The following is a 204194-nucleotide window of genomic DNA, read 5'->3' on the forward strand; positions in this document are numbered from 1 at the left end:
ATTTAATGGTTGGGTAATGACTTCTACCTAGACCCAAGCTGGTGTGAAATGATGTTTTTTCCTCCTCCTAAAAGCCCTTCCAGATCTCCAAACATCTAAATTCTATCCACCACGCAAGGCCCAGTTCAGCTGCAATCCAGAGTCCCTCATCCTTACCTTTAGGTCCATATATGTTCCAAAATTCAGAATTTTACAGATTTTAGAAAGACAGTGCAGTGCATGGACCCAATATCAGATAACACTTTCCTTTCTCCCTCCCTACCAGAGGCTAGAATAACACATTATTATCAAACATTAATATTTCTGCAGCTAAACAGATTAATCTTCACAGTAAGTAGAATAACTGAAATTATAATTTAGTTATAATTATATAATTTATAAATTGCTTATAATTATAAATTACTTCACATCAGTTCAGGTCAGGTTTTGCTGCCAAATGAGTGTTGGCGCCAAACTTGGAAAAAAAAAAAAAAAAAAAGCAACACTTTATTTTCAGAGCTTCTTGGAATTTAGAGCTGCAGATAAGGGCTGAAGGGATGGTGGGCTCCCACAGCTCCTCCACAAAGCCTTCCAGGATCTCCCAGCTCCCCTTCATGCCTGTTATCACTTTCTACCCCCATTTTAGTCACCGTGTTCCAACGAATCTACAGCTTCATCAACTGAAGATGCTCCCTTATTTTACCTACTGCTAGGAATAAGCAAGCTGCCAATTAAACTATGGTATGCAGTTGATTATAAGATGCATCCTAATTTTAGAAGTGTTAAAATGTGAGGGGAAATCATGAGCCTCGGAACCCATGAAGCATGATATTTGTGCATATGTACTATTTCTAGTAGACTCAGCACTGGGCCTGGAGTCAGAGGACAGTTCCAAGTCCTATCCCTAACACTCACCGGCAATGAGACCTTGGGCTCATCACCTAACTTCTTAGCTTCTTCGAGTATAAAATAGAGGTAATATCAGTTTTGCCTACCTTACAACGGCTGTCAGAAGGATATGATGAAACAATGAAAGTTTAAGAGCTTTCGCAAACTATGGTACCAAATAAATGTAAACGTTAAAAGGAAGAGAATTATGAGCCTACTGGGTCTCTGGGGGCAAGTTCTGGGCCTGATTTACCTTTGTATTTCCACCATGTCTAGCAGTGTCATTCATACAGTAGATGGAAAGATGATCATTTTTTGCTCTTTTGGCTGCCCAGCATTTGAATGTCTTTACCACACTTAGAGACTTCCTCAAGAGAGAAAAATGCAAGTGCAGGAAGTTTGTCCTTTACCACTCTAGCAGCTGGAGCAGCCCATGCACTCATGCTCCATTCATCAGACGCATCAGCCTAGGCTTCGAATTCAGAGTAGAAGAAGCAGGGATAATGGTATCTCTGGGGATAGTGGTGGCTGCAGCAAGATTGAGGAGGAGGCAGTGTTTGCAAGCAGCATCCAGCATCCAGCATCCAGCCCCCAGTGCATGAGCATCACAAGGTAAAAATGTCTAGAATATGGCAAAGGCAGTGGCAGCAGAGGCAGCCATATTCTGACCATTATTTCTACAATAAAGCTTCCACATGTGGCTCTCCAATTTTCCTGGCATTTCTGTGAGCAATCCAGAATCCCTTTAATAAATTCCTCTTCTGCTAAAATCTACCAAAATTTCTCTCGCTTATAAGCAAGAACAATGGCTAATGAAACATGCTCAGGGAGTACCTGAAAAATGATTGATTGAATAAATGAGCGAAGATGAGTTCAGGCCATTTACTAGCTGCATTTAGCTGTGTGGCCCAGGAAAAGTTACTTAACCTTTCTGAGCTCCAGCTTCATCATGTGTAAAATGGGAATAATATCACCTACCTCAGACACAGTTATTGTCAGAGCCTATTGTGGCCATGATTAAATGGAAAAATGTATGGTAAGCAAGCATTCAACATATATCTGGTACTCAGTAAGCCCTTAATAAACAAAAGTAACTTCGCTTCCAAATACCAACAGCAGCAGCAGCAGCATTTTGTTCTCCTCAAGAGCTTCAGAGCATGCGTCAGCATACAGCAAAAAAAAAAAAAAAAAAAAAAAAAAAAAAAAAAAGAACATCTTATCAAATTGTCCAGGGTTTCTTCTTTTCTTTCTGAATTCAACACTTGCAAGAAAAGTTAATGACTCTCTTACCCTCATGTGTGTTTTGTCTTTTCTTTGATTTGCCATGTGAAATATTTCATTTTCCTCTCTAAATCTCAAAGAGACAACAAATCATACATGGAATGGCATCTCTGGGCTCCGCCTCCTTTCTCAGTTCAGCAAAAACTCCAGCCAAGACCTCTTAGAGTGTGCAAAAAAAAATTAATCAAGACCTCAACCAAGATCGGAATCTAGAGGGCCTGTAGGGGGAGCTCTCACACCCTGCAGGAAGAATTCTGTTTGTAACAACGCTCCTAACTTTCTCTTTCCCTCTAAGAAAGAATTTCTTCCTCTTCTTTGTCCTAGTGAACTCAGACATAGCTTGCCATGGCTGCCTGTTCCAGGTTGCAATTCTCTCTTTTTTCCTGAATAAACCCTTTTTGTTGGAGGTATATCTAGCCGGCGTTTTGTTTAAGTTCAACAAGTGACAGCCTTGAAAGAGCAGGGGCTGTGTTACATAATCTGCTCAGTATTGTGTGGATTCATAAAAATTATGGTGCTCATTGTCACCTTCAAGGTCAACTGAACCCCAGCTGATGTGACAATGCTGATATACAAAGCAGAAATTAGAACTTTACATGTTAATATTGAATGTAATTAACACACACATATATATAAGTATGAATTGAATAAGACATTTAAAAAGTAATCATTAGTGTTCCTCAAAGTCATAACTATCAATTCATAACATTAGGGTCTCTGAGGGGGCCGAATAACAGCATCCCTCTTCCCATTCCAAGTTCTAGAGAAACCGAGAAATAAAACAAAAGCAGCAAATGGAGGCCAAAATATTCTCTTTATTAGCAATAAGGCCAAGACAGAGGAAGTAGCTGTTCGGTTGCTCATGGGCGCCATTACACCAGGCGGAAGGTGGCTCAATACCTAAGATGCCCAACGGCTCATGACCAAAGTTACAGCAGAGACTTCCCAGGCGACATCCTGACATCAGCCAAACAGAAAAGTCCCCACCCTGTAACCCCACTGACATCCTGGGCCAAAACCTTTAAAAACTGTGCCTATACCCCAGACATGTGCGACTTCTCCGGCCCCTTTTCTCGGGGCCGGAGAACCTCACCCGCAGACCCTAATAAAGCCTGTTTTATACTTCGCTTTAGCTCAATCTCACCCTCATTTTCATCTCCTCTGGCCGATCAGTAGCCTCCTGTAAAAGCCAAATGGTGGCTAACTGAACCCCAGAATTACAGGCAACACTAGGCCAGGAAGAACCTTCCTAAATATAGAATACATGCTATTTATAGACAGCTCACTCCCACAAGGAAGAAGGGCCAAGCTGAGAGAAACATGCTCAATTATTCTTCCTATTTACTAGTTAGATATGTCACTTCACCTCCCCAGGATAAAGCAAGTGATGAAATGGAGAGTAGCCAGAAGAGTTGTATCATGGAGCTCTCTTCACCAGGAGAGTTTTGTCGGAGGTTATAGAAACACTTCCCCCAACATTTCCAAGGTTTTTGTTTTTTAACCTGTTAGGCTTGACAATTCAGCATATAATCAACTAGGGATGTGGCTATTTACCTGAGGGAAGAGATCAGGAATCTAATTAGGGTGGTCAATTCACTCAACACCAACTACTGTCCCTCTTTCGTGTCTTCCAACACCACTGGCCCCAGAAGACCCCAATAAGCACATTACCTTGAAATCTGCCCAGTAATTTTTTGTGAATTTCTTATTCTTAACCCTGTGAACAAGCCACTTAAATTCAAGGTCAGACTCTCCATTTTCTTCCTTGGCCTTGAATGTAGAATGGAATTTGCCTGCTTAGCACCCCCTACCTGAGCCAGGTTCTCACACAGGAAAGCTAGAGTCTCCCTAGTGCTCTGTAGCACATGCAGAACTCAGGTTCATTGCAGGAGGTAGTCCTATAAGGAAACATCAGGAATAAGGAGAATCCCACCCCTACAACATATTGGGAATCTCGATTATTATAAAAGACACTAGATATAAACAATGCATGCCCAATACCAATTCATTGTTTGGGAAAGCTAAAGAGTGATAGTTTATTGATGTACTTTTTTAATGTAGAAAAATTATAAGGAAAAAAGTGTAGCTATACAAAAAGGAAAAACATGAATATAACAGGAAAAAAAAAGAAAGTAAATGTGAAAAAGGACCAATAACTGCTCAGGTCTAAATGTTTGTGTCTCCCCCAAATTCACATATTGGAATTCTAACACTCAGTGTAATGGTGTTAAAAGGTGGGGCCTTTGAGAAGTGATTAGGTCATGAGGGTGGTGCCCTCATGCATGAGATTAGTGCTCTTATAAAAGATACCCGTGGAGCTTTTCTGCCATGCGAGAATGCAACTAAAAGTCTGTGACCTGGAAGTGTGCCCTCACCTGGCACAGACATCCAGTCTCCAAAACTGTGGGAAATAAATGCGTTGACCATAAGCTACTCAGTTCATTATATTTTGCTAGAGTAGCCCAAATGGACTAAGATAGTAACAAATCTGGGGGGCTGCTTGTTCCCCACCCAAACTACATAATTAAATATAAATGAACTTAAGGCTCACAAAGTACAAAGCACTAGTTTAGGTGTTGCATGGGTTTCAAAAATGATAGGGTCAGAGTCATGGTACGAGGCAGAGAAAGTTAAGCAATGTGACAGAACATAATAAAGCCCTCAGAAGTTAAAACGAGAAGGTATTGCATCTGGCTAAGGAGAAATCAGAAAGCCCACATGGAAGAATTGAGATTAGAAATGGGACTTGAATAACTAGCATTTTGACAGTGGTCCTACTCTGCCTTCCCTTTTTCTGTTAACAGCCCTACCATTTTCCCAGCCATTCAGGTTCAAAAGCTTAGTTATCTTTAATTCTTCTTCTTCTCTGTCCCAGTCTTCACTGAGACTTCTTGATACTTTCTGGTGTCTTTCTCATCCACTCTTTCAAGTCAGAGCCTCATTACATCTCATCTGGAGAGACTGCCTTTAAACTTTTCCCCTTCTTCTTCTCTCATCATCCCTAAATTTATCTTATAAACTGAAAAATTCATCTTCCTTAATGACAACTCTAATTATATCTTTAAAACTTCAATGGCTCCCCTTTGTCTTCAGAATTAGATTAGGGAAGTAGTTCCAAATATTTTACTTCTCACAAACAGAACATCCTTTCTCTAATGAGAACTTATTGATATCTCCTATATTGCTATCCTCATTTATTCATTCATCCAGCAGACATCTATTGAATGCCTACTATATCCATCTTTGTAGCTTCTTTTGAAGAAAACAGAATATCTAGCCTGCAGTTCCACAAAAGGCTACTTTATAAAGTTTTCCATAGCCTCTACCACTCTCTATTGTCCTTGACTCTGAGGCCAATAGTCAATTGTCATTTGTCACTGTGTTAAGGGTGGAAAATTTTCAAATGGCCAACTTCTGTTTCCATTGTTTAATGTTAAACAGGGTGTAGTTCTAGGAGATTTCTGTGCAGAGATATGCTAATGTAAGGGTGTAGTTATCCTGTGTAAAGATATGTTAATGGCCAGCCTCTGCTTCTGTAAACCTGCTTGCTTGCTAGAGGGGGTTTTGCGGCTTTTTAAGCTATTCCTTCTTGAGGCTCCGGGCTGATTTTTTAGTGGGGAGAGTCAGTCGCTGGCCTGCTAATAAAGGCTCATAATTAATCTCTATTGGCTCTGTGGGTCTTAAATTTGATCGTACCACAATAACTGTACTTTTTGTAGAGAGTTAAGGAAATTATAATTATAGCCTTGTATCTATCAAAAGTAAGAATCCAAAAACAAGTTCACAAGATTCAGAAAACTGAGAGAGAACCTATTTCTCTATGGATATAAAAAATATTTCTAACAGATCATTACGAAAACGTTTGTTGAAGACACAATGAAAAGAAAATTGTGACCCACTTCATTTTTTCACATTATCTGCCTAGCCTGTTTACATCCTAAAGTAGAGTGGGGGTCTGATATAAAATAAGGATTAAGGGTGTGGTATAATCAGAAAAATAGTCTTCCTCCTTAGTTCCAGGTACAAAGCTCCTAAAACCCTTTGAATTAGGAGTGACTTTTGTCATTCATAAGAAACCCCTTGGGAGCTGCTGCTGAGGCAACTTAGGGTCTGACTGCTAGATAGCCTCAGGATGGAGCCCATCACCAGAAAGACCAAGTGATTAGAGAGCCAAAACTTTTAGCCCTTTCCACCAACTTCTAGGAAGGTGGGGTAGACCTTGAAATTAAAGCTCTACAAAAATTCTTGACAAGAACTTCCAGGAACCACCTTCCTAATCTAATTCTGAAGACAAAGGAGAGCCATTAAAATTTTAAGAATGTAATTAGAGTTGTCCTTAAGGTAAACATGTGGAGGTGGTGTTAGAGTGTCTTCAGAGAGAGCATGGAAGCTCTGACCCCTTTTCACATGCCTTGCCCTATACATCTCTTTCATCTGGCCGTTCCTGAGTTATACCCTTTTACAATAAACCAGTAATCTAGTAGAAAAAAAATCTCAAACAATGAGATTTGATGAGCTCCTGGATTGGTGAACACATCCACATTTGGAGAGGGTGGTGCAGCTCCATTCCTTGGGGACAAAAGCTCCTGTGCTGAGGACTCTTCTAGACCTCACTCTACATACCTCTTTATCCAGCTGTTCATCTGTATTCTTTGTAATATCCTTCATAATAAACTGATAAACGTAAGTAAATGTTTCTCTGCATTCTATGAGTCTCCCCAGCAAATTAATCAAATCCAGGAAAGGGATGTGGGAGCCTCTGATTTATGACTAGTTGGTCAGAAGCACAATTAGCATCTGTTAAAGAACAAAAATTCAACAGAGTGGATTTTAAAGTGGCTTTTAAATTTAAAAATTGGCTATACTGAATGATTCATGAATTAGGAAGCATCTCATCTAGTAAATAGAAAGGTGCTCTACGGAACCATACAAAATGCAAGGCTTTTACAGGTAGAAACAGGGTAGAACGAGGAAGTTAAAAGAGTGGATTACTTCAAGCAAAGTCATCTTGCTTTAAAGAAAAGCAGGGGGTCTTCTCAGGCAGATTATCTGACCTGCCTTGGTTTAATGTAGAAGGGATTCAAAGCTTAGAGAGATTGGAATATTACAGTTGATTTGTCATGTAAGACCTATTCACCCACACTGGGAGGGTCCAGAGGACATCTTTCACCACTACTGTGAAAAATACATTTGAGGGGAGCCCAGCATCCTTGAAGAGCTCTGTGAGGACTTCTTTCTCTAGGCCAGAAATTACAGTGGAGACTGTAATCACTGAATTGGAAAACCTAAATATAATGTGAATAATTGAATCCTGGAGTGGCAAGGGCTAAGTGACAGCATTCAAACATCAAAGGCAAGGTGGGTGTGGTTGCCATAATGGAGAGCAGAGTTAAAGCAGCAATCAGAATAGTCTGACTCTCATAGACCTATGGCATTGGCTAGTTGATCAGGATATTCCTAGAAGTGAAATAGATAGGAAGCCTACTATATTCTCACTTGATTTGTATAAGAAGAAAAGTTTTAGGTCACATGAACAAATGTCAAAGCTGAATCATAAAAACAGAGTCACAGTCCCTCACTTAATTCCCAGACTCAAGCAAGAATCCTTGAATAAAAGAGTGGCCAGGTCCCCTTGAGGGAGAACCCTGGTACATTGCTAAAAATTAATACTGTTAATCTTTCTCCTAGCCTTCCCCAAAAGGACCTACAGCCTTTCACCAGGGTAACTGTGTATTGAGAAAAAAGAAATAATCAGATCGTGGGGATTACTTGACTCTGGCTCTCAACTGACACTAATTCCAGAAGTCCCAAAGCATCATTCTGGTCCACCAGTCAGAGTTTTAGCTCAGATCCCTTACACAGCTGTCCCAGCAGCATCCCCAAATCCATTCTGTGGTTATTCCCCAGTTCCAAATGCATACTTGGAATAAATATACTAAGCAGCTGGCAGAATGCCCACATTGGCTCCCTAACCTATGGAGTGAGTGCTATTATGGCGAGAAAGGCCAGATGGGAATCACCAAAATTGCTTCTACCTGGGAAAATTGTAAATCTAAAGCAATAACCAATTTCTGGAGAAATTTCAGAGATTTGTGTCATTCGCCAACAAGGATCTGAAAGATGCAGGGATGGTGATTTCCAACACATCTGCATTCAACTCACCTATTTGGCCTGTGCAGAAGACAGATGGATCTTAGAGAATGACAGTGGATTATTGTAAGTATAACTAGGTGGTGACCCCAGTTGCAGCTTTCATTATTTGAGCAAATTAACATATCCCCTTTTGTCTGGAGTCATTTTGAGAAGCCATTATGAGGCACTGAAGAAGTCACGTAGCTAAAAGCCATGGTATGGCTGATAAGTTTAAAACAATGGTCACCTTGGTAAGCCTCATAAAGTCACCTTTGAAGGTAATGGAATGTTATACTACCATGGACACAAGAACATGTAGGATCTTATGTAATCGACAAGCATTGTTTTAGATATGTATGGTGTGCTTTGCTATGGTAACGTAGTGATTGATTATGGTATTCAAAAATCACATAAAAAGGCTATGCTAAATAAACTCGGGGCTGCAGCTCTGACCGTATGCCCTCCCGGAAAGATCTTTCCTGTCTTCTCTTTTTTCCCTTAGGCTTCACCCCCCTCTTTCAGGTACTGATCGACTTTAGCCGGCTGGCTCCGGCACCCTGTCTAATGGGAAAACTCAGCTTTTTTTTTCTTCCAATGTAGGGGAAATTCCAGTTCTTCTCTACTGCGTTTTTCTTTCCTGTGAGTCTCCTTTACTACTCACACAAGATACTTCACTTCTGGTCACCAAATGTGTGAAGGTTTTTTCCCCACACCAAGCAATCTTCTGCAACATCAGCTGGGTGTCTTATAATTCAACTCAATTCTGACACTATCTACTGAGAGATAGCATCAGATTCCACAGGTAAGGGGTTCAGCCCTATAAGACCGCCCTCAGGGATGACTCCATAGTGTAGTGGCTAGCAAGTCTGCTTTACATACAGCTGCCAGGAGCAGGAGGGGCGTGGGGGCGGAGGATGCCTGCCAGCCCCCGGGTGCATCACGAGTGCATGGGAGGAGACGCCCCCGCCTTCAGAGATCCAGTTCTTAAGGGGAAAGGCAACATCCATAGGTCAGGGGTAGAAGCGGGGGGTGGGATTAAAGAGGGGGAATAAAAAAATGACCGCCCTTACCCCTACTTCAGATGCCAGTCGCAAGCCCAGGTGATCAACAGACTATAGCTTGGAGGGTCTAATGGCCCCCTCCTCAAATTCAATTAGTTTACTAGAGTGGCTCACAGAACTTAGAGAAACATTTCTTTTTTACTTTTACCGGTTTATTATAAAAGAGTATGATATATAGTTGAACATCCAGATGGTAGAGAATAATAGGGAAAGGTGTGTAGGAAGGGACACAGCACTTCCATGCCCTCTAGACATGTCACCCTCTCAATACCGCCACATGTTCACTAACCTGGAAGCTCTCCAAACTCCATGCTATTGAGATTTTTATGGAAGCTTCATCATATAGCATGATCCATCATTAACTCTATTTTCAGCCCTTTCCCTTTTCAAGAGATGGGGGACAGGGCTGAAAATTCCAAGCTTCTAATTATGGCTTAGTCTTTCTGATGACCATGCCTCATCCAGGAGCCATCCAGGAGCCCACCCAGAGTCAACTTACTAGAACAAGACACTCCTATAGAAAAAAGATTATCAGAGAACACACACTTAGTATGGCAGTGTGTAATGTGTGTATGTCCGTGTGAGTAGTATATGTATTTGTTGTCTAGAATATGAATATGCGTGTATACTGGATAGCAATGTGTTTCTCACAGCAGATCCCAGTTAATTTTTTTTAAGTTTGGAGTCACAGACCTAGAGAAACTCACTATTGCTTAAAGGAGAATGTCCATTGCCGCAATATTCGTAATAAAACAAATACATAAATAGGAAATAATCCAAGTATCCTCAACACAACCATGAAATGCTAATTGCCCTATAATCATACAATAGAATGTTGCACCACAGTTAAAATGAATAGTGTAGAGCCGCATGTAAAAACATGAACACGGTACATCTCAATAAAGAAATTAGGCATAAAAACAAATTGCAAAATGATACATGCACTGGAATGCCATTAATATTGTCTAAAAACATGCAAAACCATACTATATATTGTTTCTGGATATACACACTAAGTGAAATATAAAAATGGACATGGATTGATAGCAAAATGGTGACATTTGAGAAGGGAAGAAGGGAAATGCCACAGAAAAGCAATATACCAGACTCTTCAACTGTATATGTGATTCTTATTTCTTAACCTAGGGTAAATTATATTATTCTCTACTTTTCTGAATATTTCATATTTTTAAAATTTTGCTCATACAGGGGAGGGAGGTGAAATTTTACAGACTTAGGTTTAAATTCTCTCCGCCGCTTACTGAGAAAGGAACTTAGGGAATTCTTTAGTTTCTCCAAACCTTTGTATCTGTAAGAGGACATTATAATAATAAATATCCTGTTTCACATTCAAATTAGTGAGATAATATAGATAAATGTTTTATAAAGTGCAAAATGCTATAGAACTATAAATTGTAAATGTACGAGAATGCTCCACAAATTCCAGTTATTACAAGAAACTCTGTTTCTTTGTTATACACTCTCACAGAACCTGTTCCTTTCCTTCAGAGCCTCCACTTGTAATTACATACACTCCATTAATGCTATTGTGTAACTGCATCATCCCCACTCCATAGCTTTGGGCTCATCATTATATCTCCTAGATCCCACCACAATCCTTAGCACGTGCCAAAAGCTCAACACATCTTTGATAGCGTAATCTGAACAGTGGTTACCTGTAGGAAATAAGGATGGGAAGCAGAGTTAGAAAAAGGACTATAATTTTGTTTTACATAAGTTTCTCGACTGTTTGAACTTTTATCATAAACCTGTAGTACTTAGTGACAAGTCGTTTCATTTTAAATAATAATAATAATAATAATAATAATAATAATTGAATCAGCATATCTTAATTCAGCGAGTCTCGCGGGGAGGTAACGTTTTAATATAAGAAATTACAGGAAAAGGGGATGTATGAAATTAAAGGAACAGGTAAATTGTGTTCTGGGGTCTCCCGAGACCTTTTGGGAAAGCAGGGGGGTGTCTAACGGTTTAAGAACGGCCCAGAGATACCGTTAGGAGGCGTTCGCGAGACCGTAGCAGGATTTCCCGCCCTCTCGGTTCCATGCCCCAGTAACCCGGGCGCGCCTGCGACCGATAATAACCTCGCGGTCCGGGGACGAGCAACCACCGCCGCCGCCACCACCACCCCCCCGCCTCGACTCTCGCCTGCTCCGTCTCAGCCAATGGGAAGGCAGCGCACGAGCCGGCCCGACACTAGACCTCACCGACTCCTCCCCTAAGCAGTTAGAACCGAGTTGTACAATCACCTTGCCCCCGGCTTCCGACTTTTCCAATCACAACTCTAGTTCCCGATCCCAAGCTCCGCCCCCTCCGGCAGCCCCGCGTTCATTCTCGGCGGGAGTCACCTTTGCCTTATAAACGATGCGCCCCGCCCTGTGCCTACCTTGCTGCGTTAGGCCCCGCCCCAATATGAGACCGACCAATAATCGGGAGCGCCTGAAGCCACTGGGCGGGCCTGCAGCCAATGCTCACGCCGTGGGCGGGCTCCGGGCCGGAATTGGGGGTGAAGCTACAGCGTTGTACCCTCATTCGGGGCGCGCGGATCTGAGAGGTCCCGGGGAGTGGGGACTCCTGGAGCTAAGATGGCGTCCTCAGCTGAGGGGGACGTGGGAACGGTGGCAGAGCTGGCGAGGGTACTGCGGTGGGGTTTCGAGGAGCTGAGCCTTAACAAGTTGGCAACGTCCCTGGGCGCGTCAGAACAGGCTCTGCGGCTCATCATCTCCATCTTCTTGGGTAAGGACCCTGTGCCTCCCTCCGCTGAGTCCCCGGGGAATGGGGACGTGACCTACCCCTTTTGCTGGAGCCAGCCTCGAGGGCTTTGTGGGGTGCAGATATGAATCATAAAACACACCAACCAGCTATTGAGAGAAAGGCAAGTCTTGTCTCGAGTCTGGGAGTGCTGTGCCCTCTGAACCTTTTCATCTTTTTCTTCGACTCCTGTTGTATACCCTTCTGACCTGTCATTTGGCGCCACCACCCTCTCACCATGCCATGATCTACCCCATGTCCTCACGACCTGCCCTTATTTGTCTCTCGCTTGAGTTCTACTCTCTGTCCATGTGCACTGCTGTCTGTTATTAATATCAACTCTCACACACGCGCCTCTTATCGATAGCACAGGTATTTTAGCCCTGTGGGCCTCCTCAGCCCCTTATTCTCTTTTATGTATTCCCAGCTTATATTACACTTTCGTCTCTTTTCTGCCCCATTTCTAATATTTTCTTATACTGTATGCTTTTTTCCCCCTTAACCACCACTTGTCATTTACCGTGGAATATCATTTTAATACTGGGCTTGGGAAACAGGACTGACAACCCGCTTAAAAACTATCCTTGCTACCCCAAGCGTTCATTACTTGTCTGGTTCAAAGGATGTGGTATGTCTGAATTTATGCCACAACAAGCTGTATTGTAACTGGTTTATAGGCTTTTTTACTACATCCTTCCTCAATGGCTTTTTTAATATATGGAAGTAGCACGCTGCTTACCAATGGTGGGACTCTGGGCAAGCCACTTAATATCTCTGAATCCCAATTTTCTTACCTATGAAATGAAGACAATAATGCCTACCTGATAGGATTGCTGTAAAGTCTTCTAGGAACTCAAAGGTCAAAATCTGATATATATAAATGTTCGGAAGGTTTTATGACAGTTATGTGACTTTAACTAGTAGAATAAGGGTGGGGAAGAATTAAGCAAACAGGGCTGGGACAAGAGCAGAGGGTTAGAGAGCTGAACAATAATGAAGTTTGAGATAAAGTCGGGCAGATGTGGAATGCCTTAAATGCCAGAAAGATGTTTGGAGTTTTTTTGAGTAGTCAGTAGAGACACTGACATATAATATCACCTAAGAATATTAACCCAATCTAGATAATGGGAGAGGCATTAATTCATGTTTAAACAAGCTTGGCTAATAGCATTGCCATTGGCCTATTACAAAGCAAACCAAGATGACCTGCTTTTCTTCCAAATAAAAGTTATCTTTTCCCTCCCTTGTAGAATTTTAACACTTCAGAAGTGGAGGGAACGTTAGGTTGTGTGACTTCCTCAATATCACCCAGATCTAACCCACATTTATCGGCACACCCATCTAGGGTTTTTTGCTCCACATTAGCTTCGAACATTCCACACCTTCCATCTTGTTTCTGACCCAGTTATTTGTTGGGATTGTATTTGGCAATTAAGAGTGTTTACATTCATTAGTTAGGAAACTCACCGTTGATTTCTCAACTATAAATTGTAAATGTAACACAAGTAGCAATGAATCATAAAGGGTAGCCTGTTAAATGGAGCCAGACCTGGAATGGACTTAGAATGTGTCCTTTTAGTGCTATCAAATACGGCCTGTGTACTCCTGGGGGGCTACTGCTGTGTTCTATCATGGGGCAGCCAACTGACTGAGAAATTGTTATCTCCATATCCTACCCTTCTACTCTCATCTTCTCATTACCACCAATCATGAAAGGGATAAATACTTGGTATAATACATCTACCACACTCCTGAGCCACTGTGCCTATTCTACCATCTCCTCTGTCCCTTCTTCCTATCTCATATGTGCCACTGCCTTCAGTAACTCATAGTATTTCTCATTTTTAGATCAACTTGGGCCTTATTTTGCCTCATATAAGGCATAGCTCTTCCACGTGGATTTAGAGGATGGTATTTACTAGGTATAGATTAAATACGTGGATGCAAACATAATTTAATAAGCCTGACATGTGCATGGAAGGAGTACATTCTGGTTGGAAATATGTTTCCCCTACAAAGGTATTATCACTGCTGTACTGTAACCTAGAAACCAGTAGCCTTTCAGCAGTGGAGCTCCTGGGTCCTAAACTTAGCTCTCTTGGGGAACTGGGATACTGGAGGAAATCCTTGCTAAAGATACCAAGAAGGCCTATATTCCAAAATAATTTCTAGCTCACTTTCTACTAATTCAAGGTTAATTTGGGTTACAAGCACCAAAATGCAGGTACCATGGAGGAAGAGTTAGGTTTATCAGACATTCACATTTTGAAGTGTGAATAACTTTGAATTAGATGGTCTCATTACTATTTTCTTAGCATCTTACTTTCCCTGCTTGAATTCTGTGTGCTGAATCTTGGGGTGCAAAGCATTAAAGTACTACCTTTCAAATCTTTTTGACTGAGACCCATGATACAAAATATGTTTTATGTCCTAACCAGTACATACATATGTAGGCATGTATTTTAAACAAAAGTTTCAGGAAACATTACTTGTCTTACTACGGGCAGTGAGTTTAGCTATTTTTTGTTTTATTGTTTAGTACTGTGTATAACCTTCTGAATTGATTTCATGACCTATTAACAGGTTACAACAAGTAGTTTGAAAAATCCTGAGTTAGAGGTTATAATTTTTTTAATAAATTTATTTATTTAAATTAGTTTCAAGTATACAGTACATTGGTTAGACATCTATAATGTTCATAAAACGATCCCCCAGTTGTTCCCTCCATCCCCTGGCCCTCTGCTTAGCCATCATATTAATGCTAACTACATTCCCTCTTCCATGCTCCCCATGTCCAACTGTCAACTACTAATTTGTACTTCTTTAACCCTTCACCCCATTCTCCCTCTGTCCATCACCAAATTGTCCACTATATTTGTGAATCTGGTTTTGATTAACTCGTTCTTTTTGTTCCTTAGATACCACATGTAAGTGAAATCATATGGTATCTGTGTCTGACTTGTTTCATTCAACATAATAACCTCTAGGTCCATCCATGTCATTACAAATGGTAGGATTTCATTTTTTTCAATGGCTGAGTAATATTCCATTGTATATATGAACCATAATATCTTTATTCAATTGCCTGTTGATGGACTTTTAGGTTGCTTCCATATCTTGACTATTGTAAATTGTGATGCCATGAATACTGGAGTGCATAAATCTTTATGAATTAGTGTTTTGGTCTTCTTTGGATAAATACCTAGACGTGCAATTGCTGGGTCAAAAGATATATCCATTTTTAATTTTTTGAGGAACCTCCATACTGTTTTCCATAGTGGCTGTACCAATTTGCAATCTCACCAACAATGTATGAGGGTTCCCTTTTCTCCACATCCTCACCAACACTTGCTGTTTTTTTATTAGAGGCTGTAATTTTTAATATTCACTATTTCAAGAAAAGGGTAAGCTGATGAGGACTGTTGTATTGGAGTACTGTGAACAGCCAGAAGACTGTTAAAGGTATATGTGTGTGTATGTTTGTTTTGTGTATGACTGCAGGGAGTTTGGTAGAAGATGAATTTTGCTACAAGCCCTGGTACCGGCACATGCTACTGGAAAACCCCCCTTCAACAACTTAGGTCTCATCACTCCTTAGCATAATAACATGAAATGTTCTAGATAAATTTAATAAATGTATCTACAGTGGGTGAAGCACTATGCTTGACCCTGCAAGGGCAAAAGCAGTGAATGCAGTATGAGTAATAGAACTCTGCACTCAAAGATATTATGTACAGTTTGTTAGAGGGTAGAGAATGGGCATGAGATAAGTACTCTAATAACCACAATAAAAGGCAGAAATCTGAGGGCCGTAAGAGAATTACAAAGCTTTATGAGACTTAAAAATTGGACGTTTAATGACCTTTGAAAGTTGAATAAGGTTTCAGCAGATTGAAGTGATAAGACAGAAGGAACCGCCTGAGCAAAAGCACTGAGGTGGTAATGTGTAATGACTCGTTTAAGAACAGTAAGTTAGTCCAGTTTGGCTGAAACTGGACTTAAGTAGAGAAGTAGTGGAAAATAAGACTGGAAAGGTAGGTTATGGAAACTTAAAAGCCAAGGTAAGGAGTTTGTACTTCATTTAGTAGGATCACCTACTAAATTTAGTAGGGACCCATTGGAGATCTTTGAAAGAGGAATTATGTGACTAAAGCTGTATTTGGAAGGTAATACAGTGTAGGATGATTTGAAGTGGACTTAGACAAGAGGTAGGGAAACTAATGAGAAGGAACAATGATCCAAATAGTTATAATGACTTGGAGGCAAGGTGGTTGCACGAAGAAGGGAAAGGAGGGATCTCATGTGAGGTATATTTGAAATACAGAATCTTTTGAGAGGTAGATATTGTAAACACTTCCATCTATACAGCTGTTCATGCTAGAAACCTAAGAATCAGCCTTGTCACTCTCTCTTCACATCACAGTTACCAAGTCCTATCAATATTACTTCTAAATTGTGTCTCAAATATATCCACTTTTCTCCATCACCAGTCACTGATAGTCTGTCACCATAACCACCTGAGTAGCCTCCTGACTTGTCTCTTAATTCTGTTCTTGCCCTCTCTAGTCCATTCTCCAAAAGCAGCCAGAGTGGTCTGATCTTGTGCCTCTCCTGCTCAGAACCCTCAGAGTCTTCCATATGTGGCTGGGAAGCTGTTGCCTGCTGATCCAGCCTCATCTCAAGCAAGCAGAGCCTTTTAACCACATGGCCGTCTTTCAGTTCCTCAGAAAAGACATTAAGCTCTTTCCTACTGCGGAGCCCCTGTACCTGCTCATCCCACTGCCTAGAATGTTCTTCAGTTGTTATTCACCCAACAGACTCCCTTTCGTCTTTTGGGTCTCCGTTCAAATTCACTTCCTCTGAGAGTTCGTTCCTGACTCTCATTTTAAAGTATGTCCCTTGTTGTACTTTCTTATACTGCCTGAAATTTCCTTACAAGTATACATTGCAAGTTATAATTATATATTTATAGATGAGGACAGAAACCATGTAAGTTTTGTCCATCACATTATACCCAGAGTTTAACACACCCTGGCTTATAGAAAAGGCACAATAAATATTTGTTGAACAAGTCAATGAATAAATGAATGATGTGGCAACTGACTAAATGGAGGATAAAGAATTTTAAAAAACAAACTCAGCCCTCCTGCCTGGGTAGCTGGAAAGATGATGGTATCTTTCATAAATGCAGAAAGGGCAAGAAAGAGAAAGGTTAAATATTACTTAGTGCCAAGTAATGATCTAGTTTAGGATTTGCTTTAGGTTTTAAGGGTGCCTCTAGGTGTCTTGAGAGTTGTGAAGCCTAGTCTTGAGCTCAGGAAAGAAGTCTGGCTAAAGATACAGTTTTAGGAGTCCATATTAGTATCATAACTGAATCAGGGAGGGAATAAAATGTCATGGAAAAGCTTATATGGAGAGAAGAGAATCTAATTCATGTTGATTGAATATGTTGCTATCCCCTTATTGGTAATAACAATAGCTGACATTTATTAAGGATTTGCTGCGGACCAGACATTGTTTGAAGAGCTCAACAGTACCCCACCTAAACCTTTTACCCATATGATAATTACAGAACTGTTATCATCTCGCTTGTGCAGATAGGAAACTGAGGTTACAAGGTTAAGTAATTTGCCTAAGGTCACACCCATTTCTCCCACTCTAGACTCCTTGCTCTTTACCTCATGGGGGAAAGACAAATGCCTTTGATAACCTTCTCTCTTGTCACTCTGTGGTTAAATCAAGGTGTAATCAGCATATGAGAAACCTCTCAGCATCCAAAACTAGAGCAGGCCAAATGAAGCAGATGGCTACCCCGCTTAGTATGAGTGTTCTGTTGTCTTGGCCATGATTATGACTTAGCTTTTAGACTCATCAAAAATTGCACTTGGGAGTAAGGATTCATTCCTTAAAGATTCAGAATTAGCATCACTAGGGTTAGCAACCTTTAAAATCAAAGAGGTCCTGCAGTTTCGTTACCTTTGGACTAAAGTCAGGACTGGCCCTTCAGAACTAAATCTTTTATTCAATGGAAAAAGCTTTCTTTAGGTAGCATTGAAATTACTAGAGACCAAAGCTAAGCTAGATGAAAATTACACAGCATTAACTAAACAAATGGGACTTGTGACCATAATACAAAGCAAGGTCCAAGAGTTCTACTACTGTAAAATAAGGGGGTGATCCTAAATGACTTTCAAGGCCTCTTTCAATTCTAAAAGTGTAGGTATATTCTACATTTTTAGACTTTATTCTAATCTACAGGCACAAATTTCATCATAAACTCAAGCTTCCTGTTTTAGGGATTTCTTTTAAACATATTTTTTCAAATACTTATCTGCACTCCAATATATTACATTGCACAGAACTTCATGTTTTGAATGCCAGTGTAACTTTAATGTCAAATAGAATCATTTTTTTTTGCAGAAGCATATGTAAATTAGAACCCATGAGATTATATGCACAAGCCAATTTAACAAAAATAATTACATACTCACTGACATTAAATCTGTCCGGGCAGCTATGGGAACTCACTGGAGGTGTTCAGTCCTACAACCTTTTAAGCATGGGATTTGGTCTTTAAAAAGGAAATATCATTTCAAGTGGACCTTACAGGGTATGGAAGATTCTAGTCAGGTAGAGATAAATGAGGAGCTTTCTGGCTACAAAGAATAATGAGCATATATGTGCATATCAGGAAGAGTGAGACAAATCTGAGGAACTAAAGTAGTTCACTTTGGCTAGAAGAATAGAGGACCCAGAAAGGAGTAGTAGAGAAAAACCTAGCAGGCCTTTGAGGTTGGGGGCGGCTTGCGGGGGCAGGGGTGGAGTAAGGTAGTAGAATGTGCATTGTCTCTAGAGACCTGCAGGCCAAGGTGCAAAGTCTAGATTAAATATCTATGATCTGTTTTGCCATAGAGTAATTAGTTACTGAATTTCAGCCTTCTATTCCTTCATGTTTCCAAAAAACAGTCTTTACTAAAAGTAGTTTGGGTAGTTTTCGGTAGTTTATCCAATAAATAATTTTTAAATTATATTTAATTCATAGCAAACAGCAGTATTTTGAAACCAAATGCAAAATTTACATGTATTTAAAAAATAATGTAGTCATCAAAGAAATTCTCATTTCTAGAGAACTATATCCTTTTGCAGATGTGTTCATTCTCTGCTCTGGAAAAATTTGAGAAGCATTTCATTGCTCATTGGGATGCTGTGAGAGCTAAATGAGATAAACTGTGTGCATAGTTGACCATGCCTGACCCAAGATAACTTTAAACAATTGTTCTCTCTCTTCCCTCAATAAATACTTATCTCCTTCCTTTCCAAGGAGACTCAAAGTGTGGTTTTGGGACCACCAGCATCAGCATCTCCTAGGAACTTGTTAAAAATGCAGATTTCTCAGGTCTACTCCAGACCTACTACATGAAAAACTCTGAAGATGGGCCCCAGTGATCTGTATTTTAACAAGCCCGCCAGATTATACTAATTACTCTGAAGTTTGAGGATCACTTGTTTAGTGTATAAGTCATATGCCACATAATGACGTTTCAGTCAAGACTGACCACATATACAGCAGTGGTCCCATAAGATTATAATGAAGCTGAAAAATTCATACCATCTAACGATGTCGTAGCTGTCATAAGGTTACTCACATGTGTGTGGCAATGCTGTTGTAAACAAACCTGTGCCGCCAATTGTATACAAGTATAGCACATATAGTTAGGTATAGTATGTAATACTTGATAATGGTAATAAACGACTATGTTACTGGTTTATGTACTTACTGTACTGTACTCTATTATTTTAAAGTGTACTCTTTTTCATGAGGTTTTTAGACTAATAGTTCATCTTTCCTTTTCTATCATATATCAACCTCCTTGAGCAATTTAGCATTTCCTAATTGATTGCCTCACATTTTAAGGGGTGGGTGGGTGGGTGGGTGTGTGTATACATTTTCCCAGCGGTTGCTCAAGTCAAAGGCCAGGAGATTTAGGGCCCACTTGGAGTTCTTTTGGTGAAGCAATAATAGCATCCTAGGACCATCAAAGCCTACCTAAGTTGTATAGCCCAAAAGATGTTTTATGCATCTTTATGTCTTCCTATTTTCAAAATGTGTGTTGGTGGGGAGGGTAGTAATAAGACACTAAAAATGTGGATAAATAATTTCTAAATAAGACTTTCCCTTTGGCCTAAAATGGACTGTTTTCAAATCTAAGTTTCTCCCTATTTAAGGGCTATGCGAGTAAGTGAGATTCATGAAACTCTGGACACCTTGAATGAAGGAGTCTGTCTAAGAATAACGTACCATAATTGTTCGCAAGAGAGGCTTCTGATAGAAATGTCATTGCATTGTAACTGTAAGAACAGCTTGTCAGAAAGTAGAAGATCAGGCCAAAAATGATCAGACCAGGTTTTGTTCTTGACTCACATGAAGTCATCAAGTAGACTATTTAAATGCCCCACTCTAACCACAAGCTAAGTTTAAATTTAAAATAACATTTTGTCAATTAAAAATACTTTTTAATACAAGTATTCACATTGCTATGGCATTTTTATTAGAAAAGCATACATGGTCCTGTCTGCTACACGAAATTATTAATGTAAGGTAGTAATTTTGTATACAATTAAGAATTCACTGTAAAAAGAATTGAGGATTTGTACGCATAGATTGTATACAGATCTGAGGAAAATATGAGGTCCCAAGAGGTTAAAGTTTTAATCACTATATATTTATGTGCTCTAATCAGATGTGGCATCCTCATGGTAAATGAGGTTTTCAATTTCTGCTATGATAGCAATTCTAAACTCAGATGGACTTGGCCACTACTCTGGATTACTGTCCATAAATATAAAACTTCTGTTTGCAAGCCAGTAAGAAGAGGCCAACTGGAATAGTACATTTTAAGGCATATACCTCAGACAGAAGTGTAAAAGATGGATTATAGCTGGAGTAGAAATATACTGGGGCCTTGACTAAATATATTGAACCATAAGGGCTACTAGAAATCTTTATGCTTTAGCTAATGGATAATCTGACTCCACTTCTTAATTCTTCATTGGCTCTTCTAAAAGAGTAGGAAACTTAAAAATATATAATTTTTTAATATTTCTGAAAATTCTTCCCAGATCTTCAAGTAATATCGAGATGCTGATACAGAAAGAAGTAGATTGTTTCCAGAGATAAATTGGAAATTAAAAGCTTTTGATAGCATCAAAAGATACTATCAAGAAAGTGAAAAGATAACTCATAGATTGAAAAAATATTTGCAAATCGTATAACTGATAAGGGTCTCATATCCAGAATGTATCAAGAATTCTTATAACTCAATAAAAAGACAACCCAATTTAAAAATGGGCAAAGGATATGAATAAACATTAGCCCAAAGGAGACATATAAATGGCTAATAAGCACATGGAAAGATGCTCAACATCACTAGTCAGAGAAATGCAAATCAAAACTACAGTGCCATCCCACTTCACATCCATTAGGATGGCTATAATCAAAAATAAATAAGTATTGGTGAGGATGTGGAGAAACTAGAACCCACATGCATTGCTGGTAAGAATGGCAAATAGTGCCACCACTGGGGAAGACAGTTTGGCAGTTTCTCCCAGTTAAACAGTTACAGCATGACCCAGCAATTCCACTCCTAATTCTATAGTATACTCAAAAGAATTAAAAGCACATGCTTACAAAAACTTGTACACAAATGTTCATAGCATTATTATATTAGCTAAAAAGTAGAAACAACCCACTTGTACCCTAACTGATGAATGAATAAACAAAATGTTATATATTCATACAATGGAGTAATATTTGGCCATAAAAGAAATGAAGTACTGATACCTACTATAACATGGATGAACTTTGAAAACGTGAAAGTGAAAAAAAAACACACAAATGGCCACACGTTGTATGATTCCATTTATATGAGATGCCCAGAATAAGCAAATCCATAAAGACAGAAAGTAGATTGGTAGCTGTCAGATTAAGAAGACGGTTGAATTGGGAGTGACTGCTAAGAGGGATGGAGTTTCTTGTTAAGGCAATGGAAATGTTCCGCCATTAGGTAGTGGGGTTGGTTGCATAGCATTGTGAATATACTAAAATCCTTTGAATTATACATTTTAAAAAAGTATAAAGATGATCTATATATGATCACAGAGCTAGAGAGAGAACCCAACAAACAATTATACCTATTCAAATTCATAAGGACAATTAAAGGGTGTGATGCTATTATCTTTTCTCCCGGTAGAATCTTAGAGTTTATTGTTTCATTTGCTGAAATACCTGCTGAGAAAAAGAAGTCTCACCTATCAGTTTTGTTGTGGTGGTTGATTATTTTTTTAAGTAATCTGGGATTTGCCAGGACCTGAAGTTCATATAATCTTAGGAACCTTATTTAAGAAAAAAATACAAAAATACCTTACAAGTTTTACAAAAGTAAGTTGCTAGCTCCACCCCTACCCCACCACCAGGGCTTTAAAAAGGGCCTATGTAAATGAAAGGCCTTAAAACTGAAGCTTTATTAGCTTCTTGGCAAAGTGGATTCTTCCTGGGAGTACTGGGTGCAACTTATAGACCTTCATTTCTGAAAATCGCTATAGGCTGCATTTAGTTAAATCAGATCAAGGTGCGCAAATGCCAAAATTTTCCTCCACTAGATTAGTGGCTTGAGCCTGAGATTTTTTATTTTAAATCAGTTAAAATAATACTCATATTTCAGGAAATCAGGTATAGATATGCTTATATAAAATATTTGCCCATACATAGAATAAATATTTTTAAAGTTTCCTAAAGGAAGTACAGGTATGATGCTTTTACAGCTATTTTCTCTTATAATCTGCACAATAGCCTGCAAGATGGCTGGTATTTTTTCCTGTTTCACAGATGAAGAAATTGAGGTACAAAGAATCTAATTGGCCCAAACTGCAAAACTGAATTTCTAAAGTAGATAACTCTTGATTCCTAAATCCAGGGATGTTCAACAGGCATACCCTGGAGATATCGCAGGTTCTGTTCCAGACCACCACAATGAAGCAAGTGGTAATGAGGGTCTTTATTAATGAGGGTCTTGACTTCAGTTTGTAAAAACCACAATACCTAGGAAGTGCAAAAAAAAAAGCAAATACAATAAAAGGATGTATGCCTGAACTTGATCAGATAATCTAGAAGTTGCCACCATGTCGTTTACTAACTTAAAAAGAATTAAAATGTGATAAAATGCACTGAATACAGGTAACGGGGTGTCATTTTATGCCTACTAAAGGTATTTCAGTGTCTTAAAGCATCTCAAAGTCAATCTAGACATCTGTTGTCTCTCTTCTACTAAAATGAAGAAATGGCAGTCAGTAGCCTCTTTCAGCTTTAACATTGTTTCAATCTATACATTTTTGTAGACTTTTTTAGGAAAAAATTATCTGAAGTAACAAAATGAGTATTGACCATTTAAACAAACTAATAATATAGAAAAATACTATAATCCAGGTGTTCAAACATAATGATCATGTTCTTGACATCCCTGTTGCCACTTCATCAGACTTAATATACTCATGAGGGCTTGCCACTAATGGATGACTAACTTTCCTGGGCTAAGAAACTGGTGAGAACCTATGAGTGTCTACTTCCTATAGCGTAACAAACAAAGGGCTTGGTGATATCAAAGTAAGTCTTTTGTTGTATCTTAACTTTTCAGCTTTTGCAGCAGATTTCACCAGTGGGTCAACATGTAAGCATATCAGTCACTAGCACTAAGTTTAAGAAGGCCTTACTTGGCTAAAATGAAACAATTAAAGAATTATTTTCAGTAGGACTTTGGGGCAGTTCAAGTTTAGTTGGATTAAGTAACTAAAAAACTAATATTTCTTACCCTTCATAACAACCCTTTTCTTTCTCACAGGAACTGTCACCCACTAGTTGACCTTTAAAATGTCCACTCTGTTCTTTTATTCTCAGGTCATTTCGATCACTTGTCCCATTTACCCAAATCTTATTTCACAGTTGCCAAAGTGTTTGAGGTCCTCCGCTGGAGAAAACATTCAGAAATGAACTGCAGTATTCTTACTGCAGGGTAGGGACAGGGAGTCCCAAGAATTAGATTAACAAAGAAAACATGAGAGAGCACCTATATTTAGCATTAAAATGAAGTTTTTAAATGCGTTTAGATAGGAAGATAAGCAAACATAAACATGGGTGTGCATTTGTCTATAAGCAGGTGCTGGAGTATAGATAGTTATTGAGAAATCAGGAATAATACATATGTAGTTTTAAAAGCACACAGCTAGTTATTAGTGATTCACTCGCCGGTCACTGCCAAGAGCTAAGGCATGAGGCAAGAATATCAGAATGGAAATCAAGTGATGTGGATTCTAATTTGAGCTGTGCTCTATTAATCTTGAGCATGCCAGTTATCCTCTTTGGGCCTCAGTTTCTTATCTATCTAATGAAGGGTTTGGAGTCAGTGATTTCTAACCTGTCTTCATTTCTAAGAATCTGTAGATCTGAATAACCATTCAGCACATGACTCGGCTCTAGCTATAAGAGGGATGTAGAAGGTATTTTGGCACCTTGCCCTTACTATCAACAAGGCTTAATCTGGTAAACAAAGGACCAGTTCTGAACAAATTCCAGAGGTGAGCTTCATCCCAACCTAAATGTCCATAATCTACAAGTGTCAGCCCCTGACTGCAATCAGTAACTAAGTTTTTAGCACTAAGTGTCTAATCAGTTACCTATCACTTAAATAGTGTCAAGCAGGGTTTAACTCTCCGTCCTATTTCTATATGTCTTCCTTTTCTCTGCATAGTTATTTAGCATAAGGAATGTCCACTTTGGTGAAAGAACAGGAAAAATTTTTGAGTGGCAGACCTTCAAAGTAGAAATAATAAGGTTAAAATTATCATGTGAAAATATTTGATGAAAATACACTACAACTAAGCCATGTCCAAAAATAGTCCTATTTTATTTTCTAGTCTGTGATTCTTGGAAAAATTAAAGCGAAATTTGATTAAGAGTATATAGATCCTAACCATGGCCTTCTAATATTGCCCAGAGCAAAATACACGTTGTCTATGGTAACATCCCATAATCTAGAAAAAATGACAACATCCAGATAAGATAAGGAAAAAGGTGGGTTTTTTTTTTTTTCCCAATCATATCTTTTAACTAGAAATTCCATAGAGAGGCCATAATCTTAGTAAAGGATCTCTAAGAGCAGTGACAGATATATCTTTTTTTTTTTTTTTTGAGCTTCTGTCCCCTATCCTTTATGTCTAACTACAAACATGAATTTTGAATTTAAAATGAGTTTCAGTGACTTTAAGGAGGCCATCTAAACCATATCTCACAAGAAGTAAAGGAGAGGGCTACATTGCTGAAGGCTAAGAAAGAAATTGATAGGTAAGAAATAGAAGTGATGAGTTAGACCATGATTCTAGGAGACTGACTGCAAAAGGAATAAGTAAAAATTAACAGTAGTTAAAAGCAGCAGCAAAAGGACAACAGTAGAAAGGAGGAGGGCTAGAGAGCTAGAGGGTTGAGGTAGAGGAGATAATGTGCTAAGTGGCTAAATCATGGACTTAGAGACCATGTTTTAGAATCCAGCTTCATCAATTACTAGCTACTCAACACAGGTTAGATAACTACTTTGATTTGTTTGCTTATTCATAACATGAAGGCAATATTATTGTTATTTACCTCGTAGAGTTGTACGCATTAAGTGGAATAATCTGTGTAAAGTGCCTAATTCGATGCATGACACTCAGTAAGTGTCCAATAAAGGTTAGTTGCTGGTACTGATGATAATAATAGTTGTTATTGAGAAGAAAAGAATAAAGAAGGTAGCAAACACGATCATAAAGTTCCCAAATAAGACTGGTATGGGTAGAATTCAGAAGACTGGGGCCAAAGGAAAGGAGATGTTTAGAAAGAAAAGAGAGACATCTTCCTCTGAATCTGGAGGAAAGGGAAAAAATATGGATTACGAGCAGAGCTTCTTAAGTTTTCTCATGGACAGTTCCCTAAAGTGGTAGAAGACTAAATGATTGCTCTCGGGGGCTCTGAAGTCCTTATCACAAAGTGAGTGTTAAAAGCCAGTCTTGAAGTCTCATATCATATCTTTCAAATACAAGGCAACTCTGCATTCTATTTTGTATAATTTGTTTTAATAAAAGTTACTTAGCAGTTAAATTACTTAAAATTTTTTTCTGCAAAACTTCTAGTAGATGATGTTAAGATCTGGCTAAGCCAACATATAGCAGTTCTAATTCCATCTTCTCCTTCACACTTGCCAAAACATGCTCTATTTTCTTTTCACTAGAGTCTTATGAACCACTGACTGATCAAATGGGGTTGTAGCCTATTCCTACAGAGCCCAGAAATAGCTATACAAGATGAAAGGCAAAGAAATTTACCAAACTTTAATGAAAACAGCCAATTTCTATTTCGTCAAATGAAACCTCATAACTACTAGGATTAATAAGTAATTTCATAACTATTGTACTGAAAATGAGGAGTTCCACTGGCAGCTAGGTCGTGAGAGATCCTAGTCCCTGACTCCAGCAGTGCTCGGACCTGAGTAGACGTCCAGTGACTGGAGAACACAGCTGCATATGCTCCGTGTGCTTGATGACCTGAACCCCTGAAGAAGACCAGACTCTGCATACCCCAGCAGTCTACTCTAAGATGACAACATTTGGAATGCCCTTGGTGTTGCTCTTGGAACACTCCCATTCTAGTAGGAGACCCAGGTTTAGAGGGTAGGTTAGGTCATCATCCTTCATCTGCGAATAAGTTTCTAAAGGCCCTTCTTTAATCAGTCAAAAAAGAAAAAAGAAAGTTATAGGGCTGCAGAACAGGTTCTTTAAAACCTCCAGACCAGGTTTCTAAAACAAACCTCTGCCTGTTTGATCCTATTAAGGAAAGACAGCATCTCTCAGTCATCAAGCTCAGAATTTTATTCTCAGAACCTAGTAAGTGCTGCTTTCTTGCACTAGGATTTTGATAAGGCAGGGCTTCTTAACCCTGGCTGTACATCAGATCACTCAGACCTACTGAATCAGATTCTGACAGGTGAGGAGGAGGGTCAGGAGGTGCTTTCATTGTTTTTTAAAGATTCTTCAGGTGATTGTGGCCACTATACTAAGCTTTGGTTCCCACAAGAAAGCATTAAGACTCAGGAACGGCTTCTAGGACAATGTCCTCAACAAAAACAGCACATCCCTGAAGGGGTGACTGGGCAGCCAGGCTCCAAAGCCTGCTGAGCTGAGCAGCAGCCAAGAACAAGGTTTGGTGTTTACACACTCAAAATCAGCTCTGGGTTGTCACAGCAACTCACCCCGGCACAGTTCCTTCTTCCCCTTTGCTGTTCTCTGTTATGATCTTAATGTTCTTGGTAACCTTAACGGCCTGCCGCATTCTTTTCTTTTTTCATGCCAACTGCTCCATCATCTTACCATATGTTTACTAATGTGCGATAATACTTCACCTACCTGTATAGAGTTCAACAACCTCAAATATGCCCCCAAAATACACCAGAAAACAGGTAATAGCACAAAGGACCTTGAGTGGCCAGAACAGATGTTACCAAGCTAAGCACTAAGTCTGTAAGGAAAGCACTCAAGACCTTTGCTCTTGTCTTATATCTTCTTTTTCACATTTTTAAAACAAAGTTATGGTTTCTAAGGCCCACAGTAAGTTAAGAGGGGGAATAATTATTCTTGGCGGGATCAAGAAGTGACCACTGATCCTACATAGGAAGGAAAGGGGCAGAAAAGCCCTAAGAAATGGATACAAGCACTCAGAATACAGGACAGTGTACGCCCTACGAGAGCCAAAACAAACACTTTCACACACCTCAACAGGTCATAAACCCATCGTGACTTTATTCTAGAATAATTACGACCCGCGGCACCAAGAAAATATTAAATTATATTCAATTTAAGGAAGCAGAGTAATGTGTTTTTTAATTTCAGGCACTCCAAATGGCTCAGCACTTTGGTTATTCCAGTTGGTTAAGGTTTTTCGTGTTTAAAGAAGTAAACTCTTAGCTATTCAGAACTTTTTTTTTTTAATGCCTATAGCACCCGGTCTTCCTAGGTGGTCTCCCATCCAAGTACTAACCAGGCCTGACCCTGCTTAGCTTCTGAGATCAAATAGAATCTGGCGTGTTCAGGGTAGCATGGCTGTAGACTTATCTAGAACTTTTATGAGTACTCTAGATAATTAAGATCTTTCCTGTTTATCTTTTATATTCATTTCTAGCCCTATTCCTAAAACATTAAAAATAAAATGCAAAAGGCTTAAGGGAGACAGATCTTATTCTGTATACTTTCTAGTACCTGGCTCTGATTCTTAGCAATACTTGCTGACAACTTGGTGTTCTGTCCTTGCCATATTTGATATGTGATATGTATGAGACTTGATCCTGTTTCTTTGTTCATTCATCTGACTGAAGGGTCACAGATGTTTCTTTCTCCCTTGAACTAGTAATCCTATATCACTTCATCTCAGCTAGCTAGAAAATAAACCATCATGCCACCTCGTCCCTCATTATATGCTCTATAAACAAAACCTGCCATATAGTAGGCATTTAACAAACATCTGTTGAATAAATGAATGAGCCAATAATCCACAGGATATCTATAAAATTAACTACTTGCATGAAGCTATAAATTTGATGAAGAACCTAGCCCATAATGGGAACAGCTATCAACACCAGCACATCCTTGCACCAAGAAGATCAAATGATGGGTACACTGTTATGTGAAAAATATATAGATTATATAAGTACACAGGCTTTGATCATAAATTTTTAAAAGTATAGGAAAAAAAGAGTAGAACATTGGCCAGTTGAACGGCATGATTATTCATTTACTTATTCACTTAATAAATAATTGAGTGCTTTCTTTGTATATGACACTCTTCTAAGCGTTTCAGAGTTAACCAGAGTCACAACTATCTTGCCAATGATAAACTAATTGCATCTTATAATTTAAAAGCAAGAATTGCAGCAACTGTAAACAATGACTAACTCAAGAACACAGTGCAATAATAGGATAAAGTGTCCTTCCAAAACACACTAGGGATTCCAGCTCTTCATATGTGCGCTACAGTAGGAATGTTGCCAGCACATCAGCCAGACTTGTTGATAGAACACTGAGGTGAGTGTGTGGTAACACCATGGAAGATGCTAACTTTACTGTGGGAATACCAAGCCTTTTAATTAAGCAACCCTTGGCCGTGCATAATCAGTTCATGGCCCATCAGGAGATCTGCTATAGTTCGGTTGTGGCCCTGGGACCATACGCTTTCTGAATCACAGCTTTAGCAGGCATTTTCCCAGGATCTCTAATGGATTTATAACTTTGTGGATGCTCAGACCTCAGTGTCCTGTAACTGCTACGCAACTGTATAGGCAGTGAGCAATCCCATTTTGTAGCCTGGTGTTCATTTATATTTATCCTCTTAATAATCCAGCAGATAATACTCTAACAGAATGGGGTTAAATTATAATAGATCATAAAAGTATAAAATAGTGTTTCTGGGCATAGTTAGGTACCCTCAACTCCTTGTATCATTTAAGAAAAATGTAAGAGAATTCCTAGCAAATTTAATAGGCTATAAATGAAACCTAGCCGTAGGACCCAGTTTCGTATTGCCTTGATATAAAATTACTATCTTCGGTTATAAAAGTGTATTTACAAAGAGACTTTTGATTCTTGGGGATACTGTTTTCTTCTCTGTCGACATCCATATAATGTTATGTTTTTTCCTCTCTGGGCTGAGTATCATGCCAGATAAACTTCCAAAGCAAAACTGGGAGAGCGCCAGGCACAAGTAACCCTCCTCTGATCTCCCCTCAGGTTACCCCTTCGCTTTGTTTTATCGACATTACCTTTTCTACAGTGACAGCTACCTCGTCCATCTCTTCCACACCTTTACAGGCGTCTCAATTGCTTATTTTAACTTTGGTGAGTAAACTGAATTAGCAGTGGCACTGCGATTACAGGGAACCTGGGAAGGAACAGACTTGAACAAAATTTCCTGGAGAGAATTTGATGGATAGGGACGTTATCACGCTCTTCTTACAAAGAAAGGGTTTGTGTAAACCGGAACACAGCTTAAATTCTCCTTTTATGTACAACCGTCTCCCAGATAAAATATTTCAGAGTGGTTACCCTTGCCAGACCCCATCAACAGGGAAGCATCGGTTTCTCTCTTTTGTGTTGTGGCTATAACTGGATGACAGATCCAAGCAGTTCCCGCAGGAGCAACACTGAGCTCAAGCATCAAGAAATACAGTCACTGCCTGATAGTCCCTTCTATTCATACAATTAATTTCCTCCCGTTCCCCCCAGACATGAGGCTGTTTTGGGGGGGGGGGGGGAGGAATCCTAATACCAAAGTTTTTTCTTTATGTATTCTTTGTGTTTAAAAGTCTCAGGAAGGGTGGGAATGCCAAAAAAAAGAAAAGAAAAGCAGACTAAAATTTGCTCTGTTCTGCACCCAGGATACCAGCTCTACCATTCCCTGCTATGTGTCGTCCTTCAGTTCCTCATCCTGCGACTAATGGGCCGCACCGTCACTGCTGTCCTCACTACCTTTTGCTTCCAGATGGTAAATGTTTTTCCCTGACAGCAGTTTGGATGTAGAAGGAGGTCGGGGGCTGTGGTGTAGGAAAAGCAGTGAACTAGGAGATGTCTAATTTCTGATTCTTCCTCCTAACAACACTTGGCAGTATGACTTTGGGTAGGTCACTTTACACAGGCCCCATCTGTGTTTCATCTGCAGGGGGCAATGATAATGCTTTACCTGCCTCAAGGAAAGGGTGCCAGTTAATCCTTTGCATAGGACTGTGCATTAAGGTTCTTTGGTTCCGGTCAGTATTAGCCCAGCTGTCCGTGAGGGGAGTAACTTTAAGACAAGGCAGAAAATCAACTTGGAATGAGCTACAGAATCTGAACATCTAAATTCTCAGTTCAGCCCACATTTTGCTGAGAAACCTTGAGCAAGTCTCTTCCCTTTTATAGGCTCAGTTTCTCCAATTAGAAGACGAGACTTTAATGATGAGACTAGGAGGAAGGAAAAATGAAGGACTATATTGGATTTCAGGGCAAGGAGGAAATAAATCATAACAATAGTAAATACTTCCCCTCTCCTAGGCTTACCTTCTTGGCGGATATTATTACACAGCCACTGGCAACTACGACATCAAGTGGACAATGCCACATTGTGTTCTTACCTTGAAGCTGATTGGTGAGTGATGGGTCACTGCCTTCCCCATCTACACCTAGGCTCTTCCCCATCTGACCATAAACTTACTCTGCGCTCTCCCCCGACACTCCTGGCTACCCTGAGTCCACAGGCCATATCCTCAGTGTCCTCTCCCTCTACTCTAGCCACACCTTCTCTCTCTGCTCAGGTTTGGCTGTTGACTACTTTGACGGAGGGAGAGATCAGGTAAGAACGATTCCTCCACAGAGAGGTTAAGGAAAGAGAAAGACGGTTGTTACCAAAAGACTGGACCAGAATGCCAGGGGCAGGGCCTCTTCCTCATTCCCAGCCTCTGTGAACTCTGTCAGATAGCACTGAGTAAGGATCAGCAAACCTAATTTGCCCAGATCCAGCTTTTGCACAAAGTCCAAAAATGAGTGCCAGCAAGGCATCTGGAAAGGCAGCAGCAGTCAACTGTTGCTTAAGCTACCCCTACACACACTCGTTTCCAAGTAAAGCCACTACTTTTCTCCATATCATCCCCTCAGAGATGGCTATTTGCAGAACCAGTTCAGTGGGCCACCAGGGAGGGGAACACGCAAACTGGCTCTTACGGGGAGATTCAAGGCTGTCCTGAACCATTCATTCTCTTCTCGGCATAGAATTCCTTGTCCTCTGAGCAACAGAAAAATGCCATACGGGGTGTCCCTTCCCTGCTGGAAGTTGCTGGTTTCTCCTACTTCTTTGGGGCCTTCTTGGTAGGGCCCCAGTTCTCAATGAACCACTACATGAAGCTGGTGCAGGGACAGCTGACTGACATACCAGGGAAGATACCAAACAGGTAATTGCCCCTCCTGGTCAAGACTTCTGTGTAGGTGTCTCATCCACTATAAAGCTACTTCTGATGTGACTTTCCTGAAGGCCAGACCCAGCTGCATTCTCCCGCATGGCGCTGGCTCCCAGGCCCATGCCACACAGGCCCTGGACTGTCTTAACGGGCACTCTGCACCTGCTCGCTGCAGGCAGTGGGCACTTACCAGCTTAGGTCACTTCCAGCCATCTATTCTGACCATGTAGTACAAACATAAAAATTCACTTTTATGCCACAGGATTTTGCTTAAACCAGTCATGTCCCTGCCTTTAATACCCATTTTCTTAGTTTAAAAAAACAGATTAAGTATATGGAAATGTGTATAAATATATATGACAGAAAATTTAAGTCACCAGAAAAATCCCTTCACTGAGAACATGTCCAGCCTATGTTTGAGCATCGGTTCAAACGAGATAGGAAAGAGTGGATTCAAACTTGGTATCATCTCCTGTGCATTGGGTTTTCTGTCCCAGTAGACTGAGGACACTGGTGAGACCTTGAGACCAGTAGTATTCCTGAAGGGAAACACCACAGACTCAGACACACTGTTCCACCCCGCCATTGCCCTTCGTTCCCTGTAACTCGCAGGAGTTTGCAGTCGCCATTTCCAATACCAACCACAGAGGAGTCTTTACCTGAGACTGAGCATAGACTTGGGCAGCAGAGCTATTTGTCCCATCCCACACTCTAAAACACTCCCTCCATGACCGAAGGTCAGAGGGTGAAGGGAGCGGCCTCTGCGTGTTGTGACCTTTCATGTTCCTTTCCAGCACCATACCTGCTCTCAAGCGCCTAAGTCTGGGCCTTGTCTACCTGGTGGGCTACGTCCTGCTGAGCCCGCACATCACAGAAAACTATTTCCTCTCTGAAGACTATGAAGTGAGTGGCTACTAAAGTAGCAGCAGTATGACTGCATCTGAGATAGAAAATGGACAGGCAAGGATCCCTGTAGATAGCCAAGAAGTGGGTAATGCCATCTACAAACGCATGTTGATTTTGCTCTAGATCTGTGAGAGTTGGTGTCAGTGCCAGCCGGGCCGAGACATGTTCATCAGCCAGCACTGAACGACCTTCGCGGGCACAGGGCTGTGCCAGGTGCACTTTTAGCACCCCTTACCTTCCCCAAGAACAGCTCTTAGCTTGCTGTATTACAACCCAATGACTCCTTGGAGCATAGCAGCTTCTGGTCCTTTCCAGCCTGTTTCTTGCCTTGATAGATTGGGGGTTCCTGGGAAATTCAAAATTCAAGGGAAGGGCAAGTGTTGACTTTGACGCCTGCCCAGCTTGCGACAGTTCCATACCCACTCTGGGTAGGTTGCCTCCTTAAATTAACTCTGAACATGGATACCGAAAAGTCCCTTGGTACATAGTGTCCCAGATGCTCAGTCCTTTAGGGGAAAAGTTAAGGACAGTGCTGTTTCTGGGATTCTCCAAGGAGAAGGAGGTGAATGAATGTTCACTGGGCTCCCTGCTTATTCCTCTTGGCGTATTATATAGAGGCGGTTAAGCACACTGTCAGGTAGACGTGAAGTAGTCAGCCACGAGGGAAATTCGTCCAGCCTAGGTGGTATCCCTAACACATGTGTTCTTTCTTTTCTCAAGAACCGCTCTTTTTGGTTCCGCTGCATGTACATACTGGTCTGGGGCAAGTTTGTACTGTACAAATATGTCACCTGTTGGCTGGTCACAGTAAGTAGAAAAGATGAAACAGGGTCATATTTAGACAAGCAGGGGGTGGCATTGGGGGGATGAGGAGGAGTGGCCAGAACCCTGACTGACTTTGTCCTACCCTCAGGAGGGAGTATGCATCCTGACGGGGCTAGGCTTCAACGACTTTGATGAAAACAGAAAGGCAAAGTGGGATGCCTGTGCTAACATGAAGGTGTGGCTCTTTGAAACGACCCCCCAATTCACTGGCACCATCGCCTCTTTCAACACCAACACCAATGCCTGGGTGGCCCGGTAAGCAGCAGGAGGAAAGGCCTAGACCCCAGCTCCCGCCTTCTGCCGCTTCTCCTGATTCGCGGGCAGGAGTGTATTATATCACTTCTTTCCATCTTTTCTCACTTCGAGTAGAACCTCCAGTCATTCTTACACATACCCCTCCATCCCCCCCCCCAAAAAAAAACTATTCTTGTCATATTTGAAAAACAAAAGCAAGATATTTAAGTGCCTTAAGTCCTAGGTTTTAATCCCAGTCCTGCCGCTGGTGTTATGTTCTCCATTGCCCTATTTAGAAACAATTGCTATTAGTCCCACCACTAGAATGTAACAGCATGGGTAGAGAACTGGTCTGTCCTGTTCACTGCAACTTTGTCAGGTACTTAGTAGGCACTGGTCATTATGTTGTATGAAGTGGCTTGCCCAAGTTCACCCAGCTTAGCCTCGGGTCTATTTTCTGTCTCTGAGATGCCAACTTCACTGCCTTTCATTTCTACAGCTAATCAGATAGCACTGCCTCCCTTACACCAGGTAGCCCCAACTGGGTGCTAGCCACCACTACTGCGCTCCCCAGGGAGCTGAGATCCCATAGGCAGGATAATGGGAGTCCAAGGACTAGTCTGAGGCTCATCGTTACCCACCCTTTTCTCTAGTTACATCTTCAAGCGACTCAAGTTCCTTGGAAATAAAGAACTATCCCAGGGTCTCTCGTTGCTATTCTTGGCCCTCTGGCATGGCCTACACTCAGGATACCTGGTCTGCTTCCAGATGGAATTCCTCATTGTTATCGTGGAAAGACAGGTAGGCATTAAGGGTGATAGGTGAAAAAAGAAAATGAGACCTGGCAAGACACTGAGTAGCTCTCCCCTTCCTCCCCAGGCTATTAGGCTAATTCGGGACAGCCCAACCCTGAGCAACTTGGCTTCCATTACTGTCCTACAACCCTTCTACTATTTGGTGCAGCAGACCATCCACTGGCTCTTCATGGGCTACTCAATGGTTGCTTTCTGCCTTTTCACGTGGGACAAATGGATTAAGGTAAGCGAAGGCCTGCTTGCAAGGATGGGAAGGAATTACTGAAACCTCAAGTAATAAAGGATATTATATTCCATGGCCTGTTTACCTCAGTGGCCTGTCTCTTCCTGCAGGTATATAAATCCATCTATTTTCTTGGCCACATCTTCTTCTTGAGCCTACTAGTGATATTGCCTTATCTTCACAAAGCAATGGTGCCAAGGAAAGAGAAGTTAAAGAAAATGGAATAATCTATTTCCCTGGTAAGTAAACATCTCTACAGCTAAAACTGAAAACTACCAGGTTATTACAGGATAAAGCAATAGATTTGGGGTAGGGGGAGAGTGTTGGTAATTTGGAGTGAATCTCAAAGTAGCCTGGCTTAGACAGGAAAGATACTAATTACCCTAACTTAGCATGCCAGGAAGAAGCTAGAAGGGCTAAGACCAGGGATTCTTCTCCCTTTTCACATGGGACAAATGGATTAAGGCAGGAGGAGTAACTCGCCAGCCTTCCAATCAAATTTCTTTTCTTGTAGGTGGCCTAGAGCAAGACTGGTGCAGAAATGACTTGTCTCCCCTTTTACAGCACTTCACCCCAGAGCACAGAAAACATAAAAGCCAGGGAGTGGAAAGACATGGCACTCCCAGCTGTGCCTCTACTGCCAGCCAAGTCTTCATTTGGGCCAAAGGGGACACTCTTGTGGGAGGAGTAGAGGGACCCATGTCTCCCCTCTGGGCTCCCCCATGCACGTTGCCTTATCTCTTCCCCTCTAGCCAGGAATCTGTTGTTTTTCTTCTGCCAATTTACTATGATTGTATATGTGCCGCTACCACCACCGCCCCCCATGGGGGAAAGGGGTACAAGGCCCTGCCTGCTCCACTTTTTCTACCTTGGAACTGTACCAGATAAAATCACTTGTTTGTTCAGTTTTTCACTGCTAGCATTCCTGGCTGCTTTCTGTTAAACACAATTCATGTTTGCCATGGCTTCAATAATCCATGGCTTCAATAATCAGGGCTATCTTTTAGAGTACATAAATTGCAAAAGTTTGGAGCCTAAAGCCCACCTCCAAAACCTGGAACCAAACTGCAAACACCTTTTCCTGAAATCTGAGAACAAATGGCTTACACTATTACATATTTATTAAGTTTAGGAATCCCCAAAGAACAACCAGGTTAACAAGAACTATTTATAGGATAAACAAATAGCAAATGTACAGCCTTGGCTTCCGCAAACCACACAGTTGGTACAGGAAGGTCATCTAACAGTGAGAGTTGAAAACAGGGTCAAGGGATACAGTGTCAACAGTCTCTGTTTCAGAGTAAGGCCTACTGTCAAATGACCCTCCATACTTCTTCAAAGGCTGTGGTAAGTTTTGCACAGGTGAGGGCAGCAGAAAGAGGATAGTTGCTGATGGACACCATCTTCTCTGTATATTCCACACTGACCTGAAGAAAGAACAGTTCTGTCAGCTAACTCTACCACTCTGTAACAGGTTAAATCCCTTCTTTAGGGCAGGAAAATTGGGCTGTGCTAATATTTCACAGTGCTATTTTATATCAAATTTATGCAAAGGATCAAGAAGGTCCTAGCTTTGACTATTACAAATGCCAGCGATCCTCAAAGGGTGCTCCCTAAGGCAGGCTATGGAACCCCCATTTGTCTTCCAGCCTTGTTCTTACCCTCTGTTTCCCAACTTATATGGACAGGCCTGTCAAAATGCTGACTGCTCTCAGAATTCCATACTAAGCCTCAGCTCTATGAAGAATTTAACAGTTGAGCCCAGACCTTACCTTGCCATGGGCGAAGGCCCCCACCACAAAAACAATAGGGTCGCTGCTAGGTACCAACTCTCGCACATCGCTAACAGCTGGGATGGAAAAAGAAGTGCCAATTTTCATACACCCAACTGGGAAGTGATCTGATACTGGATTCTTAATTACCTAAAGAAAAAGAGAAAAATGAGCCCCAGAAACATTCCCAGAACCCTACCTCCAACCAGTAGGTGTCAATACCTCACCTTCAAGAGCTTCTGGGGGCCATCAGCTGCTCGAACACTGAGTTTGTGTAAAAGCTGAACTAGGGCAGAAAAAAAAGTTCAGATCTAGGCAGAGAACCCACTACTGCTCAGTAATCTAACCAGAAAAACCCAGAGGTGAGGTGGGCTCCACATGTCCGTTAGATCCACACTGTACTTCTAAAATGTTATGAACAAGCAGTTGTCAAGCACATGATTAGCTGATACTGATGGGTTTACTCTTTCAGCCAGGAACCCATGCAGGCTTTACCCCTGCACATGGAAAGTAATCAGTCCTTGTTCTGAGATCAATCGTGTTCCCTCTCCTGCCCAACTTTAAGTCAAAGATCTCACCCATGAGGCCACAAAAGCGGTCAAAGGTCCTGGGAATTCGGGTCTGAGGGTTCACTTCAATCAGCACATTCTTCTGTGTGTGGATATAAACCTGCAGCAAACCAGCTCGATTCAAAGGACTGTCCATCAGCATCAATAAACTCTAAGGGAGGCAGACACCAAGGCACAGTTAAGACTGAAAAGAAGTAGCATGCAGCTGCTTTACCTTCCACATAATGGCTCAAGGAGTTGTGAGCTCTGTCTCTGGAGTTACCTGGTGAGCTATGTCTGGTCTTACTTCCCCAGGATCCCGTCCATTCTTCAACAGCATAGATTTGTGCTTGTCACAGTTTAGTAGCTCATATGTCTTCCCTACCTGAAGACAAACATAACAGAGATCAATATAAACTGCTTTTACCTATCCCACTGGTTCCCAAAGTGTGGTCCCTAAACTAGCAGCAGCAGCAACTAAAAACTTTTTAGTTGAATTCTCAGACTTGCTCTAGAGCTACTGAATCAGAAGCTATGGGGGCGGGGCCCAGCAAGCCCTTCAGGGGATCACTGTATAGCCAGGTTTACTGCCCCCTCCCAACCCTGACCTCCTCCTACCATAACTGATCTTAGAGAGAAAAGGGAAGGAGGTACAACCTGTGATTTCCCATGACTTAAACTGGATTTAGTTTTAAAACCTGTAGCTATTAAGCAAAGCTGGTGAGGGATTCTGGAACCAGGTAGGAGCAAGGTTAATGAGGAAAACTGAAAGCTTGTCACAGAAGCACTGTATCCACTGGGCAAAATACACATGGTCACTACCCTCATATTGCTTATAACAAATATGGACTAAGTGAAAAGCTGCAAATCTGAATGGGAAGAAATGTGAAAATTCTAATGCAGGAGAGACAGTTTCAAGGAATAGTCTCAAAAGTAAAACAAGAGAGGCTGTTTTGAGTTTTAAGATGTGTGAGCACAGGAACAAATGGAATAAATAGCAGAAATGTGAAGAAAGAAAATGATGAAAAGGTGGGAACTGAGACACTATAAAGGGCAGTGATTATATATGAAACTGCTTTGTAAACTGTAGAATCCTCAAGTATCCAGCACAAAGTCAGAATAATCCTGGAATAACACAGGCATGAGCATGACTGAGGAATATTATTCTGACAACTCTGTATACTGGAAAATATACTAGGTAGAATTTTGATACTAAAGCTCTAGCTGGATACATCTCTAGCAACTAAAAGAAATAATTGCAAATTACAATTTTGAGTCCTAAGGAGCATTAAGGTGGTCAGTAAAAAGTCTAAAAACATACCTTTAAGTACAAATACAGGTTTTGAAAGGCCAATATTTTATATATCAATAGAACATTTCTATCTGATAACATTTGAGATATGTGACTCCAAAAAGTTTGGGGGGAAAGGCATGCAGAGTGAAAGTGATCGAACACCTGAAATAAGAATGTCACAAAGAGTAAGCACGGAGAAGGAACAAAGGACCAAGAACTAAGTCCATGGGATACTCTTAGTTTTATTCTTGAATAAAAGAATCCAGTTTCAACCCATTAGTATTTATAACCAGGGTTTTTAATGAAATAGACTAGAAAACATTAGAGTACTTCACATGTACTAATGGTAAGTGATGGCTCATGAAACTTGGTTTTATGCAGTTGTGTGTATGTTTACTGGCTCACAATGTAAATTTTAATTGTGGGTTGTGGTTAATAAGCTTGAAAACCACAAATTGAAATAATCAGAATGAATACTATGTGTATTCATTTTCTACAATAGCTATTGGAGATACGAGGAAGAATTTTTAAAACCTTATTCTCTGCCCTCAAAGCCTTCTAGTGGAAGAGACAAATGGTAAACAAACATGAGTATTTAACTCAAATTATGATAAACATTACAAAGGAAAAGTAAATGGTTCATTGAAAGATTATAACAGGAGGACCTAATTTATACCAGGAAAGGAGTCACTTCTATGAGGAAGTAACATTTAACCTATTAATTGAAGAATGAGCAGCACAATAGACTCAATAATTGTTAAATAAACAATAAGTAGGATGAAACAAAGCTGAATAAAGGGAGCTTCCGGTTAGAGAACATGAGCAATGGCCTTAAGGTACAAGAGAATTTAGTGCCTTCAAAGAGCTTAAAGAAAGCCAGAGGCTGGAGTAAAAAGAATAAATGAAGAGAGCACATCCAAGTGAGACTGGCAGAAGCAAGAGGTACCAGGCACGAGGATGGCATAAGGTAACAGTACAGAAGATTTCAAACAGCTATGAATTCTATCACCCTTGGATTACCATTAATGACAACTTGGTCTGAATTCTTCCAGAGCATGTTCTAGGAATTTTAACTTGGCCATGACCTTTTCAACTTCGTAATAGGTAACATGGAATCAGTAACAATAATAATATCTAGTTCCAAGTGACAGACGTTATTCTAAACCCTTTACACTTTTTAACTCCTTTAATCTTCCCCAAAATTCAACAGGGTAGGTTCTACTATTATCCCCAGGGAACACAGGAAGAAACGAAGTGGTTAAGTAACATTCAGAATTAATAGGCTGGAAAGATAGCAGGCAATTAAGTGAAGGATGAATGTTAAGAACCTAAAGTTAGGTTAGAAATGTCAATTACAGAAGAAAATGAAAGGATAAATCTGATTAGCTAGTCACCGAAAAGAAAAAAAAAAAGACCTTTCTAGATTGCAAGCTTAATAAAGTGCCATAGTGGTTGAGGAAAGAAAATCACACCATATGTTACTATGGAATTTTACTATACTACTTTTTAAGCACTGTCATTACATTCCCCCTGTAAAGTATTAACTTCCACTTTACAAATTGAAGAAAACTTGTTTTTTCAAGATCAAACACTTAAAATAAGTATAAAGACCAAGAGTAAAATCTAGGCTTGACTTCTAAACCAGTGCTATTTCTTCCAGGCCTACTCAATGAACGAATTTAGCTCTAAACGTAAGAGAAAGTCAGAGGGAATGAGACAGCACGAAGTTTTAAGACAGGAAATTACTGGATTATTCGGGGAAAGAGCCGAATGATTGGTAAAAACAAAGATTTAAAGTATTAAATAACCTGATCCAGACTGTTTCGAAGTGGGCAGTAATATAGAGGAGAGTCACAGTAAACACCTTTTAACGAAGTCCTTACGAATAAAAGGATGGGCAGAACAAGCCATAATAACTACCTTTCTCCCTTCCCAGTAACTTGTCAGGGATGATGTGGGACACCACGGTGGACGAAACTCCCTTCCCCTTAGATGACTTTATATCACAGAATCCTAGTACATTAACTGGAAGCAAAGACGTGATGGCTGCAATGGGTTTCAAGAAAAGCAAAAAAACGAGTACTGCCAATCCTGGGTGTTAAACCAAGAGATAGTCAACTAGGCCACTCTTCCCTCAAAAGCATATTTCACCTCCCTGGTTTCTCCATCCACTTTAAGCCCCTCACCCTCATCACAAGGGGTCCCATCCTATCGACACACGAGTTCTGCACTTCCTTGTCCCCTATTACCTTGACTGTTTCCAGACTGGCCCCTTCCAGCACCACAATGAGCCTACGGCCTCCCATCTTGCTTCCCGCCCCAAGTCGAGGCCGCTTAGGTGGCACGGCATCCCAGTCCTGTTCTTGTTCCCCACCGCAACGTTCACGAGGTTTAAATCCACCACTGGGCGCAGCCATCTTGCAGCCGGACCGGAAATCATGCTAATATCCTTAAATTAAAGTCTCGCGCACGCCCTAATCGCAAACGTCTTTCCGGCTACCATTTTGAAAGTGGGCGCTTGGAAATGGCGATGGCTTGCTGTTCCGCACTACCGGAGCCTCTCTGGGAGGGCAGGGTTTCAGAAAGGGGCGGGACGTTCGAATGCGTACTTCCTGTGCGCGATGTTCGGGTTTGCCTCGGTGGGGAGAGTTTAGAAGGGAGCACACTTCCGGTGCCCTTTCTCCCGCGAGCACCTGGGTCTCGGACCCTCGTGTGAAGGGTGCGATTTCTAAACTGGAGTGGGGTAGAGGGAGGCCGGCACCCCCTCCTGATCGTTGGTGCCGCCGGCCTCAGGTTTGAACATGGCCCAGAACTTGAAAGACTTAGCAGGACGACTGCCCTCCGGGCCCCGGGGCATGGGCACCGCGCTGAAGCTGCTGCTGGGGGCCGGCGCCGTGGCCTACGGGGTCCGCGAGTCCGTATTCACCGGTGAGCAACCTGCCCCCGTTCTCTGGACTCCTGTTCCTCCCCAGAACCCCTGCCCTGTCCCGCCGGGCCTTCGTGCTTACTTCGCGGCTCGTCCCACCCCACCAGGGGCTAGTCCGTACTCTGAGCAGTGACCTGGCCTGATCCCCACCCCTCTTCCACAGTTGAAGGTGGGCACAGAGCCATCTTCTTTAATCGGATCGGTGGCGTGCAGCAGGACACCATTCTCGCCGAGGGCCTTCATTTCAGGTAATGGCGAGCAGAGCGGACTGACCCTGACCCTTCACCCTTGAACGCCAACACACCAATGGCTGTAGTAGAACTATCAACAGGATTTAGCTCTGCCCTTTCCCCTCCTCACTCCATCTCCCAGGACAGTGAATGCTGCTCATAATTCTAGCAGCACAGAAACTTGTTCTCTGAAGGAAGAAGAGAATTTCTCCTTGTACGTGGTCGTTAGGAGGAGTGGGCCAAGAAACACGTGATGAGAGAAAAGTTGGCAAAACTAGTGAAACTACAGTCTCCTAATGGCTATCACTGTTCCCTCTCCAACAGGATCCCCTGGTTCCAGTACCCCATCATCTATGACATTCGGGCCAGACCCCGAAAAATTTCCTCCCCTACAGGCTCTAAAGGTAGGTCTGCACACTTGATAGCCACTGCGGATGGGCTGCCTAAAGTCAACAAGGGAGCCTGGCGAGAGCTTCTAGGGGAGGATGGGCCTGTCAGAGCTCTTAGGCTTTGGTTTCCACATTTGCAAAAGAACTGGAATAAAAGTACCTGCTTCTGGGGTTAAAGTAGTACATTCTGGATACACGGAGCTTGCACATTTCTGTTAACTATTCCTCCCTCCTAATGTAAACTCAAAGCATTGTTTGTCCTTCGTCTTATTCACTGCCTAGATCAAAGCCTTTTCTTTTTTGTTTTTTGTTGTTGTTGTTGTTTTACTGTTTGGCTTTTTAGTTATATCCTTAGCTTATTAGTTATATCCACTAGTATGCCCTCTCCTGGGAAAACTTGACCCCACTCTTCACTGATTCGCCAGTTCCCCTCCTAGACTGTACCTAGAAGATGTGCCTTTGAGATTCCTCAGACCCTTTTTTCACACACTCACAGATATATACACACCAAGACAAGTAGCACACCTGTAATTTTTTTTTATACTGTTTTTAGTGCAGGTCACTTAACATTTCCTAAACCCTAGGTCCTGGGAATAAAGTATTCATAAAACATAATCCTGATTCTCAAGTCTAATAAAGAAAACAGATGATTATGATAGAGCCTACACTAAAGGTTATACACAGTACAGTGGCAGAAAGGTCAGCTTTATCAGTGGAGGGGTTGTGGGTAGAGAAGATGTCACAGTGGACAAGGATGCATTTGGCCTGTGCTGAGTCACATCTTGTCAACCAAAATACCCTCCTTCCCCCAACGGAGTTCCAGGTTTTGTGACATTGCATGAAGGGAAACACATAGAGAAGACAGTGCTTGGGAAAGTGCTTGGCCTTAACCAACCACTACTGACTTCACTTTTAGACCTGCAGATGGTGAACATCTCCCTGCGAGTGCTGTCTCGACCTAATGCCCTGGAGCTTCCCAGCATGTACCAGCGCCTGGGGCTAGACTATGAAGAGCGAGTGTTGCCGTCCATTGTCAATGAGGTGCTGAAGAGTGTTGTAGCCAAGTTTAACGCCTCGCAGCTGATCACCCAGCGGGCCCAGGTTGGACTTCAGTTCCCATCACCATTTGTATAACATCAGCATTTCCCTACTAGGCCCAGGGTATTAGGAAAAGCAGCTTATTAGAAAAAGGTTGTGATCCTAGTTCCATTTTTATCTAAAAGCTGTAGTAATGGCCACTGTGGGAAACAAGGACAGTCAAGACTGGAATTTGCTATCAGTCAGTGTTAGGAAGCATGGGAGAAAACAATATCAGAGTCTAGAGGCGCATGTTGTATTGGAGAGATTGAAAGATTAGGTGTCAGTATGACCACTGATAAGGTTGGACCAAGTGCTTTGCAACTCATGCTCTAGCAAGAACTAAAAAGATGAGTTTTCTGACATTTTCAGATCTGGTATTCAGATGATCACAGCAATACACCTTGCTTTCAGTTTTCCAGTCTCCTCAAACCACCTCTCCCTTCCCCACTTCACCTCACCCCCTCCCCCCTCCCCCCAGGTATCCCTGTTGATCCGACGGGAGCTGACAGAGAGGGCCAAGGACTTCAGCCTCATCCTAGATGACGTAGCCATCACAGAGCTGAGCTTTAGCCGAGAGTACACAGCTGCTGTAGAAGCCAAACAAGTGGGTGAGTTACCAAAGGAGTAGGGCAAGGGTTTCTGAGAATGTAGGAGGGGGGATGGGATTCCTGACACCTCACATCTGTGACCTCCTGACTCTCCCACCACAGCCCAGCAGGAGGCTCAGCGGGCCCAGTTCTTGGTGGAAAAGGCAAAGCAGGAACAGCGGCAGAAGATCGTGCAGGCCGAGGGTGAGGCCGAGGCCGCCAGGATGATATCCTTGTGCTGGAGAGATCTCAGCCCGCCCCTGAGGCACTTTACATTCCCTGTCCTTCTTTGTGGGCTGGCTGATGAGGCTAAGGCGAATGCGACTCCGTGCTCTCAGATCCTCAGCTCCCTGGGGAGTGGAGGTTTCAAATGGAATCTGAAATCTTAGTGGGGGACCTGAGTTTGGTTCCTTGCTGTAAGACAGATCAATAGCACCGCTGGCCTTGCCTCCATTCTTGCTGCTGCCTCCAGTTCCTGGCAGCTGCCTGCAGGGGGGCCCACAGGTGAGGACCAAAGTAAGACTAGGCACGAACCACCTGAGCGCAACCTTGGATCTGACAGCCCAGAGGAGGGCTGGAGCGAGGGGAGTAGTAAGGATGAGGCCAGGGATTGAGACCTAGCCTTGTGTGAACCCTTAACCCCACCCTGCTCACCTCGGGGAAGCACTGAGCAAGAACCCAGGCTACATCAAGCTGCGCAAGATCCGGGCAGCCCAGAACATCTCCAAGACGGTGAGAGTCCAGCATCCCTCACAGGGCTGTGTGGAGAGTGAGACTGCCTTCAGTTAAAGCACGTTGAAATGAGGGAATTAGAATTGTGCTCATTCAGGTTGCTACTCACACTGGCTTCTCTGACACTCTTCCTAATCAGGAACAATTCCTCCGGGTGTTCATGACTGTTAAATACTAGCACGTCACAGTTGCTCACTGCTCTGGACCCTTGTCTGAGAACAGAAACCACGTCTTTCTTGTGGTTAGATCCCTATTCCTAACCAACACATGTCCCATCAGTGGTTATTGAATGCAGGTATAGGAATTGAGGTCTTTGCTTAATACAGGCACCTGTCTTGTTTCCTGCCATATAGATCGCCACCTCACAGAATCGTATCTATCTCACAGCTGACAACCTTGTACTGAACCTACAAGATGAAAGTTTCACCCGGTGAGAGAGATGACCTACATAGTGGGGTGTCGTAAAGAACATGGGATCTGAGTTGGGTCACCTGGGCTCTGGAGCTTGTTACTAGCTTACTCCTGTGGCCCTTGGAAGTTACCATTTCTCTGAATCGAAGATAGAAAAGTGGGTAGTTGACATTCCTAACTCGAATTTCATAGGATTGCTTTTATGAGAATAGGATTATTTGTGTTAAAAGCACTTTAAAGATTTGTCTGAGAAGTGGTAAAAGATGATATTCGGTATTCTTACTCGGGAACCCTAAAATTGCTGTTCTGGGGCATGGAAAAATACTAGGGAGGGATTGCCGAGAAATGGCAGTAGCCGAGAGAACCTTTCCTGGCTTCCCACCCATTTTTCTTATTCTCTTGAGAGCAAAAGAGGGTTTAGAGCTGGGTGGGGCCTGAACTGTCAAGTCACCTCTGCATTTTTCTTCTCTCCCTATGTTCCCTGTTCATCTGGTGACCTGGTATCCACAGGGGAAGGTAAGTTGTTGATGCCTCCTTATTTCTCTGGGATCTTACCTCCCAGTACCTGCCACCTTCCCCACACACATCTTTAATCAGGAAGGAGGGTAGTTGAGGAGGGAGTGGCCAAGATGTTGTGCCTCTCACCTTTATGTCCCCTAAAATTTCATCTATCTGTCTCCTTTCCACAGTGACAGCCTCATCAAGGCTAAAAAATGAGTCTGGTGACCAAGAATCCACCCCCCCAGAGAAGAAGTGGATGTTTCACCCCTCTTGTTTGAGGAGCCAGTTTGGGGTCCAGCACACTCTCACCCCATCCCCAATGTCACGTGTTGGTTCCCTCTACATCTGTCCTCCTAATCCTCCTCGGATGAATGAAAACTGACCCATTTTCAAGGGAATGACTTTCTTCCTCCCTGTGTTGGCAGGGGTTGTTGGGACAGTGTATGATTTCTCAGTGATTTCCTACAGTGTTGGCTCCTCCCTTGAGGTTGGGAGGCAATAACCACCATCCCAGGAATTCTCAATAAATTTTTATTACTTAAGCTGAAGTTAAGGCTTCACGTGTTTGAGCTGGGTAAAGGGAAGCACGCATGCGCTCATTCACCTAACGCACTCCTGGGTCTGTCTTCACCTCTGCCAGCAGGGGGCGCACACACTCTGGCCAGGGCAGTTAAGGCACAGCAGGGCCTGGCCCTTGCTCTCACCCTGGAATCCCAGCAGAGCGATAAAACAGGAGCCAAGGTGAAAACAGCAGGCCCTTGGATCCTGAGGCCCAGCTGCACTGTCAACCCCACCCTCCATTTCTGCCACATAGCCTTGTTTATTTGCCAACATCCTTTTCTAAGGCTGGAGCAGCTGTGGCTTTGCTGAGCTAGACCAAAAAATGTGATGACCCCAACAGGAGCTGCTTCCTTAGTAACAACAGGGTTGTTTAGCTGTGGGGAAGGACATTCGTGCCTGTCAAGAGACTTAGGTGTTCAAAGGCCCAGTGGCTCATGTTATCTGCTGTGAACTACCCACACTTGGAGTTTTGCAGTCAGCAGGTGTGAGGACCTATTGTGAAACATCTCTATACCTGTGGAGGTGGGCTTTTCACCGCCACCGCTCAGGCTCCCAACAGGTACCTGTTTTCAATCCATACATGAGCCATCTCATCTTCCCAAGACGGCCCTCATTGAATTTCAAATATCGGAAAGGAAGCCACTGTTTCCACTGCAGCCTGTTTCCCGTTGCTTTGTGGGGAAACAAGGAACATTTGGAACCAAAGTCAGCACACGGGGCAAAAGCATGTACGAGAATTAGAAAGTGCATGGTAGGCGAGGAGGCGAGTCACGGGGAGCGGCGGGCTGGGTTCATCTTCAGCTTAAATTCTGAAGAAAGATTTTCCCCTGCTTTATAGGTTGAATATCATGAAAGGGACAGGGAGGTGACGCAGATGTGGCAGCTCCCTTCCTCAGGAGCTAGGTGTCTGAGATCGACAAGTAGACAAAAAGGTCAAGGAACCCGAACCAGTCTGCCACAAGTTCCCATGCACACTTTATTTCATTCATGAATACATGTTCCCAAGACAGGAAGAGAGTGGAGGTGCCTGGAAAGCAAGTGTATTTTCAAATCCTGCTGGGGCTCTAGAGTCAGCCATTTTGTCTCCTCCCCATTGTTCCCCTTTTCCTAGTGATTTACACCCCCATCCAGAGGGGTAAATGCCAGAGGTGGTTGGTCAGGAGGCCTCCACGGTCTTCAGGGCTCCCTGAAGGTCACTGCCGAGGGAACCGGCCCGGGGGCCATCTTTACCAGACAGTGTTAGGAGCTTCACAATTAGACCATCCAACACTGTACTGGAAGACGGACCCAGAGCTGGCCGACATGCAGCTCCAGGATAGAGCTGATCAGTTGCTATAGGGACCCTGGCCGCAGGCCCATAAGGTCTCTTGAGAATACATCCTAAGTTCAAGGTTGGCTGTGGGTTCTGGATCCATCAGATGACAAATCACTCTGTTGGGGGAGGGGCTCAGAACCATTGTGTCCCTTCAGTGGGCAGCCTGCCAACGAAGAGCCATTTCTTTTGCAGCACCCTCCACTCAAGATGAAGGAGATTCCAGGGTGTGAGGGGAGGTTTGGGAGGTGGGCAAAAGACAGTGGAGGCTGGAGGCCTGAGACAAGAGATGTCGCTGACGCGGACAGGGGCCTCCATCATTACCCGGCAGTATTAGAGACTCCCAACCAGCACCCAAACACTGCTGGGTAAGACGGGGGCCCCCACCCAGCCTGCCCACCTCCAGGTCAGGCAGTCCTAGGCCCAGGCTCCCTTGGAGAGGCTACAGAACCCTGGCTCCCATCCCCCCACCACCCACGTCCCTGGGGACACTTCCGGGTGAGTCCTGCAGCCCGCCACCAGCCCCACCCTATGTTGTTGATCCACTGAGGCCCAGGCAGAGCTCCAGCAGCCCCCTGCCCATCTATTCTGTCTCCGAACCCCTTCTTCCACCACCCACACAGCTTGTCCCTGCCCCACATATCAATTCACTGGCCTTCATCCCCCCTCACACCTCAGCTCAGCCCCAGGACCCCTCTCCCAGTGGCCTTTACCTGTCACCAGGCCGCCTGCCCCTCAGAGAGAGTGCTGAGGAGAGAGAGGAGAGTCAGGCCCAGAATTCGGCGCCAGCCGCCTGGGGCCCTCTCTGGCCTCCACTCTTCCTCCTTCCTTCTCCACCAGCAGGCAGCACAGGCTCCTCACCTGGGCCCCGCCCGCCGCCCCTGCGCACAGGTGTGTCCTCCAGCCATAGGCTATCCCCACCCTACTGCCTTAACCCCTTGCCTCCCAGCGCCAGCCGCGAGCACCTCCTCTGAGCCCTGGCCACCCCATTAGGCCTCCCACACTTTCCCAGCGGTGTCTCCTCTCCCCGCTGCCAACTTTGCACCCCTAGGCCTAGACTAGGGAGCCTGATTCTCAGAGTGACAAAGGGAGGAGCTGTGTTTGCGCCCCTTTGCCTTCCTCCCCGGCCTCTCCCCACAGCCATTCCTGCCCCAGCTACCTTCTTCCTCTGAGGCCTCTGACCCTGCCCATGGCCAGAGCTGGAGAGCCAGAGATCCCCGAGGTCAGCAACAGGTCGGGTCAGGTCACTAGAGTTGGGTTACACCTAGGCCTAGTGCCCCTCCTGTGCTGGGCGTCCCTGCCTGTGGAGGGCAGGCAGGTCCCAGCATGGCGCCTTCCTGTCCTCTACCCTAGTGTTGGGGTGCCTCCCTCTGCCAAGAGGCCCAAGCTGGCCAAGAGCATCAGCGCTGACCCAGACGATTCAAGTACTGAGCAGCTCTCCTTCAGCCCTCACAGCCTCAGCCCTGGCAGTTATCTTGCAGGGAGGAGCTTCTGTGGACTGTGCTCCTTCTCCAGAGGGACCAAAAGTCACCAGAACTGCTCCTGGACCCACCTCAAAGTCTTGGGTCCAAGTCCCAGCCCGTGTGCACTTAGCCCTCGAGCTGTTAGAAAGTGTGGGGCTTATCTTTCTTTTGTGCAGCTCTAGCAGGGATGGGATAGAAAGGGCATTGCTGGAAAAGGGACCTTGGGGCCCACAGATGATGGCTCCACCCACCCACCCACCCACCCCCTGGAGGGTGTTAGCTCCAGGGAGCTATTATGTTGCCTGGGCAGAGCAAGCCCCACCCCCACCTCACCCCACCCCACCCCCTCTCTCCTTTGTTTTGCTTGCATCCTTTTTAATACCTGTCTGTACTTATTTTTCGTTTGTGGACTGTTTCTGGGTCTGTCTCCTCTATCACTCTCCTAAATTCTACAATGACAAGTACTGTCTTGTTCACCATCATGCCCCCCAATACAATCCCGGTGCCTGTGACACAGTGGACACTCGATTTAAAAAGTGTTTGCTGAATGAATGACAGTCGAGCCAACGTTGCAACAAGACTGTGCCCACTTCTTCGCCTGCCTAGCATAGGGGAGCCAGTCCTTCCCCATTAGGACTGTCACAGGCTTAACGCCCCCAGGATTTAAGATAAAGCCTTAACATGAAGAAGGAATCTGCTAGCAGCCCACTTTGCACATGGGAGAAGGAAGAGGGGGCACGAATAAAACTGACCAGGAGCATAAGGGTGGCAACGGCCCCAGCGAAGGGAGGAGGGTGCTCCTGCGAGCACCTGGAGCCCAGAGGGGGAGAAGCCAGGGACATCCTGTGCTTCTTGGCCTTAGGTATCTTCTTAGCTCTTGGACCTAGAAATCAGCACCAGGAATGTGTGATTCTGTCCCCCTCAGGTGACCCCGGCTGCATCTTCATGGGTGCGGGTTCTGGGGCCAGACAGCCTGAGTTAAAATCTTTACTGCTCAATAATCCTGTGACCTCGAGGAAATCAATGAATCTATCTGTGCCTCAGTTTCCCCTGCTGTAAAATGCGAATGATACAGGCACCCAGATTGAATTAATACATGTGGTCTTTCAAACAGTGTCTGATACATGGCAAGCTGGGTAACGAGTCATTGTTGCCCTTGCCATCATTATCTCTTCTTTCGATGATCTTCACAACCACTCTGTTAGGATCACCTTCCACTTTAAGGAAAGAGACTGAGGAACCTGGCCCACGGTCACACTCCCAGTGTAATAAGCAGAGTCCAGAACCGGGTCTGTCAGATCGTGAAGGTGGAACTTTCATGTGCACCACGCAGCACACCGCCCTGCCCACCTCCCCCTCTGCTCCCTCTGCACCTCCCTCCAGGCAGCACAGAGTTAGAGACCCACACACACGGTGATCCTAGGGGTTTTATTTACAAAAGTATTAGGGCTGGCCTGGGCTGGAGACTTGCTGGGCTATATACAGGGTCAGGGAGAGGTGAGAACAGGACCATTTAAATTACAATAGAGTTGGGCAGGCAGCTCCTAGGTTCAAGCTGAGGGTGTTCACTGGAGGCCTCTACAGGGATCCGGGCTGAGGCTGCAGAGAAAAGGGAGTAAGGGAGTAAGGGGGTGGCTGGAACCTGGGAAGTGGGGGGCAAGAGTAGGTCTGGGACAGCTGGGAAGGGCAGGGTGAGGCTGCAGCCACCCATCCACCCAGGAGAAGCACTGGAAACCAGGGGACACTGGGAGCAGGACAGGGAGAGCCCTGAGTAGAGGAGCTATACCATGGCCACCTTGAGACGGTGCCCACCTCACTTCCTCTTGAGGGAGCCCTTGCTCTTGTCCTTGTCCGCTGACCGCTGCTTCTTCACCTTCTCCTCCCTCTTGTTCTTACTGTGCAGGTTCTCGTACACATCCTCTTTGTGTCTGCAGGTGGGGTGGGCAAGTGTGGGCAGCTGGCATAGGTCAGGAGACAATGCAGTTACCTAGAACCAGCAGCCCCCTCTGGGCCAAGCGAGCAAACTGAGGCCAGCAAAGGGAAGAGACCTGGTCACAACCTTTACACTAGACTGGAAGCTCCTTGGAAGCAGAGGATCCATCTCATGCTACCAGTATACTACCACTACCTAGAATAGGCCCCACACAGAGGACATTGAGGAAGTACTTGTGAATACAGGTAGTAAGAACCAAGCTTGAACTTGAACTCAGGTCCTCCCAACAGCAACACTTGTCCTCTGGAGAAACGGAGGGCTGGGCAGGGGATGAGAAAGGGGAAGTGGCAGGCAGGGAGGGATCACTCACTTAGAGGACGTGCGGGAGGCCTGGGCATGGGCATTCTTCATAGCCAGAGGGTAGGTGATGTTCCCGTACTCTGACTCCTGGCCTTTCTGGGACTGTGGGCAGAGATGCGGTGAGAGTGCTGTGGTCTTAGCAGGACCAGGTGATGCCCACTGCTCCCCCAGCCCCACCAGGCCCTGCTTGGCACGCACCTGCATGACCTCCAGCTTCTTCTTGGTGGTTTCAATGAACTGGGCGATGGCCACATAGATGAACTTGTACTGCGCCTCTGTCTGCACCATGCCCGAGCGTTGAGCCCGCACCATCTGGATCGTCTTCTGGATGTCAATGTCACAGTCCAGCCCTGAGCAGGGATGGCAGTTGGACCTCAGGCCTAAGCAGAGGTAGACACCGAGGGGCTGCTCACCCACCCTCCCATCTGTATTCCCCACAGGAAACCCTCACCCTTGGTGGAGATGTTCTCCATGAGCATGTCAATGACAATGATGGTGCCTGTGCGGCCAATGCCTGCGCTGGGGAGAGAAGGAGGGGCGCCATCAGAGGCCAGGTCAGCACATCCCCAGGAAAGGGGGCCCTAGCACTCAGCTCCAGCATGGCCAGGGCATAAAGAAACAGCATCTCCCACGAAATGAGGCAATGTGCCCAGGGTCACAGGGTAGGCAGGCAGGCAAGGGGCAGAAGTTTGGCCGACTCTGCACCCATGTTTGTCACCTCAGCCCAGAGAACTGTGGAGAAGGGCCTGACTCCGAAGCGCTACGATGCTGGCTCCCCCAGACGCTGCCGTCACTCTCCTTCTTCCAGCACCACACTCCTCCACTTCCTGCTCCAACTTCTCATTTCTGGCCGGTGGCTGCTGCCCACCCCAGAAGATCCAAGAACCCCAGACCCACTACCCTCCTGCCGGCCTCCCCTGGCCCTCTCCCACATCCTTGGCCTGAGCAAGGCCTTCCCTCCTCCTTTAAAAGTTATATTTGGAGCTTCTTTCTTCAAGGCTTCATTTCCCTTTTTCTTCAGACCCTGATGGCAGGGAAAGGGCAGCACTGAGACAGTGGGTGCAGGGGACACGGGGGTCAGGAGACAAGGAGGAGCAGTCCTGCAGGAAGTCTCCCAACTTCCTCCACCCTCTGCCACCACCCTTGGGCAAACAGACCCCAGGGAACCTCAGGACCCCACATGGACCCCAGGCCCACCCCGTCGCTGGGTCTGTCAGACTGGTGCCAAGTCGTGCTAATTTCAAACTCAGATTGTCAAAAATAACCCCCCCTTACCCACTTCCTTCCTGTAACGTCTAAATAAAGGCCATGGGGATTTCAAGAAGTGGATAAAAGTGTGAGGTGGAGTGGGGAGGCAGGAGGGTCGTTCCTGGTAACGGGCCTGCCTCTGGAGACAGGGCAGCCCCTGAGACAGCATATGGGGGCCCCTACAGATTCAGACCACCCAGCCCTGGCCCAGGAAGAGCAGTCGCTGGTGGGAAGAAGGAAGTCAAGGTCCATTCAGCTTGGGTCACATGGAAGGAGCGGGAAGAGAAGAAAGAGCACACTCTACTTCCACACTCCCACTTCCGGAAGGTTTACTGTATTCAAGACACAGCGATAGGGTCTCCTTTAATCCTTACAACAGCTCTGTGAGATCCTGATTTTATAGATGAGGAATCTGAGGGTCAGAGAAGTGAAGTAATTTATCCAGGGTCACCCAGCCAGTGAGTGGATGAGTTGGAATTTAAACTAGCAGCCTCTGTCCCAGACCTTATACCCACTGCCTTGCACCCACCCAGACCAGCCTGGGTGGGTCAGCCCATTTGCAGGGCTCTGCCCTTAGGCCCGCTCCGCCTCGCTGACCCCCCACCTCCCCAACTTAGCAAGAGTGGGGTCTCCTGATCATGACCATGAGGGTCTCCACTAGAGCTAGTGACACATGTGCCTCTCCTGAAGATCTCACCTGTTCCTACACATCCTGGGGCCAAGTCGGGGGACACTGGCTGGGAAGTGGAGACTAGGAGTAGCAATGAAGAAACTCCTACCCAAGGGCTACAGATGGAAAAAGAGAAGGGATGGGAGCCACACTGACCCCACATGGAGGGTGTTGGGGCTGAGAAGAAACAGGCTGAGGGGGGGCCCATGCAAGAAAATGGGGGTGGCGGGGGTCCTGGGACCTAGGCCTGTTGTGAGCAACCCCTGCTCTCCCCTGACCAGCTGGTGATCCGGCGAGTGGCTGGTCTTGTTTCTTCATCTGTATTTGACAGGGTTTGGACAAGAGATTACACTCAGAGAGGTCTCTGAGAAAGCCACCCCCAGGAACCTGGTTCAAGCTAAGCTCCACCCACGGGTCTAGAGCCATCAGAAGAGGCCGAGGGTAAGGGAGAGGCAGTAAAAAGTTAATATGTAAATTGCTTACAGTAGTGCATATTACTTAGCAGTATTTACTTGTCAGCTGCTATTTTTATGATTACTGCTAATGTCTTAATTATTATTCTCACCTGCAATGCACGATGATGGGCCCAGGGTGAGGCAGACTTTCCTGGCGCTGATTGATCTGGTCTAGGAAGCTGAGGACGCCCCCAGGTTCACTGGGGACCCCATGGTCAGGCCAGCTCAGGTACTGGTAGTGCCAGATCTCCCGTACTATGTTGCTCTGAGCCAAATACGTAGAGTCAGTGCCCACTGCTCCCACACATCACCCCATTCCCCCCAACCAGGCAAGAGAATAGGTCCAAGGAGAGCCCAGAAGGGGACGGGGGTAGAGGACACTCACATTGTCCAGTGGGGAGACCTGTAAGGTGCGGAGTTTGTACTCGGCTGTGTCATATTCCCCAGAGTTGGTTACAGTGTAGGGTCCGTACACGCGCTGAGTGCCCACCTCTGGCCAGTATGGGACACATTTGTTCTGAAAGGGAGGGTAGAGGCTGAGGATGAGGCACAGAAACAGGCACAGGGCAGGCTGCTCTAGGCCCCGTTCTAGGTCCTGAGTCCCTGGCGCTGGCCCAGTCAACATCTGTTGGATGAATGGATGAACTGGCCACGAGTCAGTCTTAGGATCTACTGGTGAGACCTGACCAGCCACCTAACCTGACAAGTCATTCAATAAATATCAGCTGACATACACGTTGTACCTGAAGTTGTGCAAACCAGGCTGGAGTTACAAACACAAATAAAACCCAGTTTGCTTCTCTGTGTCTCTAGGAGAACAGGTGAACATGGAACTGCTCAGGACCACAGTGGAGGGAGCGGCTAATTCTCCCTCCGAGTTATGGAGGAAATCAGAGATGGCTTCATAAAGGAGAGCATGTGAACTGGGTCTGTCAGTCAGAGATAGTGAAGAGAGCGGAAGTCATTTCCTAGCAGAAAATGAGCTTGTGCAAAGGCACAGAAACCTGAAAAAACCTGGCCCGTTGGAGGCAGTGAGTGTTGTAGAGAAGCTAGCAGGCCTTGAGTACCAAGCCTCAGAACTATGACCTTATCCTAAAGGCAGCTGGAAGCTATTGGAGGGTTTGCAGCTTTGGAGGGGACTACTTCAACTCCAGCACAGAGGGTGCTGCCATGTAGGGTTGAGGGTGGGGGGCTGACTCCAGAGAGACTTAGGAGGCAGAGGGGACAGGAAGGGTTCTTGCCTAGAAGGGGACAGGTAACACCTTAATCAGAAGGCCCATTTAAAATCTGGGTATGGTGGTCAGGAGAACCCAGGGTTGGAAGCAGAGGACTGGGAGTCAGGGTGTATCCAAGACTTTGTCTCTGTGACTCATTTCCCAACAGGGGTTGGACACTTGCCCTCTGAGGTGCCCATCTGCCCTGGCATTCGAAATTTCTTCGGTTTCATGACAGTGGACAGTGAGTGCTGGGGAAGGGGTGAGGGGATCGGGGGCGGCCTGAGGCTCGGCCCTACCCGGCCTTTCTCCACTTCTCGGGTGGTCATGACGATGACGCGGGTGTTCTCCTGCCATGTCATCTGCCAGAAGTCATTGACGGTGGCCTCCAGGCAGCCCTGGCTGGCGATGTAGGTCTTAGCATTCTCATCCGGGCCCAGCAGCTGGTTCTGGAAGCAAGTGCAGAGAGACGCACACCAGGACTGTGAGGCCCTTGGCGCGCGGCGCGGTCTTTGCCCCACCCCCCTCGCCCACCCGTCTTTGGCTTCGGCTTCGCCCACGCACCTCTGGACCCGGTACCACCCTGAGATGGGGAATCCCCAGCGCCCAGCCTCTCCTCCCATGTGGCCGGCAACTGACACCAACCTTGACGTAGTTGGCGTTGATGTAGTCGGACCCAGGGACATTGCTGTCACGTCCCTGCAGGATCACTCGGCTGTGGTCAACTGAAGAGAGAACAGCGAGAAGGCCAGAAGGGCCAGGGTCAGCAGGGCCAGGGTCAGCAGGGACTCACCAGCCTGGATCAGACCCTGCCTAAGTTCATAGGCCATTCTTGTCTGAGAAGCCATGAGGCTCTCAGAGCACTGTGGGCGGGCAGGGGTGGGGATCTGCATGGGGATGGGGGAGGGGGGAGGTTTCAGAAGAAGGGGAGTGGTGAAGGTGGGTACCGGAGGAGGCTCTGCTGGGCGGGAAGAGGCTTTTTGGAGGAGAGGAGGTTCTGCAGTGTGTGTGTGTGAGTCGGGGCGGGAGGGGGGGGTGGACCCTCCCTGAGATGGGGGTAGGGACCCCCTGAGATTGGGGAGGTTGGCTGAAGGAAGCGAGTCCCCTGGAAGAACTGACGCTGCCTGAGAGCTGCGGGGGGAGAAGTGCTCACACGGGAGAATGTTCTTATAGCGGTTCTTGCACTTGTTCTCTGGCCGCTGCCCTTCCAGCCGCTGGTGCAAGTTCTTCACCTCCTGCTTCTGCAGGCTCTGGAGGGAGAGAGGGGGCCATGGAGCACCAGCCCCCAAGAGGAGCGTCCCAGGTGGAGATAACATGGAGCAGATCAGTAACAGGGGTAGGGGGGAGAGGGGATGGGGTCTGCCTGGCACCCCGTGCCAGTTGCCTTGCTGGTCCTGGTCCGCACCTCAAACTCCTCCCAGAAGCCGGCCTTGGCTGTGTCTTCCGACTCCTGCTTCTTGTTCAGTTCCAAGACCCGGTTCTCAATGTCGGCCGCATTCACCCTCGTGGCATAGTAGGGCTGCAGTGGGCAAGGGCAAAAAGTCAGCAATTTCCTGATCTCAGAGGATTAGGCATCTGAGGGGCTGCTCAGGGGAAGGAAGGAGGCAGCCAGGCCCACCCCTCACCTGCCGCAGGTAGACAAAGGCACCTGAGGCCTCCTCGATCCCTGTCTTCTTGAAATGTTCCACCAGGTCTGTGAGGCTGTCAAAGGTCTCCGAACCACCTAATGTGTAGCGTTCACCCTGAGGAGTACCAAGTCAGGCCACCTCTGCAGGGCTTGACTCTCTCTCCCTCAAACCCCAGACTTGGACCGAAGCCTGGCTGACCCTCCCCATCACCCATACTGTGGGCACAGACAAGAGCCCCAGCAGGATGCCTTCCCGACTGCCCAGCTGCCTTACCTCACACATGACCTTGATATGGGTGACTCTGAGCGGGGAGCCTGGGCCGGCCTTGGGCTGGTCGCTGAGCACCGACAGCACAAAATCTCCAGGCTGGCTGAGACTCTCACGCACGAGAAATGTCCAGGGCTCACCCTTGGCCTGCAACAGTGTCTCTGCCTGCCCCCCAGACATGTGGCCATGGTACCACCTAGAAAAGGTAGCATCAGGGAAGGTGAATCCTAGGCCATGGGGAAGGCACTGAGCAGAGACACTCTCAGAGAGGGACAAGGAAACTGAGCACCTGCAATGAGCCAGGTACTATGCTAACGTCTTCCAAACCCATCACCATATTTAGGTCCATTACTTACAAAAACACAAAAAGGTAGGTACCATCCCCATTTTACAGGTGAGGAAACTGAGGCTGGTGATTGTACACTGGCCGAAGCCCTCGTTGATAAGAGGCAAGCCTCAGGAGTTCTAACCAGGTCCACCTCTGCAAGTTTAAGTCAAAGGCAGAAAGGCAGGCCATATCCAGAGTATTTGGAGGGGAGAAACCCAGGAAGGGTCTTCATGAAAGACATGGGTAGGCTAGGGAAAGAAGACAGAGGCCAAGAGAAATGCAGACAAAGGCCAAACCACAGGGAGCGATGGAGATGGGAGAAACGGAAGTCACCAGGGAGGCATGACAGGGAGAACTCCCCCACAGAGGAGGGGAAGACAGACAACCCATTGGGGAAAGTGGTTTAGGGGGCTCTAGGGTGCCCAGGATAATGTGACTGTAGGGGTGACTGGGGTTCAGAGGGGGCTCACAGGGGCTCACAGGGGCAGAAAGCAGAACTAGGACCTTTCCCCAAAGCACACCCCCTTCCCAGGAGGAAACTGCAGCCCCACAATGCCCAGCCCCACAGGAAACCACGTGATGGAAAAAACACAAAACTCCTTCTGGGGAGAGAGTGAGAAGTGAGGTTGTGAGGTTTCCTCAGCCCAGGGACCTCCGGAGGGGGGGTGCATTTTCCAACCGCAGGGATGGGGGGAAGGAGGGAGGGGGCCCATCTGTCTGCCCCATCTCACTCCAGCCCAGAGGACACTGCAGCTGAGAGACCTCTGAGTCTCCAGACCTGTCCAGGAGTCTCCTGGGCCACACTCCATCCCACCACTCAGGAACAGGCCAGAGTCCCTAGGCAATGGGGAGGGGGCTAACCCTCTTTCCCCTGGCCCCAGGATGAGGAAGTTTCCATGCAAATGTCAGGCTGACCACAGACACAGAGCTAGCCATCAAGGGGACAAATGCAAATTCCTGTGGAGGGGGAAGGGCAGCAGCCAAGGCAAGGACACAGGCAGAGACCAGGGGTGAGCCCAGGCACCCAGGCGTGGGTAACCAAAAGGGCTTCTTAGAGTCAGTTTCCCTGGTCTTGACTCCCTCAATGCTTGACTGTCCCCAGCCCTAGCTCTGTCCTTCTCCTGGTTCTCCCAAGCAGTGTGAACCCAGACCTCAGCTCTGTCCCCAGAGAAGTCTGCTCAGCTCCTCCTTCCCTCCCCAAGCTTCATCTACAACCTCCCTTTTCTCTATGGTCTGGTCAACCCATTCTCCTCCCACAGGGAAGAGCCTGGCTGTGGGCAAGGCAGAGAGATGACATGAGAAGTTCAAGAGGGTCTGGATGGCAAAATCTCCATGTGTGTTACAGGTGGGGCATAAGAAAAGGGTGAGAAAGTACTAAGGAGGATAACCATGAGCAAGGTCATCAATGCTGGGGCTTCACTCCTAGAAGACATGGCTTCAGAGGAAGTGGATCGATAGTTTCGTGTTGACTAGAGAGGGGTCTCCAGTGGTGGGCCATGGGGCCTTTACCTTACCTCATCCAGTTCTAAGTTTTAATCAGTGACTTAAAGAAAAATATTGATGCAAGTTGGGAGGCATGCATCTCAGAAAGACTGAAAACTGACAGGTCAAAGTTCAGAATCATTTCAACAATCAACACACAAATATCAGACAAGGGCAAGTTGGTTTGGCCTAAGGAGTGTGGGGGGAAAAAAAAAATCAACTAGTTTCTCAGCTGTCCTTTACCTTAATAGGAGCTGTCATTGAGATGTAGCTATTAAAAGGAGCCACCTACAATGCTGAGTGTTCGGGTGCCTCTCTCCCATCTAGGCTTTAGGGAGACCATCTGGAAAGCGGCCAGCCCATCTCTGGGACCACATCTTTGGAGCCAAAGGAATGGAAGGGAAATGCCTTAACTATTACCCTGTGCCCCGGTGCTAGGCCCTTACACACAGGACCAGACCCATCCCCACCAAGATAAGGCTTTAAATGTCCTCATAGATATTAGTCCCTGTGCTCCTCCTCAACAGCCACCTCCCACTGTATTAACCTGACCTGGGGGAGGAAATAGTTATAGGAAGGCAGAATCAGTTCCACAGAAGGAAGGAGAGCTTTCTAACAACAGAGCTGTCCTGCTATGAAACACAGCCACGAGGAGCAGCGTCTCTGTCACTAGTTGGGCCTGGGTTGCCCGCTGATGGAGAGGTGAGCCCTTTCTCAGGGACTGATGGAAAAGATGGGAGGTTAGTCCCCTAAGATATAGCCCCAGGGTCACATGGAGGAAAGAGGCCCACAGAGCCCTGAGAAGGAGCCTGGATGGGGAAAGCACTGACAGTTAGGGGTGGAAGCGAAGCCCCTCACCTCTCATTCGTCGGGTCGGAGCAGTTAAGCGGGTACTTGAGGTGGATGATGGTGCCGTCGCGGTCCTGTAGGACGCCTTGCTGCTGTGTGTAGAACTCCACCAGCTCTGTAAGCGTCGCAAACTTCTCCCCTCCATACAGGTCGTAGAAATCCCCTGAGTTCTGGATCCGAATATGGGTCACCTGATCCCCCACCCTGCAGGGCACCAGGCAGTGAGGCCAGTAGGCGCAGGAGTAGAGGTCGGGACGGGTGAGGGACAGGCTGAGGTCCTGAGTATGGGACACACGCAGGATGGGGTAGACACAGACAGGAATGGGGGACACGCTGGGGCTGGGGGCTGGGGGGTTGGCACTGCCTTGAGGGAACCGGGAATGAGCTGCCAGAATACTGGCCCTGTCTAGAATTGAGGGCCACCTACCTGACGGAGAGGGAGAAGTCGCCCTGGTTCTTGCGACTAGGCCGAGCCAGGAAACTCCCATGGACACCTCGGCCCTTAAGCAGGGTCTCTGCATCCAGCCCACTGAGGTCTCGATGAAACCACCTGGGAGGCCCAGGAGGGCAGTAAGAAGAGGTCACACGCGCTCCAGAGCACCCTTGCCTCCTGTCTACCGTGGATCCCAGGCCCTTACCTCACCATCCTGGGGGCTCCCCAAGAGGAAGGGGGCACAGGGAACAAGGTGGCGCTGGGGAGTCCTGGCAGGCAGAGGACACTGTGGCAAAGCCTCAAACTTGGCCCTCAATGTCCAGGCCACCTCACCACCCCTGCAGTCCTGGCTACGGGGCTGCCACTAGGGCAGCCGGGTAGGGCGGGGACAGGAAGGGGCGCGGCCGACCCCTTGGGGAAACTCACTGTACTTCTCATTTTAGAGCAGAGGGAAGAGAAGCAGAGAGCAGTGGCAATGGGGGTGGGGACAGGGCCCACTTCCCACATGTCTGCCATCAAAGGCCTTAGGAGCGTGGCACTCCACAAACAAGGACATGTATGTGCCTTACACCGTCCAGGTGAAGATCATGCTTCATGCACGTGACCCCTCACAATCAGACGCCATCCCTTCCTCTTCCACCAAGCTAATGATCATGGTCATGGGGACGGCTATCATGGAATGGAGTCTTACTGTATGTATGCCAGGCACCGTGCAAGCCTTACCTGATTCACTCCTCACAAGAGCCCTATGAAGCAGGTACTCTTCTTATTCCCATTTTATAAACAAGGAACTTCAGGCTCGGGGAGTATAAGGAACTCACCTGAGGTCATCTGTCAGTATGTGGCAGTACCAAAATGAAACACAATGTGGTCCTAAAGCCACGGATTTTAGCTGATTTTAGCTACCGTATGCCACCCCTAAGAGCTTCAAGGAGAGGGTGGGAGCCTCTTCTTTCACTGGGGGAGAGTCCCTAATAGCCAAGACCTGCAGATGCTTACAAAGGGAGGGGCGCCTTCGCCTTCCCGACATACATATTTGAAGAGGTGTTGCTGGGGCAGAGGAATGAACAAAACGGCCCCTGTGCAGCCCTTTTAAACATGCATATTTTCTACCTTTTGTTCCCTGGCCTTTGCCCCCACCCTGCCCTAACCATGTAGTTGAAGCCCAGAAACAGAATGGTGCAGGGGAAGCAGATGGGGGCAGAGCCGCCAGCCCTATTCGATCCACCCCCACTATGCCTGAGCCATAGCAGCTTGACAAGTGTGTGTCTGGTCTGAATCAGCTGGACTCAGGACTCTGACCAAGGGTCTGTCCCCTGGGGGCTAGGGCTTAGGTCCCTGCCATGGCTGATAGTTCAGGACCATTTGACCTTGAGAGGCCCTAAACACTAAATCTTATGATGCTTCAGGTGTGTAATTCCAAATACAAACACAAACACAAATGCCACCCAACCGAAACAAGAGGAAAGAAGCCCAATGAGAAAGTCTTGTTGGTGGCTTCCCCTAGGAAGGGACCCTGAGTGGCTAGAGGAGAGCACTGGAAGGAACGTTGACTCCTCCCTGATACCTTTTTGGAAGTGGTGGCACAGGCATGTTTTTACCTTTACAGAAATAAGTAAACTGGGCGATGGCGATTGCTAGGGAAGTTCTAGGGTAATGGGAACGTTCTACGTCTTGACCTGAGTGGCGTGTCCATGGGTGCATATTAACGTGAGGTTCGTCGGGCTGCGTGGTTAATATCCATACACATTATATATGCCATACCACAATAAAAACTAAGGAAAATAAATAGCAAAGTATTAAAGCCCAACGAAAGTCTGTTTTTCCTATGATGACTACTATGCCATTTTTTGAAATATCTAACATCAATTCTCCCCCCACTGCTGAAAAAAAGGGTTTCTTCTTTTCCCCCTCTTTCTGGTACTGGGGGACTTCCTTGGTCTGTTTATTGCATGATCTAACATTGACTACCCTTTCAGTTTTGGATAGCCATGCTGAAAGATCACGAACTCCCTCCCACAGCAAGGGACAGGAAGAGTATCTGCACAGTCGGCTCCACCACATGGTCCACTGCCCGTCTTGCTTGCCTCAGAATGTTCAAAGCTTAGCACAATGCCTCACACAAAGCGTGTGTCCGATAAACAAGTTTATCAATACCCATGCACTTACATGGTCACAAGTCTAGCTCCTGGTCCGACACATAAACCCCTAGCTTGTCATATACAGGAGCACGCACACACACACACACACACACACACACACACACACACACACACACACACCCCTATGCACACACAGTCCCACTTTATGCACCTGATAACTCATGTCCATCAACACACATATCTGGTCCAGTACAAACACCCACATGGACACACCATCATAACCACACATGAAGTTGCAGGTCCATTCTCGGCACTGAACACCTGCTACACCCCAGCACCAGTCCACTCTCTTTCAGGAACTTAAACCCACTTGGTGGGAAGAAACTAGCTAGGTATCCAAAAACTCTTGACCTGTGGAAGAGGCAGGAATTTCTCTAAAGGTGGTCAACCCAAAAGACAGACAGACAGACAGACACCAATGTAAGATACACAGCCTCTGCTGTCCCTTAACAGGAAAATAAATAACAACCACCTCCCTTACCTTACCACAGTGCTCTGCTGTTTGCAAAACACTTGTTCACACACAATCCCATCTGGGCCTCAGGTGGCCTCGTGATGTAGAAATTATTTTCCCTGGGTTTTTTTTTTTTTTTTATAAGGGAGGAAAACAGGTTCAAGGAGGCTAAGAATTACAAAAGTAAGTGCCTAATAATTCAGAAGAACAAATTATTCACTTGGGAAGCAGGGAGATGAAGGCAGAGATGGAGATAAGCAGAAAGGTAGGCAGTCTAGAAGGGCAAACAAGAGGAAATAATCTCTAGAAAGTTATTGAGCTTCTCCAAGCCTCAGCACCCATACCTGATAAATGGGTTTAACAATATTTCCCAAATACTGATACAAAAAGCTGATATGTAGTAAGGTTTTAGTGCTAACAGCTTTTACATTACAAATTAATCCACATGCCAACACTTTTTAGTAGGTCTTATTAGCCTGATTTTAGACACAAAAGATGAGGTTCAGAAAAGTTAAGTAACTTGTCCAAGGTCACAAGCTACTGAGTGGGCAGGTGGACAAACCAAGTCTGTCTGACACCAGAGCCTATTGCCCTTTCCCGTTGCTAACCACATTGTTGAAGCAGGCTTCAGTGGGCTGGGGACTGGCACAGCCCCCGAGGAGGTGTAAGCCAGATGGCCAGAGCTCCCGCAGAGGCAGCACGGAGATGGCAGGCACAGGAACTGCTCCGGCAGCGCTGAGCGCGAGCAGAGCAGCTTGCCTGCAGCAAAGCCGCTCCGAGAGGCTGCGACCTGTTGCAGAGGGTCCTACGACGTCAGGCTGAGGAACCAAGGAAAAATTCTGCACCAGGATTGCTAACCACCTGATAGGAAAATGACCATGGCAGGAATATGGAAGGGACCAGGGGGCAGAAGACTAGATAAGAACCCTGTCCGAGGGATTGACGGTGATGAGGTGTGCACTGGGGGAGACGGGCACAAACAGAAAAAGGAAGATGTGAGTGAAAGGCAAGAACCTGCAGGACTTGGGGGTGACTATCCCACCAACTCCCCAACATTCCAAGCAGGTCTTTGCTATAAGATCCAAACTCCAATAAGTCTTGCCTGGGCCCTGGCTCCCTCTCTACCGGTTTACCCCGTGTCAAGCACACTGTCCTTGTGTGGTTGGTTGTTTCCATAGCAGGGCCTCTGCATTCACCATTCCCTCTGCTCAGGGGCATTAGGCCGGTTCTTCTTCATCATCCAGGTCTCAGCTCACTTGACCTCCACCTCAGGAAAACACTCCCTGACCCCTCTAGCTAGTGATGTCATTGGCACCCCCAGTCACTTGCTAGCACATGAAGTTGTTTCATTTTCTGAATAACACTTCTGAGATCTGAGGTTACCCTGTTAATTGAGTTCTTTGTGTAGTCTGTAGCTCCAGTGAAATAAAACTCTAAGAGAGCAAGGACCAAATCCGTCCTGTCAGATATAGTATTGCCAGCACCTTAAAAAGAACCTGGTACATAATAGACTCACATGTATCTGTTGTATAAATGATGCAAGGGAGGGAAGTGAAGGGGAATGAAAGAAAGTAGAATGAAGGCAAGCTTTCTCAGGTTTGCCTTTTAGACACGTTAGGTTTCAGGTGGTGTGGGCTACCCAGGGAGACAGGTCCTAAGCAGAGGGCAGAAGCAGGGAACGAAACAGGTGAGAGAGAAATGCAATGGTGAAAATAAATACCTATCTGTCAGGGGAAAAGTGCTCGAGAAGGAGGGAGGCCCCCCGAGGAGCATGAATGAGCCTGGAGTTCCTTGAAACGTGAAGGTAGGGACAGGAAGCCACCCAGAGCAGGGGGCAACAATAGATTGGTCAGCATTCACGGTCACATACCTGTCAGGAGTGAGCATGAGCCTTGCCCCTCCCTCCCAAACTAACAGGAGACTGTGGCACCCATGTGGAGCAGGGGACTTACCCACGGGACAGCATCTCCCCAGAGGGATGGGGAAGTCACAGACAGAGGGTCACAGGGGCGGGGCTGAGCCAGAGGCGCAGCTGTGCTGTGCCCCAAACCAGGTGAGGCAGAATGCTCGGAACTCAGCCACTTCCTCTTCGATGCTGCCCACCAGGCCAATGGCACCACAGGGACAAGCCCCTGGACTAATGGTTCCCGGAGAAGAGACAGGTGGGGCGGGGCTGGTCTTAGACCGCCCACAGCAGCTTGCTTCTCCCTCCAGCTCTACTCCTGGATTGGGAGTCCGGGGCCCGCCTGCCTGTCCAGGGCCTTTTTCCCTTGAGAGGGGAGGAGCCACCTGGAGCTCCACTTGGAGCTCAAGCTGACAAGGCAGCAGGAAGGAGGGTGGGGGCAAAGACCAGGAAGTAACCCTGGCCAAGTGAACACCAACCAATGGGGGAGCCTCTTGGTCCACAGCCACCAAGAGGGCTCAGGAAAAGACCAGAAAGCCCCACTCCTCAGCAGAGGTGCCACCTGTGCTGGCTCACCTACCCAGGTGTTGAGGGGCTGGCCCATCCTCCCAACCTGCCTTGGAGCAGGGCTGGGCCCAGCAGGAGTATAGGAAGGATCTGGACAAGAAGAGCAGCTGGAATGGTAGAAGAAATCCGGGGCCAGGAGGCAGGGTTGTCAGAGTCACAAAAGACTGACACTGAGGCTAAATCACAGGCATGTTTATTATCCTCTGGGAAACCAAGGTCTTTCCTTCCTGGGCAGTGTCACAAAGGAGGACAACCCTCAGGAGGCAGCCACACTGCCACCTGAAGCAGGCCCGTGGGGTGGCAGTGTCATGGGCGGCAGGAACAGTGCCTTCAGCTTGCCTGACAGGCTGGCAATCTCCGGATCCTGGGCTTCGTAAGACTTGACCAAGCGGGCAAACTTAAGGACACCTGCAAGGTTGAGCAGAGCATCAACCCCATACCCCCAGGGAACAGGGTGCCCAAGAATCAGGAGGGGGCAGCTTAAGCATGAGTCACTGGCTGCTCCCCCTCTGGCCAGGTAGCTGTCTGCAAAACAAGATACGTGCACGTCTCTGCTCTATAGGATTCAAATCAACCACATCCTGGTCTACACTGGGCACAACTAGACAAAATGCAATGAACAAAAATATCCCAAAGCAGTGTGTTTCTCACTATCAGGTGAATCATTTTAGCAGTTTAGTGGCAGGAACCCAAAGTATGGGCATCCATGAGATCGCACATCTATAATCAGGACACAGGAGGACCATGGGCCAACTGGCCTGAATCAGTAAACACCCTTAGGAAACACAGTGATGTCATCAAGGAAACTGAACTGCCAGCCTTCAGACAGATTAATGAAACAACTTGGAGGGGATGCAGAAGCGTACAGCCATGCAGACCCCTCACCAAAAGCTATCAGAACAGGGTTCAGGTCCAGCTCGGGCACTTAGTTTACTACTAGAGTCTGTTTTCTCATCATAAAATGGGATAATAGTATAATTAATGGTAACTGCAAAATGCACTTAGGACTTCACCTGGCATAAATTCGAGTAGACCCTGGGCTCTCAGGGCCAACCAATTTTGTTGTTAGTCAGATTGTGGCTGCCGCCGTGTGGCGAAGATGGAGACGACAGCTCAGGGATCCAATAGATCCAGCACCCTTTCTCCCCAATCTCAGTCCTACCCACCTTCCCCGTCGCAGCTGAAGCCATAGGCTTTGATAACCTCCTGCTGAATCTGCGTGGCCACGGGCAGCACGAATTGCAGCATCTTGCCCATATCGTTGCACGCGTTGTCCCGAGCCTCGTCCATTCGCACGGCGTTCTCCGGGGTCGAGAACGCCTGGATCACCTCAGCCAGAACCACTGTGCGGCAGATGCAACCCGGGTGGGGAGGCATCCCGGGTTAGGCACCGGAGCATGGCCGGCTAGCCCAGCCGACAGCGCAGGGAAAAGGTCAGATAATCGGTGGACCGAAGCCGCAATAACCCGATAAACACGGCTCTGAATCCCTCGCTCTAGGGGACCCCTCTTAAAAGAAGAAGAAAGATGGCACCCTGAGCCTTGTTTCCCGGCGATGCAAGCACATCTCTCGCTGGGTAACCTCCGCCCTCACCCTCCTCCGGCAGGCAGCCCACCCGGTGACTAGGATGTTCTCACCCTTGGCCTGTTCGGCGCTTAGGGCCACAGATTGGGTCGAGGCGGACGCCATAGGGTAACAAAAGTTGCACGTGCAGCAGAACCTAGAAAACCCTCAGAAGCGGAACGACTCCAGCATCGGCTCTCTAGATAGGTAGGGGCGAGGAGATACCACGTAGCCGGAAGCCTATTCACATAGCCCTCACTTCCCTCGAAAATGCGGGACGCTGGGAAAGTACAAGCACGCTCGAATGACAAAACAAAAAACAGAAACTAAAAAACCAGTTTAATGAACTCTATTGTTGAAAACACACCACCTGATAAGGGGCCTTCCGGTATATACCGGAAGACCTACTAGACAAATTCAAAAAGAGCTGTAAGCACTGAAGGAACCGCTCTGGAGAGAACATGGGATAGCTATGAACTCCATTATTACTGAGGGTGAACTCACACTGGCTGGCTCCAATTCATATTGATGTATAAGCAACGAAGCACAATGCAACTTTCACAAGGAAAAACAGTATTCCAAAGAACGAGCTTATATCTTTCGTTTCCAGAGTTATGAACGTTCGACACACGTTTATGCAAATGAGGTCGGTGCTGATTGGCTGGTGGAAGCCAGTTACACCCTTTAGTTTTAAGAACGGAGACCGTGATTCGCTGCAATAAAAGCTTGAAGTTAAAGTCGCTTTCGCCTTCTCTGAAGAAGGCTATGTATAGGGTTGTACGCTGCAGCGGAACGACCTCCAATTTCTTTTAGGCGTCTGAAATTGTCACCTAATAGTGTCAAACCATAGGGTAAAGACTCTTAGGTTCTAATCGCTTTAATCTGTTGACACTACGGCCCGAGCACCTCTGCTTCATAACCGTGTTTCAAAACTATTCTAAGGAAAGGGTTCAGGGCCGGTGGACCCTAGCTGTGAGACCAGTGGCAAAAACCCCTCAGAAGTCAGTAGTTTCTTGGACCCGACCATAGCAGAGGAGTGCATTGTCCCAGGCCCTCATCATCTTGACATCCCAGCCTAGGGAGGGACGGAACTAGCTCAGGTGATAACCTCTCCAACTCTCTAGGGCCCCTCCACAAAGTTCCTTCAGAAGGCCCAGCCTTTCCCAATTCCCTGCTGGTTTCTCTCCAGGCCCTGCTGTACAGACCCCCTCCCCCAAAGCCCGCAAAGAATGAGTCACAGTCATCTTCCTGGGGAATAGTGAGGATGTTTTTGTTTGGTTGGTTTTGGTTGGGATGTTTTTTAAAGAGCGTCATATAGATATTTATATATATAAATTATTAATGTGGGGCAAGGGCAAGAGGCGTACATCGCAGAGGGGGCGCGCACACAGGGACTGGGGAGGAGCAGGGGCAGCACACAATGCTACGCAAAAACAGCCACATCTAACAGATGAAATAATCACACCAAGGGGGTGGGGGAGGGGTGGTGGCCACTAGGAAGGGGAGGGTTGGGCATGGGAGAGGAAGAAAGCAGGGGTACAAGGAAGAGGGACCTGGTCCAAGATACTGTGCGCTTTCTGCCCCTATCCCCCCCAACCTCCCCACCTCCACACACCACAGGAGCCTTGGCCTTCCATCTGTCCCTTTCTCCCTCCCTCTGCCCAGTTGCTTAGGCCCTGCAACTGAGCAGCACTGGTCCTTGCCCTAGGTGGCAGGTTGGGAGGGAGGATTCCAAGGTCCAGATGCAGGGGCCATGGATGCTCTCTTGATTGCAGGTTCTACAGCGGCTTGTCACTTTCCTTCTTCAGGTGACTAGAGAGAGACGGGGTGCAGATCACAAATGAGAGATCGAGGTTCACCCTGACCTGGCCTCTCTCACAGAGGATGGTGAAGGAGGGGCTCCCTCCCCAGGATCCTGGCTCCCGCACAACTGTACCATGCTCACACCCCACCCAAGATGGTGGAGCTCACAGCCCCTCAGTCCCAGCCTAGAGGTGCTGGGTAGTACCTGTAGTAGTCCTCCTGGGCAGGTAGCGGCACACTGTGCAGCGGGTGATGGGCATGTAGCCACTGCTGCTGCTCTAGCGCCAAGCGCTGCAGCTCAGCAGACTGCGCGTGCATGGCCTGCAGCTGGTGAGCTGCTGACATCGGGGCAGAGAGGGAAGCTGGCAGGTCCCGGTAAGGAGCAGCTGTGGGCAGGAAGGGCAGGGAGGACATGACTGATGGGGTACTGAGGATCTACTTTGGGCCATGAGATAGCCAGCCACTTTACATACAGAGAAAACAGACTAAAAAAGTCAGGCAACCTGCAATTTATCAGTGGTGAAGTTAGGATTCAAACCTCTTAGCCTGTCACTGAAACCTGTGCCTCTCTTGAGCAGGGTGCCTCAGCCCTCCTACTCCCATTCCCAGCTCCTCTGGGTACCTCCTCACCGGCTTACTCCCTCCCACCACCCAAATTCCTCCTTCCTGCCCTTCTCACATTAGACCTTCCCCAACCCCAACCTCTATCCTTACCAAAGAGCTGGTGACGAAGAACTTCGTTCTCGTGCAGAGGGTGAGGAAGAAGGGGGTTGGGGAGGGTCCCAGCTGGGTAGGGAATCCGAGTAAGGTGAGACCCTGAGGCCAGGGGGTCAATGAGAGGGTGCACCGAGGCAGAGGCTGGAGGACAGAGAAGAGAAAGGTGTCACCATATAAGGCAGGTTTGGGGGAAACAATGCATTTGGGGGAAGGGATCCAAGTCTGGGAAGAGAGATGGAAAATCAAACAGAAAGATCCAGAGTGGAACAAGGAGGCACAATGGAAGAATTAGGGGATGGGGGATGGAAAGCATAAGACCCTACTGGGACAAGACATATGGATGGAAGAGTACGGATTATAATTGTCAGAGAAATCTGAGAAGGATAGAGAAAAGTGAACTGCTTAGAGCAGATGGAAAAGGATAGAAAGTTTAGGAAATGAGACAGGAAGAGAGTGAAAGTTAAGAGAAAGAAAGCACAAGGGAGGCAGAAACGAATGTAATTGTAAGGCTAGATTGGACAATGAGAAATATAGTAAAGAATAGTAAGTAAAGCTCATTACCACCTATGGTGCCCACAACCAAACATACAGGCTCTTTCTGAAAAGGCACAGATCTAGGCATGGGAGAAAACATGAAAGACTTCCAGCTGGGAGGAGAGACGACAGAGCTGAATCCAGAAGAGCAAGAACACAGGTATGTGAGGGGCTGGGGAAAGGAGCTGTAAAAGTAGAAAGGTGGTGCTTCTTCAAAGGTTTCCAGCTTGGGCCTCTATCGTGGGTGCATGTTAGAACTCTGAAGCAGGTGGGGATGTGGACAACAGTCTCTGTGCAAGGATAGGGCATGAGGAAATAGGCTGGGGAATGACAGGGAAGCAAAGATCAGGGCAGATTAGAGAATTCCTGGCTTGAGAGGAGCCCAGTCACTTGCTGTGGGGTAAAGAAGGGATCAAGGGATCAGGGAAGGAAGTAGCAGTCTCACCTGCATGGATGGCATCCTGCTGGTGGAGGTGCAGGTGAGAGTGGATGTGGGAGTGCTGGTGGTGATGGGGGGTCACATTGAGCATCTGCAGCCGGGCCAGCGGATCATTGCCCAGGGCTGCCACCCTTTCTGCGTGCTGCCTCTCTGCTGCCAGACGTTCTGCGTAGGACATGTCAGGCCGCAGGGCTGGCCCAGCGGCCAGCGCCAGACGTTCCCTCTCTAGAGGCCCCAGGCTCGGATGAAAAGGGAAAGGATGCAGGCCAGGTGGGCCAGGCTGCAGAGCCAGGCCCCCATGTCGGGGGAAAGGATCCAGGCCTGGCCCAGGAACACCATGTAGGGGTTCCAGCTCACTGGGCTTCACCTCAAAGCCAGGCTTGAGGCGGTCACGAAGGTCTCGTTCACGGGCTTCCCGCTCCCTCTCCCGGGCTGCTGGGTCACTGCTGTACAGGGCTGGGACGTTGTAACCCAGGAGCCCTGGGTCCACTGCCCCCAGGGGCACATAGAATGGATGGTTGCGATTGCCTGGAGACATAACATGGGGCCGGGCATATTCACTGAGAGTGCGCAGGGCTGGAGTGTCAGGACCCAGGTAGGGAGGCACTGTAGCCACAGCACTTCCCGGCTCAAACGGAGGGCGATGGGGTACTGGGCCGAGAGATGGGCACTCCACTGGAGCACGGCCCTCCTGAGCCAACTTCTGTGGGATACAGGAAGAAGAGAGGAGTCAGAAGAGCAGTTCTGGAAAGAGGTGGCCAATCCTAAACTGCTCATTTTTCTCAACAGCTGAATGCCAACATGCTTCATCTTATCCTGAAACAGCCTACAAGGAACTTCCCCTACCCCCGTCTCCTGAATAGTGGCTCTCCCGACGATCCACAGGTAGTCTGAGTACACATCCCCTCTGACCTTAACTGGTTTTCTCCTGACCCAGGCAAGCAATGATTCATTTGGTCTCCATTCCCTGAGCTGCAGTGCTTCCTCCTCTCCGCCAGGTGGAGCAATGACTCCCCGCCCCTCGAGCCTCCCTCTGGCGGGCGGCGCACATGGTGACGCACTCACCACGCTCCGTTCCAGCTCGCGTTCCTTCTCGCGCTCGCGCTCCTTCTCGCGTTCCCGCTCGCGCTCCCGCTCCTTTTCTTCGCGCGCGCGTTGCTCTGCCTCGCGCCGCACCTTTTCTACCAGGTCGGCCCGCTTTTTGGCCAGCTTGGAGCCCTCCAGTGGCACGAAGTACAGGTCGCTGCGCGCACACGAGTTAAAACCGCGGTCCAGGTGTTTGTTGAACCTACCAGGCACAGAGGCAGTGAGCGCTTAGCCTCTGCTAGCTGGTCAAGCGGGCCTGCGATGACTCCCGCCCAAAGCCACCCCTGCAGACTGGGAAAAGGTTAGGCAAGGGTCTGCAGTATTTTAAAAAGCACTGAACGAATGCAAGTGACCCCTGACCCCGTGCCAACTCCCTCTCCCCATCACTCCTTCGCTGATCCCCATCCCAGGCCAACCTGCACCCCACTCACCTGGCTGACTGACTGGCGTGGCTAGGTACATCTACCACCTTGGGAGGGGGCGAGGGACTGCGGGCCGGGGGCACTGGGCTCTCGGGGGTCTCATACTCCTCAGCCGGCTCCTGTTTGATCTGTGTGGCACTCAGGGGTGGCCCTGAAGCAGGGGCCGCAGGTGGTGGTGGCAGGGATGACAAGCCTGAAGGCCCTGCAGATGGCAGTGGCCCAGGCCCCACAGTGGGCGAGCCTGGCTTGAAGGTCCCTGGGCCTGCAGGCGGCGAGGCGCCTCGGTAACCTGTTGGGGTCCCCGTACAGAAGGAGGGTGGCGACCCTGGCTTGTATCCGGGTGAGGTGGCTGTCTTTCCATAAGGTGGGGGCCCAGACGGGGAAGCTGTTTTGTAGCCTGCTGGCGAGGAAGCCACTGTGGCAATGACTGTGGAAAGTGTAGCCGAAGAGGTGGTCACCGGAGGCACGGGTGGGAAGGGGTAGGGTGCCCCTTGGGGGCCCTGGGAAAGAGAGGGGTGTGAACACGGGTAGGACCCTTGAGAGGAGGAAGAGGAATTGGAAGAGGAAGAAGAGGCTGGAGGACCATTGGGGCCTGCTTGACTGTAGGACACCTGGCTGTGAGGTGGAGGAAGATGTGCTGGCCCTGGTGGGTAGGGCCTCAGGGACCCCAGGGAGGGAGACATGGCATAAGGGTGTGTGTGGTGGGAACTACTGCCCTCTAGGGGGTGGGGATAAGCTCCAGGTGGAGGAGGCCCAGAGCTGCCATGATGGTGCTGCTGCTGCTGCTGTTGTTGTTGTTGCTGCTGCTGCTGCTGCTGTTGTTGTTGTTGTTGTTGTTGCTGCTGCTGCTGCTGCTGCTGTTGCTGCTGCTGGTGGTGATGGTGATGTGTTGGGGCCGGTGGGTGGGCAGTGGATTGGCCTCCAGTAGGAGGGAAGGGGCCTGGATGGGCATTGCTGTTGGCTAAGAGACGGCCATAGGGAGGAGGTGGTGGGGGACCCTGGCTCCACACAGCCTGGGATGGGAGAGAAGGCTGAGTATATTTGGGTGGCTGATTGGAGACAGAGAGACTTGTTGGAGGAGGGAAGGAGTGGGGATAACTGGGCAATGCTTGGGAAGCTGGGTACTGGGAGGCAGAAGATGACGAAGAACTAGAAGAAGCAGCAGCTGCAGAACTACTACTAGAAGATGAATAAGGATACCTCATTGGGGGGGCTGGGGCAGAAGAGGAAGAAGCAGGGGGCAGAGGATGGGGTGAGGGAGCAAGAGTGGGGCCCTTCTCTGGGCCAGGAGGAAGTCCACCCATACCCTGCCCCATAGCATGGGGAGAGGGCAAATGCCCAGGTATTGGCTGGGCCCCCAAGCCAGGAGGAGAGGCTGATGCATTGTTAAGAGGTCTCAGAGCAGGTGGGGGAGGCAGGTTTGGTGTCACATGAGGGAAGGTAGCTGGTGGTGGAGCAGAGGGTAGGTTTCCACCACCCACCGGAGTGTTAAGTGGCTTTGCTGAGGAAGCACCACCAGCCCCAGAGCTTGATATTGAAATGGGGGTGGTGGGTGGAGGGTGCTGCTTACCCCCACTAGGAGTCCCCACCGAAGAGGCAGCCCCTCCCCCTTTGGGACCCATAGGGGGTCCAGACAAAACTCCACCAGCACCCCCAGGGTAGAGCTGTGGATGAGGAGGAGGGGCCCCAGGAGGAGCTTGGAACATCCGAGATGTGGGGGGCTCCATGGGAGCATGATATCCAGTGGGTGTCACAGAAGGATGGGGTTCAAAGCCAGGCTCTGGCTGTCGGGGGTTACTGTCTGGTGGTGGAGGGGAGGGAGGAAAGAGTGGAGGAGGGTGGTAGGGGCGGGCTGGGCCCTGGGACAGGCCAGAAGATGAGTCGGAGTCATTCTCCACACTTCCAGGGCTGTAGATGCTGGGAGATGTGCTTCGGTTATCCTGGTCTATATCCCTCGGGTCACTGCTGCCATCGTCATTGAGGCTTCGCCCATCTAAGCTGTCCAGATCTGAGGGGGACTGTGGCCTAGGGAGCTCCTGCTGTAGAAAAGGGAAGGCTATTTTCCCCTTTGCCTTTCCTTTCTCATTTCTCCTAGATTTGGGGGCCCCCTTGCACAAAACGATTTTGCCCTCACAGCACACCACTGTGCCCAATGTGAGTATTCTTGCTCAAACCCACTCCCCTGCCATATGGGGAGTCCCCCAGTCTCCCTATACTGTCAGCTGCTCCTTAGCAGCTAGTCTTGTTTCCTTCCTTGTAAAACCTATTCTTTCCTCACGTGTCCATCTCAAGCACCTTCTCCCCATCCCCAGCTGAACCCAAGTCCCTGTCTCCACCAGCTCATATCTGCCCTCCTCTCGAATCCTTTACCCCTTTAACATCCCCCAAAACCTTTAGTTCCTAAAAAGACTTCTGCTTTTTCCTTATAATTTATCTGTTTTTTTCCCCACTAACACTTGTTTACCCTTAACCTCTTCCACAGCCCCTTCCTGAAAATCAAGACCTATAAAAGGAAAGGCTAGACTCCCCCACTCTTCCAGTCTCCTTTGGCCCTGCCTGGTCTTCTAGTGGTCTGACCAAAGTCCTAAGATATGTCTAACATAGAAAAGGCTACTTTAATAAGCACCAGGATATGATTTTTCTCCTAGTCAAGATTAAAGTAGGGATCTTGAACGAAAGGAAGCGTGGAGGAAAGAAAGGTCAGAAGATGGGTCAGGATAGCTACAAGGGTCTCCCACCTCAGTTTTGGTCTTTTTCGGTGCATTGGTCTCCTCACTTTCACTTTCTGAGATCTCCTCACTCCGGCCCTGCTTGCTGACCTTTGGGGTGGAGACTTCCTCTACTCGGGCTTTCTATTAGAAAGAAAAAATTCCAGTCTTATACCTCCCAAGCCTCCACCATTACCCTCTGCCAGACAGGAAGTTCCCCCACAACACAGACACATATACCCTCAGTCCCAGTGCCTGGGCATCCTGTGGGAGGACTTCAGGACAGAATACCTTGGCTGCCTGCCTAGACTTCTCGGCTTTGCCATCACTGCTGGACGTGCTAACCCCTCCAGGGGAGGCCCGGCCCCTCGATCTCAGTTCTTCCCGGGGCCCAGGGGCCTCTTTCTTCCGTCCACTCCTCATTGACATCTGAGGAAGAAGAAAGGAAACATATAATATAGTTTTGTTTTGTTTTACATTGCACCTAACTTTATGAGCTGCCTTATTTCCAATCTTTCCAGGCTCTTCCTCCTATTTTCCCTGGTCCTAATCTTTCATGTCTCTCATTTAAGCTGTTACTCACTGAGTCTTTATTCTGTCGTGTCTTCATTCTTCAGGCTGTGGAGACCCCATTCTCCTCTGCCTGGGCAGCTGAATACAGAAACTTCTGCTTCACCCCAAGTTCCCCACGGCTGTGGCCTGGGAAGCAGGAAGCAGTATCTCCAAGTTTGCAGTGTAGGCACCTGAAACTTTCTGGATCTGTTTTCAGAGAAGCCTGTTAGAAAAAGACAATCAGAGTCTCCAAATTGGAGACTAGATTCTGAAGGGAGTACTACTATGCTTGCCAAGGGGCTGAGCAAGTGGCCCAGCCCTAGGCCTTTGGGCCAAGAGATACAGGCCCCATAATACACCACTGGCTTACCCCATGGGCTACCAAGCCACCTACGAGTGAAGAAGACTCTGCTCAAAATAGTATCCCTTTTGTCTCTGGGAAAGGTGTAAAACTCATATATATGAGTCCCAGTTCAGAACGAGAAACTATTTTACCCTTGATGATGCCTAGGAAATAACTTGTGCATATACAAATTCCACAGAACCTTACAAAGGAGCATAAAGTAACATAGCTGAAGTATTATTTATTGAGCACCTTATGTCAAGCCCTTACATACACAATATTTATAACCAACCCTGAATAGTGGTGTTCTTATTATTTCTATTACATAGGTAAGGAAACTGAGGCTCCAAGATTGTGATTGGGACCTGCCAACTTCACATGATGAATATACAGTGAGGAACCAGTGAAAGCACCAGAATCAAGCCCACATCTCCTTGACTTCAAAGCCCATGTTCTTTCTCCTATGCTTTGCTATACTCTCATCAGAAGTTGGTGGGAGAATCCACAGAAGACCTAGATCAGTCCCACAGATACGAAAAGAATCTTTTTTTCACATCAGAGTAGGTGGGAGAAGAATGTCTCATTCTACAATGCAAAGGCACACAATCCTACCAATCCTAAAACCAAACCTCAGTATCCCTAAAGTGCAGAACTTCATTTTTGAGACCCTCATAGAGACCCCTCTCTGGTGTTTAGGTTCCTGAAGTCTAGAGGAAAAGGCAGGACTTTCACTTCACCAACCAAATCAGTGAATATCAGTGAACACATAATACAAATTTACAAATTTGTGAGCCTATCCTCCCACTTGGCTTAGATAGGGACATATACCTCCTCACAGCCTATCTATATATCTATATAGTCAGCTATTTTCATTTGCACTTCTTTGTATATATTGCTAAGTGTCATCATGTCTTTCCATACTACTGACCATATGATATTTTGAGAGCAAAAATGTTATCTTGTTACTGTTTTCTTCCTTCTATATCCACCACTGATGTCATGTATATATGGGTGTTCTGTCCTTGTTCTTGACCTTTAAACCCATTAACTTCAGAAGGTCTTGGATGAAGAGCTGCTGGCCTCAGTGGGAATAGTCAGATTACTCACCTGTTTTGAGTTAGGAAGCCTGGCTAGGAGAATGGCATTTCTACATTCTAGAGCATATTTCCTCCAAGGATTACAAAGTAATTACTTCTCACCTCCACTGAACCCTACTGAGGCAGGCAATGAGAGGTGAGCCTAACCTTTCCAGGAAACTTAGTAAGAATTTATTTAGAGTCACAAAATTGCTGGGATAGAGCACCAGGTCTTCTGAACTTAAAACTTACATTCTACCCAGTAAACCAGCCATTTTTCTTCAACTACAACCATTACCACATTTTTGAGTTGTGTAGATTGCTTTAAAATACTGTCAACCAAAAAAATCCAAAGAATAAAACCCAGATAACAAAAGGGGAAAGCACAACAGTGATGACTATTATGACTCGTGTGCCTTTGCCAGCCCCTCTAGAAGATGCCCATCTCTCCTCCCTACCACAGAACCTGTTCACCAAGGCAAAGCTAGGAGATCCAAAAGGTCAGCGAAGTGTAGGAATGTACCTGAGCAATCCTAGTGTGCCCCTCCCTTTCCCTTAACTTTTTTAATCAGCTGAAATCTGATAAAATAAGAAATGAGTAGCTTTGAGGGAGAAAAGCAGTCATAAAAGGGTAGGTAATCCTGGGGTAAGAAGGGGTGGGGGAATGAAGAGCACCAGCAAGCTCAGCTACACTCCATCTCGCCCTAGTAGCCAGTCACTGTAACTAACATTTATAGAACACATACTATGCATCTGGCAACACACTAAGCACATTCACCTTCACTACCTTAGGAAAATGATAAAAGACCAGATTGAGGAAGTGGAAAAGTGAGAAATAGGGAGAGTTGCAAAGAAGAGGAAAATAAATTCAGGGAGAAATATGAGAAGGATGTCAGAAAGAATAGAATAGAGGCACAAGGATTTTCTGGAAAGGGCTTGCAGGGTGAATTTCAGGATCACTGGTCCAGCCCCCATCATCATTCCAGACCTGCCAGACTAAGAAACCAGTCCAAAGTGACTACTAGATAACAGTGCAGCCCAGACCAGCAGATAACAATGCACTGGCCTAAGCCTTCGGAGAATCCAGGATTGTCAGAGCCTCAGAAATCTTATCTATAACTCTATAACTCTTTCATCTTACAATGAAGCCTAGGCTCAAAGAAACAGAAGTGACTTGCCCAAGGTCACAGAGGTACAGCCAGGACTAGACACAGGTCTCCTGGCTCCTGTTCCAGAGTATTTCCACTGCACCAGACTGTTCCACAGCCCATTCCCCTGGGCCACTCTCACCTGGGATAGGCATAAAAAGCCCAGCCATTCCTACAAGGTCAGGGAAACAGGTGGAAGGTTAACTGAAGGAAGGTCACTGTGGTAAAAGAGGAAAAGGTTGACTCAGGAAAGGAGACTCAAGTTTTAAAAAATGGAAGAATATCAGTGCAAAGCAGCAAAAAGACTACTGTACACAAAAAGTCCCTAATAATAAGGGAGATAGAGTCAGGACTACCAAAAGATGGTGTAACGAACAGAAAGCATTTCCATGCTCCCACCATGCCTAGGGGAAGGGACTTGGAGAAACACCTGACCAGTAAGTAACGTACCTACTTGTGTCCAACAGACTGCTGGGTGAAAGAAGGTGCACTCCCTGGGAGATCTACCCACCAGCAACACCAGAAACATCCTCTAGAATCCAGGTAAGAGTCTCAAGGGCATAGCCAAAAGCTGAGGTCCAATCAAGATTATGAACCCTCTCCTATCTATTGGACATCCCACTGGATCACTGCCATGGTAACTAAATGGCAGAATCTGCCCCTCAAGAACCCATCCCAGGGGTCCATCTGCCAGCCACTCCTCTTCCAGTTGCCAGAGCAACTCTAGTACCCTCAGGGAAGAGCCCTTAAGAGGACCTACTGGAGTAGAAATAAACCCATGTACAAAGAAATCTTTAAGCTCAAACAGTAATGAAGACCCCACCACCACCACCACCAAGGAAACCACAGCTAGAGAGCCAACTGGTACTCTGAGGATTTGAAGGTGGAGGTGACAACTTGTCTGGGGTGCCTATAAGATTGCCCAATTCTCTCCTCTGTTTCCACCCTCCCAGAGACCCTTTCTCCCTAACTCACCCTTCAGTATTCCTCCCACTTCATTAGTTTTAGGAGGACCCACACTACTAAGCCCCAGTGTGACCCTCTCCGAGAAGTTACATGTCTGAAATTGGAATTTTTTTTTTTTAAAGGCCAGAGGTTACCTAGGGTAGGAAAAAGAAAATTCAGTCACAAAGACAATGCTTTCTCACTTCCACCAGAGAACACCTCTGGGTCCTCTCAAAAGTGGACCTCTCCTTGGCCTTTTCCGAGCCTCTGTTTCCCCAGGTTTTGTTCTCCTCCCTCTCAGCTACAATCCCTCTCTTCCCACCTACCACACCCCTTCCCCATTTCCCACTTCCCTTCCATATCTAGCACTCCCAACCCCGGGCTCTGAAACCGGGTTCTGGGCCTTTGGGGCTTTTCCTGGAGCCCCAATGCCCCACCTCGCTGCCATCTCTTCACTCTTTTTTGCCTTCGCCCTGAAGCCCCCTGACAGGCATCCCCCGTTTTTCCTTCGCCAATCCTCCACCTCCGTGTTTCTCTTTTGATCTTGGGGTCCTGGCTACCCTCCTACCCCATTAGCCCTCCTCCCGAGACCCTCCCACCTACCCCCCACCTACTCCCCACCTGCCCGATCCTCCGGGTGCCCTGGCCCCCCATCCCTCCTCCGGGGCCGGCCCCACCCCGAGGCCCCAGCCACAGGCCAGGCAGTGCCCGCAGTGGGGGGACCGGATTGGGAAAATAACAAATGGAGGCGGCGGCGACGGGAGGGGGAACTGGGGTGGGGGTGGGGAGCCGCGGGCCCGAACCCGGGCGAGCCCGAGGCCCGGGCGGCGGCAGAGCTTACCTGGCTGTAGCTCGGGACGGCTGGCTGGCTCCAAACGGGATCCGGGGCTCTGGCGCCTCAGGGGGGCGGCGACGGCCGCTCCCCCGCACCCCTCTCTCCTCTTCCCGGCTTCAGTAGCCGCCGCGACGGCGGCGGCGGCGGCCCCGACCCCCTCGGAGAGCGGCCCCCATCCCCCTTCCACCCCCCGCCTGGCCCGATCGCCCGCTGGCCCCGGAGCAAATCCCGATCCCCGCTCGCGCTCAGCCCCTCCCCAGGCCCGCCGCCTCCCCACGGCCGCCCGGAATGCCCGGGCCGCGCCGCCCGCCCCCGCCGCTCCGCTCGCCCCCGCGGCCGGGCCGGCCTCCGCGCGGCTCTGCCCCGCCGCCCGCGCCCGCCCCGCGCGGCCCGCACTCGCGCGATCCCGGGCCCCCTAGGCGGCCTCCGCCTGCGCCCCCCCCCCCCTTCTCGGGCTGTCGGCTCCCTCGCCCTCTCCTAGCCCCTCCCGGAGGCCAGCGGTCTCCCCGAAAGGGGTCCCGGCCCCAGGCCCCGGCCCAACGCGGGGCTGCGGGCAGGCTGGGCGGCGCGTCCGGCGACTAGCACAGGAAAGCGGCCGGCGAAGGGAGGGAGCCAGGGAGAGGGGGATGGGAGAAGGGAGGAAGAGGGAGAAGGAGGGAGCGCGGAGGAACGAGGAAAGAGGGGCCTGGAGGGAGACGCGAGGGAGGGAGCGCCAGGCGAGCTGCGAAGGGGGGAGAGAGGGGGATTGGAAAGGGGGAGGCGCTGTGCGAGTTGGCCGAGACCGAGGCCGAGGGGGCCCGAGGTGTGGGGAGGGGATCGCCGAGGCGGAATGTAGGGAGCCCGCGGGCCTGGCGCCGAAGAGAGCTAGGTAGGAGGGGCTGTGGTTCTCAGGGGCAGATATGGAGGGAGCGGGAGAAGTTTAGGGGCAAAGGAGTCTGTGACAGAGGTGAGGTGGGAGGTTGTGGGTACATGGCAGAGATTGGGTAAAGGGGCGGGATTGGAAAGATGGAGCTACATGGGGGTTTTAGGGGCAATGAGGTGTGTGACAAGGAGAGAGGAGAGAAACTCAGGGTGACAGTGTCTGTAGCAAACATAGGGAGAGAGGTTGGGGAGGCAATTACGAGAATGAGATGAAAGTTTGGGGTCATAATTATGGAGGGGAAGAAATTGAAAAAATGGAGACATATAGGAGGATGGGGTTTCTGTAAGAGAATAGAGTTTGGGGGTGACTGGTGTTGGAAAAAGAATAGGAAATATAAGAATTCGGGGGTGAAGGCAAGCTGGAGAGGAGACCAGTCTAGAGATGTCAGCTTGGAAAGTATAGAGATGTCAGCATGAGCAACCTTAAGCAATGATGGCGGTGGGGCCAGGTGCATTTTCTAGGGGGGTTGGGGTTCTGGGTAGGAAAGGAGGGTGGAAGACAGTGATGGCTGGATTCTGGGGATAGGGGGATTCCAGGAGAGTGGAGGATTTGGGTTGGCAAGACAAGGCAGATAGAATGGAGTGAGGGTGGAGGAGGGGTGGGTGAAGATAGTAAGGAAATATAAGATATTGAAGGCCTTTGGTGGCCTTTGGTGGAAAGGGAAGATCAAGGGAAGACAAAGTAGAAGGAAATAATAGAAATGGAGGAGGGCAAGCCCCGCTGTCGATAAGGGATTAACTTATAGGAGTGGGACACCATCCTCAGGCCTTCTGTCTGATGGTACCTCCATTTTCCTTCTCAAATCTGTTTGAAGTCATCACTGATGGTATTTTGGGCCCCAAGTAAGGGATCGAGTGAGGATTAGGCTCAATGTGAAGCACAAATCCCTAGGTGCCCTGGTTCCCCAATCCCAATCATTCTGATGTGGAGACAATTCCCACCATGGGCCCAGACTCTTTCTTCCCCCAATCCCCGCCCCGCTACCCCACCCCCCACCCCCCAGCTCTCCAGGAAGCTTCAGACTCTGCCAGTCTGTCAGCTGTTTCCAGTCTTCAGCCTTGAAGCCAGCACCTCCACCAGTCTACCACCAGTGTCTTCTTCTGGGCTGGCTCCCTGGCCCCACACCAAGCAGCATCTCCCAGCACAAAGGACACCAAGACACTGGGTGATTTTTGGCAGCAGAGATTGGGAAGGCCAGAGAATGGGAAGGAGGCAGGCTGGGAAACAGGAAGAGCTGGAGCTGGAATATGGATTGGGAGCCCTCAGTTGCTCTCCAGATTTGGGGTTGGGGCAGCATATAAGTGGGGCCAGGCCAGCTAGAGGCCAAAGGTAAGCCTTGAATGGCAGGATCCCAACCAGCCTTCTGGGAAGGAAGGAGGTTGGCTGTAGCAACTGGGTAGATTTTGCCTCTTAGTTCCTTGGGCCAGGCTCAGCCAAAACCTCTAAATATCTAAAAACTCTAAATTGATTCTAAAGCACTGGGGACCTTGAAGAAGGCTTCCTTGGCCTAGGAAGGAATCACCACTCTAGTCTCTTGAACTAGTTGGCACTTTACCACCCTATGCCCACCTTATCCTTCAGAGCCTTCAAGAGACCAAGCCAACTCTGTATCCACTCCTCAGTGCCCCCCCATACCCAAGGATAGCTTCTGCTCTTTCTCCCCATTGCCTTTGTTCCAAGACTCTCCCCCTTGTCCCTTTCCTACTGCATTTCCTCTTTTTCCGCAGTTCTCAGTTCAGTCTCCCACTGGGCCCTGGTTTAAACTCTTCCCAACTCCCTTCCAGACTGCATTCTTTTCACTCATTTTTTAACCACTAAGGGATGGCTTAGGGTGGTGACATATCTGAGCCCAAAAGAAAAATTTAGGCATAGGTAGAAACAGAAAATGTAGAAAGTCAAAAGAGAAGCCAAGGCCTACCCACAAATTCCTCCCCTACCTGAGGGCCAGGCCCACAATTCAGCTTTAGGGAGAATCTCTCTCACACACACACACCCCACCACCACCACCACCACCACCACCATCCCTCACCCCAGCTTACTTTCTGATCCCAGCCCCCTACAACCCACTGGTCTCCAGGCAACAACACAAAGCGAAAGTGGAGAGAGGGGCCTGGGAAGCCCAGACAGAGCTAGCTGTAACCCAATCCACCCAGTACCTGGGTGGGGGTGGGGTAGGGGTGGTAGAGGGAGGCACAGCTGCTAGAAAAGGTGATTTAGCAAGCAGGGAGGAAAAGGCAGAATTTAGGATATGTGGCTCCAACCAGAATAAGCCTGGTCAGTCCTAGAGTTAATGAAGAAGGACGGATATAATAGACCCCAGAGAAAACCAAGAGGCACAGAGAAAACCACAGTGTGCCTCAAAGGAAACAGGGCACCAGGAGACACAGGAGAGAAGAGAAAGTTGAGATGCCTGTACTGAAATGAAGAGGCACAAAAGGAGAAGGGGCGAGAAGCTCTTTGAACTGAAAATGGCTGCTATGTCAGCAACACAGGAAGGACCAGAACAGAAAAATGGGTCTTGCCCATGTAGAACTGGAATCCTCTTCCAGTCCTGGAGCTGAGCAGGATGGCAGAGGGAGCCCAGGCCCAGAACGCAGAGTAGACACAGAGTGGGAGGCCCACAGAGGGAACAAACTTGAAATTCCTCTCACCCTACCTTAGCAAGGCTCCAGTATGATGTCCTGCAGAACCCTGACTCCCTCTAGTGGTCGTAGCTCCCCACAGGCCCTACAGGTGGCCTGTGCCTCGGTATCCAGAGGGAGGTTCCAGCTGTCTCTGCGCACCGTACCGCACCCCCCCCCACCCCTCCCCGAGTTGTTCCTGGTTCCCCTCTCAATGCTGGGGCTCCACAGAAGCTGAAGAGTTGTAGTGAATCTCCAGGCACACACTGGCACCCTGCTCTCATGCTGACCCGGCAAGAGGTCCTGTTAAGCACTTCAGGTCCTGAATCTCCAGTTTACTGGAGGACTGTTTCCTCTACACCCCCTTGTACCATTCTTCCTCCCCTGTTCCCCATCTTGCAGAGGGTGATGGCCATGCAATGCAGCTCCATCCCAGAAGCAGCCAGGATTTTGTTGGGGAGAGGCCCAGTACAGGACCTGCTCCATTCCCTTCTTTGGTCAAGGCCCTTTGGGAATCTGAAAACACTCCTTTCCTCAAAAATGCACATACACACAGAATTTTTGATAATTTTCAGAATTCTTGGACTTCAGATTAAGAACCCTTAATTCACCTGGTCCTGGGGCCAGGCTTGCTGCTGAGAAGGCGGGGGCAACGTGGCCCCCACCTGGCCAGGGTGAGGGAGGCAATGTCATCTTGGCCATATTTGTTCTGCTTGTCGTCTTCCTTTTGTGTTCTCCCCAACTCTGCTATCCAGTTTCACCAACTTCCTTCTCGGTGCTCCATCTTCTCTCCCCTCATATGGACTACAGCAGGACTCCTCAGACACAAGAATGCACTGATTCAGACTTTAATGGTGGTGCTCATTTCAATGCCACAGAGGTGGTGGCAACTGTGGAACATGGCATGGGGGAGTGAGACATTGCTCTGGTGCAGCTGGAGGAAGAACAGGAAAGCTAGGGCTGGGGAGAGTTCTCAGGGAAGAGCCCCCAGGAGCACAGCCCCACCGCTGGCCAGAGCCAGGCTCCCGTGAAGGGATTGGTACATACAAAGGAACTGCCTGCGAGGCGCTTTTCGGTTACCCTTTGCATTCCAGCAAGACCTCCCACCCCAAGCCATCTCAAAACCTACAGCCACATGAAATACAGACACATAGTACCCTCCAGTCAGGCCAGTTTTTGGCCCTGGAGTTATGGGGAAATGATTAAATAACAGGATGGAAGGTAAATAATTAATAAATAAATAAATAAATAAATAAATAAATAAATAGCACACTGAAGCCTTATGCCAGGCATGACCACACAGCCAGCATTCCCCTCCGCCTCAGCACCATGCAGTGCCTGGCTCATATGCAACACAGAAACACACACAGAACCAGCACAAAGCACAAGTGACACATGGCCGCTCTCTAAAGACCTCAACAACCCACCCTGATGTTCCCATCACAGACCCTGATCCTTCTTCCATGGACCCCTTATAATCATCAGTCCCATGGACTAGTCTTTGAGAAGAAAGAATAAGAAAGAAGTGGCGTGTGTGGAACCCAGAGAGGAAGAGCAGAGAGAGCAGGGGAGAGACAAGCCCGGGAGCAGTGCAGCAGGTCAGCCACGGTGTCTGGGGTGAAATATCACAGAGCAGGACAGGAAGGGGTTCCAGGAGGATGGGAGGGGCATCCAAGTCTCAGGCAATTAGAGGGATCACAGCACGCTGGGATTGCGGAAATTGTGTCCAGCGAACCGAGCTTCATCCCCCAGCTCTTCTTCAATTCTGGAAGAGATGAGCAAGAAAGGAAAAGTCAAGGAAGCAGGGGGATCCAGGAAGAAAGAGAAGCCTCCAAGCCCCTCACACCATCTGCTTCTGTGTCCTGACCCAAGTGTGGGCATTCCCTGGCTCTCCCACATGACCTGTGGGATCCATCTTTCAGTCAGCCCTTCTTTCGAAACCAAATCTTTTCTGGATATCTCCTGTTCTCCAGGCCCTGGGCATTGGAGATGGAAGTGCAAGCAAACAGCTTTTAACCCTCTGAGCCCTGGGCTCCCATTCCCCGGGTTCCCTTACCTCATGAGCTGGTTGTACTTAGCCAGACGCTCAGAACGGCACGGGGCACCAGTCTTGATCTGAAACATCCCAAAAGATAGGCAGCTCAGTGGCTGCCCCTTTATTCCTTGAAAGGAAACTTACACTCCCTTGAAATTCCCAACACCCTCAAACACCTTGGAGGAGGGACCCACCCGAGCCAAGAACCCATTCATTCCACAAAGGTCCTTGCACTCACCTGGCCTGTGCACAGCCCCACCACCAGATCTGCGATGAACGTGTCCTCAGTCTCTCCTGAGCGATGACTCACCATGACCCCCCAGCCATTCTCCTGAGCCAGCTTGCACCTGTATCCATACACCAGCACTGACCCCCAGACCCTCACGCTGGGCACTCTCTCCCCAGCCCCAACATTGGTCTATGTTAAAAAAAAAAAAAAAACCTGGAGGGATGCTATCTGGGAAGGGACAGAAAATCAGAGATGGAGGGAGCAGAACTGAGAACCATGAAGGTGACTCCAGGTTCCCTGCTCTCTTCAGCATCATTGGGCAGGATTAGGCTTACAGCCCTTTCAAGATGGGACCTGAGAAACAGGGTCTGAACAAAAGAGAACCAGGAGGCACTCACGCTTGGATGGCTTCAGTGACCGAACCAATCTGGTTGACCTTGAGCAGCAGACAATTGCAGGCCTTTTCTTCCACTGCCCGCTCAATACGCTTTGGGTTGGTCACTGTCAGGTCATCACCCACAATCTGGATCCCTACATTGGCTGTGAACTTTGACCAGGCAGCCCAATCATCCTGGTCAAAGGGATCCTCAATGGAGACTACTGCAGGGAGAGCGAGAGAGGGGAAGGGCTGTTGATCCTCCTTGGGGCTCTGCATCAGGCAAGAACACCCCCTTTGATTTCCTGAAATGACTGGATCCCCTGGCTAATCGAGCCTGCTCATCCTTGCTCCCCACTCCCCCGCCAAAATAGGGCTGCCCTGATTCTTACTTTGATTCATAAAACCCCTCAAAAAACAAGGGCTTAGAACCTTTCTCACAACCCATCTTCGCATTTTCCTATATTCACTACCAGGAAGCCCTTCCTCATTACTAATCAAAATCCTCTATTTTCTCTCACTCTGTCTCAGGAGATGGAAGTCAACTGCCTCCAACCAAGGGTAAAAGCCCTTGGTAGACTTGGAGAGGGTAATTCAGTTCTTCATCAGCTTTCTATTCTATTCACACATCACTTCCAGCCCCATTCGGCATCCACGATTTTATCCATCCAAAATACTGAAATGTGCTAATTCTCCACTAGGTCCAGTCACTCTCTCACCATCTCTGGTTCCTTCCAAAGCCTTCTACATTATCCCAGTAGCATCAGAACCCATGACTTTAATCAGGATCTGAAGCAGATGGAATAGATTCATCACAGGTACCTGTACATTTACACTACATACAAAACCCAGGCTCTGCAGGAGGCGTCTTATCCCTGGTTCTCAGGTTCTTCTTAGAACACCTCCACCTGACACCTGAATCAGCACCCTGCTCGGTCCAGAGTTTCCTCAACACATTCTTGCCTGCCCCCCGCCCTCTCCCACACTCTCCTTGCTCTCACCAGGATAGTCCCTGACAAAGTCCTGGTAGAGGGACCCCAGCTGGTCCCCAGTGATGTATCGGGAAGGGTCAGCAGGAGACTTGAAATCCAAGTCATATTTGCCATCGCGATAAAATTCCGAGGCAGCAACATCCATGCCAATGACGATCTTTTCCGTGTAGCCAGCCTTGTCGATGGCTTCCTTCACCAGCTCCAATGCTTGCGATGAAACACAGCGAGATTATTAATAAAAAGGATGGGCAATAAGGAGTGAGGGAAATGAAGAAATTCAGAGCAGAGGTGGAGGACTTGCTGGGGAGGCGTCTGGTTAAGGTGCTTACTGGGGTTATCCCCCGGTCTGGGAAGAGAAAGCCATCTTCCAGAAAAGCAGAGGAATGGAATTCTGTTAATAATGGTGTTTTTTTTTTTTTAATAGCCATCATTTATTTAGGGCTAACTATGTCACTTCACATATATTTCATTTAATCCTCACAAGGATGCTATGAGGTAGACTCTGTTATTAGTAGTCCCATTTTATAGATAAGACTAAACATGGAGAATTTAATAAAGGAAGATCACCAGCCAGTAATTCTTCAAGTCAAGGTTCAAATGCAGGCAGTTTGGCCTCAGAACCTTAACTCTCAGCTACTACAGGTATCATTTCTATTCACTGTAAAGTTTCTTCAGAGAAAAGTTTGGGATCCTCGAGGCTTAAGAGGTTGGGGTGGGAATGGGGTAGATTTCAAATGGAATCAATAGAGTTTGGTGTATCTCAACAAACTGAGAATCCTACAGAGTTTAAGGCAAGGATGGATCCCACAGGTCACCTAGACTACCTCCCAGAACTCCCAAGGGCTCCAGTGAGAATTTATAGTTCCTAACAGATCTGGCTGGGCAGGTGAGGACTGTCTTCCTAGGCCTGCATGTGAATTCGGCAGGCCCTCTGGAACCCAGTCCAAGTACTGACACCTGTTGGAGCTGGCAGGCATCAAGGACTGGCCACCCATATTCCTCCACCCATACATCCTGATGGCCCAGGATAGGATGAGACTTAGAAGGTGAAGGCCTCACCTTCACTGTTCTCCAGAATATTAGGGGCAAAGCCGCCTTCATCTCCCACGTTGGTGGCATCCTTGCCATATTTGTCCTTGATGACCCCCTTGAGTGTGTGGTAGACTTCAGCCCCAAGTCGCATGGCATCCCGAAAGCTTTCAGCGCCCACTGGGAGGATCATAAACTCTTGCATGGCCAGCTTGTTCCCAGCATGAGACCCACCATTGATCACATTGAAGGCCTGGGAGCCACAGGATAAAAAAGTCACTGAGAACCTTCCTTTCTGCTCCTGGGAGTATTCATCCAAGATTGCAAACTTCCCCCAGCTTCCCAGACTCCAAATCACACATCCCCAACCTTTCTAAAGTCTTTAACTGCCCCAATTCCCTTTCCTATCAGGTTTCATGCTCCCCCCGCCCCTGCCCCTGGGTGAGCCACAGCCATGGTGCAGTGCTTACCGGCACGGGCAGAATGAGGTCTGAATTCCCCGCCAGCTGAGCAATGTGGCGATATAGGGGCAAGTCCCGCTCTGCTGCCCCTGCCTTACACACGGCCAGGGACACACCCAGGATGGCATTGGCCCCAAACTTGGCTGGAGATTACAGAGGAAGGCACTGAGCAAAAATGTCCCCTTCTCATTCTAGCCCTTGCCTCTACCTATACTCCCCGAAGCCTGTAAAGGAGACCCATTCCTCCCTCTCCTGTCTGGCAACATCTCATCTATTCTCTCCTGAAATAGCAGGGGACATAGAGGTGGGCAGGGGGTGACTGGAGAGGGCCTGCACCTATTTCTAAACATCCCAAGACCGGACTATCTCATGCCTACTCCTTTCTCTTTATACTGCAAAAAAGTTTTTCCTCTGCCTAGTGTCCGAGTGTCACTGCCCCACTGCAGTTAAAACTCATCTTTTCCTCCTCCGGCTTTGGGGGAAGGATGGAAGAAGCGCTAGTCCTCTGACGGTCTTTCCTCGGGAAGCCCCCCCAGTGCTGGCCCCTTCAGTTCTCTTTCTGCTCCACATGTCCCGGCCCCTGCTTACACTTGTTCTCAGTCCCATCCAACTCCAACATCAGGTTGTCCAGCTTCTCCTGCTCCACCACAGAGAGACCCTGTGGGCAGAGCCACCATCACCCAGAGCCAGGATGGAGATCTGGCCCTGAGGCACAGGGCCCCCCTCCCCCATTCACACACAGGCTCACACATTGCTCAGGGTCTCACCAGGTTCCTGTGACAATGGCCTGTCTGGATCAGGGGACCTAAACTCTCACAGGAGCAGGGGTCATGTCCCCACCCATCCCTTGGTAACCATGATTCCCAAGGAGTAGGCCTTTCTTGCTCCTCTTCCTCCTCCCCTAACCCAGGATTCCTTCCAGGCCCCTGGTCCCGCCACCCCCAGCAAAGAGCAGGCCTCACTGAGCTGATGAGGGCTGGCGCGATGGTGTTGTTGATGTGGTCCACTGCCTTAAGGACACCTGGGGAGAGGCAGAGGTCAGACTGGGTCAGGCCAGGAGGGGCAAGAAGGGAAAAGGAAAGGTAGGCATGCAGGAAGAGGCTTAGAGTCAGGTGCGAGATAGCAGTATAAGCTGAGGGTTGGGAGAGCTTGGAAAAAAGAAGAGGACTCACCTTTGCCTAAGTAACGCTGTTTGTCCCCATCCCTTAACTCCAGGGCCTCATAGATCCCAGTGGAGGCTCCACTGGGCACCGCAGCCCGGAAAAGACCTGGGAGAGGAACATGGAGTGAGGACGAAGAGCAGACACTGCAGGGACCAGGGGTCGCTTCAGCCTCCCAGCTCTAAACTCTTACCCGCCACACCCAGCTCTCTCCTCACACAGAGCTCCCCAATACACACACACGCACACACGCACACACACATGCACACACACACACACACAGAGCTTCCTAATACACACAATACACTGCTCCCTATTACATACACACACTGCTCCCTAACACATACACACACACACACAACACACTGCTCCAAATACACACACACTGCTCCTTAATATACACATACACGGCTCCCTTAGCTTCCTTATACACACACAATGCTCTAAATACACACACACTGCTCCCTAACACATACACACACCACACTGCTCCTTAATATACAGCCACTGCTCCAAATACATGCACACATACTGCTCCCTAATACACACACACACACATACACACACACACAAACACAGAGGCAGATACACAAGCAGTGGCCTCCTCATCTGCCCGAATGAGGTCCCACATGCCCTAGTAAGAACCCAGAGAAATGAAGCTATGCATTTATATGCACATACACAGGTGCACACACAAATACGCGGAGGCAGGGTGTTTCATACACTAAACTCAAACACGGAGACCTGACTATCTTGGCTCCTCTGGACAACAGGATCCAAACCCTCACAATCCAGGCTTGAGAGAGCCTGGCCCAGCACCCCATCCTTGCTAGGAATCAAGGAAGCTTCCCATGCAAGGGTAGGGAACACCCAGCAGGAGGGCTGTGAGAAGGCCCAGGCAGGTGCAGTACCTCTGGCAGTGTACAGATCCACCTCCACCGTGGGGTTCCCACGGGAGTCCAGGATCTCCCGGGCCCATATCTTCTGTATCGACATGATGGCTGGGATCTCCTTGGGTGGAAGGGAAAGGAGAAAGGTAAGAGGCTTATAGGGGTGGAGCCTGAGACCAGTGGGAGGGGCCCGAGGCTGGGAGGGATGAGAAAGAGGTTACTGCAGTGGGGGAGGGGGGAGCAGGCTGCGAACCTCAGTTACAGAAGGGATTCCCCCCACCACCACCTTGGGGAGAGGAGAAGGTCAATGCAGTGAGGAAGGGGAGGTCACTGCAGTGGGGGGCGGGGTAAAATCCGACGTAGAGATGAGAGGACTCCGCAGCGAGGGGAGGGGCCCGGCATAGTTCCCTCGCCCCCTCAGCGGCTGTGGCAGCAGCCAGGTCTGGTTCCCCTAGACCTCCTCAGAGCGGCATGGCTGCCAGCCTTGCTTGCCTTTCTCTTTGGAGGGGTCTGGGCAGCTGGCGCCTCTCCTCTAGAGCCCCCATCCTACCCCGACTTAACACCCAGCCCCCACGCCAGGATCCCAATCCCTCTCCTAAATGTACGTCCCTCTTCTTCCCGAGAGATGTACGTAGAGAAGTCCAGGGAGAGGGTCCTGGGAAAGGCTCTCAGTCTCTGGAGGTTGCAACAGGGAGAGAGACGGAGGAGAGACCAGGGAGAGAGGCAGGGCTGGGCCCGACAAATTCTCCCCTCCTTCCCTCCCAACCTCTGGGGCAGCCAAGAGGGGCGGCGAGGAGGAGGGAGAGAAAGAGGAGTCTAGAGGAAGTCCGGGATGCTGCGGAAGGGTGAGAAGACATTTCCCCATATGCAAAGCCAAGGGAACGTACCAGGATAAAAATGCACGCCCGGGGAGACCCCGAACTTAACGTTGACAGAACCAGAGACGACGCAGGGCATGGGGAGACGGGCCAGCCAGGGTGAAGGGCACGACTAGAGAGAAATAGGTGCGGAGACGGCTGGCGCCCAAATGGGGAGGGGGCGACAGACAGAAACCGAGAGGAACAGTCCGGGAAGACAAGGAAGGAGGGGGCGGGGAAGCGCGGGTGATGGAGCAGGTGCGCAGCTCCTGGGAAGGAGATGCGCGCGGGCCAGGGGAGCCCAGAGGGGGCGCGACAGCCAGGGGACTGGCCGGAGGGGAGCAGGGGCCGGGCCGGGGCTTCACCTCGGGGTTGCAGACTCAGCCTGTGGCGGCGGCGGTGGCAGTGGCGGCGGCGGCGCAGAGAGAGCGGGAGTGGCGGCGGCGGCGGATGCGGCTCCCAGGCGGCGGGCAAGAGGAGGCGCCGATAGGGCCGGGCGGGCGCATGTGACCCGGAGCCCCCGATGAGTCAGGAGCCGCCGGCAGAGGCGCACGTAGGAGCGCGGGTGGGGTGCTGATGGGGGTGGGGTGGGCCAGAGCGATGGGAGAGGGTCTGGGGGCGACCCAGAATCTGCCCCCCCCCTCCCAGCGCCCACGCAATCTCCTGCCTACGTCCCGACCTCCTGGAAAGTAACAGGCACAGCCTCACCCGAGTAATCTGAGTCCTGAAGCCCACACAGCCAAGGTACCCCGTGAGAGACTCGGTGTCTCCCAAACCGGGTCAGACACAAGCGTATCGAAATGTCTGTTTATTAGAAAATAGAGCTGTTCCTAACACCTCAGCCCTCCTCAGCAGCTCCTCTGCAGCCAACTCTGCCAGCATCCTCTCTGCCCATCCAGGCCTGGCTCCCACCAGGCCCGCCTTCATGAAGGCTGCCCCAGTTGCTAGGCTCCAGGCAGAGCTCAGGCCTACCCAGTTGCCCATCCAGAGTCTGGCCCGCAGGCTGTGATGAATCTCCAGGTCTGGGGCAAAATAAGGCATCCTCTGCTTCCGGATCAAAGTGTGCTTGTGGTGGCTCCCCTAACCAATCTTCTCAGGTTTTGGGAACAGTGTCTTTGATCCCCTAGAGAAACGGGAGGAAAGTAAATCCTCTGGGGCCCACTGCTTTCCCACTGCTGCCTCTGCCCCATTTGAGGCGCCCAGCTGCCATACTTCCCTGGGCTCATCTCAGTCTCTTTCGGCCTCACCCTGCTCTCCTTCCTTCCCCCATTTCTGTGTTCTGTTATTTTTAGCTTCTGATCTTTAGCACAGGATCTTCCTCTCCTGCTTTCTCTCTTAGGCCCAGCAGCATTCACACCAACCTCTCCACCCCCTACAAATACCATGTCCCAGACGAGACCTTTCCAGTTGGTCTTCACCCTAGGTCAGATGTCACTACCCACTCCACACCAGTATCACTGCCTGCCACCCCAATTCTCTTAATTTATTCTTCTGGCTTCCTAATGTATCTCCTAAGCCTTTGCTCAGCTCCTCCTAGGTCTTTCTGGACCTCTCTCCTCACCCTGAGACACACCTTGACTCCTAACTCTGCTCTCTCCAAAGTTTCCCTTACCTCATCCCCTCCTCACCCACCTCCTCCTTTAGCAACTTCTCTCTCCCCGCATCTGCCAACTGCCTGGCCCTTGGCCTCCTCTTCCTCCCCCCTGCCAGCTTCCTTACTATCCTCAAAGGCTAAATAAAACTGCTGCTAGATGGATGGCTGATCCACTTCCGAGTCATGCTCAGGCTCAGCCTCCTGCTCCTGCTCCTGCTCCTCCTTTATCCTCTGACGAATCTCCTCAGCCTCAGCCCGATCGTCATCCTCGTAGAAGTCCTTGTCCAGACGTTCCAGCTGCGCCATCTGCACCAGGGCCTCCTGGCGGTAGTTGCTCTCATCTGTACATGGGTTGTCCAGTAGCACCAAGGCTCGAAGCTTGGGCAGGTCCCTAAGTTTGGCAAGCTCCCGAAGACTGGTTATCATGTTGCCCCTGTTGATGTGGCCAGGAGGGGTTCACAAGGAAATAATGAGCTTTAGAGGCCAACTATCAGGAAAGGGGTCCCTTGGGGAATCTCCCATGGGCTCCGGTTTCCCTAGAAACACTGCCCCTGTGATTGGCCTGCCAAGCATTGCCAGATTTGCTGCAGAGGTGCTGTCCATCCCTACTTCTGTCTTCCTCCTGCCCTTCAAGGAATCTCTAAGTGCCATATTCTATTTCGTTATGTGTCATATTTATCCTTTTGGAGCACCAAAGTTAGGTCACAATACTGTCTTGTAGTTGGGGAGCAGGAGGGAAATCTCTCTTTCAGAGACAGACTTCTGTGACAATGACACCTAATCAGAGGTTAGAAGCTAGGACCTGGGCCACTGGAGAAGAAACGGGGATCGAAGCTCAACATGGTGGGTACTGTGCTGGTATTCCCCCACAAGAAGGAACCTAGAAGTAGGGATGGGGTGGGGCCTCCCAGCCTGAAGAACAAGTTTCATCTCCTAACGTGCCTCATTGTACTATATACTCTGCGTTATTTTCCTCTTCTTTTCTCAAGCCTTTATGAAATCAAGTTCAATTTTTTTTTGCCTTTTTTCAATGGAGGTGCTGAACCTCATGCAGTGTTTCTCACTGAGAGTGCTACATGCATTTTGGGCTGGACTGTCCGGTGCATTGCAGGAGGTTTAGTATCTTTGGTCCCAGAGGCACCTCCCAGTCATTGAGATAATGGGTCTCTACTACACTTATTTCCAAACATCCCCAGTGAATAGCCACTAAGAAGAGTCCATTATCCCTGTCTAGACCATGAGCAGGAAAACAGCGCCCCCTCTACCAAAACAATGTGGCAGAGCTAATTAGCAAGAGATGGCTTCAGGAGTCAGGGCAGGAATTGGGGTTCAAGGTGCAACCACCTCTCCCTACTTGGAGATTTTGTTTCCATGGCCTCAATTCTCTGAGGATTTGGCCTTGTTGACTAAGAAGGCAGTTTCCTTATATCTTTGCTTGAACATACATAAAATCCTCCATCAGACAAGAGTTGCTGAAAGAAAATCCCCCTGATCCCTAGTGCTCTCCTATCTAGAGATTTCCTTTCAAATATTCTTCTCTCTTCACATCTGAGCACATCAGTAAGGGGATCAACCCCTACAGGTGGAGCTCAGGAGAAGACAGACAAGAAATGGGAAGGGGAATTTGGGTCCAGGAAATAAAGAAGAAAAGTAGAAACTTATATGGGATAGGGACGAGAAAAGAGAGTTGGAGCCGGACTGAGTTCCTTGAGAACAGGGACCATCGCTGAGTCCTTTAGGATTGAATGGAAGAGGATTCAGGGGTTTCAAAATATGAAGATCTTAGTGTTGCAATTAGGACTGAATGCAGAAGAAAAGAGGGATGAGGATCAGGATAGAGGATGAGGTGACAATCTGGGAGTGGGCTAGGATTTAGGGATTGGGGCCAGGGAGGAACACATGGTCAAAAGCTGCTCCTGGTCAGGGGCCTGAAGAGGGTGCATACCTCAGGTTAAGGTATTGCAATGATTGCATTTCCTCGGAGAAGCCACTCAGAGTTTCAATGTGATTATCTCGAAGATGCAAGGTAGTGAGATTCCTTAGGTTCTCCAAGCCTTCCACCTTCTTCAGCATGTTCTGGGCCTAGATCCCAGGATATAGTAGATTCGTTGGGAGAGGGGTAAGGGTTAGAGAAGGAAGACAAGTCAGAAAGAGGTGCAACAAAAGAGGAAATCTAAGAGACAAAGAGGCGGGGGTGCAGGACGCGAGCGGAGGTGGGTAGAGATCTGTGTAGAGAGCAAAGGAGAAGCTGCCAATTAAGAGAAAGGTCAGCAGGAACCCCCTACTGACTGCTCAGTCCACCAAAACCACCACTGATTAAGGAGGCAATGCTTGGATCCACCCCCAGGTCTAAGAGCCCCACTGCTCTAGTGCAGAGAAATGACTTCAGTTTAAGAGCCTAAATAACTAAACATTTAAGTGGCCTCCTTAGCCTGATGTCTGTGCCTCAGTTATGGCACATTACTCTGCTACCTGTATCAAAGCAAACTGTATTACCTACATTATGTATTATCAGCCCTTCTCAGCGATCGGCACCTTGTCTGTTTTAACTTTGCATTGCCAAGCATGTGGAATCATGTAAGGGCTCAATAAATGATACAAATTATTGTGATGATGATAAAGTTAGGAGCACTAAAAGCCAAGCATCCTGGCCCCTGGGACAGTGCCCTCATCCCTGCATGAACCACCCTTTGACCCAGCGAGCTACCAGGTAGAGGTTCTTCAGCTTAGGAAGGTTGATTCCAAGGGTACTTTCCAGTTGGTTCCCCCGAAGCTCCAGTGTGTGCAGACTGATCAGCTTTTGGGGGTCCAGACCTGTCACCAAGCGGATGTTGTTCCCTGAGGAGCAGGAGGGTGTCAGGAACTCAAAGGGCCACCCCAGATGTTCAGCAATGGAACCTTAATTTTGGCAGCCTCTGTAGCATCCTCTCCCTCTTATGCCAGGTAAATATGAGGAGGGACAGTTCCAGACTTAACTCCTCTGGGGCCCTTGGGCAAGTGCTCTGGTAGTCCAGGGCCCGAAGGACTTGTCCACCACCCAGCAATCCACATGGCTGACTCCCTGTCGTCCCTCAAATCTCTGCTCACATGTCAGCTTCTCGGTGATGCTTGTCCTAATCAACCTGTTTGAAACTGCCACCTGTGTCCCGCCATTCCTTTTACCCTGATCTACTTTTCCGTAGCACATATCTCCTTTTAAATTACTATATGAATTTACTTACAGATTTTATTGTATTCTTTATGTCTCCCCCATCTAGAATGTAAGCTACATGAGAATAGGGACTTTCTTTGTTCACCACTATATCTCCAGCACACAGAACTGCCATAATGAATCTTAATGAGCGTCTGAATGAATGAACGAATGCAAATTGCTGTGTGGCACAGCTAAGGACCACATGGTCCACTTCCATTGACCCCAGGCTAGGAAGGAAAAAAGCTTGTGTGGCCCATTCTAAGGACCCACCTTTGAGATCCAGGCTGCCCAGACGAGGATGAGAGATGCCCTCCGTGTCAGTGATCTGGTTGTAGGCAAAACTGGCAATCTGCAGGTAGGGCAGTTCATTCAGCTGGGCACTCCGCAGCCGGTTGCTGTCAGCCTTGAGCCAGAGCAGGTGAGTGAGGTAATTGAGTGGGGACAAGTCTGTCAGGTGGTTCTCAGAAACATCCACATAGCGCAGATGGATGTAGGAACGCAGCAAGTAGATGTCTGTCAGATCTCTAGGAAATGGCAGGGGCCATGGTTAAAGTTAAGAATCTAGCAAGGACTGGCAAAGGTGCTACAGCAGAAGGCAACATGGAGATGGCTTACGATGGGGAGAAGAATTGGCGACAGATGGGAGGGGCAAGGAGGGGCAAGAGAAGGTAGGTGGATTCTTAATGGTGGGCAAGGACCTAGTGTCTGTGTAGGGCCAGCTCTTACACTCTGAAGGATAAGTAAGAGATTCCAGCAGGAATCCCTCCAACTCACCCTCACAGCCTTTAATTCCCAGGCCAGCTCTGATGCAGGGAGTTGCAGGGCTCCTGAAAAGTAAATTCTATCCTTTCCTTCCCTCTGGCCCAGAATGAGAGAGACCCAAACTCTCAGCCGAAACACTCGTGAATGAGGATGAGAAAGGAGAGTGGGCCCTACCTCAGGACTCTTCTGCCTCCCCATAAACGCACCTCTCTTTAAGTTCCAGCTTCACGTAAGCATGGGCTAATCCACTGCCTGTCTTACAGAGCAAAGAAAGCCCTTCCTTCATCATGTCCTCCGTCAGGGGATTGGGAATCCACTGCAGGAGGAAGTGGTGTTAGGCATCTTTCGAGTCCCACCCTACCCTTTAGCCCTAGGACTCCTCCCTTTGTTTCCAAGCGCTCACTTCCTCAGAGAATTCTTCCATCTCTTTCCTTTCGTCCTCCCCCTCCTCAGTCTCCTTCTCATCATCTTCCCTTTCCAGATCATCCTGGTCTGGCTCAAAATCTTCCAGATCATCTTCATCTGACATCTTTCTTTCTTCCTGAAGTCTCTGGAGTTAGCTCAAACTGGGTCTCCGTCCTAAGAAGGAAAGGAGGTCTCTTCAGCATCTACCAACCCTCAACCTCCTTACCTCCAATGAAGGAGTACTATCCCTCCCACTACCCCAACTCTTCCCAACTGTACTTCTTTCCTCATCCCTGTGACATCTCATTTCGACTCTCAACCTCCACTTCATACTTCCCACCAAGAACCCCTCTCCTTTCAGGATGCCTTCCCAGATCCCTGAGACCTTTCTTACTCTTCACAGTGGCTCCCACTCTCCTCCAGCGGCTCCGTCTCCCCGCCTTCTGGATACCCCTCTCCGCAGTTCTTCCCACCTCCACCTTAACCTATATCCTCGTCCTTTTCCAATCTCCCTTACTCACCCCTTCCCTTCCCTCTGCCTTTCATCCCTCAGCCCTGCTTATTTCTTCTAACTTATTGCTTAGTTCCATTTTCCTGTCCCCACTGGAACACCAGCCTGACTCAGTCTCTAATACTCCTACCTAATCCTCTTTCGCAAAGGGGCGAGGACTCTGGTTCTGCTCAACAAGAAGCAATTCTGAAGAGGGTCTTAGCACCGAGAGCGAAGGAGTGTTTTGGAAGAGGGGCCAGAGGGAAGGAGGCGTTGTGTACTGCTGTTATGGCAACGGGGGGCGGGACACTTTACTTTTGCAGTTGACAACCGTTAAGACAAGAGCTGTGGGCTAACCGGACTGCATCAGTAGTTGACAGGTTACAAATCCACTTTCTCAATACCAGAAACCCGGATGAGGGGCGTTAACTGGCCGATGGAATAAAACAGTGGGCGGGGCTTAGAAATATGCACCAGGGAGGAAGAGGAGGCAGGGCTGTCCATTACGTCACCTGAGACCTTAAAGGGACGGACATCCTTAATACAAAGTATTGTGAATTCAAGAGAAACTCATCCCCTGAAGCAAAAGGCTGGGAAGAGGAGCAAAAATACCGATGTACGTAGTCTGGTTACCGCCCCCTTCCCCCATCCTCCAGTCGCATAGGTGCCACTCACTTGTTATTTTCAGGTCGACCTTTGAAGTGGGCGTCCAGGCCCAAGGTATTTTAAGATCTGAGTTGGAGTCTTGACAGATCTGCAGTTTAATAGCAACTTAAGACTCCACTTTCTCATCTGTAAAATAGGCTTTACTATACCAACTGCCAGGGATTGAGAATAAATCTAATCTATGCTAAACCGTTGTACAGATTGCTAAACTCGGTTTGGGAGTGTTCCACTCCTCATGTCTTGGACTGGTTTGATGCAAACCTTTTGGGAAGAAAATCCAATATGTGCCCACTAAAATACTCCTCACCCAATGTTGTTATATGAATAATCAACAAGAACTGATACAGCCAAACCCAAGCACTCAGGCCTTTGTGACTTGTTGGAGGACATGAAGAAGAGAGAGGTTCAAATGCAGCAAGTGTTTTTGGAAAGTTTGGGCCAAACATTATGTGAAATGCCTTTACAAGTAGTATTTAATCTCCACACCAGTCCTGTGAGATAGACATGTGAACAAAGAGGAAACTAAGACTCAGGGAAGTTAATGACACAATTTCTGCCTGAGGAAAGGGGGAGATCATCAATCTTGTAGAATCTAATATAAATAAAACAGTTAGGCAGCAAGGTAAGATATTACATGATTAATTGTTAAATCATGCATTTCAGACTTTATATAACAGGCAAAGCGGTCCAGTGGAAGATGTGGTGGGCTGGATGGAAATCAGGAAATCAATCCTCTTGCCTTATGTAGCTTGGGTAACATAGGTAATAGACAGATCTTCTGTTCACTTGGTGTTGTGAAACGAGCAGAGGTTTTAAAGTCGGAGAGACACCAGGTTCAAATTTGACTCTACCACTTAATAGTTGTGTGTTCCTCAGCAGCTTTTATGATTTTACTGAGGTTTAATTTTAACATTCGTGAAAGAGGGATAAAAATATCCACCTCAAAGGATTGTTAGAAGATTAAAAGAGACATTGTAAATTGCCTTGCATTTAGTTGACCCTCAGAAAACATCTCCCTGCCCCTCCCTATCCCTTGCCTGGTTTCTCAGTACTGGGGTTGTTGTAAGGAATAAGAAAGATTAAATATGAAAGCACTCTGAAGGGTTAGGAGTGCTATGCAAATGAAAGTTATTGTATTATTGGACTGTGGAGAAGGAAATAATCCATGTGGTGTGATGGAGTCAAAGAGAAGGGATGTGATTTTCCTGGGCTCAGAAGAAAGAGGAAGACACAGTAGATGGGAAGAAAAAAAAAATGTGACATAAGGATTAGGGAGGTATCATTTAGCATACATTTGTTAAGCAGTAAGTCTGGTGGTGTGCCTGATGGGCACTCAAGGACTGTAAAACACTATCCCTGTATCCCTGTCTTCAGGGGGTTTACAGTCCAGGGACAGAGTTAAATAAACCAGTAATTCAATATAATGAGACAGATGTTATAATAATGATACCCAATACTTACAGAGATTTTACTGAGTGTCAGGGAATAATTTTATAATGCATGCGTATACATAATATCATATATTCAGGGCAGAGCGTCCAGACAGAGGAAACACCTTTGGTAAAACCTGGAGGAGAAAGAGCTCACTGCCTGTGCAAGGAAAGCAAGGAGTTCTGTTGGCCTTAACAGTAGGCGCGCTTAGAGGGATGAGGCAGGAGCAGCAGAGCTGGAGCACACTAAGAAGTCTGGACTTATCCCGAAAGGATAAGGAGCCATCAAGGTGTGTAAGGAGAGCTAGACACTCCATCATCCTCCTTGATGACATCCATGCCCCAGTGGCTGGTATAGATAGAATCTCTTTCAATTATAAAAGTAATAGGTAATTAAAATAATAATGCAAATTATAGAGAAGTGTACAAGAGGCACATAAAAGTCCATGATCTCCCTCAGCACCACTCTCATTTATTAATAAAGATAAAGATTTTTTAAAAAACAAAAGTGGTATCAATCATACATACTGTTCATCAACTGGATTATTGTCATTTTAATGTAGGGAGGAGGCAAGAGGATTAAAAATGTTAATCAAGCTACATTCAGAGATTGCAACATGCTGATCAGCCCTGCTGCCGGCCAGAAAGACACCTTCAGAACAAAGGAAGATTTCTACTTGGATTGTTAGCAACCCATTTCCCATACCTGTAGGAGGGGAAACAGGAACAATAGTCTTTAAGTGGCTGCCCTACACAAATAAATCATTCATTCCCTATGGCTAAACACACGGGGAACCTATGTATTAAAGGCTGGGAACTGTCAGCAGGCCTTTCAGGCTACATACTCTTCCCCTTCCCCTTCCTCCATATCAAAGGAAATGAAAACTAAAGAATGATATCTAAACTAAATTCCCTGAATACTCAGGGTCCCTCTCACTGTCCCTTTCACTCTCTGCCTCTGAGAGGTGACCACACTCTGTGAGTGTTACCCCTTTTCTAATAAACTTTCCTTTTGACTCTAACTTTGGCATATGTGTTGAATTCTTTCTACACTCTCTGCTAAAGGACCCTCTTCTCTCGGTGCAGGGCTTGGTCTGCCGCCACCAACTCGGAGGAAATGTGCCCTGTCCTGCATCAATTTAGTAATATGTCTTGGACATCTTTCATATCACTAAACATAAATCTACCTCTTTTTGATAGTTGTCTAGTCTTCCATTATATGGTCATATGGTAACTTTTAAACTTCCCTGTTGATGGATATTAACTTAAAAAATTGTCCACATTATAAACAATGCTGCAGTAAAAATCCTCATAGATACATCTTTTCTCTTCTACATGAGTACTCTGTAGCGATATTTCTCAAATTTTAATGTGAATAGGATCAGGCAATGAAAATACAGATTAAAACATAGATTCTGACCCCACAAAAGATGCCAAGGGTGCTTGCCTACATACCACACTTTGAGTAACATGGCTCTGCAGAATACAGTCTTAGAAGGGACAATTTTTGGGTTTTTTGGAGAACTTTGCCAATTATAATAGGTTGAAAAATAGATATGTTATTATTTTAATTGGATTTTTTTTATTATTGGTGAGGTTGTTCTCTTTATATGTATTTGTTTGCATTTATTTAACAAAATGGCTATTCACATCCTTTTAAATGTTTCTGCTAAGTCATTAATTTTTTAAATTGATTCATAAGAGCTCTTTAGATATTAACTGTGGCAGAAACCACCAGTGCCTACCTAATATTCATTCTTCCCTTCTCCCTAACAGAACTGTTTTTAGACAGCTTTAAAACATAATTCACACAGCATAAAATTCAGCCATTTAAAAGGTACAATTCAATGGTTTTTAGTATATTCGGAGTTGTGCAATCATCACCATAATCAGTTTCAGAACACTTTCATTACCCCAAAAAGAAATCCTCTACCGCTGATCCATTACCTCCCAATTCTCCTATCCACCCACACCCCTGACAACCACTAATCTCCTCTCTGTTTCTATAGATTTGCCTATTTTGCACTTTTATATAAATGAAGTCATACAACATGTGTTCCTTTGTGGCTAGCTTCCTTCACTTAGTATTATGTTTTCAAGTTTCATGTGTGTTATAGCACATATCAGTACTTCATCCCTTTTAATTGCTTAACAATATTTTATTATATGGTTTATACTACATTTTATTTATCACTTGATGGACATTTGAGTTGTTTTCATTCTTTGGCTATTATGAATAATGCTGTTATGAACATTTATGTACAAATTTTTGTGTGGCCATATGTTTTCATTTATTTTGATTACATATGCAGTTAGTATAATACAAAAATAACACTTTAGTATCAAAATATTGAATTCTTTGCTATAATGAAGACTATGGAAAATTTATTCTAAAATATTTACAATATCAAAATATACGTTCATTTATTTAACTATACACATTGAATGCTTACTGTGTACCAGGCATTTTGCTAGAAGCATGAAATACTATATGCAAAACCCCACAGGAAATTATTTTCATTTGAAAATCTATTACAAATAAAACTTACCTCAGATATTTCAGCTTAGTTTATTGGCAATTTTTCCTTACAAGTGGAATTGTAAAGAGTGGAATTGCTGGGTCATATGGTAACTGTATATTTAATCTTTTGGGAAACTACCAAATTGTTTTCCGGTGTGTTCTCACCATTTTACGTTTTCACCAGCAGTGTTTGAGGATTCTTTCTCCACATTCTGGCTAACATTTGTTATTATCTGTGTAGCCATCTAGTGGATATGAAATGGTATTTATTAAAGTTTTGATTTCCTTTTTTCCTGATGGCTAAAGATGTTGAGTATGTTTTTACGTGTTTATTGGCCATTTGTGTATCTTCTTTGGAGAACTATATCTATTTAGACTTTTTGTCTTTTTAAATTGGGTTTTGTCTTCTCATTATTGAACTAACAGAACTTTTATGTTATTGGGGCAACATTGTGCCCAGCTAAAAAACATTTCTCAGCCTCCATTGCTGATAGGTCAGTGACATATCAGTGAAAGCCATTGGGTGAATTTTCTAGAAAGCTTCTTTTTCCTCCTCCCCTTCCTCTTCCTATCTAAAACAGAAATGAGATGGCTGGAGTTCCAGTAACGGTATGGGACCATGAGTTAATCCAGAGAATATAAACCACATGGTAAGATATCAGAATAAAAGTGGAGAGCAGCAAACAATATTGAAAATATGAAGCTTTCATCTCAATCTTAACTGCCTGTCCACAGGCTTATTTTATATAAGAGAGAAAGATTGGTTAAGCCGCTGTTTTTGAGGATCTGCGTTGTAGCCAAATACAATTCTTAACTGATAACAAATCATCTCAAGATTTAGTATCTCACAACAACACTTATTGTCAGTTTCTGTGAATCAAGAATCCAAGAGTGGCCTAGCTGAATTACAGAACTGTCAGTTGAGGCTACAGTTATCTGAAGGCTCGACTGGGACTGGAGAATTTTTCTCCAAGACAGCTACTAGAATGGTTGTTGACAAGACAGTTCCTTACTATCTGGGCTTCTCTATAGGGCTGCCTGAGTGCCTCCACAATTTGGCAGCTGGCTTTCCCAGAACAAGTGATCCAAGAAAAGAAGAGACCAAGATAGAAGTCACTGTGGTTTTTATGCCTTAAGTCTCCAAAGTCACACACCATCACTTCCATTTTATTCTATTCTTTAGGAGCTAGTTATTGAATCCAGCCCACACTCAAGTGGAGGGGAATTAGACTCCTCCTCTTGAAAGGATGAAATGATTTGTAGGCACATTTTAAAACCACCACACAAACAACATTAACTTTCTGTCTTTATTCATGCTGAAAATATTTTTCTAGTTTGTCTTTTCACTTTGTTATAGTGTCACTTTATAGAAATTTGACATTCGTATATAGTCTAAACTCAGTCTCTTCTATAAGAGTTCTGAATTGTGTGTCTGGTTTAGAAAAGCCTTTCTCATCTCTAAGGTTATGAAAATATCTTCTCATATATTCTCCTGGTGTGTATGCATGTGTGTATGTGTGTGTGTGTGTGTGTCTAATTCATCTGAAATAACTTTTGTATATAGTGTGAGGTAGGGATCTAACATTTTGCCAAAAAGGAAGCTGATTTTCTCAACAGCATTTGTTGATTAAGTCTTCTTCCCTACTGATTTGAAATGTCATCTTTATTATTCATATATATATATATATACTTTCTGGCCTATTATTTTTCATTGATCTATATGTGTCTGGCTATTTCTGCTTTACTATCACACTGCCATAGCTATTGATTTTTCTTTATAATTCATGTATCCTGCTACCTTATTAGTTCCAATAATAGTTTATCTATTGGATAGAGAGAAATGGAGAAGTTTACTAAATTGTAAGAAGTTAAGTTCTTAAAATAGAAAATGTAGATTAAGTATATATATATGTATATATAGTGTATACACACACACACACACACACATACACACATATGGTATATGATTCATTGCAGGCAAAAGAAACTCGAACCAGAAAGAAGGGGAAGCTGAGGATGGTAAGGGCCTGGAGTAAGAAGGTGGGATAGAAAGGAAAGTTCAACAGGACTCAGCAACTGAATAGACATAAGGTATGGAGAAGAATAATATATCCAATGTATCTTGTCTCCAGAACTGAGATGATAAATTCCTGTTGTTAAAACTAGCTAGTATTTATTAGCAAACTAATAAAAAAAATGTAGTAAAATAATGAGAAGGTGATGAGTTTTGAGTACTTTATTTAAATTATGTTCATATAATTTTATTTTTAATGATGGCCGCATTTAATAACCAGCTCACGGAATTCCCGAAATTAACAATCAGCTATTATGAGCCTGTACTAGCCAGCTCTAGCAGCACACCATTGTGTTCTCCACTGAGTCTCAAATTTCTATTTCTAATCAAGAACTCTGTCCTCAGTATACAGCCATGTTACCCTGAACAAACCCTATCCTGTCTGATCTCAGAAGCTAAGCAGGGTCAGGCCTGGTTAGTACTTGGATGGGAGACCACCTAGGAAGACCAGGTGCTATAGTCATAAAAAATAAAAAAATAAGGGATTGTAAGCAGACAAGGTCCTTGCAATCTGTGAGGTCAACCAAGGGTTTACCTTGCCTCAAAAACAAACAAACAAAAACCCTCTCTTCTCAGTCCCAGGCTTATACAGCCAATCTCCTACTTTTATGACTAACAGACATCTCAAACTTGATATACCCAAAACCAAATTCTTTATCTTTTTCCTTAGCTCTGCTTTTCTGCAGTGTTCCCTATATCACCATTTGGACATTCAAACCAGAAACCCTGGGTCATCCTTGTCATTTTTTCTCCCACAATGACACCTTTTCCCACTGGCCCCCATTGACTCTATCACCAGGTGTGAGCTGTTCTACCTCCAATGTATCTAGACTCTGTCTACTTCTCTCCATTTTCTGAGACACTTCTCTGGCCCAAACTAGTATCATCACTCCCTGAACTACTACAGTAGCCTCCTAACTAGTTTTCCTGAATCTACTCTTACTATCACCCAACCGGCTTCCATGAGCAGCCACAGAGTGAGCTTTTCCATTGTAAAGAGAACCCTCTATTTAAATCCCCTCAGTCTTTCCCATTGCTCTTAGGATAAAATACCATCTCATCAACACTGCCTATAAGCAAAGCCCAGCAAGATCTGTCAAGACCTTTGCTAGTGGGTTTGAGCCACTCCGGGGCCACACAGCCCTCTTTTCAGTTCCTCCTGTCACCAAGTTTCCTCCCTCTTCAGAGCTTTCACTTATAGACTTTTGTGTGGAACTCAACTAACTCCAGCTCATCCTCTAGGCCTCAGTTTAAATAAGACCTCAGAAAGGCCATTCCTGACCTCTAATCCAAATTAGGATCCCCACTGTTCTCAGCTTTTCCTTGATGATAGTAGTAAACACAACTTGTCTTTATACATGAATTTGTGGATCAAGTTTGTTCCCTTCTAAATGTCATCAAGAACTTTTATGTTGGTTTCTTCTAACTCCAATAGACCTTAAGTTTCATTCTGCATTCTACCACCTGGCACAGTGCATGCCACATAGTGAGTACTTAATAAATCCTTGCAAAATGAATATTAAATGTGCTTATTCAAAGACACCTTCCCCTCAATTTGAATTTGTCCTTATAGATAAAATGCTCTTACCTCCTCCCTTCACTTTGAGAATCATTGATAAGGGATGAACAAAGGACAAGCCAGGAAGATATCCCTAGTTAAGATTCCCTATAAGGAAGTAGAGGCCCTGAGGGATATAAAAGTGGAAGGAAAACTCCAAAAATTTGAGTCAGTATTTTAAAAATTAGCAAGGATAGACAAATGGCTATTAGATTTGGCAATTAAGGGTTTCGAAGATTGACTAACCTAGGTGAGGTTGACAGTTTAAGGGGGAGCTGTTATTGTAATAAGTGTGCTCCTCAATCCTGCAGTTTCTAACTCAGCCTGGGTGTCTCCTACTTCGGAGCTCCCTCCTCCAAGGTGAATAAAATGATTCTCTCCTGTCCGAGGGTCAAGAGACATAACTACTCTGATAGCAGTAAGAGAGGGAGCTAGGGAACCAAGGAAAATTTTTTTGAAGGATGGAGAAAGTTTCTTTAAATATAAAGAAACTCGGAGTGTAAGCCGTGATTAGAATTGCAGAAGCACTAGTCCCTTCCACTCCTTTCTGGAGCCTTCGGAATGAGCTGACAACCCGCAGCCGGCTGAGAGATCAATCCCTTATTTCTGCCCTGGGGCCTTTGTTCTCGTGGTGCAGAACGTTCCAGACAGATCGCAGGCGCCGGAAGGCGGTTGGTGGCGCGGGAGTTGCAGTCCTGGGAAGGGCCTTAGGTTGAGGGCGCCTGGCTCCTGGCTCTGTCGCGCCTGGCTAGTGCTGGGGCGGGCCAGGAGGAGACCACAGCAATGGGTGCCACTGCTCTGGGGCGCGGGAGCGTTCTGGCCACTGCCTGCTCACGTGACCAGCGGTAGTCAGCGCCCGCTTGCCTGCCCGCCCGCCCCAGCTCTGCAGTGGTTACGCAATTGGCCCCCTGCTGCGATGCTCAGCCGGCATCTCTGGGGCTGACATTTTCTGCTGTCGCCATCTCGTCAGCGCCCTTGAGTTTTTTACAGAGTGTCTTGTGGTTTTTGAATCCTTACACAGCTGTTTACCAGCAGCTCTGTAGCCTTGGACGAGTCATTTAACCCAGTGATCACCAACCCTTTTAGCACCAGGGACCCCATACTCCTATGAGAATCTAACGCCTGATGATCTGAGGTGGAGCTGAGGCAGTGATGCCAGCGCTGGGGAGCGGCTGCAAACAGGTGAAGCTTCCCTGGCTGGCCCCCTGCTCACCTCCTGCTGCACAGCCCTATTCCTAACAGGCCATGGACCCCTACCTGACCGTGACCCAAGGGTTGGGGACTCCTGGTTTAACCTTTCCAAGCTTCAGTTTACAAAACTGAAAATTGGGATATCTTTGTTGTAGAGTTTAAAGGAGATATGGTGCCATTTCATCACAGACACATGTAACATGAACTTAACAATACTCGGATTAAACAGGGCAGAGATAGCCAGCCATCATTCCACGCGAGTATGAGATTGGAGACTGGGCTATGTTCTCTTGGCACCAGTTCTGGGTCTTTCAGTGCGTGTATCTTATGAGGCTGACTGCGATTCTAGTGGTTTGTTTTTAAAATTAGAGTATAATGTTTTAAGATGCCTCTTTTCCTTATAACATGACCCATGTGAAGGCAAACTAACCATTTCATCTGGCATCTAATCAAAGAAATAGCAATCCCTTAACATACTGGGGATAGGGACAGGGTGGAGGGACTAGCTTCCTTATGGAGGGGTGGTATGTCCATCTCCAACATGGCACAGAAATATGACCTTGAGAAATCAACATGTGCAATCAAGATTCAACAAATTTGTGAAGCCAGGTCTTCCAGTTCTCTTATTATTGCTCCAGTGACAGCAAAGTACATATGATAACTCTTTAATGGTGACTAAGCACTAAATTTATACCCGGAAGAAATGAATCAGAAATCTGTGCCTAACAGTGGCAATACATAGGAAAAAAAGGGAAAAGAAAAGCTCTTGGTCTCAAGTCATAGTTCAAACCTCCTGCCAGGAAAGAGCCTTCAGATGGGAAGTTTTCAAAACCAGCCATGAATGGCATAAATGTTTTAGAAACCACTTTAATTTCAAAAACTCGAAAAATGTTGGTGAGGCTGTCTGTGGAGGAACAGGCAACAAAACACACCCGGAGGAACTGAAAGGAATTACTGGCCAAAGGGCCATCTTCCAGAATATGAGAAGCTGGTATCTTTTTTGGGGGTGGGGGTGGGAGTGGAGGTGTGGGACCAGCTGCTTTCATATTTCCAAACTAGAAATGCAAAGCCCTGATTCTGAAGCAACTAATGATCTTGTGACTGCCCTCCATCTCTCTCTCTCTCATGATGGTAATATAGCTTTTAATAAACTCAGACTTGTTCTATGAGGACACAGATCCTAGTGCTGTGGGGGAAAAAAAATCTACTTATACTCTAGCAATCAAATGCAAAGTCCTGAGTATGGTTTTACAGTGCTCCATTCTAGAAGTCCAGTAGGACCTCAAAGAGAAAGGCTTTGGCTTTAGTGTTGCTGATCATGGACAGCAGTACCATGCTAAGGTACCACGTACTTTATAAGTGTGCTCATAAAGACAAAGAAGTCTTCCTCCCCTCAACATCTCCCTTGTCCTTCGCTCTGCTGATTTAAGCATGATTTGCTGTTTCAAAACCACATACATAAGACTGAGCTTCCTCCCTGACTCCCAGAGCTATGAACGCTGACCCTAATATTAATGTGGGAATGAGCTGGAAGAGTTGGAAGTTCTTCAGTATTGCCAGTTGCATTATTTATATTAAACAAGCATGGAAACGATCAAGCCTAAAACAGTCCATGCTTGTTGAGGAGAATGTGTTTAGGATTTTCAAGGGTTTTCTATTGACAAAGAAGTGAAACTCATTGTTTAAGTGGCCTAGCAAGTGGATCATGGTGGCTCTGTGGAAGAAATTGAAGAGCTTCTTGAGAACCACCAAGAAACATTAATAAAAAGCTTGGGGAACTGATAAGATCCCCAGAAGACAAAGATATTATGAAAAGGAAGAGAAGACTTGTTCAAATCTTCATGGATATGTTGAAGTGTTCCATGCTGCCAAATACCTGAATGATTTAATTTTTAAATAAAAGTACTCTATGGAGAGAAATTGAATATTACATGTGGTTAAATCTATACATGGTAAATTTTTATAACCCAGCAATTGTGCACATAAGTATGCACCAAATAAAAATGAGTGCCTTGGTTCACCAAAAGACTTGTACAATACCATACATAGTAGCTTTCTCTATAATAGCTAAAAACTGGAAACAACTCAAATGCCCATCAACAGTAGATACACTACAGTATATCCATACAATGGAACACTGCAAAAAAAAATTAAAATGAGTTACTATGTCATGTAACAACATGGATGACTCTCTCAATGTTGAGAAAAATAAATTAGACACAAAAGAACACATACTATATGGTTTCATTTATATGAAAATAAAGAAAAGCCAAAGATAATCTATACTGATAAGAGTTCAAATAGTAGTTGCCTTTAGGGGTATAGTGTTAGAGAAAGGGCAAGAAGGAGCCTTCTGGAATGCTGGAACCAGTGGTCACACAGCATATAAATAGGTAACAACTCATTGAGCAGTCTAAGATTAGTGTACTTTATATATTTTACATATCAATAACAAAGTAAAAAGTTAAAAATTACTTGTAGAATTATGGGATATTTAAGCTATTATCAACAAATGTTTGAGCAGTTCAAGATCTAGTGGCAACAACCGGTGAATACCACGTTTTAAGCAAGCAGCAGCTGAGCAGGTGTGGGCAGCTTCCCAAGTTGAACTAGAGTCAGCCATGGCTTAGGCTCACTCTCTGTCCCCTAAGCCTTCATCCACTTGGTTATTGCACAGGTCCTATGCTATAACTCATCACAGGCCGCTATTCACAGTCACGATGTCATTATTTTTGTTATCACACTGGCAAGAATATCCAGGTTGGGTGGATGACAAATGTTCAGGGTCATATCTTTCTATTTAATATGCTTTCTCCTCTCTCTCAATCTCTGTCTCTCTCTGTCTCTCTGTCTCTGTCTGTCTGTCTGTCTGTCTGTCTGTCTCTCTCTCTCTCTCTCTAACTGCTACAGCACCTGGTGTTCCTAAGTGGTCTCCCATCCAAGTACTAACCAGGCCCGACCCTGCTTAGTTTCTGAGACGAGACAAAATCGGGCACATTCAGGGTGGCATGGCCGTAGACTCTCCTTTCTCTTTAATTAAAATATTATAAAAATTTATCCTGTACATTATTGTATATATACTGCCACATATTGTATTTACCTCCAAATTAACATGCTGTCCTAATGGACGGGGTAGGGATTTTCAAAGGTAATTTTGACTACAGGACATAATTGTCACCTGATATCTCTCAACTCTCTGTCCCCTCAAAATGTGAAGCTTGTAGCCCAGTGCCTGACACACATAAAGTGCCAGTTCAGCCCCTTCAGCCTAGACTCCCACCTTCCACAACTCACACGTGCTGTCTCACCAAAGCAGCCAATGGCCCAAAACATCTTGTAAGCAATCAAACTTGAATTTTCTGCTGCACTGTATCCTCCTTGACCCTCTTCTCACTCTATACACTCAGAGATCTCCGATTCCTATAGTTCAGCTCCTGAATAAAGGCTGACTTACCTCTCACTCCCCCTCCAGACCTGCCATTTTCAAGTGTCTTCTGGATGGTTCCATATGACTGTTGCTCAGGTACCTCAAAAACATGTCCTAAGCTCTCTCTCTCCCCCACCCTCCTGCCCCTGGCCCCAACTGCTCTTCTTCCTGTCACCTCCATCTTCATTAGTGACACCACCTTGCAACAAAGTTTCCCAAGCTAGAAACCTCCCTCCCTCCCTCCCTTCCTTCCTTCCTTCCTCCTTCCTTCCTTCCTTCCTTCCTTCCTTCCTTCCTTCCTTCCTTCCTTCCTTCCTTCCTCTCTCTCTCTCTCTCTCTCTCTCTCTCTCTCTCTCTCTCTTTCTTTCTTTCTTTCTTTCTTTCTTTCATTTCTTTGGCCTCAGCATCTAATCACTCAACGAATCTTGCAATTCTGTCAGTGTTTCTTGAATTTTTATCCTTATTTCTACTGCCCTGTTTCAAGTTCTTCAAACTTGTCACCTGAGCTGCTGGAACCAGCCATGGTGCTTCATGTCTTATTTTCCCTGAATCTTCCTCAACATTGCTGCCAGAGTGGTTTTTCTAAAATGAGTATCTGACGATGTTTCTCTCCTGCTTCTCTCCTGCGGCGTTCCTCATCACTGGCCTGTCCAGAGGCTAACACTTGCATTCTTTAACTTGGTCTGCAAGGCCTCTGTAATCTGGCACCAACTTCTCTAGGCCTGTCTCCATGCTTCCTTTCTTGCTGCAGCAACCCTGAAGTCTTCGAACTTCCCCAAACCCAACTATCTCTTCTGGCTGTTTTCATGCCAGCTCTGTCTGGAATGTATTCTGCATGCACCAACCCTAACCCCACCCCCATTCTGTAGAATCACCTCTCAGGCCAATTCCTGGTCATTCAGTCCAGTGTCATCTCCAGGACACTTTCCTTTCCTAACTGCTTGATCCATGGTTAGGAGTCCCATCCTTTTTACTCCCATATACTTTCTTTATATCTCTATAATTTCATCTGCTACATGATAAACTGTTTTATAAATGTCGTTGTAACCTCCTTAAGGATTCACTGCTTAATCTACAGTGCTTAGCACAAATGATCGTATTTAAACCAGAAATGGAGCTTTACATATATATGACCTCACTGAATCGTCACAAGACCCTATGCAGTAGATACTGTTGACATAAGAAACATCCAAACCTGAAGGGAATTTTAATGAGTTTGAGTCAAACCAATGACAATTGCTGGGAAGCAAAATCGCAATGGATTAAGAAAATGCTCTGGAGAACGGCTGTTTTGCAGTTTATTTTATACATTGGAATCAGAGGAGGAGATGTAAGGAAGATGAAAGCACTGGTGGTAGGTTAAGGGAGTGAGAGAAAGCAAAGTGGAGCAATCTCTGGGGTTGGATAAAAAGTAAAACGGAGAGACACATACTTCTTTTACATTGATGGGTACAGGAGAGTCAAAAATTAACCTTTACGGCACACAGAGATGTTGGGGGGGCAATATAGTCATGAGGGGTCCTGTGGTCTCCTGCTCTGGTGCAGTGGGCTGTGGGGTCTGGAAGAAAGGGACTACTCTGACATTCCAAGGGTATGTTATGTTAACTGCAAAAAGACAACAAACAGGTTTTCTTAAGGTAAAGATTGACTTCTGTCAAGAAAGTTACAGGCCCAGGATGTGACTGCCCACTATGACCTGCTTTTAGTTAGGCATTTTTATGTTCAGATCATCCTATGTGGTTAATTCCAGTCTCTGAGTTTATAGGGCCTGCCATGCAGCCTCCCCTGAGCTTGTTAGGTTTAGTATGTGGCCCCTTTTTTGTCCCACAATACCAACAGCATCTCTGTTTTACAGAAGAAACAGCATTAGGGAGGTTAAGAAATTTGCCCATGGTCACACACATGCTGGCCTGCAGGTATGCACACCCAGTGAGCCTGGCTCCACAGTAGACATCTTTCACCACTATATTATATTGCCTCTTGATGGAGTGGGCACTGAATAAATGTTAAGTAAATAATAATAGCTACGCTCAGTGAGTGCATACAAGTACCTGGCTCCATACTAAGTGCTTTACCTGGATTATTTCTACTCTACAACAACACTGTGAGGTCAGTACCACCATTATTCACATTTTCCACAAGAGAAAACAGGTGTAGAGAAGTTTGGCAACCCCTTTCAGGTCACATCCCTAATTAGTGGCATAGCTTCATTCACGACCAAGGTCTTAAACCACTACAATCTTCCAAATGAGAACAACGGATGAGGAATGGATTGACATCCAGGATGAAGACTAGAACAGCATGTAGACCTATGACAGCTCAGAGCTGGAAACACAGGGTTCAGAACCTCGGGCAAAGAACGGGCTGACTCACAAGCGGGTCAGAAAGTGACCCATGGACATAAAGGTCAGCACAGTGAAAGACACCCCCAAACCCATCCCATGCCCCTCATCTCTAAGGGCTCGGAAGTTGGTTGCCTTGTGGCTCAAAGGTCTTGACGGTGAACAGATCTCCAGAGATCCCAAAGCAATGCAAGAGAAGGGCTAACTGCCCAGCGGGCCTCCTCGCGGCGTCGGGGAGGGGCGTGTCCGCCGCAGCGGCGACCTAAGTGGAGTATTAACCGCCCCTGAGGGCCCACCACGGGGGCTTGGCCTCGGGGCGAGGCGCGATCTGGGGCGGCGCCGAGAGGGTTAACCGCCCGGGAGGGGCCCCGTGGGGCGGGCCCTCGGGGCGGGGCGCGGCCTGCGGGAGGCGCCGGAGGCGGAAGCGACCGGCGGTCCGCGGGCAGCCCCTGCGCGCCTCGGTGACTTTCGGCAGGTCTCCTCTGCAGGCCCAGCGACCTCCCAGCCTGGGGAGCCAAGCGAGGTTCGGGAGCGGTGACGCGGGCACGGGGCGGGCGAGAGGGACGGCCCCTGGAGAGGCCCGAAGGGAGCGAACTCGCGAGAATCTCGGGAGACCGGCACAGATGGGTGAGGGCAAGGTGATGGACTGAGGAGCCCTGGGGGAGCGAAGGAGGAGCGGGGCAGTGGGCAAACGGGTGAAAGGATGGAGGGCCCGTGTAAGGACTCCCAGCCAGGATCCCGCACTTCACACCCTTTTCTCTCCCAACTGCTGTCCAGGTCAGTCCTGAACGGGAATGTAACTTGCAGAAGAGAGACGCCCCAGCAAGACTCTTTCGGGGAGACCTCTGGCTCCTCACTTCCATGGGCCAGACGGCCCTGGCAGGGGGCAGTAGTAGCACCCCTACCTCACAGGCCCTGTACCCTGACCTCTCTTGTCCCGAAGGCTTGGAGGAGCTGCTGTCTGCTCCCGCTCCTGATCTGGGGGCCCAACGGCGCCACGGGTGGAACCCCAAGGACTGCTCAGAGAACATCGAGGTCAAGGAAGGGGGGTTGTGCTTTGTGCGGCGGCCTGTGGCCCAGAGCACTGATGGGGCCCGGGGGAAGAGGGGCTACTCCCGGGGCCTGCACGCCTGGGAGATCAGCTGGCCCCCGGAGCAGAGAGGCACACACGCTGTGGTGGGCGTAGCCACAGCCCTCGCCCCGCTGCAGGCTGACCACTACGCGGCGCTGCTGGGCAGCAACAGCGAGTCATGGGGCTGGGACATTGGGCGGGGGAAGCTGTACCATCAGAGCAAGGGGCCCGGCGCCCCCCAATATCCAGCCGGACCTCAGGGTGAGCAGCTGGAGGTGCCGGAGAGGCTTCTGGTGGTTCTGGACATGGAGGAGGGAACTCTGGGCTACGCTATTGGGGGCACCTACCTGGGGCCAGCCTTCCACGGACTGAAGGGCAGGACCCTCTATCCTGCAGTAAGCGCTGTCTGGGGACAATGCCAGGTCCGCATCAGCTACCTGGGCGAAAGGAGAGGTGAGGCCTGGGGCAGGTGTGAGGAGTGTTCTGTCATGGGTGGTTGTGGTTTGGGTTGGAAGGGCAACACCTTTACAAGAGCAGAGAGAACGAACTTTCATCTGAACTGCCTCTTACCCCTATTCGGTAGCAGTAATGGCCAAGGGTCTTCACAGCCATTACCTAATTTAATCCTACCTACAGCAATAGAGGTAAAAAGTGAGGCTTGAGAAGGCAGTTTAGTAGTAAGTGAGCCTTCAGAATGGAGAGAGGCATTCCAGGGATTAGGCCTTTACAGGAAGTATCATCCTGGAGCAGGGGTGCAAAGGGTTAAATGGGTACTGGGCTAGGTGCAAAAGTCCAAAAGGAAGAGGATTTGGCAGTGCCAAGCACCCAGGGTATGTCCCAGATTTCCTGGGCTCTGACCTGTGATGCATACCTACTTCCTCCCCAAAAATAGGAAGGAGCTATTGAGGCCCTGCACCTAGGAGAGCAGTAGAGGCAGGGTTTGGGAGTGGGGTTTCAAGGGAGGGGTCTCCTTAGAGAAACCTATGAGGCCAAGGCTTGGAGCTGATTGGACTACTCTCTGCAGTTGTTTTCTTGAGCAGAGGCTGAATGCCTCTCCTGTCACCCATGGCGAGCCTTTATAGAGCTGAGGGCCATCCCTCCTTTCACCTCTTCAGCCCCAGCCCCAAAGACTCTGGAATCAAAGCCTGAACCAGCTCCAACCCTGTCATTGCCACCTTGGCCTGTTGCTTAGCCTTAGCTAGAGCTTCACCCCTCTGCTCTGACTTGGGGGTACGTGATGCCTCCCACCACCAAGGGCAGATACAGTACTTGATGCTTTACATCTCCCTCTCAACCAAAGTGGGAGCAGACTCAGCAGGAAAGCAGAAGGGAACCCTGTAGTTTGAGGATGTCTGGCTGGTGCCTGCACCCCTACTTACCTTCACCTCCTTCTCTCTCCCAGCGGAGCCATACTCCCTTCTGCACCTGAGCCGCCTGTGTGTGCGCCAAGCGCTGGGGGCTGCCCGGCTGGGCCAGGTATCTGCTCTGCCTTTGCCCCGTGCCATGAAGCGCTACCTGCTCTACCAGTGACCCTGTGATACCACAGACGCACGGGCCTTAATGCCACCCCCCCCCCCCGGGGGCCAGAGAGGAGGCACTGCTGGCCTAGACCAGCTACTTAAAACCAGTGAGGCTGGGGAGGGGAAGTGAGGCTGGGCCCCTACCCCAACCCAAGCTCTGAGGAGCTCAACAGCCCCAGAGCCACCCAGGGGATGAAAGGGAGGGAGCTGTTGTTATTCAAGGCTGTGGCAGCCTGGTACACAAGACGTTTTTTTCAAGTAAAAATAAGAGGTGTGCTGTTGTAAAATCTGTTCGTGGTTATTTTTTTTGCACAAGGGTCCTGAAGCTACCTTAAAAAGGAAAAAGATGATGTGGAGAGGAGTACAATGAAGGGTGGACCACAGGTTTAGTGCCAGGTGTTTATTCCGCCCCCCCCCCCATGGGTGGGACTGCTCACATACATAATATACACAGGCATTGGCTCCAGGGGCGAGAGCAGCACCCCCAGCCTCTGAGGGGAGGATAAGGTGCTCTCTCTCAGCCCTTGGCCCCATCATGTGAGATGGGAGAGGATGGTGGCTTCTCTCTGCTGCCTTCACTGGGGACTGAGGGGAACCATGAGCAAACTCTTCCTCTTCTACCTCTCAGCCAAGGAGAAGCCATCTTGGTGACGTGTTTCATTTCAACCATTATAGTAAGTGGAAAAGGGCTTGGCCTGGTCCCAACCATTACAGGGTAAGATGTAAACGGTAAAGAGGTACAGTTTGGATTAGGCCATAAGAGGGGGCAGGTGACATTGTCAGAAGCATGTGTGTGTGTGGGGGTAGGGGGAGCAGGGGGACTTCTGAGTTTTGTAGTCCCTGGCATAGCAGGAAGGGTAGGGGCTTATTATTTGGCATTGATGATGTCTACGAATTCGGGCTTGAGGGACGCACCACCCACTAGGAAGCCATCCACATCAGGCTGGCTTGCCAGCTCTTTACAGGTTGCCCCAGTCACAGAACCTGGGGAGAAGGGAGAAGGAATGAATGGTCAGGGATGGGATGGGCATACTCTATCCCCACCTCCATGTCTAAGGAGTGCTCAGTTTAGTTCTCAGCCCACCCCACCTCAGGTTGGAGCCAAACCCACTCACCTCCATAAATGATGCGGGTGCTCTGAGCCACTGCATCAGAGACATTGGACTTAAGCCACCCCCGGAGCTTTTCGTGTACTTCCTGGGCCTAGAACAAGAAACCAGACTAAGTAAGACTGTCTTTCCCTCAAAGATGAAAAAACCCTGGCAGCATGGTTTCAGGGAATCCCAGAAACCCTGGGACCTGAGTCAGAATACCAGGGCTCTGATTTCCCTAGGCCCTGGAATGGATGTCCTTGAACAAATCACTCTCCTCTGGGCTTAGGAACTCCTGCCTTTAAAATGAGAGGTTGGCCCAGATGGTCTCTGGCTGTCCAGTTCTACTGAGGCAGGGTAGGATAAGGGTGGTGCTCCTGGGCTTGGTTACCTGTTGAGGTGTTGCAGTCTTGCCTGTTCCAATGGCCCACACAGGCTCATAGGCCAGAACAACCTTGCTCCAGTCCTTCACGTTATCTGTGGAACAGAGATCACAGAAGGGTGAACAGGAAGGGGTTATCTAGCTAGGTCTCCAGGGAATAAAGAACAAGGGTGGCCTGTTGCCCCTGGTGACTGCTGAAGGAACTCCAAGAGGCATCAGTGCCACAGGGCAGGAGCACAAGTGTTAGGGAGGATGCAAGGGTTCCCGCCATGCCCTTTCCTTTCCAGGATCAGCATGGGGATCAGGGAGGCTGCAGGGCATCTGATCCCACCTTCTGTGCCTCTAGGGCCCTGGGGCTCGGCCTATATATCCCTTTCTCCATAGATACCTGCGATGACCTTGGTTTGCTCGAAAACGACCTTCTCAGTAATGCCAGCTTCTCTCTCATCTAGCTTCTCCCCAATACAGGCGATCACTCCAAGTCCTTCAGCCAGAGCATGGGCTACTTTTTGCCCAATTAGCTGTTGAGGAACAGTCTTGGTTAGACACCACTTTTGGAATAACACATCTCTTATCTCCTCTCCTGGTTACTAACCTCATCTGACTCCCCAAAGACGTGCCTTCTCTCCGAGTGCCCCAGGACTACCCACGTGGCTCCACAGTCTTTGATCATGCCAGGGCTAAAGGAAGAGATGAAGCCACAGTTCCAAAGGGAGCCCACCTGTAGCTTTCCACTCAATGAGGAAAGTGAGGACAGGGTCCCCACACACCCCTTTCCCACATACATCTCACCTGATCTCTCCAGTAAAGGCCCCATTAGTCACTTTGTAGCAGTTCTGCGCAGCCACAGCAATCTTGGGATCTAGCTTCTGCCTGGCGAAGTCAATGTAGGCAGTGGGGGGTGCACAAACCACCTCTGAGGATGAGATCACAAGAAGTCTTCATTCTCCAGACACCATCCAGTGCTCTGGAGCCCCTAGCATTCACTAGCTGTCTTGCTTCTGCTTTTTTCCTCTTTTCACCCCAGCAAGATGATCTTTGTCCACATCTCAGCCCAGACTGGGCCTGTTCTCAACTCCTAGAGCCTTCCAGGTGCCCCTGAGAGGCCATGGCTCTCACCCTGCCCTCTGCTCTTTTAAAAGCTGTGGCTCCGATTTCCCCAGGCTATTCTGGGTCTTAGACTCAGCATTCTCTGGGGGCCAACCCCTTCTCCCTTCTAAAATAGCCCATTCCCACCTCCCGCAGGCAAGGCAAAGATTTTTAGCAAAAACAAAAAGGACCAACTCATTGGGTTTGTATTGGGGTCTCTGGGGAATAAACCAGAAGGGGATGCTTCTTTTGATCAGACCCATGGTTCTGTGATTTAGCTGCATGGGAAGAACTAAGGACAGCACTCTACCAGCGGGTGGCAGGGAGCGCACCAGCTCATACAGGCCCTGCGCTTTCCCGGTCCCAGGTTGGAGAAAGCCATAGGATCGCTCCTCATTGCCAAACAGCTCAGCTTGTTTGGCACCTGCTCAGCCCCAGGCTGCCGAGGGGAAAGGGTCAGAGCTGAAAGCTCCCGAAGCTGAAGCACGGCGGCAGGGGGCACTCGACCCTCCGGGCAAGGCGCGGGGAGGAGTCTCTGGCTACGTGCAGAGGCGCACGGAGCCGGGTGAAGGGGGAAGGTAGCTGGAGGCCCGCACGCCCACTCAGCCGCCTGCTCCCCACTTCGCGGCTGTTGCCAGCCTCTCTCGATCGCCAGCTAGGGCTAGCCTCCGTTCCCACCCCCTGGCTCCTGGAGGTGCAGCTCGGTCCGCATCTCGGAGCTATCTTCCGATGACTCGAGAAGTCCTTTCCCGCCCCAGTCGCCGAGGGCACCATTGAATGTGGCCCCGCCTTTACCCCACGACACACCCTGGGTACTGCGGCTGCGGGGCCACAGCGCTGCTAGGTCAATGTCTGGATCCCAGCAGCTCTAGTCCCCAGCCCTGCATCCAAGTCTACACGGACACCCGGTAGCCCAGGAGAGGGTGGATGCCACGCTCGCTTTCCCCCACCCAGCGCGACCCCTCGTGGGCGAGGCTCACCGGTGTCGGCCGGCACCTTGGCCGCATTTAGGGTGCTGATGAGTTCCCCCAGACTCGTCTTCCGTCCATTCATCTTCCAGTTCCCCCCAACGAAAAACTTCCTGGAGGGCGCCATGGCGCTGGAGCCGACACCTTGAAGGTCAGGATCACCGCGCAGCCGCGGCCACTGCCCGCTTATATAAAGCGCGGTGAAGCAGAACTCCGCCTCCTCCCCGTCCTCCGCCATGGTTAGCCCGGCCCCTGCCTGCAAGTCCTTCCCCCCGCCCCGCCCGCCGCCCGTGTGGCAGTGTTCTGACGTTACCCCCTTTCTCGTAGCAACGTTCTAGGGGCGTCGGGGCTCGGTCGCTTCGGCCTTAGTTGCCTGACTTTGGGCAGAAGGCGAGAACTGTGAGCCTCTGCGCTCAGGAGATCCCCACATTACGACTACAGCTCCCCAGAGGGCAAGAAGTGATTCCCAGGGGAGTTACCTGGCAAACCCTACTACTCCCAACTATTTGGCCTAGACCACATTGCTGAGGACTGAAAGGGCTCTAAGGGGCATCAATTCGACCGTGGGGAAAGGAATCCCTTTCCTGAGTAGCTACATGGATTGCTGAGCAGGCACCTTTGACCCACGCAGGGTAAGCCTAGCTTATTATCACGCCCAGGCAAGAGACAGGGTTCAGAGGGGTAGGGACGGCCCACTTTGGCACAGCAACTGTGCAGCTAAGAGGCAGGTCAGAACCCCTCCCCCAGGAGTATCCCACTTTTTGCTCCAGTTGGCCAAGGCCTGACAAGAGGCTGCAGGGCCTGAGGCCCAGGCCCAGGAGTCCCTAGTGACTAGGGACATTTGGGAAATATCCACTTGGACCCTCTGCTTGAAGTGTCTGTGACTGCTGGAAGGAAGGAAGGAAGGAAGGGCTTTCCACCATCTTTGCTCTGTCACCCCACTCCACTTCCCCTGATCTGACAGCCCCTAGCCCTCACCTCACCTTCAATTTCCCAAGAGCTCTAGAACTACTGAAAAGTAGAGAACTGCCTATGGAGGGGCCAGGGCTGAGAGTTTTTAGACACTGGCCATCCTGCTACCCCCAGGGAAGATAAGTGTCCCCAAGATATCAAACAGGACACAATTTAGCCATTGTACTTTTATTCACATCGTGTATTTTGGCATTTTCCAGAGAAGGACAGGGAAGAGACAGGGTGGGGGAAAGACTTAGACAAGAGGGCGAGGGGGTCCCCATTTCCCTCAGATCCCTCCTGGCCCAACCACACAGAAAACAAACACAAAGGGGGAGGGGAGCGGGGACACCCTGTCCTGTGGAAGAGGCTGCACAAAGCGACACCCACGCACACACACAAACAAGCCCCCTCCACGCCAGGGGCTGGCAGGATTAGAGAAGCAGAGATCTGGGGGGGTGGGGGGGGGAAGCAACATAGTCTCCTCACAGACAGGTGTCCACCCTCCCGCCCCTTCCTGCTCTATCCCCAAAGTCTCTTGAGTGTCCCTCCACTTTGCTTGGCCATTCTCCTAGAGCCTCTAGCTGCCTCCCTGCTGCTGGGGACAAAAAGAAAAAGGGTACAGAGCAGGGAGACTGCAGTCCATCCCCCAGACCCTCTCCTTCATGCCAGGTGGTTAAGTCCCCTGCCCTCCGTGGTAAGGGGTCAGCGCAGGCTCTTAGTTGGCCACTCTCTGGTAGAAGTAGATGTAGCCCAGATCCTTGGGTGGCTTCTCAGAGGCACACACTTTCTGGTCATTGTAGATCACCCATCTGGGGAGGTTAGGGAGGGTTGGACAAGGATGAACAAACAGGGCAGTCCACACTGCTTCAACTAGGTTTCTCTAACATAGCCCCTGAGGTCGATCCTGGGGATTCCAGGGAAAGGCCCCAAACCTACAGTCCAGCTGCTACCTGTCTCAAGGGAGCATTCTAGTCTCACAAAGGTCATTTACCCTACTTGGTGTTTTTGGATTCTCCAGTATCTTTACAGCCACCCCCTACTCATTCCTGTAAGGTGGGGTCAGCAAACTTTCTGTAAAGGGCCAGTAAATCTTTCAGGTTTGGCAGCCCATCCGGTATCTGACACAAGTACTCAACTTTCCTGTTGCAGCATGAAAACAGCCACAGACAATACACAAATGAGTAGTATGTGTGGCGACATTCATCAAACCTTTACTTACAAAATCAAGTGGCCAGATTCAGCCCTGGGGCTGAAGTTTGCCTGATCCCTGCTGTACATCCCTGGTGTATTTGTAGACGCCATCAGGTATGCCTTCACCTTCTCTAAGGATTTCCAGAATGACCCTACTCATTACCACCACCATCACACCCCCATTTCAAGTGCACACTGCCGGTCCCTCACCTGCCTTCCTTTTTGATGTGGCAGACGTAGTGACCACACATGGTAGAGGTGCCCATGTGACTAATGAAGGCAAAGAGCTGATACTCTAGGGAAGAAAAGGGAGGAGGGAGGAGAAGACAATGAGAGAGGAATCCTTGAATAACAGTGTAAAGATAGTCTAACAGCTCAAACTCAGGACAGGAGTTTCAGGGAATACAGGCATGTATTGGGTCAAAAGTCTATCTCCACCTCCTAGAATCCCACCTTCCGGAGTAGTGTCAGTAGAAGGAAGCTCCTGCCCCCTCTGCCCTGAGAGAAGCAGTGGTGCCTTAGAATGAGGATCTGGTGTAGCTCGATGGCTAGATCCCACAAGGCCTGTCTTGTTTCCCCGGGACACTCACTTCCTGGACCGTCCCGGACTTTAGGTCCCACTGGCACAGACTCAGAGATGGAGTCAGCAGCTGAGCGGCCCTCTGAGATGTCCATGGCAGCTTCTGCGTCCAGGTCGTCGATGTGACTGAAGATCCAGTCCACAGCCCGTTCTAAACTATTGTTCTTGGAGAGGAGGGAAGCATTACATTTTCCAACAAGTTCAGGGGCAAGAAAACAACCAGTGAAAGCCTTAGCTCCTTCGTCACAGCCATAAAAGGATGGAGCCCAGCCTTGGCCATACCACACTGGCTGTCCCTGGTCTTGCTCACAAAGGATGGACCCTCACTCCCACTCTTTTCTAGCCACAGGCCCCAGTCCTGAGCTAGCGGCAGCCCCTACCGTGGCCCGCAGAGCTTTGAGGGCCTGGTCCCGGGAGAAGCCCATGGAGACAATGGTGGCCACACAGTCCTCTGGTGGGGGGTCAGTGGCTGCACTTGTAGAGCCAGGCCCACTGGAACCAGGTAGGATGAGGGGGTTTGCAAAATCTGCAAATGTGAAGAGGTTGAAGTGTTTAGGGGAGGGTGATGGCCCTGCCTCACCCAGCTGGCCACCCCTGCATACCTGGATCATCCATGTGTGACATGACCCAGTTCATGGCAGCCTCGGCCCCACTGTTGCCCGTGTAATAGACAGCTTTGCGGCAGGCATCCATAGGGAAGCCCATCTCCACCAGCTGGATGATGACCGACTCATCCAACATGGGGGCTGTGGTGGGAGAAGTGTGGGCATAGTGACTGACTCCTGGGGCTCCTCTCCGCTCCTCATCCCTCCCACAGTCCAGCCCCCTGGCCCTCTCCCAACCATCTATTCATGCATTTTTCTTATCTCAAACCTAAAACGACAGACAACACAACATACACAGGGCCAGTATCCTAAAGACATGGAACTGTGGCTAAAGATCCCCCATGGATCCTCTTACTTGCCCATTCTCACAGAATAGGCCCTGTTTCTGGAGTATGATACCCAGCCCCTGGCCCCAACCAATGCAGTGACAGGGTAGAGAGGCAATTAGCCAATGCTACTGCCATCCACAGAGAATGTGGCTGGGAATGCTCTAGGTGGTCCTCACGTCCATCAAGGGGGCACTGGAAATTTGAAAGGGAGGATAGGAGAAACACAAAGGACAGGGTCGGGGGAGGCAGGCAGAGAAGAACCCCATCAGCAAGGGAGAGAGACAGGCAGGAAGAAGAGTCACTAACATGTCGGAGAGGAGAAGTGAGGGGAGCAGAAGGAGTCTTCGTCTTCGTTGCCATAGAAACCAAGGCTACCTTTGGGCTCATCCGGAGTGACCAGGGGTGGGGCAATGTCAGGCAGCTCCTCCTCTCCAGGCTGCAGCCCTGTACCCCTCAACTGGGAGATGTCTAGCTCCTCTGGCATCTCAATGGACACATCTGCAATTGGAATGACAGGAAAAGGGTCACCTCAGCAGCTCCCTGAGGCCCTTCTTGAAAAAGCCTTTTGGGAATCTAAAGCCCCTGTACCATAACATGGCACTGCTCTGTAATAAAGAGCTGTTCAGAGAGTACCAATCTTAGTAGTCCCAGTGTAAAAAAATAATTGCGGGCTTGGAGTCAGGAGACCTGGATTATAGTCATAAATCGACCACAGATGAGCTATGGACAAGGAATGGGTCCTCCAACTTGTGTGACAAAATGATTTTATACTTCTGTGGGTCTCAGCTTATCTAGGAAATGAAGTTAAATCAGCAGTTCTCAAAGTCGTCAGATGCCTGTAAGACCCATGAAAGCTAATTATTTCAACATTATCAAAATAAAAACATCTTACCAGTTATAAAAATAAAAATAAGCAACCTATATGTCCATCAATAAATAGACAGATAAAGAAGTGGTACACATATACAATGGAATATTACTCAGCCATAAAAAAGAAAAAAGAAAATCTTGCCATCTGCAACAACATGGATGGACTTTGAGGGTATTGTGCTAAGTGAAATAACACAGAGAAAGCCAAAAAAACAAATAAATATCACATGATTTTACTTATATATGGAATCTTAAAAAAAAAAAAAAACAGAAACAAACTCATAGAGAGTATTTTGATGACTGCCAGATGGGAAGGGGTTTGGGGAATGTATAAAAAGAGAAAGGGATTAAGAAATGCAAATTGATAGTTACAAAATAGTCTTGAGGATATAAAGTATAGCATAGGGGATATAATCAATAATATTGTAATAACTATGTGTGGTGTCAGATGGGTACTAGATCTATTGGCGTGATCACTTCTTAAGTTATAGAGATGTCTAATCACTATGTTACACACCTGAAACTAATATAATATGGTATGTCAACTGTAATTGAAAAATAAAAAAAATTATTAAAAAGAAAAATATAATTAAAAAAATAAAAATAAAACTATGAAAATTACTTTGGTTGTATATCAGAACTATAAAATCAAAGTAGTCTTAATATTTTTTAGTCAGTGCTTTTCAAACTAGGCATATTTCAAAATATCTAAGGTAATGCTTTCCCCTTTCAGAGGAAAGTTAGAGAAACATTAGTTTACATGTGTTAAGGCCCTTCTTTTTCTGGCATTTTCTCCTTAACCTCCCTCGCTTATCCCAGCCACCATACCCAGTTTCTTGGGCACCCAGTCTAAGCCGAAGGTGAACTTCTTGATCTGGATGACCAGGTAGTCAGGGAATGAGGCAAATCGTGTGGTCCTAGGGAAGAGAGAATGTCCTGGTACCCAGACAATCCCAAGATTCTCCTCTTCTGAAACCCCCACCCTGGGGTTCAGCTTCTCAAAGACCTAACAGCCCAGAAAGTATTCTATATTCTTATCTTGCCCTGGGCAGGCATCAGAGCGGCTGCAGACAAGGAGCAGCAGAAGCCAGGAGAAGGGCTGTCTTACTGGCAGTGGCAGCAAAGGAGCAGAGTGGCTGAGTTCCCTTGAGACCTAAGCACTCTTATAGATCTCAAGCTCATGCCAACAACAGTTAAGCAAAAAGTGAGGCCACTTGCTGGAAATTCATATTCTGTCCACAACTGATTCTAAGTGTTTATGCTCTGCCAGGATTGAGGGAGTGAATGGAGAGATACTATACTAAAAAGTGACCCTGTCCCATGAGAAGAGGGAGTGTTTGGGGCAGGACAAGGTAACGTAGTAATCATCCACATCTGCTCTGGCTAGGGCCTCTTGGTTCTCCCAGGGCCTGATTACCAGCCCAAAATGATGCGACCCTGAGACGCCACCCTCAAAAAAGGACACGAGAACTAGAAAAAGGTAGAGAACATCTTTGGAACTACCCTGACACAGGCCCCAAACCAACAGGACTTACTTGACAGCTACTGATTTGGCCTGCAGGGCTGTGCTCCAGAAGTCATCCACCTGCTCGGGGGCCCCATAGGCCTCCAGGCAGGAGCTGAAGGGCACCTGGGCACGAACCAGCTCGGGCAGTGGCAGCTTCTCCTCTTCAGCTTGCCGCTTCTTCTCCTCGTACTCCAGAAGTTCCTCTGGTGACAGAATTGGTGGGTGGATCCTTCAGAGGGTGCTGCCTCTTTCGCTCCTTAGCCTGGCACTACTGGCTCTGTATCCATTATTTCAGCTTCTCCGCGCTCTCCAAACCCACCCAACACACATCCGTATATGATCTTACTTCTCTTTCTCAACACATCTGACAAGCTGACAAGCTGAGGGCAAGGTTAAATCTACTTTTCCCTGATGGTCCAACTTCGAACATCGGCTGGAGGAGCAGGGCACACCGTGGGCTCTGCTCCTATAAGGTGCCCAAGTGCTTCTCACAACCCTCAGACTCCACCCACACCCAGGCCTGGCTGACAGCCACCTACCCTTGTTAAGGGCAGCGTCCATGGGCACAGGCAGCTGCATGATGTAGTCTACTCGCTGGGTGTACTTCACCTTCTCTGTGGCTAGGCACTTGATCTTTTCCTCCACCAAGAAGCGGAACACTTCATTTGGATTCTCAGAGCTCCGGCAATTCCTCTATGGGAAAGAGTCAGGGAGGACAGGGAAAGGAAGACTACCACCTAGAGTACGGGGATGCAAGAACAGAGTAGAAGGCTTCCCCAGTTACCCACCCACTCCCTCCCTGATTCTGGCCCCACCACAGCACTCTGGGACTCTGTTGAAATGTATTTGTAGTTCTCCTGATAAGCAGGAAGTATCCTCATATTATTTTGAGTGTAGCCTTTATGAGGCAGCAAGCCCATCCAGTGTAAGGATCCCTGGTTATCACTACTATTCTCCTCAGGTGCAACCGCTACCACAGGGAAGGTGCAGCGTATGCAGCCTGCTGGGTATGGGGGTGGGAGTGGGTTGGGCTGACAGAAGCAAGAAGGGGCTGGAAAGAGAGAGAGTGAATTGCAGGAAGACAGAAGGAGTGTGAAGAGTGTCCTCCCTTGTCATCGTCTCAGCCCTTACCTCTACCATGTTGATAAGGTGAAGGAAGAACTCTTGGGCATCCTGCTGCCGATTGGTAGAGAACTCAGGGTGACCCTTGCCAATGAGGGCTTTGAACATCCGAGGGGCAATGCCATCTTGAACTTCCTAGGCAGAGCCAGGGCAGCAACTCAGCTGGGGCTCGAGAGACCACCAAGTGGCCTTCCTTAGACCTCTCTTAGACCTCAGTTTCCCCTCAATCCTAGAGCCTGAAAGGGATAGAGTCCCAGACTCACCTTTTGTTCTGACATCTGCTCTCCATCACCCGACTCTGGTGCAGGCTTGGAATACTCTCCGGAGAGAAGGCCATGGCCCAGCTTGGCCCTGCATTAACATCCAAGAGAATCACTTAGCTTTAGTCAACTAATGGTAATCTGACATCTACCTATATCTCTTTCTCCCCAACTCAACCCCTGCTCAAAGCCCTCCTTAGACAACTCTCTAAAATGTGAAAAACCTTAAGTTCCACAGGAACCTATCTCAAGGCAGATAGCACGCCCAAAAGGCAATCATTTGCAAGCTTCTAACTGGCCAGGGGCTAAACTGCTGCCTGCTCACGGAGCAGAGAGGAGGCATACTGGCTGCAAGGCTCTCAATAGCCTTCGTACGTAAGACCTGGCTACCTACACCTGGGTGCTGAAGTCCTGGGTCGGGTCCGTTGGGGCATTCTGAAAGATCTTCTCCAGCTTATCCACATACCTAAGAGCCAAGGGAAGGAGAGTTAGAGGGGCTCCGGCCTGGGCTCAGAGGAAAAGGGAAAGGAGTAGTTATCTACCAGTTCAATGAACAGGCTGCCTCCAGATTGGGGAGTTATGTGGTTGAACCTTAGAGTCCATTTCCTTCCAGCAACCTGCCCTTCCTCACTTCTCAACTATGTCAGCTTGCAGTGCACTGAGGCAGTCTTTCCCAGCCTCTCCCCAAGAAAGATCCAGGGGGATGGGAGAAGACAGCCTGGGAGAAAGATAAATACAGTCCATGTTCTGTTGAAAGGAACTTGTCAACACGGTTTTAAGTTTTCACAAATGCATCAGGTCCTTCCCAATTAGACAGCAAAGTCATTTATGCTAAGAATTTGCCTTTCTTCTTGGTGTACTAAGTCCTCCCTTCTCCCCAAGTGCTACATGTCCATGTTAGGTGCTCATCTGATGTCACTGGCCCAAAATAAAGATCACCTGCTCACCCCTAAGTCAGTCAGAGGCCTCAGGGAGCCCTAGGATTTGGTGTTCTGCTCTATCAGTGGAGTCTGTGTGACTAGATGATGGTGGTGCAGATTTACAACTTGCTTCCCTCACAGCACACCAACCACAGTGCAATGTGAACTGAGACTGTGCTAGATCAGAGGTGCTGCAGGAAGCTGAAGGAGAAGTATGCCTAGAGGCTGATGACCAGGAGAGGAGCAGGAGTGTTATGGGTGCAGAGCCAAGGGGCCAGTAGTGGGGGAGGCATCACTCACTTCCTCTGGAAGTCGGGGATGCTGAAGAGCACCTGGACCACTGAGTTGAGGTAGCAGCTGTTACCCAGGTTCCGGATGCCTGTGTAGCCGGGCCCGAACAGAGCCTTCAGTGGCACACCCGATTCCTGGATCAGCTCCCATTCATCAATCCGCTGGTTCATATCTATCTCCAGCTCGGTCATTGTCTTGTCCGTCTACAGGGAAGGGGCACTTCAGAGAGGGCAAGAGACTCGACCCCGGGGGTTTTTTACATTGATCTCTCACAGGGTCTAAAATAATAGCCAGCTGAAGCCTAGAATTTGCTGAAGTATGAACTCTAACAGGGGAGGCACGCTGGATATTGTCCAGTCCAAGTTCTGGATGCCACAAGCAATTGTCCCAGAGGCCTGTTAGTCATTAGGCCTCTGCTTGAATAAAGAAATGAAGTGAATGCAATTACCTCTACCTGAAGTGTTTTTCCCATTCCAGAGTTACCTCTCCTCGCCCCTCAAGTCTTCACTCACTCAACATTTCCTCAGGGAAACTTCCCCAATGCCCTAGACTAGGCCAGGTGCCCTCGTGCCCCTCACGTCTCTTTCAGAGCACCCTTCACCGTTTGTAGCTATACACTTTTTTCGCGTGTTACATGATTAACATCTGCCTTTCCATCTAGAATATAAGTTGATGAAAACAAAGACTATATACCTGCCTTATTCACACAGTGACTAGCACATAGTAAGTACCAAAGAGTAGTCAGTGAATGAATAAATGATTCTAGAAAGTTCTTCAAAGTCCACATATCTTAGGGACTAGGAAATTGTGACAGCACTCTCTAGTACACGACCTCATCCTCAGGCAAAGAAGAAGGGCTGGACAGGGGCAGGAATGAGTAGAATCTGAAGCTGAACAGGTCTCACTTTCTGCATCTTCAGCATGTCGATGCCAAAGTGGGACAGGTGCTCAGCCAGGTTGGGGTCCAGGACCATGTCGTCCTCATCATATGAATATACGTCTAGGGTAAGAGGCAGGAGCAGAGTCAGAGGGGATGACTCAGGACTGGCCTGGCCACCAATGCCACCCCCTGCCCTGAGGGGCCTTGGTGGGACAGGAGGATAAGCCTGTAGGGTGACCCTCTGGGCTCCCTTGAACATCAGTGAGGTTACAAGCCTTTCTGGGATTGGCTGTCAGGGAGGATGGGGTAAAACAAGGTGAGGGTTGAAATTAATTGTAATTCTACTCAGCAGGATAAGGTTCTAGGGTAAGATGGGTTGGGAAGGATCCACACTAATCAATGATGGTAACGTCTAGGAAGGAGACTGGGGATTGGGTGGGGGTGGGGTTAATTGAAGATTTAGTCTCATCTGCAATATTTTCACTGTTTATCAAGAGAACATATTCATGTATTATTTGTGTCATATAAAACGAGTTAAACATATTTAAGCATGGAGATGGCTGGAGGAAGGGAAGGAGTACCAGCTCCATCGGGTGTGATGGTGCCCAGCTTCACAGCCAACGGGTAGCCTGTCTCCCTGTAGTGCTCCACAGCATGGTTGTTGCCCCCACTGCCATCGAAGTAGCGTCGGCCACAGAGGATGGAGCCATCTGTCAGGTTGAGCCACAAGTTCTCTCTCATGTCGCATTTGCAGCACTTCCAGCCACTAACCCAGGGAGAAGAAAATGAGCTGAAATATGGATCAGGGGTATCTGAGGGTAGAAGAGAAACGGGGCTCTGTGGGCCCCCTGCCAGTCCAATATCTCCCTCGTCTCTCCTCTGGACATCCTCCCGCTTAGTTCTTCTCCAAGTCTCCTTCCTTGCCCTGTTCCCAACCTTCTCTCCCACCAGATCCCCCAGGAGCGTGGCCTCTTGGCCCCTTCTCTGGGGATTGTACCCGGAGGTGGAGGGGCCAGGCCTCACCAGGGAGGGATTCGAGCCGGGTTGTCCAGCTGCTTGAGGTTGAAGGCATGCTTTGACACCTGCCGTACTTCCCCATCCCAGGCCTGCACCTCCTGCTTTCGAGAGGCTGAGTCGGCTGAGAGTAGGGCCTCCACCGCACTGGTCACCTGCGGGAAGCAGCGGGTCAGAGACAGTACTCAGCCCCACAGTCCCCTCTAGCCCTTAGTCTTCAGCTTTCTCAGGGCGTGGCCAAGACATCACTGCTCTGGCCCCACTTGCCCTGGAATCTTTGGGAAGGTGGGAAGGTATTCATACCCGATCTCTGACAAAGTCAGGCAGTCCCCCCAAACCATCCCGGGCAATCTCCAGGTAATCTGGCAAAATGACAATTTTCACATCCTCATCGTATTCAAACTTGTCCTTGTTGAGGTCAAACCCGCCTTCAATACCTGGTGAGACAGGGAAGAAGAAGCAGAGTAGGACAATGACCGCAGGTAAATGTCATTCTTCTGACATAGCACTTCACTTTGTCCCTTCCGGAGCTCAAGGGCTACTAATCAAGCCCATTCTTTTGGGACTCTCCTAGTACCTCTGAGAGTGGGAAAGACCCACTCAGGGAGAACAGGATTGCAGTGGTGCTCACCAATAGCCAGCCGGGTGGGCTTCTTTCGAGGGGGGTCTCCAGTGCCTGAAGTGGCGTCCTCCTCTTTCTGCAATGAGGCAGGAGGGGCAGGACCAGTAATGAGCACCAGGGAAAGGACAAATGGGGAAGAGGAACAGGATGGAGTGGGTTAATCTCAGAAGAGAATAGAGCTAAAAATATGCGCTGAATTTTAATGACACTAACAGAAATAAGTGAGGGGGGAAACTGAGGCCTATAGAAGGTCAGAACAGAACATAGATTCAAAATGGGGGCCAAGTGGGATATGTCTGCATGTTCCCAGGCCTTGCTCCAGCCCATCCCTACCGGGCGTTGGGTCCGCCGGAGATGCAAGTAGACTCGCTGGCCCGTCTTGTTGAAATGTCTCTCCACATACTGTTTCCCAAAGCCCAGGAATGTGTTCATACAGATGTAGAGGCCACCCTCAGATTCCTGCAGGACAGGGGACAGAGGAAGAAACACAGGGAAGATGAACCATGGCCGAGTGAGGAAAGTAAGACCTGGCTCAGAAACTGCTGGTTTCAAGAAAAAAGGTTCTGTTCTCTAACACTAAGTGGCTCTTGGCAAGTCACTTAGCCTTTCAGGACCTAGTACATGGTTGAGATTCTTCCCATCCTCCTATGGCTTTGATAACAACCAACAAGGACACCAGGAGCTGAATAACGACTATCATTCACCATTCCTCTTCTTGTTCCTTCTTTGGGTTCTGGAGCCTTCTAATCAACTGCAGAGAACCACACACACACACCTCTCTCCTCTGGAGCTAAAAAACCCAGAAAGTAAATGGGGATCAAATACTGTGGACTTTCAGTGTCAGAGATTACATTCAGGGGGAGAAAGGGCCCTTTCCTTGGAAAGGAAAAGACCTGTTTGTCAGACACATTACCTAAAAAAGGGACACCATAATAAGCCTTCCTCATCTCCGGGATTCAGAAAAGCTACCAGACTGGAAAAGCAGAGATTCTAGCACTTGAACAGTACATCTAACACCAAGAGCTTGCCAGCAAACCAGATTTTACTTTACCACACTCTGTTAGGTACTCAAACCCTGGTCCACACTGAGTCTTCTCTCTCCTCTCCTGCTGAAGGCTGGCTCCAGAGGAACAATGCCTCGTGTGCAGCTCACAACTAAACGTGGACCCAGTCTGGCATTCTCCAGCTACCACTCTGTCACCTCCTCTCTGACCAATAACTAAATCCCACTGAAGTACCAACAACCTCCGACCTCAATGCCATCCCTTTTCTAGAACAATCTTGCAACACTTGCTGAGACAGCTAGAACACACATAAGCCAAATAGAAAATGGAGAAAGACAAATGTCCACTCTAATTCACAGCTGATGGGGAGGATGGACTTCCCCTAAATTGAGCAAGGCTACTCGTGCCTCTATGAATACAGTGATGGAGAAGGCGGAGGAGGAAACTGGAGACAACAGTCTCTTCCCTGAGCTCCAAGCAAGAGCAGGCATCATCTTCCTGGAATAAAAGTCTCAATGGCCTTGAAAAATTCTCTGCTGTGGTATTAAAATAGGGCACCATCTAAGGCAGTTCTTGGTTCCATAAATTGTGTACCACTCCCTAGAACAGTGTGGATTACAATGTTCATAAACAAATAGAACATATCTCATCAGGAAGGTCACGAGCTCTCTTTCTATCATGAACCCAATATGAATAATCAAATATGCTGGAAGTTGATTAGCAAAGCAACTCGGCCACACTGGAGATTTGAATTTGAGTGAAGGAAGGGAAGTATAGTAAGATTACAAAAATCTCTTTTGGATTATTCAAAACAGTTAGTAGGAGAGAGAAAGAGAGGAATGTAAAGAGGGATCCACTGACTTCTACCATCTGTTGGTAATTAAGAAAAAAACCTTTTCCTCCTGAGAAAGATAGTGCTTCGTCAGGCCATGCATCTGATGACCTAGGAGGCATCAGGAATCTCTGCAGAGATTAAACTCCTCTGTTGGATATAAAAGATGCTGGTTTCACCACAGACTGGAACCCTGGAGCTCTGCTCTGAGCGGTCCTCTTTTAGCTCTGCCAAAGTCAGACTTCAGAGAAGTAGCACACTGTCTGAAGCCCAGATCAAAGCCTAGCAAACCAAGCAAACCACAAATCAGTGATGATCCTGAACTGGGCCTTAGATCATGCTACTATACTCGGCACTGGTGATACATTAATGAAGCCTTTCCACTCTGACTTGCAATTTTCCTGCCCATGAGCTGGTCTGGCTGAACACCCTGGGCAGGGCCCAGCAGCAGCTTGAGAGGAGGGGTGGTGAGGGGGGTGGATCCCAACCAGGCTGGTGCCCTCTCAGTTCAGGCTCTGGCCTGGCCTGAGGCTTGTCTTTGCTTGTGGGCGACACAGGAAGGCAGAACTGCAGGAAGGGAGGTACCGGGTGGAGCCTGCAAAATGTGAAGCATGGTGTAGGTGGTGGCTTTGTCTAACTAGTCAAGAGTGGGAGCGGGATGGGACAAGGGGCTTAGTAACCTCCAAAAAAGAAACCATCTCTCTGATAATACTTTTAAAAGGGTTCTCTTTGCTCTCTGCGATGGGCGGGAAAAAGAGGGGGCCGTGGGCATAGTTCATTTTAAAAGAGAAACGACTAGAGCTTTCCTCTCCTCTTTTCACCCCTCCCTATCACCAATGACCCACCTCCCCGCCCCCTGTCCATTAACCATGGGTGGAAGCTCTGTAGCTCGGCCTTTCTCATAATTGGCCTTCTTCATGGCCACTTCCAGACTACTAGGCGCCTAGGAACTGTAGTACCCACCCTCCGAACCCAGTCCCGGGTTGTGGGGTGTCGCCCCATCCCTACTATACGAGACTACAAAACCCGGAGAGCCATGCGCGACAGGCAAGGCCAACTCCCAGGCTTTCGCAGGGGTCCACTTGGGGGATGTAGTCCGACGATCGGGTTGCGCCTCTAGCTTAGAACAGCAGAGGGACGTGAGCGACTACAATCCCCACAGTGCTCGACGAAACGCAGAGCGGGCGAGGCGGGCGCGATGATTGCCGGGGACGGTAGTCACATGACAGCTCCAGCTAATTAAAAACAACGGCAGGGAATAGCGTGGGAGACTACAAGTACCATGGTGCATCGCAAGGAGGCGGCACCCCAAGCCTTGCAGGCCCCGGCAGAATGACCAGGGCGATGCATGATCGCTGCGGGCGTGGGGAATGGGCTTACCGGTGTGTCGAAGGAGAAGGCGCACTCGTCTTTGTGGACCCGGTCTCCAGCCTTAGGAACCCGGATCGTCGGTAATACTGACAGCAGCGCCTCCTCACTCAGCTCCGCCATGACACCGGCAGCAGCTCCTCCACACACAGCGGCTCCCACCGTTCCTAGTCCCCCACCCCCTACTTTTGCGATCCAATGAGGACTACTCGTTAGGTGCATGCGCTACAGGGAAGACGCGCGAGAATGGCAGTTGGACGAGCCTGCCTACGAGTGCTCCGCCCTCTGCCCTACTCTTGACTAACGCCAATGAAAAACGCTTCCAATGCAATCGATGGTCGAAAGGACCAATCCCACTCATCTAGGGTAGAGCGCCTGTAGAGCGCTGAGATTGGCGCCGGAGTTCCTGCTGCTCGCTTTCTGAGATCCCTACAGACCCTTCGCGTGCCTTCTATTGAAGAGCAGAAACTGACGGTTGTTTAAACCAATCTCAGAAACTTTCTTGGGGACTAGTCCAATCGGAAAATAGACAGGCTGCTGTGTTCTTGGTATTTGAAAAGAGGCTATCCAATGAGGCGAAGTTTGAGAGGTTAGTGATTGATAATGCCACCAACGAGTAAGGATTACTATTTCTCTCGCCTCAGAAAAATCTTCATAATTCCATCTCCTCTTGGATCTGTATATAATAGCGTAATAATTCCTTGTTCTCTTTTTAAAATAAAATAATTTGGTTTTTAAACTCAAGGTCTCAAAAGCGAAGACTGGGACTCCTCAGAGTCTCACGATGAACAACTCGTGGCGCAATACAGAACAAAAGTTCCCTTTTATCAAAGAGGCGTCACTCCAGGACAAGCCAAGCTGCTGCCCATTGGCCCCCTGGTCCCCTTGAGCGACGTCTACCCAACCCAATGGCTTCCTGCAGTGGAGGCGGGTCTCACATAGCGGGCCTATAGGAGTCTGCGTCGACTCAGCCAATAGGGTTACAGTAGGGGGCGTGGCGGGAGGTTTGAAACTTATCTCGGGAGTTGAGGCTTGAGCAGCAGTGCACCCCAAGGTGAATTTGGGGCCTGGTAAGTGTGATTTGAATAAATTAGAGGGCCCGGCAGACCCAGAATGAGCCGCCTAGTCAGCTGCGCCAGTTATTGTCCCCGCAGAGGCTTTTGGCCTAGCGGCCAGGAGGTTCCTTAGCTAGTAACTGGGAAGATCGGGTGGTCTGGAGTGCGAGGTCGGACATGGTCGCGGTGACCTGAGTAACTTCTCACAGGCATCCCCTCCTTGCCCCGGGCCGGGCCTTGCCCCACCCTGTTCTGGTTGAGATGGGCTCAGCCAAGAGCGTCCCAGTCACTCCAGCGCGGCCTCCGCCGCACAACAAGCATCTGGCTCGAGTGGCGGACCCGCGTTCACCAAGTGCCGGCATCCTGCGCACTCCCATCCAGGTACTCTGGGCCAGGTGTGGGGTAAGCAGAGAAACTGTCCGAATTCTTGGGCCTCTGCCTAATCTGATTCTGAGAGAGCCCTCCGCTTCTCTACTTTGAAGCCTCATTTTCCACATTCTCAACTCAGCGGGTGGGGTAGGCTGAATATCTAAAGGCCTTAGCAATTCCTGCCTGGAACATCTGGCCTGAGGCTGGAGACTTAAGAGAGAAGAGTCAGGGCCCAGACTTTTCTAGACTTTGGTCCTGACAGGTGGAGAGCTCTCCACAGCCAAACCTACCAGCAGGGGACCAGCTGGAAGGTTCTAATCAGGCCCAGGGCTCAGATCCCCGCTCTCCTACCCTTGGCATTGCACGGACACCTATGAAGACCAGCAGTGGAGGTAAGTGTTAGGCCCAGGGAATTCTGATAAGGCTGTCAGCTAGCATCCTTGGGTGGGGTCAATGAAGCTATCTTCTCAGGACTCCTCCTTAAAGGGACCTCTAACCTCTTATTTTGAACTCATCTCACTCTTCCCACCATTTTGCTCCCTCCCACCTCAATTTCCCTCTTCCCAATTTTTCACCCACTGGGGCATGAATCCTAAGGCTTCTGTATGTTTTCCTCCTTGCTGAAGAATTTGTATTAGAGGGTCACTGTCTCACTTCACTTCTCCCCTCTAGAGCCCCCAAGTCCTCTGGTGAAAGAGCTGAGTGAAATATTTGAGACCGAAGGTCCCAAATCGAACCTTTCCCCAGAGACTGTTCTGCCCCTAGAGGCACCTTCATCTTCTGAATTGGACTTGCCTGTGGGCACCCAGTTTTCCCTTGAGGACCAGATGGCACCTGGGAGTCAGACTGAGCTCCCTTCCAAGCAAGTGTTTTCCGAGGAGGAAACAGGACAACCCTCAGAAACCCCTATGGCCAGCCAGGGCTCAGACAAGCCCCTGAGAGACCTTGAGACACCCAGATCTTCAGGTACAGAACCTAAAGGCAAGGTATAGGGAAGAGAATTTGGGATCATGTTCTGGGATAATGTCCACAGATAGTTTAGGAAGAATAAACTGTAAACCCCTAATTTTGGCTCCTTGCTTTAACTCCTTACCCACTCTAGGTTCTAAACTCAATAGACGAAAACCAAACGGCAAGATACTAGGGAGATCTCCCCTCACCATCCTACAGGATGACAACTCTCCCGGGACTCTGGCACCACGACAGGTAAAGGGAAAGAGAGTGAAAGCTAATACTAGGAAATCCAATGTAGAGGGTGGGAGGTCCTTTTACCTGATCATCCATCTCCTGAACAACCACCTTCCCTTGCACACTGCCTTTTGCAGGGTAAGCGACCTTCTCCCTTGAGTGAAAACATTAGGGAACTAAAGGAAGGGACCATTCTGGGAACTGGACACCTTCTGGGAACTGGAAGACGAGCGTGGGAGCAAGGCCAGGACCATGACAAGGAAAATCAGCACTTTGCCTTGGTAGAGAACTAGGCTGTGTGTGGTCCCAGCCCTAGGTTAACCAGGGGCTTAGTGATGTTTCACGTCTCCTCACCCCTTTCCCTAGGAGACTGGAAAGGCTCATTTTCTTTGACCCCCTGAGCTACCAACTCGGGAACTGAGAGTTTTCTTGGGCTTTTTGTGTGTCTTATGTGTTTCTTGTATATTAAAGGAAGTGATTTTAAATGCTGTCGTTAAGTGTTATACCTAAACCTATTACTGGGTCCTCTGTATGTAGAAAGGCAGCCCAAGGAGCTTGTGTTCCCTAGCCTGAGTGCCCACACCGATACCTCCCTTAAATCCTGGTGTTCCCCAGGGCTCTGTCCCTGGCTCTTTCCTCTTGCTCTTCCTAGGTGTTCACTTCTAGAGATTAGCTGCTACTAACCTGTATTCTGGTAACTTCCAAGTCTCTCTAACCCTGACCTTTATCCAGCTGCCCCATAGGCTCTTAAAAGTTGGTTCGTCTAAAGTTAGATTTGTTCTATTTCCCCAAAAGGCTATTTCTCAGCCTCTCTTCTTTATTTCTATGAGTAGCAGGATTATCCACCCAGTTGCCCAAACCCAAACCTTGGCCATCATTTTGAATCTTTCCCTCTTAATATCCCATATCCTTTTACTTGGTCACTAAATCTTGGTGACTCTGTATCTTTAATCTCTGCCCCCTCTGTCCTATTGTTCTAACATGTCTTACCATCTGCCTCCTACCTGTTTCCTTCCGTTCCCTTCTGTCTCCCCTCCCTCCACTGTATTAACCCACACTGCTGCTAGGATCATCCTTCTGAGAAGCATAGCTGACCACGTTACTTCTCTGTTCAAAACTTCAATGGCTCCCCATTGCCCTCAGGATAAAGTCTAGACTCTAGCTTGGCATTCAAGGCCTTTTATAATTCTTTCTCAATGTAACTCTCCTGTACAAACACACACATACATGCCATAGGCAGGCTATAGTGTACTTCTGCACACATGCTCCCCAGCCATCCGATGAATACCTTCTCTCTTGCCCCAGCTCGGGCCTTCCCCACAAGGCTTGGGCTTCTGCTTCTGCCCTACTTTCTGCCCACAAGCTGTCTGGTACCCAACATTTATCACTACACCTGTAATACTTTATTACTTAAATGGGAACTGAATCTTTCTGGAACAGAAGTAAGTGGAAGCCAAACATCACAGACAAACCAGGGTGCTATACTTTATTGCAGGTACTTTAGGAGAGAAGAAAAAGGTAGAAAAAAGGAGAAAGCATGAAGAAGGGGGCCAGGACCCTGTGCTGCCAGAGACATGGTCATAAGACTGAGCACCCTGTGCCCTCCAGGTCGGGATAAAGGTTGTAGCTCCGGGGGAAAAAATCCTAGGGCCTGGGGCCTCACGCTGGAAGCCTGCTGGGCCTGCCAAGGGCTAGGGAGGGGCCAGTTGTCCTTGCTCATTGTGGGAGAAGTGGGAGAAGCTGTCATGGAGAGGGGAGGCCATAGGAGAAGATGGGGCAGTTCTCTGCCCCTGTGTCCCTGATACTGCCTCCCAAAGGCATACTCCCCATGTGCCCCACTGTCCTCAAAGGAGAAAGCTTGGTGGGAATAGCAGCTAGGGTATAGAAGAGAAATCCTTAAAGGAACCTTAAAGAAATTGGGCAGGGGAGGGGACAGCTGAGTGTCTTCATGGCCTTTTACCTCCCCTCCTCCAGCCTCCTCAGTTCCAAATTTTGAGGAAGCTGTCCCAGGAACCAGTGGCCACTGCCATCCCATCAGCTGTGACCCCCAGGCAGCTGACCCTGTTGTCATGGCCAGAGAGGATACCTGAGGAAAAGGGAGAGGAGTTAGCCTTTCTCCCCATGCTGATCTGGCAGGGAGCGTGTGTGCATGAGCAGGAATTCTACGTTAGGATGAATTGGGACTCTTCAGCCCCTATGGAGACTGGAAGACTGAAAGAGGATTAGCCCTAAGCGGTGGGGTTTTTCTTGAGGCCGATCTTTCTGTCAAGAACCTGGGGTGGCTGGGGTGGGGAAGGCAGGGAGGGGCAGGGAAAAGTTGCAAGTGTCAGTGTGTTTTGTGAAAAGCGGGGGGCACCTTAATGGGTGCTGGAAAATGAGGAAAGTAACCCTTTCATGCTGTTCCTTTGTTTCTAAAGGAAGAGACTATAGAGTCAGTGGCCCAGAGAAATGACTTGCCCAAGGGCACTCAGAAAGTAAGCCACAGAATTAGGCTTTGGATCCTGATTCTCTAGCCAGCGTTACTTTCATTTGGCACTTGGCTTCTAAGAGAAGAAACCACATTGGTTTAACTTCAGACCAGGCTGGTCCTAGATAATCCCCTAGGTTGGGTCGGGGCCCTCAGGTCATTCTAGATCTTGATTCTGATCATTGCACAGTTCCCTGAGGCTGCTCCTTCCTTCAGCCGATGCCCCTGAAACCCAGACCTGACTGAACATTCAAGGCCTTCAGGCCTGGGGATAACCTGAAGGAGCTCCTTAGGTGGGGAGCAGCTATGGCATTGGGTGGGAAAGGACCCCTTTGAGCAACTTTGTCTTTGAGAGATGGGAAACAAGAGGGACCCGATTCCAAGGGTAGAGCTCAGAGTTATCCAGTAATTAGGGAACAGCAAAAGAGGGGCTGGTCCTTACCCACGCGCTCGCCCTTCATGGAATCCCAGACATTGCAGTTGAAGTCATCGTAGCCTGCGAAGAGCAGGCGGCCACTGAGGGAGAAGGCCACAGATGTGATACCACAGATGATGCTCTCGTGGGAGTAGGCAGTCAGCTCCTGGTCTGCCCGCAGGTCAAAGAGGCGGCAGGAGGCGTCGTCTGAGCCTGTGCAGATGGCCTCTCCGTTGGGGAAGAACTGAGGGCATAGGTGGCAAGAGGGTCAGGACTCAGACCTGGGCAGCACCTGCCTCTCCTGCCCTCCCCCTGGCGCCTGCCCTGGTAGCTCCCGGGCAAGCCGCTTCCCTCAGCTTCCCTGCCTGTCCCTTTCCTGACTGCAGCATTGTTCTTCCGGCTGACATTTACCATGCAAGCCAGTGGCTCCCCAACACCTTTCACTTGCTCCTCATGACAGCCCAGCAGGCAGGCATTATTCCCACAAGGCTGAGGGAGGGCAAGCAGCTTGCCCAGAGTCACATGGCTAGAAGGGCAGAGGTTGTCCCAGACTCTTCCAACTACAGTCAGCTGGATCAGAGAGTGTAGGAGCAGGGCCAAGTACAAATGCATAACCTGAATCTCACCATAAGGAAATGTCAGATCAACTCAAATAGAGGAAAAGTCTGCAGAAAATTGGTTTGTACTCTTCAAAAATGTCAATGTCATGAAAGACAAATTTAGAAAAATAGTTTCAGTTTACAGGAAACCAAGAAGACGTGGCAAGAAAATGCAATACATGTTCCCAGCAGAAAAAATAATAATAATAACACTGCTATTAGGACATTTTTGGGATAATTGGTGAGATGTGAATATAGACTGCAGACTATAGTGTCGTGTCATCGTTAAATTTCCCAATTTTAAGAATTATATCAATTATATCATATCATTGATATTATATCAATGGCCTTGTTTTTAGGAAATACACACTGAAATATTAAAGAGTAAAGGGGCCCAATGTCCACAACTTACTCTTAAAAGACCTAAGGAAAAAAATAACACCAAAATGTATCTATATCTACATCTCGGTGTATGTATTTATCTATCCATCCCTTCCTCCCCTCCTCTACAGAGAAAGAGTAATAAAGCAAATGTGAAACGTCAGCCCGAACGCGTAGATGGGAGTAGGAGTGGGAATGGGCACCGTTACTTTCGTAACTTTTCTGTCAGGTGAAATTATTTCAAAGTAAAAAGTTAAAAAGAAAGGTGTAGGGAGCTCTGGGAGGGGGCGAAGGACGTGTGTGTGGGGGGCCGTCCCAGGAGTCAGAGCACAGAGGGGGCTCACGCAGATGGCATTGATGTCCGACTCATGGCCGGTGAAAGTCTGCCGGCAGGTCCCCTCCCGCACGTCCCAGAGCTTGGCGCTGGCATCACAGGCCCCCGAAATGAAGAGTTTGAAGTCGGGAGACACAGCCAGGCTCATGCAGTCCCCCGTGTGTCCCACAAACACAGTCTTCTGCTGCCCGGTCTCAATATCCCACAGAGCGCTGCCGGGAGATGAGACTGTCACAGAGAAAGGCCAGGACGGAACTGCCTCCCAAGCCCAGAACCCACAGTGTTCTGTCCTTACCACGTGGTGTCCCCTGAGCTGGTTACGATGTTGTTGTCGTCCAGGAAGCGGCAGCAGGAGAGATAACCTGGGGGTGGTTAGGACAGGGCCCTGGTTGGAGAGCCAGCCACAACTGGCCATGCTAGGGGCTTCCCTGGACCCCTTGGGACAGAATGGGGCGAGGGTCTCTTACCTGTGTGAGCAGAGAGCTCCCGGCTGACCTTGACATTGCCCTCACGGGACTTGAGGCTGTAGATGGAGCACATGTTGTCTAGGCCCCCACATGCTACGAAGTTCCCTGATGGGGCATAGGCACAAGTCATGACCCAGGAGGAGCGCAGTGGAATGGCGTGCACCTGCAGGAGGGCGGGGTGGGCAGAGACAGGACCCGGGCTGAGCTCCCAGGTGGGGAGGGTAGGCATAAAGTCTCCCAAGGAAGGACATGGTGATGGAGGGGCGGGAGGCAGGCCTGGTACCTTATTGGTGGTATAGGTGTCCCACACGATCAGCTTTCCATCTTGCGAGGCACTTACCAGCAACCTGGGGAGAGGATAACCCATGTCACCCAAATGCCTCCTTCCTGCCTCCCCCTCCCCTCTGGGCACCTCTCAAGCCTCACTTGGAGTCAGTGGCCCAGTGCATGGCATAGATCTTGGCCAGGTGTCCCCTTAATGTCCGCCGCGTCCGCATCTGGACTCGTCCCACGACCTCTAGGCCAGACACCAGCTGCAGAAAAGGGGGCATTAGAAATCAGGTGAGCAGGGTATGTGCCCAGATGTCAGTGTTACAGCCACCAATCTGTACAAGTTTCTGTTTCATACCAGGCTCCAGGTCAGGCCCCCAGCCTTAGAGAAATAAGTCGCTGCCTAGAGTGGCTCAGGGTTGACGTGGGAGGGAGCTACATGTATGTCCAGTGGCATGTTAAGTGTTTAACAACCGCCTCTCCAGTGTGGGACGGGGGAGGACAGGGGGGAGGCGGGAGGGTGATTTCTATCCTGTAATTCTCCCACCTTGACCAATTTCAAATTACCAGTGTGACTTGAAAGTTCACTGAACATGAACTTAGGAAGAGATGCACACATTCGACCGTTCCCAACCACTAGGAACCTGCCCCCACACCACTGCAGCATGACCATCTCTTTAACTTGGTACCCAAAGTATCACCATGACCTTGAACTGCACCTCCTGAAATTTATGGTCCTATGCCCCTTAAACCCTATCCAGCTTCTAGACAGGCTGAGGCTCCAGGGCCAATAGATTTGACCTGCCATTTACCTGCTCTGTTATTTTGGGCAAGTTACTTAACCTCTCTGAGCCTGTTCTCTCATCTATAAAATTTTTATAGCACCTACCTTACGGGGTTGTCATGAAAATAAACTGGTGTCTGGCTCATGGTAAGTGTTCAGGATATTTAATCCTGTCTAAGATGCTACAGACTCTAAGAAGCGCCTTTCTTTTATGTATCACTGAGAAAAAAATAATTCCAGTTTTCATTGTAAGGTATCATCCAGTATTGGATGCATCTTGATTTCAGAAATGTCAAAATGTGAAAAAATGTGCATCTTAGAATTGACGAAGTACAATATTAGACAACTAGTAACTGGAGTCTACAGGGCTTTGTGATTTCCAAAGTACTATCCCTCTCTATCTACACCCTGGGAGGTGAGGGGATGTAACCAGTCTTGTTTTATGGATGAGGATAGGGACAGCATCTTGTCCTTAGCCTCCAATATGATGCTTCCAATACAGTGCATGGCCCAAAGCAGATCTCATTGTTTGTTGAATGAATTAATTAATATCATTCCTCATTCCAAGAACATGCTGTACTAAAGCTTGGGCTAGTCAGGGAGCTCCCATCCCTTCCCCTACCCGCAAGCGCCTCAGGGGGACAGGAGTCTCACCTCTGCCAGAGTAATGTCAGCACAGGCTTTCCTGGCATCCTGGGGAGGAAAAGCAGACATCAGGGGAGGAAAGGGCAGGGGCGGGGTGCGACACGTGTGCCTCTGAGGTAGGTAGGCTTGGGGCTCTACTGTTTGGCGGCATCTCAAATATGAGACCCAAGTTCAGGAAGTCTCTGGTAATTTCCAGGTTAGACGTCTCTAAGGTGTCACTCAGGAATGAATTTAGCCTCCTTCCCCTCAGGCCACACTCCCTCGTGTCCCCAGTTCCTTGTTTCCTGGGGTCCCCAATGAGAAGGTTCTGAAGTTACGGCAATCTGCTTCTTGAGCTGCTCCGCTTCCTGCCGCAGCTGTTCCATCTCCCCCATGGCTGGCAAGTTGAGGGGTCCCTCCGGCTCCTGTCAGGAACATGGGGTAGTTGTAGGGGGATCCCCACCAGACCACGTTTCTGTCCCTCACATCCCACACAAGACTCCTCATGAGGACTGGAACCCACTCCAAGAAATAAGGAAATGACTGAGTGTCCGGCACCACCTCCCCCACCAGCCCCTCCAAGTCTGGATCCTGTGCTGCCAGCCCCAGCCCTGCCCGAGCTCTCCCTGCAGCCCCCAGCTCCAGAGAGCGGAACCAGGCCAGCTCCCTCTTACTTGGGCTCTGACTGGACCTCTCCCAGGTTTCCAGCTCCGGTTCCCAGGCGTCTCCTCACCCCTTCAGCTGTGATGCCAGCCCGTCACCTGCCCTGGCTCTGCTGCCAGAGGAACTGGCCTGGCCTGGCCCCACTCTGGGCACTCGAAGGGGGGGCACTGACAGGGGAGGGGAGGGCCAACCAGGTCAGGCAAATGAATCAGCTGGCAGGGGTGGGGGAAGAGGACAGGGAGAGAGGCGTGTGGCTTCCAGAGACACTTGGGCCCAGCATGGGGGAGGGGAAGGAGCAGGACTGTGGGACCACAGAGGAGCAGCCCCCCACAGGCAGCTCTGGAGGAAGGAGGGGTGGAAGGGGTGCTTCCCTGGTCTGTCTCTTTGCAGGCAGAGAGACGAGCATCAGGCCCCATGGGATTAGAGTAAAGCTGTGAGGATTAAGGGTTAGGGTTTGGGAGGGTGCAAAAGAGCAGTAGCCACCATAGCTCCAGCAGCCCCCTCAGGCCTTGGCCCCCACCAGTGGTGATGATCTTGACAGTCAGGGCCTACCTAGCAACCAGTCCAAGAGCCAGAATACAAGGGTGAGAGATGGCCCATTGTCAATACCCAAAACTGTGTCCTTTAGCTCAGGGTGGTGGGGGAAGAGGGTTCTGGTGAATATAGGAAGTGTGCAGGCAGGAGCTGAGATTAGAAGGGACTGATCTGGATAATCCTTCTTCCCAACAAACCCCATCCAGCTGCCCCAGGGTCTGATCCTGGGGGGCAGGGGGAGGTACAAGGGATTCAGAGAGAAGGATGGACAGGCCTCCCCGTAGTCTGGGCAGAGAAAGGATTGCAAGTGGAGGGCAACCCCATCCCATGCTCCCACCTGGGGTCTGGCCCACTCCTGGCCCCCATGACTCACAGGGTCCTGCTGGGGCTGTGAAGGCAGAAGGCAGAAGGATCAGGCTGCCCTAAGTCTTGGCCAAGCTCAGAGGGAAGACAGGGCTTAGAGTTGGAGGCCCAAGGAGCAGCTGTCAGGGGTTTGGGTTCATTTGCATGAGGGGAGCAGGTGGCAGAGATTTCCCTGACAAATCACAGGCTTAAATGGCCCTGCCTCTGGGAGGCCCAAAGACACCTGTCTCCTCCCAGGTCAGCTAGAACCACTCCCACCTTCAACGGCCACAGCCACGGAGACAGAACACACTTGACTGGCCCTGGCTGAGGGACCTTCATGTTCTTTATTGACAGGCTAGGAGGGGGCAGTAGGGTTATTCTCCCCTCTCTTCATATGAAGCAGTCAGCCCGCCACCCCCTGCCATTTCTTTCTAGGGAAGCATTGTCTCCCGTCTGTCCTAGGGTAGGAGGTCCATCAACTAGGGCCAGGCCTGGCTCCCCAGGCCTGGTGAGCTCTAGGTTGGTCTGTGAAGTGTCCTCTGAGTCCGGTGCTGGACAGCCCTTGTGATCCCCAAGACTGTGGGGGTACAGAGACAGAGAGGTCACTGTTCTGCTCCTGTCACATGGGAGCTTCTTGTGGGTCCTGGCATCAAGATAGCCCTTCACAAGTCAGTGGCCACATCCCCAAGGAGCTGGCTCAGCCCTTCATAGCTCCTCTCGGACCCGAGGAGGCTTCCCAGACTTGCCGCGCTGGACACGCTGAAGCCGGCGGCTAGGGGGCTCTGGAGAAGGGTCTCTGCTGGGCATTTTTTCCTTTTCCTCTTCCTCTTTTTCTTCTTCCTCTTCCTCCTCCTCCTCCTCTTCCTCCTCCTCTGGCTCCTGCAGCAGCTCTTTGGCTTCTGTCCACTCCTGGGAGGTGGGAAGAGAGTCTGACCCAATACTCTGCATCCACCCTGCCCCAAGGACCCTCCCTGAGTCATCTCAGTCCCTGTCCCTCACCTGTCAGCCTCCCCACGCTTCACACACCAGGAGAGATATCCCTTCCTATGCCTGCTCCTCCTCACCTGTTCCCTGTGCTCAGGTGCCCACGTGTGCCACAGCGCCAGGGCACAGCGCCGGCCCCGCGTCACAGCCCACACACCATGGGGATTCTCCCCACCGGAACTGAAGGCCACGAGGCGTCCACAGCGAGGACGAACCTGAGCCTGGAGGATGAGGACAGGTTCAGCTTCAGAAATAGGGCCTCAGAGAACCTGGCCCTGACCACTAGAGCAGGATGGAGCAGGGAGCACCGAAAGGTCAGCTCTCTTGCCCATCACATCCCACTCCTTAACTGAGCATCTATCTTGGGACAAATGGGAAATTGGCCCCCACTTGGGGAGCACAAATGCCAGACTGAAGCTAGAGGAGTTGGAGCCAGAGGGAGAAGGGGCCTCCATGAAGGGCCTCCTGCTGGTTCCATCACCCCCACCCCCGGTGCTCTGACTTTTCCTGTGCAATCCTTTGAACTGTGTATGAAGCAATCTGTGGGAATGAGTGTAGGACCAGACTCCGGGGACTGGAGATAAGGATCTTAGGGACATTTCCACCCCAAGCAGGGCTTGGATTATAGGTAGCTGGTACTGGTGAGCAGAGAAGGAGGTAGTTGGGTAAGACAGAGTAATAGATGATGAGAAATCACTGCTCCTCTCCTTCTACCCAATTCTAGCCCCTAGTTTCTACCTGGAACTAGGATCTGGAGGGGCCACTTCGGGACCTCCTGGAGGACGTGATCAACCTCTGCTAGGAGAACCCCTGAACACAGACAAATGGTGGAGAGGGCAGGAAAGGGTTAAGGTGGCCCCAGCCATTTCCCTGCATTTGCCTCTGGGAACCTTCTGTTTTGAATCCTGAGCCCACAGCCTGGCTCCCTGTCACAACCCCCCCCCCCCCACCTCACTTACCCTGACGGTGAGGGCGTTGGGCTCTGTGAAGAACAGGTCCCCACCCTGGAAGTCATCATTGAGGTAGAGGAGTCCACTGGGGGAGGAAAACAAGAGGCAGTGAGATCCCAATCCAGGCCTGACCTGCCTGACCCTGGAGGGCCACCCACCTGTAGTCTCGATAGGTATAGGCTGGGGGCTCCCGCCAACACTCTCCAGTGTCAGGGTCCAGGATGCAGTTGTCAGCATGCACCGGGTGACTCAGGTCCATGCGCTGCTCTTGCTCCCCTAGAAAGCAAAGGGGTGTGGTGAATGCTTCTATGCCCCTATGCCCATCCACCACCATCCACCCTACAGCTCGGGGGTCACAGCTGGGCAGAGAGGCCAGGCCCCAACCTGGGCAGGGGAGTCAGAGTCTTTCAGGAGTGAAGAAGAACCTGCACACTTTGAGGAATCTGAGGATGTGCAGGGGCCCGAGGTTGGGGAAGAGCAGTGGGGGTCCTGGCAGTTACCTTCAATGGCACTTCGGCACACCAGGTGGGTGAAGGAGAGATGCAGTGGCCTTTCTGGGGAGAAGTAGGCCTGAGTCAAGGTCCGTACACGCTCGCTCACCTCCAGAAGCAGCTTAGCACCCTGAGTACCCACAGCCCCAGCCCGGGCCAGCTGCGGGCAGTGGAAGAAAGGGCAAGAAAGGAGGGAGGCGATGGAGGGGTGGGTTTCGAGTCTTTCAGCAGCCTGCTCTGTCCATCAGCACCAACTCCTTCCATTGGCTCCACGACAAGAACTCAGGCCCTGAGGTCTTGGAACACCCCCTCTTCAACACTGGGCAGAGGACTTGAAGACTCTCAGGAGAGCCCCTCCACAGCAGAAGCCCAGGCGCTGGTGCCCAGCCTCCTACATACCCTCCTCTCCAGCTCCAGGCATCAGACCAGGGCATGGGGGCTTCTTCCCTCACCTGTGCAGCCTTGAGCACCGTGAGGCCCTCGAAGCGTTCATGGGGGGTGTGAGGGGAGCGGCGGCCTCGATAGCCAGACCTGGCTCCAGCCTCAGCTGCATCCTGAATAGGGAGGGAGATGACTCTGGAGTTACTGTCCTTCCGTCCCAGACTACATTCCACCTCACTGCCCACAGGGCTACAAGACCTTCCCTCTAAACCTCTCATTCTCTAGAAGAAGCTGGAAGCTCCCAGAGTTCTCTGGTAGTTTCTTTTCCTGAGCTGTTGCCCTTCCCCAGAGAATGACTATCTTCATGTCTGTGTTGTCACTATCTAGTCAAGATCTGGAATCCCACTCACAGAGGGACCTGTGCACAGAACTCTAGACAGCGTCAGAGTGAAGAAGGGGCCTGTGAGAGGGTAAAGACAGCAGGGAAAGGGGACAGGCAGGGTGTGATTATTCATCCCTGATGAGCCAAGAATAGAGGAGTCTCTCTAGAAACAGGATCCCAGCAGGAAGTTCGGCAGTCAGGCCAGGTCCAGCCAAGCTCGCTCTCTCTCTCTCTCTCTCTCTCTCTCTCTCTCTCTCTCTCTGACATCTTTCCTCTTGACACGCTCTTGGAGAACATGAGAACCCTTGATGCAATGTACCAATTACACAGCTGCCTACATGACTGTCATCACCTGGGGTCTCCTGGTATTTGGATGTCCCTTTCCTGACTACTGTTCTTCTGCCTGCTTTGAAACTCAGTTAAAGTACCACTACCTAGTTACCCCATTATAAACCTCATCTTTGAGAGACCACCTTGTCATTCAAGCCTAACTTTATATTCTTGTATTCATTCATTCAACAAATTTGTACTGAGTACCTACTATGTGCCAGGGACTATTCTAGCTAGACTCTGGGGAGACAACTGTGAACATGAAAAAGTCTCTGCTCTCGTGAGGTTTATATTTTCAGAAAAACAAACAAACAAACAAACAAACAAACCAGATCAATTCATATAAGTGTCACAAAGAAAATGAAAACAGAGCTATCACTTCGAGAATGCCCAGGCAGGGGCTGGGGGACAGCTAATTGATGAGGTGACATTTAGTTTGAAACCAAATGATATAAAGAAGTCACTTGAATATCTGAGGGAAGAATGTTCCAGGCAGCAGAAACAGCACGTACAAAGATCCTGAGGCCAGAACGAGTTTAGCGTGATCAAGGAACAGAAAGGCCTGACTTGGGAGTTGTCCTTGACGCTATTCTTTCATCATCTTCCACAGAGATCTAGTCCTTAACTTCCCTGTCTTTGATTTTCTAAATATTTCTCATCTGTCCCCCGCTTCGTTCTGTTGCAATGAGGACCTGACCCCGGGCAGTGGCACTCTCGCATCACCCCAGGGCCTCCCCCTTTACTCTCCTCTCCCACTGCATTCTCTACGCTGCCACTAGAGGGCTCTGCCAATTCTACAAGATGGTGGTGACTCCAGACTCCGCACTTGCAGGTTGCACAGGAACACGGACGCCAACCCCTCCTTAAGTCCTCCCATAAGCTGCACCTCCTTGGTAGGGTGCAGAAGGCCCTTCACCATCTCTCCTGTGCCTCCACTTCTGGGTCTCTCCCTTATAACATCTCTGAATAACACACAGCCTGATGATAATAGTGACAGCTAATACTGAGCACTTTCTATACTCTTCTAAGACCGTTACCATGTACTAACTCATTTAATCCCTGCAACGACCCTATGAAGAAACCACTGTTTTGGCCCCATTCTATAGATGAGAAAATTAGATTCATAGATGTTAAAATACATTGCATAAGGTCATACAGGTAGTCACTGTGGGGGCTGGCCCATGCCCTTAACCTCTGTGTTCCACTGCAGTTTCCAGAATACACATTGTTCTTCTCCCTCACAGCTTGACTCTCCTCCCATTCTCTGTCTGGTTAACTCATCCTTAAGATTGATCTCAAATGTCACCCCCTAACCCAAGCCTTCTATGACCTTGCATTTCGGTACTTCTGTTTGGAAGAGTATGAGGTAAGTACTTCTTTTAGCACACTTAGGGCAGTGGCTCTAATTATGCGTCTCCACATATGATTCCTTCTCTCTACAGGGAGCTCCTGAATGCAGGGTTCACCTAACTCTCCCTGGAACCTAGAAGCTTTGCGTAGAGAGCAGGTACTTGAAGAGCGTGTGTTGAAGGAACACTAGCCTAGAATGAGGACTGAAGCTTCAAAAATGTCAGACTCGCCCTGGTGAATGTGGCTCGTTCAACCCCGACTAGGAGGGGATGCCACGGGTGGGGAAAGAGGCCTGTGTATCCAGCGTGCCATCAGCCAGGCCAACATTCCAAGGAATCCTCCCTCACCTGTTTTGTTTTGTTCTTCCTATCAATTTCTAGCAAAATTCCTTTGTACAGAATGTCCACCCCATGCCCTCTAAGTTGAGAGAAAAACTAACTTGTCCACGGAAGTGAGGCAGTGGCAGGCCCAGTCCCCACTGGAGAATCAGAGGGCAGAACATGGGGCAGCCCAAGAGCAAGGAAGCAGGCAGCCGCGCCCGAGGGTTCCTCCCTAGCCAACTACGCCACCTACTCGTGGGTCTTCTTACCTTGGCCAGCTGCAGCAGCACCCCACACTCAGCTGGGGTGAGCAGACCGTCCAACACTGCTCGCTCGGACCCATTCAGCTGTCTTGCATCCTGGGTCAGGGTTACTCCCTCTAGGAGAAGGACATCTGTAGGGGAAGGGACAAGTTAGAGGGAGTTGAGGGTCCTGTGAAGGTAAGTCTTGCAGTAGCCCCAGCTGGCAGGCCTCGGCAGGAAGCTCCCAGATCCTCCAGGCTCCTGCCTTCTACTCTCCCAGGAACTTACCTTTCCAGTAAGTCAAGGGCTTCGGCTGTGGAGGCTCATGGTCCCAAGACCGCTGCTCTTGATCCTCTCTCAGGGGTGAGAGACATGCTCAGTGGATGTACAGACCAGTCCAGACCCATATTCCCTAGACCCAGCCTCCCAGGACCTTTTCCATCACCCTCCAGCTCAGGCAGGCCCCTCCCACCATAGGCATCACCTACCTGAGCTTTTCTCTAAGGGTCTCAGGGATGAAAGCTGCTGGGGTCCAGGGATCCTGGAACAGTCAAGAAAAGTGCCATCACCCACCAAGTCCAGCCCGATCCTTGACATTAGACTCTGAACTACCACCTAAAGGTTCTCCTGCTTTCAGAGAGCAAGGTATGAAAAGCCCTGGGAACTGGGCCAAACTCTAATAATAACGATAATAACAACAACAACAACAAACCTTACTATTTGCCAGGTGCTATTTTAAGAGCTTTATACATGGAAGTGGGATGGAGAGAAGTGGAGTTACTCACAGGATCCTTGAAGCTGGTCCCCAGGTGCTCCATGGCATAGTAGAGCTGTCTCTTCTCCCCAAGGGATCGGAGGACGAAGTGCCGGATGTCCTGAGGTGGGGCGGATAGCAGGGGGCGAGACAAGGAGCAGTTAAGTGGGGCACAGAAGTTAAGGCTGGAAGAGAGGAGGGCAGCCCCAGGTTCTGGAGGACGGCCTGCATGCTTCTGCAACACTTCATCGCGCCTCTTTATTCAACTCAGCAGCTTCAAGGCATCTGGGCTCAAACTGGGGGAGAACTGTGTGCATAAGATGGGGGCAGGCAGGGATGAGGTTAAGAGAAGAGGGATGAGCTGGCGCTTGGACTCAGTAGTGTCTGAAGTGGGGAGTGGGGATTGGAGTTAAGTCAATACTGGACTTGGGGTTGCCTCTGGTGACAAGAGTGTTTAGGCCAAAATGGGGGGTGAGATCCAGGTTACTGCTCAGGCATACTTTTTTGATTTAGGGCTACTTCACAAGGTAAGAGTGTGTGGGGTTACCTCTCTTGGCCCGAGGCCTGGTCTTGGCTCCCCAAGCTGAGTCTGATACCGGTTAAGAGCTTCCTTGGCAGCCTCATCTTCCGGGTAGAAGAGCAGGACACTCAGGACATTTTCCAGCGCCTGGGACAGATTCCCCACTGGAGACGGAACAATAGAGTTGGGTGGGGCATACGGACTGAGAATAATAGCCTTGTTCCCTGGGCAGAGGCGGCAATGACAGGAGGTCAGAAACAGACCTGGAAAAGGTAGTCTCCCAATGCCAACCAACTCCAAAGGTCCCATTCCCTGGCAGACATGCTCCTTCACTACCGCTTCTTTCCAAAGCTTACTCAAACATACCTGAGCTGAATGCGCAAAGTTCAAAGGGGAGGAAGAGAGGAGAGAATAAAGGAAGTTGAGAAGGAGCCCTGTGACCCATCTCCCGAACTTTCCACAATGGCGCCAAAGGAAAGCAAGATAAAGTCCTCCGGATGTGATGGTCTCCATGGAGCCCTGACCAACTACAGGTCCAGAGACAGATGGGAGGGATGGAGAGACAGGGTTCAGGATACCATCAAAGATAAAACTTCACTTCCCTGTTTCCAACCCGATGCCCCCAAGGGCTCACTCTTCCCCAACTGACCCTGAGCATGGGCCTCGTGCAGCCTCCTCAGCTGGTTGGGAAGGAAGTCAGGGACAGGGAACAAGCGACCAGGCCGTGTAGCTGTGTCCCCCACACAGCGCTGCCGGCATTGCAGGACCCGAATCCAGTGCCCTGCGGAAGACACACACAAGTCACTCGGCTTGTCAAGTTCCTCCCCCCGGCACGAGGTACCGTCCACGCTCCCAGCCCTTTACCTGCAATGGCCTCATAAAGGCCCCCCTTGCTCCCAGTTCCTTCCTCCTCTTCTTCCTCCCTTTGCTGTTCCTCAGGCCCCTCACAGTCAGCCCGGCAACTCTCCATCTGGGACAAGCTCTCCTGCAGGGCTTCCTCAAGCCTGGGCAGTGCCAGTCCTGTCTCCTGGCGCCCCAATAGCTCTAGGCCAGAGTCATAGGCTGCCTATTGGAGAGGGGAGTGGTCAGTCACCCGAGATCCTGGGGGAGGCAATGCCAAACAAGATCCAGAGGTGAAAAGAAGGGGAAGGGTGTTAGTCTCATTTGAGGCATGGGGTCCAGGTCCCACTTCACCCTGGGAAAGATAGGAGTGGGCCTCAGAATCAGAATGTTATAACAAGGGACTTTAGCTATCCTCGGAAAGAAAACTAAGTCCCAAGGAAGGACTCTCCATGCAGGGTCAGAGGACAGTTCTCAGATCTCCTGATGCCCAAGATACATAGGGCCACAGTTCAGGGAGGCCTGTGGATTCTGCTAGTAAACAGCTGGGGGTGGGTCAGGGGTCCTGCAGAAGGTCTCACCCAGTGTGGGGGCGTCTCCAGGTCCCGGAAGCTCTGTGGCTGAATCCTCGACATACGTCTGTACTTGGCCATGTCCTCCCGCATCTGAAGGTGTGTGGGGTTTGCTACAAAGAAGGTGTGGGCTGCAGCTGCTGCCAGGTCCAACTTCTTCAGCTGAGAAGCAGGAAGGAAGGGAGAGTCAGTGCCCTGAGAGGTTTGTCAGAACTGCTCACCTCTCAATCTCCAGACTCCCTAGACACCAGTATTTTGGGACTCTCAGAAGTTTGGCAGCTAGGGCAAGGGATCTGAAGACTTTGGAGTCCATAGGATACGAACGGAGAGGCCCCAGTTTGGGAGAGAAGGTGAAAGTGACGCCTAAGTGCGGTGGTAAATGGAGGAGACCTGAGTGACCGGCAAAACCCGCAGGTCTCTAGGACCCTGAGCTGAGGTGTGTGACCAGCAATCCCCCCACCCCTAGCCACGTAGGCAACAGCTACTGTCCCAGTAGCTGCGCAGTGTCCACCGTCACCCCTCCTCTGTCACCCCCAGACACCCAGCCCTCAGCCTGGCCCCCTCGTTTGAGCCTCCCGAAGCTCTCTTCTGCCCCCTCACTCCCCCGCCCTCCACATACTTCCAGTCTAGCGGCAGGTTTCGCCCCCTACCCGCTCCGCTTCACCCCAAGGAAGAGGCGGCGCTCACTCCCACGTATTAAGACCGACTAAGATTTCAGGCCTCCCTCCCTCCAGCTTCGATCTACTTCTACCCCGCTTCGTGACCCCTCTCCGCCCCCCATTCTAACTTTGCTCGCACTCTCCCTTAAGCTGTCTCTCTACGACTTCAGTGGATACTGAACGTGATTTCGGAAGGGTCTATCCAAAGGAGAGGTCCGTCGACCGCCCCCCACAGCCCCACCCGAGCCCTGGCACTGGCGTTCCTCCCCCTCCTGGGGAGCGAAAGTAGGACAGCGACGTGGATCGGGTCAGGACCCCACACACGGCCCGGGTGGCTGGCGCACCTGGTAGTAGGCCCTCTGCAGGTAGTTGTAGGGCTCCCGGCGGCGGAAAGCGTCGCGAAGCGATCTCCCCAAGCGAAACCGCGCGGCGCCGCCGGGGCCCAGCCTCTGCGCCGCGCACTGGCTCAGACACTCCGCGCGGCGCAGCGCGGCGCGGAGCAGCGGCCGCTCCCAGGCCCCGGGGGCTCGGCGGGGCGGGGACTCAGGCCCCGGGACGTCGAGGGGCGCGGCAGGGAGCGCGGCCCCCGGCTCGGCCGCACAGCGCGCCCCGCAGTCCCGCCGCACACGGCCCAGCTCCGCCTGGCTCCGCAGCGCCTCCCGCAGCAGTGCCACCGCCGGCGCCCAGGCCCCTGCCGCGTAGGCGCGCAGTCCATCGGCGTACAGCAAATCCGGCGCCTGCGGGGGCGCACCAGGGGACACAGCGGCCAAGCCCGGGGGCTCGGGGGTGCCGGGGGGAGGCAGCAGCAGCAGGAGCAGCAGCAAGCGGAGGAGCCGGAGCATGGTGCCAGAGCCGCCGGAGGCTGCCGAAGGGAAATGCGGGAGCAGAGAGGAGAGAGGAAAGGGGGCAGGGAGAGGGAGGGGAAAGGAAGGAGAGAAGGAAAGGAGGGAGGAGAGGATGGGAGAAGGAATGAATGAGCGGGGCCAAAGAGAACCGATGGGGCCGAGGCCCAACCCTGGGAGCGGCCAGTGTATGAAAGAAGTCGGAAGGAGCCTGGCAGAAGGTGGAGAAAGCGGTCTTTAAGACGAGTGGTGTAGTGTGGGACGAGAAGCGGAACAAGAAGCAGACCATTGAGAGAGGAGGGCAAAGGGCCGAACTGGAGCAGGCCTGGTGCTTTGGGAGACAACGCCATGAGTCTCCTAGGACCCTAGACTCCAGCTCCTGAGGCCCGTGGGTGGGAGTCACTGCTGCCACTGTGTTCCCTTCCACTCTTGGGGCCAGGAAAAGGAGTGTGGATGCCTCCCCCACCCCCCACCCCCACATACACATTTGGAAAAAGAGCTTTAGAATGCAGCATGTAGGAGAGCAAACTCCAGGCCTGTGACACCGAGTGAGGCCCAAACCCTTTCCTGCCCAGGAAATGGGCCCTAACACGGATTAGGGGAAGGAGGGGAGCTGCGGCAATGGGGATAGAGTCGCACTCTAAAACCAAGTTCACAAATCTGAACAAAGACGCTTCACACGCCAAGCCAGCAAACTCAAGTAACTCCACATGCACCCCAGCACAAGATGCTCTTATGAGCCCTTCTGCATGTTTGCCTTTCTCCACGGGTATTTCTGTGTCTTTTGTCCACTGTCCCTACTCTATTTTGTTCTTTATGAACCATTCCAGCCCCCAACCTCTGACCATATCCTTCGGCACCATAGTATACTAGACACAGAGATTTCCATGGTAACACTTCAAACTTTAATACATTTTACTAGGGGCGATAGAAGGTGAGTAGAGCGTCTTGTCACTTGGATAGGAGACAGCAGGGGCTCCAGGGGCTCCAGGAACCCAGATCCAGCGTCCACCTCCCCGGGGTCTGGAGGCAGCTGCCCTAGGCTCAGGGCCAGAATGAGATGTTATGCACCCAGGACCCCTCCTCTGAGTTCAGCAGGCCCACTTGGGTTCACAGGGTCAGCTGGGGGAAGATGGGGTTACCTGGGCCCCATGATCCTCCCCAAACTCTTGCACTCCCCTCACTTCCTGTCAGGGAGCAGCGTCTCCCTGCACTTAGCCCCAAAGGAAGTCCAATGGCTCTGCTATCAGGGGACCCAAGGGAGAGCCGGCGGGGTGAGAGGCCAAATGGCCTGGGCCGGCGAGGAGAGGGCCCTGGTGAGGCAGTTGGAGAAGGCAGAGGTGTCTCATCAATGAAGGTGGTGATCTCCTCCCGGAAGAAGCCAGGACCCCTTGGGGGCCCCCCACCTGACCCTAGAACCCCACCCTCTAGGAACTGACGAAGGCTGGCCAGCCCTCCACCTTCAGCTTCCTCGTCATCCTCGTCGTCCTCCAGCCTTTGTCTTTGTCCTAGGTACTCAGGAGGGCCTCCCAGGGCCCGGCTCTGGGCTGGGAGGACCCGGATGTCATCAGAGGATGACCACTTGTGCAGGAAGGAGCCAGGTGCCCGAGGAGTGGAGAAAATGTTGGTCTCATCATGGGACAGACGGCGGGACAGAGGGACCTGAGAAGAGGAGCAAGTAGACTCAGAGGTGCTTCAGGGACAAAGAGGGTAGAGGCAGGGACCGAAGTGGGGACTCTGCAAGATGGCTCCACCCCCTTAAATTTCTGCAAAACATTCTCTGATGGGCAAACTTGGTTCTGAGAGGTCTGAAGGGGAGCCTCTCTTACCACGCTTTTCTTTCCTCTACCCCTCATGTGCCCTGCAGGCCAGGGCTAGGGAATGGGATTGGGAGTCGGATGGATAACAGAGACTGGAGAAAAGTTCTGAGGGGACACCCAGAATAGGAGGTGTATAGCCTACTCCCATACCTGTAAGTAGTGAACTCTCTCAAGAGGGGGAAAGAGCATGTGCCTCCCAGGCAGCAGCTTCACCTGGGTGGGGTCCCCTGGTCCTGTGGCCCCATTAGCATCAAATCGAACTTTGCACACTCGGCCATCTGCATAGTCATCACAGCCCCCGTCTAAGAGAGAAAAGGGGCAGAGTGGTTAGAGGCAAGGAATGCCCACCTCTCCCTTCCCCCTTTAAAATTTCCTGCCCCTTATATAAGTTCCCCAGAGAATCCTTTTGTTCTCATTAGTCCGTAAGCTCTAGGAGGAAAGTAAGAGTGGCTAGTGTCTATTGCGTTCAATGCTGAATCCCTAGTGCCTCATTACATATAGTCCTCCTCCCCAAGAGCTGTCCCTACAACTGGGGTCTCTCTCAGGAAGCTTAGCCTCCCCTTAGTTCCACAGCCTTTCTTTATGGTTGTGTTAGGATTCTGAACTGTTTCTTGGGCAGTCTACCCGACAAAGGCAGAACTGGGTAGTGTAGGCTTCTAGAGGGGAACCGACGCCCTGTGGAGGTAGCCCTCAGTGCAGAAGGAAGCGGTGAGGGTGCGGTCGTGGTGTGTGATTAGGGAAAGGGGAGCCTGGAGTCAGCCCAGGGGAGGCGCAGGTTCTGTCCAGCAGGGGGCACTCCAGGTCAGCCCGTCCCGCACTGAGAAGGGGTGGTAGAAAGGGGCAGAAAAGGGATCCGATGCCCTGGAAAGCAAAAGCCCGGTCCCTCTTCTGACCGTCGTCGCCATCCTCCTCGGACATGATAGCCACGCACTGCTCCCACACTGTGCGCACGTCGGCGCGGTAGCGCTCGCAGGACCAGATGAAGGAGGGCAGCAGCAGCGTCTGTGCCATGGAGCACCACAGCACAGCCAGCACCATCCACGGGGGAGCCGAGTCCGACTTAAGGGAGAAGAAGCTCACCACCTGGTGGGAGGATGGGGAATGGCGCCGGGTCAGGGCCCAGAGCCCAGGGGGCCCACTTGACCCCAGATCCGGTAACAAAGTGCAGCTGAAGGGCAAGAAGTCAGGAAGGGATGGCCCGGATCGCATCGGATCACGACAGAGGCACAGTTGGAGGTGGACACGGGAGGAACAGAGAGGAAGGGATTGACTCAGAGGAAGGTCAGGGGAGAGTACTGGAGCAAAGCCCTGGGGTCCAGAGGGAGAGGAGCAGAGGTGATACAGTAAACCTGAAGATAGAGAGAAGCTCAGGAACGGGGACTAGGTGGGGATGCAGAAAGCTGGGGTGGTGGGGTGAGCTTTGGGGTTTCCACCCAAGAGTGATCAGAGACCCTGTGGTATCCAGAGGGAATGAGGGAATGAGGAGTGGAGCTCAGCAGCTGGATGACAGGTGTAGGGGACTGAATAGTGGAGCCTCAGGACAGATGATGGAACTGGAGGGTAGGTCGTGAGACTGCAGCACGGATGAGAGAGGTGAGTGGCGGGAACTGGAAAACAGATGATGGAGCTGGGGGTAAGGGGAGCTAGAGGATGGATGATAGAAATGGGGGTTCACGAATGAAGTGGGAATGGGTAGAGGAGAGGAGGATGGATGATGGAGCTGCTATATGGCTGATGGAAGTCAGGTGACAGTGCCGGGGCCTGGCTTGGGGAGAACAGGAGGGGGGACCCCAATCTCACCAAGATGGGCACCCCTGTGAGTGAGTCATAGAGAAAGACGATGGCGCTGACCAAGTTGGTGACCTGCAGGGATGTCTTGGCCGACTCGGAGCCATCCAGCGAGGACCGCCGCTTCCCTCGGGCATCTTCCACCACAATGGCTGGCACCTCAAAAGCTGGCCGGGTACCCAAACCCCCTGGCCCACTTCCCTTGGTCCCACCTCCACCCCCTGCTCTCCGGGCCTGCCGAGCCCTCCGGGGTCGGGCCCACAGTGTCTGGTAGAAGGTGATGGCTACACAGACCAACCCCATGACAATGCCCCCAAGTAGCAAGAGGCTGAAGCAGACGCCAAAGCCGAGGCCAATCTTGGAGACTATGAACTGGCAGCCCCGGGCATAATAGCGCTCGCCGTTGTTGTGCCAGCCGATGGAGGGCAGTGTGGAGAGGATGAAGCTGACCATCCAGATGCCCATGACAGCATGCAACGCCTGCTTCTTGGCGTTGCTGAGGCGGTAGTTGACGGGCCAACGCACCATCCACATGCGATGGTAGGAGAGTGAGGCGACTGTGAAGCAGGTGGCCAGGGCCAGTGTGTAGTAGGTGGACACAAAGACCTTGCAGATACTCTCATTCCAGTCATAGTCGGAGGAAGCCTGGCGCCGGAGCTGCACCACCGCAAAGGTGGTGAGGGGCACAGCTGCCATGAGTATGTGTGTGCCCGCCAGGAAGCAGAGCAGCAACTCCAGTGGCTTGTGCTTCTGCTGCTTAGCGGAGATGCTGAGGATGATCCAGGCATTGGCCAGCAGGGCCAGGAGCCCACAGGCCAGCCAGGACAACGCGTTTGAGCGCAGGGAGGCCTCCTCTGCCCCTGCCCCACCTCGAGCCATCCTATCCTCAGCCCCCCACCCCCCCTTGAACTCCTGGGGGTGGGGGCTAGGTCTCACCCAGGAGCCCCACTCACACACACCCTCATGATGCCCACAGTCCTTGCCCTGTAGTGAGGCAGGCCGCCCCTAGGCCCACCTTACTGCTCAGCATTGCATGACTGACCCAGCTAAGGTCAGGTGTAGAGGGCAGGGGAGGAGACTGGGTGTCAGCAGAAGTGGTCCTCAGCCTCCATATTGGATGGAGCCCTTCTTGAAGTAGCCCTGTAGTTGATGGGGGAGGCAATCTGGCTGCTTTCCCAACTATGAGGCTGTCTGGGGAGCTCTGGCCCCCATGCCAGAACTTGCAGGTCTCTTCTTCCTCTGGTTCTTGACCAGTCAGGGATCTTCTGGAAGGCTCAAGGCGTGTGGGGATGAGGCTCGGCCACCTGGACAAACTGCAAGGGAGAGATGAGATGTGGACGGGGGAGGGTAAAGGTAGAGCCTTCATTGGTCTCCAACAGGATTCTTGTGCCCCCCTTCTCTTGAAACTATAGAAATGATTACTAGGGGTCATAGGATCACTCAGAATATTCTCCTACTTTAAATTAGACGGCTGCTCAAATATCCCACGCAGATAAAAGCCCTGTTTTCCAGACCTCCAGGAAAGAAGGTATTCTGACCTCCTGCCTCTCATCCCTTTTCAGCCTTTTTTCTTCCCTCTGGCATTCTCAGGTTCCTTCTCATACCCCCTACTGAGTACTATTCAACCCCTATCTTCATGCCCCCGAATCTCTCTTCAGAGCTACTGATAGCAGAGGCATGACTTGTTTCTTCTTGAGGGTTCAGGGTAAACTGGAAAATGGTATTACAGACCCTCCCCAACCTCCCAGGCTCCTGGGCTGGTGGTTTCCCCATTCCATGATTGTCCTCCAGCTCACCAGGGATCTGGGAAGATGGGAGAAAGGAGGCTGGGACTGAGGGAGGGCTAGGGAACCCAAAAGCAGGGAAACCATTGACATCAGAAGCATCCAGAAATGGAAAGAGGAGGAACTAAGAGGAAGGAGGAGAGTTGCAGCAGGAGAGAAATAATGAGGGGGCCAAGTGATAGTATCTGAAAATAGAAGGTAAAGCCCAGAGACCCTTGAAGAGGAGGCTTTGGAGGGAGGAGCATTGAAGGAAGGAAGGGAGGGAGCAGGTAATAGGGAGGTTGAAAAGAAAAGCTAAATTGTTCAATAAGATGCTGACTCCCACTAGTAGACCTCGAGTCTTTCCTCTCCTGCCTCAGCCTCAGTTTCCCTCTGACGGGGGGGGGGGGATAGTCCTAAATTTCCTCACTTCAGGAAGCCCTGGGGAGGGGGCCAAGAGGAAATCAGGTGCAACCCTGAACAGAGGGGAGGCAGGAAGGATGGGTATAATGGCTTTAAGGTAAATGGGAGTAAAAATGGGGCAAGCAGTGGGAGGGTCTGTTTCCTGTGGAAGAACCTCAGACCCTTGCCCTGCTCAAGAGGTCCTAGTCCACCCCCCACCTTTGTCTTCTCTCCGGAGCCCAGTACGCCCTAGTTGCCATGGCAATGGCCAGCCAGAAGGAGGTGGAGGGAATTGGTCCGGAGCGCCTCCCCCTCTTCCCTCCCCAATAGCCTCGGACCCCTTCCCACTCACCCTCACCCAGGCCCAGCGGGTGGGCTCGGGAAGAAAGAGATGGAGAGTCAGAGAGGGAGAGAGGCAGGAAGGATGTGAAGGACAGACAGAAGGAGGTGAAGGGCAGAGAAAGATCAGAGGTAGGTGGGAGGGGGGAATTGGGGGACTCCAGGGCGGACAGGGGTCGCTCGCCCTTAGGGGTGAAGGGGTAAGGTCAAGCAGCTCCTCCCTCCTGCCGCCCACCAGGTTCTCCAGGCAGAAACAGCAGGTGGCTGGGGAGGAGGGGCCGCTCGGAGGGGGAGAGGAGGCAGCTGGGGGAAGAGAGGAGGGGACCGCGGAGGACCGGGCAGGGGTCGGCTTACCTCTTGCTGCGCCCAGCACTGCCTTGGAGACCGCACTCCCGACGTGGCTCGCCAGGCTCCCGCGGCCCGCCAGCTCCAGCTCCGCCTCCCTCCCCTCTTCCTCCCCCTCCCCCACTCCGGGCCTCCCGCCCTCGCCTCTGTCCTAGACTCCCCGCTCAGCCCGCCGCGCAGTCGGTCTTCGCCCCCCGGGGCTCCCCCAGCCCCTGTCCGCCCGAGTCGCCCAGCCCGTGAGCCCTGGGTCGGGGGCTGAAGGAAGGCTTTTCGGGAGGAAAGGGGGACGAGTGTAGGGCGGGTAGCTGGACGGTGCTGACTTGCAGAAGGAGGGGCAAGGAAGGCGCCAAGAGGGAGGGGGCGAGGAGGATGGAGGGGAACCGGCTTCATTGGTGAAACGGTTCGTGTCCTACCCCCACCCCATCCTTTTTTCAACACGAACACAGGCTCCAAGAGGCAGCTGGTGGTGTTCGGGGATTGAGGAGCTAGCCGTTCTGGGAGGAGGAAGCGTGTGTCACAGTGTGTCACTGTGTGTATCTGTGTGAGGGCTGTGCCTAGGGTGTAGCTGGAAGGGGCGTTTGCTGGAGGTTATGGGGAGTGAGGGGCAGTAGTGCGGAAGATGGGCTGCCTGTGGGCTGGGGATGCACAGGTCTAAAAGGATGCAGGGACACACACAAACATGGAGAAGAGCATCTTCTTTAGAGTAAGTTTATTGTATTTTTCTGTCAGCTCAGGGAGGCAGGGGTGGGGAGTGGGCAGGAATACAAAGCAAGCAATGGGGTGTTCTTGGAAGAGGAAAACTGGAAAGAAAGGGGAAGGGCATAGGGACTGAGGGAGACGGTGAGAAAGGAATGGAAAGAGAGGCAGAGGAGGCTGGGGAGTCTGAGAGAACTGGATCAGGAAGATAGGAAGAATGCGCGCAACCTGGGTGTTCCTGTCCTGAATGGTCTGGCAGAGGGATGAAGGAGGGTGCAGAACAGGGGGACTGAGGCCCAGCACTACCACCCTTCACAGGAGGTCCCCCCAGAGGGTTCACACTCAGGTCAGTGCCCCACCTTCTACCCCTGGCAGAGCTCACTTTTCAGAGGTTCTGCACAGGGTGAGTGGAGCATCCCTGGGTACTCTCTCCCACAGGGCCTGGGCTCTGAGTAGGAAAGCTGAAGGCTGCGTCCTCTGGTAACAGGATTTCGCCACCAGCAGGTGATGAAGGAAGGATTTCAGGCAGGGAGGCCCTCCTACATGTTCCTGAACTCTCAGAGGCAGGCCCTGTGGTGGTGGTGTGCTCCATCACATCCTAAGGTACATACTGGGCATCTGTGACTAGCCAAGCTGCAGAGATCTGTGTCGTATTTGTCCCTGTATTCAAGAAACAGCAGTAGAATTAGGGGTCAAGAGGCTGGGGCCAGTTCTGATTCCAGCATTTACCAGCTGTGTGAATCTGACTTGGGAGTGCTGCTTGGGTGATAAGGAACGGTGTCTGTGTACAGTATGGGCTGTGTGCATGGGTGTGTGGCAGAATGGAACGGTGGAGGCTGGCAGTCAGAAGCCTTTATATCTGGATCTGTCCTTGACAGTGTGATCTTGGACTAACTAGTCCCTGCCCTCTCTGGTTCCCAGGTTCCCTCCTGTAACATGACAGTCCTGTTCTTCATGCTTCAGATACCCAGCCTGGCCAGTCCTTCATGCTCCCCTGGGATCCAAGTGGACAGTGAGGGAAAGAATTGAGAAGAAATATTTGAAGAAGGGCTAGAGTTGGACTGAAAAGGGAATGGGGAAGCAGTGGTATGAGTAAGCCTCTGGAAGAGGGGACCCAAAGGCCAACTGTGGACAAGGAGAGCAGGAGATGCCAGAGGCGCCAGGATCTGCTACATTCATCCGGTCCACAGGCCCAGGAGCCCATCAGGAAACGCGGATAAGACAGCTGGGGAGGCTGCGAGTGGGAAGCTCCCCCTGGCCAGGTGCCTCAAATGAGACCAGTTTTCTGGTATCGGCTGGAGGAACAAAGAATAAGAGAAGCAAGTCTATTCCTGCCTCCCTTCTCTGAGTTCTAGGATCTCCATGCCTCCGGGACCCCAATCTTCTCTTCCAGTTCAGTGATGGCCTCTGGGCCACAGCTGCAGTGCCACATCCAGAAGTATCTGAGGCCAGCTGCCTTGCACCTCCACCCTCTACCTTCTGCCCACTTCCTAGCTCCTCAGCCATCCCTTTGCACCCCTCTCTCCCTTCACCACCTCCCTTAGCCCCCACTTCCTCGCTTCCACCCCCCACCCCCTCCTCATCCCCTACTCTTCCCTGTCTTCTTTCTCCCTTCTGCTTTCCTCCTACCTCTCCCTTTTGTACCCCTCCCCTTCCCTCTCTGCCCAGTTCCTTACTGGGGGCACTGGCAGGTCTTCTTCTCACTGAGGAGTCTCTTGATCTGAGACATCCGCTCTGCTTGGCGGCGCTGTCCAGGAAGAAGGAGGGAGTTGTGAGGATCCCAGGCCTCCAGAAGGGAGGTGCCCCTTGGAGGGGGAGTGGGCAAAGCAGGGAGAGAAGCAGATACTGTGGCTGAGGCCATCTGTCCCAGAGTTAACTCTCTGCTCCTTCCTGCCTCTCCCACTGTGGGATCTGGGACGGAGCCCAGTCTGCAGTAAGGACACTCGGTGGTAGGCAGGGAGAAACAGAGCAGAAGCAAGTCACATAGACAGGTTACCCTCATATAGGAGGGGTGATAGGGGCTCTGGGGAGGTTCACTCACCCTACGGTGCCAGCACTTGACACAGCAGAAGATGCAGATCACAGTGAAAGTCAGAAAACCCAGGATGCCCCCCAGGAGAATGGCCAGGAGCTTTGGTGAGGGCTGGGTGAAACCTGCAGACGGAACTGCAAGGGTTGAGGTGCGGGGAGAGAGAGAGAGAGAGAGGTGTTCAGCTCATTGACCTCCATCAGGACACAGCACTCTGAAGGGCCTGAGAAAGGCCTCACTGCCCAGCTACTCTTGGGTCTGATCCTCGGGCTAGGAGAGCAAGGCACGGTACACGGAGCTCTCATAGGCCACCAGGTCTGGAGGGGAAAGGCTGGGGAAGGGGTTTTAAGATTTTGAGACCACAGGGCACTCTGGGGAGCTGGGAGCAGAGGGCCAGTATGTGAGCCCTAAGTGCACACATATGCGAGTGTGCTTGTGGCTGGGTTTGAAAGGGAACCAGGAGAGGGACTCTTGGTCAGGTGGGCCCCCATCCAGTCTGTAGACCTTATTGGGGTGGGAACTCATAGGACTGCGGGTGAGCATCTAGAGCCCAGGACCACACCCTACCTCATTTCATCCCCTTGTGTCTAGGCATCATACACATAACCCACCCATCTCAGGGAAATTGGGAGGCTGGGACTCTGGGTGGTCTCTGTCAACCCAGGAAGGTCCCATAGCTGAGGGAGCAGGAGCTTGGGGTTAAGCCGCACTCACCCTCAAGCTTGGATTCCAGCAGGATTTTGTCCTTGTCACTCAATAGACACTGCCATGTCCCTGCCTCAGGGTCCAGCATCTTCACCAGCTTCTGCTGACTTGAGACCTTCACAGTTTGGTTCTCTGGCTTCAAGCTCAGTATAAGCTTGGGGGAGCTGGGCCCCAGCAGCTCACAGGTCAAATGGTTCTGGGACTTAGTCACTGCAGAGGGACGAGAGCCTGAGGCTAGGAGCCTGGACCTCTGGGTTCCCAGCACCTCCATGCTCTAAAGCAGGGCCCCCAACCCCAGTACCGGTCTGTGGCCTGTTAGGAGCTGGGCTACACAACAGGAAGTGAGTGGCTGGCCAGTGAGCGAAACCATCTGTGTTCGCAGCCACTAGCATCACTGCCTCAGCTCCATCTCAGATCATCAGACATTAGATTCTCACAGGAGCACCAGATCCTGGTGCCAAAAAGGTTGGGGATTCAGTGGAACAATAAAATGACACTTCACATGACGCTCCTCTTTTAACCGCTAAGAGCACATTTTCATGCAGTTCTAATAGAGAAAACAGCTTCTGAAGTCTGTCTTGGATTCGAATCCGACCCCACTGCTTCAAAGCTGCATGTCCCTGAGCAAGTTACTTAGCAAGCTGAGCTCCAGACAATTACTAAACGTGCAAAAATTGTAAAGCTCTTGAATGGGGCCCGGCATGTAGGAAGCACCAAGCATTAGCCATTATTACTTGTGGAGTTGTTATGATGATTAAGGAATAGACAAGTGAAGAACATTTTTGTGCTGGGTAAGAGGGGCCGATGTCAGTGTGGAGCCTGACATTATTGCCATCACTATCATACTCAGAGATTTTGTTTTCCTCATTAGGAGAAAGGAGACCCACCGAGGTAGAGGGCATAGCCAGAGTCATAGAAGGTCGGACTGAGGCAGAACTAGAACCCTGGTTCTCAGCGCATGCCCTTTGGGGATTCTCAGTGAATTGCACCCTGGGCTGGCTCATAGATGCCAGGGAAGGACAAATGGATTCCAGTTTCAGTTCGAAATCAGCCCCCAAACCAGTGGGCTTTCCCACTGATGAGCTCCATCAGGCAACCAGGACCTGCCCTGCCTTGGAAGGAGCCCTGGGCATGGCCCCTCCACCTCCCGCCCCCCACCCTCCCCTTCTCAGCCCAGCTTCTCACTTCTCATCACCACAAGGTTCACTTCCTGATGCAACTGCCCCTTTCCGAGAAACAGGGTCAGGTTTCCAGAACCAGCATCCTGATGCGAGGCCTGGAGTAGGCTGAAGAGGAGAGGGAGCGACTCCTTCATCTTGAGCTTGCAGTGCGGGTGAACTTTCTTCACAGACACCTTCTTGTTGTTCAAGGAGAATGTGATCCAGGACTGAAGGGAGTCAGTCCCCACCGCCTGCCACCTCAGCTCACCTTCCAGGTTTTCATCTTCAAAGTTAAGTAGGGAGGAGAGCTCCACCTTCTCCCCCTCTTTCACATAGACTGTGTTGGAGACCTTCTGGAAAGCTGGAGGTGGGAAGGGAGAAAACCTAGGTCAGAAGGAGACAGAACAATGAGCGTGTACAGGGGCGGGGTAGGCGTGTGGCGGGGGCAGTGGAGAGACGAAAGAGGACCAGGTGCGTCCACACACTTAGGTTGCCATTTCAGACGCTAAAACTCCCATCTACTTCTCTAATCTTCTTTTTTATCTCTCCAGCTCAGTATGTTCCCACAGCAGTGCCCTCTCCCCGTGGAAGCCCTCATAGAACAGCTGGGGTACAGGGGGGCCTCTCCTTCTTCAGAATCCCTGGAGCTCAGAGGGTATTTGGCCTGCACTATTTAGGTGCATAATGTATCACCCTTCACAAGATAAGAGCAAATACATAGGGCTAATTATGTGCCAGGCACTGTTCTAAGTGTATTACATATATTAATTCTCACTGTAACATTGCAAGGTAGGTACTATCTTCTATGATCATCATCCCCATTTACAGATACAGAAACCAAAGGACAGAGAGATTCGGTAACTTGCCCAAGGTCACATGGTTAAGTTAGAGCCAAGATTTAGATGCGGACTCCACGCATTTGTCCACCACACTACCCTACCGTGTGTCACGTAAGCACCTGGAGGACAGGATCTGGGGCAGGACCTGCATTCTGGGCTTCAGTTTCCCCAACAGTGCCACACTCAGGATTCTGAATGTGCAATGTAGATTTCCTCAGGGCTGGCTTTCCAGTATTAGTGTCCCAAAGTAAGCAGGTTTGCCACCTTGGGGGGAATGGGCAGCTGAGGCGACAAAGAAGACAGATGCCCTTGACACGCCTCCTTTGGGGCCTCCTCCGGGGGGTCTCTGGGGCTCCTCGCATCCTTACACTCCATGTCCCTTCTTTCCTCAATGTCCATCACGCCAATGAAGAGAGAGCCCAGTGTTTCCCTCAGCCTTGGGGGCAGCCTCGCCCTAGCCTCCCTCTGTCCCTTACCACCAGGAGCAAAGCAGTGAGAGCAGAGGCATGGTCTGTCAGCCAGGGAGGCAGGGGGCAGTCTGCAGGGGGCAGTTTGCAGGGGAGAGGGGCCCCTCTTACCCAGCACAAAAATGTTTATTTTGACCACCAGTGTCTTCTTGTTGTAGGAGACGATGCATTCCCAGGTGCCACTCTCCTGCCGTCCTAGCTGGGTCAGTGAGAGGCTCTTGTCCTCATACTTTTTACTCCCTGGACTTTTCCATACTATCGAAGGGTTGACACCAGGCGGGCTCTCCAAGCTCAGGGTCAGTCTCTCCCCAGGCCTCAGGCGGATGCTGCTGCCGCTGCTGCTGCCGCTGCTGCTGCCGCTGCTGCTGCTGCTGCCAGTGTCCAAATCAGCATTCACTGTGGAGGGAGCAGGCCACCTGTGTCATACACACTATCCTCAAGGAGAAGGGAAGAAGCCAGGAAACCAAGAGTGTCTTTTCATTACCTCTGTCCCAACATTTCTCTTCCCACCAACATCCAGCTGCCCACCCTAGACCCAGAAAGGACTTCCCTCTCCCCTCCTCCTCCCCCTTCCTATCCCTCTTCTCTCTCTCTCTCTCTCTCTCTCTCTCTCTCTCTCTCTCTCTCTCTCTCTCTCTATCTATCTCTCTCTCGTCTCTTCCCCTCCTTCCTACAGCTCCTGCCCTTCTCCTTACCCCACTCTAAGTCTCTTCTTCTCCCCCTTCCTCTTCCCTCCAAGGTCTGAGGAGGGTTTAAGGAGATGTGGTGGCCAGGGTCATCTGGCTCTGGGCTGTTGAAGTACCGTCATCTCAGGCCCTGGTTCAGGTGCAGGGATGGGCTTTGGGGGAGAGATGAGGTCTGCCCTACTCACAGTTGAACACCAGCAATTCCACCTCTTTTTTCTTGTCCTCCACTTCACAGGTGTAAATCCCTGAGTCTTCTATGTCAAGATTCCTGATGATCAGAGGAAAGGATCCTTGCTCCCATAGGTTTCTGCTTGAGTCACTGCGTGTATGCTGCCTGGAGGTACCTGGGAATAAAAACCATAAAGAGGAGGTCGAGATGCCCTGGGGACATGGCACCCCTGGCGAAGGCAGTGCCCACAATTCTTCTGATCTAAGTTGCTAATTTCCTGCAGAATCTGCCCTCATCCTAGTGAGAGAACCCCAGAGTGGCGAGTAGGTCCCATTACATTCATTTACCTGGCCAGGACACTCACTATCTCATTAATCCAAAATAAAGTAATGTCTTATTTAGAGAGCACCAACTCCTACATGACAAATACTTTATATGCATTATCTCAAATAATCTTCACAACAATTTCAAGAAATAGATTCTGTTTTGCTTCTTTTGCAGATAAGGAAACTGAAGCTCAGAGAGATTAGGTAGTTGTCCAAACTCAATTACACAACGTCATCAGGAACATAAACCAGTGTTATTTCTTTGGGCGGTAATTTGTAATATCTACCAGAGTTACATACATACAAAATTCACATACAAAATTAAGTGTCCACCAAGAAATGATAGGTTAAACAAATTATAGTTCACCCACTCCGTGGAATGCTATAAAAGAGTGAGGAAGCTCTTTATGCTGACATGGAATAATATCTAAGAAACATCATTAACTGAATAAAACAAGATATTAAACAGCCTGCCATTTGTTTAAAAAGGAGAGGGAAATTTATCTATCGATTGATCAATCTATCGTCTGACTTGTATATGAACAAATATTTTAAGAAGTTTAAGAAAATGGTAATTTTGGTTGTTTCTAGGAGAGAGGAAATGAAAACCCTGGAACCAAGTGTGGGAGAGGAGCTTTTCACTTATATACCCTTTTCAACCTTTAGAATTTTGACTCTAGTACATAGTGGAGCAGGGTTAAAATTCAGTCCTGTTAGGTACACTACGCAGCGCTGTCTTTGGAAAGTTCCTCAGGCATGGACATGTGGTCTCCTCCAGTCTCATCTTTTAGTATCTAGCAACTATCAGCAAGAGGAAGTCCTCCTTAGCTTACCATTTTCTAGGTGCAGTGGCGGCTCCAAAATTCCTGCAGAGGGCTTTAGAAGCTAAATTTACTTAGGAAATATGGTTTTTTTGGTTTTGTTTTTGTTTTTTACTTAGAATGTACCTTTGCAGGGCCAGGGAGAAAGTGGCTGAGATAAAGCCCCTCCTCTCAAACCCCGCGTTACACATCTGCCTCTGCCTATTGGAGCAGTCACAGGCCCTCTCCCTATTTTGGCCTTGGTCAGAGAGACTGGATGTCATGTTGCTCAGGCATTCTCCCTTCTCTCCTCTTCCAAACCTCACAGTCCCCCTCCCCACTATCCAGGCTCATCCTCTCCAGGAGACCTTTCCAGAGAACCTGTAGCCCTGGGTGCAGAGAACCCCAGCTTTCCCTCCAGCACTCACCCAACACCCCTGTCGGTTGCCCCTTCAGTCTTTCCTACCCTACTTCCTCTTTCCCCTGGTCTACATGTTGGACTCTTGTTCTGATGTCTACATTTAGGTGTCACCCCAGATTCTGTCTTGGATCCTTTTCCCCATTTCTATGGACATTCTAAATTCTACTGCATCTACAAATGCCCAACAAATATATGAAAAGATGCTCAACATCGCTATTAGGGAAATGCAAATCAAAACCAAATGCAATCAAAACTCTCACCTGTTAGAAGAGCTATAATCAACAGGACAAGTAATAACAAATGTTGGAGAGGATACAGAGAAAAAGGAACGCTCATACGCTGCTAGTGGGACTGCAAATAGGTACAGCCACTGTGGAAAACAGTATGAAGGTTCTCAACAAACTCAGAATTGATCTACCGTATGATCCGGCAATCCCTCTACTGGGTATTTGCCCCAAAGACTTGAAAACTCATATCCGAAAAGATATTTGCACACTGATATTCATAGCAGCAGCATTCACGGTGGCCCAGACATGGGAGCAACCGAAGTGTCCTACTATAGGTGATTGGCTAAAGAAGCTGTTGTACATATATACAATAGAAGATTAGTCATGAGAAGAGATAAAATACTGCCATTTATGACAACATGAATGGACCTTGAGATAATCATGCTAAGTGAAATAAGCCAGACAGAAAAAGTTGAAAACCACATGATATCACTTATATGTGGGATATAAACCTAAAAGCAACAAATGAGCAGGACAAACAAACAGAGACTCATGGACATGGAGAATAGACTAGTGGTTACGGGGTTGGGTGGGAGACGGGAGGTAGATGGGATAAAGGGGGTCAGATATGTGGTGACAGAAAGAAATCTAACTACAGGAGGTGAACATACAGCATAAATATATATATGCCTTACTGTTAAAGTGTATTGGATTTCATTAACCAATGTCACCATTAAACAAACAAATAAATAAATTTCTACTGCATCCCCTGTCAGCTTTGCAGATGACTCCCAAATTGATTTTCCCAGCCCCAATCTCTGTTCTCAGTTCTGGGCCCACATTTCCAGAGTCCCAAGGGGTAACTTTATCAGATTATCCTGCCATCACTCAAAACTCAGCTGGTCCAAAATGAAATGCATCACTCCTTCCCTAAAATAACTTTGCCAGCTCATGCAGGCCGTCCCTATACTCTGCGAAAGCGATTGCTGTGTGAAAGGTCTAAGAATGTGGGCGAGTCTGGGATAAATTCATGGAAGAGACTAGTGTTGAACCAAGACTTGCAAGAAATATAGGTAGCGGACTAGAAGAAAGGGGAACAATGAGGACACCCAGGAAGAGGGGGAAGCTCCAGTGCGCAACCACCTCAGAGCAGTGAGGAAAGTATCTGGGTGTGGAGCTTTCTCGCTGGGAAGGTGTCGGAAGTGATGCTGAGGGGCGAATGTCCAGCAGAAGCTTCTAGGCTTAGTCTAATGAACGAGGGATTAACAAGAGCAACACATTGCTTTGGAGGTCAGCAGGAAAGCAGGTGGGAGAATTCAACGCACGAGAGGCTAGCAGCAGAGAGCAATGCCAGGAAGATTCCACTGTAATGGAGAGGTATGCAGCCTTGGTGCATGACGGTGGCATTCCATGGGGGCAAAGAAGATGAAACAGATCCACATTCCAAAGGAAGGAATGGCCATAGTTGGTGATGGACAGGAAACCGGGGATGGAATTATAGAAAAGAAAAATTCACACTGGCTGAGATGTTAGGGAAATCAGGAGAGTGATACTGCCTTTGTGAGAGATCAGGAAGTTGGGAAGGGGAGCTGTTCTGGAAGAAACCCAGATCACAGAAACAGAACAAAAGCGCTGACACAAAAGGCATGAGAATTTTTAGAAAGAAGCACATTGTTTCAGTCTCATAAGTGATCAAAGAAATGCAAATTAAAGTAACAATTATATATTTTTCGACTAACGAATGAGCAAAAAAAAAGGAAAAGAAAAAATTTAAATAATATTACTGCTGGCAAGGGTGCTGGTGAGAGCGGCACACGGCGACATACGCTAGACTTACCGTAAATGAATAGCACTCCCCTGGGAGCAGCCTTACAGTATACACCGACCGCTTTTAAAAGTTCATACCCCTCATTTCACTTCTAGAGCTTTATCTTTAAAACAATAGTTTAAAAATGCAAACTCAAACTTAGGTACCAAAATAATAATTATAGTGTTGTTAGCAGGGTACAGTGTTAGACAAAAGGATAATGGCCTTATATTAGAGTATACAGATTTGATGGAATATTAGGTTGGCACCAAAAAAGATATTTATAAACAATTTCTAATGAAATGGAAAATATTCGTAACACACATTTTAAAAGTTACATTAAAGTAGTCTTTACATTTTAGGTTAGTTATTTGAACTACAAAAATTATATAGGCTAAACGCTTCCCTTTTCCCTTGCCCACCCTTCTAATACTACTGTAAACAGCTCAGTATAGATAACTCTATGCTTTTTCCTTTGTTCATGTATTCACACATGTTGTATTTTTAGGTTAAAATAGGATTATATTACATGTATAGCTTACTCTTTCCACCTAACAAAATATGTTTGATATCCTTCTGAGTATGAACTTTCTTTATTTTGAGATAATGTAAGAAATAGTAATACAGAGATCTCAATTGCCCTTTATCCCGGTCACCCCAAGGGTAACAGCTTGCAAAACTAGAGTACAATATCACAACCAGGATATTGGCACTGATGCAATTAAGATACAGACCATTTCCAGCACCCTAAGGATGTGCCAAGTTGTAGCCACATACCCTTCCCTCCAGACCCCTCTACACCTTAACTCCTGGCAATCACTAATCTGTTCTCCAGTCCTATAATTTGTCATTTTGAGAATGTTACATAAATGGAATTACACAGTAAGTTTCTTTTGGGGATTGGCTTTTTTTTTTTCTTTTTACTCAGCAGAATTCTCTGAAGACTCATCCGGATTGTTATACGTAACTATAATTCATTCTTTTTCACTACTGAAAAGTATTCCATGGTGTGGATATAACCATTCATTCATTGAAGGACATCTGGGTTGATTCTAGCTACTGGCTATTTAAAAAAAAAAAAGCTGCTATAAGCAATCGTATATAGATTTCTGTATGAACGTAAATGTTTATTTTTCTGGGATAAATGCCTAAGGAGTGCAGTTGCTGGGTTGTGGCACGTTTAGTTTTTTTAAGAAAGTAGCAAACTATTTTTCAGAGTGGTTATACTATTTACACTCCTACCAACAATGTAAGATTAAACCAGGTTCTCTACATCCTCACCAGCATTTGGTGTTATCTTTTTTTTTTTTTTTTTGGCTGTTTTAATAGGTGTATAGTGATGTCTCATTATGGTTTTAATTTGCATTTCCTTAATGAGTACTAATGTTAAATATGTTTTTATGTGCTTATTTGTCATCTCTACATACTCTTTAGTGAAATGTCTGTTCATGTCTTTCTCCCATTTTCTAATTGTATTGTTTGTTTAGGGGTTTTTTTGGTATTGAGAGTTGTTTACACATTCTAGACACTAGACCTTTATTGGATATGTAGTTTGCATGTATTTTCACACATTTCATAAATTGTCTTTTCCTCTTGTTAGTACTGTTTTTTGCAGAACAAAAGTTTTTAATTTTGATGACGACCAATTTGTCCATCTTTCTCTTACGGATTATGCTTTTGGTGTCAAGTCTAAGAACTCTTTGCCTAGTCTGGATCCTGAAATTTTTCTCTTATGCATTATAATTTTATATTTTACATTTAAGTTCATAGTTCATTTTGAGTTAATTTTAAAATAAGGCGAGAGACTTAGATCAAGGGTTTTTGTCATTTTTAACCTATGGGTGCCCAACTATTCTAGCAACAGTTATTGGAAAAGTCTATTTCTTCTCCATTGAATTGCTTTTGTACTTTTGTAAAAAAGAAAAAAAAAATCATCTGGGCATACTTATGTGAGTCTATTTCTGAGTTCTCTGTTTCGTTCCATTGATCTATCTGTCTGGTCCTCCACCGAGACCCACACAGTCTTGATTACTCTAGCTATATGATGTGTTGAAAGCAGATGGACAGATTTCTCCTACTTTCTTCTTTTTTTCTACAACTGTTTTCACTCTGTGGTTCCTTTGGCTTTCCATATAAATTTTAGAACAACTTTGTCTATATCTACAAAAAATCTTGCTGGGACTTTGATAGGAATTGTGTTAAAGCTCTATATCAATTTGGGGAGAATGGATATCTTTACAATGTTGAGTTTTCCAATTCATGAACATGGTCTCTTCATTTATTTACATCTTCTTTCATTAACACTGTGTAGTTTTTGGCATACGAATCCCGTGCATTTTTAGATTTATTTAAGTAATTCTCTCTCTCTCTCTCTCTCTCTCTCTCTCATCAATTATAAATGGCATTGTATCTTTAATTTTTAATTTCTGTATATACATGTTTATTGCTCATATATAATACATTTTTGTATGTTTATCTTATATTTTGTAATTTTGTTGAACTCACTTGTTAGTTCCAAAAGTTTTTTAATATATTCCTTGGGATTTTCTGTATAAATAATCATGCCATCTGCAAATAGAAACAGTTTTAGTTTTTCCTTTCTAATCAATAGTCCTTTTATTTCCTTTTCTTGCCTTATTACACTGGCTAAGGATCACAGGATTATGTTGAATAAGAGTAGTAAGAACAGACATCTTTGTCCTGTTTCTGATCGTAGCGGAAAAGTATTCAGTCTTTTGCCATTAAGTAGATTACTACTTGTAGCTTTTAAAATATGCTTTAAATAAATTTCATTCAGTTCAATGTTTTTTAAAATTTCTCTTGAGATTTCTTCGAGCCACGGAATACTTAAAAGTTGTTGAATTTCCAAATATTTGGAGATTTTTCATGTTATAGTTATGTTGTTCTAATTTGAGTTTATGTGGTCAGAGGACACATTCTATATTATTTCAATTTTTAAAATTTATTGAGGTTTGTTTTATGGCTCAAGATATGGACTATCTCGATATGTCTATTCTGCCATCGTTGAGTGCAGTATTCTATAAATGTCAGTTAGGTCCTGTTAGTTGGCAGTATTTTTGAGTTCCCTTATATCCTTGCTGAGTTTCTATGTAGTTGTTCTGTCAATTGTTGGAAGAGGAGAGGTAAAGACTCCAACTATCAATGTAATTTTTCTCTATTTCTTCTTTTAGTTCTACCAGTTTTTCCTTTACATATTTTGCAGATCTGTCATTTGGTGCATACACATTTAGGATTGCTATGTCTTCTTGAGGGAATGATATTTTCATCTTATATATTGTCATTCTCTGTCTCTGGTAGTTTTCTTTGCTATGACATTGACTTTATCTGCCAAATTGCTACCTTATAGGTAAGGTGTCATTTTTCTCTAATTGTTTTGAGGATTTCGTTCTTTGTCTTCAGTTTACAGAAGTTTAATTATGTTGTGTCTTGATGTGGATTTCTTTAGGTTCATTCTACTTAAGGTTTGCTTGGCTTCTTGAATCTATAGGTTAACATCTCTTATCAAATTTCAGACATTTTTTGTCATTATTTTTTTAAGAGTTTTTTCCAATCCTATTTCTTTCTCTGGGACTCCACTGACACAAATATTGGATTTTTTCATTGTAGTCCCACAGGTCCCTATGGCTTTGCTCATTTTTTTCAAGTCTATATTCTTTCTTTTGTTCAGATTGTAAAATTTCTCTTGTTTCATCTTTCAGTTCATTGAGTCTTTCCTCTGTCCTCTCTATTTGCTGTTGGGTCTGTCTACTTATCTTTATATTTTGGTTATTGTATTTTACAGTTCTAAAACTTCCATCTGGTTCCTTTTTATTATATCTTCTATTTCTTTGATGAAGCTTTCTAGTTTGCATTTGTTTCAAGCATGTTTGTAATTGCTTGCGAAAGGATGTTTTTAAAATCATAACTAATTTTAAATTTTGTCAGAGAATTCTACCATCTCTTTCATCTCATTATGGGCATCTATTGATTCTTTTTTTCACCCAGTTTGAGATCATCCAGGTTCTTGGTATCATGAGTGATTTTTGATTGGAACCTGGACATTTGAGTGTTACAAGATTCTGTATCTTCTTTAAACTTTCTATTTTAACTGGCTTTCTTTGACACCACTCTGTCAAAGGAAGGGGCAATGCCACCTTATTAGTATCGGGTGGTAGAAATCTAGATTTCCTTCTTGTCTTCCATTGCCATGAGAGGAGGGTGATTCTCATCACTGCTGGGCAGGAGTGGAAGCTCAAGTTACTTATGTGGTCTTCATAGACCCTGCTGTGGAGGTGGCCTCATTATTGCTGGGTAATTTTGAAAGTCCTGACCCTCAATTAGGCCTCCTCTGACACTGCCCCAGCAAGAAGTGGTGCCTCATGACTGCTGGGTGGGGTCTGGATGTTCAGGCTCCTCATATGATCTCCACTGACATTGCAGGGGTTGAAGAGTCTTGTCCTTGGCTGGTGTAGATGAACATCATGACACTCTACTTTGCATTCCTTGACACAATCCCAGTGGGTGTTGGATGCCTCATTACAGGAGGGTAATGCTGATATGGATGGGGGTGGGGCCACAGTTTTTGCCTGTGGTATTTGACTAGAGTTGTTATCTAAAAGTGTTTTGTCTTAATAAGTTGCTCCTTTCCTGGTCCTTTGGCTAGAGAAAAACGGTCTTTTTGAAGTTTATTTTTGTCTGTGCCCATTGGCATTTCCAGGTTTCCAACTTCTTCAGCTCCAAGACTGGGATATATGAAGCAACAGAAAAACTCACCACCATGTTGTTCTTCAGGTCCTGAGGTCCCTATCATTCTTTCCACTTCTCTACACCTTTCAAAGTCTTCCTAAGTCAGTTCTATACATAAGTTCAGGGTGTTCGATTGTGCTTAGTGAGAAGAAAAATACAAAGTATGTTACTGTGGACTGAATTGTGTCCCTCCAAAATTTAAACGTTGAAACCTTAACTCTCAATGTGATGATATTTGAAGATAGGGTCTTTGGTAATTAGGTTTAGATGAGCCCATAAGAGTGGGGCCCTCATGATGGGATTAGTACACATATAAGAAGAGACACCAGAGAGCTTGTTTTCTCTCTCTCTCCATCATGTGAGGATACAGCAAGAAAGCAACATCTGCAGGCCAGGAAGAGAGTCTTTTCCAGCACCTAACCAGCTGGCACCCTGATCTTGGACTTCTAGCTTCCAGAACTATGGGAAAATAAATTTATGTTTTTTGAGCCACCCAGTCTGTGGTATTTTGTTCAGCAGCCCAAGCAGACTAATGCATACATCTACTTCATTTTCTTGAAAGTCTTCGTTCTTTTTTCAATTGGATCATTGTATTGTACAAACACAGTGGAATTTGTATGCATACATACTGTGCTGAAGTGTTTCTCCTTTAAAAGATGTAAATGAGCGTACTTGGATTAACTCTGGGCACAGGGGTCAGAAATAACAATTGCCTTATAACTAAATATGCCCCCATATCTTTAAAGCTTGCAGTTATGTTTTGGTGGAAAAGATGTGATTTATGACATTTATCAAGCTCATTAGAAATAAGTCATTTTATAATAATATTCTATTAGATTTACATATATACACGAAAGCCCTCATTCTTTTTATTACCTGCATAATAGTTTTATTACCTGCATAAAGAGTTGAACTGCAGTTCAACTCTTTCCTCACTGATCAGTATTCAGATTGAATTTTACTCTCTCATATTAAAGATAATGCTTATAACAATATCCTTGCATAGATATCACAAAATAGTCACAATTTTATTTCTGTCAAATGGATTTTCCAGATAAGCTATTACTAGGTAAAGGGTTTTAGAATTTTGTGTTTATTGCCAGATCATTTTTAAAAATTAGTCTGATAATTGATCAGTTCATCATGATATCATGTTCTAAGGGAGTAGAATAAAGGTACATACAGTATATCATCTATGTAAATAATTCATATTATATTTTCCACACTAAACAAAGATTGGAAAGAAATAAATCAAATCTTGACAGAGGATTTCTGAGTGACAGACATATGCACGCATTTGATTTTCTTCCTTATTCTTTTTTGCATGTGCAAATGTTTTGTAATGAGCATGTAATACTTCTAAAATCTGAAGAAAAAGCGGTAACATCGATCAAATTTTGTATAAAGGAAGTAACATGCTGGCAGGTGCAAATTAATATACTGTCAAATCTTATTAAGCAGATGTTATTTCAGCAACATTCATATAACAAAAAGATATCTAAAGATCAAGCTGACCTGGCCCACCAATTTCACTTCTCCAAATTTATCCTACAAAGATATTTACATATGTGTACAAAGATACAAGATTTGATTCACTGCAAAATTGTGTGCAATAAACTGTCAGCAATAAACTGAAAACAGCTTAAATGTCCAACAGTATGGGATTAGTCAAATAAATTGTAGTATAATTATACAAAATAACCATACAGTCACTGAAAATAAATGAGGTAGATACATATCCCTATATAGAGATTCATGTACATATAAATATAAAATAATCTTTAAAATATCTGTTTAATTAAAAAAAAAAACAAGGTTAAAACCAGGTATATTGCTATGATAGGCTCACCACTTGAATGTCTCTTTTGTTTTTCATTATCTTATATTCCCAACATCTAGAATATTATCTAGCAATTGGAGAGAGAGGATGTATAGATAATATAAGAGAAGAGAGGAGTATATATATACGGGCTTCCACATGCATAGTTCATCTCTTAGAAACATAGGAACTAATTAAAACAGTTGCCTCTGGGGAAGAGAGCTGGGAATCAGGAGGAGGGAGATTTATTGTCGCCATATATCTTTTCCACAGCTTAAAATTTTTACCATGTATCTGTATTATTTTTTAAGTTATTTTAACTTTAAAATCAATTAAAAGTGAGAAAATAAAAAATAAATTAATAAAAATAAAGTTCCACCTGAAAGTGCATTTATTTCAGGCAATTTAGCAGAATAAAATTCTAAGACAGGAAAATCACTTGCAGATTTCGTGGGAGTTGTAGTTCTGGGCTCTGCCCAAGGGTGTGAATTACATAACGGGCACCGCAACCTCTGACACCAGGGATGTTTAATCAACAATGATTTTCTCCCTGGAAGGGGAGCCGGGCCATCCTACCTAACATCATGTACGATCCCGGAAAGTTTTCCAGAACTTTGATCCCAGAATATTTCCAGGAGAACTTCATGTTCTTCTTCTGGGAAGCCTGGCAGGGCAGCTCTGCTTTGTCTCCTGCCTTACCCAGCACCACTTCTTTTCCTTGAGTGGTGGCTGGGAGAAGCGCTAGGTGGAAAGAAAGAAGGTCAAGCCTCAAGCCAGCAGCTGCCCCGCCTCCACCCAGTCCCCCAATCAGCCCTTCCTGCCACGCCATCTGTATCCAGACCCCAATTCTGAGCACTCACCCAGTTGCAGCAGCAGGAGCAAGTGCCTGAAAGAGGATCCCAGGTTCATTGTGGCCTTGCTGAGGCAAGCAGGGACTCGGGCCTTCCCCTGCAGACAGGGCGGGGCCTGAGGGAGACACTAATCGTTAGGCAGTATTTTGTGGGCCTAGGGCACTCAGAGGTGATATACAATCTTTCCCTTCAAGACCCTACAGCCAAGCTAGAACCTGGATGTGCATATCTTTAAGCAGAGAATGCCACACAATGCTGTACCCAGGCTGAGGTGGGATCTCTACTAACTGGCATCAGAAAAGGATTGATGGAGAAGGTGGCCAATTGGTAGGGACTGACACCAGGGAGCCAAGCCAGGTCATGAAGGTCTTTGAATGCCATGCCAGGATGGTGGGACCTGACTCTGGGCCCTGGGGAGTCAGCAAAGGACTTTAAGTAGAGATTAGATTTTCAAAATGGCTCTCCTGAAGCTGCTATATGAAAGATGAGTGGGAGGAGGCCAAGCACAGAAGGCAAGATTGGAACAATCCTGACAGAGAAGATGAGGCCTGAACTCAGACAGCAGTGATGAGAATGTGGGTAGAAAGACTGGCTAGGGGGACAGCTCTGAGGTGAAATTCTCAGGGCTTGAGCCCTGATAGAGTGTGAAGAGCAAGTGAGAAAGAGCAGAGGGTAACATCCTGCTCTCTAGCAGACTAACCCTATAAGGCCTCTGAGTGGGACAACCATAAAATGCTGCTTCAGCATTTGGATGGAGGAGCAGGAGCAGTTTCTGTGAGCTTGGAAGACTGTCATTAGCTGGGCGGAAGGGGCTGCAGAAAAGTTCTGAATAAACCCTGATGAATGAGCAGCATTAGATTAGAGCAGTGATTCTCAAAGTGTGGTTCCAGATCGGCAGCAGCATCACTTGGGAGCTTGTTAGAAATGCAAATTCTCAGGCTTTACCCAAGACCTACTGAATCAGAAACCAGGGTTAGGTCTAGCAGTCTGTGTTTCATAAACTCTTAGGTGACTGATGCATGCTCAAGTTTGAAAGCCATTGAGTTAGATGGAAAGGAAGAGGAGGAGCATCCTCCCCTGTGGCGTGCAGAGGTGTTGGGGCTGTGAAAAGAGTGTTGAGAGTCGAGAAAGGACACACGCGGGGAAGCGGTGAGAGACGAGGTCGGAAAGACCTCTGAGTCCTGACTATCAATCTTGACGGACAGGCTAGGGAGCTACGACTTTGTTCTGCAAGTGACCAGGAGCCACTGCTGATTTTTGAGCAGAGATGTGACATGGTCTATGTAGAGCATTGGGAAGCTTGACATGATAAGTAGGGACCAGATGACATGGAGGGAATAGAGACTAGAGGAAGGCCACCAGATGGTACCTCAAAGGAAGGCAGGAGCAGGGCTCAGATGTCATGGAACTCCAGGCCCAGACTGTAAGTAGGCCTCAGAGAGGTGAATGCCTTAGGAGGAGTGTGAGCCTGGACATGGTCCAGACCTTGGCAAGATGACAGCTTGTATCCAGACTTATTTTTCTCTCCCCCAAGCCCGGTCTTTCTTTTCCCTAGATGTCACCTTTGTTATTGAGCTCTCCACCAACCGGCGCACTCTGAACACCCGCAGCACCCTGTTGACACCCTCTTGCTCATGTCCCACTTTCTATCTTATGGGGTAGTGAATTGGGTTTCCACCTCTCCCCTACCAGCTTGATCTCCACTAGGATGGAGATGATGGCCCAGCCAGCTCTGCCGGCACCGCAGGCCTGGTGACAGCTGGAGCACAGAGAAAAGGTTCAGGATGTGTTTTCTTAACTTAAACCGAATTGAAGTGAATGGAAGAAGGAAAATCACTGATTTCTTCTTTCTGCACTCAACATGTTAATTCTGTTAGTAAAATGGGTCATTTAAGTGAGTGTGCACTCCTAACCCTGGCCTGGATCAAGCCAAGTCATTCTAATCATGCCGCCTATTTTTGGGCATCCTGCCCCCCTCCACCTCCACTCTACTTCATACCCACCCCCTCTTTGTCCTGCCCTCTACAAGGAGTCTAACACTAAAGACTGCATAGCTCAGGCTCCCTTGCCTTTAGCTACTAGTTGGAGTTGACCAATAAAAAGCACCCACAAGACATGAGAAGGCTAGGGAGAGAGGTTGGGGTATTCTTCCTAAGCCTCTCCCTGCTCTGGGCATATTTTCTGCAAATGGCTGTATTCTCTCCCTGTCCCCTTCCTCTCCCCTGCTGACTGCAGTTCCTATCTGGTAGCCCCTTATCCACAGCTCAAACTCTCCGCGAGTTCCAGGAACACCATTTTGGTCCTTGACCCTTCAAGACCCTGCCTGCAGTTGCTAGTGTCCATGCGCCTCAAGGTGCTGGTCGGTTCCCTGTCCACATCTCTCTCTCTGTGAATAACCCCCTCTCTACAGTCTCTTGAACCCTCTGAGACAGACTGTTTCCTGTTGGGCACTGATCCATGATCGGATGTAGTACTCAGATAGGTATCGGGGCTTTGGTCCTCCTGATGAGGTTTGGGAGAAGATTAAAAAAAAAAAAAAAAAAAAGCCCCCTCTGGTTACTCCATCAGCCCAAAAGAGGAATTACTCAGGGCCTAATACATGGTAGAGGTTTGACAGAAATTTTTTTTTAACCAGGTAAACAAGAAGAGATCTCAGGAAGGAGGGTTCCAGGAAAGGAGGGCGGCTAGTCACAGGTGCAGTTGTTTATAAGTTACCTTGAGGCGAAGAGGTATTGAAGGGAAGGTTAGGGCGAGAGAGGGAGGGAGGGGCACTTCTATATCTGAGAGTGGTTCCCACTGTCCCCCCATCCCAAATTCATTGTATCCTTGGTGAGCATAGAAAAAAGAAGTTTGCTATGGGATATCCCTTCCTTGGGGTCAACATTCAGCTTAGATGCTTGAGGAAGGCTGGGACATTCTTGACCCTTCCCCAAATGGTGGTTATTTTTCCCCCTCACTCCATGATCCTGGGGTTTGCGCAGAGGCCCACCTCCTGCCTCCAGCTCCCTGCATTGCCCCAACCCACCCCAAAGGCTCAGCTCAGTAAAGAAGGTATGGGTTTCCACCTGCTTCTTGCTTTGGTGCTTTGGGCTTCCGCTGCCACCCTAGAGAGCTGGCTGGCCTTTGATTCCCACATCCTCAGCCTCCCCAGAGGCTCTCTGCCCCAGTATAGTAGCATCCTGTGCACCACAACCCACAGCCCTAAGAAAAGCTGAGAGGGCTCGCTGTCCCCCAGGTCCTGGCACCTCTCTCTCTTTCTTCCTCCTCCCTCCCTCCCTCCTTCTCTCCCTCCTTCTCTCTCTCTCTACCCCACTCCCTCCTTGTTTCTCTGCTCACATCTGTGCATTTCTGTATCTGTGCCTCCCCATGCTGATGCCTCTGTCTTCAACTCTCTGCGTTTTGTCTCTCTATCTCTGTGCCTTATACACCAAGAGACAGTTCTGGCTCTCCTGGTTTCACTTGGAATGCCCCCTTGACTTTTGTCCTTTTTCATTTCTCCCCTCTCCAGCTGCCACCAAGCTTTAGTTCCTTTTCTTGCTGATAAAGGGGCATCCAGGCCTCTAGCAGGAATGCAGGCTTTCAACAAGCTTTGATCTGAAGGGAGCCTGCAGAGCACAGCTTGGAGCCAAAGGGTGGATGCGAGGGGGTTGGCTGCAGGGTGGACAAAAGCGAAAAGGACAGAATCCAAGAAACACACGGGGAGGCCCCAAAGGCCAACAATAGGAGGATGGGAGGGCTAGCTGAAAGTAGGGAGAGACCCAGAGCTGCTCATTAAAGCCACAGTTACATCGCACAGTCCACCATCTCACACGAAGCCCAGGGAAGTACAAACAAGGCAGAGAAAGAGAGAAAGAGATGAAGAAATTCTGAGAGGCAAGACACATGCACAGTGCAGTAGACCAAAAGGTGGAGAACAAGGGAGCGATGAGACCAAAATGGCAACACACACCCGCACACTCAGAGCCCTTGAGGTTCCTGCTGCCCTCACCCGGGCCCACTGAGATGGGATGAGGAGCGAGGCTGGGGAGAGGAAGAGGGCACAGCCCCACCACAGCGGCAGTCTGTGGTCCCACAGGCACTTTTATCTTTTCCCCATGGCCTCCAGTCAGCCCCCTCAAGCCCAGCCACGGGATGTGCCCCCCACCACACACACCCTCTCTGCTGCTTACTGGCTTCATATAAACTTCCTAGAGACCATGACCCCTCTAAAGCACCCTTGTGGTTCGGTGGCTGTAACCTCCACCATCCTCTCCTTTGCCTCAGACACCCACGCTTGGGAGCTGCGCCCGCCCTCCTCACCATATCCCCCAAAAGGTGCGTAACAGGGCTCAATCTTAGAGCGCTGCAAACCCAGACCCTCATCTGCTCCCTCCCAGCACCCACCTTCATCAAAGTCATTTCATTCAACAGACATTTATTGAGTCTTTAAAACGTGCAAGGTCTACCCAACTCCCTCGACGCCACCTCCCCGATGCTAGGATTGGGGCCTAGGGCACGAGAAGCTTCTGCCTAGAACCAGTTGGTGGGGGAAGCCACTTATTTCGAGGTAGACCTCTCCTGTATAAGTGCCCCCAAACCGAAAGAGGAACATCATCTGGTGAGTTGCCTCTGACCCTGTCTTCTGGGAATTCTCTCATCGGAGGTTAAGAGGGCGGCCATTTTGTATGAACCTACAGAATCCAACGCAACCCAAGATAGTGTCAAAACACAAGCAACAGTGATCTCCCCCATCGGGCTCTACTCTCAGCCTCGCACCCCTGAAATGTTTCCCCACAAGAGCAGGACACTCAGGAGGTTATATTCCAGCCAGAATCTTTGAAGTAGCGAAAATGGGGCCTTTTAATTTTGAGGAATCTGTACGGAGAAGGTCCTTCTCCCAGAATATGTCTGGGAAGGACGCCTAGAGACAGGACTGCAAGGCCGTGGAGGTCTAAGGAGAAGAAAGGACTAGCCTGTGGAGTTGTACAGAGCATCCCATCTTGAGGGGTATCACCTCCGAAGTCCTCCCCATGCGCAACGAAACCCGGGGTAGGGAGGAGGTCTGCAAATCCTCCTTTCTAACCTCCTTTCTAATCCTTTCTAACTCCCTAACCCCCTTTTCCAGAGCTACAAAGTTACCTAAACTCAATTCTCTTAGAACCAATTTTTCCACTAATGTATTTATCTAAAAATATGCATCTCTCACTTTTAAGAGCAGAGCTCAGTTTCGACCCTTTCTGAGAATTTTAACTTTCCCATTTCATTAATCATTTTAAAGCTAATTAAAGGGAACGGCCTTTCGATATGTGGTTCAAAAATCCTAAAAATTTACAATAGTAGACAGAAATGTAAAAAGTACACATAAACAGAAAAGACAGTTAACAGAAGCCGTTTCGATCATGTGGCTTATGAAATGCTACAAGTATTTCTGGTGGAACTTTTCGGTGATTATATCATTGGGGTCATTGGGAAAATTGATTTGGGGAGAATTGCCTCTAAAATAGATTTCTCTTCCTCTTTTTCCCACTTTTATCTTTGTTTTCCCTTTTCATCATTTTTCATAGGCCTCCTCCCTCCTTAATATTTAGTCATTTTTTTCTTTTTCTTTCCCACTCTTTCTTTCCTCTTTTTTTCTCTTTTCCCCCTCTTCCTATCTTCATCTCCTCTATTCCCCATGATCAGTTGCCTTCCACTGCCTTTCTCAGCCTGGGGTGGCCTCAAGTCTCCATTTCTTCTTTAATCTTGTAATCCCAGTTGACACGCCTCGAAGGAGCACCTTCTACTCTGGGCACTGAGGTGTGCTAGGTGGAGATGCGGAGAGGAATTTGGCATGTTCCTGGCCTCTTAAAGGCCACAGTTCCAGGGGGAGATTGCTGTTCATGAAACGCAAGAGAAAGCGGCCAGAGAACTGGAAGTCCCGCACATCTGCTGCCATGTTCTCTTCCCTTTCCCAGACCCACAGAAAGGAATGAAGTTGATTCTGTCCTCTTACCTCTGAGCCTATGTCTTTTGTCCTCGCTGCTTCTTCTTCTTCTTGCACAGATGCGCCTATGTGAGGGCTGGGAGCTCTGCCACCAGGAGCCCACTGGGGAGAGCACTCGTTACTCCTGCAAGGACAAACTTAGACGAAAAGACAGGAAACTCGGTTATGAGCCTCCACCACACCCTAGGCCTGGGCCAGCCCCTAACGTCACCATCTGGGGCTGGGGTCCCCACCCCCTGCCTCTCAGGGAAGCTGTCAAAGCGAAAATGCCAAAGTCGAGGGAAAAAAGCAGAACCAAGCAAGAGCCCAGAGCATCATTTCTGGTTGGATGCAAGAGTGTCACTGTACATTTTGCTGAGTGGTAAGAAAAAGATTGTATCAGTGATACTGCCATCTGGTCTGGTCTTCAGGAAAACAAGAAGTGGGAGGTAAGTTGAGGGCATATAAGAACAGATGTGGTAAGAGATCAAGAGCTAAATGGAGTTGTTTTAAAACAACTCCTAGGCCCCGAGGGCACTTGCTCTTAGGTAGGCAACAGAGGCATTGTCGATGGCCCAGTGCGGCAAAAAGAGCCTGGGCTGGGTGGAGGATATCTGAAGCACCCAGAGTGACCAGGGACCTGAACTTTGTCCCTCTGGGCCTTTGTCTCTAGCCAGCCCTTAAATGTTTATCTCTAGCCCTGACTGCTCATGAGCTCCAGATGTGTATATCCATCTGCCCATTGGACATCTCCATTTGGAAGTTCACCAGACACAGGAAACTCAACCTGTCCCAAGCTAAACTTATCATCTGCATACTCCTGCATACTACTACCCTCTGTTAACCTAAAAATAGAAAGACTTTCAAAGTGAGAGGCAACAAGCATTTATTTGAGATCAGAATAGCTATTTGGGGGAAGCATTGATTCAGGTAAAAGCCCAAATAATGTTTCAGTTAGGAGACAAAGGCAAGGGGTATTTATTAGAAAGGAATGAGAAATAATTACATCAATAGAAGAAAGGCATTTCTATTGGTGCAGATAATATAACATGTTTATTCTAAAGAATAATTTTAATTTTCAGTCCAATAGTCATGATATCTGCTTTCTTCTTATCCTTGCAAACAGTTCTTTGGGACAAAATGTTGCTCAGGCCTCGTCTTTCTAAAGGTTATTTTGCCCTGTTTTAACATTCCAAAGGTTTGAGGCATAAGATGTTCTCTAGCATAGCAGCTCCAGCTTCATTTTAAAACAATTCCAGTTAGTCTATAGCCATGCCACCCTGAACAAGCCCGATCCCGTCTGATTTCAGAAGCTAAGCAGAGTTGGGCCTGGTTAGTACTTGGATGGGAGACCACCTAAGATAGATCAGATGCTGTAGGTGCAAAAAGTGAAAAAAAAAAAAAAAAAAAAAAAGAATTGTAAGCTGACAAGGTCCTTGCAATCTGTGAGGTCAACCAAGGGTTGCCTCACCTAAAAAAAAAAAAAAAAAAAAAAACCAACTCTATTTATTATTTTTTTTATACCTCCAATTCTACTTATTCAAGTCTTCCATTCAGTGAGGGCTTCACCATCCACCAAGCTACTCCAGACAAATAAACTGGGTATACTCTTTGATTCCTTCTTCGCCCATCCCTTCACGTGTGTTTATTTACCAATTCCTGTGGATGCTGTCTTCTAAATAGCTCTGAAGTCCATCCACCTGCCCCGCTGCCACTATTCCCGTGCAACATGCCATTTTCGTCCTTTATCGAGACTGTGGTTCCTGACTCCTCAGTGGTCTCCTGGCCTCTCTGTTTTTCTTCCTCCAGGCCATCCTCTGCGCAGCAGCCTGAGTGATCGTTTAAATATGCCGGTGTCATCATGCCATTCCCCTACTAGGAGAAAAAGTGACTAGTTCAGCTTGCAACTCCAAGTTTATACAAGTGTTTCCACCTGAGACAATCATTGTGCTCCATTTGCTGCAGAAGCAGTTCTCTCATTTCATAACATTTCATAACAAATGAGAAGTGCTACATCTCATTCCATAACACAATGTACTCAAGGGTTGAAATTTAATAAAATTAATATTTTCTGCTTCATCAAGGGCATTCTTAAGTGAAACTGGCATTAATTCTTTTTCCTTTTTTACTGCAAGTGCCTGGCGGTGAAGAATGCAGTGACTATCGTATGGTTTGGCTCCACTGCCTTGATTTGTGCTAAGGCAGCAGTCTATCCCAGATTGCTTTTGCAACATCATTGCAATGTCAACACAGTGACAAAGGTGAATAACATTCTAACACTTTTATGAAAATATCTGGACACCACAAACTCCCTGACAGGGTCTGAGGGACCCTCATGGACCACATCTTGAGAACCACTAATCTAGAAAATGTGTATTTATTCTTCAGATATTTACCTCTCTGCACAGAACTTTTGTTATTCTCAAAATCTGTTTTCTTTTTCTACCTTAATAATTCCCTCAATTTTTAGCAGAGCTCGTGGCTGCCTAGATTTAAGTCATACTTCCTAGTCTCCCTTGCAGCTGGATGTGGCTAAATGACTCAGCATTGGTAAAAGTGGAATGTTAGGTGCACTCTTTAAGGAGCATCCTTAAAGGGAGGTACTTCGATCATGGGAGGCATAGATTCTTCTTCAGGCCTTCATGGCCTCCAGCAGACTGAAATGCAAACCCTCTTTCAATTGTTTACAGCCCATCTGCTTTTCTCATTTACATTACCTAGCAGGCTTCTCTAGGCATTTGAGTGTATAACCCCTAATCTAGTCTGGTTCTCTCCATCCATTCCTATATTCAACAAGTGTTGAGTGTCCACCAGACGCAAGGCATTCTGCTGGGTGCTGGGGATGTTAAGTAAACTAGACATGGTCACTGCTTTAGCCTGGACATAGACAATAAACAATCAATAATTCCACTATGATTGGGCAAATACTACAAAGAGAGATGCACAGAGTACTGGGAGAGGGAAACTTATTTCAACTGGGAGATTGAGAAAGGCTTCCATGGCAAGTATATATCAGTAAGCATTGGGCTCTGCTACAAATGAAAGAAAATCCAAATTAATAGAGGCTTGCGTGAGACTGAAGCTGATTTCTCACCCGAAGGAGGTCTGAGGCAGGTGGTTCGGAAGTGAGGGAGGTGAGGGGGTACGACACTCTTCCCCCCAGACTAGATTTGGGCTGTTTGTATCTTGTTGCTCCACCATCCTCTGCCCATGACCCCTCCTCATAGTCTGAGAAGGTCTCTCAAGCTCCTCAGCTAAAATCAAGGTCCCTTTTGGTCCCAGTATCCTATGCTGCTTCTCCCCTGGAAGTACTTGTCAAGAGTAATAATTACAAAATTATTGATTGTTTAGTATCCTTCTCAGACTACTGTGGTGAACACGTCTATTTTACTTAGCACCCCGCAGAGTACCTTAGGCCTGGTAGTTCCTTCATACTTGTCGAATCTTATTTTTATTAAATTTTATCAATATTTATTGATATTAACTTTGCTGTGGTAAAATATACATACCCATAAAATTTACCATAGTAACCATTTTTTTAAATTAAGTTTATTTGGGTAACATTGGTTAATACAACTATATAATTTTCAGGTGTACATTATAATTTGACATCTGTATATTCTATTGTGTGTTTACCACCCAAAGTCCAGTTTCCTTCAGCTACCATATATTTAGCCCCCTTTACCTCATCTACCTCCCCCCACCTCCCCCACCTCCCCCACCTCCTACCCTCTGATAACCACTAGTCTATTGTCCATGTCTCGGTTTGTCCTGTTCATTTGTTGCTTTTAGGTTTATATCCCACATATAAGTGATATCATGTGATTTCGAACTTTTTCTGTCTGGCTTATTTCGCTTAGCATGATTATCTCAAGGTCCATCCATGTTGTCGCAAATGGCAGTATTTCATAACCTCTTATAGCTGAGTAATATTCCATGGTACCACCGCTTCTTTAGCCAATCCTCTATTGTAGGACACTTTGGTTGCTTCCATGTCCTGGCCACAGTGAATAATGCTGCTATGAACATCAGTGTGCAAATATCTTTTCAGATATGGGTTTTCGAGTCTTTGAGGTAAATACCCAGTAGAAGGATTCCTGGATCATACAATAGATCAATTCTTGGTTTTTTGAGGAACCTCCACACTGTTTTCCATAGGGGCTGTACCAATTTGCAGTCCCACCGGCAGCATATAAGGGTTCCTTTTTCTCTGCATCCTCTCTAGCATTTGCCATTGTAACCATTTTTAAGTGCACAGTTCTGTGGCATTAAGCACATTCATGTACAACCATCGCCACTATCCATCTCCAGAACTTTTTCATTTTCTCCAAATGAAACTCCGTACCTGTTAAATACTAAATCCCCATCCCCCTTCTCCCCAGTCCCTTGCTGTTGAATACTTTTGTAACGAATGAATGGAGAAGGACTAGATCCACTCACAAACTTAAATGCCTACAGGAGCCTGCTAGGTAATACAAATGAGAAAAGTAGACTGGCTATGAACCACGGAGGGGTGGGGACTGAGGTAAGCTAGAGAGTATCTGTCTCATTTAATGAGGGCAGCCACTAACCACACAGCTCCAGGTGAGTTGATTGTAGAGGCCGTGCCAGAATGTGAACCCAGAGTTGCCAGTTCTGACAAAATTTTGAGAGAAGATGGAAAACCAGACATTTATGTAACATCTCCTTAAGTTTAAGGGTTGGCAACTAATTTTTTGTTTTGTTCTAACACCAAGTAAATCAAACAAAGCATTCTTAGAGCTGGATCTAGCTTAGGACCCATCAATATGCACTCAACGGACCAGACGGGTTGTGTGACACCATTCAGCTCTTGGGTCTGTGACCTGTGAATACCTGTGAAGATGGGTTCCCAGAAGTCAACAGACTCCAAAAACCTGGCTACTCTTCTGGGATTCCAAAGAGGAAAAGAAAGGAGGAAGAGAGGGAAGGTTTACATTGAAAATTTAGAACTGCTGTGTGCTTTATATGACTGTGATTTTTTTTTAATCCTTACAACAATAATAAGGCATAAGTATTATTCTCTAGACCGTATAGATGAGGAATTGAGGCTCAGAGCATTTTAAAAAATTTCTAAAGGTCACAGAGCTGGCAAACATAACTTATAGAACCAGGATTTGAACTTCTGTTTGGACCCCAATGCCTGGATTGACCCCCTCACCCCATTACCTCTCCTTTGCATTAAAAAAGGCCAGAATGATGACTAAGATATCTTCTGCCATAGAGTGGAAAGGTATGGGGCTGACAACCTCATCTGGGGCTTCTGAGGCTTAATATCACCATGATCTATATCTATAGAGTGATTTTTCATCTTCAGAGCACTTTTATATACATTTTCACATGTCAAACCTTTTTGGTAAGTATTACTATCCTCATTTTATGGAAGAAGAAACCGAAGTTAAACTATCTGCCCCATGATATGACTGAAGCACGGAACATGGGGATTTCCAGAAGTCTCTGGATTCTTGGTAGAGAGCTATTTTTGCTGCATGAATTCTGCCTCGAGGCTGGAGTAGTGGAGGGAAATCAAGTGTGGAGAAAGAGAAGGGAAGAAGAGGGAAGCCAGCAACAATGCTCAGAGTGTTGGAGGATGGGCTATTGGAGAAGGGGCAGGGCTGCCTGTGGAAGGCTGTGGAAGGGAAGATGGAAGCCCCAGGTGCAGTCCTGTGGTGACCCCCTTACCAGACACATCTGCAGCTGCACTGACACTGTCTGCAAGGAACATTGGGGGCAGGGCTTGGAGATGAGGGGTGGGGGAGGGGCCACAGAGTCTGTTCTCTGTGAAGCAAGGCCTTGGAGAACTGACCTGCCTCAACCCTGTCCACAATCTCCTTAGGTCCATAACCACTTTCTGAAACTCTCAGAGGGTGGTTCCTGGGCTTCCCGCACCCTATAGGAGCTATGAACAGGCAAATTTCAGAGCCCAGCCTGGGTTCAGCCAGTTGGCACCTGCAGCCCTTTGGAGAAACTGTCAGCCACAGAGTGGAAGAGAAAGAACTCATCTTCTCCCCAGCCCATTCCCTTCAAAGGGCGAGCTCCATCTTGGGGTGGGCTCGAGCAAGGAAACCTAAGCTCCCTGCTGACCTCCTTTATGGGAGGGTATCAGCAGGCACCCAGGCCTAAACTCTAGAACTTCTGCCTGGTGGAAGACGTGAGGCAGGAAAATTTCTGGCTCTGCCCTGCACCATAGAGATAAAATGACCAGGTCAGGGGTGGAGGACACACTGGCAAATATGACCACAGCTCTGGATGAGCACAGCATGGCCTCTTGCTTAACACACTTGACTTGGCAAGGCTCTGGACCTCATTTGGCCTCCAGAACTTCTGGACAGCAGACAATAAGGGAAACTGTCAGGTTCATGGCAGGGCTGGGGGTGGAGGTACTCAGGGATTCCTCTTCCCTTCTCGTGGCCTATCTCTCTTACAAGACACCGTCCCCACCCATGATAGCCAAGACGATGCAAGATGGCCCCCAGTGATTTTTGCCTCCTTCAATTCATACCTTTATGTTGTCCCCTCTCACATTATACCAGCATTGGTCTGTGCGACCACTGGAATAGAGCAGAAGGGATGATATGTCACTTTCCAGAGTGGGTTACAAAGACATGGTAACTTTTGTCTTGGCCACTCTCTCCCTTTGGGGAAAGCCAGTTGCTATGTCACGAGTGACCCTAAGAAAAGGCCGATATGGGGTGGAACTAATGCCTCTAGCCAGCAGCCACCTGAAGATGCTTCTTAGAAGCTGATCCTTCAGTCCAGCCCGGCCTTCAGATGACTCCAGTCCTGGCTCACATCTTGGCAGCGGCCTCACAAGAGACCCTGCCCCAGAACTACTCAGCTCAGCTGCTCCTGGATTCCTGACCTTGCGAGATAATATGTTTATTGTTTTAAATTACCAAGTTTTGGGATGATTTGTTATGTGGCAGTAGATAACTAACACACCCCTTATTTTTTTTTTTTCACAAGGACCTAGATAACCTCCCTCCCCTCCTTACAGCATCCGCAGAGCTCCCCGCCTCCTTGATGTCCCTTCCCCTCCAGGTCTCCAGCTTGGAACACTAGTTCGCAGATAAACTTAAAGATGTGGGATGAATTAACCTGGCTCCCTGGAAGACCCTAAGAGGAAGCGAAAAGGGCTGGAGGTTATCTTACTGGGGCTTTTGAGGGGACAACATAAAGGTATGAATTGAAGGCGGTAAATAGAAAGAGCAGGAATGTGTCGCCCCCTAGGAGAGATCCCATAGGAAAGGGGGAAAGAATTAATAAAAAGAGCACTGTATGTGCAAACCCCTCGCCCCCCTCCTCTAGCCCCTTGCTCTTCACTTCCTTAGTGGGTGGAGGAACAAGGTGGCCCTTCACTCTGCCCTTATCTCCTCCCTGTCCCTTTTGCGCAGGAGCACGGGGAAGTCCCTGCAGAGATGCTGGTGAATCCTCGATGACTACTCTCATAAGCCCAAAGGCCATAGGATGTGATCTAGTAGAAAGGAAAGATACCACCCACAGAAATTTCCAGGAAACCCTTGCCCCACTAAAATATAGGGGCTTCTGCACCTGCAGACTTGCTCCCACTCTCTTTCAATGTTTTTTTTTTTTTTTTTCCCTTCTGTCCAGGGTTAAAGTTCCCAGACAGAGCTGTCTGTGGCCAAAGTCCAGCGCCCTGCACACAGGGCAGGTGGAGGTTTGGTCCCTGTGGAGGTGCTGTGCGTGTGTGCTCTGCTGGAGGATGGCCAAGAGGAATGTTCTTGCCAAGAGAGAGACAGGCAGGGCTAGGGAGACAGGCTGGTGGGTCTTCCGTATCACTCTTGGCATGACTAGAGAAGGCCTGTTTCCTCCTCCACGAGTGGTTGATCAGGCAAGTACATCACCTGTGTGGAGTACGTCATAGTATTCCAAGCCCTTTTACCATCCAATATTCACAACAGCCTGTTTAAGTAAGTTGTTATCACTATCCCATTTAATAGGTGAGGAAACTGAGGCTCAGGGAAATTACCCCTGGTCACATGAGCACAGCTAGGATCAGGAGCCAGGTGACCTGACTCCCATAGCTGCAGCAGTAACCAGGTGTCTGGTTGTTTTTCTCCCCATGTGGGGCCTTTGTTCATAGCATTCTCCTTTGTTAGACTTGGATCAGAACTTTACCAGGGCCAGGGCTATGTGTACCGAGGCATGGATGGTTCAGTCCTTCTCCTGGCAGGTGCATGGCCCTGTGACAGCTGTTGGATGCACTCGTGTGAGGGCCGCAGCAAGTGCACCCCACAAAGGCAGTTACTGTACGTGGGGATGTGTGCCTGCTTGTCCACTCCACTGCCAATCTCCTCAAGCCTGCCCCAGCGTACCCAGTGACCTCCAGGGGTGTGTGACACACAGTGACCACTGGGTGGCAGTGTGTTCTCATGCCAGGAACCAGACACGGCCCTAAGAGCTGAGGAATATGGGGGTGGGGCAGAGGCAGGCAGGAACCTCAGCCTGCGGCCCAGAAAGGTTGCAAGACCTGATCTCCTGGAAGACTTGACAGGACAGGATGGTGTGTGTGTGTGTGTGTGTGTGTGTGTGTGTGTGTGTGTGTGTGTTCATGTGCACTGCAGCTAGAGGGCCAAGGACAGCACTGAAGTAGAGCCGAGTGTGGGGTGGGGTAGGGTGGGCCAGAGGAATAAAAATATAAAGGAAACCAGGGCAGCCAGCATGACAGTAAGCAAAAGGATGGAGGAAAGGGCCATAGCGGTAAGGGGTGAGGGCTTTTTGGAGCTTCGGAAAAATGACTATCTAGGAGAGAGAGACAGAGACAGAGACAGAGACAGAGACAGAGACAGAGACAGAGACAGAGACTGAGAGAGAAAGAGAGACAGAAAGACAGAGAGAGAGAGAAGAATCACAGAGAGAGTGAGAGAAGAATCACAGAGAAGCCAGGAACAGAAAGAGGAAGTTAAGAGAGACTGGCTGGAGAAAGTAGGTCAGAAGGCTAGGGTAGGAGAAGGGAGCCCCCAGAGGCTGGGGAGAGTCAAGAACCTTCATTGGAAAAGAAGGAGCGAGACTCAGACTTGCTGCTGATGGGAGTTTATTTAGACTAAGCTGTGGAGATCTGCAGGCTGCCTCAGCTCCAGGTCAGGGCTGCTGTAGCTCCAGCTCTGACTCCAGCTCCATTTCCGGCTCCAGCTCTGCTTCTGGCTTCATCTCTAGCTCTGGTTCTGGTTCTTGCTCCAGATCCTCTATCTTGCTCTGAGTCTGGGGTGGGTAGATCCCATGCTCTAAGGCAGAGAATCTTCTTGGTCGCCACTGTAGGAAGGTATGGAGGGCAGGAGAAGAAGGATGAAGAGAAAGGGAATAAAGAGGATACGGAGTCCAACTATTCTTTCTCAGCCTCTAGCCCTCCCCCATATGAGTCCAGGCCTTTTCTCAAGCCTCCCTTAGTTTCTTCAAGCACAAAGAGTCCCTGGAATGCGGAGGCTTATGGAGAGGGGGCTCTAAAGGTAAGTTCAGGGTCCACCGTAGTCATCTTCCCTGAAGGAGAGCCAGACAGCACTCCAAGAACTAGGGAGAAGGGAAGCCAGTGGTAGGAAGAGGGGCGTCCCTGTCTCACCTGTCTTCTGCAAAGGTGAACGCCAAAGGCTGTAGTCACCAAGAGGAGCAGAAAGAGGACACCAAGGGTGAGAAAGAAAGGGAGATGGCCTTTTTTCTGGGCATCTGAGACTCTCTCAGAGCGCTGGGCACCTATGGAGAAAGAACAGAATTAGGCATAGGCTCACAGCTAAAATGACATCTTGCCACATCCTCGTATTTTGGGGGTGAGGTTGCAGGGAGATCAGGATCATGGCCAAATTAATCTTATCAAGACAAAACTCTGGTCAGATCACTCTACTTATCAAAAACTTTCCAGGCTCCCTACTGCCTTCGGGGGGCTGATCAAACTCAAACTTGCCCAGAAAGATCACATAACAAATATTATTTCAGATTCTTTTACATTACTGTCTACTCAAATGCTCAGAACCCCCATTGTCTCTCACATGAGTTAGCCCCCAATATATTTTGCACTTTTCTTGCTTCAACTTATATCAGTGCTCCTTCCTTGCTTGAGATGCCCCTTGAATGAACTCTCCTCTTTCCTGTTTGAAGAACAGTAAACTGACGAGCCAACCCAGACACAGAGCATCTCAAAGCTGAACAGTGAGAGACCCAGTAGGTAAGAGGAGACAAACGGTGAAGGGCCTTGAGTTGAGCCTAGTGTAGGAACCTGAAGACTCGAGTTTAGACACTGAGTCTGGCACTTAGCAGCTATGAGACTTTAGGAAAGTTCCTTCTCTGTAAAAATCTCCCATTGAGTTGTCATAAGAGAGCATGGGAAACTGACACAAAACAGTGGACTCTCGAGAAGACCTTGGAAGGAAAGAATTGGTAGGCTTTGGAGACTGACTGGACCTGGGGGGAGGAAGAGGCCAGGTTTTATAGTGAGTGGGATGAGACTGGAATCATTGCAAGAAAGGCTAAGTCGGCAAGAGGATCGGGCATGAGGAAAAGATGAGATCCAGAGTGAGTTTGAGGTGTGGCTATGATATCTAGGTAGAGATATCCAGGAAGCATGTGGGAGTTCAGTATTGGCCCTCAGAATATATATTGTTTGTTAGCATATTCATTTATCTATTCGACCAGTATACAGTATTCAGCACCTACTGTGCGGTGCTGCTATGTAGTGGCCGCAGGTGAGTACTGCAGACATAGCCAAGCCGTCGTGCCGATAGTTACCAATCGATGAAAACATTTTCTGAAGGTTTTTATTTTTTAATGTGTGCTTGTTTTACGCTGTCTTGAAAATCCCACGCTCAGTAAATATTTGCTGACCAAGGGACTGATTTATTAACTCTTCCCAAACCCAGGCCACTTCCTTCAACTTTAACCCAAGCCCTGGCCCCAAAGTGTGACAAGGATTCTAGAAATATATTCCATCCCTTTTGAAGCAAACTTTTGTCACCTCTTTTTCTAACTTCTCAGACCCTCCCCCCAATTCAGAGAAGGGGATCCCCTTAGAGCAGAGTGGAACACTCGTCGAGTGACTCAGGGGAGATTTTCAGTTTCAGTTCTTTACATATGGGGGTGAGAAAAGAAGACACTACAGGGGCAGCAACTTGTCCCCAGTGGCCTGGCATCATGAGGCGGATTTGCCCAGTCCTGGCCCACCCAGCCTTCCCTCCCCGTCCCAGCTCCCCTGGGATGGGAGCTACCCCTTTCCCACCCGGGGCTGACCTGTGATGACTGCCAAAGTGACAGCGGTACTGAGCTGCTGCCCTTGGACGTGGATGCGGCAGGTGTAGGTCCCAGCCTGGGCTTGGCTCACAGACTCTAGTCGAAGGGTAAAGTTGCCATTGTCTCCAGCCACCAGCAGGTCAGGGCCTCCCCCAGGTGGAGCCCACTTGGCAATGAGGGAAGACTGGGTCTGTACACCAGGAGGCAGGCGGCAGGGCAGCTCCACCCGGGAACCTGCTCCGGCATACACTGTCAGAGGGACTGGAGGCTCCGGTCCTGGAGGCTCTGGTCCTGGAGAGAAAAGGGAATCCAAAGTTAAAGCAGAGAGTAATAGAAGGGCTGGAGTGCTGGGTCTGCATGGAAGTGAGGCAGAAGAGTGAAGGAGGTAGGTCGGCTCTGCAGAGTGCTAAGGAGCAGAACAGGGTGGATTAACTGAGGGGCCTCAGAAACCCAGGATATGGGCCGGGCCAGCAGGAGACCAAAGGATGGCAAGGGAGGCTGGATGGCCAAGGGAAAGTCTTGAAGGGGAAAAGGCAGTTGAAAGGCTGCAACGGGAGGGAGAAAAGGGTTGGAGAATGAGATCTGGAGCAATTGCAGGTGGCATTAGCTGCTGAAGACCTGCTTTTGGGGGCCCATAAGTCAGACGGAGGGGGGCAGGAAGGGGTTGTGGTCAAGTGTGAAGGCAGACTGGAGGAGTTACCCAGAACACTGAGGTTGTACGTGATGGAGACATTGAAGCCATCTCCGTAGGTGAGGATGCAGCTCCAGGGCCCAGAGTCCAAGGGTTTGATTTGGGGCAGGAAGAGGAAGCTTCCGACTAAGTGGTGATGGGCCGACTCCTGGACAGGGATTTGGCCTGGGCCCCGGAACCAGTGCACAGAGACTGGGAGGTCCGGGCGGCTGAAGGAGCAGTTCAAAACGACCCAATCGTTGGTCCTGAGAGACCCTGGGGGGCTGGCAGTAACTGCACATTGATAAAGAAGGTTTGATCAGCTCCGTCACACTTTCCCAGCGCAGCAGGACAACTAAGCTGGAAGCTGTAATTTTTTTTGTCTTATCCTCCCTCAACCCCACCCCACCCAGCTCAGTGCCTGGAACCTAGGGGTGCTTAAAATGGATGCCCAGAGTTTCCTGTCTACTTCGCCTGCCCCTTGCCTCCAGTTTACATGGCCTGGTCTGCCCCTCCCTTTCTCCAGGCCTTGGCTGAAGATCTCCACTAAGCCCACCCTGTGAGCTACAAATGTCTGAAATGAATCACTGTAGCCCCGAATCGCCCCCCTACAGAGTTGCCTCCCCTCCTCCACCCTGGCAGGCCCACTGTAGGTGGGGGAAGGGGAGCTCAAGGGGTGATACCATCTCTCCATAGGGCCCTCCCCCACACAAGTGCTTCTCTGGGGGCACCTTCTACACCGCAATCCAGCTTCCCACCCCCTTCTACTACCCTTCTGGGGCCTCTCTGGGTGGGCCTAGGGTGTATCCTTAGAAGCACAGCCTTGCCCAGCCCTTCCTGTCTCTGGGCGGCGGGGAACCTGGCGTCTTCCTCCCAGCCCGGCGCCCCTTGTGCCGCCCCCACCTACTCGAGGCTTGGCCCACGCGCAGACGGAGGCGGCAGGAGAGGGCGTGGTCCTTGGGGCGCAGGGCAGCGCGGCTCTTGAGGTTCACCGTGGCGTGGTATTCGCCCGCGTCGTCGCGTCGGGCCGGGCGCAGCCACAGCGAGAAGTCCCCGCGCTGGAGGCCGCGCTCTTCCAGCTGCACTCGGGGCTGCAGGGGCGGGCGCCCGCTGCGCAGGCCCCCAGGCGTCAGCCTCAGCACCGTGTAGTGGGAGAGCGCCGCGGGGCGCTGGCCAGGGGCCAGGGGCCAACTGGGCTCGGGAGAGAGAGAAAGATGAGATGAAGACATAGAGGGGAAAGAAGTCTCAGGGAAGATGTAGTCCCACCTCACTTTGAGAAGGAGGAAGCCCACCCAAAGGAAAGATCTCTTGACCACTAACATCCCTGTTCCTGTTCCCCCTTGGGTTAAGCCAGCACCATCCCCTGCTGGAGAGGCAGGCATCCTATAGGATGCAGGGATGAGGGGAGCAGTCGCAGTAGTGATGCAGAGGAGGAAAGGCCTAGGGTGCATAGTGGCAGGGGAGGTTGGCCACTGGCTTCACAAGGACTGACAGATCAGGGGAAAGGACAGAATGCTGGCCTGAGCCTTGGGCTGCGAATCGGAATGCCATCGCTGCTGGATTTGGGAGTTCTGTTTCCCAAGTTTGAGGTGCATACCTGTCTGGTAGATGCTGCCAAGTGATCCCTCCTGTTCGCAGAAGGCTGGGGTCCCGGAGGGTGACTGTGGGACTGCAGGGGAGCTGGGCAGGAGCACCCTCTTGGGCCCACACCACCGAGACCTCTGCCTCAGGCCTTGGAGCCTCCACTGGGGAGGGAAAGAGAGACTGAGGGGAGGGGCCATGAGCCAAATGACTTAGGAGTAGTCAAGGAGCCTGAGGAAAACCAGGGTTTCTGCCCCTTCCCTGCCAACAGGGAGCCTGAAGAGAGGCTTTGGGGCTGAAGGACTGTCCCAAACAAGGCATAAGAAGACTCCACCCAAGCTAAAGACCTTGGCATCTATACAGTCAATCCAGAGATCCCTGCTGACCCCATCCTGTGGGTCTGGAGGTCAGTCAGCCCTCCCAGAGGGTCATTCCCACCTTACCTGAGGCCACCCACAGCAGTTGCAGAAGCAGCAAGACCAGGTACTGGGCCTTCTCCATCTCCCCTTAGGCCTGGGCCACAGCGAGCCCTCCAAAGGGAAGAGGTCAGAAAGTGGGGAGAGACGGCCAGACAAAAGAGAGGTGCTGCAAAGAGGGAGGTGGAGGGAGGGAATCTAGAGGAAGGACAGGGACAGAAGCCTGGAGAGAGAGGGGAGGAACCAATGACCAGAGACTGGAATCCAGAGGAAAACTGGCAGATCAAGCAGCCAAGAAGGGGTGGGGGTGGGTCCCAAGGAATGGGGCAGGGCAGTGGCAGAGCTGAGCGGAGGCGAGGTGGCTATCTTGAGCAGGGAGGCTGGTCTGCTGCTCCTAGGGCCCTTGCCCCTGTGCCTTCCCTCCACCTTCCCCACTTCCCCTCCCCGTTGCCCCCCCACACACCCCAGGGCTCACGGTTTCGCTTCGCAGTGGAAAGTCTGAGGGGGTTGATTCCCAGCAGCATCACCCTCCACCCCTGTGGTGGCGCTCCCCTTGTTTATTTCCTCAATTCTGGGTGTCCCCACCACCCCCTCACACCCTCCCCTCACCACCCTGACTGATCCCTTTCCTGGGACCTTCTGCCCTTCTCTCCAAACCATTTCTGCCTGGAACTTGTTGCTGGCCCATCTGTAAGCTGCCTCCCTTGCAGTTCCAGCATTCACACTTTCTTCCTGGCCAGCCCTTTCTTTGGTACTTATCCCTTCCCTCATTCCTTTAACCTCCCAGTACTCCATTACCCCTGTAGGCCTGCCCCTCCACCTATCCAATGTCTCCTGGGCATAAGGTAGACAGGAAGTTTTACTGGACCCTGAAAGATGTAGGTCTGGGGAAGAGCATCCCAAGCAAGCCCAGGGAAAATAATTAAGTTTTATTGAATCTTCGCTGTGAAAGGAACTGTATTGGACACTTTACATACAATAACTCGTGAAATCTGATGTTATCTCCATTGTACAGATGAGGAAACTGAGGCAGCCTCAGAGATTAATTTGCCAAGGTCAAAGTTACAGAGTGTGAAGACAAAAGCTGTGTGTGTGGTCCTGGCCCTGGGTGGTTTATGGGTGTCTTGGGAAGAATCAGTCACACACACCTTGCCCTAGTTCAAACCCCTGTGTACTCAACAGCTGCTCCCAGTCCAGAGGTTCTGAACGGACAGGGAAGGTGACAGAGAAATGCTGAAATCCTGCAAGAGATAAAACTCCAGAAAACCTGAGGCAGAAATACTAGGGAAAGCCTGACACTGCCAGTCAGGAACTCTTGCTACCCACCCAACTCAGCCGAGAGGTGGCAGGAAGGTGCCAAGTACTTGGCAACCAGCCTGGGAACCACGAGAGGCCCTAGAGCTGTCCCCTGCTTGACCAGGAAGGAGCTCGTTTGTTCAGAGGGTCAGTTATGCCAGACAACTCTCACTCTGGGTTCTAGATTGAGACCCAGGGCTCTTAGCCCTCTCCCATTGCAGGGGCGGGACTTCCTGTTTGAGGCCATTTCTTTGCCTGGTTCAGCACAACAGGGCTGGTAGCTTTCCACTGGGCTCAGCAGTGTCTAGACCTAGTGTGGGCTAGTAGGGAAGTGTGCATTGCTATAGGGGAGCATCCCCCAAAATCCAAAAACAGGACAATCGGCTCTCATCGAAGCTGTACTCCGTGTCTACTGGTGGAGTGCTGACCTTGTCTTCTTGAGCAGTGGGTGGTAGAGTGGTGCTTTTTAATAGGAGGAAAGGGTCCTGACAAAATATAATATAGCCGCCCTCCTCCCCCTGCCCTGGGAAAGCAGGAGACAGGTTAAAAACAGAAGCGCGACCATTTCTTTATTAAATTATACAAAAAAGGTGAGGAGGGGCAGCTGTGGGGCTCGGTCCCAACCCTGGCCCCAGCCCCACCCCGGCCTGGCGCTGTCTGAGAGAAGGGGATCTGAGGGAGACCCAGGGATCAGGCAGTGTAGGGATGGGCAGGATAGGAGGCTTGGATACAGAGGTTAAGAAGGAGAGGCTACCAGGAGGGGAGTGGCTGGGGAGATAAAGGGAGGAAGAGAGCAAGGAAAGGGAGAGGGACAATTGGGGACCAGCTGGAGAGCTCAGATGGAACAGGTCAGGAGGTGGAATGATGGCAGAGTGAGGATGGAGGGGCAGTGTCTGGAGAGGTGGACATGAGAAGGCTGGGGAGAAAGGTGGCAGCTCTGATGCAGGGCCCAGAGCAAGGAGCCAGGTGAAGAGTGGCTGCACTCATCTGTTCCTGCCCCCACCATCAGGCCCTGGAAGGGCCTCCCACCCCAGCCCTTTTGGCAGGGGGCTCATGCTGATGCCCCATTTTCTGTCTTCTGCCGCTTGGGATCAGCTTCATCCTGTGGAGAGGAAAAGGGTTGGGGTAGTTGTCAAATGGGAGAGAGACCTCCCCGGGTCCGGCCCCTCCCATGCACCACAGGGATCTGGGTCCAAATCCAAAGGGCTCCCAGCCCCTGCTGCATCCCTGACAGCCCCTCAGGCCCCGCAACCCAGCCCAAACCTCCTCTTCAGCAGCTCTCTTCAGCGCCGGCCCTTCGTCGTCATCATCTTCTTCTTCCTCATCTGAGGAGCCAGAAATGGGTCATTGGGGAAGGAGGACGCTCCAGCAGACCCCCTGTGGTAGCCCTCAGCCCTGCTTCAGGTCTTCAAACCCACCCTGACTGTTCCTTGGAGCCCAGCCTCCCTGCCCTTCCCCACCTTCTTCTTCCCCTTCATCCTCTTCCTCTCCATCCTCAGCAGTTTCTTCTTCCTCCTCCTCAGCTCCGTTCTCCTCCTCCTGTGGGGACCAGGAGAGAAAGCAGTGTCAGGAAGGCCATCTACCTCCACCCATCGTCACCACCCATGGCAAGGGGCATTGGGAGGGCCCAAAGGATGGGGCAGGGAGGATGGGAGGAGTCAGAGGGAAGACAGGACCCAGCCCCTCATAGGTAACTGAAGCAGGTATGGTGAGCAGGTGTGGTCACAACCCCCTGCCTGCCAGATGCCCTCAGCACCTCCACCACTTCTTTCTTTCGCTCTTTCCGGCTGGCCTTCTCCTCTACCTTCTCTTTCTTCTCCTTCAGGTCCTGCAAGGGAGAGAGAGGTCACCTTTCTCTCACCACATATGATCTGCAGTCTTGAAATGGAGGTGGCCACTGCAGCTTAAGGTCCCAAAGCCCTTAAGGCCACCTAAGGGCTAAGACCAGACACCTTCCCCAAGACTCAGGGGAAACTAGGTGGACCAGGTAACTGCCCACCATCTCCATCAAGTTCTAAACCTCACCACCTGAAGAGTTCAGCTCAGCAAAGCAAATCCCCTCCATCTGCTCTGGCCCAGATGCTCCACCCCCTCCTGAGGGGTCCCTCGCCTCTTTTGCCTGCCCCCTTCCACTGCCTGCTCTGCTCCGCCTTTTGTCTACCTCTGGGGCCTTTTCCTGGTACTCTCCTGGGCATCTCCTCCAGCTTCCCAAGCCTTCGTTTCCCTCTGTCTGTGTGTGTGTCTCCAGAATCCTCAAGGCCCCTACTTGGGCAAACACCACAGGAATAGGGAGAGGATCCTAGCCTGATTCCTGGCACCCTCTCTCACTTTTTCCCATTCACCCCCCCCCCCTCAAATTTAAAGTTTAAGTAGTTTCCTCCTTCCTACCACCTGTCCATGGAGTGTGCATGGTGTGGTGGAAGGGTAGAAGTAACCACTTCCAGGGGATACAGGTCCGGCAGGATAAAACATAGAAGAAAAAAAGTGGGGGCATGAAAAAAACAGAAGAGGAGACCCTCACTCTACACTGTGCCTCTCCTCTTCACCCCAAGACCTCAGTAGGAACACCCCGACGTCCTATTCTGATGTGGCACAGGGAGATGCTCCTGAGAGAGTCCCCTCTCTCTGGACACACGAGCCCTTCAAATTTTGATTCCGGTCCTCTCCCCACCCCACCCTTGGCAGGCATGTGATCCGATCTGGTGCTGGTGTGCAACTCTGTGTATCTGATTCCACGTGGATGGAAGATTTCTCTGTGAGAAGATCATCCCGGGAGGGTATGTCTATGCTGGAACACGACTAGGGATAGGAGAGGGGGTTGGTGCCAATGGGTGGCCTAAAGGGACACCTAATTCGCTTCTCTGTCAGGGGAACACAGAATGCTTGACCCTCCCACTTAGCTAGGTTTATTCGTGCCACTTGGTTGTCCTAATTTCTTTGCTACATGGCAGATACAGCATTTCTACTGGTTAGTGGGCTTCCCCCTCCATCCTGGGCCTGGAGAGCCAGGAGTTAGTCAGCTACTCTCTGGGCCCCAGCACCAGGTCTGCGTGGCCCCGGCCTGAGTTTCTCACCTGGGCTGATGGGGGGAGGGAGGGAAAGTGCCAGGGAGGGAGAGACTACCAGAGATCAAAGTACAAGGGGCTGGGCCCTCTCCTCCCTATCACGGTCCTTCTGGTCACTGTCCTTCCATGATCCCTTTTCCAGGACGGTATGTAACCCAGGTCTTGCGCTAAGCAGCTCCCTGGCCTGGCCTCATTTACTCAACACAGCACACACACTGACACAGGCTGACACCAATTCACACACACAGCTACAGAGGAGCGCCCACGCGACCCGGAGACACATGGCCTGGTGTTTGGACATTCTGGCACTCTTGAGACAACACAAGAGCACAGTGGAGCTGCTCAGCACTCACAAAGAATACATGGCTCCAGAACATCTACGTCTCCACACGCACACATGTAGCTGACAAGGGCAGTCCCACACACTCACTGGATTTCAGACATACAAAGACACCTACTCAGTGAAGTCACATGCCACCGCACAGCCCACCGGAGGGCCACACGGAACACCTTGTCAGATCTCACACGTAGCCCCTCTCTCCCACTGCCTTTAATCCCACTGATTCCCCTTTTCACTTCGCAGGCTTCCAAGAGACCTCTGTGACCGCCTCGGCAACCCTCACCCCCAAGGATACCTAGCCTCCAAGCCCTGGCCAAATTAATTTCCCCAAGCGACGCTCAGCAGGTTCCCTAAGGAAATTAGAGGAAGGCTGGAAGAGAGGCAAGGGCAAAAGGATGGGGCCAAGGAAAGGAGGTGATGAGAGCAAGGACGATTCCATGCAAGGCCATGTAATCGCTGAGCTGAGGCTTTTTTTGAACGCTGCTCCCGCCCGCTCCTGATTTTAGGGACTCAAGATTCTTTAACTGTGGGGGAAGAGGTTAGAGAGGAGATATGGAGAAAAAAAGGAAGCTGAAGGCCATAGAGGAAGGAATGGATATGGATGGAAAGGAAAGAGGGAATGAGAAAATAGGCAGTAGCTGTCCTAGGAGAGAAGCAAGAGGCGGTCCGGCTTCGAGGGGAGGGGCCGACAGGAGCAGCCTCCCCGGAGAGTCCTGTTTACACTGGAGATCTCAAACCACTTAGCAGAGGAAAGGTGAGGTCAGACTGGAAGGGGAGACGGGGAAACGGCACGCGGGGAGAGACCCGCGAGGGAGAAACCCGCTGGAGAGTTCCGACGGGAGATCGGTCGCGGCCAGGAGTGCGGGCCTGGCCCAAAGAGGGGTGGGGACCGAAGCGGAGCCCGAGCGGAGCCCGGAGCGCAGCTCGGGAAGCTAGAGGGCGCTGGCGGGCGGCGCGCCGAGCCTGGCAGGCAGCGCCAGGTTGGGGAGCGGGGGGAGGGCGGAGAGGGTCCGCCGGGACCCGGCACCAGGGCAGCGTGGGGCTGTCGGGGGCGGCCTGGAGCGCACAACCGCGCGGTGCTCTGGGGCAGCGCGGGGTGCGGGCCGCCGCCGCCCCCGCCCGTACCTTGGCGCTCAACTCGGCCGTTGCCTCCACGCTCTTCTCCGACATGGTGCCGGGGCCGGGGCTGGCGGGGAGCCGGGGTCCCGGGGCCGGGACGGAAGGGCCCTGGACGGCAGAGGGTGGCCGCGGCCGGAATCTGGCGCGGTGACGGCGGCGGCGGCGGCAGCGGCAGCCGCTCAGCAAGCTGGGTCTCTGGAAGAGGCGGCAGAGGCGCGCGGGGTGGGGCGGGGGTGGATCTGGAGCGGAGACCCGCAGGGCTGCGGCCGTCCGGAGGGCGAGCGGAAGGGCGGTGCGGGTGGTGGCCGGCGCGCTCCGGCCGCGGTCGCTTGATCCTCGGCTCGCCGCCCCCGCACCAGCAGAGCTGCCGCCGACCAGCCGCTGCCGCCCCCGGGCAGGGAACCCGCTTATAAAGGCTGCTCTGCCCGACGGGAGGGGCTTCCCAGGGGTGGGGCAGGCGGGAGCGGGGAGGAGAGGCGAGGGGAGGGGGATGAAAGCGGAGGTTGGAGAGGTGGGGATAGGAGGATGAAAGCAAGGGGAGGGAGCGCGCGAGAGGCGGGAGGGAGGACAAGACCGGGAGGGGGAAATGGAGGGACTGACGGTCGCGGAGAAAGGAGTGGGGCGAGGAGGTGGGAAGGGGTGGAGTTCCTGTGGGGAGGGACCTTTCCGAATCCTGACCTACTGCCTGCGAATGTGGAGTCTGTCTTTTGGGGCGGACTGGAGGGATGGCCAGAATCCTACTGACCCTCCCACACACCCACCCCCTCCAAAAAGCCTTGAGATTTTGCCAAGGGATTGGTGGTGGGGCGGGGGGTGGGGGGGGCGGCGGGAATGGAAAGACCAGACAGGTATTTGAGAAACCAAAAGCTTAAAGAAGAGGAAGAGGTTGGGGAGTTACTTCCACTTAATGCTGGATTTCCCCTCTCATCTTGCATCTACAGCCTCTGCGTGGCCTAGGGAGGGAATGGGAGCTGAAAGGGCAGACCACCTCTGTCCTGCCCTAGGCTGACATTTGTGACCCCTGCTGGGTTCCTCCCTTCCAGGCTCCTCCTTGTGCTTGGTGGGGAATCGGAAGCCCTCCAGTCTCCTTTCCTCTTTTCAGTCTCTGACCTTGCTTATATACCCACCTCACATCACTTTTCTTCGACTGGTCCTATTTCTCATCTCTCCTCGTTCGTCTGTACCCTCACAACCATTTATAACTCATATCTCTTATTCTGTCGCCTCTACTTCGCTTCTCATTTGCCCTCGTCTACCCTTCCATCGCTGATCTTTTCCCCTCTCTCTCCCAGACAACTTGTTGGCTCACCCAAGTTTGTCACCTGGCCCTATATCCGTAGCTGATTTTCCTCAATTCCTCCTCAGGTCCTATTTTCCACATTTCCCCTTTCTTTCCTTCT

At 48.8% G+C, this 204194-nt stretch overlaps 17 protein-coding genes, 2 non-coding genes and 4 pseudogenes across 44 annotated transcripts; 7 read left to right on the forward strand and 16 right to left on the reverse strand.

Annotated features, from left to right (window-relative positions):
• Positions 1-11846: 11846 nt before the first annotated feature.
• On the forward strand, positions 11847-36083 carry LPCAT3 (lysophosphatidylcholine acyltransferase 3). 3 transcript variants are annotated; one of them, XM_016162856.2, is made up of 13 exons: positions 11847-12098; positions 29970-30077; positions 30617-30723; positions 31269-31362; positions 31529-31566; positions 31983-32161; positions 32962-33070; positions 33794-33880; positions 33987-34153; positions 34786-34933; positions 35012-35170; positions 35281-35409; positions 35735-36083. In XM_016162856.2, the coding sequence occupies exons 1-12, from the start codon at positions 11948-11950 to the stop codon at positions 35395-35397; spliced, it is 1464 nt and encodes a 487-aa protein (XP_016018342.2). In that variant the 5' UTR covers positions 11847-11947; the 3' UTR covers positions 35398-35409; positions 35735-36083. The 3 variants fall into 3 exon arrangements, with proteins under 3 accessions (XP_016018342.2, XP_016018343.2, XP_016018341.2); XM_016162855.2 differs by having other exon boundaries at positions 11848-12098; positions 35685-36083; XM_016162857.2 differs by lacking the exons at positions 31983-32161; positions 32962-33070 and having other exon boundaries at positions 35685-36083.
• LOC118614325 lies at positions 28179-28297 on the reverse strand (annotated as a pseudogene).
• A 190-nt stretch (positions 36084-36273) lies between the features above and the next one.
• EMG1 (EMG1 N1-specific pseudouridine methyltransferase) lies at positions 36274-41314 on the reverse strand. 3 transcript variants are annotated; one of them, XM_016162860.2, is made up of 6 exons: positions 41034-41314; positions 37774-37875; positions 37521-37662; positions 37170-37228; positions 36943-37019; positions 36274-36597 (listed from the first exon to the last, which is right to left on the reverse strand). In XM_016162860.2, the coding sequence occupies exons 1-6, from the start codon at positions 41199-41201 to the stop codon at positions 36411-36413; spliced, it is 735 nt and encodes a 244-aa protein (XP_016018346.1). In that variant the 5' UTR covers positions 41202-41314; the 3' UTR covers positions 36274-36410. The 3 variants fall into 3 exon arrangements, with proteins under 3 accessions (XP_016018346.1, XP_016018345.1, XP_016018349.1); XM_016162859.2 differs by having other exon boundaries at positions 36943-37092; positions 41034-41311; XM_016162863.2 differs by lacking the exon at positions 37170-37228 and having other exon boundaries at positions 41034-41313.
• Positions 41315-41387: 73 nt separating this feature from the next.
• On the forward strand, positions 41388-46188 carry PHB2 (prohibitin 2). Its single transcript, XM_016162858.2, has 10 exons — positions 41388-41712; positions 41874-41958; positions 42265-42344; positions 43246-43430; positions 43888-44017; positions 44120-44223; positions 44651-44728; positions 45082-45158; positions 45650-45655; positions 45829-46188. The coding sequence occupies exons 1-10, from the start codon at positions 41586-41588 to the stop codon at positions 45854-45856; spliced, it is 900 nt and encodes a 299-aa protein (XP_016018344.1). The 5' UTR covers positions 41388-41585; the 3' UTR covers positions 45857-46188.
• On the forward strand, positions 44293-44557 carry LOC118614536. The gene has a single exon (XR_004956118.1). It is a non-coding gene; the product is annotated as a small nucleolar RNA U89 (small nucleolar RNA).
• A 4201-nt stretch (positions 46189-50389) lies between the features above and the next one.
• Positions 50390-64648, reverse strand: PTPN6 (protein tyrosine phosphatase non-receptor type 6). 6 transcript variants are annotated; one of them, XM_016162906.2, is made up of 16 exons: positions 64412-64648; positions 59838-59960; positions 59420-59614; positions 56758-56947; positions 56482-56598; positions 56262-56375; positions 56010-56106; positions 55502-55581; positions 55156-55305; positions 54028-54159; positions 53753-53907; positions 51721-51788; positions 51468-51619; positions 51280-51371; positions 50772-50904; positions 50390-50558 (listed from the first exon to the last, which is right to left on the reverse strand). In XM_016162906.2, exons 1-15 carry the CDS (start codon positions 64423-64425, stop codon positions 50790-50792), a joined length of 1794 nt encoding a protein of 597 aa, XP_016018392.1. In that variant the 5' UTR covers positions 64426-64648; the 3' UTR covers positions 50390-50558; positions 50772-50789. The 6 variants fall into 6 exon arrangements, with proteins under 6 accessions (XP_016018392.1, XP_016018390.1, XP_016018389.1 ...); XM_016162904.2 differs by having other exon boundaries at positions 50763-50904; XM_016162903.2 differs by having other exon boundaries at positions 50390-50575; positions 50763-50904.
• Positions 64649-65106: 458 nt separating this feature from the next.
• CUNH12orf57 (chromosome unknown C12orf57 homolog) lies at positions 65107-66708 on the reverse strand. The gene is made up of 3 exons (XM_016162908.2): positions 66567-66708; positions 66096-66272; positions 65107-65337 (listed from the first exon to the last, which is right to left on the reverse strand). The coding sequence occupies exons 1-3, from the start codon at positions 66616-66618 to the stop codon at positions 65186-65188; spliced, it is 381 nt and encodes a 126-aa protein (XP_016018394.1). The 5' UTR covers positions 66619-66708; the 3' UTR covers positions 65107-65185.
• Positions 66709-66814: 106 nt separating this feature from the next.
• ATN1 (atrophin 1) lies at positions 66815-79292 on the reverse strand. 2 transcript variants are annotated; one of them, XM_016162899.2, is made up of 10 exons: positions 79107-79292; positions 74785-74976; positions 74493-74630; positions 74232-74345; positions 71503-73529; positions 71051-71273; positions 69992-70688; positions 69010-69153; positions 68501-68681; positions 66815-68304 (listed from the first exon to the last, which is right to left on the reverse strand). In XM_016162899.2, exons 2-10 carry the CDS (start codon positions 74809-74811, stop codon positions 68271-68273), a joined length of 3585 nt encoding a protein of 1194 aa, XP_016018385.2. In that variant the 5' UTR covers positions 74812-74976; positions 79107-79292; the 3' UTR covers positions 66815-68270. The 2 variants fall into 2 exon arrangements, with proteins under 2 accessions (XP_016018385.2, XP_016018383.2); XM_016162897.2 differs by having other exon boundaries at positions 71503-73532.
• LOC118614489 lies at positions 66869-66931 on the reverse strand. The gene has a single exon (XR_004956079.1). It is a non-coding gene; the product is annotated as a U7 small nuclear RNA (small nuclear RNA).
• Positions 79293-83475: 4183 nt separating the features above from the next.
• Positions 83476-91240, reverse strand: ENO2 (enolase 2). Of its 2 annotated transcripts, none has more exons than XM_016162922.2 (12): positions 91038-91240; positions 89837-89936; positions 88938-89033; positions 88728-88786; positions 88354-88423; positions 87775-87908; positions 87335-87557; positions 86285-86482; positions 85306-85507; positions 84917-85025; positions 84700-84758; positions 83476-84408 (listed from the first exon to the last, which is right to left on the reverse strand). In XM_016162922.2, the coding sequence occupies exons 2-12, from the start codon at positions 89919-89921 to the stop codon at positions 84339-84341; spliced, it is 1305 nt and encodes a 434-aa protein (XP_016018408.1). In that variant the 5' UTR covers positions 89922-89936; positions 91038-91240; the 3' UTR covers positions 83476-84338. The 2 variants fall into 2 exon arrangements, with proteins under 2 accessions (XP_016018408.1, XP_016018409.1); XM_016162923.2 differs by lacking the exon at positions 91038-91240 and adding an exon at positions 90703-90838.
• A 12-nt stretch (positions 91241-91252) lies between these two features.
• LRRC23 (leucine rich repeat containing 23) lies at positions 91253-97369 on the reverse strand. 2 transcript variants are annotated; one of them, XM_016162925.2, is made up of 8 exons: positions 97268-97369; positions 96625-96800; positions 96428-96537; positions 95730-95983; positions 94974-95104; positions 94212-94348; positions 92392-92699; positions 91253-91795 (listed from the first exon to the last, which is right to left on the reverse strand). In XM_016162925.2, exons 2-7 carry the CDS (start codon positions 96748-96750, stop codon positions 92420-92422), a joined length of 1038 nt encoding a protein of 345 aa, XP_016018411.1. In that variant the 5' UTR covers positions 96751-96800; positions 97268-97369; the 3' UTR covers positions 91253-91795; positions 92392-92419. The 2 variants fall into 2 exon arrangements, with proteins under 2 accessions (XP_016018411.1, XP_036093053.1); XM_036237160.1 differs by lacking the exons at positions 96428-96537; positions 97268-97369.
• Positions 97370-104151: 6782 nt separating this feature from the next.
• On the forward strand, positions 104152-104270 carry LOC118613901 (annotated as a pseudogene).
• Positions 104271-109457: 5187 nt separating this feature from the next.
• On the reverse strand, positions 109458-109576 carry LOC118614853 (annotated as a pseudogene).
• A 3172-nt stretch (positions 109577-112748) lies between these two features.
• SPSB2 (splA/ryanodine receptor domain and SOCS box containing 2) lies at positions 112749-115204 on the forward strand. 4 transcript variants are annotated; one of them, XM_016162825.2, is made up of 3 exons: positions 112749-112963; positions 113103-113850; positions 114800-115204. In XM_016162825.2, the coding sequence occupies exons 1-3, from the start codon at positions 112949-112951 to the stop codon at positions 114925-114927; spliced, it is 891 nt and encodes a 296-aa protein (XP_016018311.1). In that variant the 5' UTR covers positions 112749-112948; the 3' UTR covers positions 114928-115204. The 4 variants fall into 4 exon arrangements, with proteins under 4 accessions (XP_016018311.1, XP_016018310.1, XP_016018312.1 ...); XM_016162824.2 differs by having other exon boundaries at positions 113103-115204; XM_016162826.2 differs by having other exon boundaries at positions 112749-112952; positions 113103-115204.
• A 98-nt stretch (positions 115205-115302) lies between these two features.
• TPI1 (triosephosphate isomerase 1) lies at positions 115303-118719 on the reverse strand. The gene is made up of 7 exons (XM_016162828.2): positions 118460-118719; positions 117183-117306; positions 116986-117070; positions 116779-116911; positions 116400-116485; positions 116033-116120; positions 115303-115901 (listed from the first exon to the last, which is right to left on the reverse strand). The coding sequence occupies exons 1-7, from the start codon at positions 118683-118685 to the stop codon at positions 115786-115788; spliced, it is 858 nt and encodes a 285-aa protein (XP_016018314.1). The 5' UTR covers positions 118686-118719; the 3' UTR covers positions 115303-115785.
• Positions 118720-119571: 852 nt separating this feature from the next.
• USP5 (ubiquitin specific peptidase 5) lies at positions 119572-133142 on the reverse strand. Of its 2 annotated transcripts, none has more exons than XM_016162817.2 (20): positions 132809-133142; positions 129926-130051; positions 129602-129668; positions 129274-129407; positions 128980-129125; positions 128538-128722; positions 127982-128076; positions 127086-127279; positions 126260-126331; positions 125869-125956; positions 125615-125740; positions 125023-125176; positions 124512-124686; positions 123805-123893; positions 122413-122604; positions 121775-121918; positions 121553-121698; positions 121183-121336; positions 120803-120887; positions 119572-120210 (listed from the first exon to the last, which is right to left on the reverse strand). In XM_016162817.2, exons 1-20 carry the CDS (start codon positions 133016-133018, stop codon positions 120117-120119), a joined length of 2676 nt encoding a protein of 891 aa, XP_016018303.1. In that variant the 5' UTR covers positions 133019-133142; the 3' UTR covers positions 119572-120116. The 2 variants fall into 2 exon arrangements, with proteins under 2 accessions (XP_016018303.1, XP_016018304.1); XM_016162818.2 differs by having other exon boundaries at positions 122482-122604; positions 132809-133111.
• Positions 133143-133255: 113 nt separating this feature from the next.
• CDCA3 (cell division cycle associated 3) lies at positions 133256-135893 on the forward strand. Of its 6 annotated transcripts, none has more exons than XM_036237165.1 (6): positions 133256-133385; positions 134061-134232; positions 134483-134612; positions 134893-135201; positions 135323-135426; positions 135546-135893. In XM_036237165.1, the coding sequence occupies exons 2-6, from the start codon at positions 134113-134115 to the stop codon at positions 135699-135701; spliced, it is 819 nt and encodes a 272-aa protein (XP_036093058.1). In that variant the 5' UTR covers positions 133256-133385; positions 134061-134112; the 3' UTR covers positions 135702-135893. The 6 variants fall into 6 exon arrangements, with proteins under 6 accessions (XP_036093058.1, XP_036093059.1, XP_036093060.1 ...); XM_036237166.1 differs by lacking the exon at positions 133256-133385 and adding an exon at positions 133451-133866 and having other exon boundaries at positions 134968-135201; XM_036237167.1 differs by lacking the exon at positions 133256-133385 and adding an exon at positions 133454-133866 and having other exon boundaries at positions 134986-135201.
• A 985-nt stretch (positions 135894-136878) lies between these two features.
• GNB3 (G protein subunit beta 3) lies at positions 136879-143498 on the reverse strand. Of its 2 annotated transcripts, none has more exons than XM_016162823.2 (10): positions 142424-143498; positions 142088-142174; positions 141780-141818; positions 140498-140604; positions 140355-140418; positions 140072-140234; positions 139900-139966; positions 139615-139816; positions 138318-138534; positions 136879-137494 (listed from the first exon to the last, which is right to left on the reverse strand). In XM_016162823.2, the coding sequence occupies exons 2-10, from the start codon at positions 142142-142144 to the stop codon at positions 137388-137390; spliced, it is 1023 nt and encodes a 340-aa protein (XP_016018309.1). In that variant the 5' UTR covers positions 142145-142174; positions 142424-143498; the 3' UTR covers positions 136879-137387. The 2 variants fall into 2 exon arrangements, with proteins under 2 accessions (XP_016018309.1, XP_036093056.1); XM_036237163.1 differs by having other exon boundaries at positions 136881-137494; positions 143320-143498.
• A 118-nt stretch (positions 143499-143616) lies between these two features.
• On the reverse strand, positions 143617-152908 carry P3H3 (prolyl 3-hydroxylase 3). Its single transcript, XM_016162819.2, has 15 exons — positions 152411-152908; positions 151417-151569; positions 150860-151061; positions 150645-150776; positions 150023-150159; positions 149507-149596; positions 149210-149262; positions 149010-149077; positions 148749-148873; positions 146169-146270; positions 145726-145876; positions 145384-145501; positions 145235-145310; positions 144356-144496; positions 143617-144200 (listed from the first exon to the last, which is right to left on the reverse strand). Exons 1-15 carry the CDS (start codon positions 152906-152908, stop codon positions 143997-143999), a joined length of 2250 nt encoding a protein of 749 aa, XP_016018305.2. The 3' UTR covers positions 143617-143996.
• Positions 152909-153790: 882 nt separating this feature from the next.
• Positions 153791-183321, reverse strand: LOC107519796 (probable G-protein coupled receptor 162). Of its 4 annotated transcripts, XM_016162821.2 has the most exons (14): positions 183085-183321; positions 177123-177228; positions 176839-177003; positions 166133-166291; positions 165373-165657; positions 163981-164316; positions 162805-163005; positions 162103-162227; positions 161738-161808; positions 157532-157829; positions 156529-157173; positions 155622-155811; positions 154879-155030; positions 153791-154570 (listed from the first exon to the last, which is right to left on the reverse strand). In XM_016162821.2, exons 2-14 carry the CDS (start codon positions 177169-177171, stop codon positions 154019-154021), a joined length of 3228 nt encoding a protein of 1075 aa, XP_016018307.2. In that variant the 5' UTR covers positions 177172-177228; positions 183085-183321; the 3' UTR covers positions 153791-154018. The 4 variants fall into 4 exon arrangements, with proteins under 4 accessions (XP_016018307.2, XP_016018306.2, XP_036093054.1 ...); XM_036237161.1 differs by lacking the exons at positions 153791-154570; positions 154879-155030; positions 155622-155811; positions 156529-157173; positions 157532-157829 and adding an exon at positions 160060-161356 and having other exon boundaries at positions 183085-183298; XM_036237162.1 differs by lacking the exons at positions 153791-154570; positions 154879-155030; positions 155622-155811; ... (1 more) ...; positions 157532-157829; positions 176839-177003 and adding an exon at positions 160060-161356 and having other exon boundaries at positions 183085-183299.
• Positions 183322-184316: 995 nt separating this feature from the next.
• On the forward strand, positions 184317-184436 carry LOC118614056 (annotated as a pseudogene).
• Positions 184437-192110: 7674 nt separating this feature from the next.
• On the reverse strand, positions 192111-197393 carry LAG3 (lymphocyte activating 3). The gene is made up of 7 exons (XM_016162739.2): positions 197002-197393; positions 196575-196722; positions 195885-196168; positions 195008-195271; positions 194308-194598; positions 192650-192780; positions 192111-192345 (listed from the first exon to the last, which is right to left on the reverse strand). Exons 1-7 carry the CDS (start codon positions 197057-197059, stop codon positions 192175-192177), a joined length of 1347 nt encoding a protein of 448 aa, XP_016018225.2. The 5' UTR covers positions 197060-197393; the 3' UTR covers positions 192111-192174.
• A 1420-nt stretch (positions 197394-198813) lies between these two features.
• PTMS (parathymosin) lies at positions 198814-203322 on the reverse strand. Its single transcript, XM_016162931.2, has 5 exons — positions 202801-203322; positions 200027-200098; positions 199731-199809; positions 199534-199595; positions 198814-199372 (listed from the first exon to the last, which is right to left on the reverse strand). The coding sequence occupies exons 1-5, from the start codon at positions 202843-202845 to the stop codon at positions 199322-199324; spliced, it is 309 nt and encodes a 102-aa protein (XP_016018417.2). The 5' UTR covers positions 202846-203322; the 3' UTR covers positions 198814-199321.
• Positions 203323-204194: the final 872 nt, after the last annotated feature.

This window comes from Rousettus aegyptiacus, unplaced genomic scaffold (assembly GCF_014176215.1).
Source record: "Rousettus aegyptiacus isolate mRouAeg1 unplaced genomic scaffold, mRouAeg1.p scaffold_m13_p_2, whole genome shotgun sequence".
Lineage (NCBI taxonomy): Eukaryota > Metazoa > Chordata > Mammalia > Chiroptera > Pteropodidae > Rousettus > Rousettus aegyptiacus.

Bases quoted from the DNA above. Each gene is read 5' to 3' on its own strand.
- USP5 (XM_016162817.2), bottom strand. From the start codon at position 133,018: ATGCACCTAACGAGTAGTCCTCATTGGATCGCAAAAGTAGGGGGTGGG. The intron at 129,126-129,273 runs GTATGAATACCT...TGCTTCCCGCAG, and splicing joins CTGACTTTGTCAGAGATCGG to GTGACCAGTGCGGTGGAGGC. The intron at 126,332-127,085 runs GTGAGTGATGCC...CTTGGCTCTTAG, and splicing joins ATCCCCGACTTCCAGAGGAA to GTATGTGGATAAGCTGGAGA.
- CUNH12orf57 (XM_016162908.2), bottom strand. From the start codon at position 66,618: ATGGCGTCCGCCTCGACCCAATCTGTGGCCCTAAGCGCCGAACAGGCC. The intron at 66,273-66,566 runs GTGAGAACATCC...TCTGCCGCACAG, and splicing joins AAGCGCCGAACAGGCCAAGG to TGGTTCTGGCTGAGGTGATC. The intron at 65,338-66,095 runs GTGGGTAGGACT...TCAACCTTGCAG, and splicing joins CTTCAGCTGCGACGGGGAAG to GTGTCCTTAAGTTTGCCCGC.
- LAG3 (XM_016162739.2), bottom strand. From the start codon at position 197,059: ATGGAGAAGGCCCAGTACCTGGTCTTGCTGCTTCTGCAACTGCTGTGG. The intron at 196,723-197,001 runs GTAAGGTGGGAA...TTCCCTCCCCAG, and splicing joins ACTGCTGTGGGTGGCCTCAG to TGGAGGCTCCAAGGCCTGAG. The intron at 192,346-192,649 runs GTGAGACAGGGA...ACCTTCCTACAG, and splicing joins TTCACCTTTGCAGAAGACAG to TGGCGACCAAGAAGATTCTC.
- PHB2 (XM_016162858.2), top strand. From the start codon at position 41,586: ATGGCCCAGAACTTGAAAGACTTAGCAGGACGACTGCCCTCCGGGCCC. The intron at 41,713-41,873 runs GTGAGCAACCTG...CCTCTTCCACAG, and splicing joins CCGCGAGTCCGTATTCACCG to TTGAAGGTGGGCACAGAGCC. The intron at 42,345-43,245 runs GTAGGTCTGCAC...CTTCACTTTTAG, and splicing joins CTCCCCTACAGGCTCTAAAG to ACCTGCAGATGGTGAACATC.
- ENO2 (XM_016162922.2), bottom strand. From the start codon at position 89,921: ATGTCGATACAGAAGATATGGGCCCGGGAGATCCTGGACTCCCGTGGG. The intron at 87,558-87,774 runs GTAAGCACTGCA...TGTGGCTCCCAG, and splicing joins ACCTCATTCTGCCCGTGCCG to GCCTTCAATGTGATCAATGG. The intron at 85,026-85,305 runs GTGAGTGCCTCC...GTATGGATACAG, and splicing joins GTCACTGAAGCCATCCAAGC to GTGCAAGCTGGCTCAGGAGA.
- LRRC23 (XM_016162925.2), bottom strand. From the start codon at position 96,750: ATGTCAGATGAAGATGATCTGGAAGATTTTGAGCCAGACCAGGATGAT. The intron at 95,984-96,427 runs GTGCGTTTATGG...GCCATTTCCTAG, and splicing joins AAGCTGGAACTTAAAGAGAG to AGATCTGACAGACATCTACT. The intron at 94,349-94,973 runs GTAGCTCGCTGG...CCTGGGATCTAG, and splicing joins AGCTGAAGAACCTCTACCTG to GCCCAGAACATGCTGAAGAA.
- PTPN6 (XM_016162906.2), bottom strand. The intron at 56,107-56,261 runs GTGCGGACCAGG...CTCTCCCTCCAG, and splicing joins GCTTCTGGGAGGAGTTTGAG to AGCCTGCAGAAGCAGGAGGT. The intron at 54,160-55,155 runs GTAGGGCCGAGC...CCTCCCTTTCAG, and splicing joins GAGAAGTGGAGAAAGGCCGG to AACAAATGTGTCCCATACTG.
- GNB3 (XM_016162823.2), bottom strand. From the start codon at position 142,144: ATGGGGGAGATGGAACAGCTGCGGCAGGAAGCGGAGCAGCTCAAGAAG. The intron at 141,819-142,087 runs GTAACTTCAGAA...TTTCCTCCCCAG, and splicing joins AGCTCAAGAAGCAGATTGCC to GATGCCAGGAAAGCCTGTGC. The intron at 139,967-140,071 runs GTAAGAGACCCT...AACCACCCCCAG, and splicing joins GGAGCTCTCTGCTCACACAG to GTTATCTCTCCTGCTGCCGC.
- LPCAT3 (XM_016162856.2), top strand. From the start codon at position 11,948: ATGGCGTCCTCAGCTGAGGGGGACGTGGGAACGGTGGCAGAGCTGGCG. The intron at 31,363-31,528 runs GTGAGTGATGGG...CTCTCTGCTCAG, and splicing joins TCTTACCTTGAAGCTGATTG to GTTTGGCTGTTGACTACTTT. The intron at 35,171-35,280 runs GTAAGCGAAGGC...CTCTTCCTGCAG, and splicing joins CGTGGGACAAATGGATTAAG to GTATATAAATCCATCTATTT.
- PTMS (XM_016162931.2), bottom strand. From the start codon at position 202,845: ATGTCGGAGAAGAGCGTGGAGGCAACGGCCGAGTTGAGCGCCAAG. The intron at 199,810-200,026 runs GTGCTGAGGGCA...TGGTCCCCACAG, and splicing joins GAAAGAAAGAAGTGGTGGAG to GAGGAGGAGAACGGAGCTGA. The intron at 199,373-199,533 runs GTTTGGGCTGGG...TCCTCTCCACAG, and splicing joins AGAGAGCTGCTGAAGAGGAG to GATGAAGCTGATCCCAAGCG.
- ATN1 (XM_016162897.2), bottom strand. From the start codon at position 74,811: ATGAAGACACGACAGAATAAAGACTCA. The intron at 70,689-71,050 runs GTGAGTGCGTCA...TGTATCCCACAG, and splicing joins GCGAGCTGGAACGGAGCGTG to AAGTTGGCTCAGGAGGGCCG. The intron at 69,154-69,991 runs GTGAGACTGCTA...TCTGTCCTCCAG, and splicing joins GCAGGATGCCATCCATGCAG to CCTCTGCCTCGGTGCACCCT.
- CDCA3 (XM_036237165.1), top strand. From the start codon at position 134,113: ATGGGCTCAGCCAAGAGCGTCCCAGTCACTCCAGCGCGGCCTCCGCCG. The intron at 134,613-134,892 runs GTAAGTGTTAGG...TCTCCCCTCTAG, and splicing joins TATGAAGACCAGCAGTGGAG to AGCCCCCAAGTCCTCTGGTG. The intron at 135,202-135,322 runs GCAAGGTATAGG...TACCCACTCTAG, and splicing joins TTCAGGTACAGAACCTAAAG to GTTCTAAACTCAATAGACGA.
- P3H3 (XM_016162819.2), bottom strand. From the start codon at position 152,908: ATGCTCCGGCTCCTCCGCTTGCTGCTGCTCCTGCTGCTGCTGCCTCCC. The intron at 149,078-149,209 runs GTAGGTGATGCC...CTCACCCCTGAG, and splicing joins ACCCTTAGAGAAAAGCTCAG to AGAGGATCAAGAGCAGCGGT. The intron at 144,497-145,234 runs GTAAGTGAGGTG...CTCATCCTCCAG, and splicing joins CCAACGCCCTCACCGTCAGG to GCTCAGGTTCGTCCTCGCTG.
- LOC107519796 (XM_016162821.2), bottom strand. From the start codon at position 177,171: ATGAACCTGGGATCCTCTTTCAGGCACTTGCTCCTGCTGCTGCAACTG. The intron at 166,292-176,838 runs GTAGGATGGCCC...TTTTATTCCCAG, and splicing joins GGGATCGTACATGATGTTAG to GTACCTCCAGGCAGCATACA. The intron at 157,174-157,531 runs GTGGGCCTAGGG...GCGGTGGTGCAG, and splicing joins ATGCAATGCTGAGCAGTAAG to CTCCGGCGCCAGGCTTCCTC.
- TPI1 (XM_016162828.2), bottom strand. From the start codon at position 118,685: ATGGCGGAGGACGGGGAGGAGGCGGAGTTCTGCTTCACCGCGCTTTAT. The intron at 117,307-118,459 runs GTGAGCCTCGCC...TCTCATCCTCAG, and splicing joins CAAGGTGCCGGCCGACACCG to AGGTGGTTTGTGCACCCCCC. The intron at 115,902-116,032 runs GTGAGTGGGTTT...CCTTCTCCCCAG, and splicing joins CACCCGCATCATTTATGGAG to GTTCTGTGACTGGGGCAACC.
- EMG1 (XM_016162860.2), bottom strand. From the start codon at position 41,201: ATGGCTGCGCCCAGTGGTGGATTTAAACCTCGTGAACGTTGCGGTGGG. The intron at 37,876-41,033 runs GTAATAGGGGAC...GTTTGTCTTCAG, and splicing joins CCAGTCTGGAAACAGTCAAG to GTAGGGAAGACATATGAGCT. The intron at 37,663-37,773 runs GTAACTCCAGAG...TGCCTCCCTTAG, and splicing joins GACCAGACATAGCTCACCAG to AGTTTATTGATGCTGATGGA.